The 288,358-nt window shown below is 38.8% G+C and overlaps 2 protein-coding genes across 7 annotated transcripts; both read right to left on the bottom strand.

Annotated features, from left to right (window-relative positions):
- Window positions 1–87,462: 87,462 nt before the first annotated feature.
- Stag2 (stromal antigen 2) lies at window positions 87,463–228,628 on the bottom strand. Of its 6 annotated transcripts, none has more exons than XM_028881628.2 (34): window positions 228,349–228,432; window positions 173,385–173,524; window positions 168,581–168,659; window positions 159,533–159,697; window positions 149,507–149,603; window positions 145,305–145,381; window positions 143,088–143,292; window positions 141,404–141,555; window positions 138,760–138,833; window positions 137,304–137,427; window positions 136,215–136,313; window positions 136,044–136,123; window positions 131,706–131,813; window positions 130,959–131,070; window positions 129,449–129,566; window positions 128,691–128,794; window positions 120,153–120,245; window positions 119,961–120,050; window positions 119,113–119,316; window positions 116,658–116,728; window positions 116,359–116,446; window positions 116,181–116,261; window positions 113,061–113,153; window positions 111,855–112,029; window positions 108,799–108,938; window positions 106,974–107,075; window positions 104,391–104,539; window positions 102,748–102,876; window positions 101,758–101,981; window positions 98,521–98,710; window positions 98,320–98,430; window positions 95,308–95,434; window positions 93,444–93,521; window positions 87,463–89,382 (listed from the first exon to the last, which is right to left on the bottom strand). In XM_028881628.2, exons 2-34 carry the CDS (start codon window positions 173,426–173,428, stop codon window positions 89,359–89,361), a joined length of 3,807 nt encoding a protein of 1,268 aa, XP_028737461.1. In that variant the 5' UTR covers window positions 173,429–173,524; window positions 228,349–228,432; the 3' UTR covers window positions 87,463–89,358. The 6 variants fall into 6 exon arrangements, with proteins under 6 accessions (XP_028737461.1, XP_028737463.1, XP_028737460.1 ...); XM_028881630.2 differs by lacking the exon at window positions 228,349–228,432 and adding an exon at window positions 227,739–227,868; XM_028881627.2 differs by lacking the exon at window positions 228,349–228,432 and adding an exon at window positions 227,189–227,344.
- A 12,197-nt stretch (window positions 228,629–240,825) lies between these two features.
- LOC114701510 (cyclin-dependent kinase 11B-like) lies at window positions 240,826–243,103 on the bottom strand. Its single transcript, XM_037198876.1, is given in 2 exon segments — window positions 240,826–241,287; window positions 241,289–243,103. Coding segments are annotated over 2 exon segments (2,277 nt in total).
- Window positions 243,104–288,358: the final 45,255 nt, after the last annotated feature.

The following is a 288,358-nucleotide window of genomic DNA, read 5'->3' as shown; positions in this document are numbered from 1 at the left end:
AAGTTATTCTAGTAACAGAACAAAGAAAGTCATAAGTCAAGACACCTTCCCAATATATTGGTGGAAGTATCAGGTAGGTAGGTTATAGGAAATTAGAGAAGTCTCTGCTACAGGTCTCAAATGTCTACATCATGTGAGTGCTAACAACCAGTATGGCTTTCTTCCTCTTTGTCTCCCTCCTCCTGGCAGCTGCCAAGATTTTTACAGCTTGCCTGCCCTACAGTTTTGTCTTGTTTTGTTTTTAGAAACTTATTTAAAAAAAAAAAACTGTCTTCAAGCTTTTTTGAGTCTGTTCTTAAATTCCTTTACTAAAGAAACTAAAAACCCTGAGAGAGACCCCAATTTCCCTGATAATGCCAGGAACAATAAGTGTCAGCCATGCATACAAAATGAAGAGAAAACAGCACATCTGCTTCAGACGTAGCAAGTTTATCCCACTTCTCCAACTCAAAACACAAGCTCTAACATTTCAATTAATGTTCAAATTATTACGACTGAGATCACATATATTGATATTGACAGGAAATCCACTCTTTCTGTTGAAGTCCCTTAGAAAGGAATAGCAAACATATTTCCGTTACACAACCTTGATTCCCACCCTCTCCTATCTCCCCACCCTCAGCCTATATTATCAACCACAGGAACTCTGGGGCTCAGTCACCCCGGAGAAAGGTTACCAGATAAAGTAGACCTAGAATCTTCCCAGTCTTTTGTACACAGGATTCTTTGTTTTGACTTCACTCACTTCCTCCTCCCCCACCTTGTCACACCCCACCCTGATTTGCTGTGTTGAAACAGAGCTTGGGCTTAGCAGCTTCAAAGACTTTATAGAATACTGCCCATACTTCTTGCACCTCAAGCCTGAATCACAGGTCCAACCATCTTCCCCTGTCTCCTCCTAGCTCAACAATTTTGTCACCCTTTCCTGGCTCCAGAAATGGGTCTGGACAACCTAGTCCACTCAATCTTGTTACAATATATTTAGATCTCAACTAGAACTTCAGTCTGAAAGTGAATTACCTTAATTTCAGTCTACTCCTTATGCAAATACTCCATCCCATTCCTGACAATGGTGGGGTCTCCTGTTGTGTTGAGGATATAGTGTTTTAGAGTTAGGTAATTAAAGGCCATCCTGATAACTTGTGGAATGAAAGCTTTGAAAGGAATCAATGCTTTCACCAAAAATTGCCAGTAACTTCGAAAAGTTTCCTTCCCTGTTTAGGAAACGGGTGCAGTCTTTCTCCCCTGGCACCCCTAGCCCATTAATTCGTGGTCCCTGGCTTAGATCATGAAAAGACATTGGCACCTAAAGAAGCAGGGGGAAAAAAAGCAAACTTAAAGTTGATAGAGGTGGAAGCAAGTCTGGAGCAAGACACGTGAACACCCTTGCCGTGAATGCAGCCATGGGGGATTATGCCTCCAGGCAGCAGAGATGGGCAGAGCCCAATAGGTCAAATTATTGAGGGAGCTTTATCAGAGAACCCACACATGCAGCTGCAAGAGATCCTCGGTGCTTTGTTTGCTTAGTATCAGTTCATGCACACATACCTACTTTCCACTGAACCTGTTTATTGAGTTTGAACTGCTGATATAGGCATGAGTGGGAAGTTTGGAGGAAGTTTGCTGGGATTTCCAGGCTCTTCTGTTCCAGGACAAACAATTAGATGAGGGCCACATGGAGAGTGGCAGAAACAGTTTATTTATTAAGAGAGCACCTCAGGGAGTGGAAGTAGGCCAGAGAGCTGGGAAAAAATAAGAAGCTCAATGGCGCCAGGCCAGTCATGACCCTTTCTGGATATTTTACATAGCATCTGGCTTCTTCCATACTTATATATGGGAGCCCTTCACCCACATGCTCTGGAAGCATGCAGCCCTTGCAGGGTAGTCCAGACTTTTTCATCATTGGTTTATGTGCTGATACTGGTACCTCTTACTCCATGCTCTACCACTCTGCCATCCTACAGCAGGGCTTCCCAAAGAGTAGTCCCTAGACCAGCAGATTCATCCCCTGGCAATGTGTTCAATATGCAAATTTTCAGACACCATCCTGAATGGCTGAATCAGAAACTCAAGGGCTGGGGAGGGGGTTAGCAATCTGAGGCTTAATCATCTCAGGTGATTCTGATTGCACGTTCAAGTGTGAGAACCAATGACAGATTTAGATCTATTTTAATCAGGCTCTCTGCCGGGTGCTAGAGCAGAGATGAGTGGCCAAATGATACACGTAAGTCCTGAAGCCAGATGTGACAGTGCATCCCTGCAATCCCAATACTCCAGAGGCCAAGGCACGAGGACTACTCACAAGTCTGAGGCCAGCCGATAGTACAGAGTGAGACCCTATTTAAAAAAAAAAAAAAAAAAAAGATTGAGATGTACAAGTTTAAAACTATGAAAAAATTAAAAATAGTATAAGGCACAGAACACTTAACAACTTTAATTTCAGCTGAATGACATTTTTTTTTATTTCACAGGGTGTACTTATATTAAGAAACAAGCTGGAGGCCTGGTATGGTGGCCCATGCTTATAATCCCAGTAACCTGGGAGGTTGAGGCAGGAGGATCAGCACAAGGTCAGACTCAGCCACAAAGAGAATTCCAGGTCAGCCCTGTCTACTGGGGAGGCTAAGGCAGAAGAACCACAAGTTTAAAGTCCATCTGAAATACAGAGTAAGTTCAAGGCCAGTCTGAATAATTTAGTGAGATCCTGTCTCAAAATAAAAGTAAAAAAGAGACCTAAGAGTACATGCCTGGCATGTAAAGGCTCTGGGTTCAATCCCCTGTAGAGTCCCCATAAAAAGCAACTGTTATATATCCTGAAATACAAGTTTTATTTACTTATTTATTTACTTCTTTCTCACTATGTGGCCCTGGCAGCTGGATCTGTATTCACTGTTCTAACTCAAGGGGTCCCAACTACTGTTGTTTCTAGAGATGATACTTGTTTTATTTTTTTCTGTGTGATTAAGCTACTGTCCCATCCATATAAGGCAACTCGTGTGAATTAGATAAAGGCACCTTCCTTTGGGTTGATGAAGCATCACACTTGAATGCACAGCCTGAAAGAGGGATCCTAAGCTGCAGTTTAGCCCCCCCCCTCACCCCCTCAAACTGCATGGTCCTTTGTGACAGATCAGAGCCCACTGCCCTTGTGACAGGTCTTCTTACTTCAGGACTACTTGGATTCATTCTAATTGCTTACACTTGGCTTTGTTTCTAAGTCCATCAGGGAGGGGAGAGCCTGCTCCCCACCACCCAAGACTCGGTTTTTCTAAAGCTGTGTTTGTCCAAAGCATCCGTGTGCAGATCCTTTTGTTCATAATGGTGGCATTCAAGTTGAATTGCGCATGAAATCATCTTGCTAAAGAAGCTGCGTTCCCTATATAAAAGGGGGCAAGAGCAATGGAAGGATCTGATTAGTTAATAAGAATTCTGAGTAGTGAAATTCCAGATTAGCATAAGACGGTTTCTTGTTCAGAGCACGTGCAGCACCAGAGCAAAAGAATTCTTTTCTTTCCCCCTTTCTGTCAAAGCATTTAGTTCTAAAATAGTATAATCACAATAAGACTTTCCAATGTGTGAATTATAGTATATTAAGTCATGACTAATTGCATTGATTTGCATTCGGGGTTTTTTAACATCTGTGTGGTAATTATCCTAATCCAATTTGTTATGCAGAATACAATCAACGTTATATATGTTGGTGTTTAGGGCCCGACACCATTTCTTGCTAAAAAGGAGAATGAGTTACAAAGGTAGCTCAGGTGGAAAGACAAGCACATCTTTTATAGCTAGCAGCTCCCTTTCTTGATCTCCCAAATTAGCTGGGGGAAGGGTGGAAGCAGAGATCAAGCAAATTTCATTAGCATTTTAAAAGGAGGCCCAAGAAAAGAGAGAAAAGGAGCACATCCAACAGGAGCGCTTGTAAGAACAAGAGAGAACAAGCTGTATGAAATCCTCAGGCAGATTTTTTTTTCTCCTAACAGGCTGTGGCTTTCAGAAGCTTCCAGAAATAATATCCTGACCTTGCCTGATAATGAGCCAATAAGACCGTGTTCTGCTGACACTGTGCTATTTCAGTAAGGGTTGCATCTTACCTGGGAGTCAGGGTTTAGCTTTGAACCTTTCATTTTTCTGTCCTTTTAGAAAAAGGATACAACACTGACAGATAGTGCTTAGAAAGTCCTGTAAACCTGGGGCATAGCCAAAATATATGGCAAAAGCCTTGGCTCCTGCCTCTCCACAAACACCCATTTGAACACCCATGTGACACCTCGCGGCCCTCTTGCAAGGAGGGTGCTCTTCTCCACTCTGGAACATCTGATCGTTCCTGTCTTCCTTTATCAACAATGCAAACCTTAATGAGCAATACTTAGCCAGGTTCTTTTTATTTATTTTTTGGTTTATTTACGCATTGGAATTTAACCCAGGTCCTTGTGCATGCTAGGCAAATGATCTACCACTGCAAATATTTCCCCAGCTCTTAACCAACCTCGTTTTACTTTTTAAATTTATTTAAATTTCTCTCATAGAACATATTTTGATCATATGCTTTCCCTTCCCCCAGCTCCTCTGAGATCTCTTCCCCACCTCCCCACCCACCCAACTTTGTTCTTTCCCTCCCTCTCTCCCTCTTTCTCTCAAAAACAAAAAGAACCGAGAAAACAAAAAGAAAATCAGCAAGACAAAAATACCCAACAAAACAAAACAGAAAGCACGCGCGCGCGCACACACACAATCAAATATAGCATCTGTTTTGTGTTGGCTAACTAGTCCAGGGCACGGGGCCTGCCCTAGAGTGTGCTTGATATACCCAGTGACACTCCGTTGGAGAAAACTGAGTTTTCCCTTTCCCAAAAGGCATCAATTGCGAATAGCTTCCTGGTTGGGGGGTGGGACCTTGTGTCCACTCTACCATTACAGTGCTGGGATCTTTGTTAACCAGCCTCTTTCAAGAGAGCAAGCTTTGCTTAATTCAGAAGAGAATAGACAGAGAAGGGTCAGATGTCTGAGTGACAACAGAGGGGAGATTTCAAAAGCCACTGTGGCAGATTTTGCTATCTTCCCTTAATTCTCATAAGCACACAAACTTTGAGCTCCCCAAATATGGCAGAAGCCCCATATTGGAGAAGGGGGTCAAGGGATCCCTTCCAACCTTTCTCCAACAAGGCAGCACTGCCTTTAGTCAGCCCACAAGGTAAGCCTATGGCCCCACGCCAAGCTGCTAATGAGAATCACCAGGAAATCTTGTTAAACATATAGTTATCTCATTCCTCCTTCAATGACGAGGGCTTAGTAAGGATCAAGCCTAGAGCTTTAAAGGTTCAGAAGGACTCTAATCGGCAGCTCCATCAGGCAGACACTGGCACCAGCTCCTATTCCCAACCATACATTCATCCCTACGAGTAAAACAGATTGCTAGGACAATCTGTGCAGAGAAAATTCCCTTTATAGCTAAACAGAAAAAGAGCAGGTTTTATCATCCTTCCTTGGTATATTACAAAGGATTCAGTAAATAAAGCAATAATAAAACTATCCTTAAAAACAAACACTGTCACTTCCCATTTTGGAGCAGTGTGTTGGGTCACAGTGTAAGCAATTTCCTTCCATACAACTAATAATAGTTCTGATCAACTTCTTCAATCTCCCACCATTAACACCTAAGTCTTAAAAAATCCTGAGGCTGGAGAGATGGCTCAGAGGTTAAGAGCACCGACTGCCCTTCCAGAGGTCCAGAGTTCAATTTCCAGCAACCACATGGTGGCTCACAACCATCTGTAATGAGATCTGCCACCCCTCTTCTGTATACATAATAAATAAATCTTAAAAAAAAAATCCTGAAGCCCTGCACTCAATTCTCAATGCAGACACATGGGAGAGGGGGGTTCGGGGGGAGGGGGGAGGGAGGGAGAGAGCGAGCGAAAGAAAGAAAAAAAAGAAAGAAAAGGGGAGGGAGGGAAAGAGAGAGAACAAGAGAAAGAAAGGAAGGAAGTGGGAGGGAGAGAGGGGACCATATTTACGAAGAATCATTTTGACCCAGTTTGGCATAAATCTCCCAGCTCTCAATGTCTAATCAAATTCCTGTTGGAAATTATCATCTGTTAGCCATACATCTCCACTTGTCCTCAAAGTAGTCCAAGTTGAGTTCAGTCTCCTCCTAATACTGCAATCTTGAATAAAATCTTCCTTACTAAGTTGCTTACAAATTTCAGAATATTTTCTGTTCAATAGACCCCTGAGAGAAATTTCCTCTGCCAGACCAGGGTTTCATTTAACCGACTACTTCCGAGTTGGTCCAGGCCTGTCCCAGCATACTAACCAGGTTGCTGGTGGATCTGTCCAAGGACTTAATAAATAAGCAGGAGTCTGTCCTAAGAACTAGCCCTCCTTCTTGGGACTTTGTTGTCAGGACATTTTCAATAAGGTTCTAAAGGTCTCATCATTGAGCAAAGCATGAACTCAGTGTTTGCTGTAGGTCTTTCTCCGTGGGAGGAACTGGAGGGTGACCCACTGCCTCAGCACTCACAGAAGAGCAGACAGACAGTTATAACCCACTTGGGGCTGTGGCTAGCTTATTTTAACTGTTTGCTGAAAGGAAGAACCATATTATCAATTAATTGGCAGAATAAATATTTCATTGTAGTAGATGGCCCCAGAGTTGGGGGGGGAAGAAAAATAGGAAACAGCTACACATGCTGGTTAGTGTCCTTTGTGTACCACAACTCCACCACATCTCTCCTGCAAGCTGCTCCCTGTTCCTCCACATTCCAGCCATGCTTAGGGTCATTGCCCAGAAGTTTAAAGCACCCAATTAGAATGTAAGTCACCATATGCAGAAGAAAAAGAGGCCAAAATTGTATTACAAGGTCTGCTTCATTATATTTGGGGTTCTGCCTTTAAGAAAAATCCTGTACAGACTGTACTAGTACATAATAAATTGCTTTCGGCAAAAGAGCCTTTGTATCTCGTTTCTGTGTTCAGAAAGCCTACCACATTCTTGAATCACGTCTCTAAGGAGGTCTAATCATCTTGGTTACCCTGTGAGCTCTTTCAGCTCCCTACTTACCCTTGAGCAACAGCACACCTTCTTCCCAGGGTTTTCTCCTAAGTCCAGGCACACCAACCCTTCCGTGGCTAAACTCTGCCTACAAGCTAAAGTCCAGACTTAACCTGCTGCTTCACATATTTCATGGCCTAAAACGATGACTTTCTCATAAGCATCACCAATCAGGAGGGCTAGCTGGATGGCTAGCTCAGGAAGTTAGAACACAGGGAAGTGTAGAACATACCCTTGATTTCTTTGTTACTACTGTCTACATGTATGTGCCTTGGTCAGTAACAAAAAGAAATGCCAGAGAGCCTTGCTGCTTCCAGAAAAGAGAAAGACACTGAACTCAGAAGTGAGTCTTTAAAACAAAAGCAAGACAGATGAGAGCCCACGGAAGGCACGAAGTGTCAACCCTCCATCAGACTCACCTCTGGGAAAGGGTTCATTGTAGCAGCTGTGGTGTCTCTCACCGGAACAATTAAACATTGCCACCTCCTCTCAAACACCAAACCATGGACACAGAAGATGACCTGCTAGAAACTTCCAAAAGCAGAAGGGTAGCCAGCTATCTAGGATTCCAGGCAGATGTCACATGCAACCATGTGCTTACAAAGCAATGTCAAGGCTTCTCTCAGCCTCTGTCTTTCCACCATTTCAATAGAGAGGAGTCTGCTGTCCTCCCGACCTCATAGAAATTGGTGGAGACCGAAGTGGGATCCATGTTTTGAAGACACTCCCTAAACTGTTTGCAGCTGACCTTTGGGGCTGAAAAGCTGGATATTACATTTCTGACGGTCCCAGCAAGGCATGTTGAAAAGATTTGATAACACACTTGAAGGTAGCAGGTAGCTTCGAAGACTAGGAACAAAAGCAAAGAAACATCATTGACTCTCATATGCACTGTCCAATTTGCCTCCCACCCGGGGCTTGTACGCATAAGTGTCTTTTTCACCACCCTCCATCCCTTGGGCAATATGGCACCAAACACCACAGATGACAAGACTGAACTATGGTCAACCACGCAGTCTCCCATTATCTTCCTGAAGGCTTGCTTATTATCGTTCTTGAACCCCTCATCCCAATTTGCTTTGGAAAACTTTATCTAAGGGGGCATTATACTAATGGAGGATTTTGCAAACCTTCCTTCCTGATTCTCAACCTGAACATGAGCGTAGAGACTAAGGCAAAAACTAAATGAAGCTTGTCCAGCATGTCTATATCTTTTCAGTAAACTATGAACTTCCCTCATCCAAATAAACCCTCTCGGCTTTTGTCTTTAGCTCTGGAAGATGGGCAAACCATGCGTCCCTGGTGTAATTTGTAAGCTGAGAAGTAAATAGCATGTCCTCCCTATGAAGGGGAGGAAGCACCATGGACTACCAGGGAGGTCCAAAGGGAGATTTACGTTTTGTCAGCTTCCTACAGAAGCCCACTCCATAGTCACCTACTAAGAAGGGTGCTACTTTGCTAGGAGTTTTCTCTGAAATCCACATCTCTTTTAGTAGTCACTGTCAATCACATGTCCCCTTGCTTCAACCCTCAAGCATTCTGGTAATGCCTATAAGTCGGTGTGCAGGATGGTTGTTGCACACTTCCCATGGGTCGCACTTACTTGGAAGTTCGTTTTTTTCTTGTTTTCCCTCCCTCTTTGAATTGAGCTAATAAAGTCCAGAGTCTAGAGAAAGAAAGAACAAGAGATCATAGTATATTTCCCTTTCTCTGCCATGATTTGAGGCTTCTGGGGCACCTGTGGACCAAGCACAAAGTCCTGAGCAGATGGCCTGCAAGATGGCTCAGCAGAAAAGATTCTTGCCACCTAGCCTGATGATCTGAGTTCAATACCCAGGACTCACATAGTGAAAGGAAAGAACCAAGTCCCCAAAGTTGTCCTCTGACTTTCATATATATGCAATGGCACACACACACACACACACACACACACACACACACTAAAAATAAATGTAATTTTTTTAAAAAAATCTTTTAAAATCCTGAACAGAAGCCATGTCTCTTCAAAGCCAGTGCTGAGGGGGCTGCAGAGATGACTCAATGGTTAAGAACACTTGTTCCTGCAGAAGACCCTGTTTTGATCCATCCCGTGAGCGCTCACAACCATCTGTAAGTCAGGTACCATGGATCTGATGCCCTCTTCTGATCTCCACAGGCAATAGCATATATGTGGTGCACAGACATACATGAAGGCAAAACATGCACACACACACACACACACACACACACACACACATACACACACAAAATAGATAAATCTAAAAAACTTTTTTAAACCAATGTTGAAATTTGATGTCAGAGTGAGTGATGATTAACAGGATTAGTAGTGAAGCTTGGATTAGACTAAACCACTTATATTTCCTTTTTTATTATCATGTTTATTAAAATATAGCTGAATATTTTAATTTCTAATATACTTACCTGCTCTATTTGAAAAACTGACATCCTAGCTGATAAATTGACATTTTTACCCCACAAATTTCTGATGCATAAAAATTTGCATGTCTTACTAGAAATATTCACACATTAAAGAACTGTATGACTGGACACAGTGATGAATGCCTCTAATCTCAGCAATCAGGAGGCTGGAAGAGTATCATAAATGTGAGAGCAGCCTGGATCCAATATGTATTCAAAGTCAACATGGAGTGCAGACATATCAAAACCTTTTTTCAAAAAATGAAAAACTGCTAAGCAGTGGTGGCACAGGCCTTTAATCCCAGCACTTGGGAGGCAGAGGCAGGAGGATCTCTGATTTTGAGACCAGCCTGGTCTACAGAGTGAGTTCTAGGACAGCCAGGGCTACACAGAGAAACCCTGTCTCAAAACAACAAAACAGAAAAAAAAGAAAAAGGAAAAATTTATTTTTATTTTCATGAAAATAGTCACAGATGTCTTTGCCTAATAAAACATTCTATATTTGCTGTAATTTCTCCACGATTGAGTATACTTACGAATGATGCCTGGGCATAAATGTTCAAAATAAAGGTGACATGTTAAAGCTTAGCATATTTTGATTTTTTATACTTATTTCGTATGTATGCAGGAATGCAAGCACACATATCGGTTCTTTCCTTCTGTCATGTGGGGCTGAGGAACTGAACTTAAGTTGTCAGTCTTGGTAGCAAGCTTCCTTACCTGCTGCTGAGTACTCAGTGTCTTAGAGCATAGTTTGTTGTTGCTGTTTTTAAGATTTATTTTTTATTATTTTCTTAATTATGTGTATAAATGTGTAGGTATGTGCATGTGAGTACAGGTGTTCTCAGAGTTAAAAAGAGGGTATCAGATTCACTGTAGTAATAAACTGCCTGATGTGGACAATGGCAAGAGCAGTTCAAACTCTTTAACGATTGATCTATCTCTCTATCACCCCCACAACCTAGTTACTAACAGACCAAAAATAGTATCATGCATATCAACCAACCTCAAAAGGAAAGGAACATAACTCTGGGGAGAAAGAAAACTAGAAATGAACAAAAGGACATTGGAGAGTGTACTGGCCAGTTTTGTGTGTCAACTTGACACAAGCTTGAGTCATCACAGAGGAAGGAGCCTCAGTTGAGCAAATGCCTACATGAGATTCAACTGTAAGGCATTTTCTCAATTAGTTATCAATGGGGGAGGACCCCGCCCATGGTGGGTAAGGCCAACCGTGGGCTGGTGGTTCTGCATTCTACAAGAAAGCAGGCTGAGTAAGCCAGGGGAAGCAAGCCAGTAACCCTCCATGGCTTCTGCATCAGCTCCCGCCTCCAGGTTCCTGCCTTGTGTGAGCTTCTGTCCTGACTTCCTTCAGTGAGTTATATGGATGTGCAAGCCAGATAAACCCTTTCCTCCCAAGTTTACTTTTTGGTGGTGGTGTTTTGTCGCAGCAATAGAAACCCTAACTAAGACAGAGTTATACTCAGATTTTCTTCTGTGCTGGCTACAACACGCAGGGGCCACAGAAAAGCTTAGCACTGTACAATAGAGCACTCTGTGATGATGGTCATATGCTACAAAGCCGCCATCATCCCACGCTGCAGCCACTTCCCACATGTGGCATTTGAGCACTTGCAATGTGGCGCTAGTATAAACAAGAAAGTGTATTTGAATAATGAATTTCATTTCATGCATAGTCACACAAGGCTAGTGTGAAAAAGCACAGGTCTAGAGTGTACCAGGCTTTTTCTTTTGGGGAGCCACCACCCAGCTCCCAAATAAAGACACAGAGACTTCTTATTCTTTGTTACAAATGCCTGGCCTCAGCTTAGGCCTGTTTCTAGCCAGTTCTCCTAACTTAAATGACCCTGTTTCTCTTTATCTATGTTTTGCCCTGGGCTTTTTACCTTTCTTTCTGTATGTCTCACTTTCCTGCTTCCTCTGCTGGGTTGCTCAGTGGCTGATGTCTCCTCCTCGCCTTCTTTTGTTCTCTCCCCTTCCTAGATTTCTCCTCCTATTTATTCTCTCTCCCTGCCAGCCCTGCTTATCCTTTCTCCTGCCTCTGCTACTGGCCGTTCAGCTCTTTGTTAGCCCCATCAGGTGCCTTAGGCAGGCAAGGTGTAACAAATGCAACATATCTTTACATAATTAAACAAACCCAGCAAAAACAAAAGTAATACACCTTTACACAGTTCAAGTAATATTCTGCAGCATAAATGAATGACACATCTTTGCCCAGTTAAAACAATATTCCACAACACTAGAGTCACTACACTGTGCATTCAAATCTCAGTTCTACCTCTTGCTAGGGGTCTTAACCTAGCTGAACTCTCTGTGCCTCAGTTTACTTGTCTGTGAAATGGAACTAATAAGATTCTTTTGAGACAACTGTGTGTGTTTGTGTGTGTGTGTCATAATTCAAGCTATGTCTTCTGTGTGTGTCACTTCTTTCCAGTAGAACAACACTCATTAGCCACTGTGAGCCCTTTGCCAAGGAATTGAAGCCCTTCATGCCCAGAGACAACAGGTAGAAGTCAAACTCTTATTAAATCAGACTTCAGGAGGGGAGGCCATTTAAATCATTGTCCTTTATGGAATTTCTCTCTCTCTCTGTCTCTGTCTCTCTGTCTCTCTCTGTCTCTGTATCTCTCTGTCTGTCTTCTCTGTCTCTGTCTCTCTGTCTCTGTCTCTCTCTGTCTCTGTCTCTGTCTGTCTGTCTGTCTCTGTCTCTCTCTCTCCCCTTCTCTCCCCCTCCCTCTCCCCCCTCCCTCTCCCTCTTGTGTGTGTATCCAGAAAGAGGTGCTCAACTCAAGTCTCTGTCTGCATCTAGCGCTTCATCAAACACTCTTCGTCTTTCTAAACGTACATAGTTACAAATGAAGGAAAGAATTCTTGCAGATAGAATTCATCATCATTAGCAGTGAGATGTCATGATAATAGCTTACACTAGGCAGCCATGGAGATCTGAATTTGAATCCGAGTCTAAGCCATAAGTAAAAGGCCAAGATTGGGCACAGGACTTCTCATCACTGGTCCTCTGTTTTTCCCTCTGTAAAGCGATGATATGTAAAGTCCTCTCTTTCAAGACTGCTGTGATAAATAAAGGAAATAATATAAGCCAAACATTCCACACAGAAGCTGGGGGCTGCTATTTTTTATCACCCGTATCTGTATGTTGGAAGAAGAACCAATTGTAGGTATGTAGGTGAGTGGAATTACTTCACAAGCCTTTATCAACAATGATTTAAGCACAGATGTGGATAAGGAAATCTACTTCCTAATGCCCATGGAGGCAGAAACCAGCTGTGGAGCCGAAGCTAAAACAAGTCCTACTGCCTCCTCGCCCAGGCCAGGCAGCACCATAGGCTCTTTGAAATGGCCTGCAGGCTGCTAGTTTGTGACGGGATTGTAAAGTATTTTTTCATCCATCACTCTCAATGTAGGAAACAGAAGTGCAAGTTACTTCATTAAAAGCACTCACACATAACTGGATACATTTACATATTAAGCAGGCAACTGAGACTCTAATCTTTCTATTTTATGTACAGCTGTAATCATCACTCAGCATCAGAGTGCTTGTTGAATACTCAGGGTACTATAAAGAACTCTGAGCTCTTTACTAAGCAAAGGTGACGATTGAGAAGTGCTCCCATTCACTCTCCCTCAACAAGCCTTCAACACTGGTGACGGTGTGCCCAGGCACTCTGGAGTTCATTCGAGGGAACCTTAACTGTAGAAACACTGTGACCATAGCATAGGTCCTCTGGCATCTCTAATAACTGACTATCGTATGCAGAAAGGAAGCCTCTTTCGTGCATTGTGTTGTTACCTTGCAAGTAGGGTAGAGAAAGGGAAAGAAAAATCCAGAATCCTTAGCAGTTAGAAGAAGCACCATCTTCAGTTGTAGGAAGAAAGGTCAAAAATGTGGTTTTGCAGGATAAAGGCAAGGAAATTCAAGTCAAAGAGAAACTTTACATTCTTATATCATCAATTTACCCTCACTGCTTGAAAAGCATTTCTAACTCAAAAACTCAACATCCCAGCGAAGACAATATAAGACAGCTGCAGATGAATATCCTTTGTCAACATACAACAGACAACCCCCCCCCCAAATATTGACAATGTCACATCCAGCAATATATATAAAAGGGCATTACATCATGATCAAATACAACGTATCCTAAGAACACAAACCTGGCTAAAATTTAAAAATCACTCAGTATAATTTATTATGTCAACAAACTTTGAAATTAAAAACCATATAGCCATCTCAATAGGTGCAGAAAATACATTTGATAGAATAAAGATTAATTGGTGATATTTTTCAAAGACTCTCAGAAAATTCAGAATTGAAGAAATGTCCTCGGCCAGACAAAGAACATCTTTGAACAACCCACAATTAGTATCACACTTAACGGTAAAAGTCTTAAACCTATCTCCTCTAAGGCCAGAGAAAGGACAAGAGTGTCAGGTCTTGCCATCTTGATGTAACATTGTGGTAGTTCTAGCCAGGGCAGAGAGATAGAGATAGAGATAGAGATAGAGATAGAGATAGAGATAGAGAGAGAGAGAGAGAGAGAGAGAGAGAGAGAGAGAGAGAGAGAGAGAGAGAGAGAGAGAGAGAGAGAGAGAGAGAGAGAGAGAGAGAGAGAGAGAGAGGAAACCAGAGGGAGGAAAGGGGAGGGAGGCAGAGAGGCAAGGAGGGAGGGAAGAGAGGAAGAGAGGAAGGAAGGGAGGGAGGAAGGAAGGAAGGAAGGAAGGAATGTAAAGGTGACCCACAGGCTAGAAAGAGACATGTACCCAGAACATGTAAAGAACTTTGAGAACTAACTAGGCCCATCTGTTTTTTTGTTTTTTTGAGACAGGGTTTCTCTGTGTAACACCTCTGGTTGTCCTGGATCTTTCTCTGTAGACCAGGCTGGCCTTGAGCTCAGAGATCCACTAGCCTCTGCCTTCCAAGTGCTGGGATTAAAGGCGTACACCACTACCACCACCCCCAGGCCTAACAAGACCCTTTTGCCCTTCCACCTTATACCATGTGAGAATATGGCACAGAGCGTGAATTCATCACATACTGAACCTGCTGGCATTTTGATTGTAGATTTCTGATCTCTAGAACTAAAACATAATCCAAAAGAAAGAAAGAAAAAGAACACCTAGGTAGAGGTTCCTAAGCAAGAAAGGATCTTCATGCTGCTGCTGGCCGTGTTGAGGTGTGTATCCCTTCTCTACATCCCACCCATTGGCTACTGTGCTGCTTCCAACTCCCAGCACCGTTGTATGATGTTTTATTCTTCCTATATCTCCTCCAGCATTTATTGTTTTATGTTTTCTTGATAGTAGCCATTCTGGCTAGGGTGGGGTGGAAACTTAGTATAGTTTTGCTTTACGTTTTCCTAATTACTACAGATGCTAAACAGTTGTTCATACACCTTTATGTCCCTCTCTCGAAATGTGTCTGCTGAACTCATTTGTCAACTAATGGATTGGATTATTGGGTGTTTAATTTTCTTAGTTCTTTATATATTCTGGATTTAATCTCTTGTTCAATGATCAACTAGTAAAGATTTTTCTCTCCCTGTTATCTCTTCACCCTGTTAATTCTTCCACTTGCTGTACTGAAGGTTTTCAGTCATATGCAATTTCAGTTGTTATAGCTGGAGTTCTAGGGCAAAACCCTTGGCTTTAGCAGTCGCTGTAAGCAAGGCTTGGGCACCTGCTCCATGTGCCAATGAAAGAGATTTAACTCGTTAAAGGAAAGGTAAAAGCAGAGGAATTTGATCAATGTGTGCCCTGGTAAGTAGAACAGATAAAGGTTTTGATTACCTCCATTTTGTTTGGGGAGGTACTGCCTTAGGTTTAAAAAGAAGAAAAAATAGAGCATGAGGTAAGAGGTATACATGATAAAACAGTCCCAGGCCAGGTGTGACCTGGTTGATCACTGTCTTAGTCATGGCTCTGCAGTGTGACCCAACAAAGTCATTGTTTGAAGAGACAAGATAGTTCTCAGAACATGATTACATAATCTAGGATAGAGTCATCATCTTGGAAAATACCTTCATCTGTGGGTGGTCTTGTGCTAAAGGCTTTTCTGTTCATAGAATCCAAGGTGGCTACACATTTGGGACAATAACTAGAGACCTTTAAGCACCTTTTGGGAATCTGGACAAGGACATTATAAAAATGCTAACAGTAAGATGCCTCAGTTACTGATATGTTTGTGCCTTCAACCTTGAAAAGTGATAAGATAGATTAAATATCACTGGTTTCTAGAGAGACATTTATGATTTTCCATATTGTCATCTTGACAGGAATTAGAATCATCAAGGAGAAAAACCCTAGACATTTTTGAAGAGGAAAATGTGTGTGTGTGTGTGTGTGTCCACATGTGCTCATGTCACATATGGAGGTTTCTCCTTCCACTGTATGTATTCCTGGCATCAAACTCAGCTCATCAGTCTTGGCAGCCAGCACCCTTACCCACTGAGCCATCCCCATAAGAATTTTAGAATTGTTTAATTGAGATAGGAAGGGCTACCCTAAATTCAGACAGCACCATTCCAAGGATGGAGGTCTCTCTCCACTTCTTAACCATACACCATCAAACTGTAAGCCAAATTCAACACGTCTTTAAGCTTCAATTCTCAGGTATTTAGTCCGCACTGTGAAAAAGAGTAACTAATACTCATCCTTGAAGTGGTTAAGAGGACTATGTACAAAGATAAATATGTGTCCCACAGTAAAAGACATGCAAGATCGAGGCAGGTGGCCAGGCTTTTATTCTGTTTGTAGGTAACCAAATACTTTTTTTAGCAAAACCAGTTGTGTTTTGTTTTGTTGTTCTTAAGAGGGAGTATCATATATCTCAGGCTGGCCTTAAACACCATGTACTGGGGGATAATGCCCTTGAATTTCTGTTTCTTCTGCCTCTGCTTCCCAAGTGTTGAGATTGCTGGTGTGTGTCACCACCCCTAGTTTTACGTGGTGTTGGGAATTGAGTTCAGGGCTTCATACACAGTAGGGAGGAACTCTACCAACTGAGCTCCATCTCCAGGCTAGCAAACGCGGTGTCTAAGTACACATTATATTGTTCTTGCACCACATGCATGGCTGGTACATGGAAATCAAAAGAAGGCATCAGATCCTCTCAAACTGCAATGATGGATGGTTATGAGCTACTGTGCCAGTGCTAGGAACCTAACTTGGGTCCTCTGTAACAATAGCAATTGCTTTTAACCACTGAGCTCTAGAAATGTATGTTTTTATACCCTTGCTGGTTAGTTTTTCTGTCCACTTAACACAAGCCAGGTTCAACTGGGAGGAGGAAACTTTAATTGAAAAAATTCCTACAACAGATTGGCTTGTAGGCAAGTCTGAGGAATTGTTCTTGGTTAATGATAGATGTGGAAGGGCTCTACCCACTGTGGACAATGCCATCCCTGGGCAGGTAGGTGGCCCTGGGGTGTATTTTAAAAAGCAGGCTGAGCAAGGCAGGAGAAGCAAAGCAGTAAATAGCATTCCTCCATGGCCTCTGCTTTAGTTCCTGCCTCCAGTTTCCTGCTTGAGCACCTGCTCTGGCTTCCCTCAGTGATGGACTGTCAAGTGGAAGTGTAAGTAGAAATAAATCCTTTCCTCCTCAGGTTCCTGTTTAGTCATGGTCTTTACCACAGTGGTAGAAAACAAAGACAACACTCATTTTTTTTTTAACTGGGGGAATGGGCCTTCAGGGCAGGCCTAGGGCCCTCACTGCATGGCTTGTTTATTGGTACCACCTCCAGAGTTCTATGGCTTCATCACATCTAGAAGTTCCAGGGAGTTGGAGAAGGGTTCAGTGTGCAGGGCTTCAGAGGCCTTGACTGCTAAGAAGAGCAGGCCCATTGTGACAGGGGCCTATGACTATGCTGACCCGGTCACAGTGACCCAGAATTTTTCTATCCTCAAGGATCTGTTGGTCATGTTTTTACAGCTGCTGCTCAATGAGAAACTGCTTAAGGATGTCCTTCTCGGCATCTGTGATGATTGTGGTCTTGTGGCATCAGATCATGAGAAACCTGTCCATCCCAGCACCTCCAGAAAGGTATTTTCTACACCTATTCCTTGAAATGTTTTCCCTGGCAGTTTCAATGATTCAAGTCTTACATTAAGGTTTTCACTCCAATTTGAGGTGATTATTTTGTACAAGATGATATAAAGATCTAGTTTTACTCTTCCAGTATTCTCAGTACAATTTTTAGTTTCTTTTTTTTTAAAGATTCATTTATTTATTATGTATACAGGGTTCTGTCTGCATGTGTCCTTGCTGGCCAGAAGAGGGCACCAGATATTATGGGTGGTTGTGAGCTACCATGTGGTTCCTGGGAATTGAACTCAGGACCTCTGGAAAATCAGTCGGTGCTCTTAACCACTGAGCCATCTCTCTAGCCCCTAATTTTTCATTTCTTTTCTTTCACATACGATGGTCTAAGTTACTTTTCTACTGCTGTGATAAGGCACCCTTACTAAGGCAACTTTTAAAGAGGTTATTGGGAGCTTACATTTTAAAAAGGTTCGAGTTCATGGCCCTTCTGGTGTGGAGCAGTAGCTGAGCACTTACACCCTGATCCACAAGCAGGAGGCAGAGAAAACTAACTGGGAATGGTGAGAGTCCTTTGAAACCTCAAAACCAGCCACCAGTTACATACCTCCTCCAAGAAGGCCACACCTCCTAATCTGTATTAAACAGTTAAACCAACGGGATTCCAAGCATTCAAATGTATGAGACTGTGGGAGACATTCTCATTCAAACCACCACATATGGTTTGGGCACTACTTTCCAGAACCGGATGGTTGTAGCTGCATAGATTTATTTCTGGGTCCTCTATTCTATTCCATTGGTCTACACGTGTAATGCCATGCTGTTTTTGTTACTATGGCTCTGCAAGTTGTTTTGCAAACAGTCTGGGTTTGTGGAGGCTCACAGAGATGCCTTCCCTCTTTTGCCTATAGCACCACTGGGAGGCACCTTCTCTTTCCCCTGCTGTGCTCTTGGGGTTCACTCTTTCTCTTAGACTTCCAAAGACCAATATTTCTGGCTTCCCCATGATTGTTGACTTTTGCTGCAATCCAATGCATTCCGTGGCACCCCTCTTCTTCCTGCAGACACATGTTAATTTGCTTCAGAGTTGCAGGAAGTGTTTTCGAATCAGCCATCTTCTTTCTCCCCCTTTGTTAAAGATTGCCTCTCTATTAGCTTCCTCTTCTTCTGTTACTCTAAAACAGTATTTCTCAAGCTGGCCAGTTCCCTCATTTCTAAAACAGGAGGAAAATTGCCTACCCATCTCTTAGATGCTCCAACATGTGAATATTAGTGGAAGTGCCTGGCACACATGCACAACGCATGAGAGGAGAGAAGGTGGAGAAAATGCTTGGTAAGTGATAGCCATCCTGATTCTGGAGTCAAAAGATGAAGGGTAGAAGGGGAAAGCAGCCTGACTGGTAGGGAGGATGTGTGGGTGGCATTAGTGCCTCCCACATGCAACCACATTCAACTCTATGCCCCACTTATGGCATCACCCATTTAGAGGGTGACCTACATTCTGGAATTTCCAGGACAGCCCTAATTCTAATCCTTCCTCCCAGGGGAATACATGTCAAAGTTGGGGAAATGGAGGAACCTCAGTCAAAGGACATATTCCTACCCCCGCCCCTCATTTTTTGTCTCTTTCTCTCATCAGTGAGAGATTTGTTCAGAGTCCTTTCATACAAAATCAAACAGAACTATAAGGTAAATCTCCTGGGTGGAAAAAAAAAAAAGCAACAAAACTCCACGACCTCCATACAATACATTTCAACCCCAAATAGAAATGGCTGAGAGATCAAGTCTGTTCTATTTATCTGTGACTTCTAGTGTCTCCCTTTCCAGCCTTTCCTGCAGCCTCAGCCCTCCCCTCCTTTCTCCAGAGGCGGCTAGAGAGGAAGAGTATTTGTCTCTCAGCTGATCAGCTGGGACTGAGGGGAAGGCAAAAGAATTATTTCAGTCCTGCAGCAAGTGTAAGCATGGGTTTTTCACTGCCCGCCTCCCCCCTTTTTAATTAATGAACAATCTGGCCCATTACTGCTCCCGTAGGTATGCAAAATAGCTTCTTGTTTGAAATCCCTGTTGTTGAATGTACTCTGTGGGGCACATTGCCACCCCCTGTTTTGCATAAGAAACCGCTGTTTCCAAGATAAAAATCTTTTCATTTAGCTGTCATGAGCTCATCCTTTTTCCTGTGTATTGTGGCTCCGACTCCTTTGAGTCAATACCCAAACAATGACTGCCAGCGTTCAGCTACGCTCCTGCCCCCAATCCCCGGAAGACAGAAGGCTGCGGCCTCCGGAAGCCTGACTAGGACGCACCCCGAGTTCTTTTCAGTCCTTAGATGTCAAGAGGGCGAGAAGGAAGATCTGAGACCTCTAGAAAATCTTCCATGGGCTTTAAAGTCGACCCTGGGCGTGGGGGTGGGGGACCTGAATGAAAATGGTGTGTGGTAGGGGGTGGACATGCAGTGTCCTGGGATCATGAACTTAAACACCCTGGGAAACTCGCAGAGCGGGAAGTTAGGAACTCCTAAATGTGCACAGCTGCTGGACCACTCCTCCTCTGTCCCTGATCATCAGACTGCATCCTGCCGGTGCCCTTTGCTTTGGAACAGTCACGCCCACAGCTCCAACCACACAATCACACTCCATCCCAAGTAGCAACTAGAGGGGAGACTGAGATTGTGTGGGGTCAAACAAAGCCCTTGCCTCCTGTCTGTAGGTAAATTGAGGCCCGGGGAGGGGGGGAGGGGCGGAAGCAACTTGCCTAAGAGCACTTGTATAGTTAGGCTGCAGACATGGGTGTTGAAACTTCAGTTGCATGCTGTTTATCCTGCCACACATGGCTGCCTCTGGAGGGAATCAATAACATTTGTGTACAAAGAACCGAGGAAAAAGACAAGATGGGAGATTAAACAAGATCATGGTAAACTACAAAGTCTATACAAGCAGTAGGGGGTTTATTGTTAGCCTTCTCTCTTTGTAGGAGATATTTTCAAAAGAGCAAAATTTAACCTTTGCCAGTAGAAAGAATTTGACAGAGGTGGTTGGTGAGTTTGCAGACAAATGCATGTAGTCATTTTACCTGGAGAGGGGAGTAACATGTTTGCATCAACTCAGAACTTGCTCCTTATTTCCTCTTTGGGGAAAGAAACAATACAACAAAGGAGCTTTAATTGAACCATAGACAGCTAATGTGTAGGCAGGTGCACTGAAATCCACAAGAACTGGGATGAACAAAGGCCCTGCCTTTCCAGAGGGGGCAGGCTGGGTTGATCCGCTGTTTGATCATAAGCCGGCCTGCATCAAGGCCTAGCCTGTGTGTTCCTGGTAACTTCCAGCACAGCGAAGTGCTCACGGTAGTCGCCTAGTCTATCTGCCCTTACTGATTGGCTGGTTAAGCAAGATCCCGTGCTGCCTCTGAGATGGACCCAGGGTTGCTTTTTCTCCATGCTTGGCATCAAAGAAGATTCATTACAGTTTCAAAGAAATAGTTCCCCTGTCAGTGCCCCGGAGAAAGTTCCAGTGATTCACAGAACGTTTGAATTTCAAGGTCTGGGGAGGGAAGTCGTGTGTCAATGTCACTAATGTAGCTGATGAGAAAAACCACAGGAAAATTTAGAAGGAAATGTCTCCCTCATTTGCCCAGCAGTTTGGGGAAGTCAGAAACCTCATGTTCCACTCCTCCTTGGGGACTATTGGCAGTTAGGGGTTGCTGAGGGAGGGGACATCATTTTCTTCAGTAGCAAAGCCTCTGAGAAGTAGCTGATGCTGTAATAAATAACTCCCTCAGCCATGCTTATTAAACTTAGTGTGCCACAAAAAGAGACATCCGGGGTTTGGGGGGAGAAGAAGGGTTCCAGCAGGAAAAAGATGAGAGTGGAATGGGGATGTGTGAAAATGACCGACATGCATTATGCACACGTGAGAAATGGTTAAAGGAAGAAAAAAGAATGAAAGGAAAATGAACAGAAATCTCATGGCTTCCATCTACAAGCAGGATAAGGAGCAGGAAACCTGGGTGTCCACCCTAACATGGCTCTTCACTGCTTATAAGATGCTGCCAGATACCTCTCTTCTCCTGTCTTCAGTCTCTTTGTCTGGAAAATGACTTGACCAAAGCTGACCAAACTGAGGTTTGAAGTCAAAATGTTTTCACGTATAGAGTTGGAGTGGTGGGGAGGGGAGCGGTTAATGGATATACAGTAAGAGCAGTAGCTGGTAGTGAAAAAACAAGATGCATTGGGCTGAATGAACATTTCTAGTTGTATTTCATGCCTCTATGAAATTCAATTTCTGTTCATGGAATAGGCTTTAAAATGAACCCAGTGTTTGTTATTTAAAAGAATTCTACTTCCAAGTTTAGTCTGGTAGATCAAATACGTGCACTTAACTTCTTCCCAAGACATCTCAAAATGGTAAAGGAATTAAAAGGTCAAATTTTGTAATTACAAAGAAAACATGAGAGGCTACCATAGGCAAGGCAAGGCACTTACATACATACACATTTGTACAAAATACAGAAACTAGAAAATGGATAAACAAGTAATAACTGATAATATATCCAAGAAAGCTAAAAACCAAGGATGCTATTGATCTTCATATCCCCAATAACTCAAGACTTGAAGGTACCACATATCTCTGTAAGTAAGAGTTTGGGCATAGTGTTGAAATCTGAAAGATTTATTGACCATTTTTAGAAGAAGCAGTTAGTTCCCAGATTGCTTCCTCTACCCTAATGGGAGACAGGACAGTTAAGCCAAGCACAGCTCGGGAACCACTGAGCTGCCATGTTGAAATTGGGAGTAAGGTAAGGTCAGCATCCGGAACATTAAGACCTCCAGTCCTCTTCCTTGGCTCAGCTCTTCAAATACTAAGAGTCAGGCTTACCCATGCCAAGCAGAAGTTGAGAAGGCTCTGCTTTGGGAAAATGATGGAACTCAGAAATAAGCCAAAGATGATATTGGAGAAACAAGCAGAAGCCAAATTATATCCAAGTTCTTAAGTCATATGAGGAGTTTTTGGATTTCAGCCCCCAGATCAGAAATCAACAGGGGTTTTAAATAGTAAGACATGATCAAGTTTGCACTCTTAAAATGATTATTAAGCAGAGCTGTGGTGGTGGCTCACGCCTTTAATCCCAGAATTTGGGAGGCAGAGGCAGGTCGATCTCTGCGTTTGAGGCCAGCCTGGTCTACAGAGCAAGTTCCAGCACAGCCAGGGTTACACAGAGAAACCCTGTCTCAAAAAAAAAACAAAAGCAAACAACCAAAAAAGTTTATTAAAAGGAGCTAGCATACCCATTTGCAATTCAAAGAGCTAGTATATGCATTTGTATAATTAATGGGGCTAGTATATCCTTCATTCAAGTAAAAATGACTTTAGGTCACATTTGGGGCACTTTTAATCATACTGAAACATAATAACTCCCAATCTCTTTTTACTTTTCTCTCCAAACATGGAGGAGTCATGCAGGAAAGAGCCCAGATGAGGGCCTGTCATTGGTACCCCTGCTAGTGACAGGGGTTATGGAGTGCTAAGGAGACAGACAGGCAACCCATGCCCATGGACTAGTAATAGGGAGCCAAAGGGACCTGCACGGAGATCAAGTGGAAGTGTGCCTATTTTGGTGCCCCAAAACATGAGGTTCCAAAGCAGTATAGAATGCCATATGGAAGCATATTGGCAAATGTGTCTACTGATATAGAAGAATATAGATCATTGAGGCTGGGGGTGCAGTTCAGTCAATGAATGTTCCAGTTTTCTATTGCTGTGATTAAAAAAAAAATGACAAAAAAAAAAACAACTTGGAGAGGAAAGGCTTTATTTCATTTTACACATCCAGATAACAGTTCTTCATTGAGGGAAGTCAGGGCAGTAACTCAAGGTAGGAACTTGAGGTAAAAATACATTGAGGAATGCTGTCTAGTGGCTTGATCCCAGGTTCTCAGTTAGTCACTTTTCTTATACAGCCCACCTGCCTAAGGATGGCACCACCCACAGTGACTGGGTCCTCATCCATCAATTAGCAACCAAGAAAAGACCGTACAGACATGCCTACAGACCAATCTGATGGAGCCAATTCTTCAACTGAGGGTCCCTTTTCCAGGTGTGTCAAGTTGACAATCAAGCTTAGTCATCCACCCCAGAGTATTTACCTAACAGCATGATGTCCTGGGTTCTGTCTCAAGCATCTCATAAACCAAGAGTGCTGGCACATACCTACAATCCCAGCATGAGGGAAACGGATCCAGTGTTCAAGACCATCCTTAGCTATGTAGCTAGATTGAGGTCAGCCTAGGGTACATGAGACAGTGTCTAAACAAAAAAAAAAGGAATATAGGTAGACAGGCCCGGCGGCGGAGACAAGCAGACGCAGGTAGGCCTGCGGCGGCGGCCCGCAGAGGTAGACGGGCCCAGCAGCAGCCCGCTGAGGTAGACGTGCCCAGCGGCGGCAGCCGACAGGGCTATTCAGGCCCGGCGGCAGCCGGCAGAGACATTCAGGCCCAGCGGCGGCCCACAGAGGTAGACAGGCCCGGCGGCGGAGACAAGCAGACGCAGGTAGGCGGCCCGTGGAGGTAGACGGGCCCAACGGCGGCAGCCGACAGGGATATTCAGACCCGGCAGTAGCCAGCAGATACATTCAGGCCCAGCGGCAGCCCACAGAGGTAGACGGGCCCAGCGGCGGCCCGCTGAGGTAAACGGGCCCGGCGGCAGTGGCCGACAGGGACATTCAGCCCCGGCTGCAGCCGGCAGAGACATTCAGGCCCGGTGGCGGCCCCTAGAGGCAGACAGACCCAGTGGCAGCTGACAGGGACATACAGGCCCAGCGGCAGACCACAGAGGTAGACAGGCCCAGGGACGGAGACAAGCAGACGCAGCTTGGAACAGGGACGCCCCTAACCCCAACATCTGGGGAAGAAGCTATCTCCGTGGGTCAGAACCAGAACGAATCTGAACACTCCTCTTGAGGACAACCCAGGGCCCAGCTGCTGATCCTGTGAAACCCAACAACTTGGAGGTGTTGGTGAGACTACCCTGCTCAGCTGAAACCCATCTGGGAGAGGATTCAGATGCCTACAGTTTAAAGTCTGAAGAAGCAAGATCAGCTGAGGAGTTGACAAATGAACAAAACGTGACCTGGGAACACAGAAGAAGGCGCTACCCAGACACCAAACCAGATCACCAGAATCATAAGTATATAATTCACCGATCGAAATCAGCTGCCCCTGAAGAAATAGCCCAATAGCACCAATTTAACCAAGAACCACTACTAAACCAAAACTAAAAATTAGAACAAGAGAGGCACTCTCAGACACAGATACCACCTGCACCGCACAGAGGAAGAGATGAGTAGACGCCAGTGCAAAAATACAGGCAACAACATAAAGACCTATATGGCAACATCAGAACCTAGTGATTCTACACCTGCAAGACCTAAACATACCATGACAGAAGAAACAGAAGAAATCAACCCTAAAAATGACTTTAAGAAGATGATAGAGGCCCTTAAAGAAGAAATAAAACATTCCCTCAATGAGGAAATAAAAACTTTCCTTAAAGAGGAAATGAAAAACTACCTTAAAGAGGAAATAAAAACTTTCCTTAAAGAGGAAATAAAAAACTCCCTTAAAGAGGAAATAAAAACTTCCCTTAAAGAGGAAATGAAAAACTCCATTAAAGAGGAAATAAAAAACTCCCTTAAAGAAATGGAAGAAAAAACGAACAAAAAATGGGAAGAAATCAAATCAAGCCAAGAAAAAGCAATTAAACAGATGAAAGAAACATTCCAAGATCTGAAAAATGAATTTGAGACAATAAAGAAAACACATGCGGAGGGAATGCTGAAAATAGAAATCCTGACTAAACGAACAGGAACTACAGAAACAAGCATAACCAACCGATTGCAAGAGATGGAACAGAGAATCTCCGACGCTGAAGACACGATAGAGAAAATAGATTCGTCAGTCAAAGAAAACAATAAAGACAAAAAAGTCCTAACACAAAACGTCCAGGAAATTTGGGACACCATGAAAAGACCAAACCTAAGAATAATAGGGATAGAAGAAGGAGAAGAATACCAACTCAAAGGCACAGAAAATATATTCAACAAAATCATAGAAGAAAACTTTCCTAACCTAATGAAAGAAATACCTATGAAGATACAAGAAGCTTACAGAACACCGAATAGGCTGGATCCAAAAAAAAAGTCCCCTCGCCACATAATAATCAAAACACTAAACACACAGAATAAAGAAAAAATATTAAGAGCTGCAAAGGAAAAGGACCAAGTAACATATAAAGGCAAACTCATCAGAATAACACCAGACTACTCAATAGAGACTATGAAAGCTAGAAGATCATGGACAAACCTCATGCAGACACTAAGAGACCACGGATGCCAACCCAGACTATTATACCCAGCAAAACTCTCAATCACCATAGGCGGAGTAAACAAAATATTCCAGGATAAAACCAGATTTAATCAATACCTGTCCACAAACCCAGCCCTACAGAAAGCACTAGAAGGGAAAATTCAACCCAAAGAAGTTAAACACATCCATGAAAAATCAAGCAATAGATAATCCTACACCAACATACACCACAGAAGGACAACACAACACAACCAAAAAAATAACAGGAATTAACAATCACTGGTCATTAATATCCATCAATATCAATGGTCTCAACTCACCTATAAAAAGACACAGGCTAACAGAATGGATAAGAAAACAGGACCCATCCATATGCTGCATACAAGAAACACACCTTAACTCCAAAGACAGACACTACCTCCGAGTAAAGGGCTGGGAAAAGGTTTTCCAAGCAAATGGACCTAAGAAACAAGCTGGTGTAGCTATCCTAATATCTAATAAAATAGACTTCAAACTAAAATCAATCAAAAGAGACCAGGATGGACATTACATATTCATCACGGGAAAAATCCACCAAGATGAAGTCTCGATTCTAAACATTTATGCTCCAAATACAAAAGCACCCACATTCATAAAAGAAACACTACTAAAGTTTAAAACGCACATCAAACCCCACACATTAGTAGTGGGAGATTTTAACACACCACTCTCACCAAAAGATAGATCTACCAGACTGAAACTTAACAAAGAAATAAAGGACCTAACAGATGTTATGACTCAAATGGACCTAATAGATATCTACAGAATATTCCATCCTAACACAAAAGAATATACCTTCTTCTCAGCACCCCATGGAACCTTCTCAAAAATTGACCACATGCTTGGACACAAAACAAATCTCAACAGATACAAAAAAATTGGAATAACCTCCTGTATCTTATCAGACCACCATGCCTTAAAGTTAGAACTCAATAACAACAAAAATTATAGAAAACCCACAAACTCATGGAAACTGAATAATGCCCACCTGAAACATCAATGGGTCAAGGAAGAAATAAAAACAGAAATTAAAGAGTTCCTAGAATTCAATGAAAATGAAAGTACAACATACCCAAACTTATGGGACACTATGAAAGCAGTGCTAAGAGGAAAATTCATAGCTCTAAATGCACACATAAAGAAGATGGAGCAATCCCATACCAATGAATTAACAGCACAACTGAAAGCTCTAGAACAAAAAGAAACAAACTCACCCAGGAGAAATAGACGCCAGGAAATAATCAAATTGAGGGCTGAAATCAACGAAATAGAAAACAAGAGAACAATACAAAAAATCAATGAAACAAAGAGTTGGTTCTTTGAAAAAATCAACAAGATAGACAAACCACTAGCCAAATTAACCAAAAGGCAAAGAGAGAGCACCCAAATTCACAAAATCAGAAATGAAAAGGGAGACATAACAACAGACAATGAGGAAATCCAGAGAATCATCAGATCATACTTCAAAAACCTGTACTCCACAAAAATGGAAAACCAGGAAGAAATGGACAATTTTCTGGATAAATACCACATACCAAAATTAAATCAAGACCAGATAAACCATTTAAATAGACCAATAACCCCTAAAGAAATAGAAACAGTCATCAAAAGTCTCCCAACCAAAAAAAGCCCAGGACCAGATGGTTTCAGTGCAGAATTCTACCAGACTTTCAAAGAAGAACTAATACCAATCCTCTTCAAAGTGTTCCACACAATAGAAACAGAAGGAACACTACCAAACTCTTTTTATGAGGCTACAATTACCCTGATACCCAAACCACACAAAGATGCAACAAAGAAAGAGAACTACAGACCAATCTCCCTCATGAACATTGATGCAAAAATACTCAACAAAATATTGGCAAACCGAATCCAAGAATACATCAAAACAATCATCCATCACGACCAAGTAGGATTCATCCCAGGGATGCAAGGATGGTTCAACATACGGAAATCAGTCAATGTAATACACCATATAAACAAACTGAAAGAAAAAAACCACATGATCATCTCCTTAGATGCTGAAAAAGCCTTTGACAAAATCCAACACCCCTTCATGATAAAGGTCTTAGAAAGATTAGGAATACAAGGAACATTTCTAAACATAATAAAAGCAATTTATAGCAAGCCAACAGCAAACATCAAATTAAATGGAGAGAAACTCAAAGCGATACCACTAAATTCAGGAACAAGACAAGGCTGTCCACTCTCCCCATATTTATTCAATATAGTACTAGAAGTTCTAGCTAGAGCAATAAGACAACAAAAGGAGATCAAAGGGATACAAATTGGCAAGGAAGAAGTCAAACTTTCACTATTTGCAGATGATATGATAGTATACATAAGTGACCCCAAAAACTCTACCAGGGAACTTCTACAGCTGATAAACTCCTTCAGTAAAGTGGCAGGATACAAGATCAACTCAAAAAAATCAGTAGCCCTCCTATACACAAATGATAAAAGGGCTGAGAAAGAAGTCAGAGAAACATCACCCTTTACAATAGCCACAAATAATATAAAATACCTTGGGATAACACTAACTAAACAAGTGAAAGACCTTTTTGATAAGAACTTTAAATCTCTAAAGAAAGAAATTGAAGAAGATATCAGAAAATGGAAGGATCTCCCATGCTCATGGATAGGTAGGATTAACATAGTAAAAATGGCAATCTTACCAAAAGCAATCTACAGATTCAATGCAATCCCCATCAAAATCCCAGCACAATTCTTCACAGACTTGGAAAGAAAAATACTCAACTTTATATGGAAAAACAAAAGACCCAGGATAGCTAAAAGAATCCTATACGATAAAGCAACCCTTGGAGGCATCACCATCCCGGACCTCAAACTCTACTATAGAGCTATAGTAATAAAAACAGCTTGGTACTGGTATAAAAACCGACATACGGACCAATGGAATCGAATTGAAGACCCCGACATTAATCCATGCACATATGAACACCTGGTTTTTGACAAAGGAGCCAAAACTATACAATGGAACAAAGAAAGTATCTTCAACAAATGGTGCTGGCATAACTGGATGTCAATATGTAAAAGATTACAAATAGATCCATATCTGTCACCATGCACAAAACTCAAGTCCAAGTGGATCAAAGACCTAAACATAAATCCAGTTACACTAAACTTAATAGAAAAGAAAATAGGAAGCACTCTTGAATGCATTGGCACTGGAGACCATTTCCTAAATAAAACACCGACAGCACAGACCCTGAGCACAACCATTAATAAATGGGACCTCTCGAAACTGAGAAGCTTTTGCAGGGCAAAAGACACAGTCAATAAGACAAAAAGACAGCCAACAGATTGGGAAAAGATCTTCACCAACCCCACATCTGACAGAGGATTGATCTCCACAATATATAAAGAACTCAAGAAACTAGACATCAAAGCACTGAACAGTCCAATTAAAAAATGGGCTAAAGAGCTAAACAGAGAATTCACAAAACAAGAACTACAAATGGCTGAAAGACATTTAAAGAAATGCTCAACATCCTTAATCATCAGAGAAATGCAAATCAAAACGACTCTGAGATACCACCTTACACCTGTTAGAATGGCTACGATCAAAAACACCAATGACAACCAATGTTGGAGAGGATGTGGAGCAAAGGGAACACTCCTCCACTGTTGGTGGGAATGTAAACTTGTACAACCACTGTGGAAATCAGTATGGCGGTTTCTCAGAAAATTAGGAATCGAACTACCTCAAGACCCAGCCATCCCACTCTTGGGCATCTACCCAAGGAATGCTGATTTATACCATAAAGATACATGCTCAGCTATGTTCATAGCAGCACTATTTGTAATAGCCAGAACCTGGAAACAACCTAGATGCCCTTCAACTGAAGAATGGATGAAAAAAATGTGGTACATATACACAATGGAGTACTACTCAGCAGAGAAAAACAATGAAAGCATGAAATTTGCAGGCAAATGGATGGAACTAGAAAAAATCATCCTGAGTGAGGTAACCCAAACCCAGAAAGACAGTTATGGTATGTACTCACTCATTGGTGGATTCTAGATATAAAATAAAGAACAATCAGACCACAACCCATAGAACCATAGAGGCTATGTATATAGCATGGAGGTCCCTAGGACGACTGTGGCATATAATAAATTTCAGTTTTACTCAATTATTGAAAAAAAAATAGCCAAATGAATGGAAACACATGAACTATGAACCAAAGGCTGAGGGGCTCCCAGCTGGATCAGGCCCTCTGAATAGGTGAGACAGTTGATTGGCTTGATCAGTTTGGGAGGCATCTAGGCAGTGGGACCAAGTCCTGTGCTCATTGCATGAGTTGGCTGTCTGAAACCTGGAACTTATGCAGGGACACTTGGCTTAGTCTTGGCTTAGTCCCAGGAAGGGACTGGACCTCCCTGGACTGAGTCTACCAAGTTGATCACAGTCCTCGGGGGAGGACTTGTCCTGGAGGAGGTGGGAATGGAGGGTGGGCTGGGGGTAAGGGGAGGGCGTGGGAGGGGGGAGAATAGGGGAACCCATGGCTGATATGTAGAACTGAATGATACTGTAAAATAAAAAATATATATCACAAAAAAAAATTAAAAAAAAAAAGGAATATAGGTCAGTGGCAATGGTGTACAGAAGTGGCAGATGATGAAGACTGGTGTTCAAGGGGAGACTTGTTACTTTAATTGAGCAAGCAAGTGAGGACTACATCAAACCTGATAAATGCCAGGATTCTCAATTTCAAAGAATATACTAAAAAAAAAAAGGAACAGATGGTAGGAAATAATCTTATGGTAGAAACAATACATTACTTTTCCACCATTATAAAGTAGAAAACTGTAAGCTAAGCCACTATAAGTCAGAAACTGTCTATACAAAGACTTCCTAGCTGTTTGCTAAGAGGACAGACATGAAATGATATTCCACAAAGAAAGAGCACACCAATTTAGTAGATCTTACTTTCTATTTACCATTCTTCAATAAAGTAATAGAAAATGTCAAAAGGACACACACACACACACACACACACACACACATAAACAACTTGAACAAAAAGCCTCCACTAGTCAAATATGCAACAACTTGGGCATCAAATAATGACAGTGATAGATTATCATTGATTGTGTAACATAAGAATCCATGTCCATATAGTGAGATAATGAGTAAATAAATGGAATCTAAAGATATCTACCACAAAATAATGTATTGTAAAGGCTGTTTTTATAGTGTGTTGCGAATAATTGTCCCATGGAGTGGAGTGGGCTCTATTCCTTCCCTTTCAACCTATGTAGATATTTGTGACTCCCTCAGCCAATAGTTAGAGCAGAAGTAAAAGCTTTACTTCTTTGGTTATGTCACAGAAGGACTACTGAACTTCCACTTTGTTCTCTTGTAATGCTATTGACTCTCAGCAACAACCCTGGGATGAAATCAAGTAGCCACATGGAGAGGAGGCTTCATATAATGGCTCTGGTTGACAGCCCAGGGTGAGGTCCTAGCCATGAACCAGCATCAATTAGTTATGTGAGTAAGCCATATTGGACGTGTATCTGTCATCCAGTTGTCCCAGCTGACATACAACCTTGCTGAAATTACAGATTTATAAGCTGGTTAACTAATTATTGTTAGAAGGCACTAAATTGGGACTGGTTGCATATACAAAAATAAATAGCTGGAACCAAAGACAGTCTCATTTTTTTCTACAGTAAGATGTCAAATCATGTAGAAAGCTTAATGGAAATAAAGAATCATTATTTGGCTATCATGACAGTAGCAGTTGATTTAAGAAGTTAAGTGTAGTAGGTGGCACATTGCCAAGGAACAGGATGTTGGTGTGATTTGTAAATATCTCCCCCAAATTTTAATCTATTACAAAGAGCAAAATTTGTGTGTTTGTGGTGGAGAAACCTGCAGATACCAATATAGTAGGCGATGAAAGTTTGCATCACCAGTAACAGTACTGGTGGGCATGACATTTAGTACTCTGACATTTAGCACTGAGAAGAGCACAGCATCATTTCTAGTATATTCCTTCCAGTAAAAAATGGCCTGGATCTAGTCAGGAAATTGTTTTTTCTACAAAATTTACACACAGTATCCTTTTATTTATTTTTAGTGTATGTGCACATGAGTGTGTGGGTATATGGAAGCCAGAGGTTAATGTCAGGTGTCTTCCTCTATTTCTCTTCACTTTGTTTTTGAGGCAGGGTCTCTCACTGAACCCATAGCTCGCCAGGGAGCTTAAACTAACTGGCCAGTGAACTTTGGGGGGTCCTCCTGTCTGCATCTCCCCAGAACTAGGGTTACAGGTGCACAAGAACATGACTTTCACGTGGGTGCTTGGGATCCAGACTCAGGTTCTCATACTTCTGCAGCCTCGTGCTTGCATGGTAAGCATTTTGCCGACTGAATCATTTCCCCAGCCCTTAAACACAGTAATTTCTAAAGCTGCTGAGAAAATGAAAGTTAATACAAGGCCATAAAACTCTCTTCTAGTGAAGGAGCCTATAGAGTTACCATAGCAGCGAACTGCTGGATGGACAGTGCTAACATTGACTGCTGTCAGCTAAATATTCCTGGATGGAATCCTGAACAAAGGGGGAGATATTGTCAAAATAGTAAAGTTGTTAAGGAGTCCACAGATTAAATGGTACTGTTTTATCAATGCAGATTTCCTGAGTCAGAGAGCTGTATGCTTGAAAGCTTGGAGAGTGGGCATAGCTTGAAGAGACATACACAGGAATAGTTAATGATGAAGGAACATCATACCTTCAGCTATTCTCAATCGGTTCACTGCAAAAGTAGAGAAATGATAATGGGATTATAGGTATAAGAAATTTGGAATTTCTGTGTACTATACTGGTGATTTTTCTGTTGGTTTGAAAGTATTTCAAACATTCTTTTTAAAAACCACACAATCACTCATTTTATCAAATAATTTCAGATCAAGGGTTCATTGCTTAATTTTAACCACTCAACCAATTTTCTTCTTCAGAGCAAAGGGGTAAATATGGGTAGGCATAACCCCAAACCACAGGTATGCAAATCACATCGCAAACCAGGCTCCAATTGATACTAATTCATCAAAATTTCCATGCCTGATGCTTCATCAGCACTCTCAACTCCAACCCAGCCACTCCAGGTTTTGCTGTGTTCACTTCCAATAAGCGCAGGTGCTCGCTGCACAAAACAGCCCTATGTCTCATATGCTATAACAAAGAGGCACTCGTTGTGGTAATAGTCTTTATGTGTCATCTATCGTACTGGCAAAACTGTAACAGATGAGGACTGGAGACATGGCTCAGCCACTTAAGAGTACTGGCTGCTGTTACAGAGGACTAGTGGTTCAATTCCCAGCACCCACATGGTGGTTCACAACCATGTCTAATTCCAGGAAATGTATCATGCTCCTTTGGCCTCCAAGGGCACAGGGCATGAATGTGGTCCACAGACACACAAGCAGGCCAAACAGCCAAGTACGTAAAACAAAATAATCTTTGTTTAAAACTATAATGTGTGTAATTCAGTGCTCTTCTCTCTTGTTTTCAGTGGTATTCTTCCTTCAGTTGCCTAATGCCCTGCCCCAGATGTCTTGGTGGCTCAGGCAGTTATTTTGAGGCTTGCTTTCCAAGTTACTAGTGCACACAGAGAGCCTTTCCCATGTTTCTTCCAAATTGTCCCAGTCCACAAACAAGTTTGACAATGAAATTCAAATGGTAAGTAACTAAATGGAGGAAATTCAACATTATTAATAAGTAAAGAACACAAATAAAACCACAATGTAGCAGCCATTAATTTTAAATTAGTATTACCAATACAGAGTGAGAGTCAGGAACATATTTATGAACTGTATCATGTATTTTGATGTAATTATTCTACTTTTGGAACTTTTACCAGGAACATTCACAAGACAGTGTTAATGTAATATTAAAAATACAAATAAAATGTGCAATATTCATGCACCCTTTCGACTGGTTCTCGCTGAGGACTTAGTACAAACTGTGTATGTGCTAGAATAGAGTTATGTGTAAGTCTTATGATAAACTGACACCACAAAATGTTGCACGACCACTGAAACTCTGAGTAGAAGCACTCACAGGAAACTTTATAAAATAATGTCAAGTAAAATGTGACCCATCATAGACACAATGTAAGACTATGTAAAGACTGTAGATTACAGCAATAATACAATAAATAACACCATATATGGACCATAAAATACAATAAAATTAACATTTTATAGACACTATGTGAAAGTAATATGGAGGCTATAAATCAAATCATAATAAACTCTGTTCAGTGCTTAAGCATCCAATTTCAATGCTCACAGAAATTCAAGTGTTATTGTCCACATGGTATAACAAGGAAACTGAGGCTCAAGGGGATTATGAACTAACATTAGAGCATTAGTTCCACATGGCAATGTTTTCATGTCTTGTTTACTGCTGGCTCTCCAGTATCCAGAACAGTGCCTCACATAGAGCAGACAATAAATAGTTCTTGACTACTAGAAAGTGTCCCCCTTCTAGTGTTCGTAGAAGCTCGACCTACCAGGACTTCAGGGAACAAATGGGTTTAGAGAATGAGTCTAGGGACTGCAGTACCTACAAGTTCCTTGTTGAGTTGCTGGTGCCTCACTTCCTTTCCTATTGTTTCTTTTTTCTTTGATTGCCTGCCCTCTGGTGGAATCAGTAATTAGCAAGGATCAGGAAAGAATAGGCCAGAGTCATCATGAGCTACACAGATCACCTATGCACTAGTGGTATGTGTGGAATTAACATTGAATTTTGTCTGTTTCTCTGTGCTGTAGAATTGGCTAGATGGATTTCCATCCAGTTTGGAAGTTATTTGAGATGATGATCTCACTTAAAACATATTAGGCAAATGTCCTTGGAGGACGCTTCAAGTCAACTTAATTTTCTTTTCATTCTGAGTTTGGGGTCCTAATCTCATTATAGATCTGTGTGAGTTAAGAAATTTTTCTTTTCAGTGTTGGAAATCATACTTGGAGCTTTGTGAGTGCTAGACAAGCACACTACCACTTAACTACATCTTAAGCCCCACTCCCAAAATATGCTCTTTGAACTTTCTAAAATGTCATAGACTAAAGAGGACATACAAAATTTTTAAAATTATGTGTATGAGTCTATGTATTTTTAAAAAATTACATGTATTTAATGCACATGTGGTTGCAGTTGCCTGCAGAGTCCTGAAGAGGGCACCAGATCCCCTAAAGCTGGAATTATAGGCAGTCGTGAGCCACCCAGTGTGGGTGCTAAGAACCAAACTAGAGTCCTCTACAAGAGAAATATGCACTCTTTACTGCTGAGCCATCTCTCCAGCGTGACATTCAGAGTTTTCAAAAATGATTGACTTTTATTTTTCTCACATAATGAACTTACTAAATGACACAAATTCACCCCAAGGATGAACAAATCTTGGTTTTAAATCACCAACACCATTTTCTCAATGAGAATTTTTTTTAAAGATTTATTTATTTATTATGTATACAGTGTTCTGTCTGCATGTATGCATGCAGTCCAGAAGAGGGCACCAGAACTCATTACAGATAGTTGTGAGCCACCACCATGTGGTTGCTGGGAATTGAACTCAGGACCTCTGGAAGAACAGCTAGTGCTCTTAGCCATTGAGCCATCTCTCCAGGCCCTCAGTGAGAATTTTTACCATAAAGGAAATTCAGTTTGAAAAGAACAGCCACACAAGGGGTGGTGGGAAAGTCAGTCTCTTTCAAGGGTGAATGATTATGGTATGAAAAGAATGCCTGGTGAAAGACCACAAGAATCATGTTCTTTCATAGGCAATTGAAACCAAAGTCCAGTTCAAAGAGACATTTGGCCGCTGATCAGGAGATAGGTCACAGATAGACCTAGAACTCTAGATGTTTCTATTAGAGAAAGCTGTGCCTTTAAATTTGAGCTCTAAATCAACCATACCACAGAATTTCCAACACTTCTATGCGTGGAATCTTCAAAGGGTGCCTAGGAGTTCCAATGGAAAGGTCTAAGCTGCCAAAATTGCTCAACTCATTATTCATGGCACAGCACCCACAATCTCAGCAAGTCTGAACTGGTATCAGAGCTTAAATTGTATATTTCAGTAGAGTGATGTAAAAGGGAATCCAGTGGATTTCTCAAGCTACCCCTTCATCTTGTACATGCCCTAAATACCAAGTGAGCATCTTTCTGACCCCACCGCAGCTATTAATAAAGCTCAAGTGCACATGCTTCAAATAATTGGCACTGGTTTGAGATAAAATCGCTTCTCACATAAGCAACACCATGTAATGTGTTCCCAAGGGGAGAGCAACAGGGATTTACACAAATGTGCTCCAAAGCATAGCAATGAATGTGCCCTCTGAAGACATGTGTAACAAAGTCAAAAATATCACAATTCAGAATTAATATTTCAACTACAGAGGGTTACCACAATAGCAGCATTAGTGTCTTTATTGTCTCTAGGAAGTGTCATCCAACAGTAGATACATATTCTGTGAAGCACAGGAAGTTTCCTGGAGTCTTGATCCTTGCTGTCACCTATAATGAAGGTGTACAGAGTTCATTCCCAATTCTCTATTATTGACAAGAGAAAACAGCCAATTAGGCACTTAGAAAATAATACTGAGTGGCTAACAAACTCCTGGAAAAAATGTTGAGAATGTTAATACATATTTTCTCAACGATTTAATGAAAACTTCATATGACTGAGGTTCTTTGATTGTGACAAACAAAATCCAACTCTAGCTCACTAGTGAAAGAAAGGCTACTTTAGTTGAAGGATTTTAGAAAAGATGAGCAAGACCAGTTCTTCAGGAACCAGAGCAGACACTAGACAGTTCCAGAAGGCCTCAAACTAGAGCCACTTCATGCTTCATCTTTATCTATTTATCATGCCATTCATGAATCAAATTCAAGAGAAAGATGTGAAATGACCTCACCCTAAACTAAGAGAAGACAGGGTGTCTTGATGACTTTTGCTGCCAGGACAAAGACAGAACGTTCTGAAACAATGTTGAGGTGCTATTGCCAAAAAAGAAGCTAGAATAAATGCAGAAGAAGGAAGGGAAAAGAGAAGGAAAATGGAAACTCTTTTTCTAAGGCCTAGACAGCAAAGTGCCTAAAAGGTTCTGGCCTGCAAGTGGAGCTCAGTGGAATTGTCACAGTCCATTCTCTAGAAAAATCAGGGCAGGAACCTGGGAGCAGGAACTGAAGCAAAAACCATGGAGAGACACTATTTATTGGCTTTCTCCTCATGACTTGTTCATCCTGCTTTTGTATACAACCCACTGTTCAGGGGTAGAACCAGTTACAAGGGACTGGACCTTCCCACATCAATCAGTCATTAAGAAAATGCCCTTCAGATATGCCCACAGGTCAATCTGTTGGGAGCAGTTCCTCAGCTGGGGTTCCCTTTGCACCAGGTGACTAAAGTTTGTGCTACGTTGACAAAAACTAACCAGAACATTTTGCTGGGGATAGAAGTGAATATGTAGAAAATTTTCACTAGTAACTGCTTCCTTGACAAAGTCTTTTAATTCATAAATACAGAATCTTTCCATTTGGCTTTTTTATATAGGCAACATCTTTAGTCTTCACTATAATTTGTTATTTCTTAATTAAATTTATGCGTAAATATTTTACTCTTTTTCTGCTGTATAATTAATTTCATTTTCAGAGTGTTCTTTGCTAATGTACAAAATTACAACTGAATTTTGTATCTTAATACTGTATCTTGCAATTTTTCTGAAACCTTTCAATTATCTCTAATATCTATATGAGTATGTGCTTGTGTATGTTCATTCCTTGTGGTCACCGTGGTCACCACACATGAGATCACATGATCTTGGAGTAGAGACAGTTTTACTCTTCTTTCTTTCTGATATGATTTTGTTTCTTAAGTAACCGTTCCGGATAGGGTGTCCTATAGAATGTTAAATACTATTGATAAAAACCGACATCATATCTTTCTTAATATTGATCTCAGTCTTCCATCATTGAATATAATATGTTAGCTATGGACTTTTCATTTGTACATTTTGTCTCATTAAGAAATTCTCTTTCAGGGCCTGAAGAGATGGCTCAGTGGTTAAAAGCACGGGCTGCTCTTCCAGAAGTCCTGAGTTCAATTCCCAGCAACCACATGGTGGCTCACAACCATCTGTAATGAGATCTGGTGCCCTCTTCTGGCCTGTAGGCATACATGCAGGCACAACACTGTATACAGAATAGATAGATAGATAGATAGATAGATAGATAGATAGATAGATAGATAGATAAAAAGAAATTCTCTTTCAAAAAATAATAATTGAAATAATATTGTTTTGAGCCCATCAAATTAGAAAAAAACATAAAAATTTGTAGTATCAATAATGTGTGAGTAAATAAACACTGATACTATTGATAGTAAATAAAATATTGACATTGAGTGTGCATTTGTACAGTTAGCAGTATTCCTCAAAATTTTCAATATGCATTTATTTGACTCCATTTTACCACAAAGAATTTAACTTCTTGATGGACTAATAAATGTGAAAGTCCAATGCCCAAAAGGAAAGAGTAGTTAATAAATTATGATGCTATAAAACTCTGCAATATATACCCTGCGGTAAAAGAAATTCCAACATTCCATTGTTGGCAGTTGAATGTTCCTCCACTCAACCAGATGAGGAGAGCTGATGGTTATAATGTTGTGAGGTGAGAGAATTTCAGATTTAGTGGGAAGGGCATCAAACACACTTGAGGCTATCACTTAGTGAGATGAATCTCCACATTACTGTGACTCAGTCTCCTGAGACTTATCCCATAGGAATCAATCATAAGCCAAGATTAGCAGTATGATTCCTTTTATTAAATCTATGTGCATATAATGTATTTATGCATACACATGTGTGTGGGCATTTTAAAAGAGCTTAAAGGAAACACACAACACATACTAATTATATATATGTATATTAATATATAATAATAACCATAGCTACCTCTAGGGAAGAAAATGGAAATGGGAGAATAAGAATGCCTCCTTTTTACTATGTGTTTTTGTTTTTTTTTTTTAATTATAAATGCTTGGCAGATAGCTCAGGCTTATTACTAACTAGCTCTTACAACTTAAATTAACCCATTTCTATTAATCTATGTATTGCCACATGGCTTGTGGTTTTACCTGTCCTCCAGCATGTCTTGTTCCCTCTGGGTCTCCTGGCAACTCCATTGACTCTGCCCTCGTACTTCCCAGCATCTCAGTTTGGCTGTCCCACCTATATTTCCTGCCTGGCTACTGGCCAGTCAGTTCTTTATTACCCAATGAGAGTAATATATATCCACAGTATACAGGAGGATTATTCCACAGCATATTAGCACTGGTGACTCAAATTCATAGCCTCAAGTTTGTGCAGCTAGCACATTACTGAGACATCTCCCCAGCCAAAGACTTTTATATTTTCATTTTTAAAGTTTCTGTTGACATTCATTCAGGTTCACAGATTCCTTGCTCAGCAGTATCCACTGGAGGTATTCTTTTTTTAATTACATTTAATCTTTGACAATTTTATACATGTATATAATGCATTCTAGCTCCTCTCACCCTACCCCGTCATTACTCTTTCACAGATATCAAATGCAAGTTTCACAAGCATTCTTTATTTATGTCATATGTTTGGTTCCTAACCTTTCTTATAGGAGTGAACTCATCTAGCTAAAAACATCGTATGGGGCTGGAGAAATGACTCCGTGGTTTACAGCACATGTTGCTATTTCAGAGAACCAGGATTCAGTTCTCAGCACTCACATAGCAGCTCACCCCCATTTGTAACTGCAGTTCCAGAGGATCTGATACCCTTTTCTGGCCTCTTTTGACACTTCACATTTGTGGTGCATTGACATACATGGAGGCAAAATATCCATACCTATAAAATAGATAAATATTTTTAAATTAAAGATATATCATCTAATTAAAATTGTTGTTTAATAATCTTTGCTATATTGCATTGAAGAAAATTAGAATAGGGCAGTCAGTAGGCTTCCTCTTACCTTAGCATCAACAACAGTAACAGATAGCATCATAGTCTGAGTGAATTTATGTGTCACAATTGTAAGAAATAAAATTTACCCATGGTTATGTAGTGAGTAGTTTAGGGATTCAATTTAGGTGTCTTTAATGTCATAATAAGTGGATTCCAGACCAGAAGAAAGCTTGAGACAGTAACTAAATCCTGAAAATTATCCAGACGATCAGTTGCAGCTCATCTAGTCTACCATCTCAGTAAGCACAGAGAAGACCAAGGTCTTGCAAGAAGTCCCTGACATGATCAGGAAGAGACTATGGCAGTTTTGCTCTTCTCTGAGACTTCCAGTACTGTCACCTGTCATTTAGACTTCCCCCACCCCCAGCAGTTTTACAATAAGAAAAGGAAATAGAGCGCTGTACGTATTTGTGGAGTTAATGACTTCAAAAAACTCCATGTCACATTTGACAAATGGAAGCTACAGTGAAAAGCTGTCAGTCTCTGTAAGGAATCACATTGTTTTACTTGAAGAAGCTAGCACAGAATCCAGGTAGGTCTAATTTGAGTGCAAAAGGGAGATTTATAGGAAGTGGTAAACTGTAAACGTTTAATAACTACCTCTTCATAACTAAAATCATACAATGTGTGCTATTGATTGTTTGTCAAGACAGGCTTTCTCCATGTAGCCCTGGCTGTCCTGAAAATCACCTGGAGACCAGGCTGGCCTCGAACTCACAGAGATTCACCTGCCTCTTCCTCCAGAGTGCTGGAATGAAAGGCGTGCACCACCACTGCCCAGGGTATTTGTTGATTTTCATCATTTGGATATTCTCATTGTGGCTGCACACTTGTTCTCAGTGTGACTGTGTTAGAAAGCATTCTGTCACTGTGACAAAATAGCTCAGATAATCAGCTATGAAGAAGCAAAGTCTGCTTTTGACTCATGGGTTATATAAATGACCTCATGAGATCTTCAGAACAGCCCTGCTAGATTGGCATCATTCCCTAAAATAGAAAGAGTGGCACCCTCAAATGTTAGACCTGTTCAATGTCCAAAATCCTTGGCAGAGCCACCATTGAAAATCAAAGGGATATAAAATGTTAAAACTAAAGCATTTACGATGGTTGCCTCTGCCTTCTTTTTTGCTTAGTTTTTCTACTCTATAATTTAAAATCTCAGACAACATATCCATGCAGGTATGCTGACAGGATCTATGATATTTTTTCTTCATAGGTTCATTGGGTTTGTTCCTATTGCATCTTCTGAAACAGTTTCAAGAAAACCCATTTCAGGGGCTGCAGAGATGTGGCTCTGTGGCAAAGCATTTCTCAACCAACTATGAGAACCTGCATTTGGATCTCCAGAACCCACATACATCTGAATGTGTTTGTCCAAGCCTGTAATGCCAATACTCCCATGGCATGCAGAAACAGGAAAATCTCTACGAGCCGGTATATGAGTAGGTAACAACAAAGAAACTCTGTCCCCCAAACAGCAGTGGAGACTGGGGGGTGGCTCAGTGGTTAAGAGTGTGCACTACACTGCTCTTGCTGAGGACCTGTGTAGCATGAATCTTAAAGAGTCTTATTAATAAAACCAAACCCAAGGCCAGTTATTGGGGTAAATGTTGGAAGATCAGAGAAGCAGAACAAGCCACAGCTTCCTCACCTTGCAATTCCTCAGCAAAGTACTAATACACACTATGTTTTGTTTTGTTTTGTTTTGTTTTTTAAAGAAAGCCCATTTAAACAAACTTCTGGTGGCTATAGACATGCTTACTAGTTAAGAGCACTTGCTACACTTTCAGAGAACCTGAGTTGGATTCTCAGCATCACATGGTGACTCACAGCCATCCTTAACTTCAGTTCCAGGGGATCTGATCTTCATCTGGCTTCTGTGGACAACAGGCACACAGGTGGTACACATATACACATGCAAGGAAAACACTCATACATATAAAAGAAAATAAATCTAAATAAAGCCAAACTTCTCAATTCGGGGATAGGGTGAGTTTCTAGGTAGAAATGAATTCCATGGTCATTCAACTAACTCAAATTCAAATTACTGCCACATTCCTAAATAGGATGTGGGCTCTCTAGACCACATCCAGTTAAGCAGAACGTCCCCAGAAGTTTAAACAGCATTCCCTTTCTGTCGCCTGTCCTTATGCACAGCTGCACACTGTAGCTATTCGACTGCATCCAGAGCCCTGGGACAAAGATAGTGACTCACGCAGAACCCATGTGTTTGCATCAATTACTGAGTATCTACTGTGTGCCATGGCTTAACATATGATGCCTGACCTAAAAGACTGATTCAGGTAGATCATAGAGCACAAGGGACAGCTAAGGGAACTGTAAAATATCATCTAAGCTTGAAGAATAAATGGCTCTAAAGTGGGGGAGGAGAAAGAAGTCAAGCAAACTCTGAAACTATTTCTAAGTTTTTAAAATTTGAATAATTTAGAAGAGTTGATTTATTCTGTCTGTTCAAAATGGCAGAATAATTCATACCCTGAGAACACAGAGAAACGTAGTTCACAAACAGCAGTGAGACGACCACCCTGTTTTTTTTTTTTTTTTTTCCTGTTTGCTCTTTTGGGGGCCCGCCACCCAGCTCCCAAATAAATCACTCACAGAGGTTTATTCTTAATTATAAATGCCAGGCCTTAGCTTGGCTTGTTTCTAGCCATTTTTCCTTAACTTTAATTATCCCATATACCTTTGCCTCTGGGCTTTTTCCTTTTCTTATTTCTGTAATCTTACTTTCACTCTTACTCTGTGGGTGGCTGTGTAGCTCGGTAGCTGGACCCTGGAGTCCTCCTCCTTCTTTTTCTCCCAGATTTCTCCCTCTATTTATTCTCTCTGCCTGCTAGCCCTGCCTATCCTTTCTCCTGCCTCATTGTTGGCCATTCAGCTCTTTATTAGACCAATCAGGTGTTTTAGACAGGCAAGGTGAAACAGCTTCACAGAATTAAACAAATGCCACATAAAAGAATGCAACACAACTTTACATCATTACATAAATATTCTACAGCATAAATAAATGTACCACATCTTAAAATAATGTTCTAAACACTACTCTTTGGGAATTTAGCTGCCTATCTACTGATAGGATACAAATAATTGAGACTAAGTGAACTACGGGTTGTGTTTAAGTTACTGGAGTCTTGCTATGCTGTCAGACATATAGTGAACAACCCACTTTTGTCCACCATCTGTGTCATGTTGTCAATACAACCATCTGTCTCTATGGTCATATGTCCTCTCTTCCATGACAAATCTCCTTCAGCTTCCCTGTCTTAAGGACACTGGTGATTATATCAAGCCCACTCAGATAAATCCAGAATAGTATTCTGTCTCAAGATAAGTCACATCTGGAACCATCCCTCTTCCATATAAAGTAATATTCACAGGATTTTGTTTCTTTGTTTGCCTTTTTGTTGTTTTTGTTTTTCAAGACAGGGTTTCTCTGTGTAGCTCTGCCTGTCCTGGAACTCACTCTGTAGACCAGGCTGGCATCAAACTCAAAGATCCACGTGCCTCTGCCTCCCAAGTGATAGTATTAAAGGTGTGCACCACTACTGCCTGAAACTATTCACAGGTTTTAGAGTTGTTGATGTAGATCTCTTCAGAGGAACCACTATTCCATTTAGCAGAGACAGTAGAAATATTAGCATTTGAAGCCTTGGAAAAGTATCCCAGACTGGAGACCATGATTTGAGAGCATCTACAGAGTTAGGGTAGAGGAAGTGTACAAACTCTTCTAAGTAGGGATTAGATTCACTTCTAGTTCTGTCCTCCATGTCTCTCACAGTGTCTGGTACCTCTTAAGTACTCAAAGAATGTTTGTAGAATAAATGAAAGTTAGACACCAAAGGAGTGTGATGTGAGGATGGATGGAAAAGACACTTTACAAGGAGGGAGAAATCTTACTTCTTTGAATAAAAGATAATAGAAAGGAGAATAAGTAGTTATGGAAAATAATTTAGAAATGGACAGGATATCACAGGATCTCACTTTGGGAAATTTGGTATCATCAAAGTGAAAGGTGGAGTTATACTCATTTTTTAATTTCAATTTTATTCTTTAAAGATTTATTATTATCATTATTTTGTCCATATGAATGTTTTCTCTCTCTCTCTCTCTCTCTCTCTCTCTCTCTCTCTCTCTCTCTCTCTCTCACACACACACACACACACACACACACACACACACACACATATTGTGCACCACCTACATGCAGTGCCTGAGAAGACCAGAAGAGGGCATTAGTTCTCTTGGAACTGGAATTACGGATAATTGTGAGCGCCCTGTGGGTGTTCAGAGCCACGATGTGGGTGTTCAGTTCCTCTGGAAAAGCAACTCATGCTCTTAACCATTGAGGCTATCTCTCCTGTTCCCCAAACCTACCTTCCTTCCTTTTTCCCTTTCTTTCTTTCTCTCTTTCATTCTTTCATTTTGTCTTTTTTTCTTTCATAAGAAACTGAGGCTTAATGAAATTAATAAAAATGCTCAGGTCACCAAGCCAAATAGTTCACTCATGCGACAAATACTTATTGAGTGTTGACTATGCCAGTCAAGCTCCAACTGGGATATTGGGAACACAATGGACAACCAAGAAGGACATAAGCCCTGCCCTTCTTGACATTTTAGCATAATGAGAGGCACAGGACAAGTTGGGGTAGTTTAAGTGACATGAGTGTGGGGTGGGACTCAAATTGCCTTGGGAAGCATAAAGGAAGGGTCATGAGAGTTAAGAAGAAATGAACGAACAGCCAGACTATTAGCTGAAATGCCAGCACAGCTGTGGAAAGAAAGTGACTTGGCTGTTAACCCAAGCAGCAGTTTCATGACCTAAATGATATTTATAATTCCAAGGAGAAGAAAGGAAGGCAGCTCCCAGGGCCATGACCCTGGTTCCAACATTCCTTTACACTTGGCTCTTTTCTTCATGTTCCCAGGCAGAGCAGAAGCATCAGAGGAGAAACACTTCAGTACACTCACTGACAACTGGTGGATTAAATCCTATAAATTTGAACACAGAAACATAAGGAAAATTGAGGAGTTCTCTTCTGTTTTACTAAGGGCTCCCAGGATTAAAGAAGCTGCCAGAATGGGTTAGCAGCACACTTTCTGAGTGAAGTTTGCAATGGGTTGAGGTACACAACAGGCCAGATTATTAGTATGCACAGGCCACGCTGATTCACTAATGTATCATCACATCTATCTTAAGTGCAGTTGTGTTAAAAAAAAAACCAATAATAATTTGAGGCTATTACATTCTGGAAAAGAACAAATTTGAAATATATAAATATATATAATAAATATGTATATAATCTGGCTTGGGGTAAAACAATTACATTTTGATTACTTTCCTAATTAAAATTTCTCCAGCCTCTCATTTTAGTTTTCATTAGAATATGCTTCTTTCCAGAGTCCATCAACACAGAGGTGTACACTTACATGAAAGGGCCAGTACTGGACTCTTTTGCCTTAAGGAGAAAGAAAACTGGAAACGTGTTTAGTGCACAGAGGAACCCGCATTTTCCTCAGCTGTTGTCGCTGTTGCTACAACAACATTGCCAGGAGTCTGGAATCCAGCCCCATCCCTGATGCTGATGGGTGAGGCTTGCCTGAGCATAGCACAAGCATGTAGGGGTATCAAGGGTGACCATGTAAGGAAAGGCAGGCCACACCATCTGTAACCTCAGCTCAACGAGCCTGCCAAGGCGGCAGCAGCACATTTCCATTGGCATCCAGATGGAGAAACCAGATCCACTTCCCTCTCCTCCTTTCATCTCACTCTCGTGTAACTTTCCAAAAAAGAAAGTAAACATGTGGACAGAGGTGGACAGAATGTACAAATACATGCAAAAAAGACACTCCTTGTGAAAGCCAAAACGTCTTGCATAGCTATAGTGAGGGACTTAGCAGAAAAAAATCCAGCTTCCCAAGCTATGAGCTTTGGCCCAGGGGAGAGCTTCCATGGATTGTACAGAGGGCAACAATCATTAATCTTCTCAGGGTTTGGGACAGTCAGAGGTCGGGGGGACAGAGTCTGCATACCAGTCACTACTAGCTGTTTGCAACCTACTAGGGCTTTATCCAAAGGGGTGATCATGGAGAACAATCAGGCTGAATGCACTATTGGCCCTCACTACCCAACATGCCAGTTATGTACAAGGAAATGACCAAGCAGCAGAATACCTACTCTAAGATAAGTGAGGGAAGAGGGAGGAGAGGAACTGCTAACGTGTACAGATCTGGGTACCATCTCCCAATCATGTCTTCACACGTGTTATATATTTCCATCTATTTGCTACTGATAGCAATATCCAAGCTAGCCACGTGGTGGCCTGCACGTCTGCTTTGCAGATTAATTGCAGCAGCAGCATCTTGAAATGCTGTGCCCAACATGATGGATTTGAATCCATCTATATTCTCAAAAGACATTTCATCACAATACTTATCAATGAAAGACAATGAAGTGTTATTAGATGCTTTAAAATTATTTTGTGTGTGGTGCTGGGAATCAAACCCAGGGCTTTGTGCATGTTAGACAAATGCTCTAATATGGAGCTTCAGCCCTACATCCTTTTTCTTTTACTTTCTTTTTATTTGTTCTTTGTGTCTTTCACATCATGCATCTCCATCCCATTCGTTTCCCTGTCCCTCTGTATTCACCCTCTGCCCTTGCAAACCACCTCCCCCCCCCCCCCCGCAATAAAATAAAATTTAAGAGAAAATATTTTTTTTTTAAATTTTGTCATGGAAGCTATAGTGTGACACAGTGAGTCACACAGTAAACCCTTTTATCCATTTATATTCACTTGCAAATGTTCATTGCAAAGAGCCTTTGATCTGGTTCGAGGCCTCTGGTTTCTGCTACATTGCACTGGATCCTCACTGGAATGCCTCTTGGGTATCCTGTTGTTTCCCTGTGTGTGGAAATCCTGCAGCTTTGGGTCTGCATGACCAGCCCCTTCAGGTGCTCCAGCAGATCATAGATGGGGTGGATGTTGGGGTGGACCAACTCATAACCCTGGTTCTGGGCCTGGGTAGCTGTAGGGTTGGTCAGCCTGCCAGCTCTCCCTTGTCCTCACCACCAGGGTGAGCTCTCCTGCACTGCCCTGGTGAGTTCATCCCTTGCAGTGATGAGCAAGGGGCAGGGCCGGTTCTCCTGCTTTCACGCCCTCAGGGTCAGTTCTCCCACACCGGCACCATCAGGGCCAGCTCTACTGTGTTGTGCAGGCATGACACAGGGGCCACTCTCCCAAGTGCTGCAGCTGATGAGGGACAGGGCCAGCTCTCTCACTCTTATGATTTCAAGGCCAGCTCTTCCACCTGCCTGGTTGGGGGGCAGGGTGGCATCTCTCCCCCGACCCATGCAGCCACATGACAGATGAGTAATAGGGGCAGCTCTCCCATGCTCACAGCTTCAGGGCTGGTTCACCCACACCTCTGCCAATGGGGTTGGCTCTATGCACAATGACATTTTGAATTAAAACTATGATCTGGGGAAAATAAAACTTTTTTAGTGGTGACTGTTAGGATCCGGGTTTTTCGGATTTCAGATTTTATACTTTTGTCACCCTGTTACAGATTAGAAATTTACCTAAAGAGAACATTGTCTCAACTCAATCTAATATAGACACAGCACTAGAAAAGAGAATTATGAACACTGAAAATAAACAGGAGAAAATGCACTCATATTTTGGTAGTATGGCTGTATGGCTATAAGAAACTAAACAAAGGCGTACTGTTACACTGATCTTTAATATATTTTTTTTCTTTGTAATCAGGCCTGCTGGCACAAGCTCATCATCTCAGCTCCTTGGCAGCCTGTGACAAGGAAGACCACACATTTAGGGCCTGCCTAGGCTACCAAGCCAGTTTAAGAACAGCCTAGGCAATTTAGCAAGTTCCTGTCTCAAAATAGAATACAAAGTAAAAAGTGGGGCTTAAGGCGATGACTCAGTAGATACAGCTCTTAACAACCTGAATTCAGATCTCCTGAACCCATGTAAACGATTAACACAGCAGCGCAAGTGTCGGTCATTCCAGTGAGTCCACATTAGATGGGAGGCACAGCCAGGAGAATCACCAGAGATATGTAGGCCTGCTAGCCCAGTACCACAGTAGTGAGCAATCAGAGAGACCCGTCTCAAAATGAAAGGTGACCACTGACACTCAAGGTTGTTCTCTGACATGTACACACATTTCATGGCATGTGTGCACACTTCTACACACACACACACACACACACACCCAGGTGAGGTGCAGCTGCTCTACATTCTTTAAACATAATTTTATACTGGGTGTATATCTCAGTGGTAGAGCATTTGCCTACAATGAGCAAATTCCAGGGTTCGATCCTCAGCTCTGCATACACATAGAAATAAAATTTAAATTGGTATGCATTTTGAAGTAATTATAAAGCATGGTTTAAATTTATTTTTATCAACTACTTATGACAAACAAATTTTTTTTCAATCAATAGTGATAACAAAATGCTCAAAGAACCATTATTGACGTCGTGATAGGGGATAGTATTTAATCATTTCAAGTTCAACAGATGACACAAAAACCACACCGAAAAAAGCAAGCTCGTTGCTCAATAGACATTTTAAGTATTTTACTTATAAATTCAACACAAAATTTTAACAGCTTTTAAAAATTTTATTTTTAATTATTATATGATTAAAAATGTAATCTCATCATTAAGTCATATATATATATATATATCCACAAGTTCCTTCCTTTTTTATTCAGTTTTTTCATTCAGTGTATTTTGATCATATTCTTTTCCCTTCCCCAAGTCCTCCCAAATCCTCCTCACCTCCATACTACTGAACTTCAAGTTCTCTGTGTCTGTCTGTCTGCCTGCCTGCCTGCCTGTCTGTCTCTGTCTCTGTCTCTGTCTCTCTCTCTCTCTCTCTCGCTCTCTCTCTCTCTCTCTGTGTGTGTGTGTATGTGTGTGCGCACGTGTGTCCAAAAACAACAACATAAAAATAAACAAAAACCCAACAAGACAAGAAAATACCAAAGCAAAGCAAAACAAAAAGTTCACACACCAAAAAAAAAAAAAAAAAAAAAAAAAAACCATGATGTCTGTTTTACATTGCCCAACTATTCCTGGACACTGGACATGGGACTTGCCCCAGAGAGTGGTTGATAGAGCCGGTATTGCTCCACTGGAGAAAAACAATTTTCCCGTTCCCAGTCGGTATCAACTGCAAATAGCTTCTTGATTAGAGGTGGGACTTTGTCCACGTCCTCTTTTCAGTACTGGAATTGTGTCCAGTTTGAAGTGGTGCAAACGTGCTGTCACAGTCTTTGTGAGTGCATACGTGTATCAGTTCTGTTGTATCTGGAAGATGCTGTTTTCTTGGAGCCATCCACCATGGCCCTTAAATCTTTCCGCCTCCTCTTCCTCATAGATCCCTGAGCCTTGAGGGGAGGAGTTTGATGAAGACATCCTATTTACAGCTAAGTACTCTAAAGTCTCTCACTCTCGGCACTTTGTCCAATTTTGAGTGTCTCCATGTCAATTCCCTTCTACTGAAAGCAGAAAGTTCTCTGAAGAGGGTTGAGTCAAACAGGGCGGGATCCTGGAGGTAGGAACTGAAGCAGAGGTCATGGGGGGGTGCTGCTTACTGGCTTACTCAGCCTGCTTCCTTACTGTACCCAGGACCAGCAGCCGAAGGGTGGCCCCACCCACAGTCATCTGGGCTCTTGCACATTCAATTATCATTCAAGAAAACGCACCACACGCTTGCCCACTGGTCCATTTGGTGGGGGCATTTTCTCAACCGAAGTCCACTCTTCCCAGATGACTCTGGCCTCTGTAAAGTTACTATAAAACTAGCCAGCACATTCTTATTGATTCTGCTGCTGTACTACATATTACAGGTGAGCTGCCCCACAAGCTTCTTGGGCAATCCTCCGAACTCCACCTCACATCTCACACTAGGACCTGAGATTACAGATGAGTGCCACTTTCTCCTTGGGTTCCAGGGAGTGAATTCAGGTCATCAGGCTTCTGTGGCAAGCACTTTTACCCACTGAGCCAGCTGCCTGGCCCCACAGGCACATCTTAACCCAAGCAAATTTTCATTAAACAATAACCATCATACCAAGTATGAGCTAATTATTCACAGTGCATGAATAATTTAATTTATGAAAGTATTCTATTTAGGATTTCTTTAGAACTTTAAATTTCCCTTGAACAGTTAATGTTTCCTTGACGGTTTATCAAAGAATTCTGGAATCCTTCCAGGGAACCATGGGTAGTCTTATCACAAGCGCTTTCTCTCACCATGCCTAAAGTACAGCATACAAACTAACTGATATGATCAGTAGGCTGAGTTCTAAAAGGTTTATTGCTAGACACACCCCTCAAATAGAAGAGGCCAACTCACAGTAAAGCTGAAAGTGGTGAGGCACACCTGTAACATCAGGACTCCAAAGGTTGAAGCAGAAAGGGGTATTACAAGTTCAAAGCCAGCCTGGGCTATGAAATGAAGCCTTATGAGAGGAGAAAGAGACAGAGACAGAATTAATTAGAATAAATCTCAAAACTGTCACATTAATTATACAGAATTTTAAACCCACCCTCAAGGACAGGGTGAGAACAATCTCTTGCCCCAGAGGTAAATTTCCTCATTTCCTTTAGATTCTAAAGCTTAGAAGTTGATGGTGGGATTTTTTTTTTCACAAAACTTAGAAGTTGGCATGTTTATACCTCAAAAAATATTCTTAAATATTGTTGTAAAACCAAATCCAGTATTAGACTATGGCAATGCCTTTACCCATTGGTAAATCCACCTCTCTAGCTGAAGACAAGACTACATTGCTGTCGCTTTTCCAGTAAGTCTCAAAACCTTCAATAATCAGTGCCCAGCCAAACTTGGTTACCTCTGCCCTCCATCTCCCTGAAAACAATCCTGAATCAGTTCCTAGGGCAGCTGCTGACCAAATGTTAAGCACTAAATCAAACACCTGGGAGGTCTTCAAAAGTGATTGCAAACATGGCACCAGTCCTCATGGAAATTATCCTTCATTTAAAAAGAAAGACTTGATATCAAGAAAAACTGCAGGACTTGAGGACTGTAGCACAGTGTGCTTGCCTAGCATGCATAAAAGCCCTGGGTTCTGTCCCCAGCACCGAGTATAACCAGGAACAGTGCCCCATGCCTGTAATCCCTGCACTTGGAAGGTAGAGACAGGAGGATTAGAAGATCAAAGTTATTATTTGCTATTTACTGGGATCAGGAACAGCCTGGGCTACATGGAGCCTGTCTCAGATAGATAGATAGATAGATAGATAGATAGATAGATAGATAGATAGATAGATAGATAGATAGATAGAGATAGAGAGATAGCTATAGAGAGATAGATAGAAAAACTGTAATTACAAATATGAAAAAAATTAACCATTCAACCTGGGTACAGCAGTTTGTGTGGATAGTCCCAATTAAGAAGGAGGCATGCTTATCACAATAGTTATTTATTTATGTGGGGGAACATGTGGCATAGCATATGTGTGGAGGTCAGAAGACAACTTGCAGAAGTCAGTTATCTCCCTCAACCATGTGGGTCTCTGGGGTTGGACTCTGGTCGTCAGACTCAGTAGTACTTTTACCCACTGAGACATCTTACTGGACCCCCAGGAGATATTTTGAAATGGACGAATCACTTGATCCCAGGAGTTTAAAGTCAGCCTGTGCAACACTTGGAAATCTATTTAAGAATGAAACAGGCTTGTGGCTGGAGAGATGTCTTGGGAGTTCCACAGGACCCAGGTTTGATTCTAAGAATCCATGTGATGGCTCACAACCATCTGAAACTACAGTTCCAAGAGATCTGATACCCTCATCTGGCCTCCACAGGCTCCAGGCATGCATGTGATACACACACACACACACACACACACACACACACACACACACACACACAGGCAAAACACCCATACACATAAAATAATTTAAAAAAACAACCAGTCTACAGCCAGGTGTGGATGTGAATGTCTGTAATCTCAGCACCCAAGAGGCAGAAGGAGAAGAATTTCACGTTCCTGTCCAACTTGGCCTGCTTGGTAAATTAAAGGTCAGTCTGTGCTATATAGCAAGACCCTGTTGCCAATGGTAAGTTAAAATAAACAGACTTCAACTACACAGGCAATATCACTAATCCATCAGGTTAAACTGGTCCAACCCCTTCAAGTTGTCTGCTGTGCCTTAAGTGTTTATGTACAAATAAGCTGCTTGCCTAGGGTAATCCAAGTAAGAAGATAGCAAGATGATGCAAGTTACACCCCAAAACAATAGAAAAATTCACTAGCATCAGGACAATCTTGACTCCAGGAAACAGAGAAGGTCTTTCATTCATTCACTCCTTTAGTCATTCCTTCACTAACGTTTTAGTAGGCCATATGCTGGGCACTGGACAAAACAAGATGGGCTCCTTGTCATTACAGAGCTCACATTCTAGTGAGGGAAGTTACTCCCACACGCTTTGTGTCACCATGAGCCCTTGTATATCTTGCAGGTAGTATATCACTGTAGATGAAGGGTTCGTGCCTGGCTTGCTGTTTACGTTTCTCTTTTGACAGTGCGCAGAGTAGCTTCCTTTGACAAATACACTGGAATGTAGGAGTGAAGAATCTATTTAGGCAGCAGCTCGACATCTCTATGTTCAATGAGTTGTGTAGGTGATGTCTTCAGCAACAGGACCTTGCTGTCAGCTTGTGGAGAGCAACCTATAATCTTGGCAATATCCTAAGTTATTTGGGGATTCCTGTGGGACCCTGTAGCCCACAACATGATTAAATGTAACCCAATCAATCCCAGTACTAAAGCTTAGTTTGGTGACAAGAGATGGTCAGATGCAACTCTGTCTCCCCCATTATTTGCTGATTTCATTTAGATCACCTTCAGCTATGTATATATTTTAGGAAGTTTCTACTGTATTAGCTTTCCATACTACCCCTCAAGTGCCCCTTAATTTTAGCTGTCCCTCCCCATATTCCCTCCCACATCTTAAAATGTGAAAAGGTTTATTTTGGCTCACAGTTTTAGAGATTTCAGCTGGTTAGTCAATCGGTTGCTTGTGAATTTGCATCAAGCTAGTACATCATAGTGGCAGTGTATTGGTGGGTGGAGCAAGCTGCTCATATCATGACCAGATCAGGAAAGACAGAAAAGGGACTATATTACCACTAGTTCCTTTGAGGTCATGTACCCCAGTGACCTAAAACCTCCACTAATCCCCATCCCCATCTCTTAATGGTTCCACTATCTCCTAATAGTGCCAGACTGAAGACCACATGGTCTTCTAAGGGAACATTCCAGGTCTAAATTATAAAACAAATGACAGACTTGCAATTTGGACTTTATCCTAAAGGCAATAACAGTTTTAAGCAGGGAGACATCAATGGTTTGGCATTTTAGAGACATGATTCTAACTTCGTGAAGAAAAGGGGATAATAGAAAGGCAAGCATAAAAGGGAACTCTGTTGCACAAATCCTAAATGGTCTTATGCTGAAAGATCAGAGGAAACAAGCCACAACCACTTCTCACCTTGCCAACTCCTCAGCCAAAAAGAGAGGGTCTGTCTCCACGAATCCTGAGACTGAATGCCTCTCAGTCCTCAGCCAAAAGGGCCTAATTCCTGTCTCCTCCTGCTTTATATTCCTTTCTCTGCCCAGCCATATAATTTCCTGTCTCAACTAGGAAAGTGCTGGGATTAAAGGTGTGTGCTGCCACTGCCTGGCTGTTTCTCTTTTAAACTGGATTAATCTTATGTAGCCCAGTGTGGCCTTGAACTCACAGAGATCTAGATGGCTCTCTGCCTCCTGAGTGCTAGGATTAAAGGTGTGTGCCACCACTGCCTGACCTCTGTGGCTAACTCTGTGGCTGGCTCTGTCCTTTGATCTTCAGGCAAGCTTTATTAGAGTACAACAAAATATCACCACAGAACTCAGTTAGAGGCCACCATGAGTCATCCAAGCAAGAGGCAATGAGAGCCTCAAAGGGGATGTTAGGTGTCCTAAGACACTGAGAAAATTAGAAGAATTTTGGGATGTATTTTTGGAGTGGATTTTTTTAGGGCTTGGTCATTGATTACTACATGAGAAGAAAGAGGCGATTGTTGTGGGATAATGCTTGTGTACAATGTAAAGATTTGTCACTCCTATTGGTTTAATAAAATGCTGATTGGCCAGTAGCCAGGCAGGAGGTGTAAGTGTAAGACTAGGAGAGGCTGGGAAGAGAATAGAAAAGACGGGGTCTCCAGCCAGTTGCAGAGGAAGTAAGATGAGAATGTTGAACTGAGAAAAGGTACCAAGCCACATATCTAAACATAGATAAGAAATATGGGTTAATTTAATCATAAGAGCTAATTAGTTATAAACCTGAGCAATAGGCCAAACAGTTTATAATTAGTATAGGCATCTGTGTGTTTATTTGGTACTGAACGGCTGCGGGACCCAGCAGGACCAAAACTTTTGTCTACAAGCAATGGCTTACTTTCAAGTCTCTGGCTTGAACAGTAGTGAATAGCACATTGTAGATACTTTTAATTAGGTGGATTAATTTTTTTTTTGGATTAATTTTTTAAACACATAGAATCTTTTGCTTTGTTTTGATTTGAATTTTGTGTGTGGCATTGAGTATTGAAACCAGGGTCTCAAACGTGGTAGGTTTTGTCATATGAGCAAACATATAGCTCTTCCACTGAGGTATATATAATGCTCAGACTCAAATCAGCTGTTTAGACAGAATATTAAAAAGGTGTCTATGGTAAGTTGTAGGGCCTAAAGTATTTGAAATTTTTGTTAATAAAAGTTGAGAAAGATGTGATTTACAAACTACAAGCACCGAGCGTAGAAAGCGGAATTGTAACTTTGACTTTAGTGCCAGCTTCTCCTCTATGGGAAAAGGGTTTGAATGGGCCCTAGAAGGGTCTTTCAATTTCATATATGCAAAGCAAATATCTCTCCTTTCTTCTTGATGGAAACTGAATGAAATGCCTTTAGATTGATGAACTAAGTTCTCTTTGGTAATATAAATTGTTGCAAAATTCACTTTGCATAGTTCAAATAGAATTGCCTTATGTTTTTGCAGAACTTTTTGCCCTAGGGAACTCTGTCATGTTTTATAACTACTGCTTATTCTTTAGAGAAATGTCTTGACCAATTTGACTGATCACACAGAGAAAATGATGAATTGAACTAGGGACAGAATGCAGGAATGGTGCTCATGTTAAGCAGTAGAGACTGAATTAAATACTAGCTTCCCAATTCTAGTGACTGAGGGCTAGCTTATTCAGACACTCCTATTAAACTAAAAAAGTTTTATAAAACATAAAAATCACCATCTTTTTAAAAGGATTTATTTTTTAATTTGTGTGTGTGTGCGCGCGTATGTTTTGTGTTTCAGTGTGCTGAGTGTGTATATATGTGAAGCATACACCTGTGGAGATTAGAAGAATGAAGTGGAGATCCCCTGGAACTGTAGTTACAGGCAGCCAAGAGCTAGCATGTGGGTGCTGAGAACAGAACTCGGGTATCTTGCAAGAGCAAGAAGTGCTCCTAACCACTGAACCATCTCTTTTGCCCACAATGTCATCATTGTAAAAGCATGAAAGTCCTGACAAAACTTGGTAAGCCAATATTACAAGGTAACTGTGTGTGTGTGTGTGTGTGTGTGTGTGTGTGTGTGTCTGTGTCTGTGTCTGTGTCTGTGTCTGTGTGCACGTGCGTGCGCGTGCGTGCATAGTCATATGTCATAGTATGTGTGTAGAAGTCAGACGACAATTTCTGGAGTCCCCTCTTTCTTTCCACCATGGGATCTCGGGATCCAACTCAGGTTGACAGGGTTGTGTGGCAAGTGCTTTTATCTGCTGAGCCCACAAGATAACCATTTACCAGAAAGCCAAATAGATCTAAATTAACTTTTTTTGAGGATTTTAAAAAATAGTTCCTGTAGCTGGAGGGCTTCTCTCCAGGTTCCCCAAGCCCCACAGTCCCACAATCCACTTATAAAATAATCACTCAGACGCTTATATCACTTATAAACTGTATGCCCGTGGCAGGCTTCTTGCTAACTGTTCTTTTATCTTAAATTAACCCTTTTTTATAAATCTATACCTTGCCACGTGGCTGGTGGCTTACCAGAGTCTTCACATGCTGCTTGTCCTGGCGGTGGCTGCAGTGTCTCCCTCCTCAGCCTTCCGCTTCCCAGAATTCTCCTCTCTCCTTGTCCCACCTACTTTCTGCCTGGCTACCTACTTTCTGCCTGGTCACTGGCCATCAGTGTTTTATTTATATAGAGCAATATCCACAGCACTCCCCCCCCTTTTTTTAAAAAAAGGAAGGTTTTAACTTTAACATGGTAAAATTACATATAACAAAACAATTACCGAGCAAGAATTACAGTTACAATATTAAAGAAGATGTCCTATCTATCTTATATTTGTGAGTTTAAGGTTTTATATCTAACTTATCTTTTATCATAACTGAGAAAATTACAACTATCTAGTTTTCAACCACATCAAAGACCTGAGAAGGAACATAATGGTACCTGAGAAATGGTAGATGGATGCAAGCAACTTTTGGGAATCTTGCAAAAGTAGACCAAGACAGCTGGCAGCCTGGACAGTCACCTAATGTTTCTCAGCATTGTTGGTGCATTCAAATTGGCTACAGGCCTAGAGTATCTGACAGACCATTTTCAGAAGCAGGAATTCTAAAAGACCATCTTACCCTGTCTTGGCAGAGTACAGTGGTCGCTTTCCTTGTGTCCCGCTTGTCCAGAAAGAACAGCATTATATTTGTACTGTCAGCCATCAAGGCAAGGCCAGTTCTTTGCCCAGTAGGCCATTTTGTGCCAAGAAGACAAACTTCCAAATGGAAATGTCTTAGAAGCCCAACATTCTCTCGGGATCAATTGGTGCAGCCAGGAGCACTTGTGTCTCACGTCAACAGAATTTTAAGTTATTTAAATGCCATATTCTCTAGGTCTATGAAGTGTTTGAAGATTACCTATCTATCTGAAATATATCTATGTATACCTAGAAGACTTAACTAACATGCATACAAATATGATTATCATAGATGACTAATTATTACTCTATTTTTTAATTATCCATTACAATTTTAAATGAGTTACATAAACATAATACCTCAAACAAGAATATATATATATATATATATATATATATATATTTCTATACAGTATAACAAAATTAACTTCAAGTTTGTATCAATAAACTAAAATTTATACCAATGTAAAACATTTTAAACATAAACTAAAATCTATACCAATGTAAAACATTTTAAACAAGTTGTTCTTTAAAAGTAGATTCATTAATCTACCCTTTTATCTTATCATCTCCATATCCTCCTATCTATCTATATCATATCCCCTTTTCTTTTTTAGAAAGAGATCACATTTATAATCAACCTGTTTTAAATAAAAATATTGGTTTTTCTCTGTCCCACACCAGAGGGCTCTTCTGATTTGGGACATAAGAATCTCTTAACCATTTTTTTTTTAAAAGCATTATGTTTGGGTTTAGAGGGGGAGTGAGCCAATTCCACCTCTAAAGCCAGCTTGGTATGTTTGGGAATTTTGGCGTAGCATCTCTTACTACTTCCTGCTGGAGGGGGGGCGCTGTATCTTATGGGATGCAAAGAAAATTTTAGGCCTATGGGGTAGTCCTTGAGGCTGTATCGTGGGAGCCAGTTGCCTTGAAACTGTTCTGGATGTTGGATCATCTGGGCCATGGTGTCATCGGAGATCTTTCAGGGGGTCTTGGCTGATCAAACCTGATGTATCTTAATCTGGAACAAATCCATAGCCTCTGGCTTTCTGTGGAAACAAAAGCAGAACCTCTTTTCCAAAGTAACATATCCTTAATATCCAAATTTTGAAGTCAAGGTACCTTTAAAATTTACATTTTGGCATAAGTGAACAGCTTTTACAGTCAAATGTTTTTCTTTAGTTACAAATATCAAAGACAACATAATCCAGATTTTATGTGTGATAGCCATCTTTACGTGGCTTATTACCTTCACTGTTTTTTTTAAACATTTTATTTTTAGATACTATTTGTTTATATAACGGTATATATTTTTTTCTTTTAAGCCTACGTACATTTTTACATGCATTATAAACTATTTCATCCGAATCAGTCTTATTGACTTTTAAGCCTGAAAAGGCGCTGTGGCTGTTGGCTCCGCCCACTTCAACCTCCCAACATGGCAGTGGTACGTTTTCCGCCAGCCTTGGGAGTCATCAAATCTCAGAAATAGTGGGTCTAAGCTTTTATCAAAGCAGTGTGTAGCCCAGAAACCTCTTTTTTTTTTAATACTAGTAAAGACTAAATCTACCACACAGCTTAATGTGCCGCTGGCAGACGCCTCATTCCCGCCATACTGCCGGTCAAACGCACACACTAGGAACCCGCCAGTGTTCAAACCTGTGTTTTGCGGCATCTAGCTGCCCGTAGGAGACAAGAAGCAGGAACCTGGTTTTGGCTCTGTTTAGAATTGGTTATTAAATATTCTCAGGTTTAAGGTGGAAATTCGAGCTGTTGGGCGCCATTTGTTGCTGGAGGGCTTCTCTCCAGGTTCCCCAAGCCCTGCAGTCCCACAATCCACTTATAAAATAATCACTCAGACGCTTATATTACTTATAAACTGTATGGCCGTGGCAGACTTCTTGCTAACTGTTCTTTTATCTTAAATTAACCCTTTTTTATAAATCTATACCTTGCCACGTGGCTGGTGGCTTACCAGAGTCTTCATATGCTGCTTGTCCTGGCGGTGGCTGCAGTGTCTCCCTCCTCAGCCTTCCGCTTCCCAGAATTCTCCTCTCTCCTTGTCCCACCTACTTTCTGCCTGGCTACCTACTTCCTGCCTGGTCACTGGCCATCAGTGTTTTATTTATATAGAGCAATATCCACAGCAGTTCCCTTTTGGATTTTCATTTAGAATAATTCACAATTGACAAGAGGCTGGGAGTCAAAGCTAGAGTTCCCACATACAGGAGAGCCTCTCCTGAATAAAATCTCCAAACGTTATACCTTCAGGAAAAGGATGAACAAGAATAGGGAGAGTCACCACATAGGGGTAGAATCTGGGTGTGATTCTTTGAGTTGTTTGGAAAACCATAAGCCTTGGACTGGGAGTAAAGCAATGCCACATTGCTGGTGCCTTTGAGTGCCTAGCAGAAACAAGTGTGTAACCTTTTTAGATGAAGATACATTTATCCTTGACCCAAACGTGTCCTTCAAACTGTTGTTTTAATCTAGTGAGAAACACATGGTCAAAGTTGACCAAGCACTCAAGGAAACTGGATTCTGAAAGGAAGGTGCAGCAGCAATAGGCAGCAACAAGAAAAGACCTTCAGATATTTCAGACACTGGCATTCCTAATTACACACCGACTAGGGACTCATTATGAAATATGCAGAATTTAAAATAAGCTTGATGCAATATGAAGAGAACAGGAAACTATGAGAAGTGACACTGAAATTTTCAAAAGGACCCAAATCAAACACAGCAATAGCAAAATTACCGAAGTTTAAAATCCAATATTTTAGTAGTCAAATGTTCCTGGAAGGTAAATTCGTGAGCCAAAAGTTGGGTCAGAACAAATTTTCTAATTTTGCACAGAGATACAATCAATGAAAAATAAAAATGAGTAACTGTGGAATACAGAAGATAGATGTTTTAACAGTCAAGACTTGCTATTGGTAAGAGATGTTCTACATACAAAACTGGAGACTGTTTGTCTTGGAAAAGAATGCTACAGGGGTCCAAAGAGATCCTTATTTATAGGAACCACAGTTATACAAATAATATAAGATTTTTAGCGAATATGGGCTTTACAATAAAAAAAAACCCATACTAAAAGCATGGCAGTCAGAAAGGTGCTTGTGTACTCAAGTCTTCTTTCCTCCCCTCAGAGCTTATCATTTTGTTGATCACATACAGTCATTGGATTGAGGTCTATTATAAATGACACAACTTTGCTCAAATTCTATCAAAGTTTTCTCCAAGTAAGAAATGACTTTATTTCTTCATAATTTTAATATTTTTCTTATAAAATTTATCCTTTTTATCTTTTGAGATAGGGTCTTACTATGTAGCTCTATCTGGCCTGAAACTCAGTATGTATACCAGGCTGGCCTTGAACTTGTGATCATCCTGCCTCTGCTTCCTGAGTGCTAGGATTACAGGGTGTGCCACCACATAGAGCTCCAAAGTTTTCCTCTCGCATATAGTCTACTATCTGTAACTACCATCTAATTTTATCCAAACAAAAGCCGATAATAAAGATGTGGTTGGTTTATGCTCAAACCAGCAATAAAACTCCATGATTTGCTTTGTTTCACATGAATGTATTTCTTTTTCCTTTTAACAATCAATCCCAAAAAATTTCACCTCTGGGTTATTTCCATCCTCTGACACTGTTTTGAGTGGCTGAGAAGAGATGTACATTTCATTTTCACAGAGTGATCCAGCAAGATGAGCTGGAGGCTGGAAATGTCACGGATTTGAGTGGAAGCTATGTGATATAGTAATAGCAGGCCTCTGCATGGTGCACTGTTCATAGTTTCTTCTTGTTTTGCAGCTCGTTTTTGTAACCTACTAATTTACACTGTCACAGAATAGATAGAACTTTGACCCATATTTGACCTACCTTCACCTAGCCTTTTTCATATAGTAAACCTGATCTCATCACTCTGAAATATATTAATATAAATCCTGATGGTCTCGCTGTATCTTATAACAAACACCTTGGAATACCATCTACATGCCAGGCTCTGTTCTAGCCAGAGTGCTATTTTATGGGTGGGTGGGTGGGTGGGTGGGTGAGGCTACACAGATGACTTGCTTTTCTGACTGACCTAGAGCTAGAGAATTGTGAGTTTTCTTCAGCACATTCTCAATTGCAGAAAGCATGAGCAAAAGGTATCTGTGGAATAAATTACACAAAAATGACCAGGGACAATGAGATTGTATATCTCAGTCCACCTACAGGTAGAAGAGACTCTGACGACACTGGTCTTAATTAGGTAAATATTGTACAATGAGCTAATGATTTTCTGGGAAGTGCCTCTTGTACCCCACCTTCACAAATTAAACTTTTACCTAACTTTGTAAACAAGTTAATCTTAATGCCCCGTGTACTCAGCTTGTCTAACTTAAACTTACCTTTAAGAAAAACAATGTAATCTATTATACCTTGGACTCACCTTGTAATCAACTTCTACACACTAAATTGTATGCACTGCTTTAATCTTAAATTATATTCCCCATATCTCCCTTGTGACCCATCTATGCTCCTGACCCAGAATACTGTGTGTGTATCTGTCTGTCTGTCTATGTTTATAGTAATTAAGCTTGATATCACTGCTGAGAGCAACAATATTGAAAACATTGTATAACTAACAATAAATGTTGAAAGCAACACAGCTTCCTTGTAAAACTCTGGTAAAAGATTGCTTAAGACAAAGTCTGGCATTCATCTCCCAAATCATGCTTGATATAATGTTCAATAAATAGTGTCCTTCATTTTTGAGGGTCAGGCTCATTCATGGTTAAACGACTCCAGGAGTATGGTCCCTTTTATGTGTCATTGTCACAGTATGAGTTTCTTTAAGCAAGTTCCTGGTCAATACCCATCAGTCAGCATTTTAAGCATTCACCCAAGAAAATGTAACTAGCATGTATGATGCCCTGGGTTCCACACTCAGTACCAGAAAACAAAATCCTCCTTGTGGATATGAACTATCATATTTGAAACAGTCTTTAAACTACTTTTCTGAGATATGATTAAAACAAAAAGAGTGTATATATTTAGTATATATATCACGATCATTTTGAGATCAGTATATGTCCATGAAAATATCACTATTATTTGCCTTCATACTATATGAGTTAAAACAAACATCAACATGTAGATGTCTCATTAATAAAATGGACCTTGAAAGAAAAGGTAAGTAGTAAGTTTTAAGTAGAGAAATAGACTGTGAGAATTTAATGCCTATACTACATGATATTCTGTACTCCCTTGAAATATTGGTATTCTTTCTCATTGGCCCATCTCCTTAACTCAAGTGAGATCTGAGACCAGATTCTTTTTTTCTGTCTATGACACTTAGCTGAACCCATGCACGGAGTAAATAGTCAATATTCATTAGGAATTGGCAATTTCTGATGGGTAGAATCTAAGAACATGTTTAGTTTCACATCGTTTGGATATGTAAGTTTCACAATCCAATCTCTCTCTCTCTCTCTCTCTCTCTCTCTCTCTCTCTCTCTCTCTCTCTCTCTCTCTCTCCTCTCTCCCCCACCGATTACCACCATATCTTGTAATAGATAACTGTGGTAATTAATGTTGTGATTTAAATGACAATGCCCCCCTCATAGGCTCTGGCATTTGAATATTTGGTCCTCAGCTGGTGGTGGTGTTTAGGGAGGCTTAGGAGGTCTCGCTGGAGGAAGGAAATGCAAAAATGATTTTAAAAAGTTAAAAGAGAGAATAGTCCCTAGGTCAGTGGTTCTCAACCTGTGGGTCACGACCTCTTTGGGGATGCATGTTGAATATCCTGTATATCAGATATCTATATTACAATTCATAATAGTAGCAAAATTACAGTTACAAAGGAGCTATGAAAATAAATTTATGGTTGGAGTCACCACACCATGAGGAACTGTATTAAAGGGTCAAAGCATTAGGAAGGGTGAGAAGCACTGCTCTAGATTCTGTGTTAGCTTTCTAACTCTGACTCAGTTTATTCTGAGGTTGGGCTATATTCCTCCTTTTAGATACCATTCAACCTCTAACGTTTCCTTTTTGTGAACTGGTTTTGTGTTGTTGGATTTTCTTGTTGTTGCTCTTTGCTTTTCCTTAAGCTTACCCAGGTACCATTTGCTACTTAAAAGCAGAATCTTACTAATCTACCTCCCACTATACCAACATCTACCAAAGAAGAAGTGAGTTAACAAGGCTGATGGGCTAATGCACTGTACATTCCTGGAACTGGAAAGCAGTCAAGGGGATGGGATGGTCTATGACTAGTTACACATGAGTAATCACTGAGACATCCAAGTTGTGATCTAAGGCCCTGTCATCATTTACAGACTCAGAGGAATGAGGGCCTTATAACCCAAACCATACCATAACTAAAGCATACTTTTCATATTATATAGTTTTAAAAATACAGGCTGTGGGAGTAGCTTAGGATAGAATGATTGTCTAATATCCATGATTGCCTTGGTCATCTCGAGCACTTCAAAACAAAAACAAAAATCACCAAGTAGATATAATTTATAACCATTTTTTGAAACATTTTCTAAGGTACTTTATTGTGATATGATTCTCATATACATATTTAATATCTATAACTTGATGTATTTGATGATCAGTATACATCCACAAAACATGATTATCAAGATCATGTACATTTCTATCACCTTTTAAAGTTTTATTGTCCCTTTTATTATTATGATTCATCTTGGGATGTGCACATGTGTACATGTGCCAAGAACAATGAATAAAAATTCTGTGGTAGTTTTAATAAGAATGGCCCCAATAGGCTTATAGATTTAAAAGCTTAGTCACCAGGGAGTGGCACTTCTTGAAAGGATGAGGAGGTGTGGCCTTGCTGGAGATGTGTCACTGGGGGGTGGACTTTGAGGCTTCAAAAGCCCATGCCAAGCCGAGTCTCTCTTCCTGTTGCCTGCAGATCTGGATGTAGAACTCTCATCTCCTTCTCCATGTCTGCCTGCATGCTTCCTTGCTTCCTGCCATGACAATAATGGACTAAACCTCTGAAACTATAAGCCACCCCAATTAAATGGAGGTGTGAAGGGAGGGGAAACTGCAGTTGGGATGTATTCACAACAAAACAAAAACACCAGCTTAAAAAAAAAAAAAAAGAGTTACCATGGTTCCTCAGAAAGTTGGGAATCATCTATCTCGAGATCCAGCTATATCACTTTTGGACATATACCCAAAGGACACTCCATCCTACCATAAGGACACTTGCTCAACCATGTTCATTGTGATTTTATTCATAATAGCTAGAAACTGGAAACAACCAGATGTCCCTCAATAGAAGAATGGAGTATTGCTCAGCTGTAAAAAACAATGACATCATGAAATTTGCAGGCAAATGGATAGAACTAGAAAAAAATCATCCTGAGTGATGTAACCCAGATACAGAAAGACAAATATGGTATTTCCTCACTTATAAGTGGATATTAGCTGTTAAGCAAACAATAATTATGTTACAATCCACACACTCAGAAAGGCTAAGTAACAAGGAGGTCTCTAAGGGGGATGTGTGGATCTCCTTGGGAAGGGAAAATAGAATAGATTTTGCAAGTAGACTGGGGGCAGGCAGGGATAAGAACAGGAGGGATTAGGTGGCAGGAGGTGGGGAGGCAGGGAGGAATGGAGGGAGAGAGAATAAAGAGAAATGACTGGAATTAGACTACATGGTGGGGGGTAGACAATGTGGAAACCTAGTGCAGTGGAAACTCCCAGGATTCTACGAGGGTGACTTTAGCAAGGGCTCCTAGTAATGGAGGATTCAGACCCTGAACCAGACATCCTCTGTAACCAGGCAAGGTTCCCACTGGTGGGATTGGGACACCAACCCATCCACAAAACCTTCGACCTATAATCTATCCTGCTTGCAAGATGTGCTGGGGCAATGCAGGCACAGAACTTGTGGGAGTGGCCAACTTATGACTGGTCTAATTTGAAGCCCAGGCCACAAGAGGAAGCCCATACTCGGCACTGCCAGGACAAGCAGGAACCAGAGGCTAGATAAGCCAGAGATCTATCATAGAAAAAAATCAATAAAACCATTCCTAATGGTATCCTTATATATTCATAGATCAGTGACTAGCTCAATCGTCATCAGAGATGCTTCTGTGGGCAGCTGATGGGAGCACATGAAGAGACTCACAGCCACATATTAAGAAGAGACAGCCTAAATTGGAGATCTCCATCGGTTCCCTCCCCTTAGAGCTCCAGGAACTCCGTAGAAGAGGAGGAAGGATTGTAGGAGCCAGAGAGGCCAAGGACACCAGGAGAACATGGCTTACAGAAACAACTAAACAGGATTCATAGAGGCTCACAGAGACTGAAGTGACAATCAGAGAGCCATATAGGTCTGAGCTATATCCTCTACATATATGTTATGGTTTGTTAGCTTGGTGTTTTTGTGGGACTCCTAATAGTGGGAGTTGGGATGTCTCTTTTGCCTGACTCTTTTGCCTGCTCTTGGACCCCTTTTCCTCCTACTGGGTTGCTTCGACCATCCTTGATATGAGGGTTTGTGCTTCATACAAAAGCAAACAAAAAATTAAAAAAAAAAAAGCAAACCACCAACTTAAAAAAAGAAAGAAAGAAAGAGTTGCCATGGTCATGGTATCTCTTCATAGCAATAGAACACTAAATTCTATTCTTAGAAATTTTAAATTATATAATATATTGTATATATGTAACAGAGCTATAGACACTATATTGTATAGTAGAACACCAATATTTATTTATACTGCAAAACTAAATCTCTATACCCTTTAACTACCACTTCCTGGTGTTTTACCACCATTGTGTCTGCTTCTCTGAGTTAAAATTTTAAAAGATGTCACCATATACATGGGATTAAAAAGTATATATTTGTGTTTCTTTGTCTGGCTTATTTAATGTAATGTCCCCCACATTTATCCATGTTGTTACCAGTGTCAGGATTTCCTTCTTCCATTGTATATATGTATCATAAATTATTTTTTCTAGTCATCCTTTAGTGTACATTTGTATTCTTCCCATGTCTTGGTTATTATGAGTAATGTTACAATGAATATAAGACACACATATCTCTTAAAGATCCTGGTTCAAGTTTGTCTGGATACATGCTGAGACATGAGTGTGGCTGGATCATATGCTATTTCTATTTTTAATTTTTCAGACACCTCTGCAATGTGTTCTATAATGGCCATACTAATGTACATCCTCTTCAACAGTTTACAAGGATACTTTTTCCTCCATATCGTCTCTAAAGCTTGCTATCTTTTGTCTTATAGATAAGAGCCACATTAGTGTGTATGAGGAAATATCTTGTGTTTTTTATTTGTATTTTCCTTATTTAGTGACAATGTGTATCTTTTTTTCATAGACTTCTTAGTCATTTGTCTTTTTCTTAGAAGTATCTATTTAGTTCCTTTGCCTATATTTAAGTGATATTATTAGTTTTTCTATTACTTGATTGTACATGTTCCTTGTTGTACAGGAAAAAAAATAAGGTATAAAAGGGCTGACTATCAGATACAATTTGACCAGCAGAAGATTCACATAGATCCAGGATTGCAGAGAATTCAGTGTACTGGAGACTTACTGACAGAACCACCATCCGGGGTAGCAGCAAGACCACTGGATTGAGGGTTGTATAATGACTGGAACAAAGGTGGTTTGAATTCAACTTGAAAACTTGGTTTTATGCCAAGCTAACATCAAAGACATAAGACATATCCCCGGTTTTAAGGTCCAATTGTAAAACTCCACATTGCTAGTTTAAGAGTTTTATTTATCTACAGACAGGCCAGAATTAATCAAGAGAAAGCATGACAGTCACAACTCATGGTTAAGCTGGCTCTCCACACTTCTGTATTTTTTTTGTTTTGTTTTGTTTTTTATGTTATGAGGTCTTTGTTTATGTAGACTGTATACAGAGTCTGTCTTGCTATGCTGATTAAAGCGTCATACTTGTCACTGATAGGAATTAGTCTTTGCATCTACATGCTCATGATGAACTAGGTATTCTCATGTTCTAGAGCTCCAAGATCAGGCTGAAGATTTCTAGTGAAATCTACATCACAGTAGATCCTCCTGGTTCTGCCTCCCGAGTGCTGGGATTAAAGGTGTGAACCACTGCCGCCCAGCCTCTATTTTTTATTATGACTCTTCCTTCATAACTTAATCATTTCCTCCAAAACATCTGACCTCATACTATCACCCTGGGGGTATGTTTCAATATGAGACTGGCTGGGGAGGGGAATGCAAGCATTCAGATCATAGCATCCCTTATAAGATATATATCATTTATAAGTGTTCTCCTTCCTGTTGTGCTGATTTTTTTTTTAATTTTGTTGGTTGCTTCCTTTGCTGTGCATAAGCTATATAATTGGACACAAGAGGACTTGTTTATTTTTGAAGCTATTTAATCTTTAAATGCTGATTTTGAAACTATGAAATTGCCATTGAAGAGTTTGTGCCATCTCATTCAAAAAGTATGGTTTAGCCATAGCTCATGTCTGCATAGAGAAAGACACATAAGGTTCATTGTAACTCCTACCAAAGATGGCAGGCATGAACTCCATGCGAACTAAACAAACAATGGCTAAAGACTAAGGATAAGCTGTTAGAGAATGAGTTTGTGCTATTTTACTGTAATATGTGTGTGTGTACTAAGATCATTTCTCAAATTTAGTATCCTGAAGTGATTCATCCCATCCTGTGCCTGTGCCTTCAGTTACGCTCCATCATCTTCCTTTCCGGTGCATGTTCCTAACAGTCCTTGTACACAGCCCATCATCTTCGCTTTTCGGTTCCACCTTGTCCTGAGAACAATGCTTCATCACAAATGCTTACTAGCCTGCCTTCAAATTCAGGCATTCTTTAATTTTTTGTCGGTTTGGGTGCTGTGTTTTATATTTTTTTATTTGGAATGACTTTAGATTTACCAAAATCAAAACAAAACAAAACAAAACAAAACAAAACAAAAAACCAACCAAACAAACAAAACACCTGTAAGATACTATAGAGAATTCTCATATGCCTTTGCACAGTTTTGCCCAAATTTATCAATTTCTGGTTACATGGCATATTTGTTAAAACTAAGAACCCAACATTGCTGCTATTACTATCAAGGCAAATAAAGACTTAGCTTTCATCAGTTTTCCCACGAGTGTCATGTCTTTGTTCTAGAATCTAAACCAGGACACTACATTGCATTTAGCTGGTCTGGTGGTTTAAATGAGAAATGCTCCAATAGGCACACATCTTTGAACACGTGGTCCTCAGGTGGTAGCACGGTTAGGGAAGGTTATGGAAACTTTAGAAGGTGGAGCATGTCACTGGCAGTAGGCTTTGACACTTTATAGCCTCAGCCCATTTTCAGTTCACTCTCTGCTTCCTGAATGTGAATAAAGACCCCATCTCCCAAGCTGGTAGTGGTGGTGGCGTGCACGTCTTTAATCTCAGCACTCGAGAGGCAGAGGCAGGTGGATCTCTGTGAGTTCAAGGCCAGCCTGGGCTACAGAGCGAGTTCCAGAAATAGCTACACAGAGAAACCCTGTCCCGGGGGGGGGGGGGACCATCTCCCAGCTTCGGGCTCCAGGCACCTGCAGCCATTCCTTCCCCACCATTATGCACTTCCCCTCTGGAACCATGCGCCAAAACAATCTCCTTCTTCCAGAAGTCGCTCATGGTGTTTTTCCACAGCAACTAAAAGTAACTAATCCAGTTAGCCTTCCTTTTCATCCACAACATACAACCAGAAGCATAATTTGTAGAAGAAGTATGATATAATCTTCAAAGATTATAATGACAGCTTAGAATTTTATGTATAAACATAATTATTCAGAATTTTAAAAAGTCAACTAAGAAAGAAATGATTAATACCAATATACAGCCAATGTTCAGTGACCAGATAAACTGATCACCATAATTCTTTATTGATTGAATTCTTGATTTTGGAAACAGGATCATGTAATATAGCCTAGACTGTTCTACAATTCAGTCTTCAACCTCCTGGGTGAGATTATAGGGATGCCCACCATGTCTGGCTGAGGAAATGAGTTTTTTTTTTAATGAAATGAAAAATAAAATTAAAAGTTGGTATTCTTGGGCTGGAGGTATGGCTCAGAGGTTAAGAGCACTCACTGACTGCTCTTCCAGAGGTCCCAGGCTCAATTCTCAGTGCCCACATGGCAGTTCACAATTGCCTGTAACTCCAAGATCTGACACCCTCACACAGACATACATGCAGGCGAAGCACCAACACACATAAAATAAAAATAAATTAATTATAAAAAAAGTTGGTATCCTTTTATTAATTTCCCTACAATTGTTTTTGAGTTTGCATTTGTAAAAATGAATAACCTTTAGTAACTGTGTTTAATTTTTAATTACTTAATTATAGCACCAGGAGTGTTTTGGGGGGAAATGTCTCACTTGGATATCTTTTGTAGCTTAGGAAAATGAAATAATACATAAATGTCATCTTTTCCACTACAGAATTTCGTGAGGAGTAAAAACTCCTAAAGCAGCCACAGCAGCCATAATAAATCATGGTCCATCTGACTTTAGTTAACAACAAAGGTAACTGACTATACAGAAGCGTAGAGACAAGCGAGGGAGTCCAAGTGTGTGTGCTTGTCATCTAAGCACACATCAAAACAACAAACTTTATAGCACTTCCTTATTGTTCTGTGTCTAAAGATCGAAACAAAAGTTGAAGTGATTCTGAGAGACCACAAAGCATTTTAAGCAGTTGAAATTGATGGAGGTTTTTAGATTTACCCAAGCTATGGATCCCAGGTAGAGCTCCTTTTAAAAATTAAATTACTGGAAAAGGTTGTGTCTGATTTTTAAAAGTTTTCATCAGTCATACTATCAGATGTTCTACTTTAAAAAAAAACTGTGAATTGGACAGTTTGACACACAGAAACAACCAGAAAACTTTAAAAAATATTACACAGTACAGTGGATTAATGCTTTGGTTTTAGCTGCTTAGTTATCTATTGCTATATTGAAAAGTACCTTTGAACACAGCAGTGTAAAGGATCAATCATTCATTTAGCTCATAATTTTGCAATTTGGAAGATCCTTCTGTGTTCATCTGTGATCCCTCGTGTGTCTATACGGAACCATGGGTCATCTAGGCAAGTGTGCTTTTGATGATTAACTAAATACATACATGCAATGAATGTTAAAATGCAGTTGGAAACTCACAGAAGGCTTTTGTATTTAGGAGTCTATTGCATTTTAAGTTGAGTAGGGTGCCAAATGTCTGTAATCTCAGAACTTTGAAGATCAAGACAAGAAGATCAGGGGTTCAAGGCCTGAGGCAGTTACATAGCTATCTTAAGGCCAGCATGGGCTACTTGAGGCCATGTCACAGGAAACAACACGGAGCCTATTACATTCTGAAAAAGTATCTATCAGTTTGCTATATTATCACAGCTTCTTTAATTATAATTTAAAGATAAATTTTTTTCAAGACTTTGTTCTGGTAATGATGTGGAAACACTCTACCTGCCTCTCCCACTGAAGGCAACTGTAAGCTCTAGATACAATGAGTGAAATGGATATTTGAGGACTCTATAATTTAAACATCTTGGGGCGGGGGGAGAGACAAAAATTCAATGACCCTTATATAATAGAAAAATAAAGAAAATATACACATTGGGGTTTTTCGGCCCAAAAGAACAAAGTTACGTTGTTTACAAGAATAGAGATGTAACTGGAGATAACTGAATTAGTCAGATTAAGCGAATCACAGAAGATAAACATCAGATGTTTGGTCACATTTATGGCTCTCAGATTTCATATAAATACACAGAATTATGTGAGTATACATACATATGCACACTCATGTCATGTCCCCCAAATAGGAATAAAACAACCTAGGGAGAAAAACCAGACAAATGAGAGGGGAAAGGGGCAAGAAAAGGAGGACTGTGAGTATGAGGGGAGATATACTCAGAATATAATGAATGTTTCACACAACACATATGCAAAAGCTTGAAGAAAATAGACAAAAGTATTTCCAAGGATCACAAAACTAGCTTTTATAAACAATCCTGTAGAGGCAGACACAATCTTAGAAGTTCCTCTGAAAGTATTCAAAAATTATTTTCTTCAAACAGTGCACAAAATTGAAAGTGCTAAACAGATCTAATAATTCTATATTTATTACATACACAGCAAAATGACACTGCATCTTAAAATGTATACATTATGATTTATCAATTAGAATAATATTCACAAGATTTAAAAGTGAAGCCTCATTTTATTTTTTTTCAATGAAAATTTAGATTTATTTTCCTATCTCAGGAAATTGCTCTGTGATTGCATCATTTAGTCTCGACTTTAGCTCCTAGTAAATACTGAATTTAGCACTTGGACATTTAATGTCTTGCCTATATATGTTTGCTGTCATTTCTAGTCATTAAAGAAGAGCAGAATCTACTGAAATTTCTGCAATTTTCTTGTTCTTTCAATAGCCATACATTGGCTCTTTCGAAATTACACCAGTGTTTTCATAACTTAATACTATTTTAAAGTACAAAGACACACACACACACACACACACACACACACACACACACACACACACACTGTTCCTGCCAATCAATGAGTGACACCTAAAAGAAGGGCTTCAAACCAACCTTTAAAAATTCAAAGTCACAAGGCCCTGAGATGGCTCCGTGGGTAAAATTAATGACTGATGAGAGAAATGAAATCAGTCTTCTCTAGGTATCAGCCTTGATAGGTTATCCAATCACAAGCAGTCCCAAATATTAATTGGACTCAGCAGTTGTGTGTATATGTGTGCATGAGTGTGTAACAATAGTAGTTAAAGAAGAAATTATGAATTTGAGGGATTGGGGAGAAGACAGGAGGATTTGGACAGGGAGCAAAGGGTGAAAAATTATGTAAATACATTTCTCATGTATGGAATTGTAAAAAGAAAATTTTAAATAAATTAAAAAAAAAAAACAGCCTACTGGCTTTCATGGTTATGGAAAGCTGCTGGGAAAGAAACATCAACAACCTTACCAAGCTATGGACCATGCATGCTACAATATCACTCACCAGGTAAGGTGTGTCCACTGTTCCAACAGTGGTATGACTGTTCAGGGGTAATCAACCACTTTCTGACTGGCTTTGAGGCATGCTCCACAGAATATTTATGCCTAATACTGTAAGTCTTCTCAAAAGTCAATGACTGGGGAGGCCATAGGCCCTAGGGCAGAATGTAATATTAAGGTCTTGTTACATGGATATGTTGTCAAATTGCCTTCAAAATATTTGTTTGTTATGGGAACCACTGTTCTAAAAATGTGAATCTCACTCCATGTGGACCAGAGAAACCAAAAGAGTGAGTGTTCAGTGACAAACCCATCTAGAGCTCCCAAGGCTAAGGCAGGGAATCATGAATTACGAATCAGGCAGTCCCAACTGGTGAGAGATATAGTACAGTCTTATACCCATAGATTAGTGTTGGTTCCAACTCTGGTTAGAGAAGCTTTTGGTGTGGCAGCAGTCAATGCAGAGACTCCTAACTGGTCAAAATGCTGAGAATATGTGACTATTGAGTGATCAACTCTAAAGTGATATGGAACATCTGTATCACACACAAACACCAAAGACTCAGGGAACATTTTGAAATAGGGGTAAAATGAATTGAAGAGTCAGAGGAAAAGTGTTACGAACTCCTGTCTTCTGGACATAACATGGGCATTGTATTTACAAGCTCACAGACACTGTGGTTGCCTGCTCAAAACCTATCAGTATTCCTTACCAGATGGTGTATTTGTTGCAATTATGAACCTAGTACTATGCAACTTTATCACCCAAAGCCTATATAGAGTCCATTTTTGGGATTGTGTATTCTAAGTCAGTCTTCTGGAGTAAGCCCATTGCAAAAGGGCTACCACATGATTTCCAACAAGTGAACGATGACACGTATCCACCATCAGAATATTATATAAATTAGTCTTGCTTTCAAAGTCTCCAGTGCTCTACCGTATCACTCTTTCTTCTACCTATCCCTTGGTATCAAGTGATCCTTCTATCTTTATAGTTTTGCTTTTCCCCGGAGTGATAGGTCCTTTTGCAATGGAAATATTCTGGAAGGCTGACTTTCTTCTCTTATTTATGTGCAATTAAAATTTTTATATCTTTTAATGGTTTTATAGGTTGTTTTACTTTTGCATCTATTATTTGTATAATACAATGGATCTGTTTTCAACATTTTCATACATACTTGTCATATATTTTGGTCATATTCACATCCTGTTACTATTGCTTTTTGTTTTGGTATGTGTATATGTGGTGTGCAATGTGAGTATTCAGATATGAGCACCTGCACCAGCACCTGCACAAGTAGAGACGAGTGGAAACTGTTACTACCTTTCTGCACCACTCTGCCGCATGCCTTGAAGACAAGGTCTCTGAACAGAAAGCTTACCCTTCTGACAAGATTGGCTGGCCAGCTAACTCCTGGAATCCATCTAGGATTACAGGCATGGACAGTTTTTTATGTGGTGCTGGGATCAAAACTCAGGGAGGTCCTAATGCTTGTACAGCAAGTGCTATCACTCACTGAGCCATCTCCCCAGCCTCCCATTACTTCCATAGAAGGCCCTAATACAGAAAATGTTCTCATTCACAGTCCTTGTCTTCCAACCTTCTTCTGCTTGATGTAGTCCATTGCAAAACTTGCCATGAAGCTTCTTATTTGACTGTTTGAGTTTTGCATTTCTAAGACTTATAACTGGTTACTTTGAAAATGCCAGCCGGGCGGTGGAGGCACACGCCTTTAATCCTAGCACTTGGGAGGCAGAGGTAGGCGGGTCTCTGTGAGTTCGAGGCCAGCCTGGGCTAGAGTGAGTTCCAGAACAGGCACAAAGCTACACATAGAAACCCTGTCTCGAAACCCCCCCCCCCCAAAAAAAAGTCTGTGTCCTCTTTATCATTCACAACCTTTACTGTCTTCTTTAACTTGCCCAATTGTTTTTCTGTATTGTCTTGGAATTGATTGATCTTTTAAAGAAATCATTACTATGAAATTTGGAGGATGGATTTTTGAGACAGTCTCAAGTAGCCTAAATTAGCCCTAAACTCACTATGTAGCAGAAATTGACCTTGAACAACTAATCCTGACTCTACATAGTGATGAAAGTGTGTGCCACCATATCTGATTCTTTTAAAGATATTTTAATTTTTTTATTTATGTGTCTGTGTGTGCATATGTTGGGGTGTCCCTGGAGGCCAGAAGAGAGTGCTGGATCCCATTGGAGTTGCAGGCAGTTGTGAATGTTAGGAACCAAATTCTGGTTTTCTGCAAGAGCAGCGAATGCTCTTAATCATTGAGCCAACCCTCCAGCCCCACCTTTTGAATTTTTCATCCAAATTTTATCCATCTATTAATTTCTTGATGTGATTAAACACCACATAAAAGACAACTTATAGAAGGAAAGGTTTGCTTGGGTTTATGGTTCCAGTGGGATAAGGGTGTATCACAGTACTAGCTGTAAAGGATCATCATGCTACAAACCAGAGACCCAGAGATGCTCAGTAATGAGGGGTTAAGGAGGAATGCATAGATCTCCCTGAGAAGGGGACATAAAATAGATTTTGCAGGTGGACTAGGGGCAGGTGGGAATGATAACAGGAGGGACCAGGTCAGGGAGAAAGAGTACTGGGAGAGACAACTGGAACTGAGGCACATTTGGGGGACAGGTAGAAACCTAGTGCAATCGAAACTAATCTATGAGGGTGACCCTAGTGAAGACTCTTAATAATGGGGGATATGGAGTCTAAACTGGTCATCTCCTGTAACCAGGCAAGACATCCAGTGGAGGGATTGGGGCACCAACCCAGCCACCAAACCTTTGACCTACAATTTGTTCTGCCTGCAAGATATGGTAGGGTGGCCAACCAGTGATTGGTCTAATTTGAGCTGTGCACCATGAAGAGGGAGTCCATCCCAGACACTGCCTGGACAGAGGAGACCTAGGATAGAACCAAATAAAACTGGTAAAAAAGTCAATGCAATGATTCCTAATGATATTCTGCTATACTCATAGGCAGAAGCAGATACAGAGACCCACAGCCAAACATTAGGCAGAGTTTGTGAATCCTGAAGAAGGTGAGGAAGGATTGTAGGAGCCAGAGGGGTCAAGGACACCACAAAATCAACTAACCAAGGCTCATAGGGCTCAGAGACTGAAGTGACAATCAGGGAGCCTGTATGGGTCTGATATAGGTCCCTCTGTATATGTTACAGTTGTGTAGCTAGAGTTTTTTATGGGACTCCAAGTAGTGTGAGTTGGGGCTGTCTCTTACTCTTTTGCCTGCTTTTGGGACCCCTTTCTCCTACTGGGTTACCTCATTCAGCCTTGATGAGGGTATGTGCCTAGTCTTATTATAACTTGTTATGCCATGTTCAGTTGATATCTCTGGGAGGCCTGCTCTTTTCTAAAGGGAAATAGAAGAGTGAATCTGGGAGAGAAGGGAGGTGGAGGGGCTGAGAAGAGAGGAGTGGGGAGGGGGAACTGTGGTTGGGATGTAATATGAGAGAATTACAAAATATAGTTCATTTTATGATGAGGAAACAGCAAGTATGGTGGCTAGAGCAGCAAGCTGAAAGCTCACATTTTAAATGGCAAGCAGGAAACAGTGAACTAGGGATAGTGTGTCTTTAAACTCTCAAAGCCACACTCAGTGACATTACTTCCTCCAACACAGGCACATCTCCTAAGACTCCCCAGATAGTGCCACCAACTGGGGATCGAGAATTCAAATGCTCAAGACTGTGGGGGCATCTCATTCAAACTATTACAATCCACTTCACTACATTTGAAATTGGTTATTCCCAAGACACCAGGTTGTCATGACATAATATAATTCCAATTGGATTTGTAGTAGTTTTTGTGTTACTTTGTTTCAACACAGTACACACTATGCCAAGACAGCTGTTTTCTTTGTACGTCGCACAAGAGTGGGATTCTTCTAGTAAACCAGGCAACTGAGTTGTAGACAGTAGACAATATTGTGTATACCCTTTGTGATTAGTCTTGTCAATAACATACAGTCTAAAAGGATATAAGATGAGCCTATGGTGTGGTCCCTTATAGGTCTGATAGCTAGTCTTTTTTGTGTTCTACTGTTTCTGTAGAGGCTGATATCCAAGAACAGGTCTTTAGGCTCCTAATAAACATGCCTACTTTGATCCTCGTTGCCAGTTGAAGGCTTTTATTTCCCCTATTTCTTTTAATTGTTTGAGAATTTCAATAACATATAAAATGTATTTTGACCAAACCCACCCCTATTCCCTTGCCTCTAACACCCCCTTTCACACTTTCACCTTCAAGTGATTTTTTTAACCCATCAAGTCCACTTAGCACTGCCAGTGTTTGCATGGGTGAAAGGCTATCTATTGAAGCATGGGTAGCCTCTCAAGGGCCATATCCCTGAAGAGAACCAACTCTTCATTTATTTCCCTACTCTTTCAGTTACAGTGTTTGTTGAAGTTTATGTAGTGTGGTACTGCATAACAATGAGACAGACTTGTGAAACAGCAGAGTCTACAAACACAGCAAGTACATAGGGAACATTAGTGAGTAATAAATATGACATTTACGATCAATGGGTAAAGATGACCTTTGTAATAGTACTGAGTAGTCATTTGGAAAAAGATAAAATTATACTTGTAGGTCACATAAATTTCAAATGGAACAGAGACTTGAATCAAGTTAAACCACTTAAATCCCCAAAGACAACTCAGAAATTCCTGTGCAACCTGAGTAGGAAAAACTTTGAAATCATTCCTCAAAAACTAGATATAATTAAAGATTGGTATCTTTGACTACAAAGAATTTTTCAAAATCTTATCCTTCTTCTTTCATGTCCTCTCCCCAGCACTTCATGTATGTAAGAAACCATGGGCTATTTGTCTGAGCCTGATTTGTTTTGATTAACACAAAGAGCACTAGTTGCTATTTTCCTATAAATAACAACTGTAGCCTTTTCTTTATGACTTACTCCATTGTGTGTGTGTGTGTGTGTGTGTGTGTGTGTGTGTGTGTGTGTGTGTATGTGTGTGTGTGGTCTCCAAAAATGTTTACAAAGTGGAATAAAACAGAATAAACACAAGTGATAAACTGGAGAAAAGGACAATATCTAAAAAGTAAACCTCTAAGTAGTTGGGAAGAGACTGATGTAGGACTCATGCCTACACTCTTAATACGTAGGAGCCAGAGGCAGGAGGACCAAGGCAATTATTAGGCATATAGTTTGAAATCAGCCTAGAAGAAATGAGACCCCAAATTAAGTTGAGGTAGACATTCCAAAGTCTAATTTTTTTAAAAAGGTAAAATATGTAGAATTCATGAAAAATAAATTAAGCCTTGAACAGTGTAAAAATGTTCAGCTTCACTTACAGAAATAAGGGTTGACTTTACAGAGATAGTTCTTTTCAATTATCGGATTGCAAAAGTTTAGAGATGACATATTCTGGCTATTGGGCTGTGGAAAAATAGTCACTCCTATATTTAGCACTATATGTAAGCAGGTAATACAAATTGTTTCAACCTCTACAGAAAGGAATTTGACAATATACAACAGGAATACACAGGTATTTGCCATTTGAGATAGCAACTGTTTCCAGAAATTTACACTGAAAATATACCCTTAATAATAAAAATGCATAAACACATAACACACTGCAATTTGCCTGCTGTGTAGAAAGAAATACACAACACATTAACAAGAAACAAGGTCTGCTTACTTAATGGAATATACAGGAAAAGAATGGAGTCTAACAATGGGATAGATGGAATAACAGGTGAGATTTCTATAGGTATGTACTTCTGTGTAGTTTTAACTTTTAGAATCATCTGTGATTATTTCAAATATGCAAAAATTAAAATCAACAAGGATGAATGAAGATCTGAATAGTCACTATAAACAGGAGCAGATGAGCCTACGTGTATTTCAAATGACTAATGAAGTCTTCTTCCAGTGTTGATAGTGGCAGCAAGGAGGCAACACTGGGGGAGGTGGGTAGGGAGATCCATGGATAGATACACACATACATGTGGATCTACTTCCAGTTCTGTCCTCTAAGAAGGTTTCTAGAAACACTAATAACACAGCACCAATGAACATGTGAAGGCTCCAAATTCTGCTTTTTAAGCACCATTCTTAAGAATTGAGGCTCTATGGAGAAATGCCTGATTTAAGGGGTGGGGTGAAGGAAAACACAACAAGATGAATCTAGAGTATCTTGCAGTGCCATTAAGTAATAAAATAAAATATGCCTGGTGCCCATGGAGGCCAGAGGAGAGTATCATATCCCCTTGAACTGGTGTTACAGATGGTTATGAGCTGCAAGGCATGCTGGGTGCTAGAAACTGAACCCAGACCCTTTAGAAGAGCAGTCAGTACTCTTAACTCCTGAGCTATCTCTTCAGCCCCACTTAATTATAAGCAGAAAATATAGTAATTTCATGGTGAAGAAATCCTATCATCAGCTCTATCAAGTAACCAAAGTCAAAACCATTAATAATGGAACAAAACATTATATGCCTACTGATAATGGTGTACTGAGAAAGATAGACTAAGAATTAAGCATTCTTCCTTTAGGTGCTTCTAGCTAATGTAATAAAGAGATACCAGGTGCCCTAGTTTGCTTTCTATTGGTGTGACAAAGACCATAAGCAAAAACAACTTGGGGAAAAATGATTTATTTCACCTTACACCTTAGTCCATCACTGAGGGGAATCATGGCAGGAACTCAGGGCAGAAACTCAAGGCAGGAACCTGGAGCAAAGAACTGAAGCAGAAGCCATGGAGGGAAGCTGCTGCTTGGCTTATTCCCCTGCTTTCTAAGAATACCAGGCCCAGCTGTCCATAGGAGACCAATCACTATAGACCAATCAAGAAAATGCACCACAGGGTTGCTTACAGGCCACTTTGATGGAGGCAACTCCTCAACTGACATTTCCTCTTTCAAAATGACTCTCTCTACCTTGCATCAAGTTGACAAAACAAACAAACAAAAAACCAGCACATCTGACTCCCTTGTCAACTTGAGACACAAATACATCATTATTAAACCAGTAACCTTTCTGATTTATCCTCACAATCTCACGTTGATAACATAAAAAAATCGCATAACTTTAAAGTCCAACAGTCCTGGTATCTCCACCACAACAGAAGTTGTATCTTCACCAGTAGCCTCTCCCTCTTCAGGAATTCTAACCCAGCTACATGGTGTCAAGGCCTCAGCTTCAATTCATGATCACTTAAATTCTGCAGCTCTCATGTCAACAAAACCAGTAGACTTTTAAACATTACCAAGTCCAGCTGTCAGCTAGATATTCAGCTTTAGCCCCCCGTGGATTATAGCTCTGTGTGCTGACCCTGAGGAAATATTTCCCAGAAGATTTCAGCTTAGTTATGCTATTCCATTGTTAATCACTGATGGTTTTCAGCCCCAGCTAAACAGCAATGATTGTCCCAGTAAAGGTTTAATTTCAATGGTGCTGTTCTTTTGTTAATCACAACTGATTCTTCAGCCCCAGTTTATTGAAATACAGATTTTTTTTTTTTCGAGACAGGGTTTCTCTGTGTAGCTTTGTGCGTTTCCTGGAACTAGCTTTGGAGACGAGGCTGGCCTCGAACTCAGAGATCTGCCTGCCTCTGCCTCCCGAGTGCTGGGATTAAAGGCGTGCGCCACCACCGCCCGGCTGTTTCCCTACTTCTTATGGGCTAAAATAGAGATGATCAACTTTGGAAACCATCTATTAAAAAAAACCCAAAAAACCTGCTTGCACTTTGGCCATGCACCCATACAGTGAAAAATGGTATGTTATAACCAAACTGTTAAAAATTAAAGACAGAGAGTACCTTGAAAGCAGCACAAAAAAAAGATAGCATGTCATGTACAGATTCAGTATTAGCAGCACACTTCCCAGCAGAACCCTTACAATCCAAGAAACTGCGGGATAGCTTATTCAAAGTGCTGAAGTTACCTTTACCCACGTCCTCCCATCATCTGTTGTCACTTGTTGATCTTACTTGTTCTGACTGGTAAAACGTAAAAAGAAATTTAAAAGTTGTTTTGCCTTTCCCCAATTGCCAAGCATGATGTACATTTTAAAAATATCTTTTTCTTCCTTTGGGTACTCACTGTTCAGACATAGTGCCCCCCCCCACAGTCTTTATTTTATTTATTTATTTATTTATTTATTTATTTATTTATTTATTTATTTATTTATTTATTTATTTAAGACAGGGTTTCTCTGTGTAACAGCCCTGGCTGTTCTGGAACTCACTCTGTAGACCAGGCTGGCCTTGAACTCAGAGGTCCACCTGCCTCTGACTCACGAGTGCTGAGATTAAAGGCGTGCCCCTTTTACTGTTTTTAAAATTCTTTATATATTAGATATTCTGTCAAGTATATAGGTGACAAAGATTCTCTCTAATCCATGGGCTTCATCTTCACTCAATTGAGTGTTTCCTTAGCTATGCAAATTTTTTTTAGTTTTATGAGGTCTGAATTATCAGATGTTGGCCTGAAGTCCTAGGCAAATGGAGGCCTATTCAGAAAGTCCTTTCCTACATCTGTATCTTATGACACAGCCTTCTTTTCCCCCTAGCAGTTACTAAAATAGGTACTTCTCCTTTTATCCACAAGTAAGCGTAACTCTCCTCTTCATCAAAGACATACATCTCTCTTCCAACAGATGGAGAGCATCAAAGAAAAATCACAAGCAGTCAATATGTAGAGAATTGACCATGGGGTGTCTAGCCCAAAGGATCCATCTGTGGAGAAGGGGATGCGGAGATGAAACCATATATACACAACCAAGAAAAATGGACAGCTGAATTCAAAAACCGTCAACAATTTCTAGAATTTAAAATCCTGAATCATGACATGACACTAGTGGAATTCAGGTGTTTCTGGTACATGGACTGCTCTCACCCAATGTGAGCTTGAACTGTTGACCTTGTGTACATCCTACTTCACAAATGAGTCTGCCAGATACACTAAGCCTATAGGTTGAAGATGATGCCCCAACACTGCAGAGAAACCTCAGGTGACTGTCCAGGCAGCTGGCTGTTTCTGTCAACTCACAAAATTTTTGGAAGTTGCTTGCATGCACTTCCTATTTTTAGTTTTGTTAGCTTATATTATTTCCTTCTTGGGTCTCTGAGGGAGTTGAAGATTAGTTAGTTATAGTTAAAGATTAATTAGGATAGAAAGTGAATTAAATACATTTTGGACTTACCAAAATAGGATAGATAAGGGAATTATTTTCTCTGATTTGTCAAATACAAATGGACTAGACATCGTTTAGGTATTTGTTACTTGTATATATTGTATATAGTTATCGTACTTTTGTATATAGTTTTTCTTTTGTTAGTTATAACCTTTTGCCTTTTTTCTTTTTATTAAAATAGAAAAGGGGAAATATGGTGGTATTTTATTTGTACTGAAATGTGATTTTCATTGTATGTTAATAAATAAAGTTGCCCAGGGGTCAGAGCTATTAGAGCCATAGCAACAGCGTGGTGGTTAGAAGAGCTAGGTAGATTTCTGTGTGTTCAGGGATATAGCCAGCATTGGAGACATACACCTTTAAGACCTGGAGGGCGGTACTTACAGGCAGTGACAAGGCAGTCATGTGTTTGGGTTTACAACCAATGAGGAGGCAGAACAGAAAGACTATTTAAAGACAGACACACAGGAAGTAGCTCTCTTTCAGGGAAGCTAGGAGCACTGCAGGAGGTAAGGTTTTAGCTCTGAGCTCTGACCTCTCGCTATCTCTTTTACATTGGTTCTGTGTTTCTTATTTTAATAAGACGGTTGGATACATCTACATCCATGTACAACACAGCTCCTGTACCTAAGGCTCAGAGAACATCAAGGAAGATGGGGCAGACAGACCTTCCGAGCCAGAGAACCAGGAAGTGTGCTGTGAGATTATGTCTCCTAGAATGTCAGAGAGACTCCACCCTGAAATCTTATCATTATCATTATATGGATGTCTTAAACAAACCTGAACAAAGACAACGGGAACAGAGGGAAATCGCAAGGGGCCCAGGCATAGACAAGGAAGCGCAGGAATGAAAGAATGCTGAGAATGGTACAATTCGTCATTCCTAAGGATGACATTTGGTAAGTTACCCAGTACCAAATCATCATCCCTGAAATCATAGGCACGGAAGCAACACTAATCGGGCTCAACATGTTGTATTTACATATATATGCGCATGTATACACACATACATATATGCATGTATAATACCAACAAAGAAAAAGCATGAATTTGAGAGCAAGGGGGTGAAAGACATGGAAGGGGTTGGAAGGAGGAGGGGGGAAAATGTGATCATATTTTTTAAAAAATCCAGGAACTGCCGGGCGGTGGTGGCACACGCCTTTAATCCCAGCACTTGGGAGGCAGAGGCAGGCGGATCTCTGTGAGTTCAAGGCCAGCCTGGGCTACCAAGTGAGTTCCAGGAAAAGGCGCAAAGCTACACAGAGAAACCCTGTCTCGAAAAACCAAAAAATAAAAAAATAAAAATAAATAAATAAAAAAAAAAAATCCAGGAACATAGTATGAATTAAAAAAAAAAAAAACCTGTCCCTTCAGAAATGGAAGGGTAAGACTTCCCAAACAAAGAATGAGGGCATTATCACCAGAACTATAAGAAATGTTTCACGTGAAGAAAGAGATACTATTTATTAACATGAAAACATATTAAGGTATGTTTTCTCTTTAAGTCACTAAGTACACACACAAAATCTAGTACAGAATCTCTCTAAAACTAAAATGATGGTGTATGATTCTCACATATTTAATATTAAAGTTAAAAGACAAGTAATTAGGCTGCAAAGGATGTAGCTCTTTGCATAGCATAGCATGTGTGATGTAAAGCCATGAGTTTGATCCTCAGTATACAAAATAAATTTTTATTGCATTTATTTATTCTATGTATGCTGTGTGAACATGAGTGTCATACTGTACATGTGGAGGTCACAGGACCTGCAGAAATCAGTTCTCTCCTTCTACCATGTTGGTCCCAGAATTCAAAATCTTATCACCAAGCTTAGCAAAAGGTGTCTGTACTCACTGAGTCATCACACCAGGCCAAGAAAAATAATTTAAAACAGTAGTATCTATAATAACCTCCTGGCTCCGGGTTTTTATTAAGACCAATTAGGATTCATGCTATACTTCTAAGACACAATATAGAACATGTAAATTGAACAACAAACACAATAGAGGGTAGAATAAAACTTTATGTAATCCAAAGTAATGGTACCAGTCTATGTTACACATCACTTTATGTAGGCCTCATTGTAGTCACAAGACAAAGAGCCATGCAAGCAGTCCTATCACACTTCTCAAATATTGTTAACACAAATTGAAGGTCTGTGGGAGCCATGCTTCAAGGAAGTCAACCTTGCCATTCTTTCAATGGCTCTGATTATTAGGATTTTATCAGTATTTGCGATAATGGCATATCTTTTTAAAGGCCTAATGGTGGGCTGGTGAGATGACTCAGTAGGGAAAGGTTTACTGCCAAACCTAAAATTCTGACTGCACTTGATCAACTCAGACATATTGTGGAGATAATGAACTTCTGTTAATTTTCCTCTCCCCTCCTCACATGTGCACACAAACATCAGTTTTTTTTAAAAGTGGTCCAGTCATCAAAAGGATATAACCATTTAAAATATGTATCTGTAGCTCAGTAGTAGAATGATTACCTAGCATACACAGGACCGAGGCTCAATACCTAGCTCTGAAATCCTTAATTAGCTAATTAATTAAAATAAAATAAGTGAAAACTGATAATACCAAAGATTCTGGTATGCATTAAAAACAGTTTGAAGGAATAGAAAGAAATAAAGACCTATGTTTAAAAGACTACATGCCAAGAAAACTGATAATCAGAAGTAAATAGATACATTTCTAGAACCATACATCATACCAAGAAAATAAAAAAAGCTGAAGACACTAAAAATGTCCATGATTGATCAGAAAAAAAAATTCTTCCTATCAAGGAGAACACAGAACTTGATAGTTTCACTGTTGAATTTTACGCAAACAAAACAAAACAAAGCAAAATAAAACAAAAAACCATCCTTTTCAAAGTCTTAAAAAAAAACTAAGAGGAAATACTTCTTTAAAACATATATATATATATATATATATATATTTTTATTTTTTTTTTTGGTTTTTTCGAGACAGGGTTTCTCTGTGTAGCTTTGCGCCTTTCCTGGGACTCACTTGGTAGCCCAGGCTGGCCTCGAACTCACAGAGATTCGCCTGGCTCTGCCTCCCGAGTGCTGGGATTAAAGGCGTGCGCCACCACCGCCCGGCATAAAACATATTTTTTGTTTTTGAGACAGAGTCTCCGGTAGCCCAGGCTGGCCCATGAGTAAAGGAAGTAACTCTTACATTTGTATAAAATAACAAGAGACTCCAAATAGCCAATACAATCTTAAGCAAAAAACAGTACACTAGTTGATTAAAACAACAAACTACAGTATTCAAAATAACATAATACAAGCATAAAAACAAACATAAAGACCAATGGAACACAACGGAAAGCCTGCCCAGAAATAAATGCACACATCTGTGGTTAGCTGCCAAGTTCACAATGGAGAAAAGACAGTCATTTTAGTAAACAATTTGGAAAAACTGGATATTCACTTGAAGATGAAACTAAACCCCTACCTCATACACTATATAAAAATAAACGTACAAACTCAGGCCAGAGAGACGAATCAGTGGGTCAAGAGTTCTGCTGTTCTTCTAGAAGATGCCAGTTCAATATAGCCATTTTGTTCAATACAGCCATTTTGGAAATTAATGTGGTGGTTTCTAAAAACAATGGGAATCAATCTACCTCAAAGCTCAGCTATACCACTCTTGGGCATATACCCAAAGGATGCTCAATCATTCCACAAGGACACTTGCTCAACCATGTTCATAGCAGCATTATTCGTAATAGCCAGAACCTGGAAACAACCTAGCTGCCCCTCAATGGAAGAATGGAGAATTGCTCAGCTGTTAAAAACAATGACATCAAGAAATTTGCAGGCAAATGGATGGGACTAGAATAATATCATTGAGGGAGGTAACCAAGACCCAGAAAGACAAACACAGTTATATACTCACTCATAAGTGGATATTAGGAGTAAAGTACAGGATAACCAATCTACAATCCACAGCGCCAGAGAGGTAGATAACAAAGAGGGCCCAAAGAGGGATGCCTGGTTTTACCCTGAGAAGGGGAAAAGAAGATCTCCTGGGTAGAGAACTTGAGGGAGCCTGTTGGGTGGGCTGGGTGCAGGAGGCCAAACTGGGGGCAGGAGGGAGGGCTAGGGAGAAATCTGGTGCTAGGGAAACTCCCAGAAATCCACAAGGAAAACCTCAGCTAAGACCCCTAGCAATAGTGGAGAGGGTACCTGAATTGGCCATCTCCTGTAATCAGATTGGTGACTACCCTAATTGTCATCACAGAACCTTTATCCAGTAACTGATAGAAGCAGATGCAGAGATTCACAGCCAAGCACTGCGCTGAGCTCCAGAAATTCTCCTGATGAAAGGGAGGAAGGACTGCATGAGCCCCCAGCCAGGGGGTGTCAAGGTCATGATGGAGAAACCCAGAGACAGCTGACCTGAGCTCATGGGAACACATGGATTCTGGATCAACAGTTAGGGAGACTACATGGGACCAACCTAAGCCCCTTACGTGTGTGACAGTTGTGTAACTTGGCCTGTTCATAAGGCTCCTAGCAGTGACATCAGGACCTGTTAATGATTAACTTTTTTCAACTTTGTTGTGTGCGCTAAATTTTTTCATGATAAAATGTTAGAGGAAAGTCAACTGTCTTATAAAACACATTTACTTAGTATGATAACACCCTGTATGATATACATGATCAGATTTGTAAAAAGCATTACATCTGCATCCTAACTCCTAGGAACTGTATAAAATGGCAAAAACAAAGTCAACTTGGCTGTCTTTGGGTGTCTACCCAGGCAGCAGTGGGTAGTCAAAATGATTTGTTGATTTCAAGAGATATTTAATGAAATTTACCATGTAGTTTCCTTATAACCAAATGCCTTATGCTTTATTGACTCTATTTTGCTGAATCATTACAGCTACCACAATAATCTATCTGACCAGGTACCCAACCATAAATATTCTTAAAAAGATTTAAATTTGTTTAGTATGTGTATGCATGCATGCATCCATGTACATGTGACAATCAGAGAACACTTGCAGAGTTATTCTCTCCATCTACCATGTGGGTTCAGATCAAACCAAGGTTATCAGGCTTGGCAGCAATGGCCTTTACTCACTAAGCCATCTTGCTGACCCATCCTATGAAATCTTTCCAATTTCCCTTTGTGGAAGGACACTGAAGAAACCTCTTTTAAATTAACCTTTTTATTCCAGTACTCCAACTTTTAAAACTATTCTAAGTAACTTTTGAAGGGCTCAGAGACCATGTTTAACCTCTAGCTGTTACAGAAGCCAGCGAAATAGCAGAGTAAATAAAGGCAATGTCTATTCACACTACTCAATTTTATAGCCAAGTAGATTCCTTAAAGAACCATCATGCATGGCACAATGTATTGTATGCCATTTTACCTTTATGTAATTTTTTTGTGTTTTCTAGTTTAAGCCTGGAACCTGCTTAGTATGTAGGCCAGGATGTTTGTGACCTTGCAGTTATCTTCCTGCCTCAGCATCTGGAATGCCTGGATTAGAGGCAAGCATGAGCCACCTGGTTGCACACATTTCTCAATATCAGTTTCAATAGTTTGTGAGACATAACACAGTCTGGGTCTGAATACCAGCCCCCTCACTTATTACCCATTCATCTTTGTATAGGATTTGCTAACTTTGCTGTGACTCATTTTCTTCACCTCCTCTTGATCTGTAAAAAGGAGGTGGGGGATAATAACATGTCTCATGTCATGAAGGTTTGTGAGCCATATAAACTCCTTCAAACAATGGCCAGCAATATCACCTACCATTTTGTAGGTTTAGTTCAGGACCACAGATGACCAAAGACTCCTTGGTATGATTTACAAATCAATGAAAATGAACAATGTACACTGACAGTGAGAACTTTTAAAGGAGTGCAATGCAAATTTTGTCACACAGAAACACACTTTTCAGTAATAAATTCTTTTTCAAATGCTGGCTTTTACTGCCACATCATGAGCCCATTATCCAAAATAGATTTCATTAAAACAGGACTCCTTCCTGGATTTTTGTCCTAGCACTTCTTTCAAACTTAATGATTTTATTTCTTACATTTAACTGTGAGGGGAAAAACTTTTTCACACATCTGGCACAGCAGGCATTCAACTATATCCTGAATGAACAATGCAGGCACTTCAAAGTCTGTTTAACCTATACCAGATAAAAATGAAAGCAATGATAGTTACAGGTTTCTATAGCAAACAACCCAACTAGGGATTTAGTCACATTTAAAAATATATGCTGATTTATTAAAAATATAATCTAGTGATGTGTTCTATAAATAATCCCACTCAAAAAATTAAAGTGTGATAATAGATATACTTTGTAAAGCATTTAAAATTACCCTCCCCTTTCGATTACAAGAGATAAAGCATACAACATACTGTAGGTTTATTTTTATTCAAAAAGTTACTGTCTCAAGACATAAATACAAATCAGAAAACAGTACAATTAGGACAATAGAATGTGGAGGACAACAGGTTAGAGTAATATATAAAACATTTTTAGCTGGTTGAAAACAAAGCTGTAAGAACTGCTTTCACAAAGAAGTACTCCTTTCAAGAGTGAGAAAAAAAATCACCTTAGGTTTAAAATCATATATACAGTCCTCTCAGCAGTTCTAGGAAATGCAGTGGTGTGTAAAAGAACATATGCAATACGTTTGCACATAACAATGTTTGTTGATGGAAAGTATGTTAGACAAGTCTGGTTTTATTCGTTAACCATGAATTAATAAAATAAGTGTATTTTGTGGTCTTTCAGCTAACCTATGGTTTTTTGGCTACCACAGCCCAATGCTTGTTGATTTCCTGACTCGAAAAACCAGAAGCCTTTTGGTATCCACACATCTGAAGATATTCTTGTATTGCAAGCATATTAAGGCATGGAATGATTAAAATAATACCTCAAGAACTGAGAGACGACTGACAAAAGATAGATATACATGTAATATAAGTTAATATTTTGTTTTAAACGATGTCTAGCTGCCTAAGCCTCGCAAAATGAGTTGATGTCAAAATGGCAAGTGGCCACTTTCTGTTTTAAACTAATTCATTTGTGAAAGGACATAAAATGAAGTTTAAAGCTTAGCTTTCAAAGAATATTATGGGTTATGAATTCTATTATCCCATCTAATTTACATACAGAGGAAATGTACTGTAACCTGTTAGAAGTATCTTTAACCTGAAGACTGCTTGCAAAGACAGATAGATAAAACAATATAAAATACAAATTTAAAAATCATTTTAAAGCATGAACAGTCATGCTTTTCTATTTTTAAACATTGTTAAACTTTCAATATATTTCTGAAACCTCATAATTTTAAGTTGGAATTTAAAAGTAAGAAAAAACTAAACAAACTGCGCAATTATAAAATCAGCACCAATTTATATATATATATAATTTTATTTAAAATTTAGATCCCTATTCCCACACTCTAATAAGCTGTATAATTTTTGTTTAGAATTTTTCTGCAAACATACTACAATAAGCTTCTTTTATTTGGAGACAAAATACAGTGGCACTACTGGAAGGAATATCACAACATTACATTTTTATCTTAAAGGACAAGCAAACTTTCAGGGCTGATATGGGATAAGCATGGTTGAGACTGGCTACCTTCTGGCAGTTCACTGCATCTGGATATTTCTGAAAAGTATACAGAAGCTCTTGGATTTTAAAAATATCTTAAAATACATTTTAGATGAAAAAATTGTAAAAGTTCTGCTTATAAGTTTAACTTTTTTCCACAATTACAACATTTAAAACAAAGTTTTGTTGATTGATGTTTTAAGCATTTAAATTTTGAATGCTAAAAACAATTCTATCCTACAATTTCGGGGTCAGGGAATAAATCCATCCTTAACTTTTGTTTCATGGATGTAAACAGAAATCCAGCAGAGGTCATCATTATTTAGTACAACCAGTAAATAAATGTGAGAAGATTCTTATCTGTACCAAATACTTCTTCAGATTGTTATATTTTTTTTAAAAAAGCATGAAATAATTCATTTAAAAGCCAACTAACAGCGCATAAATAAAATATTTACTTTCTAAGAAAAACTGTAGCTTATCATCAAATTGTTTACTTGTCCTTTACTTTTTTCAGGCAAACAAAACTGCCCCTCAATGCACTTCATCTTGGTAAGCATAAGCATGTTATATTCTCCTTAGAGAAAAATCTGTACAGAATTTCACTGTATCTACCACACTTTATTTTAAAATTTCCTCTTCCACTTAGAAAATGACTTCACCACAGATTTAAATGTGTACTGGTATTAAAACATTGACACCCCAAGAACCTAATGAGAGAGGGAAAAAAAATCTCGTTAAAATAGTCATTCATCTCTTAATAAAAATCTGTAAATATTACAACACTTTATCAGTTTTATTAAATAAAATACTAATAAAACTACTATGAAAATGTCTCTTCAGATATAATTACAAAAATAAAGTGATCATTAATAAATAATAACACTAGTATTCATTAAGATGTCAATTAACTCATGATTGTTATATAATCCCCTAAAGCCTGAACTCAGCACCTGTTGAATGAACAAATAAATGTACTTCCCTGCATATCCGTCTAGCAAGGGTTCACTGGAAAGAATTTAAGAAAGTCTTATGAACTTAGCCATTTGTACCCTCAAGTGGGTAGTTTTTGTCTTTTTAAACAAGCATATATCTGAACATGAAGACCAAATAAATAAATAAAAACAAAAATCCAAGAACAGTAGTTACTTAAAAACTAAAAAAAATTCTTTAGAAAAATCTGTTCTGTGTTAATGAACAGAAGTATAAATTTTAAGAAATCAACTAAGGCGAAATCTGAGCAAACTGAGTTATACTGGTACTTCGTTTTTTGTTTTTTTTTTTTTTTTTTTTTTTTTTTTTTTTTTTTTTTTGTTCTTTTTCAAGACATGGTTTCTCTGTGCAGCCCTGGCTGTCCTGGAACTAACTTTGTAGACCAGGCTGGCCTCAAACTCAGAGATCCACCTGCCTCTGTCTCCCAAGTGCTGGGATTAAATGCGTGCGCCACTACCGTCCAGCTATACTGCTACTTTTATTTCTTATGCATTCCAGTTAGAAAAAGATTAGTAGGCAAAATCTGATAATTTATTTGTCACTAAAATGGAATAACTCCACCCTTTTAATTAAAGCAGCACTTAACTTTTACTGTATATATTGTGTTAAATGTTTCCATTAAAATTCTATCACTTATTGAACCAATTAAGCAAAACTTAAGACTACTGTAAATGAGCAAACAAGACCAGCTAGCAAACCCAGAAGGAAATGAGAGTGAGATCACTAAGGGTTCAGACTCCTCATGACTGTTCTCTTGTTTATTTTTAAACAAAAGGAAATCAATGTCTTGTAGCAAATTATCAAGTAAAGTGTGTGGACTCTCCAGTAATGAAAACAAAAAAGAGTCACACATTCTCCATTAATCACAACTTTTCATTCATTTTCCTTCCTGCTTCTCTAAGAAGTCTCAGGGTTCTCTTATTGGTTAGTCAAGACTTGGGAGGTTAGAATGTTTCCATTAAAAGCGGCCAGATGGTGTTTACAAGTTGCTTCTAGTCAAAATACTCTATGACTTTGAGTTAGTAGAGCTCTAATTACTGAAGAAAGGGTAAAATATTTGTCTGTGTATTTTGCCTTCATGCATATATGTGTACCACATGAATGCCATGTCTGTGAAGGCATCAAATTCCATGAAACCAGAGTTATAGGCAGTTGTGGACCACCATCGATGTGCTGGGAATTGGACCTAAGTCCTCTGGAAGAACAGAAAGTGCTCTTAACCACTGAGCCATCTCTCCAACCCCAGTATTCAAATGTTAATGTAGAGTGATCTCAGGTATTTTTCAAACATAGTAGCTAATCTAAAAGCACCTAAACAGCTGACATTCATTTTGTTTTGCACACACTGACTCACACCCAGATTCCCCAATTAGAATATTAAATTAGCTTCATTATATTGAGCTCTCCTTTTCGAATTTTAGGCTTACAGATAATTGTAGTAAGAGAAACTTAACACAAGTGACACTATTTTCTGAGTTAACACATTATACCTACTTTTGATGTCAGCATTAATAAATACTTGAGCATGTATTTCAAAGTACAAATATTAAACTTTGAAGTGTTATGCAAACACTGGCAGGAAAATGATCATGTCACAGGAGATAAACCAATTTTGTTAACAGGTATGAAACCAAATATATTATTAAACTAGAATCCTATGTGTATGCAACTCCAAAATGATATTCTCATAATTTGTATAGTACCATTCCTAGACAATGTGAAAATCATCTCCCAAATGATAGTTAGGATTAGTTTAGAAGTAGTATGATGTATCTATTAGTGCTTTGAGTTACTTCACTTAGAATTAGAGAATCTTAGAACTGGCATTAAAGGATTCAAATTCCAGTTTTACTATTTTGATGACATTTATCATAGGTTAGATTATTCTGTATTTACTGTAAGACAGATTTTTTTAAAATTTAGTATCTTCAATTAATCTTGTTTCTTGCATTATGATTAAGACACTATGAACTACAAAGATATCTTTTAAACTCATGGAAATTTAAAATAAAGAGTCGAAGACTCCTAAAGGTACCCAAAACTTAAAAGCTAACTTAAGCACTCAGTTATGTGACTGCTGCCATCATGTGGTAATGCTATAAAATTACATATAGATGGGCATATGTGCTCATTTCCTTATTTCATTATCACAGGCATCTAAAACATTATCAAATTAACCAAGTCTACTACCCATTTCCAATATTCATTAGATGTGATAAAGTTGTAGTAATACAAATATTGGTTCCCTATTTCTTTTTACATCAAGTTGTAGTTTTCTCTACATGTTAAATGTCAAAATGGGTACAGTTTCTATGGCTGTTTCATTCTTTTAGTACTCTGACAAACATCTTTTTGTACCCATAGTATGTTATGAAGAAAACAAATGGCACTATATAAATACATGGAAAAAATGAAAAAATGAAAAGCTCTAGTTACCACAACAATTTTGACTATACTTTATCTTTTCAACTTCCTAATCAAATTTCTTGGTATTTGACACAAATTAGAACTAATTTTTGTTTTAGTTGAGATGGCAATAACTACTATCAAATTAATACTGATATTTTTAAATACATTTAAATGCCATATAATTCAATATCCATTTAAACTATCGAATTATGGGTAGGTCAGGTTGCCTCTTACTATAGAGCCATGTACTCAAAGATGTCTGCAGTTATGAAGCATCAATAGCACTTGCTAAAGATGCATAACCTCAGGCCACACTCCAGACCTTCAAAAATAAAAACCTAGTTGTATTTTTACAAAATCTCTGGATGACTCAACTACATCAGAAATTGAGAATGAATGATTTTAAAAAGATCTCTTCTCCAAAGGGCCGAGAATATAGCTCAGTGGTAAGGCATCTGCCTAGAATGTGTGAGGCCTAACTTCAATTCCCAGCACCACATACTAAATAAATAAGATGCTCTGTTCAAAGGTATGTATATGTGCTTCTCTGTAAAGCTTTCATGTCAAACAACCAATTACAATAGTATATGACTTGGTTTATCAAAACGTTTCCAATATCTGTTTGAAAGCATATTATAAGGTCAACCAGAGCAAGGAAATGTAAGGTAAGTAGAAAATAATCCTACCTCAAAGGATAGAGCAATAGTTACCCATGTTAGGTATAGGGAGGAAGCAGTATGAATGGGTAAGTGAGATAGAAAGACATGCAAATTATTTGAGAGAACTAATTATTATATTAGGTAGAACTCAAAATGAAGAGAATTGCCACTGCTCAAACCTATCTCACTATTCCAGTGTGGTAATTATCCCAATGAAAGCATGCATGAAGTATTAAAGGCAGAGAATAAAAAAATACCTATCTGGGGAGATCAGCAAAAATATTATATTCTAGGTATCTCAATCTCACTCTTCATTAGCAAAACCCTTGTTTGGGTATCTATTTTTTCTTTTTGAGACAGTGTGGTCAACATTGGCCTTGAACTCCTGATCTTCTTTCAGCATCCAAAGTGCAATCATAACAGGTGTGTGCTACTACTCTCAGTTAGGTTATCAGTTTTCACCATACCTTTATATTATAATTATTTCCCTTATTCTGCCAAAGAATTCTTGCTGAGATACAACTCTGATTCATATCATTCCCTCATTTGAAATCCATCAACAGGCAACCCAAACCTCTAAGAAAGGTCTAAATGCTTAACATTCAAATCCCAGTTGGCCAAAGTACTTTTAACCTTTTATCACTACTGCATCAGGTCATTGCCTAAAGTTTTGATTTAAAAATCCTGGGGCATATTTAAATTAAACCTACTGATTCATCCATAATTGAGGCTGGATCAAAGAAATCAGGCTTCAGTTCTGTTCTCTCCCGTCTATTCTTTGATGGTGGCTAAGGAAAGAAAAGAGAAAGCTGATGTTTGTTTATACACCAAGTCTAAACCAGACAGTAAATAAAAATATCCATATATATGTTATTAGTTCTCTGGTCTAGGTGATTCTCAAGTGTACCTCAAAATACTTCAATCATTGCTTGCCAATCTCCCATGCCCCCCCAAAACAGAATGGTTGTAAGCATAAAGACCTTCATTAGAAAAAATATTTTTCACTTTACTTAAAGAAAAAGTCAGCCAGGGGTGGTAATACATGCCTTTAATCTCAGCACTCGGGAGGCAGAGGCAGATGGATCTCTTTGAATTTTAAGACCAGACTTGTCTACAAAGCAAGTTCCAGGACAGCCAGGGCTGTTACACAGTGAAACCCTGTCTCAAAAAAACCACACACACACACCTCCCTCCCTCTCTCCCCCTCCTCCCTCCCCCCTCTCCTAATATCGTTTTCCTTGAAAGAAACCATATAACATTACTCTAAAGATAAATAGCACCTCTTTCCTTCAAGAATACTCAATAGTACATTAACTACCACAACCACAGAGACTTGGCTTGCTGTAAGTTCAGCTTTACTAATTATAGGATTTCTTCTCCTTGGGTAAGTTAAATTTTTAAGCTTTAATATCTTTCATCATCTCAATTTATCTCACAAAGTTGAATGAGATTGTTGCCAAAATCTCATAAAGCATAGTGCATATACTCTAACCATGTTTCAAGAAATTTTACTTTACTTTTAACATGAAAGTTTGCCTCAACAAAAGATTTCTACCAAGAATATACCATACTTAACAATGAAAAATTAGAAAGTGATGACAATATACTCATAATACTTTCTAAAACTTAGTATGTAAACATTGAGTATTATTTGACTTTTGTAGTCAAATTATAATAAGCAAAATAAAGTCCTTTATAATCCTATACATTATTAAATTAACTTCAAATATAAATGCATGATTTTTATTACTTCAAAATGTGAGAATGTTTTAAAAAATACTTCTTGCCTTCAGAAACTAAACTTTTGCTCAACCTTGCAACCAAGTTAATAATATGCCTTAAGAGAATTCAAAATAAGTATATTTTTGTTTGTTTCTCTGTGTAGCCCTGGCTGTCCTGACACTTGCTTTGCAGACCAGGCTGGCTTTGAAGTCCAAGATCTTCCTTCCTCTCTGTCTCCTGAGTGCTGGGACTAAAAGTTTGTGCCACCACCGCCCAGCTGAGACTATTTAAATCTGTTTACTCAATCTGTTCCCCTACTGTGTATTCAGCCTGTTTAAGTTTAACTTGCCTTTTAAAAATAGAATATAACCATTATCATAGTGCCTTAGACTTCCCATGTAATCAGCGTGTAATAAGCTAATCTAAACACATAACTTTAATCTTAAATTATGTACTCTTCTGTGTGCCTGACCCAGAATAAATTGAGTTTGAGTGTGTGTGTGTGTGTGTGTGTGTGTGTGTGTGTGTGTGTGTGTGTTGTGGTAATCATTTTCTGAAAACAGCCAATGGATGGAAAGCAACCTTAAAGAAAACAAATATACACTATAAATGTTGGCTATAGGAAGAATCTTTTTTTCTTATGTGGTGCAAATGCATCAAACTAAGACCTTAACACCCTCACCAACCAACCACACATGTCTCAATCCCTTCTCATAGACTTAAATCCCTGAAAATAACTTTAACGTTTTTGTAGAACCTATTTTTTTTTTCAATCTTTCCCTAAGAAATATCAACTTTATTTTCAAAGGATTTAAACAAGAAAAAAAATTCTTACTTCTGAGTATTTCTTACCAAGTCTATATCCATGGTGTCAAAGTCCATTCCCTCATTAAGATCCTCAATTCTTCCTTCTGAGGACATCATAACATCTTCAACAATTGGCTCTTCATCATCTTCCATTAGGCTTGTACCACGCCGACTAGAGAAATATAAAACAAGGTAAAGATCTGAACCAATGGCAGGACTATTGGTATATAGGCAGCAAGTATGTAGCTTTCTATATTCGAGTATAATGGCAAATGATGGAATTAAAGGTCAGGGAGAATGATTAGGCATCGATCATGTCATCAGTGGCGTCAAAATCTCAATGTTTAAAAACACTAAGAATTTATGTTTATTCTACAATACTTCAATACATTTAGTTCGTTACTTCTGGTATGCCATATACAATGTTCAATGAGAATTTTCCACATAGGAACATAGCAGACACCTCAAATCCTTTTTGAAAATAGGCAGGGTACAAATTAATAAACAAACATAACAGACCAAAGCAATAACATTTTCAGAATACATATATTCTGATTATACATAAGGCTGTGTTAATCATTAGTCATTCATTCATTCAGTGTCAAATGTGTACACCAGCCATACATTCATTCACACATTCACATGATGCCTACTCCATGACAGGCTTCTATTGTGTCCTATGGATGAAAAAAGTAAGTAAAACATGATTCCTGCCCTCAAGGAGCTTACAATATACTAGGGGAAAACAGATAAACTTGACAACATGATACATATTACAATATATGCATCAAATGCTATAAGGGTACACACTAAGAGAATTAATTCTGCTTAGTATAAAAATGAACACTTGATGCTCAAAGCTGAATTCCGCCATACTATGAAACTCAAAGCCAAGAATTTACATAAAAATGAAAAATAACATCAAGATCAAAAGTTGTGTTTTTTTTTTCACACAATCACAGGGAAAATAAACTAAGTTTACAAATTAGCCCAGATCAGCATAAAGTACGCAGCCCAGTGGTGAATTTGCATGTGACTTCTTGTTTTCCAGTTTGGCTGACATTACTGTCTTTTCTTTTCCAAAGATCCCTCAATACCCAAAACAACTCATCAAAACCTAAATTATTTAATTGAGCAGTTTCAATGTATACAACACTACAGTGGATCACAATATCTGATTGAGGCTTTCTGAACAAATATGATAATGTCAGGCATAATAATTCTGGATAGTAAAAGACAATTTTATTATACTTTTGTGAAAATGAAAGCAAAGGCAATCTGTGTTTTCCAGATCATATAATCAAAAACCAGAAATCCATTCTGTATTTCCTTTACAGTAGTACACTGAAGAAATATGTTAATATAAACTATGGAGGAAAATGTAATTCAGAAATTATTTTAGTTACAGGGTGGGTATCATTAATGAAAGAAAAAGCATTGTAAAGCAAAAGTACTTTAATGTTTCAGGCAATCAACCATTTATGGTACAACCACCAAAAGAATCTACTGGTGAGAGCTGTTTAACTCAGATAAACTCCCTGTTAGTTGTCTGGAGATTGCCTACAATCAAGAACCAAACCAAATTGCAAACAAAAAGATGTTCCAGACCTCTAAGATCTTGGGAACTGGTGCCAAGTTTTTAGAGGACAAAAATAAACCAAATAATTATACGGCAGAATTCTGAACTGTTTGGATGGTTGTTTAACTAGAAGCTAAGGAATTGGTTGTAGGATCAATCAATCAAGCACGAAGACAAATACAAAATAAGGACAATACAGCAAGAGAAACAGGACAAAACCAAGTGCTAGTGTAGATGACAACCATAGGAGACAAGCCATAATGGCGCATATTTAGTGCGTCCATAGAGGTTCTTAAAACCACTACAGCGACAGCTAGAGTGAATATTTACATGCCACCATACATGTGGTGAATTCTTATTTTAAAGTCAACAAAATAAAACAAAATACAAATTTTAAGAGGTAACAATCACTATCTCCCCAAGTTTAAAAAAATACATATGTTACAATGCTTTCAAACTTAAAATAATTAGAATAACATTTTTGCCATGTATATAAAGCATGATCAAGTCTACTTGTCAGCAAATTCATGAAAATTTCTAATCAAAATTTCTGAAGTATTTATCAAGTTCCCATACAGAATCCAGTAAAAACAAAGCAAGAACAATTTTTACTCATTCCATGAACATTTGCTTATTGTTTTGTATGTGTTAAGCTCTAACAAGCAATAAATAAGGTCCCTGCTCTTGAGGAGCTCACAGTCTAGAGAAATGGACAAAATTGCAACACACAAATCATTACAATACAATATGGCAAACGCTGTAAGAAATACAAATATACAGTGTTATGGGATCATAGATAATTATAATTTTGCTTAAGGTGACACTTAAGCCTGTTTTCACCATGATTTTATCAGTTTCCAAGTAATGAGATGTGATACACTAAAATGGAAGCAGGAGGCATATTTTGAAAGATCTTGCATGCCATGAACTAAGTAAAGAAACTGAACTTTATCCAGCAGGCAATGGGAAGCCATGGAAAAGCTCTAAGTAGAAAGTTACATGGTAAGACTTTTATTCTAAAATTCTAATTCTTGATGGTAGTGTGAATGATGGAGCGGTGGAAAGTGTGAAGGGAGAGGTTTGGTGAGCAGATAAATGGGGGGTTTAAAGGAAGAAAACCAGTTAGAAAGCTAATTACAATAGTTCAGGTGAAAGATGAGGACCCGAACTAAGGTGGGAATATAATTAAGATGTAACACAAATGTATTTTTAATTCTGTGTACCAAAATAAACAAGGATTCATAGTTATATTTTTCCAACAGATCAATCTACATATGATTGGTCCTTTGGCTAACTAGTTGATATTTGACTTAAAACATTTTATTTTTCTGTTGGAAAGACCAAAATCTAGTTCCTTGATTATTTCAGCTTAGTTACTCTAGAGAGTTTGCTGAAATTGGAGATACGGCACACATTGAAGTATGTTAAAATGAATTAGTGAACTTCCTAGACTCAGACAATAAGGCACTCTCACTTACATGGCATGCTGAAGATTAGTTCGCAGTTTAACATAGCTCATTGCTGCTCTCTCCTGCTGTTGCCTTGCTTCCTCTTGTTGTCTTTGAGCTAACATCCATGTTACCTGCGTGCTTCAAGGAGAATTTTATTCTTCTTTTAACTTAACTTTTTTCTATGTAATTAATAAAGTTCTAGTAAAGAAAATGATCAAATGCACTTACTTATAATCAAGAGGAGTTTGATGGTGCTCTGTCTGCATTGGATAGACACTCATGAAGCTATCCTCAGGCCGTAATCTTTTCGGTTCTCTCATAATAGTGGAGGTGAGCTGTGGTGTCTGCATCATAACAGGGGTATGCAGTGTTTGCTCTCTGCTTAACCACATACTGTCACTACTACTGCTTTCTTCAGCTGAAAGAGAAAGTTTACAGCAATCAAGTTTGGCTACTCATTGTCACTTATCTGGAGTCTAATATGACTCACTTAAAACACAAACATCTGGAAGCTTTCCATATGGTAGAGTAGGACACTGGGTCACACAAAGGTATATATTCCACCCTTGTCCTACGGTCTGTTTGTGAAGAAAGAACAGGTGAGCAAATTACAACGTAGTATGGTGAGTGCTAGGAGAAAAGGAATACAGAGGGCATGGGATGGTGACAGATTAGAGTAGTTACTCAGAAGTAAGGGTTGCCGGGCGTTGGTGGCGCACGCCTTTAATCCCAGCACTCGGGAGGCAGAGCAGGCGGATCTCTGTGAGTTCGAGGCCAGCCTGGGCTACCAAGTGAGCTCCAGGAAAGGCGCAAAGCTACACAGAGAAACCCTGTCTCGAAAAACCAAAAAAAAAAACAAAAAAAAAAAAAAAAAAAAGAAGTAAGGGTTAATAAGAGCAGGGAGCATCTACACTAGGAAAGATTCTCTAGGTAGACCATAAGAGCACTGAGGCATGAAACAGTAATGACTGAATCATATTAATCTGTTGATATCTGACCTACAAAAGTGTCAATTTCTTGTGATTCAAACTAATACCTTGCTACTATAGGGATGTGAAGAGTAATAGAATAAGAAAAGATGAGACTGGATAAAGAAGCAGGATTCAATATGTAGCCAAGTACATGTTAGGCAGAGTTCAATACCAGCACTCAGGACAAGGAGGAAAGAGTACAAGTTAAAAGTGAGATTCTGTTTCAAAAACCAATGCAACCAAACAAAAGAGGAATTAATGTGTGGAACATATTGTGATCTGAGTTAAGGTGACAAGAAACTGTTGCTAATAGTTTGGGAAAAAAAGAGAAGCAATTTGGTGAGTTACATGTTTTAGTCACCGTGGGAGTAGTATGAATGGTGGACTTAAGAATAGGATGATTACTAAGTAACATGCCAGATAGGAGAATAAGTATGTGGGCTCAGGTAAATCCAAACTGGTACTAGTGATAGGGATTAGTAGGAAAGGTGGTTTTCAGTCTATACAATGTGGATGGTGGCTAAGCAGGTCTTAAGATTAATGTCAAAGAAAACACAAGTCTCTATGTACATCAAGTAGTGGACCATTAAATAGTCACATCTGTAAGATATACCCCCCAAACATATAACGGTGTCCACATGATTATAAATGTCAAATTCACATGTGTCACTGAATTAATAGTAAGGTAAAACAAGTTACTATGAATTTGAAGGAAAGCTATTTTACTACAAGACTAAGTGTTTATATGTGCACTTTGTGTACATGCACACTATTTGAAAGAAAAGAGTTTTGAGGATAACCAATGGATTAGACATAAACTGCACATTATATAATATAATAAGATTATTTTGACGACTTCTATGTTCAGGGTCATTTTCCACTGACCTGGCATTTATCCTTCCTTCCACTAAGTTATTTATTTATATTTTGTTTTGTTTTTCAAGACAGGGTTTCTCTGTGTGACAGCTCTGGCTGTCCTGGAACTTGCTTTGTAGAGTATGCTGACCTCAAACTCGTCTGCCTCTGCCTCCCAAATGCTGGCATTAAAAGCATGCACCACCATCACCCAGCTCTTCCATTCATTTATTAATGCCAATTTATATATAGCTATCCAAATACCTAAAATGTTTATAAAAAATTTCATCTAATTTAATAATCTATTTGTAAGATGTTATAAAAGTGCCAATGTACAAAAGTGTTGTACAGAATATAAAGGAGAGACTGGTGAATCAGCACAAATTATTAACTATGCAAAGAAAAGTTCTTTAAGATGTATAATCATATTCAAGAAACATCCTTTTAATTTGCTAACTTATCTACTAAAAATACTACTTCTTATAGTTCTTATAAAGCATCACATTCCAATTTCAGGACTCTTTCCTCAATCGCAATGATGCTGGCACTTTATAGCCAAGCCTAAAATTGGATGAGTTATAGGTTATGATTAGACAGGAGACACTGAAACCATCTAGCAATCAAGTTTAGTACTGCACTCTTTACAGTGGTACACTTCTCTAGTCCCATACCTGGGAAAAGTGGGCAAGAGATTCAGGAATTCAAGACCAGCTCAGGATATATAATGAAGCTCCGTCTTATGAAAACAAAACAAAAAATAAGGTGAAGAAGTATATCCTTTTCATGGAATTTCTATTGATTTCCTAACTAACAGAAGAATATTAAAGGAGTTATACCACACCAGTTTCCAGGCTGAGGCCTTACACTGGTAGCTTCCATATCCTCTTTTAGAATAATAGCTCTTGGAGCTTAGTGAGATGCTGATATGGAGACATTATAAAAGAGTGTTGAGAGAAAATCCAGGTGAAGTCAGATATGTAAGTGAAGATGCTTCCATACAAATGCAGCCACCAGCCTTTAGGCCTGTCTAGCTTAGGCACCATGCCATATCCTTTCTATGCCAAGTCTTAAGATAGTTTCTCAGCGACAATAACTACAACAGATCTTGACAACTGTACTAAGTTGTTAAGAGCTAATGAGAAAAGAGGAAAAATTTCCCTAGGCCCATACTGAGCCACTTTTGGGATGCTAAGAGCCAAACACCACAAAGCATAATGTATTCCTACCTATGACAAATATCACTTTTAATTTCTATCATGCTCTTCACAATTATTTCATTATTCCTGAATAGAAATTGAGAGGTTACATTACAGCTTTTTTTGATTGTTGTGCTGCAATGAAATGATCTGATCTCACACTGGAACCATTTTCATATGCATAGAGTACAGAATAGTGATTAAAAGGTAACAATCTGTCTATATTACTTCACACCTGAAAAGGGAGAATGTGCCTCATAGAGTTGACAGAACTGACTGCCATGTATGTAAAATGGTTAAAACAGCACATCTATGCACAAATGATACATTGTACAAGCTACTACTGAGTATCATATATCACATGAAAAGCAAGGTGACTCTTAATAACAATTCAGATGATTAACAGTAAGAATAAATTTCAACAGTATTAATTATGTCCTTACGGAGCGCAAGTTGCATGCCTTCAACCACTTTCCGTTTTCCTGTAGATGGTTTTGATTTTTTACTCCGTACAGTTGACCCCCGACTGCTCATCCCACTAATGACTGACATGGTATCATCATCACCACCAGCTAGCAAAGAATTTCGGTAAGACATCAGAGGAAGCCATACATCTTCTCTTCGGAGTGACATCTGGAAGGTCATGAACTTTTCCAAATAAACATACCTTCAAAAGAAGTAGAAACCATTAACTTTGATGCACAGAACTGCTAGTTCAAACAACCTTTCCTTGTAAGAACCTGAGCTTAGTATTTCATTACTAATCTCAACCCCAAAAGCATAAAGAAAATGTCTATCAGAAATCTCAAATTAAATGAAATACTTGAGAGTATTCCAGCTTAACAGTTGTTGAACATGTGCCATGTCCTTGGTAAATTCCCTACCTAGAAAACTTCAGCTCAGTGGGCAACATGTATCTACACTTGAATCCAACTTATCACAAGTTTTGTCTGCTTTAGAACTACATAAAAAAAATCTATAGTGAGTTTTCAGAAGATATTAAATGAAGTGCTATTTCTAATTTTCTACCAGCTTTTATCTTAAGGAGCTGGGGAGAGGGCAGACACTAGAAAGTGTCTCTCATAAGCCACCATTTTAGGAAATTATCGCACAGAAATTTCTTTTGCTTTGCAGAATAGACACATTTTAAGATACAGACTAATCAGGATAAGCCTGATGAATTTTCAATATCACTGCCCTTTAAATGCTGCCTCCTTAGTTGGGCTATAGCAAGTACTCAGCAAAGAATTCACAAAGCACTCAAGTTACACCTCAAAAGTCACAAAAATACTGGGAGTGGAACTCAAAATACTCAAGTGCAGTACTGTGCACAGAATATACTGAAAGTTATAAAACTGATGAAGTGGAGTAGAAAGTTTTTATAAATTAATATAATGCTACACATGTGTCAGAAAGAAAAATAAAATACATACACTGTTCTTTTATCTTGTCGGAGCAGTTTAGAAGAAAATTCACTGAGAATATCAAGAAACGCCAAATTTAAAGGTGGATGGCTCTCCCCTTGTGGATTAGGCTCCTTAAAAGCAAACTCTATGCCATCTCTGTAGAGAAAATAAAGAGAATGAGATAAATATTATGATGTTTACTTTATTTCCAAATATTTTAAAAATAAAAATTTAAAAGTCAAAGAGAATATCATCATGTCAGTCTAACACAAAATAACACACAAACATATACACACCAGTTAGCCATCAACTAATGTGGTTTGGTTTAATCTACATTCTTTTCTGGTTTTTTGACATGGTCTCTTTTTATAACACAGGCTGGCCTTGAATCTGTGATTTTTTACTTAGACTTCTCAAATTCTGGGATTACATGAAAAGCTCCAGCATATACTCTTTACTCAAATATTCTTTCCCACAAAAATAGCCCAAATTCTTGCATGTACTAATCAACATATTATCTATGTTTTTCAGAATATGAAAGTCATACTCTAGCACATAGGACTACCTTAAAAGTGAATAATGCCTACTTATAATGACTTGCTTAAAGCTTCTTTTTGAAGATTAAACTCTAATCATGGCCTATTAAAAAATCAGATTAAACTCTAATTAGGGACCATTTTAACCACATTAATGTCACAACTTAAATACCACAACTGATCAAGATAACAACCACCTTTGTGCTCTATCAAAATGTAACAGGGTAGAAACACAATGAAAGTGAAATTGGGAAAGAAACAGGCTATGCATTGGTCTGCACTAGGTCCTCTACATATATGTTATGGTTGGTGGTTTTATTGATGTTTTTGTGGGACTACTAACAGTGGGAGTGGTGGTGTCTGTGACTCTTTCATTTGCTCATAGGACCCTTTTCCTCCTATTGTGTTGCCTCACCCAGCCTTGATATGAGTTTATGTCTGGTCTTATTTTATCTTGTTATGCCATGTTCAGTGAATATTCCTGCGGGGCCTGGTCTTTTCTGAAGGAAAATGAAAGAAGAGTGGATACCGGGGAGAGGGGAGGTTGGGAGGAGTGAAAGGAGGTCAGGAAAATCAGGTCGGGAGGCATTAAAACAAATTTTTTAAAAAAGAAAGCAAGCTATTTATCACACGAAAAAAATATATTTCTTATAATTATTCAATTTATGTTTCTTAAATTTTACCTAAAATTATTACCAATGTATTAAAAGGCAAATAACAAGGTGAAGTAAGAGAGTAAGTTAAAGTTGGAGAGGGACAGATAAAACGATTAAGAACAGTAAGTTGTGTGCAATTCATGGGCCAGTGCACAAGCAATCCCAGGGCTTACTGGCCTGTCAATATAGCTTAACTGGTGAACTCCAGGCCAAGCACAGACCTTGTTTCAAAGGAGGTAGGTAGCATTCTGGACATTTGAGCTGAGTTTGTTCTGATTTTCTTATGAAGGATGCCCATGCACATACACATGTGTATTTATAAAAGGAAGGGGGACCCAATTAAGTTTATAAACTTAAGAAGTTTATAAACCAATAATACAACAAGCTTAATTAGCCATTGCAAACAAACAAAAGGATAGACCCAAAGTAAGATTCATGAAAATCCAAGCACTGAATAAAGTATTAGGAAATTGATTACTTGTGAAGCATGGCAATGGCTTCTCTTGTTTTCAGTTGGTCAAGTCCAAAAGTTAAAGCAAAACGTCGAGCAAGTTCTTTTATGCCACTAAATGTTGACGATGATCTATCAAAATTGTAGCCATTCTCTTGTATCATCTCATTAAAAAGCTGTTTGGAAAAAGAAGAAGACAATGTCAGTATTCTTTTTTTTTTTTTTTTTTTTTTTTTTTTGTCTTTCGAGACAGGGTTTCTCTGTGTAGCTTTGTGCCTTTCCTGGGACTCACTTGGTAGTCCAGGCTGGCCTCGAACTCACCGAGATCCGCCTGCCTCTGCCTCCCAAGTGCTGGGATTAAAGGCATGCACCACCACTGCCCGGCTGAATAATAATTTTTTTAATTCACTTCTTACACTCTTTTTTAGATGTGTGTGTGTTTAGACACTTGTGGAGGTCACGGGACAACTTGCTGTCGTCAGTTCTCTTTCTACCATGTGAATCCTGAGGGTGGAACTCAGGTCATCAGTCTTGGCAGCAACAGCTTTACCGCTAGCCAGCACTTCAGTCCCATCTTAGACTCTTTACTAAGTTACTGCTTCAATCCTGGGATTAAAGGCGTGTGCCACCACCGCCCGGCCAGTATTCTTGATATATAGGTATTAACATATTTTAAGCATATTTTCCAGTTAAAATATAAAAGTTAGACAAAGGATATACCTAAAACACGGATTTTTTTAAAATATCATTATTGGTGTTCCAAACTCTTTAGGTAAAATCTATCAAAATTCCAATCAATGAATATTACTTGGGTACAAACATATATAACAACGTAAGGAAAGGAAAACCCTATTAGACAACTATGCTCTGCTTTTTGTGGTGATGGTGATGAAATTCAGGGTCTCATGAATGTTAGCCACTGTATTATTTAACTCCAAGAGGTGAATCTTCACATCATGAAATTTAATCATAAAGTAGCAAAAGCTCTTGAATTTTGATATCTTGTAACTTAGTAGTTCTAAGACTTGATCCAACAAAATATTTATGTACAATACTATGCACAAAATATTTTAGTAATATTTATAATGACATAAGTTATAAAAAGCCTCAACATCTCTGCTTAAAAATTATAATCCATCTATAAAGTAAAGTATTATACAACTATTAAATTGACAAAGATATCTACATACCATTATTCATTATTTCAAAGAGATATCAATACTACTATGTTCACTGTATAATACCATTAACAATGACCACAAGACAGATTAACTTAATTGTCCACACATAATGGAATGTTATGTACCACATATATATGCATGACAACACACAAAAGCAAGTATTATTTAGCTTTTAAAAGGTGAAATTATATGGCATTTCCATTAAGTGAAATAAGGCAGGCATAGAAACCAAATACCATATGATCACACTTAACAGAACCTAACAAAGTTGAAGCCAAAGACAGAATAAAATAATTACTGCCACAAACTAGGGCAGTGGAATAGGAATCATCAATTAGGATGATTAGGTTCCAGATGAACTTTACAATATAGTGAGTATAGTTAACAATGAGATAGATACTATAGGGAAAAGGATGTGGCTGAGTGGTAGAGCATCATGCACAAGGCCCATGTCCCACTCGAAAATAAACACACAAAGGTACACACACACACACACACACACACACACACACACACACACACACACACACATTTTCTTTGTTCCACACAAATATTGTATAGTTAAACATTGCTATCCAGGTACAGTGGCACATACCACTAACTCCAGCCCTCAGGAGGCTGAGGCAAAAGGAATTTCAGGTCAGGATAGCCTGGGCTACATGGTGAAATAACAGCAAGTTGTTTAATGGGTCTTGTCATAACATCTGATGATCTAATTTGATAACTCACAGGGTAGATGAAGAGAACCAACTCTCCCAAGTTGTTCTGTGGTCTGCACATGCACAATTTGGCACATTTGTGCAAGTATGTGTGGGCACGCCCACACACACGCACACGCACACACACACACACAGTTTAAAGGGGAACGAGGCTGAGAAGATGGCTAAGTGGATAAAGTGCTTACCATGCAAACACAAGGATCAAAGTTCAAATCCTAGCATCCACATAAAAGACAAGTGGATGTAGAAGCCTGCCTAACATCCTAGGTTAGGCCAGGTTCAGAGAGAGACCCCACCTCAGTGAAGGAACACAATCAAAGACAGTAAGTACACAAGAGTCAATCTCTGGCCTCCACACTTATAACCGCATACAGGTATATACATAAATACACATTCATGCACACACACACACTCCACACAAACATACACCAAGAAGAAAAGAGAAAAAGAAAATTTCTCAGAGTGGATTAAAATGATCTTACTTCAATTTATGAGATAATGAGTGAGTGAGTCCATTAGCCAGACTCAATCATTTCACATGTGTGTATAAATTTCAAGTACTCTATTTTTTGTCTACTAGTGAGTGAGGTTGAATAGTTTGTATTGCTCCTTTCACAAATTATCTGTCATGTCCTCTGCCCAGTTTCAGTAATTACATTTTTGATAACTGACAGTAAATTATGTTAAGTAAACCTGACACTCAGTCTTACCTGTTGCAAACTGAGAATAAGGGTCTTAGCACACTGAATTTTGTCAATTTGCCTCGTTTTACTCATTGTTTCTTTGATGATATCTCCATAATCATTATAATACTAGAAAAAGAAATTGATGCAAATTAGTTTACTCTCTGAAAATTTTGGAAAATAAGACTAAGTTTATTTTAATTCTATAATCATAAAACAAAGTATGCATCTGTACTTTCAAAGACAATAAACTTATGACAGTTCTAAAGGTTGCAGGTCATTTCTAAGAAATCATCTTTAACTTAAATCCAAATTGTTTAAACAAAGAAGGCATGAAATAAAGCAGTAACTAGGTTATACTGAGATTCAGGGATAAAATAAGTTTTCTTTAAGCACAATTAATATAATCAGTTACTCTCACTGTTAATGAGATGTAGGACAACTTATTAATTTGGTTTATAGAACAAATAGCGTATGAACAACATTTAAAAGAAAATTACTATGAGTAAAATTTGCATATTACATATGTGTATTTTTCTCATTTAAAACAATGGTTTTAATACCTATAAAATTAGCTATCAATGATAACAGAAGAATATACAGGAAAAATGTACTATTTTTTGAGACAATGATTCACTAAGTAACTCTGACTGGCCTGGAACTCACTATGTAGACAAAGCTGGCCTCAAACTCACAGAGATCTGACCCCACACCCAAATTTTATGTATATATACATCAGCTCTACCTTTTAATAAAGTAAGGAGAGGACAAATACAGAGATAATAAGTATTCTCCATGATGGAAAAAAAATGACCACAATTTAGAATATCGAAATCTAAAACTTTCAAATTTGTTAAAAAAAAAAAAAAAAAAAAAAAAAAAAAAAAAAAAAAAAAAAACTTGATGTGCCAGCCGGGCGGTGGTGGCGCAAGTCTTTAATCCCAGCACTCGGGAGGCAGAGGCAGGCGGATCTCTGTGAGTTCGAGGCCAGCCTGGTCTCTAAAGCGAGTTCCAGGAAAGGTGCAAAGCTACACAGAGAAACTCTGTCTCAAAAAACCAAAAAAAAAAAAAACGATGTGCCTTATAATATAAAATTAATTCATCATGCCAAATGATGTAACTTCCAAACTACTTCTAAGTGATGCTAAACCTCTTTCATCTAGTAAACTATTTTAAATAGAAAATTAAATTGGCTTTAACAAATTACATGTATTTTATTTGTAGAGCGTAAAGGCACTGGGCATAGTGGCTCGGGCCATAAATCCCACAGTCAAGAGGCAGATGCATGTGGGTTCAGAGCAAACCTGGTCTACATAGTGAGTTCAGGACAGACAGAGCTACAGAGTGAAACCCTGACTCAAGAGAAAGGGAGCAAGAAGAAAGTAAAAACTTCAAAAATAATTTTTTTTATATTCAAAATATTTTTACTTGAAAAACTATGTAGAGCATCCCTTAACACAGGCCATATTCTTTTAGTATGATTAACAATATCCTTTGTAGTCGTGCTTCAAAATGAGAGTATCTCACATGTATTTTTGAATGTTACAAGTTGCCTCTAGTTGCTAAAGAAGTATTTCATCATGAATACAATTCCTTAAAACAGTAAACCCAGAATGGATCATTTTCTAACATTCAAAATGTAAATAATCAGAAACCAAAATGTCCATTAACTGAGTAAGTACAGATATGAGAAAATGTTATACACAAAATGTTAATTGTTTAAGATAAGTATTTATACTACACAAAAGTAATTCAGTATTTAAAAATTTGCAATGGTGCCCATACAGTCAAGCCATCATTATAATTTCTTGTAAGCATGAAATAACTATCTACAGTATATTTTCAAACTCACCTTCATATACTGCTTGAAGATATCTGCAGCTGTATTCATCTCCACCACAGTATATACAATTAGCTTACAAAATGCTGCAAGTAAATTTCTCCTCTTGTGCAAAGCTTCAATTTTACTGGCTTCATCCTCTTGCTGACCATCTGTAGGGGGAGGTAAAGATTCCCAATAATCAATCTATTTTGTATTTTATTTCAATCATGTTTTTTAACACATACTAACCCTCTTAATGGAAAATTTGAAAAGGGTAAAGAAGCATTAAAACTAAAATTAGATGTCACAACCACTCAAAAGTTCCAATATACTACATTTTTTAGACACCAAATGACCATCATTGCAAAGGAACAGAGGCAACTAATAAAAGGAATTGATGGTTAGTCACCTTAAGCTCATCTAATTCTTATACTTTCCCAACAGGATGACTTGTCAAAAAGACATGTGTATTCCAAATCTGTTGGTAAAGTCTCCTTCACTGAAGACAAATTAATTTCAGAAAAACTCCTATCATTTCCAAAGATGCTCTCACCCCACTTACCTCTGGCTTGTTCTTAGGCATTCTTCTTATTTATTTAGGCAAGATTTTACTATATAGCCATGACTGCTCTACAACTTCCTAAATAGCCCAGGCAGGCCTGAAATTCAAGAGATTTGCCACCCACTTCCTCAATTGCATCTCTACACAGAGATTGGAAGTAGAGACAAGAGAACAGATGAAGTTCAGAGTGCCACCTAGCCTGATACTGCAAAGGTGAACATGGATACCTTGTTTCAAGATGTGAGGACTGACATGTACAGTATGTGTGTGGATGCCCAAATTAATACAGATACAGTAATATAGGCAAATTCTCACACACAAAGAATTTCCCTATGAACACATTTCATATCAGAAATTAATTATAAAAAAAACTATGCACACAAAAGGAAACTAAAAGAACCCTACTATTTCAGTTTTATTGATTATTCTTTATAAAGAAATTAATCTTTTCAATCTTTATATGTTGTGAACAATTGATTAGTCTATATCCTGTCAGACTTTCAATACAAGATTCTCAATATTTGAAAATCCCCTCTAGTAATCCTGACACCCAACAGGAAATTATCCATCTCAATTATTTTTGTTGCTAATGACTTAAAGCAGAGCATTTAAAGAATGCTAAATCCAAAAGGGAATAGTTTCTTGCCGGGCGTGGTGGCGCACGCCTTTAATCCCAGCACTTGGGAGGCAGAGGCAGGCGGATCTCTGTGAGTTCGAGGCCAGCCTGGACTACCAAGTGAGCTCCAGGAAAGGCGCAAAGCTACACAGAGAAACCCTGTCTCGAAAAAACCAAAAAAAAAAAAAAAAAAAAAAAAAAGAATGCTAAATCCCATGCTGGGCAGTGGTGGTGCACGCCTGTAATCTCAGCACTCAGGAGGCAGAGCCAGGTGGATCTTTGTGAGTTCAAGGCCAGCCTGGTCTACAGAGCTAGTCCAGGACAGGCTCCAAAGCTACAGAGAAACCCTGTCTCGAAACACTCCCCCCCACCCAAAAAAAGAATGCTAACCCCACATTCTATCACTGAGTTATATCTGAAAACCTTAATACCAAGTTTTAATTTAAGATAGAACATAAGCAAACATTTTATTCAAAGTATATGCTCCAATATGTCAAAGCCATTTTCCCAGCAACTTAAAACATGCATCATTTACATTTTAAGAAGATTATTCTGAATGTTATAAATTAACTTAATTGCTATCATTATAATGGCTCACTTTTACATAATATAATTTTCAGTTATTAGTTAGTAACACTGAAAAGAACCTACAGACTAAACTGGCCAAAAAAAAAAAAAAAAAGAATTTTTAACCAGGCTGTGGTGGCACACACTTTCAATTCTAGCACTTGGGAGGCATGGGCAGGTAGATCTCTGAGTTTGAGACGAGAATGGCCTACAGAGTGAGTAAACTCGGGGAGAGGGGGCGCACGCACACGGAGATTTTAAACTCTGATATTTTTTTCTCTACTTCATGTGAAAAAGTATTCTCCTCTTTTACTATGAAAATTAAAAAATGAAGAGGAATACCTAACATAGGATTTTCATAAGTGTCAGCTACCATTATTGTTGCATATTATCAGTGGAGCAACCCCGGATATATTTCCTATTTAACTGTTTATAATATGATATAAATTACAAATCAAATGTGTAATAGTTTACAAAACCAAGCATTATATAGCAATGGAGATGGTATGTTGGTGGTGAGCTGATTAAGCAATTCAACAATGTGACAAACAGTGGCTAAATTACACTACATGAAACATAATAGTACACAATCCTACTTTACTCTTAAATTTATATATAATAAAAGAACTTATACATTTTCAAGTAAATAAGTATATTTGTTGTAATAATCTATAACCATGGGAAATTTGAAACCATCAAAATGCTTAACATTAGAAATGTAAATGTATAGTGGTCAATTCTTAAGATGCTCAGTGGTTGAGATGAATCATTTGTGGTTACATGTCAATATGAAAAACAGCCTAAAAATTTAAAGATATGTTGTAAAAACTTAACAACATTTATATGGAAATTAATAACAGAAAATTATTTAACAGAAAACTTCCAAGTAAAAGGGAAATATATGAGAAACAACAAATTTATGACAGTGGTTATTACTCAGTAAAAGGAAAAAAATTTATTGGTGAAGGATCATGAATTAAGGTTTGTCTTCTTTTCAAAATAAACTACAAATACAGCAAAATTTGAGAAAGATAGGTGGATGTGTACAAGTGTGTAACAAAATATGAAAGCCCATGATATAAAAATACACAACGAAAAGTCACATAAATGTCTTATTCTCCGCAAATTATCTGAATACCTTATGAATTGTAATCAACTCTCACAATTGTTAAGGAGACTCCAACTAGAAAAGAGTTAGTGCTAGTGAGAAGCACGTATCTTGGAAGGATATACTCTGCAACACCATATCTTTAAAGAACACAAATCTATTTTCATATTGAACTTTACTAATAGTGTTCGTATACACATACACATACAATGAGATGATGAGAATAAAATTACCTGCACTATTACTATCATCATCCTGTTCAATGAAGACATGATCCAAAATAAAGCTGAGCAACTCAGACTGCAATGAAGAATCAGGAGTATAAACTAATGGTTCTAACATGTCTCGCCCTCCAGACATAATCTGATGACTGAAGATCATCAAAATATCACACAGAATAGTGAAGGCCTGTTCAAAAAAAAAAAAGGGGGGGGGGAATGTCAACAAGTTTCTTAGCAAATGTCATAAATAAAATAATATATTTACTTTAGGGGGAAATCTAATTTTCTGTATTTGAAATTATTAATTCAGTTAGCTGTTTTCTCAAGATGACCTAGGCGGTGCTGATGAACGCCTTTAATCCCAGCACTCAGGAGGCAGAGACAGAAGGATCTCTGTGCATTCAAAGCCAGCCTGGTTTACAGAGAGAGAGATCCAGGACAGAAAGGGCTACACAGAGTAAGTCTGTAACCACCCCCCTCCAAAAAAAAAAAAAAAAAAAAAGAAGAAAAAAAAAAAAAAAAAAAAAAAAGAAAAAAAAAAAAAAAAAAAAAAAAAGAAGAAGAAGAAGAAGAAGAAGAAGAAAGAAGAAGAAGAAGAAGAAGAAGAAGAAGAAGAAGAAGAAGAAGAAGAAGCAGCAGCAGCTGAAAAGTTTTGTTTCTTTTTCTTCTTCTTTTTTTGTTTGTTTGGGTTTTTTGTTTTGTTTTTCAAGACAGGGTTTCTCTGTGTAGCTTTGTGCCTTTCCTGGATCTCGCTCTTTAGACCAGGATGGCCTCGAACTCACAGAGATCCGCCTGCCTCTGCCTCCCGAGTGCTGGGATTAAAGGCAGGTGCCGCCACTGCCCGGCTGAAAAGCTTTATTTCTTAAATAACAACTACCAATACAAGCAACAATTTCACATGGTCTTTATTTTTAGCAACATTAACTGGCTATAGATTGTGTGTGTGTGTGTGTGTATATATATATATATATATGTATATATATATACACACACACACACACACACACACACATACACACACACACGGGCACATACAATGCAAAATATATACTCTTAATAAGGAATATATCCCATTTTATTATGTATAAGCTCAATTTATTGTTTTTTAAAGTGCAGCATGCATACACATATATTAGATGGTTCTTACTACTAAATATTTTCACACAGGCTTTTATGTTAGCTAAGTTGCTTGGCAAACAAAATGTAGCAATTACTAACCTGCTCCTTAACAGTAGTATTCACGTTGGTCAAGTAATGTTGGCATATCTGACAAAATACCCTCATTTGTTTCTTTAAACGCAGTAAGTCCTCCTTGAAAAGAAATTTAACAGGAATTATTTAAACTACTGTATAAACAACTCAGTACATCATTAAAATGTTTGATAACATAAACATTACCACAGAGCTAACTGCATTAGCTCTATGTGAAATCTCTGAAATTTTAACTTAAATAAATTTAAATTAAATTCTTCATTATTTATCACAAAGGAAGACAAAAAATCATTTCTCTTTTCTTTTTTGTCAAATGTCCACAAGGTGCACTTCAAAGTATCTAATTCAAACTTCTAAGTACCACTCACTGGATACCATACCATAAAGAAAATCTCACATCCATGTTTACTGCTGCACTAGTCCCATGAATCTAGACTGGCACCAGTCTAGATGCCCTAGAACAGATGAATAGGTAAGGAAAATGTAGTATATATACATAAAAATAAAATTATGTCATTTGTAGGAAAATGGGTGGAACTGGAGATCATTGTATTAAAGGAAATAAGTCAGACTCAGAAAGACAGATAGTGTAGTTTTCGCTTATATGCAACATTTATGCTTGCAACATACCATGTCACTTTTGATAACTACTTCTATAATTTTATGCGTATATAATGTGTATAAATGAATTTATTATGAGTGACAAAAAGTAACAGTGACACAGAACTACAACATGAAGGTAGTCTATAATGAAATTATCAACTCCGTACTGAAATAATAATGTATAGTTATGCATATAAATGTATACATGTTTAAATATAACAAACTGTAATTCAGTTGAGGGAGGAATAGTTCTAAAGAAATGAAGAGGGAAGAAAAAAAGATAATGAAAGGGAAAAGGAACGAGAAAATTTTATGTGCTTTTTCATATACAGAATACAGATTAAACACACACACTCATACATGCACACGTGCACACATGTACACACAATGACATGAAAAGAGAATGAGGACTATTTAGGGGAAGGTAGGGAACCAGACAGAGTAGAGAGAGGAAACAAGATGATGAGATTGGGAGTGGAGGGTATATGCAAATTACAATTGTCCTAGTTTGCTATAGATATCAATGATACAATGGGGGAACTGCCCAAATCAAAATGGCGTGCAGGCACGTCTGTGAGGAACTGTCTTCATTAATAACTGATATGGGAGGGCCCAGCCCAGCACTGTGGGTAGTACTAGCCTTGGGCAGGTGGTACAGAACTGTATAAAAAAAGCCAGTAGAGCAGAAAACCAGGGAGTAATAAGGTAGTGAACATTATTCCTCCATGGTTTCTACCTCAGCTCCCTGCCCTGACTTCTGATGGTGATGCCACCCTGTATGCTGTAACGTGTTGCTCTGATTGGTTGATAAAAAATGCTGATTGGCCAGTAGTCAGGCAGGAAGTATAGGAAGGCCAAGCAGAGAGGAGAATTCTGGGAAGAGGAAGGCTGAGTCAGGAGACACCAGCCCACTGTCCAGGGAGCAGCATGTAATGACACACAGGTAAAGGCATGGGAAACATGGTGACATATAGATTAACAGAAATGGGCTGAGTTTAAATGTAAGAGCTAATCAGTAGAAAGCCTGAGCTAATGGCCAAACACTTTTAATTAATATAAGCTTCTGTGTGTTTACTTGGGTCTAAGCAGCTGCAGGACCAGGCAGGACACAGAACACTTCCAGTTACAGACTTCTATCAATGATGCATTGTGACCTGGTTGTATAAGATAAAATAAACCCTTTCCTACCTCAAGTAGCTTTTGGTTAGGGTAATTACCAAAGAAACAGAAACAAACTACAACAACGATAGACATGAATGAAAATGTCACAAGGAAACCTGTTATCTTGTCCATTACATAAAAGAAAGGTTGAGAAACATAAAACTTAAAAATTAATGTGTATACTAAGTGATATTCTAGGTGGTCTGGGGAAACATACATAATTATATATGGCTAACTTTAATGAAAACACCAGCTCAGAATGCTTAGAGCCAATACTTATGATTCATGTTCACTTTATTTTTTGAAAGTGGCCAATTCATGGAAGAAAATAAATGGAATGGTATCTTAATTTCTAATTTGAAAGATAACAGTTCTAGATCCTGAAAACTCAATTTTGTGGTGTTAACAAACTTGAAAATGTCCCTTAAATGTACACATACTAAACCAACAAATGGGGAAAATTTTTCTTCAAGAAAATACTTATATACTGCCTAATCCATAACTCCGATAAACTTAACATTTAGAAATATGAGCCCAATTAATATTATTGTCAATTAAAACATGATACATGATCTTGGAGACTAGAGTTATGGCAAAGTAGCTAAAAGCACTTGTTGCCCTTGCAGAAGGCCATGATTTGATTCCCATGGTTTCTCATAACCATCCATAACCCCAGTTCCAGGGGATCCAATAGACAAGCAAATGGTGTGTATACATACATGCAGGCAAAACACTGACACACATAATAATAAATAAATAAACCTTAAAAAATGAGTTTGAGAAACCTTAAATACTAAATAAAGTAATCTCAGAATGTAATCAGGACTTAAGATAGTATAGAGAAAGTTGGTTCCTCATCTTCAGTTTATATAATCCAATCATTGTCTACAGTTATTTTAAAGGTACTTGAGAGAAGGTACTCAATCCTGTTTTGCAAAATTTATCTCCCTAGGGCTAGTGAGATGAAATAGCAGTTAAGAGCACTGGCTGCTCTTCCAGAGGCTCTGAGTTCAATTCCCAGCACTCAAATGGCAGCTCACAGCCATCTATAACTGTAATCCCATGGGATCTGATGCCCTCTCCTGGTGTACAGACATACAAACAAAATACCCATAATACATTTGTAAATAAATCTTAAAAAAAAAAAAAAAACTACCTTCCTATATCTAGTAAACAATTTGAGAATGTGAAGTCAAATTATGCCATCTTTATATGTGAGTAATTTTTAATTAAAAATCACATAATGTTCTTTCAATGAACATACAAACTAGAAACATGACTACATGTAGACTAGAAGTAAGTATAACATGACTGAAAATAGTGAATAATATTTAGTAAGAACACTGATGAACGAGCACATACCTTTGTGGAACTGCTTTCAGATATCTTAGCAAGCTGCCAAAGGATTACATAGTGAGTACACTGCAGTGCATGAATAACAATCTAGAATAAAGAAATAGAAGATCAGAGGGAAAATTTATCTCACCAACTTCCACTTTTGTAAGTTCAGTATGGAACATATAAATAAATAAATAAAGACCTGCTCAGGCATATCTCCATTTTCAATTCCGGTTTTCAAGAGTTTGTAATTACAAGCAAACAAATCCCACTTTGAAAGATCATGGGCACTGTTAAAAACAACAAAAAACAAATTTAGCTATATTTAAAAAAAAACAAGACTGTCATAATTTTTTCAGAATATTATAAAATGCCCCTATCAAGTGATTTATTTTAAAAAGGAAGAAAAAACAAAGACTCTGAAAACATAATAACCCATAAATTATGCAAGGTTATTTGCTAAGGTTTTAAAAAAATCAGAAACTCAAAGATTCAACTTACTTATGAAAAGCAGTGATCCTCTTCAACGTGGATAATACCTGATATGCGTCATCTTCATCAGGTTCTTCTCCCTATGAGTTTAACCACATGTTAAAAAAGACCAATACAATAAGCCCAGTAGCAGTGGCGCACGCCTTTAATCCCAGCACTCAGGAGGCAGAGGCAGGCAGATCTCCGTGAGTTCGAGGCCAGCCTGGTGTACATACAGAGAGTTCCAGAACAGCAACGGCTACATAGAGAAACCTTGTCTTAATAAACCAAAAAGATAGAAAGAAAGAAAAAGAGAGGGGAGGAGAGAGGAATGAAAGGAAGAAAGGAAGACAGATTAAACAGACTGACTGACCGACTGACAACTAAGCTGACATGGTGTTGCCTTGAATTCCAGCATCAGGGAGACAGAAACAGGCAGATCACCATATATAGTGAGACTGTTTCAAACACATGCACCCTCAGGTGTGCATGCACACAAAGATATTTACCAAAGTGAAGTTGTTTCACAGTCATTTTGGTACAAATCATGGGAAGAATGACCAAGTAATAAATCCTGGGCTTATTGAAATGGTCACATAACCTCAGAAAAAAAAATCACAATAAAACCCACAAACAAGCTTCTTCATTCAAGACCCATATCTGCCAAATTTAATACAATATGGCTGAGTCAATCTAAGACTGTCAACAGAGGCACCTAATGAACAAGAGACAAAAACAGAATACTGTTCTCCCCTTTCCCCTTATGTAATACAGACATAAAACCATTTTAGAATTTTCCTGTTTCCCAGTACTAGATGCACCGCCAATAAAGGAGCACATGTTAGATGACAAACAAGAGACCAAACAACAACTAAAAACAAAAAGCGAGGTAAATGAAAAAATAGTGTTCAAGAGAAAAATAACAAACCAATCACATATAAATGCGAGAAATTCTATGAAATATACTAGTTCTGATTGTTCACATTTTGAATAAATTTTATGAATCCTATTATCTATGGTACTGACATCCAGTTTCCTCACAAATATACCATTTTATGATTAAATTTTTTTTAAGCAACAGAACTATTGTCAATTTAAAACTAAATTGTTTTAACTATAGTCTACTCAGTCAAGGGCAGAACCATCAAAATCTTTACAAAAGTGATAACTGTATATGAACATATTTACATAATCCTCCAATTAGTAAACCTTAAATCTAGAATAATGTTAAACATAAAATGTTAAATAATTTTATAAAACAAGAAGTCTGGAAAATACATCTAAATGATTTGGGGGCCATTAATAAAAATGGTGGTGCTGGGCAGTGGTGGCTCACACCTTTAATCCCAGCACTTGGGAGGCAGAGGCAGGAGGATCTCTGTGAGTTCCAAGCCAGCCTGGTCTACAGTGTGAGTTACAGGACAGGATCCAAAGCTACACAGCGAAACCCTGTCTCGAAAAATAAAATAAAAAAAATAAAACAAACAAATAAAAGAAATAAAAATGGTGGTATGTAAAGGGTCTTTGAATGAAGCTCTGGCTAGCCTGATACTATGAAGTTTGAAGTGGCCTCAAACTAAAAACAACAAGGTTCCAAGTGCTGGATTACAATTGCTAGCCACTCCATCCACCACTGTTGCTGGACATAAAGAAGTTCACAATTTCTAACTGCTGAGAACAATATCAATAGTGAATGTCCACTGGGCATGGTGGCATATACCTTTAATCTTAGCACCCCAGAGGCAGAAAAAGCAGATCTTTGTGAGTTGGAAGCCAGCTTCTACATAGTGAGAGCCTGTCTTAATAAAAATGGCTAAATGAAGCCAGGTGTACTGGCGCCTGCCTTTAATCCCAGCACTTGAGAGGCAAAGGCAGTTGATCTTTGTGAGTTCAAGGCCAGCCTGGTCTACAACAACAATTCCAGGGTAGTCAAGGCTACAGAAAGAAACCCTGTCTCAAAAAAAAAAAAAAAAAAAAGCAAACAAACAAGACTACAAAGGAAATTGTTTGACAATTATGACTTGATCTGATTCAAGTAAATTAAAACACACATGTATTTCTAGAAAAATATCACACAAAAATGTGTATATTTGAGTGCCAATGCAATAAGCTTCTTTGAAAGTGCAACATAAGAAACTCCAAAACCAAAAGTGACCATAGTAGCAACTATGAAGACTACAGTGCTTTCCCTTCAGTCTAACTCTATTATCTATACTTTAATAGCAAGTTTTTCAACTAAAAAATTAAAATTTTTAATAGCAAATTTTTCTAAGGCAAAAAATGCTAGTTTTATCTTAATCTTTTCTCAGTTGCATTGCATATTGTTGCCATATTCATATTTTAGTGGAAGAGTAATAGCAGTTTGATGATTCACAGAGCTAAAAAGACTCACCAACACACCACTAGACTACCATGAGGATTAATACTGAGTGACTCATTTCCTGGAAGGGAAGGGTCCAACAGACAAAATACTTGTAATATATACCTCTTGCAGAAAATCTTCAAGAAGCCGGTTAAATTTATCTGCCAATTCATCTATCAGCTGACTTCTTGAAATATCTACTCTGTTGAAGATCGTGAACTCTTCATTACATAATGCATGGTAAGTTTTAGAACACGCTTCTAAAACATCTGTGTCTGTGTGCTTCTCTACAATATTCCGGATCTGGCGCAATAAGGCATCCAAATGCTGCAAAATAATAAAATTTATTGTATTAAAGCTAATAAGGATATAGCTTAGTGGTAGAAAGATGCCCACTGTGCCCTATTAAGGAATATACAGTAGGCATAATGTAGGTAGTATGGTATATGGGACAGTTTTCAAATATACTAAATGTAAAGTATAAGACATGTATTTTCAGACACTTTTCTAGTTTTAGTAAACTAATAAACTGATTGGCCCATACGTATTTTTTCAAGTTCAATGGAAATAAAATAACCTATCTCACAGGTTTGACAAGAATGCTAATAATTGTGAAGAACTTTCAATAGTTATAGGGACATACAAAAAGTGTTACATAAACACTAGATAATTTTGATTTGCAATTGTTACTGTCTAATAACTCATGACAAATATCCATAAATGATGAGTAAAATATAGTCATACAATGTATATATAAGAGAATCAAAGTATAGTTATGGGTATAAAGCAAAAATTTGTACCATTTGTACCATCCCCTAAATCCAATTGGTCTAAAATATTGAAAGGCTTAGTAGATACAGGTTCACTCTAAATACTACAAAAATATACTTATAATATAAGAAAGCTATATAATAGAGTAGATTGAAATAGCATTTTCTCCTCTAAGATTTTATACACAGAAAACGTCTTACCTTTTCTAATCGTCCAGTGGTATATATCTCCAAATCAAAGTACTGAGGTAACTGCAGCAAATTGGTCACCTTTTCTGCATCTACAGAGTACTTTTGGGGGGGGGGGAAAGATCATGTTAAACACATTAGAGTAATGCTAGGTAAGAATAGGCGGTGTCATTCTGAAAGAACTTGTCATCAACACAATCTTACTTTTGCTAACAACTGTGGGAGGGCCACAGCAAAAAGTTCCGTGATTTTTGTCCTGTCATCCAGCTGTGTCTTCTTCTCCTTTGCTGTCAGCACCTAAGGTAACACAAAGAAGTCTGTAAACATTTACTAAGCTCAAATTGTAATTAAGACAAATGAAGTAAGAACAATGTTTTCAATGGTGGATACACAAATTTTGAGACAGAATCTTGCATTATAATACTCCCATTGGCCTCAATTCATTTTTTTTTAAGCCTCAAGTGGTGGAATTATCATTAAGTGCCAACATGCCCAGTCAAAAATTTCCAAATATAAAATTTTTGACCTAAAAGTAATATAGATCAACTTAATTATAATTAAGGGGGGGAATAACAATTGGGTGCAGTGGTACATAGTACTCAGGAAGCTGAGGCAGGAGGACAATAGTAAGTTCAAGGCTATTTTAGGCTAGTTAGTGAATATCAAGCCAGCTAGCCAGGGTTACATCCAAGACACTGTGGCCAAAAAGATAAATTAGATAAATGTAGGAGAAAGCCACATAAAATAAACAACAACCACCACCAAAAAAAAAAAAAAAAACCTGAATAGTCCTAGAATAAAGATAAAAATCCAATTAGAGAAAAAATTGGTGGAATAAGGGTAAGCAGCACTCTCCAAAATCCCTCACAAATCTGGAAGTAAACTTTAAACCTGTGACTTTTAAAAAATAGGTAAGAAGTAGAGAAGGCAGGGGAGTCTATCTGTGAACAAACAGCAGAGTTATGAGAGACTACATAAAACACAGAATTTATGAGCACTACATTCATAAAGAATATTACAGACTATAACAGAGAGAGTTCTGAACATTAATAATAGGGAATGGAGAAACCACAACCAGATCCAATAAACAAGAGAAAAGAAAGCTCCAGCAACAGGGAGGGAAGAAAACCCACAAACGTTTAGATGAAAAGCCAACAAGTTGCTTGCTGAATGAAGGCTGCAGACATTACCAAGCGCCATTCTTCTGCAACAGTACCTATGAAACTGGACAATGAAGGAGCAGGTACCAAATCTCTGCAGTTAAGCTGCTTGGCTAGAAGAGTAGAAAACACTGCACAACCATGTCTCCAAAGTCCAAAGACACCCCACACTCCAACAGACAAGAACAGAGCCAGAAAACCAGATAAACACCCCACGGGAACTGATTTGAACTAAAACTCAGTGCAGAAGGCAAAGTCAATGTAAGTTTGCAGACAAAGGCAGCTCAAGTCTTGTTAAGAAAAAATTTCCAACTGCAATGATATGAAAGGAAGTGGGAGGCTCAGACTCTGAGGTGAAGCCCTGCTCAAGGTAGAAGTTCAAACCCTATGGGCAACCTGTTTGAAACCCACTGAGACATATCCAAACAGATCAGGTTGAGCAGGTTTCAGCTAGACAACACACACAGGCTGATTACTCTCACACTGGCATATACTTAATACTCTCATGCTGGCACGTACGTAATTCTAATTTTCTTGTAATTCTAATGATCTTTAAAATCATTTACCCTAACTATTTCTCAGCTCCCTGCTTCTGGTTACTTGTCCCACCTCCATTGTATTTTTGTTTCTGTTAAACTAATTCCTGGCTTTACAAAGCTTGTTTTCTTACATTCCTATCCTCAGTAACTAATACCCAACTGCACACTATTCTATCATTGTTCCTTTATTCTTCAAAAGTTATTTGATTTGAAAAAGCAATTACTTTCAACTATTACTTTATTTTCACACCAGGCCAGTACATCATTAGACTGGGTGGCTATTGCAGTTAGTGTTCTCTTGGAGTGGTGATTCAGGTAATTCATGCCCTGTGTCCTGAGCATGTGGGCTGAATGCTACAATCTATGTAGTCCTACTAGAACATTTTTAAAACTGTGAACTGAAAGAATAAAGATGCTCTCACACCAACAACCTAATCCAAATATATAAAGCCCAATGCAGAAACACAGTATACATGAAAATTCAGGGAACATGACTCCCTGAAGTCACCAATCCCACAGCAATGGCTTCCAAATACAGTGAATTAGATGAAAAACCAAACTATTTAAATGATTATAAAAATGTTTAGAAAAATCAAAGAGGACAAAAATCAGTTCTGCAGTGAATTCAAAGAGAATGAGCAAATGAATGAAATAAAGACAAGAGAGAGTAAGAAAAATCCAATAAAGATAGAAACAATGAAAACACTAGATTACAATGTTGGAAATGAAAACCTTGAAGTAAAAAACTCAGTGGAAAGCATCACTATATATGAGGTGGAACAAGTGGAAAACAGAAAGAAGATCAGGGTTTGAAAACAAGGTAACTGAATCAGAATACTAACACAAAACTAATTAATAAGAAAGTACAAGAAGAACATGAAAGGTGTGAGGGACATCATTAAAAGATTGGATTTATGAATGTTGGGCACACAAGCTCAGGAAATAGTAAACTTAATAAAATCATAGCAGAAAAATTTTCCAAGTTTAGAGAAAGAGATTGCCATGCAGATACAAGAGGTATTTAGAATCCCAGACAGACAGGAACAGAAGAAAAGAATCTTCCCATATATTATAATTAAAATACTTAGTATATAAAACAAAGAAAAAAACACACCAAAAGCTGCAAGACTGCAGCATGAAATCCTATGTAAAGGCAAGGCAATAAGGCGAACAGCACTGACAACAAAGTCTGTAAATGCCAGGAGGGTGTGGGGTAATGTATATGAAGCTCTGAATGAAACAACTCCCGACCCGGATTACAATATCTAGCAGCGTTAGCCCGCATAACTGAAAGAGAACGAAAACTATTCCATGAGAAATACAAAGAAATATAGACATCTAAGGAGTACTACAAAAGAGAATTTGAGAAAGAAATAAACACACATATTATATCACAGCAAAGAATAAAATGCATTAAATAAGCAAAAGGGATAAAGAATGTACCAACATTGCAAAAATAAAATTATAGGATTAATAGTACCTCTAAATAATAACTCTGAATGTTAATAACCTCGATTTTCCAAACAAAATACATACTACCAGATTTGATTAAAATAGGACCCATTTATTTGCTGCTTCCAAAAAACACTGCTTTCTAACCCACGGAACTGGTGAAGATAAACACACCGAGGGTGAAAGGATAAAAAAAAAAAAGAAAAAAAAAAATTCTGAGTAAATGGAACTGAGGAAAAAGAGGTTTAGCTAGCCACATTAATATCACACAAATCAAACTTGAAACTGACATTAGTTACAACAAAAAGTCGCTTTGGATTAAGGAAACAATCTACCAAGAGCATGTAAGAATTCTAAACACGCATATACAAGATCGGTACACTCAATTTCAAAAAATCAACACAACTGGATATAGAAGAGAAGACTAACATCAACACAGTGAAAATGGAGAACAGCCCACTCTCACCAACAGGTCATTCAAAAAGAAAGGAAGAAAAAAAGAAATTAATCAATCAATTGATACTCAACAAAGATAAGTCAGAGATAAATGACAGTATAAATCAAATAGACACAACAGGTATCTGACAAATATTCAGATAGAATATAGAATACACATCCTTCATAGCAGTCCATGAAACATTCTCTGAAAGAGATTAAATTAACAATGGACTAAAACTAGAAATTAACAGCCAGAAAAAATACAAACTTATGATTACTAAACAAGAAACTACTGAACGATGAATCAGTCATCAGAGAAATTAGATTCATTTTGTTTGTTTGAAAGAAGGGAAGATTTTAAATTCACAGAATTTAATGACAATGAAAACAGAACATACCATAACCAGAGAGAGACAAAGAAGTAAAAAGAAAATAGTTCTAGGAGAGAAGTTTATATGCCTAACATTTGTAGCAGGCTTTCTTTTGGGTCACCAATCAGCTCCCAATAATAAGTCTGAGACTTATGAGACTTATTAGTTACAAATGCTCAGCCTAAGTTTAGGCTTGTTTCTGGATAGCTTTTTAAACTAAATTTAACCCCTTTCTCCTCTTCTGTTTTGCCTCTGGGCTTTTTCTTTTTAAACCTTTCTTTCATTCTGTATGCCCTATTTTTCCTGTTTCTTCAGTATCTGGTTGGCTGACTGCTGCCTGCCTGGCTGGCCCCAGGTATCTCCCTCTCTTTTTGTCTCCATCTCTCCCTCAACTCTCTCCGCTAAATTTCTCCTCCACCATCCCTGCCTATCCATCTACTGACTAGCTATTGGCCATTCAGCTTTTTATTAGACCAATCAGGTACCTTAGGCAGGCAAGGTGAAACAGCAACACACCTTTACATAATTAAACAAATGAAGCATATAAACAAATGAAACAATCTTTGCCTAGTTAAACAGATGCAACACATCTTTACATAGTTAAAGAAATATTCTGCAACATAAACAAATGTAACACATCTTTACACAGTTAAAGTAATATTGCACACCAAACATTTTAAAAAATCCACATAGATCTTCAATAAGCAGGGACACAGAAAAAGAAGAACATGCTAAGCCAAAAATCAGTGGATGGAAAGAAATAGTAATAGATCAGGACTGGGACTGGAGAAATGTCTCAGCAGTTAATTGTGAGTGCAGAGGAACCCAGTTCAGTTTCCAGCATCACATTAGGTGGGCCACAACTGCCTCTAAATCCAGTTGTAGGAAATCTGACGCCTTCTTCTAGCCTCTGTAGAAACTCACACAGATGAAAAAAAAAAAAAAAAAAAAAAACAACATCACCAACAACAAAAAACTCAATAGCCTTCATACATACCAGTAACGAACACACCTGAGAAAGAAATCAAGAACACAATCACCACCAAGCAGTGGGTGCAAGCATTTAATCCCAGTACTTGGGAGGCAGAGCCAAGCGGATCTCTGTGAGTTCAAGGCCAGCCTGGTCTACAGAGCAAGAGCCAGGACAGGCACCAAAACTGCACAGAGAAACCCTTTCTCTATCATTCCCTCCAAGGCTCAGGGAACTGGAGACTGAAGTTTCTTGGTCCTGCCTGGTCCTGCCTGGGCAGCAGCCGTTTTTATAAAATAATCACTCAGAGGCTTAGTATTAATTACAAACCGTTTGGTCTATGGCTGAGGCTTATAGCTAGCTAGCTCTTACATCTTAAATTAACTCATTTCCATTAATCTATATTGTGCCATGTGGCCATGGTTTTACCGGTCTGCTGGCATCATGCTTCTTGGGTGGCTGGATGGTATCTGCCCTGACTCCCCCTTTCTTTTAACTGTATCTCTCTTGGATTTCCAGACTGGCTTTTATCCTGCTTTATCATAGGCAGAGCAGCTTCTTTACCAACCTATTGCAGCAACACACATTCACAGCATACAGAAAGACCATGCCACAGCAGGGAATATTGTAGAAGAGAAAACAGAAAAATAAGCTGGCGGATGAGGAGGAATGCTGTAAAACTTTGTTTTCTCAACATGGTATTGTTAGTGCACTCACATCAGCTATGACTACTTGCACAAGTCCTGCAGAAGACTGGGTCTCTCAACATTCCATCAAGGATTGAAGAAGGATTCATAGAGTCCCACTCCTCCCAGGGGAACTACTAGGGGTTAAGAGTTGCTAGAGAAGAGGGACTCATGTTGCTTAGTGATATAACCAGCCACTTGGTCAAGTGGGCTCAGCCCAGACAAATAACCTCCCTACTCATATTTCTACAGGAAACCCTAATGAAGAGTGACCCACAAAAAATAAATAAATAAAACGGACATGAAAGAGGAGGGGGTTTATTGAAAAGGAGTTGAGCAAAAGAGGAATTGGTATGTGTATAAGAGATGATAGCCATAATATGTGTATGAAAATGAGAAATAATTTTTTAAAAGATAGCATTTAGCTGCATTTAAATGATCAATCAGAATATAACTATTCACAATGCAATGACAAATATTTATAGATACAAGTCAAATGGCAGAAATTGTCTATTAATTTTAAATGAATACTAGGATGTAATGGTGAAAAAAAATGCCCAGAAAGCATGTAGTAAATTCACTAGAAGGAAATATAACCAATGTGAAAATGATTGGCTTTTTTGACATGATCTATGTTTTTCTCTTTATATGTGGTATTTTCCTCAATGTGTATGAATTATTATTCTAATAAATTAAACTTAATTTTATAGATGACAGAAAGAGATTGAACTGGGCATGCTTAATTTTAGCATTGGGAGTCAGAGGCAAGTGGATCTCTGTGAGATAGGATATACCAATCTACAAAACAAGTTCCAGACCAAACAGGGGCTGCCCAGTTAAACTCTGTCTCAAGAAAGGAAGGGATGGAGGGTACTGAAAAAGACACAAGATGAAAAGACTTCCCATGCTCATGAATGGCCATTGTGAAAATGGTTTCATTGGCAAAAGTAGTCTACAAATTCAATTAAATTTCCAAAGATTACAATGACATTCTTCACAGAAACTGAAGAAAACAAACTTATAATTCATATGAAAGCACAAATGACATCTAACAGCTAAAGCAACTCTGAGCAAAGAGAACAATGCCAGAATTAACACATCAAATTTCAAGATATACTATAGAGGCACAGCAACAAAGACAGCGCAGTATTAGAACAAAAACAGACAATGGTGTGGAACTGAGGATTCGAGAGACAAAGAGATCCATAAACACCTGTTTTTTGATAATGATGTCTGGAAAATACAATGGAGAAAAGACAGCATCTTCTATAAATGGTTCTGAGAGAACTGGATATCCACATGTAAATGACTGAAGCTATATCTGTATTTCTCAGTACAAAAACTAGTTCAAAATGGATCAAAGACATTAATTTAAGATATCAACATTCAGCCGGGTGGTGGTGGCGCACGCCTTTAATCCCAGCACTCAGGAGGCAGAGGCAGGCAGATCTCTGTGAGTTCGAGGCCAGCCTGGGCTACCAAGTGAGTTCCAGGAAAAGGCGCAAAGCTACACAGAGAAACCCTGTCTCGAAAAACCAAAAAAAAAAAAAAAAAAAAAAAAAAAAAAAAAAAAAAAAGATATCAACATCTGATGCTATTAGAGGAAGACAGAGAAAGCATTTCGAAGTATGGCAAGGATTTTCTGAAAAAGACTCCAATAGCTTAGGATATAAATTCAAGAAATGAAAAATGAAACCATATAAAATTAAAAACTTCAATGCAAGGAACAACTGAGAGAAGTGACAACCTGCAGAATTGGAGAAAAGCTTTACTAGCTACAAATTTGGGATATCTAATAATAAGATTAATATCTAAAATACATAACTAATTCAAAAGATTACTTTAAAAGTACGAGCAATAAATGGGCTAACTTGATGAACAGTTTTCAAATTATGAAATACAAATAGCCAATAAACATGAAAAAAATGTTCAGCACCCTTTGCCATCAAAGAAAGACAAATTAAAGCAAGACAGAGATTCTATCTCACCCTAGTCAAAATAACTATCATTATAAAAAATAATTAGCAATAGTATCTGGAGGAACTAATGGGAATAATAGCAGAAGAAGGAGGTAGAGGGATATGACAAAGACGTAGATATACTTGTATGAAAATATCTTTATAAAAACATCAGTGCAAAATAATAAACACCAGCTACTTTATTTTGAAAAATTCAATACAATCACTCAAATATACCTTCAGATAGAAAAAAATAAGAACATGAAACATGGTTTTTGGAACTTATGTAATAATGCTATTAAACACTATTTTAAATTACTCCAGATTATGAGCCATTAGACATAGGTAATCAGTTCAGAATTCTAATTTGCTACTCATAATTAGAAAAACAAATAAAACATAAAAATAAGACAAAATGAAGAAAAAAATAGAAAAAGGGGCTAGCATGTAACTCAGTGTAGAGCACTTGCCTAGCATGCACAATGCCCTGGGTTCATTCCACGGCACTGCAAAAAAAGATGATTAACTAACTAAAATATGAGTAATGAAAACAGAAATAGAACAAAAATATACGAACTGTTTCACAAACTGGTTCAGTATTATTTCCTGAAAATTTAAACATATAGATACATATATATTTGCATGTCATAATATAAAAATGCATTTTGGAAGTTTGCAATAAAACATTTGAAAGTCTATGGATTTAAAGGTATTTGTGAACTTCTAAATAAAGGATTAAAATCTGATGCTTAGAAATAGGAATTACTTTACCATCATGATTAATAACCTCTGCTTTCCTTCTAATTTTATATCATAATAAAAATATGAATTTATAAATATACCAAAATATACAAATGCAGAACTCCATACACATACACATTACATGTAGTCTGGAAGGTAGTGTCATTCACTGTCATCTCATGTATCAACAAAAGATGTGAAAATCAAATTTCTCAAACTGCTACTACTTTAGAACTTATATATGTTATGTATGTGTGTATATATATGCATGTATGTGTATGCATATATGTATGTGTACATGCAAAAGTAATTAGAAAAGTATAAAACAGAGCATCAAATATTTTTGTTCTGTGGTCAAAATGGGCTAAAAAAAAGATACCAAAAATAGAGAAACAAAGTTGAGGATAACAAAAACATATTGACATACCCTTTTTCCTGTTCCTCTTCCTACAGGAGGATGACATTCAGCTGCTTGTCTAATAGTACAAAGCATTATTTCAATCAAAGCACTCTCTTGTCTGTCTGTTAGAGCTAAAAAAGAAAAATCAGAAAGAGTTAACCTATTTCTTTTCCATATATGCCTCTTGTAACTATTATGTAAGTTTGGTCTGCCCATGAACAGGAACTGACCTAATATACTAAAGAAAATCCCACTATTATTGCAGAAAAGATCAGAACAAGTTAAATCTTACCTTTCTAAACTTCAGAATTCTGAGTAAGTTCACTGTTTATATATATACATAGGCAACAGAAAGTATGAATCCAACTGACATATACATACAATTTTTAATATAGACTTTCTATATATGAATATATTGAGATAGGGTCAAAATATAGCTCAAGCTAGCCTAGAATTTCTTTAGTAGTCCAGGGTGGAAAAGAATTCATAATCCTCCTGCCACATCCTGCCAAGCACTGATATTATAGGCATGTGCCACCACGCCTGGCTAAAAATACTAAATTTTGATGGCAATTACATCTTTGTACATCACACAATATTCACATATATGAATATGAGACAGGGAATGTGTTTTAGAGTTAATATTTGTTCAACCATATACAAGGTCTTGAGTTTGATTCCCAATACTGCCAAAAACAATTATGCAAAGTTATAACACTAACAAAAAGAGCAAAATCTATTTCCAAACAGTATGAACAAACAATAATATAATTAGATATCCTTACCTTCCTCTCCACTAAGTGGCTCTTCTAACAACAAACTGTTCATACATTCCCAGTCTTTCAGTAGATCAGTAGCACAGTCCCACATGCTATCCACAAGGTATGCTGCATGCTCATGTAACTAAAATTTAAAAACAACACCATGCTCTTAGACAAACAGCATACTAGCCTTAGGACCATAGAACAGATGCTTTGTTGACACCATGTTAAAATTCTTAAAAAGCAATCTAGTTCTTGAGGTCAAGTGTATGAAAGAACAGAGAACTGCTGTAGCTGGCTGTATCAAGTAAGCCTTGTTAATCATTATTATGACAGCGTATTAACATAAACATTATTTTACAAAAAGATTAAATACATACTTATTGCTTATTTTACATCAGTTAACTTTCTTAATTCTTAGCTATACTATGATTTTTATTTTAACTGAGTGAAAGTAATAATGGTTAATTAAAGCAATAAATAAATTTGCTTCTTGAGTCAATTTATACGGATCATTCTCTTCATTCGGAAAGTAAGATTATAGTTTTCCAACTTGTTTTAAGAGCTGAGGTTAATCATGGAAACAAAGTTTTTGGAGAACAATATTCATTTCTCAAACTTTAAAGACAAGTATCTGTCTGAGGAAATATCAATAATTACTAAACTGGATTTAACAATATACAAAAAGGATCATGTAATAACAAGATTTGATTGTTATTTTAAAAAATATAATTCAACACATTTATAACATGAAAGACCAAACAAACATACTAGGACCCTAAATATAACTGAATTTTGAGCCCTCGTAAAACATTTAACAGATAGAATGCTAAATTAGTGAAGACTAATGTAAATCTGTTTCTACACTTATATTAATACAAGACATGAAACTGGGTGTTATAGCTCACATGTGTAATTTGAACACTCAGGAGGCTAAGGCACAGCTGGGTGGTGGTGCACACCTTTAAACCCAGCATTTAGAGGCAGATGCAGGTGGATCTCTGTGAGCTTGAGGCCAGCATGGTCTACAGAGTGCGTTCCAGGACAGCCAGGACTGTTTTACAGAGAAACATTGTCTCAGGGAAAAAAAAAAAAACCTACTTGAGGCTAAGGCAAATGATTGCACAAGATTGTGGTCTGTCTGGATTAGTGAGCTCTTCTCTCAAACAACAATAATAAACATGAATATTTGCAAACTTAGAATGTTCTAAGCTTTTCTTTTATAGGGAGTTTCTCAGCATTCATTACAAAAACTTTACCTACTATTTTAAATAGGAAAGGAAGGCTTAAAGAGACTGAGTAACTTAACCAATATTACACAATCACTAACGAGAGGAATATAGTTGTGATAATTTCCACAAATATACACAAATCATAATTGTTGAGTACCTATCTCATTAAATTAGAAAGCACTTAGAAAATTGGGACAGATCTCTGCTGCATTGAGTATTTGGTTATAAGACTTTAGATATACATCATTTTAATACCTTTCAAAAGTTTGAAATTAAATATAAAATAAACATTAGAAACTAACCTCACTTTCCAAGAAGAAAAAAACCAAAGTCTTAACAAGATTGGCATTTGGACCTTGTCTTCCCCTTCTTTTCATTATTCCATCTTCTTCTGGATCTCTACGGCTGAAGAGCCTATGTACATAGAAAAATACTTATTTGAAAACTGTATTTGCTTATCACAGAAATGGACGGGTATTCCATACTTAAGTGCCTAACAACAGAAAAAAGGAAAACTGAGTAGGTAAGCATTAAAGTATCAAGAAAATAACTGATAAAGACTTTTCATTTCAGTTTTGAAAGTCCTTCTGAGTCCTCTGACTCCTCAAGTTAGTTATACTGAGTTAGAAATTCTTTTGGGAAGTCTTACATTATTTTATACAATGTCTTCCTTTCATGGAAGTAATACAATGACTGACTTAAAATATTTATGAACAAATATAAGTATTATTTTCTAAAATGAAACATATCATTTCCTTTTCTTTCTTGAGCATTATTTTAACACAACGACCATTTCCCAACTGATAGTGTGGTTCTTTTTCTTCGGAAACAAAGGAGAACTAATGTTACATAACAATTAATAGAAAACTAATGTGCTTAGTTCATACCAAATAACTATTCTAATAGTTAGTACACCCCAAATAAACCTTTTAATACCCTAGTACGTGTGATGAAACATGTTCTCTTTTAAAGTCACTATATAATACTTGCTGTATCTGAAATGGTAAATAACAGCATAAAGTAAAAGAGTAACCAGAATATAAATTTACTTTTTGTACAGAAATTCGCCAGCTGCTACCGCTACCGGCCGGTGAGCGGAATAAACCAGATGATAGACATTTTCACAATCTTCTGCAGTAAGAACTTCTTCACTACTCCTAAGAAGAAAGAAGTAATAATGGAGACTTTAGTAATATGATGACTCTATCAAAATTTCATGAACTTAATTTCACAAATTTATGTTAAAAATAAACAGAATTTTTATTTGAGTATAATCATTTGGTAAAACTTTGCCAACGAAAACACTGTGTCATTAAGATCAAACATAACTGTCACGACACACAATTACGAATGAATATAATATAGGCTAGGCATGTTGTTGGTCCTTGCTTGTTATCCAGCACTTGAGAAGGACAGGCCGGAGGAAAGGACATCCTCAGCTATACCAGAAGTTCAAGGTCAGCCTTTGTTACATGAGCAGAGGTGGGGGAGGAGAGAGTAGAGAGGAAGAAGACGACAAGCACACAAAGCAAAATAAGAGTGTATAAAGGAAATGAAATTTTAAAATGGTTAAGAGACTACTGCGCTCTCTCTGTCTCCCTCTGTCTCTATTTCTCTCTGCCCCATACATATGTAGCCATAAGAAACCAACTTGTGGGAGTCAGGTCTCTTGTTTCTATTGCCATACTGCATATTCAAAGCTAGCTGGCCCATAAGATTCTGGCTGTTTTCCCGGTCTCTGCTTCCCATTTCACCAGAAGACGACATACCACACACATGCAGTTTTGTATGTAGATCCTGGACACAGAAACTGGGTTGTCAGGCTTATGCTTTTCCCCATGGCACAAACTCTTAGCCCTTGATTTATTAAGTTTTGTTCCTTTTTTTTCTTTAAAAGGAATGTAAATGATTATGACACTTGGTAAGATTTTTTGTAACTATATCTAAAACTACCTTCTTTATAATTACTGCAATATGGTACATTTCAATTAAATAGGGTAAAAACCATCATCATTTCACAAACTACTACCGTCAATGACATAATCTAAGTAAAATACTAATGATGGCTACTTTTAATATGCTAATTTAATCTTTCTACTATTAATACTTCAACTCTATCTCAAACAATCTATATGCCAGAATGTGGGCATTTTAAATTGATAGATTTTTGCCAGATATTCTTTGAGGAATTTTTACACCTGTTCTAGTTTGAGCGCTATTGCTGTGATAAAATAACAACCAAAAACAACTTAGGGAAGGAAACGGTTTATTGCTTTGTACAGCTTCTAACCCATCACAGAGGAAAGCTAAGGCAGGAATTTAGTGCAGGAACATGCAGTAGAAACAGAAGCATAGACCATGGTGGAAAGCTGCTTACTGGCGTGTTCCTCTAGCTGCTTAGGAATGACAGTACCCACACTGCAGTAAGCCCTGCTACATCAATAAGCAATTAAGAAAATGTCTCTAAGACATGCCCAGTGGCCAATTTGACAGACTTAATTTCTCAATTGAGGTTCCCTCTTTCCAGGTGACTGTGCTTTGTGTCAAGTTGACAAAAAACTAACCACCACAGAACAACTTAATCTCTTCCAACATTGTACATGGGCTTTTCTATATATGATGGACAATACAATTTTTTAAATCTTCCCCAGTGATGCAGAGAAATCTTATGTAAATGGCTAAAAATGTTTTTATATGGTTAAATTTCTATTTTCTTTGGGGTCAAAATCTGATCTATAACTCTTTTAAATGTCTGTACCTTTAATTGATGTATGAAAATTCGTGCCTGGGTTGCAAACATCTAATATCCTAAACTGACATTTACTTTCTGGGTTCCTGAAAAAAATATTTTGAGGTTTTTTTTTTATATAAGCTAAATGACTGAATTAACAGTCTTGGGAACTGAACTAAGCACTTATATAACATATTAGGCAAGCGTATACTATGGAGCTACATTGTCAGGCCTCTTTCTACTTACAGACAGAGACGTTACACAGTTGTTCCCCCCTCAGTCTTTTTCAACATCCCCAAGTGCTGGGATTATAGGTCTGTATCAGCACACCCATCTTATCAGGCTGCCCCAATCCCTCAATACAGCCTACTTGTCACAGGAAAAAACAACAAAAACAAAATCATTTACTGGCTGTATTTTTTTTTAAGCCAAGGAAATGCAACCCTGATCCTACAATAGAATCTTGATGCATACATACTGTCTCTATTTTTATTTAGTTTATTCAAGTAACAAATCCCTATTTATTTCTTTGTATCAGAATTCTGCTTACTGCCCATCCCTGTCCTGCAGAGCTTAGAACGGAGCTCACAGCCTTGGAGAGCTCCTGCAATGGACTCATCCCAGCACCAATGGCTACTCTTGAACAATATATTTTTAAAATGAATTATCAATTAGATTATAGTGATTTTCTAAAGATCCCTCTTTGCCATTCTTATTAAGATAATCTAAGCAGGGAGGTGGTGCACGCCTTTAATCCCAGCACTCGGGAGGCAGAGCCAGGCGGATCTCTGTGAGTTCCAGACCAACCTGGGCTACCAAGTTGAGTTCCAGGAAAAGGCGCAAAGCTACACAGAGAAACCCTGTCTCGGGGAGAAAAAAAAAAGATAATCTAATCCTTCCTACTTCAGCCTAGAAAATATCTGCAACTATTGGTACACACTATTTATTTTATGCATATGCTATGTGTATGTATAATGAGTTTCTTCTTCATTCCCAGGAATTTTTATAAAATATTTGTATTGTTTTAAAATTGAACACACTGATTTTCAAGCATCCCAACCTAATATCCAAGTACTTGCTAAGATACAGGACATGATAAATATTTCAGAAAGCAAAGCACAAATCACTGGTGAAGAAGATGTCGAAGAACTGAAGCTGGGAATGTAGAATAACATAAGCATGGTAGAAACACTATGGTGTTTCCCCAGAAAATTAAACAATGGACTGAAAATGTAGCCCGGTAATAAAGTATATGGCTTACCATGTGAAAGGTATATGGTTCAATTCCCAGCAACCTCATCCCCCCTACTGCAAAAGTCTCAGAGAATTACTATACCATTTAGCAATTTCTTTTCTGGGTACATGCAAAAGAACTAAAAGCAATGTCTCAGATACTTACAAATATTATCTATGGCCGGGCGGTGGTGGCGCACGCCTTTAATCCCAGCACTCGGGAGGCAGAGCCAGGCGGATCTCTATGAGTTCGAGGCCAGCCTGGGCTACCAAGTGAGCTCCAGGAAAGGCGCAAAGCTACACAGAGAAACCCTGTCTCGAAAAACCAAAAAAAAAAAAAAAAAAAAAAAAAAAACAAATATTATCTATGAACACAGTTCTTTTAATAACCGAAAGTTGCAAACGGCTCATGGTTTCCACCAACAGAAGAATGGAAAAATGCAATATGCTATATGCTCAGAGTGAAATAGTACCCAACAAAAACAGGAGAAGCAATTCCTGATACATGCTTGTGTGTGACATATTAAAAGTTCAAATATTACTGCTCTACTTCCATGAATGTCGATGACAGGAAAATTCATTCAAATGGAAAACAGAAGAGTTGTTATGAGAATATGGCAGAAGAATGAGGAATGATATATTTAGTGAGTATAGTTCCAATATAAATGATAAAAAAGTTCTAAAGATGGACACAGGTTAACAGTGGCCTAATAAAATACCCACTGCCACTGATCCTTATGTTTAAAATAGTCAAAATGGTAACTTCCATGTTCTACATATTTTATTGCAATTGTTTTGAAAAATAGAAAACATTTGTAGCACTATCACATATTTATAGAATAAATATTTAATTAAGACTTATTTACCAGTAGTATAGAAGCATAATAAATTTCAGTAAATGTTCATACTCTGAAAATGTAACAAAGTATAATACATACTTCTTTCCATGAACTAAAGTGTTTAGCTTTATTTCTACAGCATCAAGACCAACTAAAAAGAGAGAAAACTCCCAAGAGTCTTGGGAGACATGAATTCTTAGCTCAGTTACAATTTCACAGGCTCAATAGTTCTAGCTTCCTGTGTTTTCTGAACTTTACATGAAGAAATTAAATGTCTAGCTGGGGTTGGGTTTAGAGTAGTTCATACCTGTAGTCTCAGCTACTTGAGATTGAAAGCAGAAGACACATTTGAACCCAAAAGTCCAAGACCTTTACCTCTAGATGGAAGGATGGATGATGGATGGATGGATGGATGAATGGATGGATGGGTAGGTAGATGGGTGGATAAAATTTCTAGCCTAAAATGTTATGACTGAAGTTATTAAAATTTAGGCCTAAATATATGTGAAGCAAGTATATATACATATATATATATGTATTACCTAAATATTTGTACATTAGTAATATACAACAAATATACTTACTGTAAAACAAGAGTGAGCAACTTTATTGCTTGTACAGCAACATCATATTCTTTGTCAAGCGTCATAGACACAATTCTATCCTAAGAACAAAAACATTAAAGTATTTTTAAAGGAAAACAAGAAAAGTATTTCAAACTACAAATATTTTTAAAAACTTTAATGCATACTAACCTTGAATCGACTGGTAAATAGTTCCAGTTTGGAATTAAGCTCTTTGTTATAATAAAGCCCTTGTAGAGCAGTAAGACATTTGAGTCTTACTTCACCTTGCTAAAAGAAATAAAGAGACAATATATTCAAACCATGTATTTCCAAGTTCAAAATTTCTACTTTAAAATTTAAGCAGCATTTATTCAGAAACTGAAATATTTGATATATTTTCTACTTTAAAATTTAAGCAGCATTTATTCAGAAACTGAAATATTTGATAATGAAAAACAGAAATCAGTATAAAACATTAAGCAATGACAAGACGACTGTTTATTTAGGTCAGTTGATAATATTTCTCAGAGTAAAATAAGCAGCACATTTCACAGCAAGTAATATTTAGAAGTATTACATACAAGGAACTTCTCCAAGGCTAATGAGGTGGCTTAAAAATTTAGTTTATGAGAAAAATATGTATTAAACGTCAAAAGCCAAATTGAAAGGCCTAAATTAACTAAGATACGTATTTATCAAGACAGGATAGAAATTAAAGAGAAACTGAACTGTAATTATGAGGCTGTGACAGAATACCTGGTTAGCTTATACAAAGCCCTGAGTTTCACCCTCAGTACTGAAAAAAAAAAAAAAAAAACACTAAAGGAAAGCTGTAAATACGTAAGACTCACTTAACAAAGAGATCTTCTTAGTGCTCTATAGAATGTTTCATCATCACCACCTACATGATCCTAATTATTTCAGCAGAAACATAAAGTCAAAACTGAGGATTAAAGAAGTGCTCAGGATTAACAATCCAGGGGATTTTGGGCTAGAGACCAAAGTTTGACAGAGCAGATAGAAAAGAAGAAAACGAGGAGTTTCAAGGGATGCGGCCTAAAGTATACAGACACAGATATCTATTTCAGACAGGATCTCTCTATATAGTCCTGGCTGTACTGGTGCTCACTTTGTAGATCAGGCTGGCCTCAAACTCAGAGAGAGCCTCCTGCCTCTTGCCTCCAGAGTGCTGGGATTTACGGTGTGTACCACCGTATCTGAGATCTGAAGACAATCATACCTATGTATAGATAGAAGACTCAATGGGGCACATCTTACCTTATCATGCATAGTCCAACCAACGTATTTTAAATAGCTGTCATTAAGGAAGGCATCACTATACATCTTCATCCAAATGCCAATCTCTTCAATGCATATAGCTCTGATTTCAGCTATTGCATCTCTAAATGGAGGAAAGGCAAGTTATATGATCAGTGCTAATATACTATCGGGGATATAGTCTATTCAAAAGATGTCAAGTATTTCTCATCTATTATTAATATCCCATCATGTTAACTACTCTTGAGGATCAAAAAGAACTGAAAGAAATCATGGCTACAAATGTTAACATGCTTATAATCTAACTGGCAAAGAAAAATAAACATGAATATTTAAAATTAAACAAAATTGTTTCATCACTGTCTTCGTTACAAACCTGTCTCATAAACAAAATCCTACCTTCACTAGACTCTTGGTTCTCACCCTTCCTAATGCTATGACCCTTTAATACAGTTCCTCATGTTGTGGTGACTCCAACCATAACATTATCTCATTGCTACTTCAGAACTATCATTTTGCCACTGGCATGAATCACGACATAAATATCAGTGTTTTGATTTCAGAAGATAACAGGGAAACAAGTATATAGCAAGATCATAATCTTCCAAGGATAATTACTTTATACCAATAACACTTAGGTCAGGACTAACTCATTTTAGCCCATGATTTTTTTTTTTTTTTTTTTTTTTTTAAGATAAAGTCTCACTATGATGCCCAGGCTGGTCTCCAACTCCCAGGCTCAAGTGATCCTATTGCATCCTACTCTTGGAACCTAAGTATGTGTCACCCTACTTGTTGTCTTTTACTAACCCATTTTGAGTTCATTTTTTTATAATGGTGAGTCATTGAAGGCAAAGGATTAACACACAGGACAAATGTTTTAGGAAACGAAAATAATCAATAAACATGAATATGATAAGGGAATAATCTAAGAGAATAGTGGCCAAAGAAAGAAAACTGCAAGAGTTAATGTGGGAATATTATAAAATAAGTATTAAATAGATTCAGTAAGTACCAAGTTGAGGAAATCAGACTGAATAAAAATGGTTCCAATGTTTGTGAATATGTTATAAATTATGCTAAGATTACCTTTATCATCTGCTAATACAAAATAACAAAATGAAGCATCTTACTTTTATCTAATCCAAATCTTCCCAGTGAAATTAAATAGAAGAGAGAGGAATTAGCACATGCAATCTAGCAACACAATATATCCTACAGTGTTTTAAGTATTTTGTTGTATCCTTACTAAATAATAGAGTACTTTCCATTTGCTGGACTCTAAGTCAGGCAGAGCACTGCCCTTTATTCAGATAGGAAGTATCAACGTCTGAGCAGTAAAATCAATTTCCCAAACTTACTCAGTTTCTAACATTTAGTTTACTATAAGACTCTTTTCCTTAATTTGTACTGTCTAAACCACAAACAAACAAACAAACAAACAGTCTTGACTTACCGGTATCTATGTACAAACACTCCTTTAAATATTGCATTCATCATATTTTCTATTTCATCTTGATTTTCTTGAAGCTATAAAGAACAACATACCATTTCTTTTGAATTGCAAAGGAGCACAACCAAAAAAAAAAAACACTTAAAGGTTGTTATAAGTAACAATAAATATAAGATTTTACCAGTACTTGGTGACTACATCTTTTTATTCTACTGGACAAAAGTAACCACAGAGAAAAAAAAAAGTTAAATAACAAGCCAGTAACACCCCTTAATTCCTGAAATATATGACATAACATCTAAAATTTGGCTAGTAGATTATTTTTTCAACTGCTTATGAATTTCCATTGTACAATAAAGGCTCATGTATTTCTACTACATAATGAGTGTTCATATCAAAAAACATGTAAGAATTTTTCATTCTAAATCTTATGAAAAAGAAGTGTCATATGAACTAATGCCTGCTCAAAACATTAAAAAAGGTAAAATAAGTATAAATATTGTATTGCTACTAAATTGTTTTCAGGAAAGAAATACTGACCTGAAATAATAAGTAACAATTTAAATCTTGATTAATTTATTCCAAATATACATATTTACTCACATACATTTTCATTTTGTAGTTTGACAATTAATTGAATATTGTTTTAACAATCTAAGGAATATTGTCTCATAATCATAATATAAAATTAAATTTAAAATATAAATTTATAATTACGGAATATTGTTTTACAATCATAATATTAAAATTAAGTTTTATATTACTTCACATGATTTTCTAGAACGTGTTTCTTCTCTGTATGAGTAATATCTTGAATTTCCAAATGTTGCTAAGATGGGCTTGTATTTATATTTACTCATTTACATTCATTAATATAGTCAGGCTGTAATTTTGAATGTTTCAAATCTTAGCCATAGACCAAGGATGTACATCAGCAATAGAACATTTGCCTAGCATAGCAGCTCTTCCATGACAAAGGAAAGAAAGGTAAGGAGGACAGGCCTGTATAGAAAAGGGGGAGGGAAGAAGGAGGGATGGGGAGAGGAAGGAGAGGGAAGGAAGCAAAGAGAAGACTGCAAAGAGATGAAACAAAACTTACATAATGCTAATCTAGAAAAAGGGGTCATTTATGATTGAGTCCGAGGCTTCCCACATGTTACAAAGGCACTCATCACTGAGCTATAAGTGTATCCTTTGGCTTATTTGTATGGAAATTTTAATTTCAAGTACTTATAAAATTTCCTGTCCATTCGATGTTAACAATTTATCCAAGACTATGGGCATAAAATATACTTTGCATTTAGAATGAACCTATCAATAAAGTGTATTAAGTAAATTAAGGTATAGATACATTAATTCTTCATTTCAAAGTACATTAAAAAAATGAGGGACATAAAAACAAATTTGTCCTCTGTAAATCTTGTGTTACTTTTTTGAAATCATCATACTAAGTAATAGGTTTCATTATGGAATTTTTATTCATGACTTCTTTCTGTTGTTATTCCTCCCCACTCTAACCCCTCAATTTCCCCCGGCACTTAGACATTTTTCACACCAGTAGTTCCCCTTTTATTCATGTGTTCTCTATTAACCTCATCATTCATTCTAGTTTCACAACTCAACTATATGCATACACCAATATAAAAATTTAAATAATTAGGTGTCTCTTACTTTTCTTTCTTTTTCTTCTCCCTACTGCCCTGGAAAAAGGCTTTCTCTGTATCACGCTGAAACTCACTCTGTAGAGTTAGCCTCAAACTCACAGAGATCTACCTGACTCTGCCTCCCAAGGGCTGGGACTAAAGGCATAAAATACTACTGCCTGGTTTGCCTTTACTTTTCTTAGCTTTATTGAGCTAATTTTTTTATTAATCCCTAAATAACCAATTTAAAATTTTAGCTTCTACTTCTTAAAAAAAAATCCGAGGGTCAAAAAAGATAGGGTCTGTAAATTTATCATGAAAACTATCTGAATTCAACTACATTACATTTTCCTTGATTATGCAAAATTTTAAATCTCATTTGTGAAATAGAAAACCATTGTATCAGCAATGAAGAAAGAATTTAAGTTACAAATGCAGTATCAAAAGATTTTATTTATCATTGTTTAGTATAAAACTAAAACTGAATTTCCTCATTTGAAAATGAATTTGGTGAGCAGAAAACCAAGCAGTTCCTACTGTTCTGAAATGAATGACTTAAAGTTCTAAAAAACAGTTTTAAGTCATTTTACAAATGGAATTCAGATTAACTCTGAACTCTCATTTTCATCCTATCAATAAGCTGAGGAAGACAGTCAGGACAAAGTCTGTCAGTAACATGAATAATACTAAGGCTTAGATAACTTTCCAGACCAATCCAAGTTATCTTACTTAAACACAATACTCAATAGTAGTCTACACAGAAAATGTACAATGAGGTATTGTTGGCATGGCTATTTAATAAAACGGCGTCGGGTGCATAAAACAATGTTTGAATCTTCCTTGTAGCTCAGTGGTAGAGCACATATGTGGTATTCATAAGGTCCTAGATTCAATCCTCACCACCAACAAAATAAATAAAACTTTAAAGATTATCTAAGCCTAACAAGTTGTAATTAATGGTTGCTTACATATTAATAGCCTAAATATTTAATACTAGAGTTTACCTCTTTACGCTTTTGTAGCAGGAGTTCTAGCCTCTCGTTGGCTCGTTTTCCAATCATTTTATTCCGTTCTGCCTCATACTGTCTTTGTGTGTTATCCATATTAATGCTAAGATTTAGTGCCACATTTACCAAAGCGGTCATCAACTTCATAGCTAGATTTTAAAGGAGAAAATGTGGAAATTAGTATAATAGGTGCAAAATTGTATTAACAAGATCAAATTACGAAAAATTAAGCAAAAACCAGCTATTCTGCTTTTTGTCCAAAATAAAGAATAACTGCCACAAAGTTGACAACAGCACTTAATGTATGGAATATCTGTCAGTAAACTGCCTAGCTTAGTACTTTTTCATGAATTGGATTATCTAAACAAGAGCTAAGGAAATTGAAACTCAAAAACATTAGGAAATTTTTCTTTGAGCTGGAGAGAAGGCTCAGCAGTTTAGAGCACTGGACACTCTTTCATTGGACCCAAATTAAATTACTAGCGTCTATATGGCAGCTCACAGCCATCTGGAACTCCAGTTCTAGGGAATCCAAAACCCTCCTCTGTCCTCCCCAAACAACAGGTATACATGGTATGCAGACATATATGCAGAAAAAAACACTCAAACATATAAAATAAAATATGTTAAAAAAAAACAAAGAAATCTCTCCTATATTACATAATTTCAGGTTCAACTGGAATTCAAAACAATGGAAACTTGAGTCCAGAATATATTTATCTGCCACTATTCTAGAAAATGTTTCTTACGATGATCTTTAAAGATTGTGATTTATCTTCTAAGTAAATTAGAGTTTATATAGTATTTATTTTACCATCCTTCTATCAAAAGTAGGAAGAACCAAATACTATTTTTAAAAGAATTCTTGAGACAGTCTTACACTGTTGTCCATGCTAGCCTAGGATTGACTATATAGCCCAGTCTGGCCTCTAACTCATGACAATCCTCCTGTGTCAGCCTCCTAGGTACAAAGATTATAGACACAAGCCACCATATCCAAATTTAACTGTCTCACATCAAATTATTTTGGTTTAAAAGTTTCCTAAGTATCCATTTTCAGTTTTCCTGCTGTTTATCACTGTTAAGAGGCATAGATATGTACATATGCACACATCACACACAATGAAATGACAATTAACAAAAAGCTTTTTCATGGAAAGTTCTCTAGATCTCTACTTTTTGTAACTAATCTTGGGACTAGTTTTGTCTGGTATTTTTAATGCATAAATCTTTAGTATAAAAATCTGCTAACTCTGACTTTTTCTTTACCATATTCCAGACCACCTGCCATACATTCATTATATTAAGTGATATAACAAAGCAACAGCACATCTTTATTTGTGGCTATTGGGCATCTTTCTGCTGCAAGCTATTTAACAGCTGGAGAAAAGAATCAATAATAAAAATACCAATCAATTCCCAATAGTTCAAGTTAGGCAGAAGACAGTGAATACTAACTTACTGGTCCCTATATTAAAAAAAAAAAAATTAGCACTCAGGACACAGAGGCATGATCTGAATGGTGAATTCCACGCCATTCAGAACTATACACTGAGATGTTGTCTCAACAATACTTAAAAGAAAAGGGAATTCACAGTATTATTACTTGTTTCCTCTTTGATGGTAATCTTTCTTGTCTCTAACCGAAAGGAATGTCTACAAACTATTTCAAAATACCAACCTGCCAGGGTACTTGTGTGTCGAAATGCTCTGACTTGTGAGTCAGACAATCCAGTAAGAAGTGAAATGACAGTATCCATCATGTACTCATCATATATGATACTATATTGACATTGCCGTACTAATACACCAATGAACTCACAAAAACTGGACTTGAACTTCTTCCATTGAGGGCCAGCCATGGTGAGTGGATAATCTCCACTATCCTAAAAAAAAGTTTTTAAACAGCAATTCATTTCAAGTTCACAACTTCACTAATTGCCTTTTAATGTACCCCAGGCAAAAGCATGAAAATACTACTTTATCTTACCTTCTTTTTCAATAATAAATTCACAAAGAAAGCAAAAGAATATGCATAGATGCATTCCTCTTTGAACACTGACCTTTTATTTAAGATCAAAGTAGACATTTTAATAGACTTCACTTTAATCAATAAAATTAAATACCAATTACTGATGTTAAAAATATTAAGTATTCCCTCATCAAAGTAAAACATTCTTCTGAAAAGTACAAATATACCTACTAAGTTTCTTTAGAACAAAAACAAACCAAAATTATATCTTCAGTTTTGAAATAAAAAAATTGTACTCTCAGCCAGTTAAATAGAATAATACATAAATCAAAAAGCAGTTAATTTTTTTTATTAGCTTTAAGACACCAGATAGTCAACAGGCCTAAACAACTACCTAATTTAACAAATGAAAGCTGGGGTATAGCTCAGCAGTAAAACACTTGCTACCATGAGTAAGGACTTAAATTTGACCCCAAGCACCAAACAATAAAACAAAATTAAATAAAAGAGAAAAGGAAATGCAAGTACTACAGTTGTCCAAAGGCAGCACTCAGGTTTTCCTTTGTATAAAAATGGGGGCATTCATCATTCTGAACTTAAACTGATAGTCTCCAGAATCATTAAAAGTTAAGTTCTAGGCTGAGGGTTCAGCTTAGTAATAGAGCATGTGCCTTGAGTAAGGCCCTAGGTTTCATCCATAGCATGCATGCATATATAAATATATTTAAATAAATACTTAAAGCAGGGACCAATAGTATATGGAAACTGCAAAAGAGCCTCTGACAATAGAAACAAAATGATTTAAAATCAATTTGATCATACAGTTTATTGTTTTTAATGTTTAACTTCATAATTTATTTAACTCATGCTATATACAAGTTCAACTGTGGTTGAGAATATGGTCCTGGTACACTACATAAAAGAATTCCCTTCTGTTTATTTTTTTTGGACCAAGCGGGATTAAATCCAGGGTCTACATCATGTTAAATGCACACTGTTGACACTGAGCTACTGATGAGTTCATTTAGTCAACTATATTGAAATACAGTTGTGAACAAATTGGTTTGCTGAGATTTTCTAATCATATTTCAAGATGATTAACTCAAACCCTTGTTTTCTTTTACTAAGAAGTTCCTCACTAAAACATTTATTATCAAAAGATTAAAAAAAAAAAACCATTGCTCATAAATACCTTCCTGTTACTAAAGGACTGATTAATAGCACTTAGTGGCATCAAACCATTTTAACAACTCATCTATCTCTTAGAATGATAGCTGAAAGCTTTTTCATTAGACAGAGCAAGAAAAAAAATGACCAAATAAAACAAGTGAGACAAGTGTTTCTACTTGAAAATTCAAGTCATTTTAGAAGCGTAAAACTCCTGGTGCTGGAATACAGCTATGAATAAAACAGACACAAATTTCTGTCCTGAAAAAGTTTTCGCTTTAGTAAATTTACCAATGACTTATTGGTAACAATACTTTGATGACATCAATGTGATAATCAACTCCAATATATACTATTTTTTTGTCCATAGAGTTGAAATATACGTTTTTATGTAATAATCTATACATTTCTTTAGCTAAACTACCTAGTTACTCAAATATTTGAACAAATATTCCTTTTTCAATATTTCAGAATGGCATATTCTAAATTATGTTCTTGCCTGATTTTTATTGTGATAACAATCATTATTAAGTTCTTGCTATATGCAATTTTCAAATATTTTCAGAGCAGCTGTACAACCAAACTATGAATATCCCCGTTCACAGATAATGAGCTGATGCTAAGACAACTCACCTGAGGTCGCACAGCTACTATCTAATTAACACCATAAGTAACATCGACAATATTAGCACTTAAAAATATGTAAATGCTAAGTCACAATTGGCATGAATATAATTATTAAAACATCTAGAATGTTACCTCATCAAATTCTTCAGTCATTTTTCGAATTATCTCAGAGTTCTGCATATGTCTAAACATCTCTGCTGTGACAACTCCTGGAATTCCCAAGTATCAGAAGTTAATATAGGAGTAATAAAAGAACTACATACAGAGAACACAAAATAGCACATCTAAGTCTACATTCACAATAAAAGCCTACTTATTAACCACACACTGCTGACAGGTATGGTTCTTCCTAGTACAATTTTGAACATTACTACCTGTGTTACTTTACTCATGCCATGATATGCTATAATGCAATTGTCCCTCTGTATTCATGGGGAATAGGATGTTACAATTCTTGGGTACTCCCATTCCTCGTGTAAAATTGTGTCATATATGAATATAACCTATTCATAGTATCCTGAAGCCATGATACTGAATCATTATATAGGCAATAAAGACAAGAAAAAAAAAACCTGTACTTATTTGGTACGGACCATTTTAAAAATTTTAAATATCTAGATGTTCTATCCGCTATCTATAAAAGGATGACTTTATGAACTTTGCCTCTTTAACATAAACAATGATGACACTTGAAATATTGAGGATAAATTTTGAGGATAAAGACAAGGGAAAGTGAGAGGCACAATTCCCTTTAACCATGCCCCCTTTAGACAATACTATGCACAAACCAACTATATACTGACATCCTCTAATCAGGCTATAGTTAAGTGTCAGAAGTTATAGATAGGTCCAGTAGTCTAGTGGATGTTGAAATCGGTAAAGATATCTTCAGCAATAGGGTCCCACTGTTAAGTTCAAGAGGACAACCGGGAGCACTGGCACCTGCTGAACTGGGCATGAACATGAGTAGGGGCAGGGTTCTGCCACTCAACCACACCAAAAGAACTAACCCATTCCTAACAATGGCCTTTTATTTCTTAGCCTATGTAGCCTATTTTGTTCGGTAGAGGCATTGTTGCCCCATTGTCAAGTATCTCCATTTAACTCTTTATATACATGTGAGCCTGCCTGCCTGTCTGCCTCTCTCCCTCCATTCCTTCTGCCCTCCCTCTCTCACCCTACGTGGCAGTGTGTGCAAAATTAAGAAGACTCTACAAAGTAGGTTTCCATTATTTTTTTTCTAAAAGCCTTTAGTGTCATTTATTCCTCCCTATACTCCCTCCTTTATCCTGCCCCGCCTGCTCCATCCAATTTAATCCTTTTTATCCCATTACTCCCGTCTAAGCCTTTACACCACTGTGTACTGAGCTGGAAGATTCACCCCTACTGGCTAGTTTTCATAGTGCTACAAGGTGCTATGTGTGCTATGGAAGGAAAAAATAATCAATCTTACCATACAAAATATGAAACCAATACCTGAAACCATTATCAGACAAAGAACTGATGGCTAGACAGGCCATAGACTCTAAGAGAGAAGCTATTACTATCACTCTGCTAAATGCACATATTATTAAAGTAACTCCCAATGACTTCCCATTATATCACAGATTTATTATTTGGGGGTGGTGATCAACACAGAGAACTACTGGCCTAGGTACAGACAGTAAGAGACTATAAAATACTCAGTCCTAAATTGAACATATATAGTGATCTCCCTCCTCCCAAGATCTGGGTATCATTGTGGAAGAAGAGCAGAAAGAACATGAGACAAGGATGGTGGATAACTACAATTTTCTTGTACATGACAGAGTAGCTGCACTCACGGTGATTCAGACAGTATACACAAAACCTGGGTGAGGGAAAATTGGTTTTCTTAAAGACTAGAGCCCCCCAGTAAGCTGATCATGCTTCAGCAGGCCAAACATTCAAGAACATTTTGACAGTACAACTTCGGTTTGGTGAATTTCAATGGAAGAAAAAAAAGAACAGGTGAGTAAGAAGAGGGGATGGATCCGGGAGGAAGTGGAGGGTGTGACCAAAGCACAATCTATAACATTCTCAAAGTTCTAATAAAATAGTCCAAACAAATAAAACTATAAATTGAATGCCTGAAAATTTGAAAGGGAGATGGGAAGGACATAAATCATTAAAGGTAGAACACAGTAAATATCCTGATGAATACTATCGCCAATCCCCATTTCATAAGCTTGCTTACCGCCTCACAAACCACATGATAGTCTGAAATCCAAAAATAAGCAGAAAAGCAAAGGTCAAGAAATACAGATGGCACCAAATGCAGAGCCTGAATTCTGATGCATTTGTGAAGTCACCATCAGAACCTAAGGCCAGAGCCACAGTCTGAAGATGTAAAGACATGAAGTGAAACTGCCAAAACCCGGCCAACAAAAAGGACCAAGCAAGCAAGAAAACAGCAAAAATCTGAATTGGCCTCAAAATGAACAGAACACCAGCTTAGAGTCACTCTCTGTACAGCCAAGGATCCCTAACTGGATGATAACTACAGAAACATCATATTAGAATCAAATGAAAAGTGAATGATGATCCTCATAACCCTAATTCTACAAAAATGGTTAAACTAAATGATTGCACAGAAAAACTTCTAATCCATTTACAAATGAATTCTCCAAAAAGAACGAATTCCAGTATATGGAAAATACTTAGTTATAAAACCAACAAATATTACACGAGTGCCCAAATCTACAATAACTTAAGTGTTCACCACATTAAAGTTTTAAAAATATTAACAATCTGGTTTCCTTCTAATAAGTGTCCTGGTATTCAACTTCTTATTTGAAGACACAGCAACACCAGATAAAGGATGAGTCTAATAAAGGAAGAACACTTTCAAAATTCTTCTTAACCACAGTTTTCAAACTAGATTAAAGCAGATAAAACATGAAACAGCAGCTAGTTTTATGTAGATAAGTCAAGGAAACTAGACAGCTCTCCCTAATCTGTTAAAAAACTAGGCAGCTCTCCCTACTCTGTTAAGACAGGATTTGAAATTTCTTAAGACTGCTCTTGTGTAAACCTGTAGTCCAAAAAAGTCAGGAATTTGAGCAGAATTTTTAGTCTCAAGACTAACCAAGTTAATGACAATATGAAGATCATAGGCTTGAGAAATAAGTGTATATATTTTAACCATCACAAATAAGTAAGATTTAATATGTAGACTACATATTCTAATCAACCACAAATAAAATGTATTACTTGTTTCCCCAATTAAAATTTACATATGTATGTGTGTATATACATATACACATACACATATACATACACACACACACACACACACACACACACACACACACACACACATATATATGTTTTCAAGATAGGATTTCTCTGTGTATCCCTGGCTATCCTCAAACTCTCTCTGTAGATAGACCAGGATAGCCTGCCAAGTGCTGGGATTAAAGTCATGCACTACTACCCATCACCCAGCTAAAATTACTATATTTTTAAAGAGATATCATACAATTAAAACTTGCTACTTATATATTTATTTTCTACAGATAAGTGGCTCATTTCTAGAGACATCTTAACTTTTAATTATATTATAAGCCAATAGTTCCCTCAAGATTTCTAGTCCTCACACTGCTAGTGTGAGGTAGTAATAGTCTCATTAAAAATCTAATAACACTAAAAGTGCATAAAAATATTTCCACTTAAGTATCTGCTATAATTTAAATGAGTATAAAAGACAAAGGAGATAGCAGAAGCTACCCATGATCATGACTGACTCAATTACTTAGTGATCCAGATGAGACTGTACATATGATGTACCAATTTACATAATTCTGTTGTACTGCTAAAAGTCTGTCCTAAATAGTTTTGCCCTAGGTATTTTGTTCTTTCCCCACTCCTATTTCAAAATATTTTTAAATTAAGTAAAATACCACAAAATTTTAAACATACAATAAGTGCAATTTCTCTAGCGACTATTAATTTATGAGTTTTAATCCCTACATTCTATTATTCTATACCATAACATCTAAACCTATATCTCTTTATTTACCTTCTCCCTTTTTGTCCCATTTCCTCATACCTAAACCAGTTGCCCAAAGTAGGAAATCTAATAAAATACCCTAAACATTATAAATTGCTAAGTTTTTAGATAAATTTCACAGTGAATATACCTTTGTCAACAGACTTTCTCTCTTGCTTTGTTCTTTGCTTTTCTCCTTATACATTTTGCACAGATACAATGCAAATAATTCACTACCTTAACATTATTTTCCATGAGAAGGGATAACATTTCTTTAAAAAGTGGCTATTTGAGAACTTATGATTCTAAAATAAATATATTTTACCTTTACAGCCTGAACACTGAATAAAAAAGTTGATAAGGTCAAGAAGTGCTATATCTCGGTCATGCTTGTATGATTCTATCCAGTCATCTACCACCGACTAGAGAGAAAGAGAAAAAAAAATCATTAGTTTTAATTCTAATGAAAGCCATAAAATTCAATATTATGTAATACCATACTACTTTAATATATGCATATTTTTAATAGAAAGTTTGATTTTAATTTTAATAGACTCAAACTAACTGGCTGACAATACAAAATAAATCACCTACCTTCCATTCATTCAGAATTAGACAAAAAAACTGAGCCAATGAGATCACTCAGTAGGTAATGGCCCTTGGTGCTCAGCTTGGGAATCTGAGTTCAATCCCAAAGACCCAAATAATATTAAAGCGAGAACCAGTCCCAGCCCAGCCCCCAAAAGTTGTATGATGACCACCACAGCCAAGCCATGACCTACATACATACATGCTTATGTAGCACAATCTCTCTCTCTCTCTCTCTCTCTCTCTCTCTCTCTCTCTCTCTCTCTCTCTCTCTCTCTCTCTCACACACACACACACACACACACACACACACACACGCACACACACAGAGACATACACACACTTAAAGCATAGTCACCCTCTATTTTCTATATAAAAAAGAAATTCCTTTTCACAAATGTCATAGCAGTATATTGTGTTTTTAACCATGACAAAATTATGTGCCCATGTGAGTACACATGTGTAAGCACAAACATACACAGTTTTAAAAATCTAAAAATTTAAGCAACAAAAACTAAGTTATAGTATTCAGTTTTATAAAGTGTAATCGTTTCTTTGTGACGTTAACAATATTCTAGGAAATATATCACCCGAAAATTTTCTATATAAAAAAGTAAATGCCTCTGCACATTCAGGGTGATATAGCCTTAGACATGGAATGAGATTTTAGCTAGCTTCTGCCTCTGCTTGGCATGTGGATAACAGCTTTGGACAATTCCCCTCCCTCATGTAAGAACCTTGTTCTAGTATTTTCTGGTGGAATACTAAACCGGGAGGCACACACATCTCTTCCATTAGCCCTTTCCTACTTTGCTGGCAGGATCTCCATTTGCAAGCATCATAATGGTGACTGGTCAGAGATTGATTGCACTGCTAAGAATGTCCTGCATCAGCCCAGATATGGGTAAGAAGACCACGAGGAGGGTGGAGGTGGGAAAGTGATGGGGAAAGAAGGCCCAGAAAAGTGGTAGGGAACTGCTTGGAGAGGTATTCTACAATGTGCTCTGGGTGGCCTGGTTCCTAGCAGTGGAAAGGGTGGGGATGCTGTCTTTACCCTAAGGGTGATTAAGCCAAGTTTATTTCTTAAATGACAGATGTGGGGCTTTAGCATTGTCACTTTTGAACACCAGCTATATTTGATTAAAGACAACTATTTTCTCCACAAAAACAAATGCTGAACACTCACTCTTCTCACATAAAATTAAATAGATGGAACCAGGAAGCCTTGATGCTGGTCAGTGATGCCAGAAGGCAAGGCTCCAGGGGCAGTCTGGAGAGGGAATGTGCATGGTGGCATGCTGCCTTGGGCAAAGGTGTATTGTATTGTTGGATGCCACTGTTTTTACTTAACTGAAAACATTTTAGGTAGAGCTGCCTGGAAAGGTAGTGTAAATGCCCTTAATAGTATACTATGTATACATACTTAGGCCAAGTCCAGGTTTCGTGATCCTTTAATCACCAACAAGTTAGGTATTTCTAGCATTGTCCACCTGCCTTTAGACCTTGAATCAACCTATGGACCAGAGTGCTGATGAACTGGATGAAGAAATGATGGGGAATTTGATATATGATGCTGAAAGCATAACAACTTTTTTTTTCTAACATTCAAAAAATGGTGTTTATTGCTTGTGCCTCAGCTGTTTGAGTACTAAAGGGTTTGGAGAGCAAAAACAAAAGTAAATGCCACACCTCTTTCTTTGTTTAGTAAGATATTATAAATAAAATAAATTTAAGGCCAGGTGGTGGTGGCGCACGCCTTTAATCCCAGCACTCGGGAGGCAGAGGCAGGCGGATCTCTGTGAGTTCGAGGCCAGCCTGGGCTACCAAGTGAGTTCCAGGAAAGGCACAAAGCTACACAAAAGAAACCCTGTCTCGAAAAACCAAAATAAAATAAAATAAATTTAAGAATCAATTAAAATGCACAAAAGTGATCAATAGTGTTTGAAAGAAATGACTGTAGGGTAGGGTGGATTAAAGAGAAGCAAAATTTGAATGACACCTGCCACACAAATGCCAGAATAAATTCTACTAATATATTCAATATCATATAATAATCAAGTTTAAATTTTTAAATAGAAACAAAATTTCATTTTTTTAAAAAAGAGGTAAAAGCCTGAATCAAGAGATAAAAAACAAAAGCTTTTTCAATGGTGAGCCCTAATAATACAATGTTTGTTTTAAAAGAAAAAAAGCAAATTAAATGCTAAATACAAATAAAAAAGACAATTCACAGATTTGGAGAGGTAATAGTATCAGATGCTCAATACTTATCTCACTCTAATTCCTATCAAAATTCCAGCTAATGTATTTGCACATATTAAAGCTAATCCTGAAATTCCTAGCTACAATGAAAACTAAATATCCAAATCAGTATTTAAAAAAAAAAATGCCTGACCTGGGGAGATAGCTCACAACCTTGAGGCCCTAAATTCAATCCCAGAACAAATATACAAACTGTCAGGGCTTGTGCCATATACTTGTCCTCCTGTGATGAGCAGGCAGAGAAATAGAAGGAAAGTCTAGCCTAACTGATGAGCTGCAAGCCAATGAGAGACCCTGCCTCAAAAGAAGTGTACAACATTCCTGAGGGTGACAGACCTGAGGCTGTCCTCTAGCTCCGCACACACTTTTGTCATATATGTGCACATGTACTGACATATCTACATATGTGCACCTGCATAGATACAAATATGCAAACATGTGTACACACACATGCACATGCATAAAAAGGAAAAAAACGGGTTGACTCATGCTTCATGATTTCAAACCTACTACAAAGACAACAGTGGAAAAACAGAGTCATTCAATAACATTTAGTCTCCAGGATCCCAAGAAAATGCAATTTGGGGAGCAGTGTCAACAGATGACCCAGGAACAACTGAATATCTTCATGTAAAAGAAAAGAATAAAGTTGGAGACTGCCTTATGTCATACATATACTACTTAACTCAAATTGATCAGATACCTTTCTTTAAAAAAGCAAAAACTATAAAACTACTAGAAGAAAATATAAAAATGGAGTAGTTCAATAGTATACAAGAAAATATTTATAAGTGAAAACTTCTGACATTTCAAAGGTTTCATCAAGAAAATGAAAGGTAGTCCATGAAAGGAAGAAAATGTTTTTTAAACTGCATATCTGACAAGGTATCTATACACAAAATGTATAAAGAAGTTTCACAGCTAAGTCATTGTTTTTAAAAGACAAGGTGAAAGCTAGAGATGGTTGAGAGATTAAGAACACTTACTGCTCTTCCAGAGGATCTGGGTTTGATTCCCAGCTCTAACATGGTGGTTTACAACCATCTGTGTAACTCCAGGGGCTCCAATGCCCTCTTCTAACCTTAGAGGGCACCAGGTATGCATGTGGTGCACATACATACATGCAGACCACAGACATGGGGGGGTGAGAGAGAGTGAGAACAAGAGAGAGAAAGCGAGAGCAAGAGTGAGAGAGACAGAGAGAGCGAGTCCAAACATACACAGTTCTGTAAAGGCAATAAACAAATGGCCAATAAAAACATGAAAAGATGTTTGATACAAAGAAAAAATAAAGAAAAAAACAAAAAGCAACCACTTCCTGCTTACTAAAATGGTTATAGATTTAGAAATTACAGTAACACACATTGTAGAAGCTGTGGAAAGATGAAACACTAAAATATTGCTAGCAGGAATGTAAAATGGTAGTCATTTTGGAAATTATTCAGAAACCCCTCAAAAAGTTCCATATAGTTACCATATGACACTGCAATTGGATACTCAGGTATATATTACTCAAAAAAAATTACAACATATGCCTAACGAAACACTTGTACAGCACTATTCCAAACAGAAGAAAGTAGTAACAAAACAAATGTGTAAGACTGTAGGAATATATAACAAACTAGTGAAGGTTCATATAGTACATCAAATTGGCCAAAAGGAATAGCCATAATACATGCCACAACATGGTGAGACTTTACAGAACCATGATTCCACTTATATAAACTGTACAGAACAAGTGAAGATACACAAAGTCAACGAGTGGCCGCCTAAACCTTGGAAAGCTATTGCTATTGGACATGAGCTTGCTTTCTGGGAGACTGAAAATGCTCTAAAACTAAACTCTGCTCCCTCTCCCTGAAAGAATCCATGTGTTAAATGTTAAAGGTTTAGTCCTCAACTCGGACTTACTGGAAGGAGGTTGAAACTTTTAACATTTGCCTGAGGTAATTGAAGGCATACCCTCAAATGAAATTATGGAACACCAGTATCTTCCTGTTAAAGTTGAAACTTTAACATTGTCTGAGGCAATTGAAGGCATACCCTCAAATGAAATTATGGAACACCAGTATCTTCCTGTTTTCTGACTGGTGTGAGGTAAACAAGTTTATCCCATGTTCTCCCCACCATGACATGACACATGAATATTGCCCCAAAGAGGAGAGGGCTACAAATAACCAGACTGAAAACTTTGAAACTGAGTTCAAATAACCTTTTGCTCCTTTTAAGCTGATCATCTCAGATATTTATTACAGTATATATGTTAACCAGCACAATTGAGAAAAGTACTGAAACATTTTCCCAAAATGGTTAATACAAGAAAAAGAAATGAAAGAATACACTGTACAACTGTAATAGTTTAAAGTTTTTAAAAAACTGTTCCCTGTTCCCCAATAAAAGGTGAGGGGTCTATGTGTTCTTTCCATTCAACACAGTGTAGTAATATGTTCAAAATTAGGTCATAGGAAGCCACACAGCTGCACTGGTTTCTTGGAATGCTAGGGGATAGGATACTACTTAAGATTCTAAACTCAGACAATATACTGTAATAAGTACAAGTCACATGGGAAGGCTATTTATAGGTAAAGCTCCGGCTGACTCCAGCCTCTGAGTTATCAGAGACTATTTTACCATGCCTGAGTAAAGAAACTTCTAGATGAATAGGACAACTAACTGTGTTAATGCTAGACATTCAATGAGTACCAACAAGTCACATAGAGCAAAGACAAGTCTTTCCAAAATAGTTCTGCCTGAATTCTAGAAGCATTGCTATGGTTGGGTAGCACTATATTAACAAGAATAAGGGTACACTAAACAATATAGATACAAAAATGTCCAATAAAATTTTAAAGAGACCACCCAAGAGCAATAAGAAGTTCTTGAAATTCAAGGACAACTTACAATAGGAATGCAAGTCTTTCACAATCTAAAAAATAAAAAAAATGTAGGCTGTTACACTAAAAGTGGTTTAAAAAATTCTGTGGAGGTGGATGCTTGCTATATACTATAGGCTGAGTTGGAATTCATTATGTAGCCCAACTTGGCCTGGAACAAAGGAGCCTTCAGACATTGTCCTTCAGGTACTAGGATTACAAGTGTATGGCATCACAAACAGCTAAATTTTCTAATCAAATAGTACACTAAGAACGTATTCAGAACAGAGCATGGGGGCACAAGCCTATAAATACCAGCACTCAGGAGGCTAAGGTAAGATAGTCACTAATTCCAGGCCACCAAGCTGCACATTCTATCTCACAGAAGAAAAGGGGGAATCAGAGTCAGATACGCACACATTAATAATGTGATAAATAAAAGTGCTAATGGAATATGTCAAGAGTAAGGTAAGAATAAATGCTACATTGGAAAAGTGAAGACAGTACCTAAGAATGCTTTTCAAAACAGTGACATTTAGAGGCTGAAGAGACGGATCAGAGGTTAAGAACACACGCTGCTCTTATAGAGGACCTCTGAGTTTAATGCCTCACATTCTCGTCACGCAGATCACAACTACCTGTTACTCCAGTTCCAAAAGGATCCAATGTCTCTGCTCTCCCTGGGGACTTGTTCTCAAGTGCACATACCCACACACAGAAACACTAGTACAACATAATTAAAAAGTTTTTAAAAGAGTGATTTTTTTAATTCAGTCAGTCCTATTGATTTGAAAGGAAAAAAAAGAAACTATTCCAAGCATCTAAAGAAATAAAGACCAAAGCACAGAGCACATAGTGTGGCTGAAAAATAGAAAGCATACCATAAGGAAATCTAGGCTGAAACTAGAGTAAGGAAAACCCAGTTTCTAAAAAGCAGATTTCCTTGATAAAATCTGGCCTTAGGAAAGTAACTCAAGAGTAATACACATAACCTCCCAGAGGCGGACAAGAGCTTTAGGGCATTCCCCAGGGAGGTAACTAGAAATGTCCCCTGGAGCAGACAGAAACAGTTTGTTCAGGTTTTTATTTTTACTTTTTACTTATCTTTTATCTCATTGCTGGGGGCCAAACTCAGGTCCCTGTACAAGGCAGGTTAGTCTAAAAACCTTTGATGACCTAAGATAGTCAACAAAAGCCCAGAAGACTAGAGAAAACCAGAAGCATCTACTTTGCTGTGACTGCAACCATTGCAACACCACACGTGTTGTTAAGACCTGAGCACCAGTGTGACAGTATGAGGAAAGTTCGACAGGGCTTTAGAAGACAATTAGAGCATACAGCCCTCACAAATGGGATTAATGGTCTTATAAAACAGGTCCCAGAGAGCTGTCTTGTACCTTCCACCAAGAGAGGACACAATGAGAGGAGTCTATCTATAAACCACAAAGAAGGCCTTATAGACATGAAAATCTTCCAGTGCCTTGATCCCAAACTTTCTAGACTCCATAACTTGAGAAATCAATTTCTGTTGTTTATATGCTATGTAGTCCATGTTATTTTGTAGTAATATAAATGAACTAAAACACCGAAATTGACAAAAATAAAGGATACCAGATAAAAAGACTGGACTTGTAGCTTAGTCAGTGGTAAGGCCATTTGCTTAGCACACAAAGTCTAAGGATTGATTTCCAGTACTGACCAAAAAGAAAACGTGTGTGTGTGTGTGTGTGTGTGTGTGTGTGTGTGTGTGTGTGTGTGTGTTAAGGTGTTAACTAATTAAAGCAAAACATTATAATAACAAAAAGAAAAAAGAAAATAATGAAGTGGAATACAATACAGCTGAGAAAAACATATCTCATTTGATAAAACTAGTGCAAAAGGAGATCTTAACAGAAGTGGATACTTTTTAAACTAACAGAGTAGCAAAACAAAACAGTATATATATGCCATGAATGACAGACAACTCATCCTAACACAGCAAAAGAAGTGTACTCAAATTACAATTAAAACATTAAACAACAAAACTTCTAAGCACTAAATGTAACTACAGAAAAATGAACCTGTGAAATGCTATGAGTTGATCTAAAGGCACAATGGCTAAGCATTTTTCTTTTGCATGTGAAAATCTTCTTTACTACTCCCAACTGATAGTTTACATCTTAATTACAGAGTCAAATACTTACATAATTATATAAGCAAATTTTGCATTTAAGTTGATTAATAACATAAAACCTAAATAACTACTTTTCAAAAAAATCTATCCTTGTGCATCTAATACTGATTAGCATTAATTATATGAAGTTAATTCCTTATAACATTAAATTAATACTTGTATGAAATACATATATTCCAGGTAGGGTATGATGGCATATGTCTATATTCCCAGCTATTAAGGAGGCTCAGATAGGAGGATTGTTTGAGCCTACTAAAATTCAAGATCATCCTAACAGAGACTCCATCTCAAAACAATAGCAAAAAGATAGTATATATTCCTTGCATATTTATTAAGAATGAGTTAACTAAATGGCTAATAACATTAGGTCACTCAACTAAGAATTCCCTCTATCGTGGTTCTAATGAAAGCTGGCCTGATAGGCTCCCATATTTGAGCGCTTGGTTCTTAGTTGGTGGAACTATTTAGGAAGGAATAGGAGGTACAGCCTTGTCAGAAGAGGTGTGCGCGGGAGGGAAGATTTGAGGTTTCAAAACTTCATGCCATTTCAAGTTGGCTCGCTTACTCCCCACCCCCTCCCACATGCCTTGTGCTAGTGGATCAGAAATAAGCTCTCAGCTACTGCTCCAGTGCCATGCCTACCTGCTGCCATTCTCCATGTCATGATGGTGATAGACTACCTTCTAAAACCATGTGCCCTGAATAAAATTATTTATTTTTTGAGTAGCCTTGGTGATGGTTGTCACAGCAGTAGAAATGTAACTAAGTCACCAATCAAACTCAACTGTTTTAATTTTTATTTTATGTGTGTTGCCTGTGTGTGTATAAGAATAATGTGCATAGAGTGACAGCAGAGGTCAGAAAAGGTCTTCAGATCCCTTGACACTGAAACTACAAGTATTTGTAAATCAACATGTGAGTGCTAGTAATTGAACCCAGCCAGGTCCTCTATGTGGTCGTTTGAATTAGAATGGCCGCCATAGGCTCATAGATTTAATGCTTGGTCACCAAGGAATGGCACTATTAACAGGTGTGTAGCCTTGTTGGAGGAAGTGTGTCACTGGGGGTGGATTTTGGGGGTTTCAAATATTCAAGCTAGGCCCACTGTCTGTCTCTTTCTGGTGCCTTCAGATCCAGATGTAGAACTCTTTCTGGTGCCTTCAGAATCCAGATGTAGCTAGCATGACTGCCTGTGTGCCTCCATGCTTCCTGACATGAGAATAATGAACTAAACCTCTGAAACGGTAAGCAAGCCCCAATTAAATGTTTTCCTTTATAAGAGTTGCTGTGGTCATGGTGTCTCTTCACAGCAATAGAACATTGACTAAGACACTCTGCAAGAGTAATAAGTACCCTTAAACACTAAGCATCTCTCCAGCCACCAAGACTTCATTTTGTTAATGGCAGCTATATAAATCCTGGGGAACATGAACCTTCATAGCCAAACCCAATATCATCTTTTTTTTAAAGATTTATTTTATTATGTATACAGTATTCTGCCTGCATGTATCCCTGGAGGCCAGAAGAGGGCACCAGATCTCATTACAGATGGTTGTGAGCAACCATGTGATTACTGGGAATTGAACTCAGGACCTCTGGAAGAACAGTAAGTGCTCTTAACTACTGAGCCATCTCTCCAGTCCCATCATTTTTTTTTAACCAATTAATTTGCCTTATGTCCTTAAAACTTAAAACTTAAAAAATGACTCAAGACACAGCTTTGCCCTGAGGTTGCAGTTGAGTGGTAGAGGGCTCATTCAAGCACCAAGAAAACACACGCACGCACGCACAGACAGACACAAAGACACAGAGGCCTAGAGATTTTAGTACAGTGGTTAGAATACTTGCCTAGAATATAAATGGTTCTGAGTTTGAGTCCCAGCAACCCTCCCAATAAAAGGTATTATAAATACATTCATAGTTTTGTATTTATTAAAATACAATTAGAAAAATCAAGGAAGGGCCAGTGAAATAGTTCAGTGAGTAAAAGTGCTTGTCATGGAGTTTAAACTAACCTGAGTTTAAACTCTGAAACCCATAGTAGAGAACCAACTGCTTGCTTAAAGCTCTACTCTGACTTCCACATGTAGATCATGGTATACACACACCGAAGCATGCCATACTTAGACACAATAATAATAAGTAAAATTTAAAAGAGGACCAGCAAGATGTCTCAGTGGATAGAAGCATTTGCCAAGCCAGTCTGGCCATGTTAGGTCTGCTCTCCCAAGACCCCATAAAGATGAAAGGAAAAGAATGAGTTCACCAAGCTACAATGAACTCCACACACCCACCATAGAGCACATGCACACATACATGACACAGGCAAACATAAATACACAGGAGGCCTGGGGAAGGAATAACTATTTTAAAGAAAACCAAAATCAGGGCAGTATTATATATGTTACTAGAGTTTAAAATGCACAAATACTTCAAAGAATCTCATAAATGTTACCTGCATAGCACTCTTGCCCATTTTAACAACTTCAAACAGCATCATGTTTTCCACTCCATTCTGTTGATGATGACCATTCATTCGGTTTGGGCCAGAAGGAGGTTTTCCTCCTCCATTTCCACTTTTACCCTTTTCTGCTGGACCTTTTTTGCCTTTTTTACAAGTCTGCATAAAAAAAAAAAAAAAAAAAAAAAAAAAAAAAAAAAAAAAAAAAAAAAAAAAAGTTGATTAACTTGTATCTCTCTTAGTATCCTTGGGAGTTCAAAACAGAAATACCAAGAAAGCTGCTGATTATGTCTTAACTTGAACATATATAGAAGCCATTCAAATACAAGAAAGTTCTATAACAGTTATAGCCTTTGTTTTGTTTTCCATGAAGCTCATATTATTTCTTAAATTTATTTATTTCCTTATTTTATGCCTTTGAGTGTTTTTTTTCTGCATGTTTACATGTGTACCATGTTTGGTCCTGGCACCTATGAAGGTCAGAAGAGGGCTTCCGATCCTCTGAGACTGGAGTTACTTACAAGCCACCATGTGGGTGCTGGGAATTGAATCAGGGTCTTTTGTAAGAGCAGCAAGTGCTCTTAACTGCTGAGCCAACTCTCCAGCCCAGAAGCTCCTATTATATTACAGAAGATCAAAGTCTTTGATGACAAACTGTAAGTCAAAATTTCTACTCCTATTAGCTGAGTAATTTTGGACAGTTACTTATCCACACATTACTCCAGAAACTTTTCTTTCCCATCTGAGCATAGTGGCATAGGTTATAGAATTCAGCATTCAAGAGGCTGAAGCAGGAGGATCAGGAATTCAAGACCAGCTATATAACAAACAAATTCAAGATCAACCTGGGCTATATGAGGCCTTGTTGTGGACGAGGAGAAAAGAAAGGAAAGAGGGAGTGAGGGAAGGAGAGGAATAAGAAAGAGAAATAAAAGGAAAAGAGGATCATTTCCCAATTTGTAAGGTGGAAGAGGAAACTATGCCTACCTCACAGAGTTGCTGTGATGATGAAAACAAAGTATTTATTACAAATATACTCAACACATAATAAAGTCAAAACTAATTGCTATTGTTATCACTTCTGCTTTAGAAGAAATTCAGTAAATGTGACTTAGATTTAAATCTACTAGAATTAAATCTACTGAATTTGATTTAATTTTGAAAAACAATGTCATATCACAGCATTAAAAGCACTCAAAATATCAACAAAGTTTGGAAAAAAACACCACAAAAATAAAATAACCTCTTCAAGTTTTATCTTAGTCTATCATGCTGTGTTAGGGTACAGAATAGAGTGGATAGCTAGAATAACCTCTTGTAAGGTAATTTAGTTAATTAATTAACCTAACTTAATTCTTGCTGCCAGCTTTATAACTCATTGCAATAGTCTTCTTTCAATTTTTACTTTATTTTATGTACAGGTATTTTTCCCACACATATGTATGTATGCCCACAGATGCCAGAAGAAAGTATTGATCTCCTCAGTCGTGAGTCACCATGTAGGTGCCAGGAATGAAACCTGGGTCCTCTCCAAGAGCAGCCAGCGCTCCTAACCCACTGAGTCATCTCTACAGTCCCATCACTGCAGTCTCAAACAAATGTTTGTAAAGAGTGTAAATAAAGCTATGAAATTCTTGTCCTGGGTCAACTCTCAAACACCATGAGAATTCCATTAATGATCACTACAGGAAAATGAAGCTCACTTATAAGGAAGCTGTCATTATTGGGAGTAGGAGTTTTCTGAATCAGTAAAAAGGCTCCCCATATAGAGCCACAGAAATGGCTCATAGAGTAAAACACTTGCTGCCAAGCCTGATGACCTGAGTTTGATCCCCAGGATTTAAATGGCAGGAATGAACAACTCCTCTAACCTCCACACATAAATAAATAAATATGTACATGAACAAAAATGTTAAGGCTCATTGTATAACGTAAGAAAAATACTCCCGTAACTTTTACACCTTGTTAAAGGAAAAGGTCCATTCCGAGTACATTTTCTTTTTACTAACTGAAAATTTCATACATGTATGTTTTGTTCCAATTCACTCCAATCCCCACTCTTTAATGCTTCCTCTATTCCTCCAACCACTTCCCCCTCCTCATCACACCTGTTCTCTCTTTTTCTTAACCCATGGAGTCGACTTAGTGCTGCCAGTATGTGCATGCTCTAGGAAAATATACTGGAACATGGAGAGTCTCTCAGAGGCTAAATCCCTGTACAAACCTGACTCTCCCTTTCCCAGTAGCCATCAATTGCCAATAGCGTCTCAGCTAAGGGCAGAACATCACAGCCCTCTTCTCCATCCATGCTGGGATTTACTATGACCTGATCTTGTGCAGGGGATAAAAGTAATCAACAATTTTACCCTAACTCATTTTTGTATGTGTATGGGTGTTTTGCCTACATGTATGTCTATGCACCACATATGTGCCTGGTACCCAAGGAGACCCAAACAGAGTGTCAGAACCCCTGCTTCTGAAGTTCCAGACAGCTGTAAATCACCAAACCTTGGTTCTTTGTGATAGTAGGAAGCAAGTGCTCTTGACTGCTGAGCCATCTTTCCAGTCTCTCTAATTCATTTTTAAAGTGCCAGTGACAAAATAAAATCTTTAAAGTAAATGTTTTCAGACCCTTGCATTTGATGATTTCAAAGTGCCATTTAGTGATCTAGAGAGCAAGTGTCCGCAAATTTTCTATTAAGTAACAGTAAATATCTTTGGCTTTGTGGACCACTGTGCTACTTTTTGTTTTTATTGCTGTGATAAAATACTTAGAGGAAGGTTTTATTTGACTTACAATTCCAGGTTAAGTCCATTATTTCAGAGACATCAGGACAGAAACCTCCCACAGTTAAGAGTAAAGAAAATCAACACATCTTTGCTCTCAGCTGGCTTTCTCTTCTCTCACTTAGGAAATAGTAGCATCCACAATGAGCTGGGTTTCCCTATATCATTTAACAATCAAGAAAATTCCCCCAAACTTGCCCACAGGTCAATTTATCTAATTCATCATTACTACTCTCTTCTCAAGTCATTTTAAGAAGTATCAAATTGACAGACCTAACCAACAAAACATAGCCACATACCATATATTCTTTATTTTTATAAGACATTTAAAAAAAGCAGTATCTTTTATCACGGAAAGTCTAAAAGCAAGCCATATTCCGCAATTTTCTGATCTCCAGTTATGCCTACAGATTTATTTCCAGACACTCTGTATCTTTGCATATCACCTTACAGAGTGTCCTTTCTAGTTTTGGCCTGCTGTTTTCTTTTTGGTGTTGCTGTTTTGTGGTAATGGGGATACATGGGGGTAATAATGGGGGTAATGGGGAGACTCATCCATGCAAGGCAAGCACTTATCACTGGAGTACATTTCTAGTCCTTTTGATTATAAATTTGAGGCAGGATTTTGCTGAGTCATTTTTAGGCCGGACTTGAAGCAAATAAGCAGCCCATCCTGTAATGAACTTGCAATCCACCTGCTTTAGCCTCCTGAGTAACTGAGATTAAAGGCACATGTTACCACACCTAGCAAAAACCACACTATGCTTAATAATTATTGCTGTGGATATCGCTCTAATAAACACTGATGGCCAGTGACCAGTCAGGAAGTATAGGCAGGACAAGGAGAGAGGAGAATTGGGGAAACAGGAAGAAGGAGGGAGACACTGCAGCCACCGCCAGGACAAGCAGCATGTAAAGATGCTGGTAAGCCACCAGCCATGTGGCAAAGTATAGAGATTTATAGAAATGGGTTAATTTAACATAAAAGAACAGTTAGCAAGAAGCCTGCCACAGCCATACAGTTTATAAGTGATATAAGCGTCTGAGTGATTATTTTATAAGTGGATTGTGGGACTGCGGGGCTTGGGGAACCTGGAGAGAAGCCCTCCAGCAACAAATGGCGCCCACCTTAAACCTGAGAATATTTAATAACCAATTCTAAACAGAGCCAAAACCAGGTTCCTGCTTCATGTCTCATACCGGCAGCTAGACGCCACAAAAACGCAGGTTTGAACACTGGCGGGTTCCTGCCGTGTGCGTTTGACCAGCAGTATGGCAGGAATGAGGCGTCTGCCAGCGGCAAATTATGCTGTGTGGTAGATTTAGTCTTTACTAAAAGTATTAAAAAAAAAAAAAAAGGTTTCTGGGCTACACACTGCTTTGATAAAAGCTTAGACCCACTATTTCTGAGACTTGATAACTCACAGAACTGGCGGAAAACGCCATGTTGGGAAGCTAAAAGGGGTGGAGTCAGCAGCCACAGCGCCGTTTCAGTCTTAGAATGTTACAGTTTAAAGCAATAGATTCACAATAAGACTGATTCAGATAAAATCATTTACAATGCGTGTAAAATATACGTAGGCTTGAAAGAGACAAAAAAAGATAAATTAATATAAAAAAGCCACGTAAAGATGAATATTACACAGAGAATCTGGATTGTGTTGTCTTTGGGATTTTTAACTACAAAAAAAATTTGATTGAAAAAGATGTTGAATTAAACCAATATGTATATTTTAAAGGTACCTTGACTTCAAAATTTGGACTTAAGGATATGTTGCTTGGGGAAAGAGGTTTTGCTTTAAGATACATCAGGTTTCACCAGCCAAGACCCCCTGAAAGGTCTCCGATGACACCATGGTCCAGATAATCTAACATCCAGAGCATTTTCAAAGCAACCGGCTCACACAATACAGCCTCATGGACTAACCCATAGGCCTAAAATTTTCTTTGCGTCCCCATAAGATACAGCGTCCCCCTCCAGCAGGAAGTAGTAAGAGATGCTATGCCCAAATTCCCAAATATACCAAGCTGGCTTTAGAGGTGGAATTGGCTCACTCCCCCTATAAACCCAGACATATTTTAAAAAAATGGTTGAGATTCTTCTGTCCGAAATCAGAAGAGCCCTCTGGTGTGGGACAGAAAAAAAAAAACAATATTTTTATTTAAAACAGGTTGATTATAAATGCGATCTCTTTCTAAAAAAGAAAAGGGGATATGATATAGATATATAGGATATAGAGATGATAAAAGGGTAGATTAATGAACCTACTTTTAAAGAACAACTTGTTTAAAATGTTTTACATTGGTATAGATTTTAGTTTATGTTTAAAATGTTTTACATTGGTATAAATTTTAGTTTATTGATAAAAACTTGAAGTTAATTTTGTTATACTGTATATATATATTTCAATTCTTGTTTGAGGTATTATGTTTATGTAACTCATTTAAAATTGTAATGGATTAGCCGGGCGTGGTGGCACACGCCTTTAATCCAGCATGGAGGAGGCGGATTCTGTGATCGAGCAGTGGGCTACCAAGTGAGCTCCAGGAAAGCGAAAGTACACAGAGAAACCTGTCTCGAAAAGACAAAAAAAAAAAAAAAAAAAAAATGGATAATTAAGAAATGGATTAATAATTAGTCATCTATGATAATCATATTTATAGCCATGTTAAGTCTTCTAGGTATACATAGATATATTTCAGACAGATAAGTAGTCTTTAAACACTTCAAAGACCTACAGAATATGACATTTAAAATGTTTAAAAAATTTAGACATTCTGGACAATGAGACATGTCTGCTCCTGACAGCACTGGATTTACTTCAGAGAGGAGGATGGGCATCGAAGACACTCCATATAGAGTTTATCTTCACCTGGGCAAAAATAGCCATTTGGGCAAGAAACTGTTCTTGCCTGGACTGCTTGATCAACTGGACATGCAGCACCCATAGAAAGGTGGCCACTGAACTTTGCTTGATAAAATGGTCCTTCAGGTTCCTGCTTCACAGAGGAAACTGCCAGACATTCTACAGGACACAGAGAAAAGTGAATGAGAGACTCTAGGCCTGTGGGCTAAATACAAATACCCCAACTTTACAAGATAACTTGGGATAACTGTCCAGGCTGTCAACTGTCTCTGTCTACCCTGCAAGACTCCCAAAAGTTGCTTGCATCCTGCTCTAATTTCTCAAGTAGTATTATATCCTTCTGAGGTCTTTGATGTGGTTAAAGACTAGATACTTACAATTTTCCTTAGTTATGATAAAAGATAAGTTAGATATAAAACCTTAAACTCACAAATATAAGATAGATAGGATATCTTCTTTAATATTGTAACTCTAATTCTTGCTTGATAATTGTTTTGTTATATGTAATTTTACCATGTTAAAGTTAAAACCTTCCTTTTTTAAAAAAAAAGAAGAAGAGCAGGGCAGTGGTGGCGCACGCCTTTAATCCCAGCACTCGGGAGGCAGAGCCAGGTGGATCTCTGTGAGTTCGAGGCCAGCCTGGGCTACCAAGTGAGTTCCAGGAAAGGCGCAAAGCTACACAGAGAAACCCTGTCTCGAAAAAAAAAAAAAGAAGAAAAGGGGAAGTGCTGTGGATATCGCTCTATATAAATAAAACACTGATGGCCAGTGACCAGACAGGAAGTATAGGCGTGACAAGGAGAGAGGAGAATTGGGGAAACAGGAAGAAGGAGGGAGACACACTGCAGCCACCACCAGGACAAGCAACATGTAAAGACTCTGGTAAGCCACCAGCCACGTGGCAAGGTAAAGATTTATAGAAATGGGTTAATTTAAGATATAAGAACAGTTAGCAAGAAGCCTGCCATGGCCATACAGTTTATAAGTATTATAAGCGTCTGAGTGATTATTTTATATGTGGATTGTGGGACTGCGGGGCTTGGTGGAACCTGGAGAGAAGCCCTCCAGCAACAAATTATTTCAATAAATAATTTCCATAATTTTGAAATGTTGCTGTTAGTTAATTTTGTTAAAAGAATCAGCCTTTGTGAGGCTAAATCATTAATTCCTAATTCTAAAATGAAAGGCTTTTCCACTAAGTAAGAGAATTTCAGAGATAAGGCTAAAAACAACTACAATGTAATTGTTTGGGGTATATCACAACAGAAAGCATGTTAATGTGTATGAGAGCCCTTGACTCAATCCCTAGCACCACCACCAAAAAAAAAAAAAAAAAAAAAAAAAAAACAAGACAAAAGAAAAGTCTTTAGAGTACTCTATTCAGATGCCATGAAGAAGGCCCCTTACCTCAACCTGCAACTGTAATCAAAGGCAAAAGTAGACTAACAAAAGCTATTTAATATGAATAATCACATAGTGCTCACTCGAATTACAGATATACTTGTTTTCAACACTTACAAGTTGCCATTTCCATTCATATCCCTGTGTTTCTCTCTTAAATCTCTATTTTTTAAGGAACTAAGCACACAAAATTAGTAACAAATTAATTATGGGCACTGAAAAAAATATTCCAAGGTTTTGTTAAATAATTTTTGTTCCATGTATAAAATGTGATGTTATAAAGTCACTAAACATTACAGTTATAGTTATATTCACTGATAAAGTTGTTGAAAACTCTCATTGAGTTTGGGGTACACTGAGTTATAGTTTGCATAGTATGGTTCCATTTAAACAAAATTCCATATGCAAGTATACACATGCACGCACACTGTGCTGGCTAGTTTTATGTCAGCTTGACAAACGCTAAGAGTCATTTGAGAGAAGGGAGCACAACTGAGAAAATGTCCCAACCACACTGGCCTATGAGTCAGCCTGTGGTGCATTTTCTTGATTGATGATTGATGTCGGATTGCCCGGCTCACTGTGGGCAGTGCAACCACTGGGCTGGTAGGCGTGGGTGCTGTAAGGAAGCAGCCCAAGCAAACCAGTAAGCAGGAGTCCTCCATGGCCTATGCACAAGGTCCTACATCCAGGCTCCTGTCATATCTGAACTCCTGCCCTGACTTTCCCCAATGATGGAGTATAATGTGGGAACTCTTAAGCTGAAACAGAAAGCTTCTCCTACCAAACTGCTTTTGGTCATAGTGTTCTTTCACAGAATTCAAAACCACAGATAAGGTGTGCACACACACATATAAGTTCTTTTAAATGTCTAAATTATAAATAACCTCTGGATCACAGGATTATGGGGAAAGTTCACTGCACAGTTCTATACAGCCTAGACTTTTTTGAAATAAGTCATTAGAAAATCATAATCTAAAATTCATTTTGAACTCAAACATGGTAGTACACACGTATAATCTCATCAGTTGGAAAGAAGGTAGGTCAGAAAGATTACAAATTCATTCCAGTCTAGGCTACATAGACAGCTCAACGCATGCCTAAGCTACATAGTGAAACTCAGTAATAAAAACAAAAACAAGGGCTGGAGAGATGGCTCAGAGGTTAAGAGCACTGGTTGTTCTTCCAGAGGTCCTGAGTTCAATTCCCAGCAACCACATGATGGTTTACAACCATCTGTAATGAAATCTGGTGCCCTCTTCTGGCCTGCAGGGATGCAGGCAGAACACTGTATGCATAATAAATAATTTAAAAACAAAACAAAACAGAAAAATGAAAAACCCACCAAAATAATTTAACAACTTACCAAGTTATCCACAGCTATCTGGTTACTTAGTCATACTCTCAATTTTGCATTCTATCAAAAACTTAACTGTGTTAGTTTTCATCTTTGACATTATTTACAAAGGATAAAATGATTTTCGCTAATAGAATAGGCATAACGTGGCTATATGTTACATGTTATACATACATGCTATATGGTAAATCTGTAGGGTGTATCAGAAGAAGGAAGTTTATGTATTTTTTGTTTATATTTGAGGCAACACAACATTATAATCGATTTACGGGGAAATCAAACCAGTTGAGATACTACATTTTGCTTAGCATATTATACTTTATAAAATGACCTACTAGAAACAAAAATGCATCATTAATTTCATGTATACTATATACATACTTAACAGCTATTTGGTCTGAAAACATAAAGAACCATGTATACTTAGAAGGTTTGTCATACAATTGAGACCCCAAAACAAGTTGCATTTGAAGGATGAAATTCTTTCAGAGAAGAGCACACATGCATACATACACACAGACACACAGACAGACAGACAGGCAGGCACGCACGCACACACACACACACACACACACACACACACACACACACACACCTTTAAAAAAACAAAGTCACATAAATGATACATACTTTGCCTTTGCCTTGCTTCTGATTTTTTCCTTCAATGTCTTCAAAATCTGTGTCAGAAGAAAAATGTGTTTCTGACTCCCTATGACAAAAAGATAAGCAAATATTTTAAACCTTTTTTAGAAAAGTAGATGATGTTTCCATTTTTTAACATTATCTAAAATAAAAAAGTATGATTGAATTATTACAAATCAGTAGTTCACAAATAAAACAAAGTTATTGATGTGGAAAAGGGTCCTGTGGGGAAGAGGTGGTGGCATATGCCTTTAATCCCAGCACTCTGGAGGCAGAGGCAGACAGAACTCTGAGTTTGAGGCCAGTCTGGTCTACAAAGTAAGATCAAGGACAGCCAGGGCTACACAGAGAAGTCCTGTCTCAAAAAGCAAAAACAAACCAAAACAATATAAAAAACAAATAACAAAAAATCTATTTTGCCATTCAATATTAAATCATTAAATAATCTTAGCAATATCTGCAGATCCTCTGACTTTTACTTTACTCAAAAAAATATACACTGCCAGAGGCGGTGGTGGCGCACGCCTTTAATCCCAACACTCGGGAATCGGAGCCAGGAGGATTTCTGTGAGTTCAAGGCCAGCCTGGTCTACAGAGCAAGATCCAGGAAAGGCACAAAGCTACACAGAGAAACCCTGTCTCAAAAAAACAATATATATATATATATATATACACATAAGTACATAAAATATATACATAGGTATATATCAGTACAAACATGTATTTCTGAACACACACAAAATCAATTAAAATACAATAGAGAACTATGCTAAATGCTCAAAATTCTTAATGAAGGCAGTGAATTAATAAGGAGAATCAATTCTAACAGCGATCTTGTAGAAATAATATCTCAGTCTTCTCATCTATAACACAATATACAATATATACAGGAAGAATAAAATCTTCCAATTCTCTTCAACCTCTAACATATAAAACTACAGTCTGAAAAACCTAGCCCTTGTTTTTATTAGGGATGGGGATACTTTGTATAACCTGGATTTTCTCACACACACAAACGAAACTGGTTTAAATTAAAATAAAATTTAATTAACATGCGTGGTTCTTTATGCTGTGTGTGATCATGTATAAACTAACCCTACCCAATTTAAATAGTTAAAGCAAGATATACATTGGTATTTACATAACATTAGGTTTTATAATAAAGCTCCCATGAAAGATAATGGCATGATCACTGAAACTGTGCAAATGTATAGTCAGTTCTGCTTAAAATAATGGTACCAAAGGGAAAGATTATCTTTATAAAAGTAACCCTTCCTATCTATATTTCTCTTATTTCCATTTTTATTCCTGTAATATTTACCAGCTGTACAGATACTGTCGAGTTAGAAATACTTCATAAATCTAGAGAAAAATTACTATTTATAGCACTTACCTACAAAGTAATTTAAACATTGTACTGAAGATAGTGGGAATACTATGTAATATCATATTGAAAGGAAATGGCCTGTAATAAATACCAGTTCTGAGAGTTGATCACCAAGAACTCAATAACTACTATAATCTTAACCATGAAATTTAAAAGATGGTTCTCACTGATATTCTTCTATAAATACATATAGTACGGCAAAGAAATTAAAAACTATTTAAATACCTTCATACATAAATTATATTCTTTTCTCCCCAGATACTTTGGGCAACACCAACTCTTGGCTCAGTAACTGCTAAAAATCTGTGAACATTAGTCTTCCCAATATTCCAATGGTCACAGAAGAATCAAAGACCCAATAACATTCTCATTCCTCCAAACTATCTAACCCACAAGAATAAGTAAGTCATAGAAGTAAAAAACACTCTGAAGAAAGGCAAATTGAGTCATCAAAATGCGAATTTAAAGTAACCCCCAAACAGACCCTCCTCAAGTCTACCTTAACTCTATTGTTTTCTTATGTTTTAAGACCAAATGAACAGTAAACTACCATAGGTGAAATGACATATTAATATGTTGACAAAAACTGGTGAGTTAAGTTGTCAATGGCTGGAAACAGGACTCACCCACTAATATCCGAGAGCTGAATCTTCTGTCCTTCACTAGCCCTAGCATCACACATCTCCAAGCAAATGCTGTTTATTCTACTCCCATCAACCCTCATTATCCTTTATCCTATTGCAGATCCATATGATTTAAAGTATTCTACATTAATACTCTAATCTATAATATAAAATTTTTAATGATTTTAATTTTGATGTACATAAGAAATTGCATATGTTTTGCTTTTTAACTTTAAGAGCTCATAAAAGCAGGAATACCTGTCTTAATTCCTTACACTGTCCTATACATCTTTAACAAGAATTTGCTTTGGGGGGATTGTTTTATTTTTGTAAGCAAGTCCTCATTATGTAGCCCAGTTTTATTTCAAACTCTCAATCTTCTTGCCTCCACCTGAGTGCTGGGATCACAGGTACATTAGCACTAAACCTGGCTTAGTAACTCCTTTAACAAAAAAGAATTCAAGACTTGGAATATGTCTCACTAAAGATGCTATTTTTCCATAGAAACCTTAAAGTATAGCCAATATACACTGTGATTAAAATATCACAGTTTGGCCTGAAGATGTGACTCAGTTAGCAGGATACTTGTCTAGCATGCCCTAGGTTTAATGCCTAGAAATGCATAAAAATGAGCATGGTAGTATATGCCTGCAACCCAAGAACTTGAGAAGGTAGGAGTTTCAGGAGTTAAAGGTCATCCGAGGCTACGTAGTAAATTTGAGGCTAGCCTACCCTACATGAGACTCTGTCTCAAAACAAAAACGTAATTTTGCAGACTACAGATATAACTCAATAGTAGACAATAGTATGCATAAGGTCCTGTGTTTAATCCCAGAACCTCAAGGAAAAGTCATACTATTATCAAAACTCCAATAGGCTCATAATCTCCACCAAACAAAAATTATTAAAAATATGAAAAGCTACATACTAACAAAGGTAGAAACTGGCTCCCATGTACAATGGTATCTACCTACTATAGTCAAAATGTTTATCCAAACATTCCTACTAAATTAACTCTCATAAAGAATCTAACAGGATCTAAAAGGAAATTGTGTTTATGTAAAACACAGCCAAGCAGATCTATGGGCAATTTAAAGGCTCACTTTTAATTCAGACACCTCATGGAACTGCTGCTTTATATAAAATCAGCTACTATCCACAGACACAGTGGTATGCACCTTTAAACCCAACACTTGCAAGGCAGAGGTGAACAAATCTCTCTCCATTGAGTTATAGGCCAGCCAGGGCTACACAGTGAGACCCTTTATCAAAAAACCACTCACACACCCAACTCTACATTTATGTACATATATGACTCCTACACAAACAGGAGATAGGGTCTCACTGTATAGCCCAGAGAGACCTAGATCTCATTATATACCTCAGGCTTGCCTTGAACTTGCTATCCAGGCATGGTGGCATACAATTTACTCCTAGCAAAAAGGAAATACAAGAGCTATCATTCCCCACCAAAAGAGTAAATAAAGCAAAGGATAATTACAATAAAAGCAGATTAAAGGTATAGGTAGTGGTTTTTATATTTTATACGTATTAGTGTTTTTATGTGCATGTATATATGCTTGTGCACCATGTGCATGCCTAGTGCCCAAAGAAGGTGTCCCTGGAACCAGAGTTAGTTGTTAAGTGACCATATGAGTGCTGGAAACTGAACCTGGAGGCTCTGCAAGCAACAAGTCCTCTTGCCCACCAGGCATCTCTTCAGCCTCAAGAATGTAGGTAAAATTAAACACGGGATAGGGAAATGGAGGTGGGTGGCTGAGTGGTCAAGTATTCAAACATCTTTTTTAGACCAATATGCATATAACTTGTTTCTGTAACAAATGATTGAGATATCTTACCCTCATTTGATTTAAAAACAAAACTTGATATGGCAACCTAAATGTGAATATATGGTATTATTCCTTACTAACAAAAGACAACATTTTAATAATCTTGATATTCTCTCTCAAAACAACTAGTACTATGTGGTGGTTTGAATGAGAATGGCACCCAAAGGCTCATATGCTTGTTGCCCAGTTACTGACATTATTTTAGAAGGTTTAGGAAATGTAGCTTAATTGGAGGAGGTGTGTCATTGAGGAATGGGCTTTGAGGTTTCAAACACCCACACCAGGAGCGGTATCTCCTCTCGCTGCCTGCTGCCTGCAGATCAGAATGTAAAGTTGTCAGCTACTGCTATAGCACCATGCCAGTCTGCTTCCCACCATGATGATCATGGACTTATCATCTAAACTGCAAGCCCCCAATTAAATGCTTCTTTCCTAAGAGTCATGGTGTCTCTTTCATAATAGTTAAGGTGTCTCTCCACTGCACAGGACAGTAACTAAGGCATACTACAATACCAACAATGGACTCAGAACTGCACATCAAAAAATTATAGTAGAGGCTCAGTAGTTAAAAGCATATAGTGCTCTTGCAGTGTTCACTTCCTAGTAACTCCAGCTCCAGGGAATCTGATGCTCTCTTCTGGCTTTGACAGGTAACTGCATGTACATGCACATACCCACATACAGACACATGCACATAGACATAACTGAAAATAAAATAGATATTTGTAAAACAATAGTATATTGTACCATATGTAAATTTTAAAAATAGATCCAAAATATTACAGAAGTACTAAAAAAATTTAATGACTAATGATTAAAAAAATTTCAAACCACACATGATAACTATAAGATCTCAGGAGAAGCAATTTAATCAAAATTACCATATCAAAAAAACCAAATATTTAAATGTTATTACAATATAATGTACTTACTGTAGTAGATTAAAATCAGTTGGTATTTCTGGAGCTGCTATCATTTCTTTATCATCTTCTGGAACACCCCAATGTCAGAAATATATTCATATATTTATATGAGTAAAATGACAGTGTGCTTCCTCTAAGAAAGATGTTTCCTTTAAAGAGGAGAAAATATTCATTATAAATACACCACAAACATCAAGAAATATCCATAGTCAAAAGCTAAATTCCCCAGTGTCTCTTAATGTGTTTTAGTAAATAAGTATTTTTTGTATTTTGTTCTCTTCCATTTGGCTGGATGTTAAGAACTCTTACCAGATCTACAGCAATAACATAATAGAGAGGTTTGTACCATACATAGTTTTCTCTAAAATATTTCATGACTCTCTAGCCTCAGGCTTGTTCATGCACTCGTGTTCTCCCACTCTCGTGCTCTCTCTTTCTCTCCATTAATCTGCTCAAATTTATGCTAGGCAGCACTGGCGCACGCCTTTAATCCCAGCACTCGGGAGGCAGAGCCAGGCGGATCTCTGGGAGTTCGAGGCCAGCCTGGGCTACAGAGTGAATTCTAGGACAGCGAGGGCTACACAGAGAAACCCTGTCTCAAAAAACAAAAAAGGGAAAAAAAAGAGAGAATGTCACTTGTAGCTAGCTATGGTGGTATTCACCTATACCTCCAGCAGTCATGAGTTTGAGGCCAGCCTAGTCTACATAGCAAGAACATATCTCAAACAAAAAGGATGACACTTGTAACCAAGTGCATGAGAAAGGAATTACTTTCTAGGTTTGAAGGCCACAGTTCCATCTCCTAAATGAAAGGATAATCTGCTATGAAATGACTGGTACATAACAAAAGGGTGGGGTGGTGGGGCAACAGGCTAAAGCTAATGTCTGAATGTCTTACCCTAAAAATGTAAAATCTTTATTATTTATTATTATTGTGCATAGATGAGTATGTGTCACATGTTGCGGTCAGAGGACTTCTCTGTGGTGCTGACTCCTCCCGTATTTATGTAGGTTCCAGAGATCAAACCCAAGTTGTCAGGTTTGAACATTAAGTGCTTTTACCTGCTGAGCTATCTAGCCTAACCATACTTTATTTACAGCTTGGTTGGTTGGTTGGTTTTGAGACAGTACCTCATATATCCTACACTAGTTTCAAACTCCCCAAGTAGCTGAGGATGACCATGAACTCCTGATCCTCCAGACTCATTTCCCGAGTACTAAGATTATAGACATACACCACACTAGATCTTTTATAGCTTTCAGTCTTATGATTTGGTTTTGATTTTGTCTTTACGAGAGAACCTAAGTACTTGATGGTCACCTAAAGTAGATGAGGGCCTGTGAGATGATTCAGTAGGTAAAAGCACCTCCAACCAAACCTGATGATCTGAATTCAATCCCTGGGACATATGTGGAGGAAAGATAAAACTGACCACCTCAAACTGTCCAACTACCTCGACATATGCACCAAGACAAGCATGCCCACACCAACCACCACATAGTCCTATACACACATACTTGTAAATACATGTAATAATAAAAATAATTTTAAACTAGGTTGAGCTAAATATATCTTATAAATGCTCAAATATACCATACTGGTGAAATTCCAGTGACCTTTTCCAGTAAAATAGACTCAAGGGAAAAAGGCTAGGTGTGATGCTACAAACCTATAATTCAAAGGCCAAGGCAAGAGATATTGTAGTTCCAGGATAGTCTGGGCTACACAGTGAGTTCTACGTCCATAGACAGAAAGAAAATAAGACATAAGAAAAGGAGCAAACAATTTCCCCATCAATTTATCAACTTCATAACAAACATCAATTGCTAAATACATGTTCAAAACACTATTTCCTAGCTTACACTATTGTCAGGGTAATTTTTTTTAAAAAATTCTTTACAAGAAGTATTTATGTAGCATGAATGGTGCTGTATGCCTGTAACCACAGAACTTGAGAGTGGAGGCAAGATCAGAAGTTCAAGGTCATCTTTGGCTAAACAGAGTTTAAGATTAACTTGCCTACCTGAAATTCTGTCCCAGAAAAGAAAAGAAAAAGAACATTCTGTGGACAGCATAACAAATTCACAGTGCAAAAATCATTGAGTTTATTTTCTATCTGAAAGGTTCTCATATTGTAAAATCTTAAATTATACCTACCATTAGTATGGTCTCCCTATGCCCTAAACTACTGTTCCCCTCCAAGACCGTTAAGTGTTAACCAAGCTTTTATTACTGTACCTATAGTCTGTATCTCCAATGTTTATCATCACTTATAGTATATATCTTTGTCTTCTAATATCCTAGATAATGTTTAAAAAGAAAAAGTATACTATATATTAAGGGAACTGTAAAGGCACACGGACAAATTCTCAACCAACACGTCGGAACATTAGGGTGGTATGATTTCAAAAATATATAGTAAGTGGCCATCTATGCTGTCACTACGTCTCTGAGCACTTCACAACAAACACCGTGGGGCCAGAACTATTGTTCGATGATATAAGTGAACAGAACAATGATCTTTCCTATGGAACTACCTATACAAGAAATAGGAAAACAATGATTTCTATAAGAAAGCATATACCTTTTAAACCTAAAAATGACAAATTCCATATATTTTGGAAATGTTTTGATATACATATATGAGACAGGGTCTCACTCTATATATCCCTGGCTATCCTGCAAGTACTATATAGAACAAACTAGCCTCGAACTCATAGATGCACCTGCTCCTCCTTCCCAAGGGCTGGGACTAAAGTTGTGAGTCACCATGCCCAGGAGTTTTTGCTATTTTTAATCATCTGGTTAACTTATTAGCTAACTTAATAAACATGACAAAGTTGCTTTGGGATTTAGAAGAGAACACAGTAGGTAGAGTTGCCAATGGGAATGTTTTCAGAAATCAAAGTTTCAAAAAGCAAAAAGTTGAGAACGTTTCCTTTTTATTTTAAATGTCTACACCTGCATGTAAATACAACTTGCTTTTCCCAAAGACAGATTACAAAATTTACAAAATAATGTCTTCATTGAAGTCTGATGGCATAGGTCTGTAATCCCAGCACTCAGATGCACAAAGCAGGAGCATCCCAAGTTCAAGGGTACCCCAGACTTGACAACTTAGTGAGACCCTGTCTTAAAATAAAAAGTAAGAGCCGGGCGGTGGTGGCGCACGCCTTTAATCCCAGCACTTGGGAGGCAGAGGCAGGCGGATCTCTCTGAGTTCGAGGGCAGCCTGGGCTACCAAGTGAGTTCCAGGACAGGCGCAAAGCTACACAGAGAAACTCTGTCTCGAAAAACAAAAAAAAAAACAAAAACAAAAACAAAAAAGTAAGAAAGAGGTCTGGGGATATAGCAGAGCATTTGCCTAGCAAGTGCACAGTGTTCTGCTCAGTCTCCACTACACTGCCTCTCCACCAAAAATGTCTTTAAATATGCCTGATTCCATGAGAATTAAGAACATGTAATACTTAAGTAAGAGTATAAAAGATTAAAAGGCCAATCATTTCTGAACTACTGTAGGTTATCAATTTAAAAAATATATATGCTCAAAGATCACAAGGTGGAGCTCTCACCCAATATCAAAGAAAAAGTTTGAGGTCTTGATCACATATAGAGATTCTCTGTAACTCCTATAAAAGACGTGCTATCCCAACAAATGGGGAAGACAGAGCACAGACATGAAGCGTGCATTATGTCTCCGTGACTATTTTCCATGGAAGGGCCATCAGCAGCAACTAGCTTCTGCTTTTTCTTATTAAAAGGTTATCTATATTTAGTGTACATTTATGGGTTGTTATTCCAATTTAGATTGTAAGTTAAATTCAATAACAAAAACATCTTCTGGGGCTGGGTTGTACTACACAACAGGGCACTTGTATTCCATCTGCAGCACCACAGACAAACACACATGGCAGGAAGAGGGGAGGTAGGGCTTCCAGTTCGGAACACATGAAGAAACTAATTACTGATGTAAATCAACACAAATAAATAGAAATAATTACATCTTCAACTACAGAAACGGATTTGTAAAATTCACTTAAATTGTACCACCAAACTGAAGCAAAAAAAAAAAAAAACTGCTACTGTGTGATACTGTTTAAAAAAATCAGAGTAAGTTTAATTATCCTTGTAGAATAATTGTTTGAAATGACTTTTAATTCAGTCCCAAGTGGTCCAAACAGAGTGAACAGACACAGGACTAACACAGTCACTTGGAATCCACAGATTACTGGGAAATATGGTAAAGAATACCTAAGCATCTGATATGTTAATTCAATCACTAAAACTCTTCAGCAGCTGAAACTGCAAGTTCATGCACACATCTTATCTTAGTGCTCATCCCCAAAGTCAGTCTTCTACTCACTAATATTATCTAAGATATGCATACACTCTTCCAAAATGCCAGACACTATAACACAAGCTCTCAAAATTACAAATTACTTAAATGTCCAACCATGGATTAGTGACTGTAAGTAATGAAACATTCACACAATGAAACTACTTATGACTTTGTATCAATGTGGATAAAATTTGATACATTTAAAAACTATACACTATAAACTGCTTGTAATACTAACAAGAGAAAAAAAACAGGAAATGCAAAAGCAGCTAACAGAGTGACCAACATGTGAGTGGTTTTTCAATTTTTAACTTACAATCTTATTGTTAGTACAAGAAAAGTTAAACTGTAAAAGAGAATTGTTTTTTGGCCTTGAAGGGAGCCCACAGAGAAATGTATCTATCAAAATTTCTACGAGGTCCCAGGGCCATACACAGTGGCATAGCCTGTCATCCTAGTACCAGAGGGACTAAAGCAGAAGAAGAAAGAACACAAGTTTAAGGCCATTTGGATATATAGCCAGGGGAAATTTTTTAAAGCTGAAGAATTACAAGACTATGTTACTAAAATCTGATTCATTCTAACTTCAGGTCCATAATCATAAAAAGTTAAGCACATAAAAACTGATTCCTATCATCAACTTTTCTTTCTTATAATTTAACGTAGGGCACTGGACATGACAGGCAAGCACTCTACTGAGTTGTTATCTCCAGTCCAGAACAGAAACTTCCTTACAGAAGACTAACAGGAGCAAAGGTTGGTTTCCTTTATATTGGCCTAGCTATATTCTGAAGTCTGTCAGTTAATCTGATGTTGATTAAAACAGGAAAGTTACCACCAATCCTATGTTAAATGTCATATGGCAGCTTTGTGTATACAGGGTAAGAAATGAAAAGCTAACCATTTAAATTAGATACAAATGCATACCTTTAAAAGGAGAAAAAAATGTACTGCCAATTTGATGATTAATGACCTTTAAATTTTATTCATTTCAAAATATTTTTCTTCCTTCTAGCAGGCTCCCTAATTTGTGCCAAATTCTTCTGAGTAAATAAGACGCAAAGAATGACAAATTATGCAATGATAGTATGTACTCTGACCAGTAGTAAATTCTGAATCTAGAAGTTTCTTGATACCACATTGTAGTTACTACATAATTTGCAAATGTACTTTCTTTTCTCCAAAGTGGATCAATCCTAACAAATCCATATAAGGGTAGCTCATGATCCAGAGTGAAGAAACAGGTAATCTGGAGAAGGTATACTTTAAAGAAATCTACAAAGAATCAATGACATTTCCTAACTCAAGAATAAACCCCATATCTACACTTACAATCTTTAAAAGTAGTAACAAGGAAGTTAAGACTCCAAAAGAAAAAAGCCTTTCTAAAATAATTAAGTAGATAAACTAAACACACTAAAGGTCTCAAGACTTCAAAACTAACTTTTATGGGGCTGGAGAAATGATTCAGCAGTTAAGAGAACTTGCTCTTGCAAAGAACCTGGGTTTCGTTCCTAGCACCCATGTCAGGAAGTTCACAACTAATTGTACCTCCAGTTCCCTTCTGGCCTCTACCAGAATCAGGCATGCATATGGTGCACATAAATCCAATATAACAGTCTTTAAAGACTAGCTTTTTTCAGAAGGAAGGAAAGGAGTAATTGAGGCAATTTACATAGATACAGTATGGCTATATAGAAACTAAATAAAGCCATACAGAACTGGAAACATGTATGTAACTGTGAACTTTAGTAAGAATTAAGTACTATTTTATTTGGTTTGTGTTTAACTAAGGGAGTAAGAGCCAGGGGTCCCACAAGGAAAATGTCTAACTCCTTCCTAGAGACCCCACGGATTATGCACTGTCTGATGTATACTTGTTTTACCTCCCCATCTCAGAGACTGGAACCCTGCACATGAACCACACAAAACAGTTTCCATGTATCTTTGAAGTTGGTCAAACTTAAAAGCTTTAATCTGTTATTTAAAAATTTTAAGCCTGTTAATTCCCCAGTTTGCTCTAAGAAACTACAGTGAACTAGAAATCATATTGTTCGGCCGGGCGGTGGTGGCGCACGCCTTTAACCCCAGCACTCGGGAGGCAGAGCCAGGCGGATCTCTGTGAGTTCCAGGCCAGCCTGGTCTCCAAAGCGAGTTCCAGGAAAGACACAAAGCTACATAGAGAAACCCTGTCTCGAAAAACCAGAAAAAAAGAAAAAAAAAAGAAAAAAGAAAGAAATCATATTGTTCTAATAAAAAAATAGCACAAGCAAAATAATAGTTTCATCATATATTATTACCTTAAAATACTTTCTAGGGGCAAGCATAGTAGCACATACCTTTTATTTCAGCACTAGGAAGGTAGAGGCAGGCAGATCTTTGTGAGTGCAAAGCTAGCCTGGTCTACACAGCAAGTTGCAGGCCAGCCAGGGCTACATATTAAAACCCTGCTTCAACAAAAAAAAGGAGAAAGAATAATTTATCAACAGCTAATAATTGTGAAAAAAAAATCAACGCCTATTCATCACTGTTTTGTTATAGTCTGGATCTCAAATGTCCCCCAAAGGTCCATGTGCTAAAGGCTTGGTAGTAAAAAATAAGTCTTATTACCAGGTCTTTAGGTCACTGAGGGAGTGCTCATCAAAGGGGATATAAATTAAAAGACAATAAATTCAATGTGCAAAATAAACCACTTTATAGAAGGGCACTCTCCTGTCACTTTGCCTTTAGGCTCATGTTGAGGTAAGTGGTTTACTCTGTCATGTTACCATTATGATGTGCTACTTCAGCACCAGCCAAAAGTAACAGCACTAAACCATCATGGACAACCCTAAAACCATTAACAAAAATGGAATTTTAGAAAAATACTTGGCCATTTTGTTATAATATCAGAAACCTCACTAAAACATCAGATATATTTTGCTTTTTAAACTTAGTTAATTTAAATATGTATCACATTAACATCATTTCCAACATACTAGGACATTCTAAGTAAACCACTAAAAGTATGTATTACAGTGGGTATCAAGATTTCAATTAGCTAGGATATTGGATATCTACAGATATAAACAACAAATTTGCAACAAGGTATTTCAAAGTCAAATGTTAACACTAATAAAGGATATACAGTATTATTCAATCAAGAATCAAGCATTGCTAGACTACTTATTTCATGCTGGACATTACGTGTTCAACAGAAAATTTCAGGCAACAGCAAATCCAATGGCAAAGTAGATGAAGACAAAATAGTCTTACCTAGATTTCAAGCAAAATCTAAATTCTGATTTCATAGAATATTTGCAGTATAAAGGAGAGAGGTTTAACCTCTCTCCTTTATGGTTTAATACCATAATTTCATTATGGTATTTATGGTATTTAGTGAGGTAAAATCCAGAATTAGGAAGACAAAATAACAATCTCTCTCATATGCAGGCTCATGGTTTTAGTTTATACATATATGTATATGTAGGTGTGGACAGGTCATGTACTGAGGGAGAGGATGAAGTTTCAAGGAAGTGGAAGGTTTACTAGAAAACATGTGACACAAAAGGTGAAAGAAAGCAGATTACTGAAAGTGGAAGGGAGGGATCGGAAGAGATGGATTGCCAAGAACAAAGTCTGTATAAAAATGTCACAATGAGGTCCATTACTTTGTATGCTAATTAAGAAACAAAAACACTGATATTACCTACTCCCAATAGATTACATCAAAGGCTTCCAGGCCAATTACCTAACAAATACAAGCCCGTAGATTCAATCCCTAACACCCCAAGAAGAAGCTAAAACTGAAGGCCATGAGGGGTTGTACAGAAACCTAATACAGTAGAAGCTTCTTAAGATATATATGTATATCAAAGAAATCTAAATGGAATCACCAAATAACAGTGGAGACAAAGCGCCATTTAGACATCTCACCAAATGAAACCTCCAGAGCCAGGAATTGACCAAGGGGGCCCCATGGAAAGCCCCAAACAACCCAGGCAATTGCCAAGGCTATTGGATTCTCTCCACAATCTAAGGATAAGGCCCTATTGTTGAACACAACATCTACATAACTCATTGAACACAAGTCAAGCTGGTGCCTTCCTAGAGCCTTCACATCTACTAAGTGTTCATGGTACTGAACTGCTGCTGTCGGAGGAGACAGGTAAACACTAACCCAGTCACCCTGCGATCTACAGTGGTGACCCACCTGCAAGATACGCTAGTGCTGGGACTGGAGAGATGGCTCAGTGGTTAAGAGCACTGACAGCTCTTCCCAACGACCTAGGGTTCAATTCCCAGCACCCTCCTGGCAGCTGAAACTCCAGTTCCAGACTATCTGATGCCCTCATACAGACATACATGCAGGCAAAATACTAATGCATATGAAATAAAATAAAAATAAATCATCTTTAAGAACGGATGCGCTGGTGCAATAGTGGCACAAGGCTTGTGAAATTAACCAACCTCTACCTGACTGGAACCAGATTGGAACCACTGCCTTATTGGATTTAAAGTGCGCCCCATGAGATGAAACCCATGCCCAACACTGCTCGATGGCCAAGAACCTGAGACCAGATAGGCCATGCACCTAGGGGAAAACCAAATAGTACTACTGTTCTGCTAAAGGAACGTAGCAATGAAATGACATTCTACTATACTGAGAGATGTTTCCTCTTGCAGTAAATGGGAACAAACAGAACCCACAATTGGACAATGTGCAGGAAATGAGAGACTTTGGAACACTAAGTCCTAAAGGGAATGTCTCCATCAAATCCCTCCCTCCCCTCAGGGCTCAGAGAACTCTGCAGAAGTGGAGGCAGAAAGATTTTAAGAGCCAGTGGGGATGTAGGACACCAAGGAAACAAGGTCTTCTAGATACAGGACTGATACCATATGAACTCACAGTGACTCATGGAAAGCATGCACAGTTCTATGCCAGATGAGGTCCCAGCACTGAGAGGCGAAGTAGGCACAAGCTACCATCCCTAACCCAGACGCTATCTCCAATTGACAACCACTCTCAACAGAAAAATTAGTTTTCTCCAGTAGAATCTCATTGGGTATTTAAACCACTCTTAAGGAAAGACACCATACATGCACAGCAGTAGATGGCCAAGACAAAACAAACTCAATGGTATTTTTGAGGGTTCTGTCCCATAATGCTTTGTCTGGGCTTTTTTTTTTAAACCTTACAAGTCTTACTTTCATATTATGGTTTCTGCTTTTGGTTTTTATGGGATTTCTGTGTGTACAAATGTGTGTGTCTCAGCATCTGTATGTGCTTCTTATATTTTTTCTTTGGTTCTTTTTTCTGTTTTTGTTAGTTTGTTTTGTCCTAGTATATTTTATTGCTATGTTAGTTGCCTGTTTCTTTTCTTTTCTTTTTTTTTTTTTCTTTTTTGGTTTTTCGAGACAGGGTTTCTCTGTGTAGCTTTGCGCCTTTCCTGGGACTCACTTGGTAGCCCAGGCTGGCCTCGAACTCACAGAGATCCACCTGCCTCTGCCTCCCGAGTGCTGGGATTAAAGGCGTGCGCCACCACCGCCCGGCTGCCTGTTTCTTTTCTAATGAGTGAGAAAGAAAGGGTGTAGATTTGGGTGAGTGGAGAGGTGGGAAGGATTTTGGGAGGAGTTAGGAGTGGAGAAACTGTAATCAGAATATATTGAATGAAAAAAATCTATTTTCGGTAACAAAAAGAAGCTGCCAGTTATTCATTCAAGGTATCAAAAAGTAACATTAAATGTATCTTAAAATATGCATAAAGATGGAGAAACCATTATAACTAAGATATGGTTGAGTATGTTAAAAGCCAATAAAGTGAATGTGTAAAACCACCTTACAGAAAATAAGAGAAAGGTTTAGGCTTTTAATTTTGGGTTTCATTTTTATTTACTTGGGGGTATGTGACAGTTTCATTATGTAGAGACTGGCCTTTAACTAAGAAATATACCTGTCTATGTGCCTCTGCTTCCTGTGTGCTGAGATTAAATGCATGTACTACTATGCCTAGTTTACAATTATTTTTTAATTTTATTCTAAACATATGGATGTTTCGCCTGAATGTATGTTTGTGTACCATATGCATGCAGGAGCGTGTGAAGGTCAGAAGGGAGCATCAGATCCCCTGGAAGCAGAGTCAGAGATGGCTGTGAGCTACCATGTGGGTGATTGGAACCAAACCAAGCCCTCTGGAAGAGCAGCAAGTGCTATTAACCACTGAACCATCTCTCTAACCACAGCTTACAATAATTTTTTTTAAATAGCTTAAGCCAGAAAGAAAGCAAGAAAATGCTATGAACTCCCTTAATAAATATCAATGTGAATGTCTAAAAATGACTAACTAGCAAATCAGAGTTCAACAGCAGGATTATTATACCCAAAAAGGATTACTGTAACACCATAACAAGTGAGGATTTACTCTTAGAATGCAATACTGGTTTCACATACACAAATATATTGAATGGGTAAATAGGAAAAATTACCAGAAGTTAACACATGAAACTAACAAGGAAACTAGGAGAAAGAAGAGTAGAAGCGCAAAAGGGAACTAGTTATTTATACATCTCTAGTTGTTTGATTTTTACAAGAATGTGTTTGATTTCCTTAAACTATTAGTCTGTAAAAGCAAAACTGATGTGACACAAAAACAAAAAGCACATGTTCATATTAACGGACAAAAAGTATTTGTCGCCAGGCGGTGGTGGCGCACGCCTTTAATCCCAGCACTTGGGAGGCAGAGCCAAGCGGATCTCTGTGAGTTCGAGGCCAGCCTGGGCTACCAAGTGAGCTCCAGGAAAGGCGCAAAGCTTCGCAGAGAAACCCTGTCTCGAAAAACCAAAAAAAAAAAAAAAAAAAAAGTATTTGTCACGGTTAGATAAAGGTTTGCCAGGGGGAACGCCTCAACAAAGTAGGGCTATAAGGAAATTCAGGAGGCGCTCCCAGCTAACACTATGCACAATAGCAAAGGACTGACAGCTTTCTTTAAGATCATAAATAAGCCAAAGATATTCACTCTTGGCTCTTATATTCAACATAGTATCGCTGAAAGTGACAGTCAAAGCAAATGGGCAAGAAAAAGAATAAGCTTGTGAATCAGAAAAGTAAAATTATCTATCTTTGTTCCCAAATGACATGATCTTCTATTATAGAAAACCCCAAATTTTCCACACATGAAAACACAAAAAGTTCGAATTCAGAAAAGTTCAGGATACAAAAATCAACACACACACTTCCCTTTACTTCTATACACTATCAATGAACAACCCAAAGCAGAAATTAATAAAGTAATTCCATCTTCAGTAGCATCCAAAGAATAAAATACTTATGAATAAAAACTACAGAGACAAAAGACTTGTATGATGAAAATGACATACTGCTGAAAGAAGTTAAAAATACAAAGAGAAAGACATCATATTAATGGTTTGAAAAAAATTAAGATTATATTTATAATACTTAATGGGGCCAACAGATAAAATGCAATTCTTTTTTTTTTGGTTGGTTGGTTGGTTTTGTTGTTGCTGCTGTTTTTTTGAGACAGGGCTTCTCTGTGTAAGCGCCCTGGCTGTCCTAGAATTTACCATGTAGACTAGGCTGGCCTCAAACTCAGAGATCTGCCTACTTCTGCCTTTGAAAGTGTTGGGATTAAAGTGTGTCGCCCCCACCCCCTACCCAGCTCAGATTCTTATCAAAATCAGAGCAACAGTTTGTTGTTTTTTTTTTTTTCACAAAGACAAATATTCTTATTAAAATTCACACAATTAAAATTGCCCCAGGCAACCAAACCAATTTTTAAAGTTATGCAGCTCATACTGCTTGATTTCAAAATATGCTACAACACTCTGAAGCTGAGGCAGGCAGATCCCTGTAAGTTTGATGTCAGTGTGATCAAGAGAGTCCCAGGACAGCCAGGGATACATAGTTGAGACCTTGTTTCAAAAATAATCTACCAAACACTCTATTTATATACTGTACAACAGTAACCAAAACTGTACAGTACTGACACAAAGACAGAAAAAGAAATCAGTGGACTACAATCTAGAGCCTAAAAATAAACGCTGCTCATCTGTATGTCATCAAATTATCTTCCACAAAAGGAAGGGAGTCAACAAATGGTGCTTGGGAACCAAGAATCATATGCAAAAGAACCCAGTTGGACACTTAGTCACTCAACAACCACCTCAAAATGGATTGAACACCTATGAGACCTAAAATGTAAAATTTCTTCTAGAAAAGAGGGATTGTTTCATGGCATTACAACTAGCAAGTTTGTTTGTTTTTTTAATGATGCTAAAGTAAAGCCAACAAAAGAGAAATTAGGCAACAAGGATTTTTAAAACTAAAACTTTTGTGCAATCAGAGTGAAAAGCCCATCTATAGAAGAAATTATGTACAAATCGTGTATTTGATAAAGGGGTAATATCCAGAATAGATAAAGAATCCTACTACTTAATAATACAAAACAGGACTCAAGTTTTAAAATTTGGTAGACTTCTTTGAATAGGTATTTCTAAAAAGATAATAAGGCCACCAGTATATGCAAAGTTGCTGAACATCACTAATCATCAAATAAAAAAAAAACTAGAATGAGGTATAATTTCAAACCAATTAGGACAGCTACTATTTAAAAACAAGGGCGGGGAGACAGCTCAGACAGTATCTGCACAAGTGTGAGGATCTGAGGTCAACTTCCAGAACCCACATAAAAAGGCTGTGCATGGGTCTGCAGAGAAAGGTCAAGGATTAAACTACTTGCTGCTTGCAGAGAACCTGGGATCAGTTCCCAGCACCCACATTAGGTGGCTTACAACAGTTTCTAACTCCAGTTCCAGAGTACCCAACACCTAGCCTTTGTGGGTACCTGCAACACACACATTTTACATACACACACACACACACACAATTTTTTTAGCTAGGCATGAGGATGGCTAGATGCTTGTACCAGCCTGACAACTCCAGTTCTATGGCCAGAACCCACCTAAAGGTTGGAAAAGAATCACCTCCCCAATGGTCTCCTCTGACCTTATACACATGGTGTGGCACACACAATAATAAATTTTGTAATTGTTGTAAGTTGGTTATGTCGGTATGCATCTATAATCTCAGTACTGGGAAGCAATGACAGGGGCTTCCTGGTGTGTCAACATAGACAACATGGGGAGCTCCAAGACAGTGTAAGGCCCCAGTGTAAGATTGAAAGGGGGGCACTTGCAGAATAACACCTAAGGCTACCCTCTGCCCTCCCCACATATGTGCACGAGTGCACTTACATAAATACACACACACACACACACACACAAGAAACATTAGTAAAAATATGAAGAAATCAGAACCCGTTGCACTGCTGCAGGGACTTCAAAATGTAACCTCTATAAAACAAACGGTATAGAACTTCCTCAGTGTCTGAAAACAGCTATCGTATTATTCTTTAATCTGAATTCTGAGTACAAACATAAAGCAGAAAGCAGATGCCTGAATAAGTATTTGCACACTCACATTCATAGTAACACTATTAGCATTACTCAAGAGGTAGATTAACACAAATGTCCTTCCACAGATGAATGGATAAACAAAATGTGCTACATAAATACAATAGACTCTTTACTATTAAATCTTTAAAAAGGGAACTGTCACATAACATACAACCAAATGAACCCTAAGGACATTATGTTATGTGAAATGAGCCAGTCACAAAAAGACGAATACTGCATGAGTCCATGCATAAGGTATTAAGATGCAGTAAAATCCACAGAAACAGAAAGAGTGGTAGTTACCAAGGATACAGGAAAAAGGAAAAGGGAAGTTATTTTATGAGTTTTCAGCTATGGATTACAAAATGTAAAATTTTCTGAAAATGTATTTCCTTACAATGTAAATATACTATGCAAGACAGTCTCAAAGTGACATTAACAAATAAAGTTCAAAAAAGGGTTAATTCATTAAAAAGATATTAAAGTATTATATGTGTGTGCTTAGATTATTGCTTCTAGACCTCACCAGGGACTCTACATTTTGTGTTGTAACTCACTGCATTTTCACTGCCTATCTATATCCATGAGTATATACCATGTACTTTAGTATATGCAAACAAACTACCTCCCAATCTCAGAGCCAAGATGATTTGACTTTTTAAAACCTTCCTAGAACATCTAAAACCAAAAGGCTATCTTATTTCTAAGCCACCATAAATACAATAAACCAATTAAAGCATCTTGCAGAACATCCTCGAAAGGACTAGCTGCATTCTAAGACAGGAAGCAAAGTAACAACTTAGCAGACATTTAATATTTTAGAACACATTATTTAAAATATATATGCAGTAAAAACTAATGTGCCTATGCTTTGAATTAGCCTAAAAGCATACAGCAGTAAACCTGAAATCTACAATCACTGAAAGATTGTTAGTTGAGTTATCTGATATTGTGACATACTCCGTTGAACCAATGACTTGTTTGCTAAGACATTGGTCAGGAAAAGAACCACCTGTATTAGAAACTCTTCTACAGCAAAACAAGTGTTGTAATGATCTACTACACATGCGCGCATACACATATACACACATAAAACAGTTACTAAATAAGGTAACAAGACTAGGAAAAACCACACATAAGCAGATTCTTCATATGCAAGGATCTCTCATCTTACTGTAGTCTGTCTGTAGTTCTAACTTTGGTCAAGGTACTCAAAATGCTTTTTATCGTGATAAATATGTCATCCTACTCCACCCATCAATGATTGTGCTTAGCTCTCCTGATTAATAATTCTCAATTAAAAAAAAACAAAAACTTTTCTTCTCCAGCTGCTTCACATAAATTATTCTGTTGGCATTTACCAAATATGCTGCTTATATATCATTTTCTTGAACATGCTTGATTGTGTCTCCACACAGGTTAATCTCATGTAACCTTCTTTGGAAAACCACAACAATTTACTACTTTGTGAATGTTAATCTTGATTGTCAACTTGATTGGACAGAAAAATGTTAAGGAGATTAGTAATCCCTTGTCTCCAGGTGTATCTGCAAGGGCATTCCAGAAAGAATTAAGGGAGTGGGGAGGCCCACCCATAAGTGGGAGGCACCATATGCACTACAGATCCAGTAGGAATAAAAGAGGAAGGAGGAAGCCCACTAGAAAGAGCATCATTCTCTCTACTACTGCTTTCTGGTTGCTGTAAGGTGAGCTGCTAAGGCTTCTTTATGCCCTTCTTACAATTAACTGAAATTTTGAAAACAGCAAAAAAAAAATCAGTCTTTCTTCCATTGTTTATGTCACATTATTTTGTCACAAGGATGAGATGGTAATCAACAAATGTTAGCAACTCCTTATCTGTACATTTCTCTCCCAAAATTTACAGAGCTACAAGAATTTATTCACTACTATGCACATTTTTAACTTAGCTACTAGAAAATCTAGTATTTCATAGTGTTCATAACTTGTAGATCATAAAATACTTCAAAAGTTAGTTTGGTAGATTCAACTGTGGTACCATAACAAAAGACTACTTTCAGGAGTTCCACCCACATATCATTAAAAAAAATCAACATCCTATGTATTCTAGCATTTACTATCAAGGTCTTCATAAAGCAGTGTTATCAACATACTACCATTCACATGGGAAAAGGTTGTGAAATAACTGTGTGTGTGTGTGTGTGTGTGTGTGTGTGTGTGTGTGTGTGTGTGTATGGAAGTATCTCAATTAAATTAAATTCTAAAGGGGTTGATGAGATGGCTCAGTATGTAAGGCACCTCCTGCTAAGCCAAAAGACCGAGTTCAATCCAGATCCCCAGGACCAACATGTTGAAAGGGGAGAACCTAGTCCAGCAAATTGTTCTCTTAACTTCAAGCAAAGGCCATGGCATGCATGGGCATACAAGCATTTCCACACATGCAATTAATAAAAACGTAATTTAAAACAAATGCTAAATATTTAAAATATAAATCAGCAGTAGTGTAACTTGCCTAGAGCTACAAGGCCCTGGGTTTGATAAGTATCACAACCCAAAAGAGGCAAATTAAAGAAAGCAAGGGAGGGCTGGATGGTGGTGGTACACACCTTCAATCCTAGCACTCAGGAGTTAAGAACCAGGGGTGAGTTTGAGGCCAACCTGGTCTACAGAGCAAGTTCCAGGACAGCCAGGGCTACACAGAGAAACTCTCGGGAGGTGGAGCAAGGGAAGTGGGGAAATGTATGAAATATTTTATAGGGCTGGAGAAATCGCTCAGTGGTTAAGAGCACTGGCTGCTCTTCTAGAGAACCTGGTTTCAATTCCCAGCATCCACATAGCAGCTCAGAACTGTCTGTAATTCAAGTTCCAGTGGATCCGACTCCCTCACAAAGACATGCAGGTCAAACATCAATGCATATAAAAATTTTAAAGAAGAATAACAAAAAGAGAAATAAGAAAAAAAAACCGAATATCTTATAGTGGCCTGTAGGATACAGGGGATGATAACATGACTGTAGGATGCAGAGTCTGTGGAAGAGTTCTATATATACTTTTCTGTATAGTTTTAAAAGTTTTGAGGGGCTGGAGAGATGGCTCAGAGGTTAAGAGCACTGACTGCTCTTCCAGAGGTCCTGAGTTCAATTCCCAGCAACCACATGGTGGCTCACAACCATCTGTAATAAGATCTGGTACCCTCTTCTGACCTGCAGTCATACATGCTGCATACATAATAAATAAATAAATCTTTTTTTAAAAGTTTTGAAATAGGAAAATAGATTTCTCCTTCAACAAATAAAACTGAACTGTACTTAATCATGTGTATCACATTACATCTTACATGAGAACACAGAGAAATCACTTAGTACATCAAATGACACTAAACACAACACTTTTTATTCTTGGCATGAATTCTAAGACCAAAAAAAATGAGAAAATTAAAGCTAGGAATGTAGCACATGTAAAGTCTTAGCATACAGACACACACACAAAGGGGAGGAGAAAGAAGCAGAAAAAAATTGAGCCTCATACTATAATTTTAACAATCTCTTCCTCTAAATTTTCATTATGCCACAGGAGAAAACAAATAATTATGGTAATACAATGAAGAATCAGTTTTGTGTTGGAGATGTAGCTCAGTGGTAGAATGTTTTCCTAGTATGCTGGAAGTCTTGAGTTTAGTATCAAGCATTATTACATAATCAAAATTTAAGTACAAGACAATTAGCAAAGAAATGGTTTAAACATGCTAAAATTGAAGAGAGAATGCAAATTAAAGATAGACTATCACTATGCCTATCATAATTAACACAATTAAAAAGTGACATCAAAGCCAGCAAAGATACAGAGAAACTGCCCCCCACATATTTCTGTTGGAAACATAAATTGGTAGTTACTAGTTACTCTTGCAAGGAGCTTAGAAGTTTCCTTAAACAGTGGGCATGCATTTACCATAGCAACCAGCAATCTTACTCCAGAGCATTTATCCAAAGAAATGAAACCTATTGCTATACAAAACTGTATGTATGTAATAGCCAAAATCTGAAAGAAATTGTAATAGGCTGAATTATATCCCACAAAAACTCTTATGTTGAGGATAAGAGTGTTGGTGCAAATCTACAATGCAAGCACTTAGGTAGGATTATGAGAAAGGAAGAGGATCTCAAATTCTAGGCCAGAAAAGGTTACAGAGCAAGACTTTGTTTCAAAATAAATCAGAGGCTTAAGTCCTAACTCCCAGGACTTCTGCATATGAAATCACTTGAAGTGGGGGAAAGGGAGGGTTACAAAAATTACCAAGTTAAAATGAGGTCATTAGTGTGAGCCTTAAAGCAATGAACAGTAATAGTTCTTATTAAATGGAAATTGGAAAATTAGATACACAGAGAAAGCACCACATGAAAATAAAGGTAGGCCCTGTCACATTAATAACAAGCACTTTGGAAAAAGAAAGAAAAATGAATACAGTGAAGTAGGCGATGCTTCCATAAACTTAGAACACCAAAGCATACTAGCAAGCTGCCAAAAACTAGGGGAGAAGGCATGAACACAGCATTGAGAAGGAACCAACTGTGCCAACACCTTGATCTTGACTTCCGTCTTCCAGAATAAATTTCTCACATTGGGTCATCTATGTAAATGTGTAGGAATGTGTTATGTATAACAACCCCTAAAAACTAATTTGACCACTTCAACAAGTGAATGTTAAGCTGTGGTACAGTTACACCTAAGAATATATCTAAGATATGGAAGAAATAAACTGCTGAAATATAGTAATTTCAATAGATCTCAAGGGATTATACCAAATTTTAAAACACACTTCAGGTTGTCTGCTGAATGATTTCCACTTATCTGACTATCCTGAAAATGTCAAATTATGAACAGATTACAGTGGCTAAAAGGGACTAGGGCAAAATTAAGAAGACAGGTAGATAGATGGTGTAATAAATGAGTATCACAAATTATCTTCATTAAGATGGAATGGTCCTGTACAATGAGATGGTGGTCACCATCACTATCTACATATGTAACAAACTTGCATACAATTGTGGCTTTAGCTCTGTCAGAGGGCTTACCTAGGTGAGGAAAGGTCCTAGGATAAATATTCAGCACTACAAAAATATTGCCCAGAGACCAAACACAGTCACATTGATAAAATGAGTATATGCATCATGAGCATTTGGGTCAGCTCCAGACACTAATACACTGCAACAATTTCAATTACTGGTATGTTTTTGTGGGAAGGCAGAGGGGTGAGGTAGGTTCTCACTAGTAGCTCTGGCCTGACTGGAACTCTTGTCTATATTGCTCAGCAGGTGAAGGGGCAGAACCTGAATTGAATTCAATCTGATCTAAACACAGAGAAACACACAATGACCCCAGCATGCTTGTGGGCACATGCGCACATACTAAATACAGTTTACTTTTTGAGACAGTCTTATTGTGTAGCCTTAGCAATCCTCGAACTCACTATTTAGATCAGGTGTAACTACAACTCAAGAGATCCATCTGCCTCTGCCTCCTAAATGCTGGGATTACAAGTGTACAATATCATGCCCAACTATAAAATGCAATTTTAAAAAAGTTCAAGATTCTTTTTTATTAAACTTTTGTTTCTACAAGATAGTCAAACTCTTGTGCATTTTATAAAGCGGATTTAAGAGCCTTTGTTTAAAACGCCTACACAGAGAAAGTTAAGAAACAAAATTTTCCCCAGGTGTGGTGGTGCTTTCTTGCAATCCCAGCACAGGATGATATGGGAGGATCGTGGAGTGTAAAGCCAGCCCAGGCTAGAGCAAAAGCCTTCAATCAAAAGTTTTGGGGGATGTTTGGTGTTTTTGATGGTGTTGTTTTGCGGGGGGAAAAAAGGAGATGGAAAAGGGAAAAAAAGAACGAAACTCCTTTATTAAAACCATTTTCTGCACATTTTTCTCCCAAATTTATCCCTGTCTAATTAAATTAATCCACATTAACAGCTGTTCAAAACATAAATGGGATTATACTCATAAAATACTCTGAATCACTCAGTTTTCAACCATAAAAGGTTCCATTTCCTTATGTTTTATTTAAGTAGACTACCTAAAACTACCACACAGAAATCCCTGAAATATCTTACAAGTGCAATGGATACAATAAAAATTATACTGTATGAGTGCAAAAAAGCAATAGTTTCCTTAAAATTGTGTATACAAATAGATCTAGAAAAAATCTTGAAAAAATCCTTAACAGGTGTATCTTATCATTAATTTTATTGTAAAGCAATAATTTGTATTCAGTAATTATACTTATTGAATTGGATCTGTAACTCTCCCAATCTGTAGGTCTCTTTAATAACCAAAGGAGGGAAAATTATTATCTATAAGACAGCAGCTCTCTTTGGCCTGGGTGTATATATACCTCAACAGTAGAACACTTGCCTAACATGCACAAAGCCCTAAGTTTAATTCCATCCAAAGGTGAAAGGGGGACCGTAGTAGTTTGGATGTAATTGACCCCCATAATCTTATAGGGAGTGGCACTATGAGGAGGTATGGCTTTGTTGGAGTGGGTATGGCCTTGTTGGAGGAAGTGTGTCACTGTGGGGGCCAGCTTTGAGGTTTCCTATGCTCAGGATACCACCCAGTGTCACCGTGTCTCAGCTGACTTCCTGTTGCCTGCGAGATGTAGGACTCTCAGCTACAGCACCATGTCTGCCTGCACACTGCCATGCTCCCTGCCATGATGATAATCTACTGAACCTCTGAAAATATAAGAGCACCCCAATTAAATGTTTTCTTTGTAAGAGTTGCCATGGTCATGGTGTGTCTTCACAGCAATAAAACCCTAACTAGACAGTGATATTCTCACAACTTCTAGTATATAAAGAACTATATGAAATGCTTGTTAAGACAGTCATAGGCAGCCGGGTGGTGTTGGCAAATGCCTTTAATTCCAGAACTTGGGAGGCAGAGGAAGGTGGATCTCTGTGAGTTTGAGGCCAGCCTGATCTACAAAGTGAGTTTCAAGATAGCCAAGACTATTTTGAGACAGAGAAACCCTGTCTCAAAAACAAAACAAGATAGCCACAGGCTCCACATCCAGGTACTCACTCTGTGAATCTGTAAATTTCATCAATCTATAATATACACAAACCCCCTAGTACAGCTTCCTAAACTGTGGGCTGCATAAAGGAATGTGGAGGTCATGACAAAGTTGGCAACAGTAAAGTGTTTCCAAACACTTAATAATGAAAAGTTAGTTCAAAGTCAAATGTGTAATGTTGACAGCACTTGTTTATGCTGCAATACAAGACTTCATGAAGCCGGGCGGTGGTGGCGCACGCCTTTAATCCCAGCACTCGGGAGGCAGAGCCAGGCGGATCTCTGTGAGTTCGAGGCCAGCCTGGACTACCAAGTGAGTCCCAGGAAAGGCACAAAGCTACACAGAGAAACCCTGTCTCGAAAAACCAAAAAAAAAAAAAGACTTCATGGCAGCCTTGCTTCTCAACACAAGACATTCATGTCGCACAGTGCATGAACTTAATGCCATGCAACATCAACAAAGCACTTGAAACACTTCAGGTCAGATTTAATACTGCACCTTATGAAACAATGTTTTCATTATAGGAAAGACTTAATATTTTCATACTGTTATTCCTCTGCATGTAAGTATCAAATTAGCGTGTATTTTGATTGCACCGTGTTACAATGTTTAATTTTAAAAACAGCTGTTTGAATTACTGGCTTCTCATTTTAAAAACTTAAGTGAATTTTACCTTGAGATTAGGACAGTTTCTAACAATTTCTAAAATTTCACTATTTCATATTCTACCATTTTGTGTTATGTATTCATGCAAGCAGGCATTCTCAGTATTGACGATTATAAAATCAAAACACTGATCAACTTAGAAAACTAGATATTCTGTCCTGAAATATCAAATATTAACAAGATTTAATTCTTTATGTAAAAATAAACATATCCTTCCCATTAGTATGCTAATTTGATATGTTCTTTAATAAATGGTACATAAGTACTAAGTGGGTTAGGGGTAGGATTTATTTAGTTTTATTTTATGTTTATGAATGTTTTGCCTGAATATATCTGTGAATCACATGTGTGCCTGGTAGCAACGGAGGCCAGGGAATCCTCTAGAACAGAAGTTCTCAACCTGTAGGTCACGACTCCTTCACATATTAGATGTCCTGCATATCAGATATTTACGTTACGATTTTTAACAGTAGAAAAATCAATGAAATAATTTTATGGTTGGGGGTCACCACAACATGAGGAACTGTATTAAAGGGTCGTGGCATTAGGAAGGTTGAGAACCACTGCCCTAGAACAGGGATTATAGAAAGCTGTGAACTGACACGTGGGTACTAGAGATGGAACCCTGGGTCATGTACAAAAGCAGCAAGTGCTCTTAACCAGTGAGCCATCTCTCCAGCATACCTCCCCAACAAATGATTCAAAATAAGTTTCTTTTATGATTTATTATTAGTGAATATTTGATATTTATACCTATCTCAACTCCCTATATACTCAGAGTCAGGTAAAAAGGGGTCACAGGTAGGAAAATGTTAAGAAGCCTACCCTACTACAGATAGATCTAACTCTCACATTAAGAAAAAGTGCTGCACGTCATGGAATCAGCAACCTATGATATATAGGATGACCCAGTTTTAGAGACACTGAAGGCATGAATAGGAAAAGAAGCAAACACACTTCCCCCTTTCTGCCTTGGACCACTTAATCATCTGAACCTTATTCACTCAAATGCCAGGAACCCACAGCTCAATGATGCATTTCCCCAGAATGTCCTTAAGAGGCTTCCTAAAGACCAAGCCACCAATGGCCAGTAAACCTCTCTTCTTCCTTTAAGATAGAAATACGCTTTTTCTGGGCTGAAAATCTCCAGTCAGACCCAAGTGTGTGGTGGCACATGTATAATCCCAGCACCCAGGAAGCAGAAAAAGGAGGACTGCCACAAGTCTGAGGCCAATCTGTTCTACATAGCCATCTGTAGGCCAGCCAGGGCTACACAGTAAAACCCTGTCTCAAAAACAAACAAACAAACAAACAAAAAATCAGAGCTAGTCAGTGATGGCACATGCCTTTAATCCCAGCACTCAGGAGGCAGATCCAGGTGGATCTCTGTGAGTTCCAGGCCAGCCTGGTCTACAGAGCGAGATCCAGGACAGGCACCCAAACTACAGAGAAACCCTGTCTCAAAAAAACAAAAACAAAAACAAACAAAAAAGAAAACCAACTCGGAAGTTCATTCCATATAATTTGCAACTTCTACATGAACACTAAGTTTCTACCAGTTTCTGCCAGACGATCCTAAAAGTTTACTCAATTGGAAAACTTATCAGATTTTTTTCTTTTTTTAAAAAAAAGAGTTTATTTACTGCTGGGCTGAGGAGTTGGATCAACAAGTAAAAGAACTAGCCATGAAAGAAAGCCTAATGACCAGAACTCAATCACTGGAAGCCACAAAAAGCCAGATGTGGTGGCATGCATCTATAATCCCTACAATAACTCCTACAATGAGCTTTGCAGTACAGCAAAACCAAGAGCAACCCTTAACCGGGTAGAGGGTAAGAACAAACTCTCAACTCTCATAAATCCTTGCTGGCTGGCAGTGGTGGTGCGTCCCTTTAATCTCAGCATTTGGGAAGGAGAGGCAGGTGGATCTCTGAGTTGCAGTTCGGCCTGGTCTACAGAGCTAATTCCAGGACAACCAGAGTTATACAAAGAGACCCTGTCTCAAAAACAACAACAACAACCCACTGTTGTTCTCTGACTTCCACACAGCACGTGTGTACATATACGCACACAAATAAGTAAATACTTTAAAGAGTATATTATTGAATTTGAGAGTTTAAGAAAAAGACTGGGTAATCTCTTCAGGCACATATACTTTAACACCACTAATCTCCATTGACATTCATTCAACAGTCTCAATTTCTGAGATAGCTGGGACTCCAAAACATATGCCACTATGCCCAGTAACCTGTTTGGAACTGATGAAACTGGATTACTGTAAAGTGCTTCTCCAGTCTATTAAACATAATCATCTCCTTTTTACTCAAGCTCCAATCTTCTGTATTTCCTCAGCTTTACTTTTAGTTTTTTTTTTTTCTTTTTTAAGGCTAATGCAAATCAGACTTTTATTTTTTATTTCTATTTTTTTTTCTTATTTCTTGAAATTTTCATAGGGCTGGGAGATGGCTCAGCAGGTAAACGCCCTTGTTGCCAAGTCTGATGACCTGAGTTCAATCCATAAGTCCCACACAGAGGTAGGGAAGAATTAAGTCCTACAAACTGTACTCTGTCCTTCACATAGTTGCTTTGGCACACAGGTGCCACCCAAAAATAAAAATTAATGTTTGTATGTTCATACAACACACACTAATCCCATTTTGAACCATCTTACCCTTACCCTAATGCTCCCCACTGCATGATCCTCCCAATTCATGGCGTTTTTTCTGTTTGCAGCAGGGTCTCACTATGCAGGCCAGGCTGGCGTCAAATCCCCTGCATCTTTCCCTCAAGTTCTGGGATTACAAAATGTACCATCATGCCCAGCTGCCATTTTTAAAAGTCTATTTAAAACTTTGGCTACTGGATCAGTTCCTGGTATTCTCTCAACCCAGCTAACCCCTACCCTATGCCAAACCCCATTGCCTGGCTGCCTTTCTAATAATTATAAAAATTATCTCTGTTCCATGAATCCATCTTTACTCTAGCCCCCATGGAACTGCTCCTTTCAAAAGTATTACAACTGTCAAATGCACAAAATTACAATTTCAATTTAAATATTAAGCACCTCTATAAAAAAGCACTGGTAGTTGGATCTTTAAAAATCCACAATCCTCTAAATTTAACAACATAAACCAAGGACATTAATGGTGAAGTCTTCAGGAATGAAGTACACTAATGCCTGCAACTTACAACGTACTATGAAGTACATTTAAAAAGAAATAGATGGAAAACCGGGTGTAGTGATATATGCCTTTAATCCCAGCACTCAAGAGGCTGAGGCACATAGAGCTCTGTGAGTCTGAGGCCAGCCTGGTCTACATAGTGATTTTCAGGACAGCCAGGACTAAGTGGAAAGATACTGTCTCAAAACAAAAATAGATGATGGAGGCCAATACCAGATGAACAAAATTTTTTAAAAGTAAACACCAGCAAACCTAAGATGTCAATCAAACACAGGTAGTGTACTATTATGTTTGTTGTTTTACATAATAATGTAGTCAGAGAAATAAATGAGTAATCATTCTCTAATTCTGTGAGTCCAGTGAGAGTCTTAGACCAGCAATTACTATAGAGTACACAGACATAAATATGCATCGGATGCCCCAGGTTACAGAGAAGTGGCTTAGTGGGAAAGGGGAGCTCAGGAATGGTTCCAGGTGACCCCAATCTAAAAATAGAAGGGCACGTACTGTTAGGCTGCCAAGTGGGTACAAGAGTATTCAAAGCAGTATAAACACTACAAGCAGAGAGAACAGGCACCAAACAGCCTGGGGTTTTCAGAACTAAAATTGTTGGATCTAAGCCCAATTTATGAGGGAAGAAGAAGGTAGGATGGTTGGTTTGAAATGGCCTTATAAACTCCTCACTGTCTCTGTGAAATACACACCCATAAGTGTCAGATAATCATCTCTTTCTTTGATATACTTTATACAAACATCCATGTTACAATAATTTTGTGTTTAAGCCAGGAGGTGGTGGCACACACCTTTACTCCCAGCACTTGGGGGGCGGGGGGGGGGGGCAGAGGCAGGCAGATCTGTGAGTTACAGGCTAGCCTGCTCTACAGAGCAAGTCCCAAGACAGTCAGGACTGCATAGATAAACCCTGTCTCCAAAAAAAGCAAAATAATAATAATAACAATGGTAGGCAATAATAATTTTTTGTTTATATGAAGACTCTGGAATCTGAGGCCAAAAATCTCATTCTTAATAATTAATCATAAATACACACCATTAAAATACATGCTCAGATGTTGGGCATGATGGCAAACAGATTTAACCCCAGTATTCATGAGGCCAAGATAGATCCTCTGTGAGTTTGAGGCAAGCCTGGTCTACACTGCAATTTCCAGGCCAGCCAGAACTACACAGTTAACCCTGTCATTAAAAGAAAAATATGGGCTGGAGAGGTGCCTCAGAGGTTAAGAGCACTGATTGCTCTTGAAGAGGTCCTGAGTTCAATTCCCAGCAACCAAATAGTGGCTCACAACCATCTGTAATGGGATTCATCCGATGCCCTCTTCTGTCATGCAGACCTACAAGAAGAAAGAGCACTTTTATGCATAAATAAATTAATTAATCTTAAAAAGAATACATACACAGTAGTAGTCTGTTAACATAAAACATTCCTTAAATAGCATGCCCATGAGCTTCCCTTACAACAAAAAAATATCTACAACAACTTAAAGAAATAATTAAAAAGTTGAGCACGACAATGGATACGTGTAATCCCAGCCTCAGTATGTCTGAGGCAGGAGACTCATGAGTTCTAAGCCAGCCTGGTCTACAGTGTGAAAGTCTATCTCAAAAACATTTTTAAAAACAAAACAAAATCAACAATTTTAAGTTTTGTCCCTTACTATGTTCTTTTATATCTTATAATTTCTAATTTTATTAAAAATACGAACCTTTTTTTCCCTTTGGGTAAAAAGATGTTTAAAAGAATAAAGAAATGGGGCTATAGTTCATTTAATGATAGATACTACATTTGTGGGGAAGCAAAAAATGTTACTGGGGCTTGAAACCCAAACATTTGGCCTTAGGTTTTTATAATATCCACACATTTCTGTACTATATCTTTTGTATTTATAAGCCCAGTCATCTCTATCAGAAACCTTGGAATGGGGAAAGTGGAATCTTTATACTTCTCCATACTCAATTCTTAATATGAACTAGAATCATTGTATTTCTACAATTAATAATACAGTTATTCCTTTTTTAAGTAACATACTCTAATATTTGAACATCTTTTAAAGACATGAAGACCATGATTCAGAAGCTATTACATCTCCTGGATGCTCTCTTTTATAAAATACACAGCCCAAGAAAGGCAAACACTTCAAAGAATTCCATTACAGGGAACTCTCAATGATTTCACCTACAATAGAACTCCCAAAACATTTGTTTGAAACAAATGAGACAGAAAGAGAATAGACAAAGCAAAGGAATGGACAGACACAGACATAGACACACACAAAGAGATAAAGAAACTCATCAGTTTAACAAGATGCTCAACTGTAACTCAACTGGACAATGAAAAAGTATTCAGGTCAATTTGCAAACCACAATGAGAACATGGCACTTCAACCCAGGCAAACTCTTTTAATAAGTTTCTTCCAAATTCAGAATACAAATAAAGCAGAGTAGTGACATACACCTTGGAGGCACACACGGCACTTGGGAGGCAGAGGCAGAACTCTCCATGAGTTCAAGAGCAGCCTGCACTACAAAGGGAATTCCAGGTCAATTAGGGCTAAATAGAACCTGTCTCAAATAAAAGTCAAAAGAGAATACAAATAAATAATAGATGGATAAATCAAGTGTGTACTACATCTAAAAGTACTCATAGATGAATAGAGAAGGGAATCAAACTAACACTTGAACGAGTTTTTAAGAAAGCAACATAGAAAAGAACATAAAAACTATAAAGTATATCAGCAATATACATGAAGGAATTTGGAAGGAAAATAATAGTGAAGAATTTGTTTTGCTGATTGGCAAAGACAGGCTACACAAAAAGGAACATAGAAGAGTACATAATGGGTACATCTCTACAAAATAATTAAATGGGGCATATATATCTAGGACTTAAAATATGCTTCTTTAGTGACTTGGAAAAATGAAACTTTACAAAATATACTGACACAAAAATACATAATAGATAAGTCTACTTATTAAGGTCGTAATTTTTAATAATAATAATAACCATAAAATCCCACATTACCACAGGAGTGGAATGATTAGAATGAGAATATGTGCTAAGAGTTTATCAATAAAGAAAAAGCCAGTTCATGAGACTATTTAAAGTGCCCCACAAGTATAAGAAATAACACACTGTACAACATCAACTACATCAAACTTTTGAATATTTTAGCACTTAATATTTTTCAGTGTATACTACATAGAAATAATCTAATTTAATTCCACTTTCTTTTATAGTAAAGTTTTATATAAAAAAAACTGTAAACACAAGCTCAGGATATGGCTCAATGGAAGAGCATTTGCCTAGAATGCACAAAGCCTTAAAAACTATAACTACAAAGTGAATACAATATGTATTCACTATTTTTTTCTATCTATGTGAATTTCTACTATCTCTGTAATATTCCTAAGAATGTCTAATGAAATTTTATGAAATCCCACCAAATGTGATAATATACTCATTTATTGTCTGTCAAACACTAAAATCACTAATACTATATATAGATTTTGTAATGAATTACTTTTTATTCTTTTTTGTTTGTTTGTTTGTTTGCTTTTTGAGACAGGGTTTCTGTGTAGCTTTGGTGCCTGTCCTGGATCTTGCTCTGTCGACCAGGCTGGCCTCGAACTCACAGTGATCTGCCTGGCTCTGCCTCCCAAGTGTTGGGATTAAAGGCATGTGCCTCCACCGCAAATAGCAAAGAAAATATCAAATAGAACTGCTTTCCCAAAGTTGTTTTCATATTGCTTATCCCTTTCTATACTGTAATCAAACATTTCATCTCTGCAATATTTTATAAAATCACAATGTCAAAATAGATATATCACACATTTAATGTACTATCTGTAATTATTTCAGAGTAGGCGATATCCTGCTCATTTTTCAGATGAGAAAACAAGGAAGCTAGGTAATCTCCATGAGGTCACAGTAAAGGACTTATACCTCAAGGTCTTGCAGATAAAGATGTCATAGCTGGAGGCTATACAGTAAAGAAAGATGGGTGTTGAGGATTCTAACTTAAATTTAGTTGACTCCAGAGCTTAAGTTCTTTCAACTATTTCAAACTTACTCAAAATAAATTCATCTGCTTGGAAGCTATTCAAATTTTTAGGCACAAACATGTACCAAAAAACCATTAAGAACCATATTACCTTAGTTATCATTCATTTAATTCATCCAGTAGCATGCACATATCCAGGATAAAGGCATGAAAGATTAGAAAGAAAGAATGCAAGACTGATCTGGGGAGATGTATGATGGAATCCTGGCCCTGCCTGCATATTATAGCCTATGTTAAACTTCCCTAATTCGTGTGTGTATTATATACATAATAAGAAGGTTGGAACAGTCTGTAAGGCTTTTTTCCTGCTCTAAAATTCTAGTTCTCAAAGAATAGGCCCAGACTAGGAAGCACCACAGATATTATGTCCAGGTTTTTCTTGTTTTTTTTCTTTTTCCTTTGCCATTTCTAACCCTGTAACCTTGAGCCAAGTTTGAATATCTCAAGACCTCACTCCCTAAGGGACTATTATTCCTACAGATTGAAAAGTGCTACATGAAGTCCATAGTGTGTTGGAACCATAGTAGAAGGCCAGGGAGACAGAACAGTGTGTAAAGGCATTCACACCCAAACCTGCAGCCTGAGTTTGACTCCTGCTCTCATGGTGTAGTGGGAGAACCAATTCCTGCAAGTTGCCCTCTGACTTCTACACATTCACCATAGCAGGTGTACACACACACACACACACACACACACACACACACACACACACACACACACTTAATTAAAAAGTTAACCACTACGGTAGAATCTATTACATTTGATTAAAAGACATAATGAGCAGCATAGTCAGATTTCTGAATTATGCATTACCTTCAACACTAGAGAATACAGTGCAAACATACATCCTCTCATCCAATCTTGCAAGATAGTGGCCAAAAACAGCAATATACTTTTAACTATTCTTTTCTCACCACCTTCCAACAGCCTAACTTCTTCAACTTGGAAAAGAAACTTGTCTATGTTTGAAAATACTACACTAAATCAGTTTCTTAAAATAAGAGTAAAATCTTTTCATAAGGAAAAATGCTAATCACCATAGTTCAGATGAGTTTAGACATAGCTAAATAAAGAATAAGATTTATTTAACCAATTCTGGATTGTAATGCTATTTTTTCTTTGTATTGTTTGTTTTGAGACAGGGTCTCCTGCTCCACAGTCTGACTCCAGTTCACAATATAGTCAAAGCTGGTCTGGAACACCTGATCCTGTGCCACACTGGAGATCAAACTTAATGCCTTAAACATACATTACAAAGCACTCTGCCATTATGCTACATCTCCAGCCCTTGGCTTTTTGCAAGACTCTCACTATGTAGCACAGGCTGGCATTAAACTAGAATTTCTCCTGTCTTTTCCTCTCAGGTGCTATGATTAGAGGTATGGGTCACCACACCACAAACATGGAAGTAAACAGGTCACAGGGTGGAAAGGCACAGAAATCAATTCATTATATTGAAATATAGAACATGATTATTTTAATAAAGCTAGAAATAATGCAGTTACATCTCCTAAATATCCTCCTTCGTGACTGAAAAGAATCATTATCAAGAAACAGACTAAATTACTAGCAACACTTCATTTCACTATAGCCTTCATTGCTAAAAAGACCATATCATAAAAAAGGGGAAAAAAATCTGAGTTTTCCCCCTCACGCTGGTTCTGTTAAGCTTTATTTACAAAACATTTTAATTCAGCTCATCCACTAACTGGTTGTGCACTGACTGCAACTTAGCATCAGTGGGCTAGACAAAATAATGGGTAGATTATTGCAGGTTTCCTAACAGACTGCTGTCTGTAAAGGAAAATGGACTAAGAAAACCACAAATAAGCGAACAGATATTACAAAATGATGTGCGACCCCAATTTAAAATTTAAAATAATTAGATACATATGCTTAATATCAAAACACATCAACACCAGTAATTAACCAGAAAACTACTATTTACTCATAATTAAAAGGCCCTCAGGTAAGACTGAAGTGTTGTCAGTCACATTCAAAATATTCTGCTGAAAACCAGGAAATGATCATTCTAGCTAGTAAAGAAATACAAGCAACTGTGAGTGAGGTACACTAACATACACTGTTTACAAATAACAAACCCAGGGGCTAGAGAAATGGCTCAACTGTTAAAGAGTGTGGTGATGCTCTTTCAGGGGCCCTATGTTTGGTTCCCAGCACCAACATCAGGCAGGCTCACAACTGCCTGTAACTCCAGCTCCAGAGAGACCCCATGCTTCTAGCCTCTGCAGTTAGCTGCACTCATGTGCACAAAGCCATGCAGAAACCCACCCACACAAGACACACAGTTTCAAATAATAAAAATAGGGCTGGAGAGATGGCTCAGCAATTAAGAATATATTCGGCTCTTGAAGAGGATTCAAATTTGGTTCCCAGCACCCACATCAGATGGATGAAAACCCCCTGTAACTCCAAGCTACAGGAGGATCTGAGGCTTCTGTTAAATTATTAAAATTATGGGGAAAGGGGGCTGGCTAAAAAAACCCACTCTGACCCTGGAGCCCAGAACTAGGGAAAGATGGCTCGGATCAGGGCAGAAAGAAACACAGTTTGGCTCAGTCAGACCAGAGCCTTCTCTGCCCCTGGCCAAATGTTGTGAAACCAACCATTCACAGATAGTAGAACCCTGGGCCCGGTTGACTCCACCCCTCCTATAAAAACCTCCCTACCTAGTCAGTTAGAAAGCAAGGCCGTTCGTTCCACCCTGGTAGAGGCAGCTACTCTCCTGCACTACTCCTTCCCAAATAAACCTCTTCCTCAAGAGTTTTTGGGGTGTGAAGATCTTCATTCACTGTCATAGAGAAGATCCTTGCTGAGACGTCCCCCAGTGGACAAAACGAGAGAGAGAGAGAGAGAGAGAGAGAGAGAGAGAGAGAGAGAGAGAGAGAGAGAGAGAGAGAGAGAGAGAGAGCTGAAAGAGCAGGGCAAGTAGGAGCTGAACAGAAGATCTTTGCTGAGATCTCCCTCAGTGGACAGAGAGAACTATAAGTTAACACTTTCTCCGGAGCTGGAGGAGATTGCTACATTTCTGTAGGGGTTTCCCCTTTCTCAGAGTGAAGCAAAAGAAGCAACATCTTAGGCCAGAGAAGTAGAACTCTGCTAGGAAGCCCCCTTAAGTGGAGGCTGGGCAAAGCTCAGCTGTAGAGGCTCTCCAGGAGAGGAGCAGGAATGCTATATCCTGCGGGCAGACCATCCCCCATCACACCAGGTAGAGCTTGACTTTCCTAAAGAGTCAGGATACCCTTCCCTGAAGCAGTTCCAGGCTTGACTCTCACAAGAAGTCAGAAAAATCGCCCTCCAGGGCTGACCTGTCTCCTTGTAGTTTCAGCCTACAGCTGTGCTACATGGCTGCAGGTGTCTGGGATACCTCACCCTCCGGGGCTGACCTGTCATCTCCTTGCAGTTTCAGCCATCACAGCCGTTGTACACAGCTCCAGGTGTCCGGGACACCTTCAGGGTAGAGCTGTTGTTCCGAGCAGCTAGAGGTGTCCCCTCCAGGGCTGACCTGTCTCCTTGCAGTTTCAGCCATCAATTTACTAACATTTTTCGGTGCAATTTACTAACAAAAATACCCAGGTGCACACACATACATGCAATTCAAAATAAAATATTTAATAATTATAATAATAAATGTTTTAAAATGAGCATCCCTATGTTTTGTTTAAAGTGGGGGAAAACCATATCCAAAGCAGGAATAATGTGGTTACAAGCACTGGGTAGCAAGGTAAAATGGGTGAAAACCTATTACAAAACCCAGTTTGGATTACCAAGAGCTTTAAAAATATTCAAAACTAGGCAGTGGTGGCACATGCCTTTAATCCCAGCTCTCAGGAGGCAGAGGCAGGTGGATCTCTGTGAGTTTAAGGCCAGCCTGTTCTACGTAGTAAATTCCAGGACAGCTAGAGCAACCCAGAGAGAATCTGCCTCCAAAAAAAAAAGTGTTCAAGCTGATTTATAGTGTAATTCACTTCTAGGCATACAAGAAATCACTTGGAAATTCAAGAAAAGACTGGGGTTATAGTTCAGTAGTAGGGCACTTGCCTACCATGTTCAATTCTCAATACTGAAAATTTTTAAAATGGAAACTCTGGATGCAGTAACAGTTTAAATATAGAGGGAAGAAAGGCAGAAGGTATTTGCAAACTCCCAAACTGTAGGCAATTATTGGAATACTGAAAAGCATTTGAACATGCACATAACAATACTCATTTCTCCTTGTAACACTTAGTAGTCACTACTTAATTAGCATCTTTCTACCTACTACAATGTACATTTCACAGCCCTTGTCCATGCTAAATCCTCTGGCCTTACTGTAGTGTCTCTCACTATCTAATCAACTATTTGTTGAGCAATTACATTTCTGGAAATAAACACAAAAGAAATAAAAGCAGGGGTGGCAATAAAGGACTGGAAATAAAGCTCAACTGGTAGATGGATTAGCCTAGCATACTCTAGACTCTGGGTTTGAGCCCCAGTAACACACACGCGCACGCATGCACGCATGCACATACACACACATAGAGGAAGGGACCTGAAAACAGGAAATAACAGATCATTTATACACCAATGTCCATATAAGTATTGTTCACAGATCCAAAAGACTAAAGTAATCCAAGCATCAATCAATTGATAAATGAGTAAACAAATTATGGTATAGATATACAATGGAGTATCACTCAACCTTAAAACAAGGAAATACATGCTACATCACAAATAAACTTAAGACATTAAGTGGCATGGTCACACGAGTTGACAAATACTGAATGACTTCAGTAATAAGAAGTACCTAACAGTTAAATACAAAAACAGAAGGGGAACAGCTGGTAAGAGAGTGAGTAGGAAGTTAACTATTGCTTAATAAATACAGTGACACAGTATTAAGGTTTGGGTTTTCAATTTAAGTGTTTGGTCTGCATGTATGTGCACCACATGCATACCTGGTGTCCAAGAAAGTGAGAAAGGGACAACAGACCCCCTGCAACTGGAGTTACAGATGTTTGTGCATCATCATGTGAACACTAGGAACCAAACTTGGATCCTCTGCAAGAGCAACAAGTGATCAAGTGCTGTGCCATCTCTCCAGCTCTGGATTGATGTTTGAGACAGGCTGCCTGGCTGGTCTCAAAGTCATTATACTACTGGCCCAGCCCCCGCCCCCCCCAATTCTGGAATTTTAGGTATACACCGTCACTCCTTGCTAGATAGAGTTTTATGATGGGATACTGAAAATGTTCTGGAGACAGTGGTAATGTTTATGTAAGAATGTGAATGTACTTAACGGTACTGAACTGCACATTTTAAGTGGCTGAAACAAGCAGTAAGATGGCTCAGTGCATAAAGGGTGTGTGCACGTACATGTACACACACATATACACATACACAGTTAGAAAGTATAAATGGCTTATGGTGATTCTAGGCAAGTGTTCTACCACTGAGCTACATCCCTAGCAATTTTACATATATTTTAACAAAATTACTAAAATTGGAATGAAGAATTATGAATGTCTTTTCACACTGATAGTTTCTTCAGAAAAAATTTTTATTATGTGTGTATATATATATATTTATGTAGAGTAAGTACAGTGAGTGCGGTAAGTGCCCTCTGAGTCCAGAAGAGGATGAGTGATTCCTTGGAGCTGGAGTTACATGTAGTTGTGAGACATTCTTCCTGATATGGGTGCTGGGAACTGAATTAAGATGCTCTCCAAAAGTAGCCAAGGGCTCATAGCCATCTCTAGCCCCCAGAAAAATAAAATTTCCTAAGACACTCATCTCTAGCTTTAATTCAACCCTAGGAAGCTCTTCTCAAAAAAACTAATGTGGTTTTCTATATACTTATATCACATGGAATTACAAAGGGAAAAAGAAAACCGGCTTTCATTTACTTTCAAAACAGACTCCAGAAAGTTCAATCATATTTGTGAGAGCTAATCTGAAGATATCAAATTACAACATCACAACATTACATTATCCTACTACTATGCGTGTATTTTTAAGTACAATCAATTCTTGGACTATACACACTAATAGAAATGTTTCATACAAGGTAATTCCAACAAAATTCCACTTGACATTTAGAATACATTAAATCAGATACACACTCCCTTCCTATCCTTGACCACGTTTAAACTTTATTCTTAGCAGTAACCTGGGACTCAGTGTGGGAGAAGAACCCAACTAACATTAGGTGCCATGAAGAAAACAATCTATACAAGGGTAACTGTTAATTATATCAACTTTAAAGGTAATTTTAACTTGACATAATTTGAAGCAGAGTCTATACTGTATACATTTTAAAAGCATCTCCCAGATGGAAGAACATGCCATCTGGATTCCATTCAAATCTGAGATGCTTATGGATTGTATGTTACATTAATCCTAGACTTTCTCACTTTCTTCTGCCCAGTTATCAAGTTTATACCCCTGGTCCTCTGCTCTTTAAGTTCTCTCCTCTATTAGACAATGTACTCTATGGCTAGTGAATGCCCCAATACTTATCTTCTGCTCTTATCTGTACTGAAATTCTGCCACATGCTATCAGTTTAGGATTGATGTAACATTTTTTTCTCCAAAATGTAAACATTTAGATGTCAGAGTGCAGTAATGTCACTAACCTATACCAACTACAAAAGTTAAAAATTATAACAAAAACTGTTTTGAAATGCATGAAAACAAACGAAATGGGTATATCAACAAAGGCTTGCAGATCTCTGTGGGCTCAAGAGGCCAAGCTGGTTACATACATAGTGAGATACCATCTTTAAAGACAAGCCAGGCAATAGTGGCACACACCTTTAATCCCAGCAATCAGGGAGGCAGAGGCAGGTGGATATCTGTGAGTTCAGCCTAGTCTACAGAGTGAGTTCCAGGATATCCAAGGCAGAGAAACCTTGTCTCAAACCCTGCCCCCCCCCAAAAAAAAAAAAACCTTAAAAGACATCAGCATACTGTGCTACCAAAATATTAATGAACACTAACTGGTTTTTAAAAGGGAGAGGGGTCACATGGGTCCTTTTTTTTTTTTTTTTAACTCCTGGCATAATTAGACACCAGACGGCCTAGGAATTGAACCTGGGTCCTCTGGAACATCAGTCAGTGCTCTTAACCGCTGAGCCATCTGTCTTCCCCTCTGGTGGCAGCCACTGCTATCAGAAGCAAGATGTAAAGATAATGGTAAGCCACGAGCCACATGGCAAGGTATAGATTTAGAGAAATGGGTAATTTAAGATGTAAGATCTAGCTAGCAAAAAGCCTGAGCCATTAGGCCATACAGTTTTAATTAATATAAGCCTCTGTGTGTTTATTTGGGTCTGATTAACTGCAGGTCCAGGTGGGACTAGAGAAAACTCCAGTTACAGAACACATTTTTTAACTTCAGCATATTCTATTTCTATAATGTACACATTATCTAGGAATCTATGTCTATATGTTGTTATTTTCTACTAGGATATGCTATTTAAAGCCAATCCTACTTGTTACACATTTAGCTCCATTCTAGGCACATCACAAATACATTATGATTATGCAAAGAATGAATTAAAGTTATGATGGTACAGAAAAAGCAGCTTTAAGGCACACCTGTACTAAGAGGAAAAGGCTCCACGGAGCCCAGAAACTGAGCAGAGGCCAAATCCTCCTCCTGGAACTCCAGGCAATTCATGAGAACAGGAAAAGTATTAAGGTTTAACTGTCTTCCCACCTCTATCTCAAGAGGCTCAAGTATCTGCCTATTAAAGACTCAGTTAATTTACTTCAAGATCAGCTTGAAAATAGCCTGTGCATCTCAGGATACTTCATGAAGCAAGCATTCATTCAACAAATACTGAAGACTTGCTTTGTCCAAAGCATAGTTCCTAGGTGTTAGGGTTAAGGCAACAAACAAGACTGACAACAAACTTTGATCTCACTGAGCTTAGCATTAATGTGAGAAAACTACCCATGTAAATGTATGTTTGATATTAATAAGAGCTACAGAAAGGAGAAAATGGAAGGCTAGAAGCAAGGGACATTATTTTTTATGCTATGACTAAAGGGCTCTTCTAAGTTCAGAAAAGGGCATTGGATACCCTGGAACTAGAGTTTAGGGATGGTTATGAGCCACCATGAGGATACTGGGAACTGAATCCAGGTCTTCTGTAAGACAGACAAGTGCTCCTACCATTGAGCCATCTCTTCAGCCCTATTACTTAATTTCTTTAGCTCCATTATCTTTTCTTTTCTTTCTTTTTTTTTGTTTTGTTTTTTGTTTTTTTTGAGACAGGGTTTCTCTGTGTAGCTTTGCACCTTTCCTGGAACTCACTTTGTAGACCAGGGCGGCCTCGAACTCACAGAGACTTGTCTGGCTTTGCCTCCTGAGTGCTGGGATTAAGTTGTGCACCACCACTGCCCAGCTTAGCTCCATTTTCTTAACTATAAGATGGATATATTACTCTATCATATAACAAAGTAGCATCTGATACAAGGAATATACTGGATGAGATTATAGTCATAATCTTAGGGCTTATCATGCCAACAAACCCCTCAGCATATTATCTGTCACAAAGGAAACACTCAGGTCAATGATTCTTACCTCACCGTTATAATAACCTCCAAGGCAAGCTAAATAAATCCCATCCACATATAAAGAAAACAATTCCTTTAAGGATGTCCAAACACACTTCATAATTAACATGTGATTTAAAATATACTGCCAGAAAAAGTATTCACATGAATATCCACTTGTCAGCAGTATGACAGTGTAAAGAACATGGACATTGCAGTCATATCTGTTGGCTTCACAGGTGTGTGCCCTTGGACAAGCTTAAGCCCTGTACCTGATTTTGTCACTAGTAAATAGGAAATAAGTAACACTACCTTCATCAGAAGGTAGTTGGAAAGATTACATGTCCCCTACTTTCAGTTGCTAACATACAGGGTTATCTGGTGCTAATGGCATAAAAATAGAATAGGGAAAGCACCATCAAAATCCTTGAAGACTTTAGAAAATGTAAAAAATTCTGGATGATGACAGTGAAGAGAGGTTGGGGCTGGGGGCAGGTCTGAGAGTGCCTGTCCAGCATGCTCAATCAAAGCCTTGGGTTCTGAGACAGAGGGTAGAAGAAGCAAAGAGGGGAGAAGCAGATAGGCTAAGGGGAAATGAAAAACCAAAACCAAACCTGGTATCTTCATGTTGCCTGATTTAGATCAACTTACCTAAACAGATTATTCCAGAATTATTGTCCTTCAAGGAACCAGTCTGAGTCAGGACATGAAGTACTGGGGAAAGTAATAGCAGAGGGAAAAAAGGAGAATGGAGTACGACGACACATGTATGAAGACGTCATGATGAAACCTACTACTTTGCATGTAAGCCAAAGAAATATTGTCCTTTAGTGAGAATATTACCTTTGCAGCCACATATGGCAACAATCCTTTGTTTCAGTTTATGTTATAAAAACGTTAGTTACTAAAATGAATTCAACTATTATTTTACTGAGGACTAAAACAAATTTTACCATCTCTTCTATTCTCAACTCTTATTTACATGCCATTCATCTTCATGAAAAATATAATACATGTACAGTTTCAGACAGAGTAATTTCTCCTTACCAGGTCTCAGGAGAAGATAAGCCTTTCTCCTTCCTAAGCCTCCGAAGTTGTCTAACTACTTAGAGGTATTTATCCCTCCTCTATTTAGGATCCTTGTCTCCTTTTATTATCTTTCCCCAAAGAAGGCATCACCGTGAAATCTATAAATCATCCCACTGGGAGGCAGTGTATCACCATGGGAAGAAATGTTCTGAAATTGGGCAGAATTGGATTCAAAAGTAAGCACTTATTAGCTGAGTGATCTTAGGCAAATCATGTTAACCATTCTGAATTTAAGTGAAAAACTATCAACTATTTCACAAGCTAGCGTAAGAAGCCAAAACTCAAATGTTAGGGAGCCTACTATATACTCTCATGTACTAAGATATGCTGCGAATGATATCTTGTCAGATAAAAATTATCATTAATGCAAAGCCAGTTTAGAGGAAACTGATAATTGACTATGTCTCTTACAATATACAGCTACTGGGTATGAACAACAAAAACTACATTTGTAGAAGATCTAAGGTTTTAATTCAGTTACCATATGAGAATCTGTATAATACACCCTGTAGAATGAAACAAGTATTTGAAATCAGATTTAAAAAAAAAAAACAGCAACTAAAATAGCAAGGGTGACAATCTAGTTGTAAGAAATAAACTTGGATATTCACCAACACTGAACACTTATACATGCCATATTTACCAACACACAATTACCTCATTAGATTTGCATTTTGTCTAAAGCACTTTGTTAATTGTCTCAGTCTAACTTCAAAGGATTAGGAACTTTCCTAATAAAATCCACCTTATCTCAATCATTTCTCTGCAATTTTTCAAGGACATTTAGAATACCCAAATTTCCTAAATATTTTTCATGAATCGAAGTACTTTATGCATTGACAATCTAAATTCAAGAAATTACATAATATCCAGTGGAAAAAAATCCATGTCACTGACAAGTTTGCTTTTCAAAAACATAAGTGCATATTTCTATTTCTCCACGAGCCACGGCTACATCACTACTTCCTCAGTTTTCCTGCCAGGGATAAAGGAATGTCTTTTGGCCTGAATGACTGGTGGAAGCAGGAAGGAACATATCCCAGTGGAAAAATATTATAGCTTTGCTAATATTTCCTATGTTTTCTCTCCTGTACCATAGAATGGAAATTCTCAACGATGAATGTTCCTCACTATCTTTAATACTACTTCTTTAGGACACAAAACATTGTTTAAATAAGGGAATATTAAATGGGTTCCTTGTAGCAACAATCTAACTGCCATAAAGTTTGAAAATCAGCTACAAAGCAGGAGACACACTGTAAGTGAAAATTTTTCTGCTTTAAAAAATGAGGGGGTTTAGAAATCTAAGAAAGAGAGATATAATATATTCCTATTCTAAAATGAAAGGATCTAAAGAGCTAGAAAGATGGCTCAGCTGTTAAGAGCACTTGCTGCTCTTCCAGAGGACACAGATTCCCAGCAACATGGTGACTCAACATTCTGTAACTTCAGTTACATGGGACATGCAAGTAAAACACCTACATACACAAAATAATAATTCTAGGAAATCATATACATGTATGTATAAAGTATTGAAAGCAAGTCTAGTATTATATACTCTACTAAAAATTTCAAGCTAACATTATAAGAAACCAAAGTTAAAAATTAAAATACAAAATGACTAGCCAGGTAGTGGTGGCACATGCCTCTAATCGCAGCATTCAGGAGGCAGAGGTAGGTGGCATCTCTGTGAGTTCGATGCCAGCCTAGTCTACAGCACTAGTTCCAGGACAGCCAGGGCTCCACAGAGAAATTCTGTCTCAGTGGGGGGAAGAAAGGACTGAGGGCTTTTCTCAATAGTAAAGTACTTGCCTAGAATGTGCTAGGCCATAGGTTCAATCCCTAATAATGGTTCAAAACCATTTTTTAAAACATCATTCATCTAACTTTAAAAAGCCAGGTGGTACATGCCTGTAATCCCAGCACTTGTAAGGTAGACACAGAAGTACTAGGAAACCAGCTACATAGCAATTTCAATGCAAGCCTGAGTTACTGAGACCGTGTCTCAAAAACAGAACAAGAGGCTGGAGAGATGGCTCAGCAGTTAAGAATACTGACTGCTCTTTCAGAGGACCCAAGTTCAATTCCCAGACCACATGGTAGCTCACAACCATCTATAACTAGAGTTCCAGAGGATCCAATGTTCTTCTCTGGCCTCCATGGGCACCAATCATGTACATGGTGCACAGACATACATGAATGCTTTGTCTACATACATAAATATGCAGCACGTGCCTGGTGCCCACCGAGGTTGAGAAGAGGGTATTGGATGACCTGGAACTGGAGTTAACGACGGTTATGAGCCACCACCATGTTGGTGCTGGGAACAGAAACCTGAAAGACAAGTGTTCTTACACTGAACCATTTCTCCGATCCTCAATAAGAATTTTTACAAAAACAGGTCAGGTGGTGGGGGCCCACACCTTTAATCCCAGCACTCAGGAGACAGAGTCTGATTTCCAGGCCAGTCAGGTCTACAAAGCAAACTCCAGGACATTCAGGCCTACACAAAAAAATCCTATCTCAATCCCCCCCCCAAAAAAAAATAAATAAAATAATTTTTTACAAAACAAAAATGAAATGAATATAAAAATAAAATCATAATAATTTTTTACAAAACCAAAATGAAATGAATATAAGAGTCGAGCAGGGGTGGGGATATAATTTGGTGGTAGAACATTTAATGGTCTAGTGCACATGAAGCCCCATGTTCAATTCCCAGAACTCGGGGAAAAAAAGGAAAAGAAACAAAACAAGCATTGTTAAATTTCCATTTTAAAACCACACAGTAAGAACCCAACATAAAGCCAAGTGTGGTGGCACATGTCCTTAATCCTGGCACTCCGAAGGCTGAGGCAAGTAGCTCTCTCTGTGAATTCCATGCTAGCCTGGTCTGCAGTGATGCCCTATCTTTAAAAAAAAAATTAATCCAGGTAGTGGTGGCTCACATCTTTAATCCCAGCACTCCAGAGGCAGAGGTAGGCGGATCTGAGTCTGAGGCCAGTCTGGTCTACAAAGTAAGTTCCAGAACAGCCAGCGCAGTTACACACAGAACCCTGTCTTGAAAAAAAAAAATAGTGCTGCTCTGTTGTCCAAACTAGCCTCAAACTTCTAGACTCCCCAAATCCTCTTTCCTCAGCCTCCCAAATACATTGAACCCCACTAACAAAATTTTCATTGCTTATTGCTTTTACACAGAAACATAATGCCAATTGGAAGGCCTCAAGCTTTTGGATAATGGTAAATGCTATAAGGAACAATCGTGGAATCCATTAACTCCGTTTATTAACCACCAAAGATGAGCATTCCAAGGTAACATGAGCATCCTCTGTTACTGTATTTTTTAATGACAGTTATTAACTGTCACTAGTTCAAATTAAGGATACTCTGCCAAAACTGCACTGATGATGGGGTAAAGGTTAGCTCAGTGGCAGAGTGGTGGCCTAACACAAACAAGGCCCTTAGTTCTATCTCAGGTACCACAAAACAAGAGAAAAGCAAGGAATGGCAACACATTCTAATGTTGGCACTTGGGAGACTCACACAGAAGGATCCCAAAACTGAGGCCCAAAGGGTTTATGTAACCATATACTCTTTAAAAGAGAAAGATCTAAAGAGCAAGTATAGTACAGGACAATTTCTAAAGAACTTCTGTCAGGCATGGTGGCACACACCTTCAATCCCAGTACTAAAGAGACAAAGATGAATCTCTGAGCTCTATGTAGCAAGTTCCAGGCCCACGAGGGATATAGTGAAACTTTGTCTCAAATAAATAACAATTTTTATACATTTTATTGTGATAAAAGTCCAACTAATAATACTATTAAGGAAATAGATAAATCAACACCAATTTAATAACAAATTCCTGAGAACCTGATGAAATTCACACATTACATCTTGTGTTGTACGCATGAGACCCTGGATTCAAACTCCAATATCACAAAAAAAAAATTGTACAGCGTGTCCCAGTACTAGTGAACCTCTGTCCTATACATACACCCAAGCTTTTGTTTGTTTGGTTTTGGTTTTGTTTTGACAGAGAGAGGATTTCTCTGTGTAACAGCCCTGGCTATTCTGGAACTCACTCTGTAGACAAGGCTGGCCTTGAACGCAGAGATCCGCCTGAATCTGCCTCCTGAATCCTGGGATTAAAGGTGTGCGCCACTGTTGGTTGGCTACACCCAAGCTCTAAAAGCTAAAATACATTTTTGCTGCATTATTTTAGATACCTTAAATATGTATCTTGAGCAGGACTTGGTGGTACACACCTTTAATCCCAGCACTCAAGGAAGAGGCAGGTGGATCTCTAAATTTGAGGCTGGCCTGGTCTACAGAGCTAGTTCCAGGACAGCCAAGACTACACAGAAAAACCCAGTCTCAAAAAACAAACAAACGGGGGGGGGGGGGGGGGGGGGTGTCCGGCGGTGGCAGCGCACGCCTTTAATCCCAGCACTTGGAAGGCAGAGCCAGGCGGATCTCTGTGAGTTCGAGGCCAGCCTGGTCTACAGAGCTAGTCCAGGACAGGCTCCAAAGCTACAAAGAAACCCTGTCTCGAAAAACCAAAAACAAACAAAAAAATCCTGTACATCATTTTGGAATGTTCATGAACCTCCACCTCATCTTTGAACTCCAACTTTATAATTGCTACTAAGGTTTAAACAATTGTATTAGGGGTTGGGGATTTAGCTCAGTGGTAGAGCGCTTGCCTAGCAATTGCCAAGGCCCTGGGTTCGATCCTCAGCTCCAGAAAAAGGGGAAAAATGTATTAACTTCATATAATAAATGTCCCCAAGCTCCTTCCCTCAGGATGCAAAAGTAGGAAGATTCCAACTTGGAGGCCAACATGAGCAATTAGTGAATTCAAGGCTAGCCTGGACAACTCAAGAGCCTATGTCAAAACTCAATAAAGAGCTGGGGAGGGTCAATCAACAGTAAAGTACATGTCTAGCTTATATAGTGTGAGGCTCTAGGGTCAATCCATAGTACCACAAAAATCCCCTCCCGGTGATGGTGGCGCACGCCTTTAATCCCAGCACTCGGGAGGCAGAGCCAGGTGGATCTCTGTGAGTTCCAGGCCAGCCTGGTCTACAGAGTGAGTTCCAGGACAGAACCAAAGCTACACAGAGAAAACCTGTCTCGAAGAAAAAAAAAAATCCCCTTCTCCAGATGAACCTTTGCCCCCATGTCACAATGCAGTCAACAAATTCCTTATCTGATCAGAAATGTCATCTTCCTTCCAGCTACTTTCTTGTGCAATTTTAACAAACTAAACAAATTAGTACACAACTACTTAATGGTAACTCAATCTTACTGGTAAGATAGTGACTGCCACAAACAAAGAACAGTCAATGAAATGTTAAACAACCAACTATGCAAACAAAATTGGAATGCCTCTAAGATCTAATCTCAAGGAGCAGTAATGCCATACTCCTTTCATCCTTGCGCTTGGGAAAGGGGAGGCAGAGGCAGGTGGATATCTGAGTTGAGGTCAGCCTGAGGCAGAGGCAGGTGGATATCTGATTTGAGGTCAGCCTGAGGCAGAGGCAAGTGGATATCTTAGTTGAGGTCAGCCTGAGTTGAGGTCAACCTGGTGTACAGCACAAGTCCCAGGACAGCCAGGACTATGCAAAGAAACCCATCTCAAAAGACAGACAGAAGGAAAGGAAAGAGGAAAAAAAGATCAGATCTCTTATGTCTAAAAAAAATTAAGCCAGGCAGTGGTGGTGCCTTTAATCTCAGCACTTGGGAGCAGAGACAGGGGGATCTCTGCGTTCAAGGTCAGCCTAGTCAACATACTGAGACCCTGTCTCAGAAAAAAAAAGATTTAAAAAAAAACTTAAGCAGAAAGATCAAATCTCTACCACTCACCCACACTCAGCAAAAAAATATGCCTTTTCCACAACTCTACCCAAACCAGTTCTCTACATTGGAATTCACATTTGGTAATTTGGCACATACACAAACAGTCCAAAAATACAAATTAATTGTAAAAAAAAAAATCACAAAAGTGATTGAGGTTGGGGGGGGGGGGGAGGACTGCCTTCGAAATCCTAACAGGAGCAGCTCTGCCACTGAGCATCATGCATCCCCATCCCAAAGAGAGCTATTTCATTTCTGAAGTGACACACGCTTCTCTGCAAGTCCTAACTCTCAAATTATGATCCAGGATCGTTGAACTTCAGGCAAATCTCTAAACTAGAGCATTTTCTTTGGTTTTAATACCATTTCCTCCCTAGTCCCAAACACTACATCTATCCTCTCAGGGACTCCATAGCATCAATACTTCCTAATACAAAAATGATAAAGGAAATGTGAATAATACATAAGGAAAATAAACTCAGTTGTTATGTTGGTATTTTTTGACTTGTTTTACTTAGGTAAAGTTCAAGGAAGTTGCTTTTTGACATTAAGTAAGACATATATAATCACCCTAGTCTAATAACTTCAAAACAGTGTACTAGAAATTCTCCTGGGTTTTTTTTTAAAAAAATACTATCTTGTCTTTCACTACTGTCCCTGTAACAATAAAAACTTACCCCAATGCCGGGCAGTGATGGTACACGCCTTTAATCCCAGCACTGGGGAGGCAGAGGCAAGCAAATCTTTGTAAGTTCTAAGTCCAGCCTGGTCTACAAAGTGAGATCCAGGACAGGCTCCAAAGCTACACAGAGAATCCTGTCTCAAAAGAAAAAAAAAAAAGAGGAAAGAAAAGAAAAAAAACTAAAAAAAATTTAAAAGAAAACTTACCCCAGAATAAAAATTAGCAAACTCTCTGATTACAGCAATTTAAAGTAATTTAAATCACTTTCATACCCATACAAACCTCTATAGGGGTTTGGAATCCCTTCTTATCAATTACTAATTGGGCAAGTTACTAGGCCTTCATGTTTCCTCTTCTGGAAAAGGGTCTATTAATTAGGGTCATCATAATATCCCAGTTTCTCTGGGATGGTCCTAGTTTATGCTCTTATCCCGGCATGCTGTCTGATTAATGCCCTCTCTTATTCTCAAAAGTATCCTAGTTTGGCAGGGTATGGTAACTCATACCTTTAACTCCAGCACTCAGGATGAAGAGGGAAGATCACAATGACTTCAGTTCAAGGCCAGCCTGGATTCAACAGTGAGTTCTAGGCTAGTGTAGACTTACATAAAATACCTTGCCCTATAGGTCAAGCATTGTAGCACATACCTTTAATCCCAACATTTGGAAGGCATAGACAGGCAGAAAGAAAGAAAGAGAGACAGACAGACAGGAAAAAAAATGAACCATGTAGTTGTAATACCTCATAGGATTATGAAATTGAGTATCATAATACATGTGAAGTATTTGTAATAGTACCTGGCATATAGTCAATTCAGTTATTATTAGTTACTATCAATGTCTTTTTAGAAAAGATTTTTTAATTATGTAATAAAATGTTCCTACACTATTCCTTCTTACAAATAAAATTATGCATTTAACTTTCCACATTCAACTTTTTGTTTGTTTGTTTTTTGAGACAGGGTTTCTCTGTTTAACAACCCTGGTTGTCCTGGAACTCGCTCTGTAGATTAAGCTGGCCGTGAACTCACAGAGATCCACCTGCCTCTGCCTCCCAAATTCTTAGATTAAAGGTGTGTGCCACCAACCACTAACCAATTTGTCAGAGAAATGGCAATATCATCAACTCTACTGACATTTACCACACAAAATTTTTTAAGAGGCTATATCACAATTCTTAGCAAGGAAATAACTATGAAAAGAAATATCTGCTTACAGTCGAATCAAGGCTTAATATACTAGTAACAATTGTAACCAAGGGTCTTCAGGTTAACTACAGAACTCAGAAAACTGAAGAATATTAAATCTTGAACCTATCTTTTTTCCAAATAAATAGGAGAAACAAATACTTTGCATGCAATGGGCACCTTGGGTTATAATTCTGTCATGGAACATTAGTTGTTGGTATTAATGGAATACAAAGTGAAAATACGCAAAGAGTCTGAGTCAAAGAAGAGTGCTCATCACCTCAAAAAACATTTTCTGAAGATGAAGTTTAAGGGAATGATCAATATAAAGTACATAAATTTGACTCATGACCATGAAGTGTGCATGAGCACACATGTACACAAGCACACAGAGTACATATTATACTTTTATATTTAATTTTGCCTCATCTTCACTAAACCCAACATCTAGAATTTTCTTCAGGTAAGAAAAATAAGCAGAGTCTTATTAGAGTATCCTAGTTTTTACATTTTATTTATTTATTTGTTTATTTATTGTATGTATCTGACTGTTTTGCCTGTATGTATGCCACAAATGTGTCCACTGCCCTCAGAGGTCAGAGGACAATGTCGGAATCCCCGGTTAAAAATGGTTGTGAGGCACCCTGTGGGTGCTGGGAACCTAGGTCCTCAGCAAGAGCAATGGGTGCTCTAAGCCATTTCTCCAGCCCCCCCCCAGGCTAAATTTTCTAATTAAAATCTAACCACTAAACAAGCTGAATGACTCAGAAACTATCCTTAGACATACACAGCATAATGACAAAGAATTTTTAAAAATGTGTAACTACTCTATGTATCATAGAAAATAGAAACCTTTGCTCACATCAAGACTTTAACATTCCATGAATTTTGGTGATTATACTCAAGCAATATTAAAACTCAGATTTCAACTACTTTTATTATTAGCTTAAAATAAAATATAGAAGCCAGTTAGTGGTGGCACACACCTTTAATCCTAGCACTCAGGAGGCAGAGGCAGGCAGATATCAGTGAGTTCAAGGCCAGCCTGGTCTACAGAGCTAGTTCCAAGACAGTCAGGACTGTTACACAGAGAAACTCTGTCTGGAAAAAAAAAAAAACTGAACCTCTTTAATCCTTTTAGCTAAACCTTTACCAACAGGTATGGTGCAGTACATGGGAGTCAGAGGCAAGTAGAGCTCTCAAGTTTAAAACCAACCTGGTCTACACACAAATTCCAGGTCAGCCAGAGCTATATAGTGAAACCCTGTCTCAATTTTTTTACCTTTATCTCTTTGGGGGGAGGAGCGTATGGGGCATCCCATGGTGCATGTGTACAAATTCAGAGAACAACTTGCAAAAGTCAGTTCTCTCCTTCCACCATGAGGGCTGCAGAGACAGAACACAGGTCAGCAGCCTTGGAAGCAAGCTGTCCTTACCCAGCCAGCCATCTCAGCCATCTCACTGGCCTCCAAACAGAACTTTCACCTTAGAGCAACTCACCTGACCATGAACAAAGATCTGTAATTATCTTGTATTATATATGAAAAAATCTTCATCTTATAAATAAAATTAAAGCAATGAGGATTGCAGACCTAAACTCAGTAAGAGAAACACCTGAGTTTAACAACCAAAAAGCACAAAGGATGAGGTCACATTAATCAAGGTGTGATTTGGGTAAAGTCATTTACTATTATCTAGAACCTCAACTTCCTCATCTGTAAAATATCCTTTGAAACACATATTGCAAAGTTTATGAGGGGATTCATATTAAAACATAGTTTCTGCCGGGCGGTGGTGGTGCACGCCTTTAATCCCAGCACTAGGGAGACAGAGGTAGGCAGATCTTTTTGAGTTCAAGGCCAGCCTGGGCTACCAAGTGAGTTCCAGGAAAGGCACAAAGCTACACAGAGAAACCCTGTCTCCAAAAAACAAAAAACATCGTTTCTGACACTCAAAGGGAACCCAAGGGGCTAAAGAGATGGCTCCGTGTTTAAGAGCAGTGCCTGCTCTTGTACAGGACCCAGGTTCAATTCCCAGCACCCATATGGCACCTTACAACCTTCTGTAACTCCAGTTCCAAGGGATCCAACACCTTCTACTGACCTCCTCAGGCACCATGCACACGTGCAGTACACATATTTACATGCAGATAAAACACTCACACACATAAAATGAAATACTAATAATCCTAAAGAAACCCAAAATACATTGAAATTATTTTTTTAGATCAGCTCAGATTTCAAAAATTATAGATCACACTCTATTACAAAGTTATTCTTACAAAAGTATAAAGAGAGCTCAACGTTCCAGCCTTAAACACTCAATGAAAATGTACTTGAAGCTTAATTTTAAAAGGAATTTTATTTTTGAGTTTTACATGAAGTTATTGAGAGGTTACAGAAATCTCTTTAGTTTGTCAAGTCTAATCATGTACTTTTCAATTAAAATAACACAAGCATGGCAGCAAAAGTCCAAAATCCCAGCACTAGAAAGGCTCAAGAGGAAGGATCACACATCTGAGAGCTGGCTACCTGGGCTATAGAAGGAGATTCTGTCTGAAAATAAACAAACAAGCAAAGAGACTATTGGATCCACCTTCTCTGCAGAGAGGAGAACAAAGCAATGTGATTAATCTCTTAACTAACTTTCTCTTCTTTCAAGATAGGATCTTACAAAGTTGGGGGGGGGGGCTGGTCTGATACTCACTATGTATCCCAAATTGGCCTCAAATTTACAGCAATCCTTCTACCTCAGCCTTCCAAGTGCTGGGATTACAGGTGTGAGCCACTATGCCTGGCAACACTAACATCCTGGTGTCTACTAATCAGTAGCAAAGAAGTACAGTAAACATGTATTAATAACCCTATTCTGGAGGAAATTTTTCTGGTAACTGATTAGCAAAGAAGCTAATAAAGATGTACCATTTTTTAATTCATATACACAAAACCCAGTCCACAAAACCACATTACTTATGCAGAAAAAAATAGAGTATTTAGTTAAATTAAATGCAAAAAATGCATTTCAGGAGACTGAAAAAGCAAACCGACAATTTTATTTCTTCATCTTTGCCACCAGAACATGCAAAATCTACCATTTGTGGCAGACAAGTACATAAAGAATTACTATACAGGCACAGTATGGAAGTACACACGAAAATCCCTGAGCATAAATATTAAATGTAGAAAACTAAAAAGAAAAATGCAAAGTGTTTCTAAATGGTGTGATTCTATGGCTTCTTTTTATTCCCCTACGATCACATTTCAATATACACTAATAGCTAACTAGAACTACACTAACAGTGCATTGCTAATTGGGACTATCCCTTTCCTTTGCTATTTATTAGCCAGGCTCCAAAATAGTGCTCCTCTAAGCAACAAACTGTACATTTAATATAAACCTTAGGTTCAAAAATAATCTTTCAACATCAAAAACTGGAGTGTTGCATCTATCACAAAGAACTGGAAGCAAAACAAAAATTCTACCCACTGTTTACAACATTCCCATAGGGCTGTGGTGATTATGTTAAGCATGCAGAATATTAAACATTACTAAAGTGACCATGTAGCATGAATCTTAACATGTCTTATTAATAAAATCAAACCTGAGCCAGGTATTGGGGTAAATGCCGGGAAATCAGAGAAGCAGAACAAGCCACAGCTTCCTCACCTCGACTGTTCCTCAGCTGATCCTGTTTCCTCAGACTGGAAGCCTCTCAGTCCTCATCCAGAATGAATCTCAGCTGAACTGTTGCTCAGAAGCCTAAAAGCTTAACCAGCTCTAGTTCCTGGTTTTTCACGCATTATATACCTTTCTGCTTTCTGCCATCAGTTCCTGGTATTAAAGGCGTGAGTCACCATGCCTAGCTGTTTCCAGTGTGGCCTTGAACTCAGAGATCCAGGCAGATCTCTGCCTCCCAAGTGATAGGATTAAAGGTGTGTGCCACCATTTTCTGGCCTCTATATCTAGTGGCTGTTCTGTTCTCTGACCCCAGATAAGTTTATTAGGGTGTGCAATATTTTGGGGAAAGCAGTATCACCACATGACCATGACATAGTTTTACCTTTGAACTTGTATTCCCAAAGAGATTTGAGCCTAATCCTAGACCAAACCCCCAACTTGACATAATACAAATGATAAAAAAAAAATGTTGAATTCCATTAACTGTTTTCACATTTGGACTTTAAAAATCCAAAATCAACTTCAGGGCTACCCAAACTCATAATTTGTTGGTTTGGTAGTTTAGCTACTGCCTCACCACAAGAAACCAAATCTGATGCCACATCTTCACCATCCACTTAAGAATATTTGCATAGGAATAAAAATTTGAAGCCAGGAATCTGCCTTCTCTTAACATCCTTGTAAAAAATAATGATATGAAGTAATGATAACAGTTAAAAAAATGTTTGCTCCCAGACTGGGGGAAATTTTTTCTATAATAATTAGGGAATAAATTTTACCAAAAAGAAAAAAATAAAATATCCATTGCTTTGGATTCCCTTCAGAACTTTAACAGATATTCAAAAATGCATTTAACAGAACAAAGTAAGCCTGATACAGAATAATACCAAACTTCAGAAAGCAAAACACTTACCTTGGACTCTGGGAGCAAATATCCTAATTAAAGGAAACCAAGGGTCTTAATTTTAATTGCACTTTTATTGCTGACGGCAATATTGAAAATGTTCTTAAAAGAAAACACTGAAATAATTTTCCTATCAACTTTTAAGTAGTTAGAACAGCAGACTGTTGGGGAGGGTCCATCATGTTATATGTAAACATTCAATTTCCTATTGGTTTCAAAAGAAGAACCCTCTCTACCCAGACTGTCAGTCTCTGATACCTTATAATAAATACCACACTTACTTCACAGTGGGAAGGAATGGCTAATAAGTACATTTCTTTCCCAATCCACTTCTCTACCTAGTCATTAAACAACCAACACTGAAACGGAATTCAGCCATGTCAATCTTCCTCCCGGGTATGCTCCCTATGGCACCTCAATCCCTTCCCCTGTCGCTTACTCCAACTGCCAAAGCCCCTCCTATTAATAGTAAATCCCTCTCATACTGACTCACTGCAACTCCAACTTAATGAAACAGACACCAAGAAGAATTCTTTGAATCTACAAATGGAATTTCCTATTTTCAAAAAAAAGAAAGAAAGAATCAAAAGGAAAGTAGAAGTAGAGCACGTTGAGACTAAGTTACACTTAAAGTCTAATTTGTAGGAATTTGTTGCTTTCCCTATACTGCTTGCTTCAATCGTTTTTGAAAGTTAGTATGCTAGGCATTATGTAATTACCTCCACACAAGCCTAAGTTTCGTGTAAATAACTTAGATATGTAAATAGAAAGAAATCAACACAAAATGTAAAAACTTGGAAATTTTTCTTCAGAATTCTTCTCAACTCCAGAAATTTCCAAGCACATACAAACGTAGACCAAGTGAACAATGAGCCCTTCTGAACTCATTTAGCTACAATAATCAACTCCCAGCCACTTTCTTCTCTCTCCTCCTACTCTCCTTATCTTCAAAGAGAATGAAGAGACAAGTACTCAGTGAGGACACCGAGAATAACCCCCAAGGCAACAAAAGTATCAAACTAGCCTGGTTAAAAAGTCAAAAACCTTGCAATGTTACTATAAAAGCATCCTGCACAAACCCTAGATAGTAAAATTAAAGAATTCAGTTAAAAACAGAAATGACCATCTCGAAGAATTTTAATCACACCCATAAGACCCAATGAGTACATTTTAAATTATATTTTAGAAGGATAAATAGAAATGAGGTGAAAATGAACTTAAACATTTGCAATTAGCTAGAATTCATGCAGCACTTGATCTCAAAACCGAAAAAAACAGACTATTTAACATAATGTGTCATGAAATTACAATTCAACCACTTGAAAAACCGCTGAACACTTATGCCTTAACTGGTCCTTCTGATCCCTAATTATAGATTGATATCAATGTAGAAAGAAAACCAGGCATTTTGACGTAAGTGGTTTAAAATATTCAAAATTAACCCCCACCGTTCATTGAGAAATATATGGAAGCAAGACCAAACTACCTGAATTGTATGCCGTTAACAGAAATGTATCCACTTTCCAGGGCCATCAAAAAAAAAAAAAAAACATAATAAGTTCACATATACCCTTAAACGCAACGCACTGGGCTCCAGACAGAATTAGGAGACCGCCTCCTGCTTTTGCTCCTAACCAATACGCAGAGAGAGAAGGTTGGCAGCAAAGTGCTGCGAGGACAGTAACAAACACCAGCAAGCTCCCGAGCAGGCCCTGCTAGAGCCAGGAATGACGCACTTCGGTAACCCGACTCTTTCTCCCCTCCACCCCCCGCCCCCAGCAGCGGTGCTGACACCGCCAACAGCCCGGAGTAGGAAAAAAGACAACAGAAAAAAAAGGCAAAGCTTGGACCGCACCAGGTTTCATTAAGAAACCTCGATTATTCCTCTTTCGACACTAAACACCAGGACTGAACAGGAAAAGAAGCTTCGTGCTTAAGCAAGTCCCATCATGGTGGTTTAAGTCACTAAATTAAGCTGATAATGAGTCCAATCCACAGAGACATATATACAGGGTGTGGCTGCTGTGAAATACGGCCGTCCGTGGGAGAAAGGGGGTACGGAATTTACACTCCAGTGTGAAGGGAAGATGGGGCTTCACCAGGGTCGAGAAGGAGGCGGCCCGCGCATTTTAAGGAACCATTGCAAACCAACACAAGCGTCTCCTTTACTTAAACCTAACCCCACAGATCAAAAGTTTCTGATAGACATAGCACAGAAGCTGGAAATAATCATTTAATCAAAAAACATGAGCCTCAATTTAAAAACTATATCCAGAAGAAAGGAGGAGGGAGAGGGAGGGGGGAGGCAACAACATAAAAAAACATCCTAGGCCACGGAGGAGAAAGTCTCCCAGACCGGATGAAACTACTAATGCAATATTAAACATTCAAGTCGAGCACCAAAGCACGAAAAATCACACGATAACCCATTACCGTTGAGGATTAAAAATAAAATGACATATAACACCGAGGAGGAGCAGAAACTAAATGTCGAAGTACAGCGTTTTATAAAAAAAAAAAAAAAAAACAACAACAACAAAAACTAAAGGCAAAACAAGACATTCTCGCGGCGGGAGGGAAAGGGGAAAAAAGGCCGAAATCAACAATACGTTTACGATTCTAGGCCAGAAGAAAATGGGAACGGGGCTCAAAGTTTTGCGGAACTACTTGATGCTGTTTCCCACACCTTCTCTCTCCCATGGCCCAGCCGACCCTTTTCCTCCTAAAATTGCAGTCCACAGATCTCCGGATACGTGCGAGAAGAAAAGAGAAAGTCGCCCTCGAGCAAGAATAAAAGTGTGGAGGGAAAACAGAGGCTGCCTACCTGGGGCAAGGATCAGCTCAGTTCGTGCCTTGAGAAAGACAGCGCGGGTGGGGGTGGGAACGAAAAAGCAGCACTAAAACTAAAACAAAAGTGGCGCCAAAACCCCCCAACAAACAGCCTTCCACTCCCGCCCTTCCCCCCCCTCCGCCCATGCCAGGCAGGCAGGGCCCCCCTTCGGGGCAAGGTCTACGCGCAGGGGACCGACGCCGCCGGACCCCGGGCTAGCTCGAAAATTGGTGCCCTAAGAAAACTGACCGAAGTCGGGGCCTCGGAAAGGATGGAGAGATCGATGCCAACCGCTTTGCCCAAGCAGTTCCCCCACCACGCGCTGGAGATGATGGGGCGGGGGAGAGAAGCCGAGGGGCCCGTCACATGAATGTTGTTCCCTCTCTAGGAAGGGAGGAAGAGAGGGAGGGAGGGAGGGAGGGAGGGGAGGGGAGGGAGAGGAGAGGAGGGGAGGGGAGGGGAGGGGAGGGGAGGGGAGGGAAGGAAGGAGGGGAAGGGAGGAGGGAGGGGGGGGACGAGGGAGGGGTGTGAGCAGAGTAGATTTTCCCTCGCCACCCTCGGTCCGAGGCCCAAATAGACACAGACAAGCCTGCTCGCCCTCCCCTCCCCCCCGGGTTCCCAGCACCACCATTTTGCTCGCTTCCTTCCCCGCACCACCCCAGCGCGCTCTCCCACCACCGCCGCCGCCGCCACCACCACCCCCCAACACACACACCGGCCGCGGCCTCCCCGGCTTCGCCTTTCCTCCCCCCCACCCCCGCCCCGGCCCTCCCGACTACGGATGGCACCCCCACCCCACCTCCAGTTTGGGGGGGCTCTCTGCCCCCGAGGCTGCTTAAGAGGCCCCCGGAGGAGAGGAAGGCACACAGAAGGCTACGCGGAGGCGCGGAGCCTCCATCTTGCGCCGCTGCGCGTTCTCCATTTTGGGCCACCCATGGGGGGGGGTCCCCTCCGTCCGCCGAGGCCCCGGGGGAGCGTTGGGCGAGGGCAGCCAGAGAAAACCTTCAGCGAGGGTAGTCGCCAAGAAGCGTCCTGCGCTTCAAAAAAGCGGCTCGGGGAGGAGGTAGGCAGGGAGGGGGTGGAGGGAGACCCTGGAAGTTCCTTGGAAGTGTTGGGGGAGCGACTTGGGGGCGGAGAAGAGAGGCAGGGGGAGCCGCGGGGGGCGAGGCGACGACTCGGGGCCCGCCCGGGGCCCGGCCGCTCAGTCCATGGCTGCCCCGCACGGAGCCCGACGAAGCCACCGGCCGAGGGCCGCGAAATGGCCCCGGAGCGTCGGGCCTCGCTTCTCCCGCCCGGCCGCACGCTCTCTTCGCCCGATCGCAAGCACACACGCCTCCCGGTGGGCCGCGCGCCCTCCGGGTGCCCCTCCAAACTTCTAGAAGCTTCGCCTCCGCCATTTTATAACTTACCTCCCCCCTCAGCGTACACAGGCAGCAAGGAGACTGTTGGCCTCCCCCACTCCTTCCTTCCTTCTCAGGCCGGGGGCTTCTTCACCCCTGGGCTGCTTCAAGAATTTTTTCCCCCTTCCTCTTCTTTACACCCTTGAATTCTACTCGGGGACGGAAGCTCCCGCGGTTCTAGAGCGTTGGGGGGGGGGGGGGTTTGAAAGTGGCGGTCGGATCCGGCGGGGTTTTTTTTTTTCTTTTCTCTCTCTCTCTTTTTTTCTTTCTTTTTTTTTCTTTTTCTTTTTTTCTTTTTTTTTTTTTTGGTGGCGCTTCGGGATTGTTTGGGGTGTTCGCTCTTCGGCGACTTGGAGGCGAATGGAACGCGCAGGCGCCATCTGTCGGCCACCAACCCGCGCCCAGCTCCCGTTGGGGGGGAGCGGCATCTAGCGGCGGCCAGCTGCCATTGCAGCGCGCGCCTCCCAGCCCTCCCACCCAGCCGCCTCCTCCCTGGTCGCCGACCAATGGCGAGCGACCGACTCCCGGCTCCGGCGTCTCTGACGCCTCCTGTGAACTAGGCGCCCGCAGGGGCGCGCCGCCGAGTGGGGTAAACAAGGTGGCGTGCCCGCGCCTCACTTACTCATTCGTTGGGACGCGCTTCCTCCCGCCGCGGACTGGATGGGGCCAAGGCTGCTGTGGCTGCGGCGCCAGGGAGGAGGTCGCCTGCAGGCCAGCAGCAGTGTCCGCCTGAGCCTGGCCCTGGGAATCCCAAGGCTTGGCCACCCGATCGCCCCACTCCTCCGCCCCCCTGCGCAGCCCCAGAGTGCCAGGCCGAGCACCCTTTGAAGCTCTCTCCTCCAACACAAGGGGCCTCCGGACCCTTTCCTACGCAACCTGCACTTCCCACCAAAAGAACCCAACTCTGCCACCTGATCCCAACGGGATTCAATGGCTTGCATTTTTGTTTGCTTACCCCCAACCCTTTTTTTTAACCTTAGACTATGGGGGAGGGGGGAAAGATGCTGATTCTCTTTACCAGGAAGGCGGGGGGGGGGGGGGGGTTACATGATTTTCAACTGACGATTCCTGTTCCGAGAAAATGTGGTCTCTAGCTTCAAATTCTAGGAGACTCAGGAACTAGGCTGCTAGGCTAGTCCGGTTTATTGGAGACTTAGGGAGCTGAAAAACAGACTGGGCCAGAGTGACATGAAATCCACATGTAAGGGACAGGGTTGGCAAGGGACCTACAGAGATTATCAGACACTGGCCTTCTGTGGAGGCGTCCTTCCCACAGTGTTAACAAATAAGTTCCTTATCGTTGTTCTTATCCCTCCTACAAATATTTTGAAGTGCAAGAAGACCTTTTGACCTCTTTCCAACTCCCTTGACTCTTTATCACCCTTGGGTGTTTACTATGAGGGTTTTTTTTTCTTTTTGCCATTTCATTTCCAGTCCACCCTACTGAACCTTTGACTGCCTAGAGCTCTCTATGCGGGGGTGAGGGACACTCCGGAATGGCCTGTCCCTGCCAAGCTCCTCTTCTCCTTGGACAGGAAGAGAACTATTAATTACAGTGTCTCCGTTGCTATTACAGAAGATCCTAGCCACCTAAAATAGCATCAGATTAAAAACTGTTTGTTTCATTTTTTTTACATGTTGATTGAAATATCTTCCTCAGTATTCAGTTGTTTCAAACATACTTAGTAACAAGACAAATGAGAAATATTGTAAGCTGACATCACACCCTATCACAAATCTTAGGGCACTCCTAATGCAATGTGATGATTACTTGCATTCTTTACATTACATTCCTTCCCTGTCTGTGTCTTAGATCTTTTATCCACTGAGCTTATTATTTTCCTGCAACTTAATAAAAAAAAGTTATGGTATATTTAATCAAATGCACAATAAAAGTTAAACAGAAACATCTAAATACCAATAAAAAGAAAGAAAGCCTTAAACATTTTTACTTCCCCGTAAAGCTCCAGGGAGTGGCATACCATTCAAAATCAACTTCCATTTCTTTTCTAGACCTTCTTTGGTAGAACTTTCCACAGTTTTTAACAGACTCGAGTTTCTGAATGATGCAGCTAGAACATAACTAGGGAGCAGTGGAAATGTTACAGTTAAAGCAAAATTCCACCCGAGCTAATAGACAAACAATGGTACAGTAATTAATACTTCAGTTGTGTCAATTTGTATCAGTTGTAGGTAAGTGATTTCCTGTTCTATTCTTTGCTGTTTTAGTATGAACAGGAAATGATATTCTGCTCCAAACAGCACATAGCACATGGCATGCTTTCTCATAAGTTTTAGAAATTTGGTTCTAAGTTATCTGTGTAGCAACTGGGGTATTAAGAACAATTCTATACTTTCAATAAAATTGAAAAGTGTCTTTTGCAAATTTGCTTTCATTTTGTGAAAAATACTACTGAAAATTAGAAACAAGTATAATATCAGAAATTGACTTTGTAGCAAATTTATACTAATGTTTAACAGCATGTGTCACTGATACAAAACTGTCTTTGTTATTGTGGGGGTTTTTTGGTTTGGGTTTTTGTTTTTCAAGACAGGGTTTCTCTGTGTAGCCCTGGCTGTTCTGGAACTCAAAGATCTGCCTGCCTCTGCCTCTGCCTCTGCCTCCCAAGGGCTGGGATTAAAGGTCTGCTGACTTAAAACCAACTTAATCATAATTTTATGTAACATGTCCGTGAGTAGAAGACTATTTGGAAAGAGACACCGGAATAATTATTGAAGTTTTATTTAGATTTTGACAAACCAAGAGGATTGTCTGTCACAATGTAGTCTGTACATTTCTAGAGACCAGAATATTTGTGCATCAAAGAGTGTCGTCAATCCATGACACAGCACCAAACTTTTCTAGTCTCAGACTATTCAACTTTCTTGTTCCAGTATTTTTCAGGCACCCAACATTTTACTTCCCAATATTATATCATGGACATATTACACAATTATGATTAATTATGTAATTTTCTATTTCCCAACAATGTTCTACACATGAAGCCTAATGAAGCTGAATACATTTGAGTTTGTATAAATTTTAATTTATATCACAATAACATGAACAAGGATAAAATGTAAACTATAAGCTGTGAAAAAATATTTCCTATGTGAATAGTAAGGCTAATTGTCATAATGTATAGGGAACTCTTAACAAGTTAGTAATAAGAAAAATTCAGTAAAAAAATGGACAAAGGCTGTGAACAATTGAATTACTGAACAATACAGATAGCTAATGAATACATAAAACAATGTTCAATTTAGCCAGGTGTGGTGGTGCACGCCTTTAATCCCAGCACTCAGGAGGCAGAGGCAGGCGGATCTCTGTGAGTTCAAGGCCAGCCTGGTCTACAGAGGTAGATCCAGGACAGGCACCAAAACTACACAGAGAAACCCTGTCTCGAAACAAACAAACAAAAAAACCCAAGTGCTAGAATTAAAGGCATGGGCCACCAGGTCTTGCTCTTATTTTCAGTAAGTATAGTATTAATTAGGTAAGTTTTGGTGATTACATTTATCTGGGGGAGGGGTGAGTGTGCAATCATATGTACACTACAATGTGTATGTGGGAGTCAGAAGACAACTTGCAGAAGACAGTTCCCTCCTTCCTCCCTATGGATCCAAGTCAGGTCACCAGGCCTGGCAGCAGGTGTCTATCCACTAGGCATCTTTCTAGTCCTTATGTAAGCATTAATATATCATGCACCAGTAAGCAGTTCGTTTTGTTTGCAAACGGTTCTTGCTGTGGATCCCAGGCTGCCTTGAACTCCCAGCACTGCTCTTGTCTGAGCTCTCCGAGTGCCACCACGCGCAGCAGTGTCTCTTTCTTTCACCTGTGCTGCGCCATGTGTACACACATACATGCACAAATAATGCAAAAACTGAAGTTGTGCTATGATATCATTATAAAATGTTCTTAAACTGACAAAAATTACAGTTCACAGTAGATTCCTAGTTGACACAGATAAGATTTGTGGAATGGGTATGCCTATTAAGAGGTAATATGAAGGAGTTTCTTTGTGGTAATTGAACAACTGTATATCCTGATTGTGCCGATCACTCAAATATAAATATTTAATAAAATTTCATCTAACTACACCCACTTCATGGAAAAATTGGCGAAATTCAAATATGTACACGAGCTGGCAATATTGAATCAAAGTTAATTTCCTGCCTTTGACAGGGCACTGTTGTTATGGTTACGATTATCATTAAACAAAGCTGTATGAAGGGTACATGACATTTTGTATTATATTTGAAGGGGTTTATGAGCACTAAACTATTTAAAAATTTTTAGATATAATAAAAATATTCAGCCAGACACAGAAGCCTGACATAAGAGCACAGGAGTTCAAGTCCAGACTAAGCAAAATATCTAGACTTTTGTCTCAAAAAAAAAATTCATACTGCTAACAAAAGAAAAAAAGTACCTCTTGTCAGTGGAAAGATAAGTACCCTTTATCAAAGAAGTGCATCACATTCCTAGCTTACAGTCATTTTCGTGACCTTAGAGACATGACTAATTTCCAAGATCCCTATCATTCCTTGTTGCCTAAGAGGCTGATGCTGCAATACTTAGAGTAGACCTTTGACCTGTGACACCAGCAGGAAATAGCCATATCTATAAACCTGATCTAAGCTGGGCGGTGATGGTGCACGCCTTTAAGCCCAGCACTCAGGAGGCAGAGACAGGCGGATCTACAGAACCAGTTCCAGGGCTACACAGAGAAACACTGTCTCTAAAACAAAACAAAAGCCTGATCTAAAACAGATTACACTTTTTTTTGGTTTTCTGTTTTCTTTTTTGTTTTTCAAGAAAGGGTTTCTCTGTGTAGTTTTGGTGACTGTCCTAGATCTCGCTCTGTAGACCAGGCTGACCTCGAACTCACAGAGATCCGCCTGGCTCTGCCTCCCGAGTGCTGGGGTTAAAGGCGTGTGCCACCACCGCATGGCACAAATTACACTTTTTAAAGACATCTTAAATACCACTGACTGAATTTTCTCATTCTTTTGACTTTGACTATGCAGTCATCCCAATGAGTTAATGGAACTGAAGGTGCTACTACATACTAAAGACTAACTCTCTCTCTCTCTCTTTCTCTGTGTATGTGTGTGTGTGTTATTCTCTTTCTCTCTATGTGTGTGTGTCTCTGTGTGTGTCTCTGTCTCTCTCTCTCTCTCTGTCTCTCTCTCCAAGATCTCTCTATGTAGCCCCAGCTGTCCTAGAACTTGCTAAGTAGACCAGGCTGGCCTTGAACTCACAGGGATCCACCTGCCTCTATCTTCTGAATGCTGTGATTAAAGGTGTGCACCACCACTCAGCCTTTTGTTTGTTTGTCTTTTGTTTTGTTGTTTGTTTGTGTTTTGTTGGTTTTTGTTTTTTTTTTTTTTTTTTTTTTTTTTGAGACAAGGTCTCATTATTTAGCCCTGGCTGGTCTGGAACTCACTATGTAAACCTGACTGGCCCTCAAACTTAGAAAGATCTGTCTGCCTCTACTGCCCAAGGTCTGGAATTAAAAGCATGCACCACCATGTCCGGCTCAATTACATAATTTCTTATTGACCCACATTGCTTACATTCCGGCTTCTATAACATCTAGGTTTATCTGGAATCTCCTGAGGGACAGGTGTGGTAGCTCACACCTGTAATCCAAGTACCGGAAAAGTGGAGGCAGGAAGACCAGAAGCTCAAGGCCAGCCTGGGCTATGTGAGACCCTATCTCAAAAATTAAAATTAAAAGAAAAGATCCTGAGTGAGATAACCCAAACCCAGGACAAACATGGTATGTACTCACTCATAAGTGGACTCTAGATATAAAGCAAAGAACAATCAGACTGCAACCCACAGAACCAGGGAGGCTATATAGCAGGGGGGACCCTAGGATGACTGTGGCTTATAGTAAGTTTTGGTTTTACTCAATACTGGGCAAGCCTCAATGAAACATTTCACTATTAAGATAAGAATTTATACTGTATCAAGCTGATAATAGAAAAATAAATAAATAAATTAAAAAGAAAAGAACTAGGGATCTTCCTTAAATGCCAATTTTGTTTTGGGAAGTCTGGAGTTAGTGTAAGACTTGTGATTGATTCTCCATATCCAGCAAACTTCCAGGACACACCTATGCTGGTAGTTCAGGCTTTGAAGTGAAAACCTGAAGAACAAAGTCTAAAATCTTTAGGGTAGTTTTCAGTGCTTTCCCCACTCATCTGAATTTCATCACTCCTCACAGTGAAGTCTGATGGAGTAATACCTCTGTTGTTCAAGGTTCTATTTCCTTTACTTTGCAGAGAAAATAAGTGGTAGTTTGGAAATGCTGCTGAGGATGTTAGGAAAGAGGAACCTTTACACACTGCTTGGTGGGGATAAAATCTGGTGCAGCAACTATGGAAATCAACATGGACGTTCCTGATAAAGCTAAAAGTAGAACTGCCATATGATCCCGTCATAGTACTTCTGGGCATTTTGCATAGCATAATCATCCCCAGTTCTATCCATTTTCCAAATGACTAAGACAGCACACTAAAGATATACTTGCATATCCATGTTTATTGCTGCACGCTATTCACCATGGCTAAGAAATGGAACCAGCCTAGATGTCCATCAATAGACAAATGGATAAAAAATGTGATGCATACACATAATGGAGTTTTACTCAACCATACATAAGTATGAAATTATATAATTTGCAGGAAAATAGGTGGAACTTGAAATCATTATGTTAAGCAAAATAAGCCAAATTGAGAAATCAAACTATCATGTGTTTTCTCTCATTCACAGAATCTAGATTATTCAGGAATGTATGTGTGAGCTTGGCAGTGATGGTGCACGCTTTTTATCCCAGCACTTGGGAGGCAGAGGCAGGCAGATCTCAGTAAGTTCAAGGCCAGCCTGGTCTACAGAGCAAGTTCTAGGACAGCTTGGGCGACACAGAGAAACCCTGTTTTGAAGCACCTCCCCCCTAAAAAGAAAAGAAAAATTTTTTAAAAAAGAGTGTGTGTATTATGTGACTTATGTGTGTGTATGTAGACGTGCAAACAGAAAAGAGACCATGGAAGTAGAAGAGCTCTTATAGAGGAAGAGGGTAATGGAATACAACTTACATAAAAGCAGAAAGGGGAAGTATTGAGGGAGAAGAGGGCCAGCAAGGACTTTAGAGAAGGGCAGTTGGGCAAGCAGATAACAAACTACACTGATACTTATTTGTTGAAAGTCTGAGGACATAACTCAGTGATAGAATGCATGATTAGCAATTGGAAGACTCTAGGTTAAAAGCCATATGCATAGGTGGGTGGGTATTTGTTGAATGAAAGAATGAACTAGTAAACAACTACACCCTGCTCGTGTGCCACATAGTTTGGTTTGGTTTGATTTGTGTGTGTGTGTGTGTGTGTGTGTGTGTGTGTGTGTGTGTGTGTGTGTATCTTGTATGCCAGGCAAATACTCTACTACTGAGATACATATCCAACCCCTAGCCAAACATTGTAAGCAAACCAAATTACCTAGTACTTTCCAAGCATTTTCCCACCTCTGTACCCAAACGAATTCTCTTTCTTTTCTCAAGATTTTCTCCATTCAATCTTATACAATCTTTTTTGTTTTGTTTTGTTTTGTTTTTGTTTTTTGTTTTTTGTTTTTTGAGACAGGGTTTCTCTGTGTAGCCCTGGCTGTCCTGAAACTCTCTGTAGATCAGGCTGGCCTTGAATTCACAGAGATCCAACTGTCTCTTCCTCCTAAGTGCCTCCTAAGGCATTAAAGGGGTGCACCACCACTGCCTGGAAATTTTATACAATCTTACATTTCTAATTTAAATATGGAAATTATGTCTCTCATTTTGGAAGCCATCTCTCTAACCAGGTTGGAGTTTAATTAATGTTTTTAAAGATTAATTTATTTATTATGCATTCAGAAGAGGGTGCCAGATCTCATTACAGATGGTTGTGAGCCACCATGTGGGTGCTGGGAATTGAACTCAGGACCTCTGGAAGAGCAGTCAGTGCTCTTAACCTCTGAGCCATCTCTCCAGCCCTTAATTAATTTTTAAAGATGTATTTGTTTCATGTCTATGAGCACTTTGCCAGTATGTATATATGTGTATGACATGCATGCCTGTTGCCTACAAAGGTCAGAAGAGGACATCAGATCCCCTGGAACTAGAGTTATGGATGTGAGCCACCATGTGGGTGCTGGAAACAAAATCTGGGTCCTCTGAAAGAACAAGTTCTCTTAACTGCTGAGCCATCTTTCCAGTCCCCCTGCTAAGCTTTTAATGCCTTGAAAATAGAAATCATAATAGTGGTTGTTTTTGCATTTATTATAACTCTTCTACCTAATGTTAGCATATGGTAGAAATCAATAATTTTTTTGCTACATTGAGATGAGAAAATAAATAATAATCTAGGTTGGCACTGTTAGAATGTTTTGCCCTGGGTGTGGTAGCACCTGGGAGGTAGAGGCAGGCAGATCTCTGTGAGTTCAAGGACAGCCTGGTCTACATAGCGAGTTCTGGGACCACCAGGGCTACATAGTGAGATTTTATCTAAAAAAAAAAAAATGTTTTGTAATGACAGTTTGTAAAACCGTGTTGACTGATGTGGTAACCACATGTCACTATTGAATACTTTTAATGTAGCTAGAGCAGCTAGGGAATGGATTTTTTATTTTAATTAGTTTTAATTAAAACTTAAATGTAAATAGTCACATGTGACTAGTAGCTACTGCATTGGGCAATGTCTATCTAGAGATTTCTGATTCCAGTTTTTTTTTCTTTCAAAAGTACTTCCTGAGTATCCCATGGAACTCAGACACACAGTACTTTAGGGGTTGTTAATAGAAAAAATACTTGAAGAAGGTACTTGAACTCAGGCAACTTGGAATCTGTTAAGAAAAGAGACTAAGGCTCACATCAGTCCCCACAAGAGTTACAGAAGATTGACAGCACAGGACGTGCACAAAGGAGAATGTGGCGGAGTCCCCAAAGGAAGGGCACAGTTGAGATGGTATAGTATCCATTAAACAAACAAAGATAGAGCCCTTGTCCAGGTAGGAGTGTGAACAAAGATGTGAAAACCAAACGCCCACCTTGCCCTGGAAGTGTAAGACCTGTAGTTCCTTTGGGCAATGGAGATGCAAGGACAGGGAACAAAAGAACTGGAGGCAATTACACTGTACTGGTGGGGACATATACGGCTTTCTATGGTGGTGGTGGGAATGCAAACCAGTCAGCCACTACAGGGTAAGTGTGCAGATTTCTCAAAAACAAATTAAAATAGATCCTCCATATGATCCAGCTCTACTACTCCTGGGTAGTAGGAGTACTCAAACGACTCCAAGTCAGCAACATATCAGAGATACTTGTGCACACTTGCAGGAGAGGCCGGTGGGAGGCCAGTCACCAAGGTTATGTGCAGCACTGATTCTACTTAGCAGTATTAAGTAGTTCAAATAACATGGGCTTTCTTATGTAGAAAAATGCCATGTGCATTATTTTTAGTGCCAGTTTACAAGAAATAGTGACCAAGGGAAGACCTATCAACTCAAACTCACCAACTACTTTAAAGGTACTATTTTGACACAGACTTTTTTTTAAAATAGGATCTAGTACATCCCAGGCTGCCTCGAATTAACTATGCTTTTGTTCTTACAAAAATGACAATCACAATATACAAATGAAAACATGTTCACCCTTACTAGCTGTCAGAGAAATTGCAGATCGAAATTACATTGAGATTCCATTCCACCCCAATAAGAATGGCAGTTGTTAAGAAAACAACACATGCTGGTGAGTTTGTGGACAATGGGGGGACTCTTACACACCGTGGGAGGGAATTATAAACTAGTCCAGCCACTCTGGAAGTCCATATGGGGGTTCTTGAAACAACTAAAAATAGATCTACCATGTGGTCCACTTGTGGATTATTACTCAAAGGACCCCAAGTCCACATCATGGAGATTCTTGCACATCAATGCCTATTGCAGCACTATACACAGTAACTATATTATCAACCGACTTAGGTATCTAACAAAAGAGGATACATAAGGAAAATGTGTGTGTTAGATCAAAGAAGCTTCCCCTGTAAAGGACATCTGCCACACCTTATATATCCTAACTAGAACCTTCCCTAAACGGCTAATCTCCTAGCATGTAACATCCTTAAGGTAGGGTGGGACAATACGATTAACTTCCTAAAGTACTGCTTTATATCCAATCTAGTGACTTTCCTAATCTGTTAAATTTAGAGACTCCTATCCTCCAAACACAGAGACCCCTACCTTGTAGGACAATGATTCTCAACCTTTCTAATGTTTTGATCCTTTAAATACAGTTCCTCATGTTGTAGTGACTCCCAACCATAAAATTATTTTCATTGCTATTTCATAACTGTAATTTTGCTCCTGTTATGAATCATTATGTAAATATCTGATATGTGACCCCTGTGAATGAGTCACAACCCACAGGTTGAAAGAACACTGTTGTAAAAACTATCAATGTAAAGAATTCCCTCCATTCTGAGAGGTGTTGAGAGGCCCCACCCACCTTATTCCAGTTTCCTCCTATTTGAGTGGCCAGTGTTATTAAAAGATCCCATCACCTAAAACCCATCTCAGCACATATCTCTACTGTACTTGGAAAGAATCTTTATTATTTAAAACTATACGTGTGTATGTGTGTGTATGTGTGTGTGTGTGACTTTTTCAGCTGTAAGAATGATGCTGTGTAGTATGCAGGAAATTGGGGGGCAACTAGAGATAATCGCATTAAATAAAATAAGTCAACCTCAGAAAGATGTTTTCTCTCAGTGCAGTTCCTAGCGATACGTAAAATAACATGTATATAAAACATGGGAAGAGGAAGGGTGAGAACAGGGAGGAGAGGGGAATGTGCTCAATATGCAATATTGTACAAAAAAGATATTTTTTAAAGAAAGAAATAGCAACCAGTTTGGAAGCAAAATCATATGTTATTCTTAGGCAGCAAAGGCCCTTGTCACCCCAACCTCAGAACAAGCCTATTTTGCCTATTTCCCTACAATACTGAAAGGGATTTGCTTAAAATTAGCACGTCCCAGGAACCTCCAGAAAGGTCGTTTTGTTGGCACAGAGACAAGCTTATAGATCAAAGGTCCTATGGACAACGAAGAGGGACACTAAACAGCCACGAAGACCACGTGACTGTGAGTGCAGTATTTGTTCCACGTTAACTACCAACATTAACGAAAATGGTCAAACCCCAGAACCACTGTCAGCAGGTTTGCTGGTTGCTGATAACACCTCTACTGTTAGCCACCAGAAATTAATGGTGTGGAAAGATTAAGAGGTGCGAAGGCAGGCGCAGTGGGTATTTGCCAAGCACAAGAGGGCTAGAGATAGAAACTTCTGAGAAAACCTTTTATTCCCCAAATACAGACAATACTCATATTATCCTTTTTAGGTTTTTTTTTTTTTTGAGGGGGTGCAGGAGGTTGGTTTTTCAAGACAGGGTTTCTCTATGTAACAGCCCTGGCTGTTCTGTAGACCAGGCTTGGCCTCAAACTCAGAGATCCGCCTGCCTCTGCCTCCTGAGTGCTGGGATTAAAGGTGTGCCACCACCGCCTGGCTTCAATTTTATTCTTTTTGTTTTGTTTTTGTTTTCAAGACAGGGTTTCTCTGTGTAGCTTTGCGCCTTTCCTGGAACTCACCCTGTAGCCCAGGTTGGCCTTGAACTCACAGACATCTGCCTGCCTAGTGCTGGGATTAAAGGTGTGCCGCCGCCGCTGCCCACCCAGCCAATTTTATTCTTTTTAACAGCTATTCAGGACATTCCTAGAGAAACGGACAAAGCTTGAGTGACTTATAGTGGATTGTATTCCTGTTGATTGTTGTCTTGTGGTTATGCTAACTGATATGCTTATTCTTCAGAAATATGAACTCAAGGGAGAGGGACTATGCATTGCAGTCTCAACTACTCAAGAGGTTGAGGCAGGATCTTGTTTGAGCTCAATAGTTCCAGACCATCCTGGGCAACCTTGTTGCAAAAAACGAAAAGGAAGTCAAGTGTGACAACATAAGCCTCTATTTCCCACATTTCAGAGCCTGAAGTAGGATGACGGCAAGCCTCCATTTCAGAACAAAATAAGAAAATACACCCTGAAGTATTTTTTCTTTCTTTTTTTTATTTGAACATAAAAGCATATTGTAATTCAAAATTCCAACATCCTGAGTATTTAAGGCTAACGGGAGCGTTATTTCTTTAAGTTACATACAAATGATTCAGAAAGAAAGCATGAATAAAATCCTTGTGTATACTTTACATTAGTGCACTGTAGTGATACATTTATTTTTTGTTATTTAATTCTACAAATTTGCAACCCGCCCCAAAACAAACAACAACATGGAGAAAAAAACAACAACAATGACAACAACAACAACAACAAAACCAAGGTTGTCCTTACTCAGCAGGTCTGCCTGTCCCAGCTAGCTGGCCAGGGTCAGTCAATCTGATCTCAGAACTTGAGGCTGAAGCCAGGACCAGCAGCTGAGGCTCCCTGGTTGGTGGTGGTGAGGTGGAAGCTGGTCTCCTTCAGGTCATCATCACCCAGCTGCCTGTAGCCCAGGCCGCCCTCAGGGGGGCATGGACTCGTGTCTCGCTTCACCCTCTGCTGCTCGCTCTTGGCCGGCCATGTGGGAAACATGGACGGGTCAATGGGGAGGGGAATCTCTCGGAAATACTCATGCTTGAGGCCATCTTCTGCATTGATCCTCCTCGCCGTATAGTATGTCAGGAACTTGTTCATGAGCTCAAAGCCCTGATCTGATAACAAAGCCCCAAATCGCTTGCGGAGGTTGTTATAGGGATACTTGCTGAAGGTCATCTTCTTGACTGCTGGGAGGTCATTATAGCCAGGCCAGATTTTCTCACTGGGAGTCCCCAAGTCCTTGAAAACCTTGTTGATCTGATCAATCTCTGTCTGACTTCCCAGGGAAGAGAGGTTTCTGTGTCAGCAGCTCTCCAAAGATACAGCCCACTGACCACATGTCCACAGCTGTAAAGTACTCCTTAGCACCAAGCAGCAGTTCTGGGGCTCGATACCATAGGGTTACGACAACTGGAGTGTAGGCCTTCAGGGGTGAACCATACTCACGAGCCAGCCCAAAGTCACCGATCTTGAGAATGCCAGCATGGCTCAGCAGAAGGTTAGAGGTCTTAAGGTCACGGTGCAGGATCCAATTGTCATGGAGGTGCTTCACCCCACTCAGCAGCTGGATCATTAGGGTCTTCACCTCCCCTAGCAGAAAGGGCTGCTTCATGGTCTCCATTAGGCTCTTGAGATCATGCTCAACATAATTCATCACAATGTAGATCTTGTCCATGTTGCTTCCCACAACGATTTCTCGGACAGTGACGATATTGGGGTGCTGGGCCTTGAGGATGGTGTTGATCTCCCTCAGTGACATGATTGGGAAGCCTTCCTTCTCCTTCTCCATCTTTAGCCGCTTCAGAGCCACAATTTCATCTGTTTTCTTGTTCTTTGCTCTGTAGACTACTCCATAGGTGCCTTCTTCAATCCTGTTCAGGCACTGGAACTCCTCTACACTCCGGCATCCCTGCAGGGCTGGCAGGTACTTGGGCAGCTCCTGTTTTAGCTCAATGGGCGACAGGGCTGGAGAGTCAGGCACATAGTCTCCTTCCATTGGGGCACTGTTCTGTGGGGTCCCCTCACCCACTTCTTCCCTTTCTTCACTGTCCCCAGAATCTCGGTCAAATTGTGACTCTGGAACAAACAAGATGTGGTTTTCATTTTCTCTCTCTTCATTTTCACTCATTTCTTCACCACTCACTTCTTCCGCAGACTGTTCTGAGGCTTCCTCAGAGTAGCTCCCAGTCTCCTCTTCCTCCTCCTCTGATTCTTCACTGGTGCTCCCTTCTTCCTCTTCTTCCTCCTCCTCAGAACCTGAGCCTGATTCTGCTAATGAAGACTCGGCTAAGCTGGTCTTCCTCTCACTGGCACTGATGCCCTGTAGGTCTGACAGAAGGTCTCTTTCTTCTATTTTCTCTTCTTTTACTGGCTTACGGTCGTCTCCCAGCTCAATGCGCTCTCGAGGTGGCCGCAGAGGGCTGCGGCTCCAGTGGCCAACCTTTCCTTTATCACTGTAGTCCTCCCTCATGGTACGGTGATGTGCAGAGACTTCCCTACATGCTTCTCTCTCTTTGTGAGATTCCTGCTCCTTTTGTTTCCGCTGTTCCTTCTGTTGCTCCCTCATCTTGCGCTCCCGCTCCCTCTTCCTTTCTAACTGCTCCAAGCCTTCCCTTTCTCTCCTGGAATGTTCTCTTGCCATTTCTCTCCTCTTCTGTCTTTCCCATTCTCTAAGAGCTTTATCTTGTTCTTTTCGATGGCGTTTCTGACGTTCATGTTCTCTTTCTTTTTCTTTCACTCTAGCGTGCTTCCATGAATGGCTACGATGTCTACGCTTCTCTTTTCTCTTCTCATCTTTTCTGTGATGGGCTTTTTCTTTCTGGGACATTTGCTGGGGTGGTTTAATGGCCAGAGAATTATCTTCCTCTCCTCTGTCTTCCATAGGATCGTCTCTTCTATATGATGAGCTCCTGCTTGTGGTTTCCATTTGGTGATCTCTCAGCTCCCCCTCCTCAAGGGAATCCTGGTCATCAGAAATTTTTAAGTGTTTTATCTCTGCTTTCTCCTTTTGTTTTTTCCTTCGTTTCTTTTCCTGGAGAATGTCATCTAACATTTTCACTTTCCAAGAGTCCTTTTCATTACCCATTTGAGTTAAAACACCCTGCACCACTGCCACGCCGCTGCCGCTGCTGGTCCTGGAGTTTGAGAAGTATATTTGTAATCTAAGAACTAAAGATCAGAGGACAGAGCCAGCCACAGAGTTATAGAGGTCAGGCAGTGATGGCATACACCTTTAATCCTAGCACTGGGGAAGCAAAGATCCTTCTAGATCTGAGTTCAAAGCCCCCCTGGACTACACCAGATTAATACAGTTTAAAAGAGAAACAGCCAGGCAGTGGTGGCACACACCTTTAATTCTAGCACTTAGGATCACACACCTTTAATCCTAGTACTTGGGAGTCACACACCTTTAATCCCAGCACTTTCCTAGTTGAGGCAGGAAGTTATATGGCTAGGCAGAGAAAGGAACATAAAGCAGAGGAGACAGGAATTAGGCCCTTTTGGCTGAGGACTCAGAGGCATTTGGTCTCAGGATTCATGGAGACAGGATCTCTTTTCGGCTGAGGAGTTGGTGAGGTGAGAAGTGCTGTGGCTTGTTTCCTCAGATCTTTCAGCATTTACTCCAATATCTGGCTCAGGTTTTTATTATAAGACTGAAGCACGAATCTTAAATGGTCTTATTAAAAAAAAAAAAAACCCGGGGGCCAGATATTGGGGTTAACACTGAAAGATCAGAGAAACAGAACAAGCCACAGCTAACCTCACCTCGCCAGTGCCTCAGCTGATCTCGTTTCCTCAAACTGGAAGCCTCTGTGTCCTCATGTGAATGAATCTCAGCTGAACTGCTGCTAAAATCATAAAAGCTTAACCAGGGTCTAGTTCCTCGTCCTCATGCCTTATATACCTTTCTGCTTCCTGCCATCCCTTTCTGCCTCTGGAATGCTAGGATTAAAGGCATGTGCTACGACTGCCTAAACCTATGTTTAATATAGTGGCTGTTCTGTTCTCTGGCCCCCAGATAAGTTTATTGGGGTGCACAATATATCAACCACATAAGACCATTTAGGATTCTTGCAACAGTGCACTGGTCTGCAAAGGCCAGTTATCAGCAGCTCACAAAAGCTGATTGTGCAATTGTCTTCCTAACTCTGATCCCATGATCTCACAATAATACCCCCATGGAAATCAGCAAGCACAGTGGATCAATGCTACCCATACTATGAATGGCCAATCATTAAAATTTTAATAAACATATCCATCCGGGTTCTGATTAGTGGCACATGCTGATAGTCTCTGCACTGAGAAAGCTGAGTAGAATGGATAGCTAGTTCAATGCCAGCCCAAGCTATAAAGTGCTATGGGATGTTTTGCTGTATGCTGTGAATATGTGTGGCTCCCATTGGATAATAAATAAAGCTGTTTTGACCTATGCCAAGAAAGCTTACAACCAGTTGGGAAATACAAGCAGAGATACAGAGAAGAAAGGCTGAGTCAGGAGAGACACCAGCTACCACCACCAAAGTAGCAACAAGATGCCAGCAGACTGGTGATGCTATGGCCTTGTGGCAACATATAGATTAATAGGAATGGGTTAATTTAAAATGAAAGAGCTAGCCGGGCGGTGGTGGCACACGCCTTTAATCCCAGCACTCGGGAAGCAGAGGCAGGCGAATCTCTGTGAGTTCAAGGCCAGCCTGGGCTACCAAGTGAGTTCCAGGAAAGGCACAAAGCTACACATAGAAACCCTGTCCCGAAAAACCAAAACCAAAACAAAACAAAACAAAAAAAACTGAAAGAGCTAGCTAGTAAGAAGCTAAAGCCATAGGCCATACAATTTGTAATTAATAAAAGTGATTTTTTATAAGCAGCTGAGTGATTATTTTATAAGCAGCTGCAGGACCATTGGGGTGGACCTCGGGGTCGGGCAGGACTGGGGAAAGTTCCCACTACAGTAAAGACCCTGTTTCAAATTCAAAACAAAACAACCCACCAGTGTGGCTAAATACACAACTATTAATAGTAATATGCTATCCTCTAATCATCTGGAATTAACTTTGAAATGTATCTTCCCAAGAAGGTAAATATATGCATTATCCTAACTTTGTAGTAATTTATCATATAATGGCTTTGTTCAAGCATACTGCTTTCCTTTCAGGCTTCCATTGCTTCATGGGACTTTGAGAAGGCATGCAGAATGAATGCATTCCAGCTCCTGGAACTATATGGAAGACACACAGAAGAGCATCTAGAGCTGTCCTTCTTACTTTTAGAGAAATTCAACAGTCAAGAAATTAACTTCTCATCAGGTGGTGGTGGCACATGTCTTTAATCCCAGCACTCAGGAGAGAGGGGCAGAAGGATCTCTGTGAGTTTGAGACCAGTCTGATCTATAGAGTGAGTTCCAGGACAGCCAGGACTGTTACACGGAGAAACCTTGTCTCAAAAACAAGCAAACAAAGAATAAGAATGAACTTTTCATACACAGCATGATGTCCTGCATAAGAGTTAGGAGCAGCACCCCTCTTCTTTTCCCTTAATTTTTTCTAAACCCTTCCAGAACAAATTTTTGCCAGGCACAGTGGCACACCTGTGGTGATATTGTGTTCCCCAAAATATTGTGCACCCTAATAAACTTATCTGGGGTCAGAGAACAGAACAGTCACTAGATATAGAGTCCAGAGAATGGTGTCACACATGCCTTTAATTCTAGCATTCCAGAGGCAGAGATCTGTCTGGATCTCTGTGAGTTCAAAGCCACACTGGAAACTGCCAGGCATGGTAACAAGAGCCTTTAATCCCAGGAAGTATGGCAGGAAGCAGAAAGGTATATAAGGCATGAGGATGAGGAACTAGAGCCTGGTTAAGCTTTTAGGCTTTTGAGCAGCAGTTCAGCTGAGATTCATTCTGGACGAGGACTCAGAGGCTTCCAGTCTGAGGAAACAGGATCAGCTGAGGAATTGGCGAAGTGAGGAAGCTGTGGCTTGTTCTGCTTCTCTGATCTTCCAGCATTCACCCAGTACCTGGCTCCAGGTTTGGTTTTTGTTTGTTTGTTTGTTTGTTTGTTTTGTTTTATATTTATTTATTATGTATACAGAAGAAGGTGCCAGATCTCATTACAGATGGTTGCGAGCCACCATGTGGTTGCTGGGAATTGAACTCAGGACCTCTGGAAAAGCAGTCAGTGCTCCCAACCTCTGAGCCATCTCTCCAGCCCTCCAGGTTTGTTTTTAATTAATAAGACCTTTTAAGATTCATGCTACACACACCCCTTTAATCCCAGCACTCAGGAGGCAGAGCCAGGCAGATCTCTGTGAGTTCGAGGCCAGCCTGGGCTACCAAGTGAGTTCCAGGAAAAGGCGCAAAGTTACCAAGCTATAAAATCTGCCACATATTTTCTTGGAATTGTAAGTGAGGAGCTGGCTAACAACAATGAAAGTAGATAGTTTTTCTATAGAGTGTAGTGGGCGCTCAAGTGCCTAGGTGCCAAATTATAAACTTCAATCAGCCTTGATGTACCTACTGAGATTTCATGCTTTTAGATTCAAATAAGGCTGTGGAACACTTTGAGAATCAATCTAAAGCCACCTTACAGAATGAAACTCTGTAGTCAGCTATAGTTAGAGGAAAAGTGAATCTGTATGTAACACAAGGAACTAGACAGAGACATAGATGTAGATTGCAACTGATCCCTATTTCTTCAGTGCTGAACCTAAGGCCTCCCACATTCCAGTCAAGCACTCTACCACTGGGATATGTCCACCAGCTTTGTTCTTGTTTAAAAATAATGTTTTTGGGGCATAGAGATGGCTTAGCAATAAAGGCATTTGCTGCCAAGCCTGACAACTTGAGTTTGATTCCCAAAACTCACATGGTGGACGGAGAAAACCAATTCCTGCAGCTTGTCCTCTGACCATCAGGCCCATGCTATGGCACATGCATGTGTATGTGTGCACACAACACTAAATAAATAGAAAGTTTTTAAATGACATTTTCATGGGCTGGAGGTTTAGATCAGTAGTAGGAGCGCCTACTTACCTGGAGGTGGTGGCACATGCCTTTAATCCCAGCACTCAGGAAGCAGAGCCAGGCAGATCTTTGTGAGTATGAGGCCAGCTTGGTCTACAGAGCGAGATTCAGGACAGGCACAAAAACTACACGGAAAAATCCTGTCTTGAAAAACCAAATTAAAAAAAAAAAAAAAAAAAAAAACCAGATTTGTTTTGTGAGCCAGGAGGAGGATACAGCCATTGCTGAGCAAGACCTGGAACTTATTAAAGAGAGGGAAATGGCCATTCAGCAGGTGGAGGCTGACATTTTGGATGTCAATCAGATATTTAAAGATTTAGCTGTGATGATCCATGACCAAGGTGACCTGATAGATAGCATAGAAGCCAATGTGGAAAGCTCAGAGGTCCATGTGGAAAGAGCCACTGATTAGCTGCAAAGAGCTGCTTACTCAGAAAAAAATCTCACAAGAAGATGTGTATCCTGGTGCTTGTCCTGTCAGTGATTCTTACGATCTTAGGAGTGGTTATTTGGCTTGCTTCTAAATGAGCTGTGGTTGCCTCAGAGGCTTCTCCTGATGAGTTGTTTTTAAGGGCAAGTGCTCCATGGAGTCTTGCCAGAACAAACTGACCACAGAAGAGAGCGTGTACCAGAGTGTCCTGTGATAATTTAGCTAGAAACTAACTACTAACTAAGTCCTTGGAATTAGTGACCCATGGAGACAGTATCATTTATCATACATTCTATTGATTTCTCAGATAAGGAATTAACTTATGTGTGTTTTCCTTTCTCTTGTATTTTGATTACCCTTTATCACAAGTGTTTATTGCCAGTCCTATTGTGGATATTCTTTTGGACAGGCAACACTACAGTCTCATAATATTGTTTTTTGTATATACACAAACTTTACCTTTTTGTGTGTGTGTGCTGAATGTCATTTATTGAAGGAGGGAGGAGGTCTTGAACACAGGCTTACAGCACAATGGGAGAACCCTGGAGGGCAGAAGTTCACTACAGATGTTTTACAATCTTGCATCTAAGCTGTTAACGCCCATTGTGCAGGATACATAGACGTGGAACTTCCCTTAAGCATTCAGGAGGGTGAAACCCAGGGGGAAATTAGCATAGGGAGGATATCAAGGTCAAGGTCAGCAAGCAAGGCAACAGTTACCCAAAATGGGGGGGGGGCAGGGCCCTATAGGTCCCCTTTTTACTAATAAATGAGCTTCTGACTTGGGTTGCATGGGACGTCAGCAGGTCACCTAACCCGTCATGGAGACACCTGCCCAGGCCACACAGGCGCGCTCTATCTTAGGTTGGTGAGCGGCCCCCAGGAATTACCCGTCTCTGAATACTCATTATCATACAGGCTCAATCGTGTGTGAGCTGCAGAGTTAACTGCTGCCAAAGATCTCAAAGTGGCACTGGGCTTGCAATCTATGTGTTCGACACAGAAAAGACCAACAGAGGTCCTATCCCACCCATATCCAGTAGGCTAAAGGCAACTGAGCCATTCCCTTCCTTAACTAGCCTTCCTGCAAATTGGAGTCCTTGTAAGATGGTATCCCAAAGGCAAATGGAACTTGAGTTTATAAATTTATGATTTTAAAAGCCAATCGAAATGTATATAACTATTGAATTAAATTTATCATGCCCAATAGAATGAAAGATTAATTACCTGTGGTAGCTACTTTTGCTGCCAGGGTTTCCACTGTGCTAGCTGTAGTAAGTAATTATGAAATGGTAATCCCAGAAACAGTAGCAGTGGTGGCCACCTCTGTTATAACAGCAACAACAGTAGCAGCAATGTCAAATTCTCTTCTGGAGTGTGTGGGCATCCATTGACATGGATACAACTCCAGGAACACAAACCACCAAGGTCCATTTTTCTTGATCCCAGCATGACTTAATCAGGCAGTTCTGTAAAAGAACAACTAAGAACTATAAAGAAAAAACAGGCAGCTCACAAGGAGCATAACTAATGGTCTTATAATATAATGGTGACATTTAGGCTGATTTTTTTTTTTTTTTTTTTGGTTTTTGAAGACAGGGTTTCTCTGTCAAACTTTACCTTTTTCTGAGCATCTGAGATAAATTTCCTTCAGGAGCCAGCCTATTGAAGTCTGAGAAACTGTACAATATGTGGTGGTAATCTAATTGTACTGAAATGTGATTTTGATTGTATGTTAATAAATAAAGTTGCCCGGGGGTCAGAGCTATTAGAGCCATAGCAAGAGTGTGGCGGTGGTGGCACACGCCTTTAATCCCATAGATCTCTATGTGTTCAGGGATACAGCCAGCATTGGAGACATATGCCTTTAAGACCTAGGGGGCTGCCGGCCGGGCGTTGGTGGCGCACGCCTTTAATCCCAGCACTCGGGAGGCAGAGGCAGGCGGATCTCTGTGAGTTCGAGGCCAGCCTGGGCTACCAAGTGAGCTCCAGGAAAGACGCAAAGCTACACAGAGAAACCCTGTCTCGAAAAACCAAAAAAAAAAAAAAAAAAAAGACCTAGGGGGCTGTACATTCAGACAGTGACGAGGCAGTCACGTGTTTGAGTTTACAACCAATGAGAAGGCAGTATGACTGGAAAATCGACTTACACACAGGAAATAGCTCTCTTTCGGGAAGCTGGGACACCGCAGGCGGAAGGGTGAGATTTTAGCTCTGAGCTCTGACTTCTCGGCTTTCTCTTTTACATTGTTTCTGTGTTTCTTATTTAATAAGACGGTTGGTTACATCAATAACAATATGCCAGCAATTTTATTTAACATTTTGATTTGAGTTTCTGAGGGGTCTGCTCTTTGTTTTGCAAGATTTTGGCACTATATGTAACTTGGGAATAAGACACTGCACCTGTGACTTCAGGGGAAAAGAGAAGAACCTGTCTGTCGGAGTAGCCCCTTGCTAGGGAGTGTATGAAAAGCTGGGTTTAAGTTAAATTGTTCACTTGTGGCTTACATTCCTGGTGAATGATAAATGTTGCTGTCAAAGACTGTTCCCGAGCCTTATAAGGGTTGCCTGGCTTTGATATCAAGATTTTAAAATTTAGACTGAAATGGGGTTTAAAAATTAAGTCTGTGACCCTATTGATAAAGCAAAGAAAAGGTTCATTTTTGTAAATAATACTGGTTTAGTGATTTTAGACTTAGCCTAATTTATGAACAAGAGATCAAACTTGGCATAGTTTTAGACAAAACAGTTTTAATAAAAGGTTGCTGTCTTGTAATATAAATGTTGTCCGCTGCCCTTTTTCACAGGCCTAGAAACAGGTAGAGAGAGTGTAATTGGTTTAGGCATTCAGATAAATGTGAATCGAGTCTGAAAATGTCAGCTCGTCCTTCATTGAATTGGAGGATTTGGCTGCTGTTGGTGTTTTTATGTTTATTTCCTCTATTCCTCTTAATGTTACTTAATCTTCTTCTACACTAATGTGATTGGTAGGAAAATAAGGGCCCAAGTGCATAAGTTTCTTTGCACTTTTGCACCATCCTGCCTACTTAATACAAATAAACATTTAAAAGCTAAAGAAAAAGTGCCTGCTTACTGAACACCAATGTGGCAAAATATTAATAAGCAAATAAATAAATAATCCCTTTCACAACATCTTTAGGAAGACTATAAAATTGGAATATGACAAGGTTTCAAAAGAACTCCCAGAAGAAATGTAATGAGGTTAGTAGTCTCTTTAAGGTCTCAATCATCAGAGACATCTTAACCAGGGTCTTTATTCCTTTATGAGTTGCTGAAACATTCTTAAGGTTTATAGCCTAGCATTTGAAGCAAGTTAAGACCAATAAAACACCCACTTGACAAACTCAGGCTTATTTCCCAAGAAGAAACAACAAAACAGAATTTGAAAAGGCATTCATTTTTATGACTGTTGTGACACAGTGCTCAAAAACCTTTGAAGTACAATGATCAATCAGTATTTTTATACCTGATATAAAAATAGTATGCTGATTGATTGGAGGTCAAGATCTAGCCTTCAATCTGCAGGTAGTAGCACATGAAAATCAAAAGGCAATCAAAGATTAATAAGACCAGTGTTTGTTAAGACATCATTACTGTATCAAAATAGGATTTTGATGCCCAAAGAGGATGGCTGCACACCTTAGAAACACATAAACACTACTGATTTTGAGAAGATTAGAAAAGATGAGACACAGTTTCTTTGCCCATTAAAAAATGAAAACAAAGCCATAGTTTTAATGTCTTTCTATCAATATCTAAAGAACTCTAGAAAAATTCTCATATTCCTGTGCACATGAGAACATGTGCACAAGCCAGGCGGTGGTGGCGCACGCCTTTAATCCCAGCACTCGGGAGGCAGAGGCAGGTGGATCTCTGTGAGTTCCAGGACAGGCTCCAAAGCTACACAGAGAAAACCTGTCTCAAAAAAAAAAAAAAAAAAAAAAAAAAAAAAAAAAAACCACCGTATGTACAGATGTTCATTGCACTGCTGTCATAATGGAGACCACCTAAGTGCTAGTCGAAGAGTGACTAAATGGACTACTAAAATAGTATTGCGAAATGAATTGGGGACACATGTATCACTATGGATAACAACTCAGAAATATTAAAAAAGCAAAGGATAGAATACAGGCTAACATATAGTGTTTAATTTTTAATGTCATATACATGAATTTATATATTTTTCAGTCTTCAAAACAACCTTATGAGGTAAGTCCTAGTATAAACTCCTAGTTTCTAGGAAAGATGAGGTACATGATTAAATAATTTTTTAATCTTTTTTTGTTGTTTTTTTGAGACAGGGTTTCTCTGCATAGCTTTGCGCCTTTCCTGGAGCTCACTTGGTAGCCCAGGCTGGCCTTGAACTCACAGAGATCTGCCTGGCTCTGCCTCCCTAGTGCTGGGATTAAAGGCATGCGCCACCACCGCCCGGCTAAATAATTTCTATAAGGTTCTAGAAGTAGTAACACACACAGTAGGTACTACCAACCAGGTCTGGCTCCAATGTTTGTGTTCTTCCTCTCTATTGTTTATTGTACAATACTATTTATATAAAGGTCAAACCATTTAAAACAGTGTCATTTAAAATTTATGGTTAAATACACGGGTGGTAAAATATGAAAACATGTTTGGAAGCAAAGGTATCAAATCCATTATTGTGCTACTTCTGAGAAAAGGAAATAGAGGAAATGAACGGGAACAGGAAGTTTTGATTTTTATGTACAAGGTTTGATTTCCTTTTGAAAAGGTTCTCCTGTAAACATAGAAAAATTTTAAAATCTAACAATGCTGAGTGGGAGGCATATAGAGATGTACAATAATATTTTTTCTTACATCCAAATATTTTATGATTTTTTAAAAAAGGTATGATTTTGTTTGTTTGTTTTTTTACTGAGACAGGGTCTCAGTATGTATCCCAGGAATTTCCTATACAGATCAGGTTGGTCTTGAATGCACAGAGATCTACCTGTCTCTGCCTCCCAAGTGTTGGGATTAAAGGTGTAAACCAACATACCCAGCCTAAAAGGTATAATATTAAGCCAGAATATCCATTTTGGATCTCAAATATAATGAACAACTCAGATTGTAATTTAAACATTTATCAAAATGCAAAATAAAGATTCTATGACAGTCAGAAAATCCTTAGTATTTCAGTTAAAATGCACTTGGATATTTAATAAAAGCTCAATGACAGAGCCTGAGGAAAATCAGATCCTACAGAGAGAAATAAAGAAAACTTCACATTAAAATCTTTTTTTTTTCTTTGAGACAGGGTTTCTCTGTATAGCTTTGGTGTCTGTTCTGGATCTCACTCTGTAGACCAGGCTGGCCTGGAACTCACAGAGATCTGCCTGGCTCTGCCTCCCGAGTGCTGGGATTAAAGGCATGTGCCACCACTGCCCGGCTCACATTAAAATCTTATTAGCATACATTCATGTAAGCACTACACATAAAGTCTCTTGAAAGATCATGCCCAAATTTAAATGAGAAGTCCATACAGGCATTTTGGGATTACTTGAATGCAATATTATTGTTCTATGCATAAATATTCTAATGCATAAAGAAAATCATATCAAGAAAACAGAAGGATTCTGAAAACAGTTCCAGAAGTACCCCCAACAAACCCCCAACTTCCAGAAACTGCACAATTCTACTGAATAATAGGGCAGTTGGTGTAACAACCAATAACATTTTTAATTTAAAGGTCAAACAATTGATTTAATGTGAGCGAGAAGAGAGACAGTTTCTATCTCTCTGTTTCCAGACATTCAAGCAGTTACATAAGAAGCCTTAAATCTAACATACAGTTGCTGCTGCTGCTGCTTCTTTTTTACTTTGAGACTGGAGGAATTTAAAAGGGATGCTGAGGATCTTGAAGTGTGACTCATTAATGGAGCACTTGCCCAGCATGTGCAAGGTCATCCCAAGCACCTACCCCAAGAAAACAAAAACACAATAAAAATTGCTGTTCACAGTTGAGTGAAAAAACACTTTATTCCTTCTTTGTACCTCTTTTAAGTAAAACAGAAAACAGATTTTATGTCAATATATATTTCCTAAGAAAGACAGTCAAATGAGCTCTGGATTTTATAAATATTCATGTGAAAAATTTCCTCCTTTTAACATTTTTGTGTCTTCCTCTCACATATTTCAATACGCATTTTCCCATCCAGAATAATTTTCTTTTAACCCGAGTGAGAGGAATTTTCCACATTCAATGCCACTGTGTAGCCACTGTGCCCATAAATTAAGTTTCTAATGCATTACTTCTCAAAGCAGTATTCACACTACCCTCCTAGGGTCAGACAACTTTGGGCAAATCCCCCAATCTTGAAAGTATCATAGAGTTAATTCCCACGTTTATGAGACATTCGTGGCCTCCTCTTTCCTCCTCAATGTGTGTGAACTCTGCGCTTTGGTGTGGAGATCTGGGAAAGAAGGTGAGAAGGAAGCGTGGAGAATGAGAGTACCTTTAAATGCAATTCCCTGACCAGCAATTCCAAAATATTATACTGCAGAATTTCTCTTCCTACCCTGGCCTATACTATACGTGGAGGATTAACGACTTAAGTAACTTTTCAGTTGTATTGTCTATTATTTGGAAATAACAATATAGGCCTGACATACTTTTTTGTGCTTTGAAGATAGATTTTGTTGGTTTCTCTTTTCTCCTTTTTGTGTTTTACTTGAAGATAGAGTCAATGATGTATCTAATACATGAATCCTTTCTCCTTTTAAAATATCAGAACATGGGGAGGGAAGTAGGTCAGATGATAGAGTACCTGCCTACTATGTACAAAGCCCTGGAATTGATGCCCAGCATCACATAAAACCAGATGTGGTGGCAAATGCCTATGTTCCCGACACTTAGGAGGTGGAAGGAGGAGGACCAAGAATTAAATTCACCCTCAACTACAAACAAAGTTGGAGGCCCCTCTGGGCTACATGAATCTTTTTCCTGAAAAAGATAAGTTGGAACGTGAAAAAGAGGAAGCTGGTGTGAGCAAGGTCAGAGTGCTTCTGCCAAGTCCGCAACCTGAGTTCCAAGGCCAGAACCCACAGGGTGGGAGGAAAGAACTAACTCCCAAAAGTTGTCCTCTGACCTCCACACATGTGCTGTTGAGGGAGACCAGCTCCCTCTTTAATTTACTCCAGGAACCCTTGAGGAGGGAGAAATGAGGAATACGTAGATAGAAATATAGAGGAGACAGACAGGTAGAAACATGGGATAGCCTCAGAAGGGCCTCGGTCAAAACCCACCAGCCCCTTCTGTCTCTACTAAAGGGCTTTTAAATGAATGCCAAGGGGTGGAGCAAATGACCATCTCCCAGCACAGCCAAGTGTAGACCATCCCTAACACCTGGTAACCACACATGTGGTCAAGCCATCTCCTAATGCAGCCCTGCTGTGTAAAGCAAGCTCTGATCTCAATAGGAAACCTCTGTGGGCTCCTACATGCTGTGTCATCACACATACATGTGCATGCACATACACAAGAAATAAGTGTTCAAAATGGGCAGTGGGACAGTTTAGTGGGTAAAAGGTACTTCTGCCACACCTAACATCTTGAGTTTGATATCTGGGGCACACATGGTGGAAGGGGAGAAATTACTCCTAAAAATTGTCCAAATAGGAATGCTCAAGCATGCCCACACCAACACACATAAATAAATCAATTAAAAAGTAAATAAATAAGCACAATGTTTACAAAAAACACAAAGGTGAAATCTTTGTATTAGTCATGGTTCTCCAGAGAAAAAGAATCAATGTGGTGTGTATATGTTCATTTATTTTTAATTTCTTATATCCAATGTGTCACATGATCATGGAGCTCTCAAGATCTATACCCTCTAAGCTAGAAACCCAGGAAACCAGTTGTATAGTTCCATTCTAACAATCAGTGGGCTCTAGGTCCTGAAAGAACCAGTGTCTTGGCTCCAGCAGTCAGATAGGAGTTCTACCTTTACTCTTTTTAATTTTTCAAGACAGGGTTTCTCTGTGTAAAGGAGTGTGCCACCACCTCCTGGCTTCCACGCCTTTAATTCCAGCACTCGGGAGGCAGAGCCAGGCAGATCTCTGTGAGTTCGAGGCCAGCCTGGTCTCCAAAGCGAGTTCCAGGAAAGGCGCAAAGCTACAAAGAGAAACCCTGTCTCGAAAAATCAAAAAGAAAGAGAGAGAGAGAGAGAGAGAGAGAGAGAGAGAGAGAAGAGAGAGAGAGAGAGAGAGAGAGAGAAACAGAGAGAGAGAGAGAAACAGAGAGAGAGAGAGAGAAAGAAATCCAAGCTATCATGCTGAAAGGAGGCCATGTGAAGATATTGGCTTACCTGTGACAGTCACAGCTGAGCCCCAACTGAAGGTTACCCAGAAGTAGCAGGCTGCAGCCATGAAATCCAGGAAAGATCAGCAGAGAAATAAAGAATCCTGAGAAATAAAGCAAGTTGTTTTAATCCACTCAGTTTGGGAGATGTTTGTTACACAGTAAGTAGGTAAGTATGACAAGCTGGCCATGGAAAAGTGAACAGGAATTCTCCAGGAAAATAATGAGTAAAGAACTTGGCTGGGAGAATGTTATGTACAAAGATGCAGAGGAGTGAATGGATTCAGCCTCTCAGCAGTGGTGAATTGCTTTGAGTGGTTAAAGAAAAAAATATAAAATGCAGAGTGAAGAGGAGCTGGGAACGTTAGGTTAGCTGGACCTAAGACTGGAAGAAAAATGTTACTACCATATGTAATTTGTTGATGAACTTTGGCTATCACACAGGAATATCATACAGGAAACACATTTCTCCTTTACTGTTCTGTCACTTGCAAACCTCTTCAAAGGGACAGATCAGGTCCTTAGGTAGCTCTCTTCAATTTCATTATGTAGAGATTGCTAAGAAGCACTTACAGAATTTAGCCAACTGTCCAGGAAGTGGGTTAGAGTTGGCATTCATTTTTGTTTTTTCTTTGCTGTTCATTTAGGAATGAATCGAACACTAAGTTCCTATCATATGTCAGGTACTTGGTATTTGGAGAAAAAAAAAAACAAGCCACAGTTTTTACCTTTTAGAAGTTTAGGTGTAGTCTGATGAGACTGACATGCGCAGCATGCTCAGCCCTACAGAGAAAGGGAAGGTCTCTCTCCCCCTCCTGTGTGTGTGTGTGTGTGTGTGTGTGTGTGTGTGTGTGTGTGTGTGTGTGTGTTTGCTTGCTCATGAGTAGGGGGTGGGTGCATGTGTATGTGAAGGCCAGAGGACAACCTCAGGTTTCATTCCTCAAGAGCCCTCTACATTGTTTTTGGGAAAGGGCTCTTTGGTACCCTGGTGCTCACCAAGTAAGCTAGGCTGGCTGGCCAGCAAGCCCTGAGGATCTACCTGTCCCCACCTCCCCAATACTGGGTCCATGCCTGCCTAGCCTTAAAAAAAGAAGCTGATTCTGGGAATCAAACTCAGGTCTTCATGATTGCAAAGCAAGCTCTTTGCCAACTGAGCTTTCCTCACAGCCCAGAAAAGAGATTTTTCAGTAGAAAATCTTATTGTATCAGACAACGTGTCTTTCCTGAAAAAAACTTTCACCAAGATCCCTCTTTCAAGCAAGGTGTAGTGGCCCGTATGTGTAATCCTAACACTTGTGAGACCGAGGTAGAAAGATACAGAATAACAAGCTACCCTGGGACACAATTTTGAGAGTGTCTCAAAAAAGAGGAGGAGGACGTGGCAGTAGGATAATGTGATCTGTTTCTACAATAATAAACTCGGGACTCTTAATTGGACTGGCTGGTTTGCTCTCCCCAGCTTTGGTTGGACATCATCTGTAATACTTGAAGGTCTGCATAAACCTTGCTCCCCCAAAGCCAAATTACACATGGTTAGAATTTCTTTAAGTTCCTATATAATGTCTTTCTGAGGAGCTCACTTTCTGAGTTCTTATAGTTTCCCTTTCATTTTATTCTTATAGTTCGGCACAAGTTTTATGTTATATATATATATTGCAATATATAGTATATGTATATATATATATATATATATATATATATATATATATATATATATTGCTCTGTGTACAATTTCACAGCCATTTGGAAGTCTTGGAATTCATTCCATGCTAAAATCTGGCAGCTTCAGACTCTGAAGGTCATTACTTCTTTCCACCTAATTTGTTCATTTTTTGTTTATTATTTATTGGAATCAGGATCATATGTAGCCCAAAGCCCCCATGTAGCTGAAGCTAACCTTGAACTCTCAATCCTTCTGCCTCCACCTCCCACATGCTGGGATTATTGGTGTGCCTCACCAAACCTAGACTAGCCTTTTCCCCACTTATAAACTGCTAATACGATTTTCTTCAGTTCTATTCACCCAATATGTCTTTTGGATCATTAAAAATTACAGTGTGAAAATAACAACCAGCATAGCAGGATAACCCCGAGGTTACAATAATGGCGGTTATCTAATCAGGAATAAAACCCACTCAACCAAAGAGACATCATAAATGATACTAGAAGTTTAGTCAACTACTAGGTGCTAGTGAAGTCCTGGTTACAGGAGGAGAATCTACAACTGCCAGTTTACTAAATTAGTTTAATCCTTAACAATAATCTATAAACATTTGTTCTTTTCCTCACAGATCAGTGTATTCCCTCCTCATCAAGGAAACTTCTCTTTACAACAGATGGAGACCACTACAGGAAACCACAGCCTATCAAGATGCAGAGTTGTGGAGGCCAGTCTTTACTGATACATCTACAAACCAGCTCCCACCCCTAAGGCTCACGGAACATTGCTGAAGAGCAGGCAGAAAGAGCCAGAGGATCAGGGAGTTCGCTGTGAGATTCTGTCTCCTAGAAATGTCAGAAGCTACACCCATAAAGCCTCACTAACAAGATGGCCTAAACCTGAGCTTAATATGACAACAATAATTGCCATGCTGGGGAAGCAGGGGGATGCCTGGGGCTTGCTGGCTAGCCAGTCTAGCTTGATTTGTGAGTTCCAGGTTCACTGAGATGCACTCAAAAATTAGACAAGAGATTGAGAAAGACACCAACTGTTGATACCTGGCATGCATGCACATGCACATGCACACACACACACACACACACACACACACACACACACACACACCTGCACAATAAAAATAAAAGTAGGAATGACAGTATTAGTCTAGGGGATAGGTCAGTGGTGCACTTTGTGTTTACCGTCTCCCAACCCCAAGTTCCTGCTCAATGCATGTGTGTGCACATACACAGAAAATATAGCCCTTTACAAAGTTCTGAAGTGCTAGGGACCCAGTTTATAGTTAAGGACATGCTCTACCACAGAGTCACCTCCCCTACACTCAGCCCTTCCCTTTACTTTAAAATTTTTATAGTATTCTTTACCGGGGTGGGGGTGGTTCGAGATAAGGTTTGTCCATGTAGCCCTGGCTATCCTTGAACTCCCTTTGTAGATCAGGCTGTCCTCGAACTAGGAGATCTACCCACCTCTGCCTCTGGAGTGCTAGGACTAGGAGTAAAGGCATGAGCCACCCCTGCCTGGAATGATAACATTCTTTTTTAATATATAATTTTACTTTAGCTTTATTACATTTAGTTAGCGGCACCCCCCCCCCCCGCCCCCTGCTTCTCTGTGATTTTCAGGAGTTAGCTCTCTCCATGTGGATCCAGGGGCCAGATGTAGGTCAGCAGGCTTGGCAACAGATGTGTTTATACAGTGAGCCACCTCACTCTAGATCAGTCCTTCTTCTGCCCTCTCTGTTTTCCCCACTCTTGTGCTTGCTAATTAATGAGCCCTCTCATATCCCAAGCTGGTGCTAAGATCTCTAACTCAGACTCCAGGAAATCATTTTATTACTTGCTTGAATAATATCGCTCACGTCTTTGTAGGATGGAGCATGCCATCTTGCAGATCTTCAGGATGTTGCCTAAAAGACTACTGGGGGCCTGGAGTGGAGGTGCATGCCTTTAATATCAGCACTGGGGAGGCAGGATCTGAGTGAGGCCAGTCTACATCTCGACCTTCAGGATAACAAGGACTACATAGAGAGACTCCACATCAATGCCATCCCCCCCAAAGAATACTGCACAGATTGGACTCGGTGGGTTAATTTAACAAGTGAGGGGGGCCGGGTGGTGGTGGTGCACACCTTCAATCCCAGCACTCAGGAGGCAGAGCCAGGCGGATCTCTGTGAGTTCAAGGCCAGCCTGGTCTACAGAGTGAAATCCAGGACAGGCACCAAAACTATATAGAGAAACCCTGTCTCGAAAAATCAGGAAAAAAAGTGAGGGGGTGAGGAGGATCTGGGAAGAGTTAGGGGGAGTAGTAGGAGGTGAATATGATCAAAATACATTGTATGAAATTCTTAAAGAAATAGTAAAAATATTTTTTAAAAGAAAGCATATTCTCACAGGAAAAAATATTGTTATTTACAGGAATCTCTGCACATTAGTTCGACTTCCAGTATATACATTATTCATTACTCAGCCACACCTATTCTTACATATCATACCAGCAGGATACAAACCAGATTTGACTTTGACCTGCAATTCTTTTCAGTTCTATATCAAGGTGTTAGCTAGATTCGACTTGAATTACCTCATTATTGACTCACACAGAATATTTTAATTAGAGAAGGTTTCAGTACATAAAACTATGGGCTAGCAGTTTTTTTCCTTTTACTCTCTCAGGAAAAGAACTCCCTAACAGAATATCAAAGGCTACAAGTCAGATTTCTTATGGCACATTGATCTTGCCCACTGGCCCCTTTGTTGCTGTTGGTGGTCAAGTGTGCACCTGTGGTCTGAATACTAAATGGCTCCCAGGGGCTCCTGTGTTCGGACCACTGGTTCCGAGCTGGGGCTGGTCTTTTGGAAGGTCCTTGAAGTGGAGCCTCGCTGGAAGGAAGGGATCACTGAGGGCAGCCTTGAGGCTTGCTGGCCTGGCCCCACTTACTGTCTGGGTCCTGATGGAGAAACAATGTGACCAGTTATCTCATGCCCTTGCCACCATGCCTCCCCCACCATGGTGGCATCTTCCTCTTTTTAAACCATGAAACCCCCACAAAAAAAAAAGAAAACCTTTCCTCAATTGAGTTGCCTCTTCTTGGGTATTCGATCACAGCAGCAACAACAAAAATAACTGATACAGTATTCACAACTTGTCACTCAGTGGGTGAGTGCCGACCTAGTGTATCAGAAGCCTCAGGCTGATAATCCCCAACACCGCCTAAAATTGGGTGGTGGAGGCCCAGGAGCTTGTGATGCAGTCCTTGCCATACCATCAGTGGAAGCTGGAGGATCAAACTGAAATCTCACGCTTGGCCTCAGCTGGCTAGAGAAGTACAGAAGTTGGCCTACGACCTCCTCATATAATCTATTCATGCAGTCCTACACCCATCTCTCTCTCTCTCTCTCTCTCTCTCTCTCTCTCTCTCTCTCTCTCTCTCTCTCTCACACACACACACACACACACACACACACACACACACACACACTAAACAAACATAAAATAACATTTTAGACCCATATTTTCATTTTTAAATAGAGCTGTAGGTATAGCCCAGGCTGGCTCTGAGCTCATTAGGTAGCCAAGGATGACTTTGAACTCCTAATCCTTCTTCTACATCCCAAATGGTGGGATTATAGGTATGCACCATCACACCTAGTGCATTTTATGTGCTGCTGAGGATAGAGCTTATGGCTTCGTGAATGCCAAACACTCTATCACATCCCCAGCTCCTGTTTCATTTTTAAAAAAATTTCCTGGGCTAGGCGTGGTGTTGCATATCTTTAATTCCAGCGTAGGTGGATCGATGTGAGTTCAAAAGAAGCCTGGTTTACATAGGGAGACCTTGTCTCAAAAAATTCTTTAATTACAATGATTTATGTCTCTCTGTGTGTGTACGTACGTGAACAGCATGGTGCACATATGGGACCAGCTCTCTCCTTCTACCATATGGGTCCTAGGGATAAGCGTTGTACCCTTTGAGCCACTTGACTGTACCCAGCTTTTTCTTTTGGGCCACCAGCCAGCTCCCAGGTCATGATGCGGGGACTTCTTATTACTTATGAATGCTCAGCCTTAGCTTATGCTCATTTCTGGCTAGCTTTTTTTTTCTGAGACAGTATTTCTCTTTGTAGCTTTGCACCTTTCCTGGAACTCGCTTTGGAGACCAGGCTGGCCTCGAACTCACAGAGATCCGCCTGCCTCTGCCTCCTGAGTCTGGCTAACTTTTTCTTTCTTTAACTTAAATCAACCTGTTTCTCTACACCTACATTTTACATTGGGGCTTTTTACTTTTCTTTCTGTATGGCCTCCTCTGTGTCTGCTGGCTGGCAGCTGCCTGGCTGACCCTGGGCATCTCCCTCTCTTTCTCCCTTATTCTCTCTTCTCTTTTTTTTTCTCCAATTTATTCCCTCTGGCCAACAGCCCTGCCCTCCATCTCCTGCCCAGCTGTTGGCTGTTCAGCTTTTTATTAGACCAATCTGGTGCCTCAGGCAGGCAAGGTGAAACAGCAACACATCTTTACATAATTAAACAAATGCAGCATAAACAAATGTAACACACCTTTACACAGTTAAATTAATATTCCACAGCATAAACAAATGTAACACACCTTTACATAGCTGAATATTCCACAACACCTGACCAGCCCTCCTGATTTTTTTTGGGGGGTTTTCAAGACAGGGTTTCTCTGTGTTGTTTTGCGCCTTTCCTGGAACTGATTCATTTTTAATAGAATTTTTTATTGAGATAATTGTAGATTAGCCTACAGCTCTAAGATACTACAAGGAAAATTTGTACATTCTGTGTAGTTTTCCCCCAGTAATCACACTTCGCCGAGGAGATACCTCTGTTGATACAGTGCTTGCTGTGTAAGCATCAGAAACTGAGTTTGACCACAGACCCCATCAAAAAGCTATGCATTGCAACATGTGCGTGTAATCCCAGTAATGGGAAAGTGGAGACAGATGGATTTCTGGGGCTGGCCAGCCATCATAGCCTGCTTGGAGAACTCCAGGTCTCAGTGAGGACAGTGTTTCAAAAAAACAAAAAAACAACCAACCAAACAAACAAAAACCAAAAAACAAAAGCAAGGTGGACAGCTCCTGAGAATGACACCTAAGGTAAATCTATGGCTCCCACATGCACAGATGTACACACACACACACACACACACACACACACACACACACACACAAACACCCTATAGTATAAGATCAATTAGAATACTGACTGACATTGATAGAATCTACTCATCTTACATTTCCCTAGCTTTACTTTCATGAATTATGTGTATGCACATGTATGTGTGCATTATGTTGTATTTCATTTTTACATTCTATCACTTTTATATTGATTTTGTATCTAATTCATGTATCTACTACCTGTCAAGATTCTGAATAGGGCTAAGAATGCAGCTCAAAGGTGAGCATACTCTTGCCTGCCATGAGTTCCATGTAGGTGGGACCTGTACAGTTTGAGCATCACAAATAATCTCGTTGTTAAGGGATCAGCAGAAGTGGGAGGAGACAACAGAGGGTAAGCGGAGTGAATATGATTACAATAGATAATACACATGTATGTAAATGACAGTACAAACCCCATTATATGTATAAGATGTTATACATATAAATTCAACCTTTAGGGGCTAGGGCTATGGTTTAGTGCTTGTTGCACAAGCATGAGGAGCTGAGGTTGGATTTTCAGAATGCTTATAAAACCTGGGTATGATGGCATACATCTGCAATGCCAGAGATAAGGACGTAGAGAAAGGAACATCCCTGGCGGTTGCTGTCCAGCTGATCAGCTGATCTAGCCAAATTGGTGAGTTCCAGGTTAAGACACACACACACACACACACACACACACACACACACACACACACACATCCATATATCCATATATCTGGAGAGAGAGAGAGAGAGAGAGAGAGAGAGAGAGAGAGAGAGAGAGAGAGAACTTCTCTCAAAAAGGTGGATAAGGGGCTGAAAAGACATCAGCAGTTAAGAATGCTTATTGTGCCGGGCGGCGGCGGCGGCGGCGCACGCCTTTAATCCCAGCACTTGGGAGGCAGAGGCAGGCTGATCTCTGTGAGTTTGAGGCCAGCCTGGGCTACCAAGTGAGTTCCAGGAAAGGCACAAAGCTACACAGAGAAACCCTGTCTCAAAACACCAAAAAAAAAAAAAAAAAAAAAAAAAAAAAAAAGAATGCTTATTGCTCTTCCAGAAGACCAGAGTTTGAGTCCAAACACCCACATTAGGTAGTTCACAAACACCTGTAACTCCAGCTCCAGGGTATCTGAAACTCTGAAACCCTCTTCTGGCCTCTAAGAGCATATGCATACACTCACACACATATACATAAATGGATTGTTTTAAAAGATGTTTGGACCAGAGGTGAGTATCCTGGCCCAACCCGGACCCCATCCCTGGGCACCAGCCACTCTGGGAAGACCTGCCCAACTTGGCCCCAGGTTCTGGCCACCGGGCAGGTCCGCTTCTAGCCCCACCGGGAGGGATCCCCTTTTCCAAGCCCCCCCTGGCAGCCCCTGCAATCTCCGCGCCCTGCCCCCAAGCCCATCTGCCCGAGACCCCAGCCACTTCCTGAGACTTAGAGACCGGCCCCCAGCTCCCATCCTGCCCCGACCTCCCTTCTGGATCAGAGACTTCCGGTCCAGATAAGAGCTTCCATCCTGCCCTGGAGTTCCCATTTGGACAAGAGAACTCCCATCTGGACAAGAGAGAGAGACTTCCTGAATCTGTCTGCTCTTTCTGAACCAAGTACACTGATAAGACCAAGAAGGAACCACAAGGAGATGGGCAGATGTCAAGGCAGAAGTACATACAACAAAATGAAGAGCAATACAGCATCACCAGAACCTAGCCCGCCTCCAACATCTAGACCTGAACATCAAAAATTGGAAGAAGCAGAAGAAAGTAGCCTTATGAGTAACATCATGAAGAAGTTAGAGGCTTGTGTAGAGGAAAAGACAAGAAAATTGGAAGAACGCTGTAAACAACTAGAGGAAAGGGCAAACAAATTAGAAGAAAACAATAAAGTCCTGCAAGAAAACAATAAAGTCCTGGAAGAAAACAACAAAGTACTGAAAGAAAATCATGAAAAAGCAATGAAACAAATAAAGGAAACAGTCCAAGACCTGAAAAGGGAAATTGAAAAAATAAAGAAGACACAGAGGGAATGCTGGAAATAGAAAACCTGAGTAAAAGATCGGGAACTTCAGATTCAAGTATAACCAACAGAATGCAAGAGATGGAAGACAGGATCTCTGGCATTGAAGATACAGTAGAAGAAATAGTTTCATCAGTCGAAGGAAACACTAAAGCCAACAAAGTCATGAACCAAAATGTCCAAGAAATTTGGGACACCATGAAAAGACCAAACCTACGAATTATAGGGATAGAAGAAGGTGAAGAATACCAACTCAAAGGCACAGAAAATATATTCAACAAAATTATAGAAGAAAACTTTCCCAACTTAAAGAAGGAAATGCCTATGAAGATACAAGAAGCCTATAGAACACCAAACAGACTAGACCCCCAAAAAAAGTCCCCTCGACACATAATAATTAAACAACTAAATGTACAGAATAAAGAAAGAATATTAAGAGCAGCCAAGGAAAAAGGCCAAGTGACCTATAAAGGTAAACCCATCAGAATAACACCCGACTTCTCAATGGAGACTTTGAAAGCCAGAAGGACCTGGACAGATGTAATGCAGACACTAAGAGACCATGGATGTCAGCCCAGACTAATATACCCAGCAAAACTTTCAATCATCATAGACGGAAGGAAAAAGACATTCGAAGACAAAGCCAGATTTAAACAATACCTATCCACAAACCCAGCCCTACAGAAAGCACTAGAAGGAAAATTCCAACTGAAGGAAGTCAGATACACACTCGAAAACACAGGCAATAGATAAAGCCACAACAGTAAACCCCAAAGAAGAGAAGTACACACACACTACCACCAAAAATAACAGGGATGAACAATCACTGGTCGTTAATATCCCTTAATATCAACGGACTTAATTCACCTATAAAAAGACATAGGCTTACAGAATGGATACGAAAGCAGGACCCATCTTTCTGCTGCATACAAGAAACACATCTCAAATTCTAAGACAGACACTACCTAAGAATAAAAGGCTGGGAAAAGACTTTCCAAGCAAATGGTCTTAAGAAACAAGCGGGTGTAGCCATCCTGATATCCAACAAAATAGACTTCAAACTAAAATCAATCAAAAAAGATCAAGAAGGGCATTACATCCTCATCACAGGAATTATCCACCAAGATGAAGTTTCAATTCTGAACATTTATGCCCCAAACAGAAGGGCACCCACATATGTAAAAGAAACATTACTAAAGCTTAAACCACATATAAATCCCACACATTAATAGTGGGAGATCTCAACACCCCACTTTCACCACTGGACAGATCTCCCAAATCGAAACTTAACAGAGAAATAAGGGACTTAACTAATGTCATGACCCAATTGGACCTAATAGATATCTACAGAACATTCCATCCTAACAAGAAAGAATATACCTTCTTCTCAGCACCCCATGGAACTTTCTCTAAAATCGACCATATACTTGGCCACAAAGCAAATCTCAACAGATACAAAACAATTGGAATAACCTCCTGTGTTCTATCAGACCACCATGGTTTAAAGTTAGATTTCAACAACAAAAACTACAGAAAACCTACAGCCTCATGGAAACTGAATAATGCTCAACTGAATCACCAATGGGTTAAGGAAGAAATAAAGAAAGAAATTAAAGACTTCCTAGAGATCAATGAAAATGAAGACACCACATACCCAAACTTATGGGACACTATGTAAGCAGTGCTGAGGGAAATTCATAGCACTAAATGCCCACATAAAGAAGTTGGAGAAATCCCACACTAGTGACTTAACAGCACACCTGAAAGCTCTAGAACAAGAAGAAGCAAAGTCTCCCAGGAAGAATAGACACCAGGAAATTATCAAAGTGAGAGGTGAAATTAATAAATTAGAAACTAAGAGAATAATACAAAAAATTAATGAAACAAAGAGTTGGTTCTTTGAGAAAATCAACAAGATAGACAAGCCCTTATCCAAACTAACCAAAGACACAGAGAGAGAATCCAAATCAACAAAATCAGAAATGAAAAGGGGGACATAACAACAGACATTGAGGAAATCCAGAGAACTATAAGGTCATATTTCAAAAACCTCTACTCCACAAAACTGGAAAACCTAAAAGAAATGGACATTCTTCTGGATAGGTACCACATACCTAAGTTAAATCAAGACCACATAAACTATTTAAATAGTCCAATAACCCCTAAGGAAATAGAAACAGTCATTAAAAGTCTCCCAACCAAAAAAAGCCCAGGACCAGATGGTTTCAGCACAGAATTCTACTAGATCTTCAAAGAAGGGTTAATACCAATACTCTCTAAATTGTTCCACATAATAGAAACAGAAGGAACATTACCAAACTCCTTCTATGAGGCTACAATTACCCTGATTCCTAAACCAAACAAGGATGCAACAAAGAAAGAGAACTACAGACCGATCTCCCTCATGAACATTGATGCAAAAATACTCAATAAAATACTGGCAAACAGACTCCAAGAACACATCAGAACAATTATCCACCATGATCAAGTAGGCTTCATCCCAGGGATGCAAGGGTGGTTCAACATACGAAAGTCCATCAATGTAATACACCATATAAATAAACTCAAAGAAAAAAAACACATGATCATCTCACTAGATGCAGAAAAGGCATTTGACAAAATCCAACACCCTTTCATGATAAAAGTCTTGGAGCGATCAGGAATACATGGAACATACCTAAACATAAAGGCAATTTACAGCAAGCCAACAGCCAACATCAAATTAAATGGAGAGAAACTCAAAGCAATTCCATTAAAATCAGGAACGAGGCAAGGCTGTCCACTCTCCCCATACTTATTCAATATAGTACTTGAAGTTCTAGCCAGAGCAATAAGACAACATAAGGAGATTAAGGGGATACAAATTGAAAAGGAAGAAGTCAAGCTTTCCCTATTTGCAGATGACATGATAGTATACTTGAGTGACCCCAAAGATTCCACCCAGGAACTGATAAAGCTTATAAACACCTTCAGCAACATAGCAGGATACAAGATCAACTCAAAAAAATCAGTAGCCCTCCTATATACAATGGACAAAGAAGCTGAGAAGGCAATTAGAGATACATCACCCTTTACAATAGCCACAAATGACATAAAATACCTTGGGGTAACACTAACTAAGCAAGTGAAGGACCTACATGACAAAAATTTAAGTCCCTGAAAAAAGAAACTGAAGAAGATGTCAGAAAATGGAAAGATCTCCCATGCTCATGGATAAGCAGGGTTAACATAGAAAAAATGGCAATCTTACCAAAAGCAATCTACAGATTCAATGCAATCCCCATCAAAATACCAACACAATTCTTCACAGACCTGGAAAGAATAATACTCAACTTTATATGGAAAAACAAAAGACCCAGGATAGCTAAAAGAATCCTATACGATAAAGCAACCCCCGGAGGCATCACCATCCCTGACCTCAAACTCTATTATAGGGCTACAGTAATAAAAACAGCTTGGTATTGACATAAAAACCGACATGTGAAGACCCTGACATTAACCCACACACCTATGAACATCTAATTTTTGATAAAGAAGCCAAAAGTGTACAATGGAAACAAGAAAGCATCTTCAACAAATGGTGCTGGCATAACTGGATATCAACGTGTAGAAGGCTGCAAATAGATCCATATCTGTCACCGTGCACAAAACTTAAGTCCAAGTGGATCAAGGACCTCAACATAAATCCAGCTACTCTGAACCTGCTAGAAGAGAAAGTAGGAAGTAGTCTTGAACGCATTGGCATAGGAAATCACTTCCTAAATATAACACTAGTAGCACAGACACTGAGACAAACAATCAATCGATGGGACCTCTTGAAACTGAGAGGCTTTTGTAGAGCAAAGGATACAGTCAACAAGGCAAAGCGACAGCCTACAGAATGGGAAAAGATCTTCACCAACCCCACATCTGACAGAGGACTGATATCCAGAATATATAAGGAAATCAAGAAATTAGACATCAAAATGACCAACATTCCAATTGAGAAATGGGCTTTAGAACTAAACAGAGAATTCTCAACAGAGGAAACCCAAATGGCTGAAAGACATTTAAGGAATTGCTCAGCATCCCTAATCATCAGGGAAATGCAAATCAAAACAACTCTGAGATACCACCTTATGCCTGTCAGAGTGGCTAAGATCAACAACACTGAAGACACTTTATGCTGGAGAGGATGTGGAACTAGGGGAACTCTCCTCCACTGCTGGTGGGAATGCAAGCTTGTACAACCACTTTGGAAATCAATATGGCACTTTCTTAGAAAATTGGGAATCAATCTCCCCCAAGATCTAGCTATACCACTCTTGGGCATATACGCAAGAAATGCTCAATCATACCACAAGAGCACTTGCTCAGCTATGTTCATATCAGCATTGTTTGTAATAGCCAAAACCTGGAAACAACCTAGATGCCCTTCAACTGAAGAATGGATAAATAAATTGTGGCACATATACACAATGGAATACTACTCAGCAGAGAAAAACAATGACATCATGAGGTTTGCAGACAAATGGATGGATCTAGAAAAAATCATCCTGAGTGAGGTAACCCAGACTCAGAAAGACAAATATGGTATGTACTCACTCATAGGAAGATGCTAGATGTGGAACAAGGATGACTGGACTGCTACTCACATCACCAGTGAGGCTACCTGGAAAACGGGACCCCAAGAAAGACACGGAGAAATAGATGAGATCTACATGAACAGCCTGGACATGAGTGGGAGAAATGAAGGGCGAGGGTCGAGGGAAAGAGAGCGGGAGATCCTAACTGGATCAAGAAAAGAGAGGGAGAACAAGGAATAGGAGACCATGGTAAATGAAGACCACGTGAGAAAAGGAAGAAACAAAGAGCTAAAGAGGCCCACAGAAATCCACAAAGATACCACCACAAAAGACTGATGGCAATGGTCGAGAGACAGCCGGGACTGACCTACTCTGGTGATGGGATGGCCAAACACACTAATAGTTGTGCCATAAACCCCATCCAAGGACTGAGGAATCTGGATGCAGACATCCACGGCTAGGCCCCTGGTGGAGCGCTAGGAGTCTAATTAGTGAGAAAGAGGAGGGTCCATATGAGCGAGAATTGTTGAAGCCAAGATTGGATAAAGCACAGGGACAAATAACCAAATGAATGGAAACACATGAACTATGAACCAAAGGCTGAGGGGCCCCCAACTGGATCAGGCCCTCTGAATAGATGAGATAGTCGATTGGCTTGATCTGTTTGGGAGGCATCTAGGCAATGGTATCAGGTCCTGGGCTCGTTGCATGAGTTAGCTGTTTGAAACCTGGGACTTATGCAGGGACGCTTGGCTCAATCTGGGAGGAGGGGACTGGACCTGCCTGGACTGAGTCTATCAGGTCGATCCCAGTCCTCAGGGGAGACCTTGATCTGGAGGAGGTGGGAATGGGGTGTGGGCTGGGGGCAAGGGGAGGGGGGCAGGAAGGGAGAGAACAAGGGAATCTGTGGCTATTATGTAGAACTGAATAGTATTGTAAAATAAATAAATAAGAAAAAAATAAAAGATATTTGGGTGCAAGATGGCTCCATGTGTGAAGGCACCTGTCATTAAACCTGATGACCTGAGTTTGATCCCTGGGACCCATGTGGTAGAAGGAGACAGTCAACTCCCATAGGCTGTCCTCTGACTTCCATATTTAAGCCTCCACAGAATAAATAAATAAAAGGTAAAAATGTAAGGTGGAAAATGAAAAAGACAACCAATGGTCAATGTCTGGCCTCCACACTCAAACACATACAAGAGCGCACACATATAATAAAAAACTTTAGCGAGAAAAGAGAACTTTCCTCCTGCCTTTATTGTTGCTTTTTTATAATCACGCCCACCTCCTTCCATTCAACCTTCCTTAATCTTCTATTTCTTAATTTCTATTCTTTTTTTTCCAGAGCTGAGGACTGAACCCAGGGCCTTGTGCTTGCTAGGCAAGCACTCTACCACTGAGCAAATGCCCAACCCCCTTAATTTCTATTCTAGTTTTCTCACATGTGAGAAACATACATAGTCATGCAGGATTTCAATGAAATAAATGCCCACTTCATCTGAAGAAAAATATTTTATTTTGTTTTTATACTTTTATTTGTGTGTATTTGTGTATGTATGTTACATCTGGTGGCCAGAGAGGACGTTGGAATTCATGAATGTTGAATTACAGGCAGTTGTGAACGGCCTTGATGTGGGTGCAGGGCACTGAAATCAGGTCCTCTGGAAGAGGAGCAAGTGAGTACTTATAACCACTGAGCCCTCTCTCCAGACCTGAAAAATATTTCCTAAAAGCAAATTCATATAGTAAAGCTGATCAATTCAGGGTGCTCTATGGGTTAGCATTCTCTGGAGGAACAGAACCGGCACACATATGATTTATTAGAACGGCTTATAGGCTGTGGTCTGACCACTTCAACAATGCCTGTCCTTGGATGGAAAAGCCAAGAATCTGGTAGCTGTTCTCAGCTGCTCTTCAGTCGACCTTGGAATCCCAAAGATGTAGATTCGAATCCCATCAAAGGAATGCCTCAGCAGCAGGGTGATGACCTTGCCAACCGGAGTGAGGGCAAACAGGCAAAAAGCCAAAGCGTCCTTCTTCAATGTCCTTTTATGTGGGCTGCCACTAGAAGGTGTGGCCCAGCTTTAGGGTGGGTCTCCTTACCTCAAATGATCCAATCAAGGAAATCCTCCACAGTTGTGCCCAGATGCTTGGGTTGTAGTTGCTATCAGAGGTACTCAAGTTGACAACCACGATTAGTCACCACAGACACAGTTGCAGTTGATAATGGGAACTGGAGCCCATTAGCAATGGGAACTGATTCAGGAAGTGGTTTCTAGTTAGGTGTGGTCATAAACCTGTTGCCCCAACTTGGAGGATAGAAGCAAACAGATCAGAAGTTCAAGTCCAGCCTCAGCTACATAGCAAATTCAAGCTCCAAAAGACCATGTCTCAAAACACATATACAAAGAAGCAGTAGGCTCTGTGAAAGGAAACCAGTTCCTTTCCCTCAGTTACTTCACACATAACTTGGGGCTGGGGAGAAAGAAAAGAAAGTAATTTGCCTCAGATATTTTTTTCTTAGTGTAGCCTTGGCTGTCTGGAACTCACTTTGTAGACCAGGCTGGCCTCGAACTCAGAGATCAACCTGCCTCTGCCTCCTGAATGCTGAGATTAAAGGTGCGCGCCACCACCTCATGGCTTTTGTCCGGGATTCTTGTATCAAAGTTTTTACACTCATTTATTCCAAACAGCTGAAACTTAGTTTAAGCGAAAGGCTTGATGTTTTAGTCACGATTTCCCATTCTATTTCAAATTCTTTGAGGGGACCCAACAATCTAATTAGGAGGGGAGTGTGTTTAGAGAGAGTGTGCTTTCCTGGAATGTAAAACTGTTACTATGTATCCAAGCATATTAGAAGAAGTAAGCTTCAGAATGTTTTTGCTTGTCCTTGGAAGGAGTGCTATTCTTTTGTATTTCTCTGAAGTGGGGAAATAGTAAAACGTGCTCATGGGCAGGCTGCCTGAGTTAGAGGTCAAACTCTTCCTTTCCTCCACGTGTTTTGTGGTTCCAGGTCTCCCTTCATAGAGGCTCTCATGTTGTCTTAAGTCCCTCTTTTGTTTTCTGTTTCATGAATTTCAGCCCCTTTCTTTCCCAGCTCAACAACTCAATATTCTTACTTCAGCACCTCTTTTCTTCTCCTGCTGCCGTGTTATCCACCTAGAGAAATCACTGGCTGTTGGCTTCCACAAAACGAGACTAGAGAAGAAAGAAAAAGGAGACAGATAATCCAGGTCAATAAGAAAGAAAGTACTGTGCAAAGCAATGAAGGACACTTGCCATTCTTTTTTAAAGACAAGGTGTCTCATCTTTCTCCTGGGTCTAGTCTGGTAAGTGGATAGAACTAGAAAAGATCTTATTGAGTGAGGTGACCCAGACCACAAAAGACAAATGTGGAATGTTTTTTTTTTTTTCTCATCTGAAGTTCCTAGCTCCAAATCTTCAGACATAAATACACTACTTGGAACAAATTCAGAACTTAGGAAAGGGACCATTGCCAAGGTAGAGGGGTGGGGGAGTGAGTGGTACAGAGGGGGCTGGCAAGGGATGAGTGACCTGATTGGGGGCGCTAATTAAGGAGGGGAAGGTAAATAAATACAGGAGAGTGGCAGGCAAAATAATAGTAAGGATGTCTGAAAAAGTCCCGAGGAACCATACTATTCACTATTTATCCCTAAATACACACAATACATGTAAGTCAGTGTTTAAATATACATATATAGCTTCCCGTCTGAGCTGACAATGCTCCCTCCAAAAACCAAAGAGCACCTAACAAAAACCTCAATACCAGCCATGAGAAGCTCTCTTTTTAGCTGATGGTCAGGGTTATCCAAGAGACTCCCCAAACATCACAGGCTATTGCTATTTCCCTTGGTTGTCCCCCAGAGGCAGATGGTAAGACCCAGAGGCCCCTGATCTGGAACTGATCTGAAAGCCTCCTCCCTGAGGACTAGCTTTCATGGTACCAGAAGTTACCATGCACGCTGCCAAAGAAGGGAAGCAACCAAGAGTCCTACCCAGCTATGATGCCTAGGAACCAAAACAATGACCGGCATGGCATGATAAGGGTGCAGTCGTAGCTAGCGCACATACGTTGGCAGTAACGAATAGCCCTCTAATTGGCCTGAGACCTGTTCAACAAGAGGGAAATCATGCCTAATAATGGAAACCTAGCCAACTACTCAGGACTAGTGAAGTCATGGATTTTGAAGGAGAACCTACAAACACTGCTTTAGTAAACCAACATAATCCCTAACTATATTATATTCTAAATATTTGTCCTTATACCCACTGGTAAATGGGAGTATCCACCCCTCATCAGGGAAACTTCTCTTTTCAACATACGAAGACCATTGCAGAAAACTGCAATCAATCAAGATGCAGAGTTGTGGAGTCCAGTCCCAACTGATGCATCTACAAACCACTCCCACACCTAAGGCTAGGGGAACATTGCAGAAGAGGGGCCAAAAGTATATGAGCCAGAAGATGAGGGAGTTTGCGGTGCGATTGTTATGCCTAGGAATGTCAGAAGCTACATCCATAAGGTCTCACCAACATGACTGCCTAAACATGAGCTGAACAAGGACAATGACACTGGACATGATAAAATTAACAGGCAAAAGTCCAGGAGGCCTCAGCCCCACACAAAGAATTATAGTCAACCAAGGAATGCTGAGAGTGGGAGAAACAGTATTCCTCGGGGAAGAGCACACCAGTTGGTTATCCAATACCAAGCGGTCAGCCCTGAAAACATACATACAACTAACATATAGACTAAGCAGGCTGTATTTATTTAGGAATATGTACATTTTATACACACAGACACATATATGTAACAACAATGAGGAAAGAAGCCATGAATTTTAAAGACAGCAAGGAGGTTTATATGGGAGGGTTTGGAGGAAGGAAAGGGAAGGGGGGAAATGATATAATTATAATCTCAAAAAAATTTTAAAAATGATTTTTTTTGGGTTTTTTTTAAGACAGTTTCTCTGTGTAGCCTTAGCTGTCCTGGAATTCACTCTGTAGACCAGGCTGGCCTCAAACTCACAGAGATCCACCTCCCTCTGCCTCCCAAGTGCTGGGATTAAAGGAGTGGGCCACCGCTGCCGCCACCGCCACCACACGGCTTAAAAAATGATTTTTAAAAAGACAGCGTGTGGTGGTCTTTTTTCAATTTTATTTATTCTTTCTTCTCTCCTCCACCCTCCTCCCCCATCTTTATCTCTCCTCCTTTGTTTCCCTTCAGAAAAGAGCAGGCCTCCCGGGAATATCAACCAAACATGACATAACAAGTTACAATAAGACTAGGTACAAACCCTCCTAAGCAAGGCTGGATGAGGCAACCCAGTAGGAGGAAAAGGGTCCCAAAAGCAGGCAACAGAGTAAGAGACACCGCTACTCCCACTGTTAGGAGTCCCACAAGAGGACCAAGCTACACAACCATAATATATATGGTCAGACCCATACAGGTTCCCTGATTGTCACTTCAGTCTCTGAGTCCCTATGAGCCCTGGGCAGTTGATTCTGTGGGCTGTGTTCTTGTGGTGTCCTTGACCCCTCTGGCTCCGACCATGGGATGTCCCCTGTAAGTCTCAGGCATTTGAGTACTTGATCCTCAGTAGGTGATTTTTTGCTGGAAGAAATATGTCACTGCGACAGGCTTTTAGGTTTCAAAAGACTTGTGCCATTCCCAGTGTGTTCTCAGCCTCCCGCTTGAGGTCTAAGATGAGAGCTTTCAATTGTTCCCACTACTATGCCTTTGCTCTGTCACCATGGACTCCTTGGAATTGTAAGCCCAATTAAATGTTTTTATAAGCTGCCTTGGTCACGGTGTCTTACCACAGCAATAGTAAAGTAACTAACACACAGGGCTAGCCTGGAACTCACAAAGATCTGTTTGTCTCTGCCTCCCAAGTGCTAGGATGAAAGGCATGAGTCACTATGCCGACTCCTTACAATTTTTTTTTTTTTTTTTTTTTTTGGTTTTTCGAGACAGGGTTTCTCTGCGTAGCTTTGCGCCTTTCCTGGAACTCACTTGGTAGCCCAGGCTGGCCTCGAACTCACAGAGATCCATCTGCCTCTGCCTCCCGAGTGCTGGGATTAAAGGTGTGCGCCACCACCGCCCAGCTACAATTTTTAAAATGACATTTATTTATTTATTTATTTATTTATTTATTTATTTATTTATTTATTTGTATGTGTGTGGAGGTCAGAGGACAGTTTGTGGAAATTAGTTCTGTCCTTCCACTGTATTGGTCAGGAGTGTCAAACTCATGTCCTCAGGCTTGGTCCCAAATGCCTTTACCTGCTGAACCATGTCCCTGGCAGAGGATCTTCTTTAGCATACATGAGGTCCCAAGTTTCATCCCTAGCACTGAAAAACTAAAAATCCCTTAATTTTTCAAAAGATGTCTCTTAGAGTGTCAATGGAGTAATTAAGCTGATCTTTTACATTCTTTGGAGTCTGTTCTCACAGAGCAGATGGATGAGCCAAGTTCAGTGGGAAAACTGAGAAATGAGAAAATTATCTGGAACACTATACTTTGCCAAACGAAAACAAAAGAATTAGTGGTCTTTACTATTACTGTTGTCTTCATTTTATTTTATTTTATTTTATGGTGTGTGTGTGTGTGTGTGTGTGTGTGTGTGTATGTAAGGTCTCACTACACAGCTTTGGCTGACCTGGAGTACCCTATGCAAGCCAGGCTGGCCTCAAATTTGCAGTAATCCTCTTCCTTCAGCCTCCCGAGTGCTGGAACTGCAAGTGTGTGACACCATAAACTGCTACATATTATTTGAAAGGTAGCTGGTATCAGTGGCTAAATCACGTAGTAGTCACTTGAGAACAGGAAAAGCTACCTGAGCAGTGTTATTTTGAATACCTATTAAAGAGGAAGCAAGTCTGAGACTCACTGCTGTGTGTAATTATGCCCTTTGAAAGCACGATTCATCCATGGATCTCAAAGTGCATTACCAATCTTAATTATTTTTCATAACACTTCCATGAAACCATTATTCCCTACAGACCAATGAAAAAATGGAGACAGAAAGGTTACGAGGCACCTTCAATCATCATGAATCACTCGCTCAGTTGCTACTATTCCCAATTTGTCATCTGAATTAATGAACCATATCCAAATGAAGGAGTGTTTTGAACTGTGCTTTAAATGAATTTTGGCTTCGTTTTTGTTTGTTGGTAGTGGCTGGAAGCAAGGGAGGCTTAATTCTTCCTGAGATGAAATGCTGTTTGAATACTTATTATCCAATAGGATGCGTATGGAAATGTGTTTTAAATACTGAAGATACATGCCAGCACACGTACACAAGTCGATACTGCAATAGCCTGTATGGGCTTTGTTGTTTTCCACCATTAACCTGACTTAGAAAACAAAACAAAATCACACACACACACACACACACACACACACACACACACACACACAATTGTAAGCTCTAAGGTTCGAAATGCTCTCAGATCCCTTAGCTTTGATGGCATTGTTTTTTAGCAAATTTCCTTCAGTTATTGGGCCACAAAGTCATTTGTCCTATTTTTGTGTTATAGTGACAGTCTGCACTAGGGCTTCTTAATCTTTCCCCCTCATGACCCATGAAAATTTTTTCATGCAAGAAATTTTTATATAACCTTGAGAAATAGGAATATTAAAGAGGTACACAAATCAAACTTTTATTGATAGTAAATCATAAAGAAATGTATTAAACAATACTTCTTTGACATATATAGAACCTTATCATTTATTAAATTTGCATACTAAGACAGTTGTGCTTATTTGTTTTTACACAAAAAAGAAAACCCTTGCTGAATATTTAATGCTGCAGGACATAAAGTATATTCAACTTTTTGAGTTGATTAGTGTTTTGATTTTATAACTTCCATTGCTGATAATGCCATTTCACATAAATATATAGCACAATGTGCCAGAAGTATGTTTAAGGTCATTTTGGAAATTGTTAGAAATGTTTTCCTAATGTCATGGCCTCATGCATTAAATTACTTTCCTATAACTAAAACTATAGCCTACCCATTCATCCTATGCTCACTATGAGGAACAATCACAACCAGGTCTACTTTGTTTTTATTTATAAAACTATGTGCATGTGTGTGGTATGCACAGGCTAGTTCAGGTGTCTTCGGAGGCTAGCACAGGCATTGGATTCTCCTGGAGCTGGCATTAGAGGCAACTATGAGATGCCTGATGTGAGTATGCGGATTGAACTCAGGTTCTTTGCAAGAGCAGTAGACACTCTTAACCAATAAAGCCAGGTCTCCAGTATTCTGAACAATTTGTTATGCATATCAAGTCAGCAACTCTAACATGAATTTTAAAAATTAAACATTTTTTTCTTTAGATATTTATTAATCTTTATTTATGTAAATGAGTGTTTTGCTTGCATGTTTGTCTGTGCACCACAGGTGTGCTGGGTGCCAGAGGCAACCAGAAGAAAGCCTTGGATCTGCTGAAGTTGGAGTTACAATGATTGTGAGCTGCCATCTGGGTGTTGGGAATCAAACTCAAGTCTTCTGGAAGAGCTATCCAATGAGTCATCACTTCAGCCCCCCCCCCCAATTAAACATTCCAATGCAACACAATGCAGAGATCTGAGTTGATACTGAGTTGATAAGGAGCAATGGTAGGAAAATATTAAGTTTTTCTTTAATATAATTATACCATTACATTTCTAAAAGAGCAGAAAACTTTCTATGTACAGTAAAAACACGGAATCATAACACAGTAGTTTCAAATATGAGTCAAGATGTTTCATGCAGTGTTCATTGGCCTGAACAGTGCAAAACATTCATGCTGTATGTTCAGAAGCAAGGCTGCAGTGGAGTCATGTGATGCAACACAGGTGAACACTACCCACTTGGATTCGTTACACATTCATTTTGAAATAAATTTTGTTGTTGCGCATTCAGAAACACTTCACTGTTGCTAAATCTTTCATGACTTGTACATTTACTTATATCATTCCATATGGGCTTCTTACTCACAGTTTGAGACACTAAGGTCTGTACCACCTACTCCAGTATCTCCCTCCTTTGATTCTTTTTTTCTTTCTTTCCTTCTCCCTTCCTTGCTTTCTCCTCTCCTCTCCTTTCCTCCTTTTTCCTTTGTTTCCCTTTCCTCCTTTCCTTCCCTCCCCTCCCCTCTCCTTTCCCTTCCTTTTCTGCACAACACTGAGAATGAAGCCCAGGACTTTGTGTATTCTAAGCACATGCTTTACCCCAGCCCTCTAAGTCTTCTTTTTTGTATCCTCTTTTTCAGAATTTCCAGCAAGCACATAATACACAGTTTGATTTAATAAGATTAAAAGACTAACAATAAGCCAGGCGGTGGTGGTGGCGGCGGCGGCGGCGGCAGCGGCGGCGGCGGCGGCACAGGCACACACCTTTGATCCCAGCACTCAGGAGGCAGAGCCAGGCAGATCTCTGTTAGTTCAAGGCCAGCCTGGGCTACCAAGTGAGTTCCAGAAAAGACGCAAAGCTACGCAGAGAAACCCTGTCTCGAAAAAACAAAAACAAACAAACAAAAAGACTAACAATAGTTTCATTAAGATCAGTAGACAAAGTAGCTTAAAAAATTTTTTTTTCAGTTTTTTTGAGACAGGGTTTCTCTGTGTAGCTTTGTGCCTTTCCTGGATCTCGCTCTGTAGACCAGGCTGGCCTCAAACTCACAAAGATCGACCTGGCTCTGCCTCCCGAGTGCTGGGATTAAAGGCGTGTGCCGCCACTACTCGGCACAAAAAATTATTTATTTATTTATTTATTTATTTATTTATTTATTTATTTATTTATTTATTTTGTTAGGCATGACCGTTAATGTCTTTAATCCCAGCACTTAGAAGGTAGAGACAAGTGGATCTCTGTGAGGTTGACGCCTGCCTGCTCTACATACCGAGTTTCAGGCTAACCAGACTGACATAATGAGACCTTGTTAAAAAAGAGATTTATTTTTATTTATGTGTACATGTACATCATGAGTCTCCCCTCCCTCCCTCCCTCCCTCCCTCCCTCTCTCTCTCTCTCTCTCTCTCTCTCTCTCTCTCCTCTCTCTCTCTCTCTCTCTCTCTCTTTCTCTCTCTCTGTGTGTGTGTGCCACATGTGCACAGATGGCCAGTGAGGTTGAAACTGGAGTTGCAAGTGGTTGTAAGCCACCTCATATGGGTGCTAGAAACCAAACATGGGTGCTCGGGAAGAGCAACAAGAGTTCTTAACCACTGAGCTATCTTTCCAGTCCCAAAGGTTTTTTTTTTTGTTTGTTTGTTTTTGTTTTTGTTTTTTTTTTTGAGACAGGGTTTCTCTATATTTTTGGTGCCTGTCCTGGAGCTCAATCTGTAGACCAGGCTGGCATCGAACTCACAGAGATCCACCTGTCTCTGCCTCCCAAGTGCTGGGACTAAAGGCGTGCACCAGCACCACCCAGCCCAAAGTTATTTTATTTAAAGATATTTTTCAAATAAGGAGCAATCTATGTAAGGCTTGTATAGTTCATTCAGCCCTAAAAATGGAGACTAGTGGATGAATAGTCTTTTCCTTACATTTCAGCCTAATCACAAAAACAGTTTGAGAAAATAATTTCTTTCTCTGAAGTCCAATATACCTCATTTAATCTTCATTTCTTAAAGGTGGCAACAGGGCTTCCTGAGAAAATTCATCTTAAACAGATATCCCAAAAGATAGAGCGCATATAAAGAGCCTTAGGGCTGGAGTCGCAGCTAAGGGACACTGTGCTTCCCCAACATACACAAGAGCACTGGTTCCCAGTCCCAGCACTGCCAAAAAAGAAAATTAAAAATAGCCTGGAAGATTCTCAATAAATTCCTTCAGGCCTCTTCAAACTTCCTTTTTTTGTTTTTTTTGTTTTTCGAGACAGGGTTTCTCTGTGTAGCTTTGCGCCTTTCCTGGAACTAGCTCTTTAGACTGGGCTGGCCTCGAACTCACAGAGATCCGCCTGCCTCTGCCTCCTGAGTGCTGGGATTAAAGGCATGCGCCGCCATCGTCCGGCAAACTTCCATTTTTAAGAATGAACATGGGGTAGTGGTGGCACACGCCTTTAATCCCAGCACTTGAGAGGCAGAAGCAGGCAGATCTCTGTGAGTTCAAGGCCAGCCCGGTCTAAAGAGCTAGTTCCAGGACAGTCAGAGCTGTTACACAGAGAAACCTTGTTTTGAAATACCAAAACAAAACAAAAAGACTGGGCATAGTGGGGTGCACTTATAATGTCAGTTCCTTTGGTGGCAGGAGAGGAAGATAGCCTGGCCTACACAGGCAACATAGTGAGACCTTGTCTCAAAACTCATCTTCCCATTTTCCAGTCCTCCAGACAGCCCAGCTTTGTGATTCTGAGCTCTGCATTGTTTTTCTCCAGCTAGAATTCTTTCCTCCAGTACTTTAATGCTCCCACCTCGGAACACTTTCATCATATCTTCCCCCACATTGTTTGAACTAGACAAACCTTTTGCCCTTCAACACTCTGTGACAGGAAGTGTAGAACACAGCCTACTGGCACAGTAATGGTTTATGTTTGTTTTAAAAAGAATAAACCAACCATGTCAGTGTGCCTGCAATCACTCCATTCTGGAGACAGATGCAGGAGGACTGAGACTTCCAGGCCAGCCAGGGCTACATAGTACAACCCCCTGTGATGTTTAATCTTCACAGTCTTCCCTAGGAGACACACTTGAGTGTGTCCATGAACGTATTTCCAAAGGGCTTAACTAAGGAGGCAAGATTTAGCCTAAATGTGAGTGGCACCATCCAGTGAACTGGGCTCTGAGGCTGAATAAAACCAGAAAGCAGGACATAGCAAGTTGAGCATCAACATTCCCTTCTCTATGTCCTGATGGACAATACCCCCAGTGGTCCCTTCCTTACGTTACTTTTTGTCAACAGCAAAAGAAAATGTCACTAATACAATTTTCCCCCAAAATTTTTTCCTCAGAAAAATCAGTATGAATTTTAGAATATGTATTTCTTTTCCACGCTCAGCTTTTAGTTTTCCCATCCCATTCATTTATTCGTGTGTTCATTCATTCTTTCACATGATGTTCATTCAACATATTATCTCCATGCTGAACAATAATTAACCCAGTGTCCAGCAATGACCTACTAAAGGACTAGGTAGTGTCCTCAGCACTGGGAACACAGTGACTTTAGGGAGACGTGCAGCAACATCCTGACTTCCAATGTTTGCCTTGTCAATGTAATAACATAGTTCTCTTCCCTTTTTTTTTTTCTGGTGTTAGGGATGGAAGTTAATGCTTCAAACACATTAGGTAAGCCTTTGTCACTGACCTACTTACACTCACCCTCAGCCTCCATTTCCAAACTCCTTTTTGTTTGTTCTGAGACACAGTCTCAATATGGAGCCTAAGATGGCCTCAAATGCCTGGTCCTTTTGCCTGCACCTTTTTATTGTGCCACCAATATCAAACATCCCATCCCCCCACACCCCAAAAATTGACATTAGGAATGTACTTACATATTTTGGAATTTTAGAGTCATTTTACCAAGTCAAGTTTAATCACTTAGACAGGCTAAGGCTTAAATTAAACCAGGCAGATTAAGGTCTTCACATAGCATTTATCACCTCTAATTTGATTTTGTGGCTTGATATCCTATGGCCAGCCAGGTCTTACCATGAAAACAAAACAAAATAAAAAATCCCTAAACAAACCGAAGAGCCTGAATTTGGATGCATACGTGTTAGACATCAAGGCAATCGATTTAGCTAATTCATGCCAAAAATTAGCTAGAAACAGTTTTGCTGCCTGTAAGAACTGCTTGACTGGTGATTCACCATATGATTTAGGTGAGTCATATAACCTCTAGGTCTAGGGCTCCTCAGCCACAAATTACATAGAGGGTACAAATATAATGAATGAGACACACAATGGCATGGTATTAAGAGTACCAGAGGAAAAGTGAGGGCTCTTGGGTGGTCGAGATGGCTCAGTGGGTAAAGGCACTTGTAACCAAGCTTGACCACTTGAATACAAGCCCTGGATCCCACATGGTGGAGTAGAGAACTGACCTCTCACCTCCACATGTGTTCTGTGGCATGCATACCCACACACATATGAAATAAACAAACAAATAAATGTAACAGCGGTAAAGGCTCTTATGACTTCGTCTCTACTTTACCTGCATGAGTTAGGTAAGTCACCTAACATCACTGTGGCTTTTTCACTACTTTCAAAATTACAAAGAACTGTCCATTTCAAAGGGAAGTTATAAAATGAAGTAGGTAAAGTACTTTGAAATTTAGTTTTAGAGATGTATCAAGAAATCCTGTGAGGGGCTGGAGAGATGGCTCAGTGGTTAAGAGCACTGACTCTTCTTCCAGAGGACCCGAGTTCAATTCCCAGCACCCACATAGCAGCTCACACCTGTCTGTAACTCCAGTTTCAGGAGACCCCAACACCCATGGCAAGACCACAAATGCACATAAAAAAAATAAAATAAAATATATTTTAAAAAAAGAAATCCTGTGAGGACACAAATTATCATGCCTAAGTATATTTTCCACATTCTTATGGTCACATATTAAAAAAGTGATTTGACTCCCCCAAATTCTTATGTGAGGGCCACATAACAAGGCTTGCTGCTCTTGTTATTGGGCTGGGAATTGAACCCAGGGCCTTAGTAGTAGGCAAAGTGCTCTACCACTAAGCTACATCGCTACCTCCCTATTTGAAGATCAATTGAATGTTGTGGTTTAAGAACATCATTTTTATGATTTTACACAGCAACAATTTCCCCAACTCCCCCTGAGCCATTACATGCTCTTCTGATTTAAGCACAACACATGACCATGTAGAGCGGAAGGCAAAAGAGAAAATAGATGTGAAGCATTTTGAGAGCTATGAATGCATTTCATCATCCTACATCCCTGATTAATCAGACGCTGGTCCTCAACTGCTTCATTTTGTGTCAAACTAACCTGTAATTAGTTCAATACACTCTAATTAGAGGAATGATCCCTCAGGCTTACAGAGGGTTTATTCCTTTCAACTCTCTTTCATGTACATTTTCTCACATGGTCTTCCCAATCACACAAGGCAGGAGGAACAAGAATAGCTATATCCATTATGAATATATTTTGTTATGCTCATTTCATGTACGTGAAAAAATATTGGTTTATAACTACTGTTAGCACTTGACTTTTCCATTAATTCTTACAGCTCACATAAAATATAACATATCTGAAAAGTTTATAACAGAAAGCTAAGAAGTAGAGTATATTCATTTTAATAATCAAATAAAATGTAGCTGAAAGAAGAACAGGTTTTTCCAGATCTGTTAGGACATACTCTTAATGATTAACACAAACATTTGCTAATTTTTTACCAATAAAGCCAAGATCCATGTTTGTATATTCAATGAAAAATAATTTTAGAAAGTTTTTCCCTATTTCATAAAATTAATTTAAAAAGACAGAAGATTTTTATAGGGGGTGGGATTTGGAGTCTATTGTTTTTTTTTAATTTTATTTTATTTTAGAGTCTATTGTTTTAATAACAGTTCCTAGGAAACATCAATTTGTGTTCACACACTCTCATGTCTTTCTTTTGCCTCAAGACAATTGCTACTACTGATCTCACAGAAACAGACCCTAATTTCTGGCAAAATAAGTTCCAGTACTTAATGAGCAAATACATTTTCAATGCCTTAGCTAAAAATGCAAAACTCTTTACATAAGAAATCCCTAGTAATTATCATCAAGCAATGTAACAAAGCTAAAGAAAGAACACTTGTGCTCAAGCACATGGACAGACAACAGACAGACAGACACACACACACATGAGAAATGAATATACAAAGAAAGTTTATTTTAAAAATGTACACGAGGGGCTGGGGAGATGGTTCAGTGGTTAAGAGCATTGGCTGCTCTTCCAGAGAACACAGGTTCAATTCCCAGCACCACATGACAGCTCACAACTGTCTGAACTCCAGTTCCAGGGGATCTGGCACCCTCACACAGACATACATGCAGGTAAAATGCCAATGTACATAAAAATAAATAAATCTTAAAAAACAAAAAAATGTAATTGGTAATTTTCAATGTAAAATACACATTGGGGGGTTGGGTGTATAGCTCAGCAATAAAGTACTTCCCTAGTTTAAGTGAAGCTCTAGGTTTGATCCTAGGAAATGCTAAGACTATATCTATCTAAATATGTGCATACGTTTGGCAGTAAAAGCTACTGAAATAATTAAGATTTTGAAAGTGAGACATTGTGGTACGTATATGCCTGTAATCTCTGCTGGCCAGCCTGAGCTTCATTAGACCCTGTCTCAGAAAGAAATTAGGTTTGGAACAAGACTGCCGATTCAATACACAGTATCTCAATTAATTATATCCTAGGTTTTCTTCAAATTCTCTGGAAAGAACAAAATGATGAAAATCTGATTCTCCTTTGTTTTTATTCTTTATTTGAAACCAGTATTCCTGCCGGGCGGTGGTGGCTCACGCCTTTAATCCCAGCATGCAGGAGGCAGAGGCACACGGATCTCTGTGAGTTTGAGGCCAGCCTGGTCTACAGAGTGAGTTCCAGGAAAGGCACAAAGCTACACAGAGAAACAAACAAGAAACCAGTGTTCTTCCAATATCTATACAGAAGCCTAAGGTTAGTAAGTGTAGGCACATGCAAAAGATTTCTGTGCTGTTGTCATTTATTACGAGTCATTATGTTGTCTTGGAAATCTCACACAAACTAAGACTTAAAATACTAAATAAACTGTCATCTAGCCTTATACCTACCGAGACCATTATTTTAGTTACAATATAGACCTACATGATCAATTTACACAACTCTCATCATCTAAAGACTGAGCACTCTATCTGCTTTCTTTTGTGCCACACTTGAAAAATTTCAGAACTGGAAAAAAAATCAGAACTGTTAATTATTATGAATTAGAAAGGCTGACTCCTTCCAACTCTGAAATTCTTTCCTTCCAAATTAACGGCTCACATTTCACTGAAGTGTTGGCTCTGTAGAAGTGCAGATCCGTTCTGCACAATCTCATCCGGTTGCTGTCACCCACCAGCACTTACAGCTGAGCTTTCAAATCCTTAACTCTTTCATTGCTTGATCAAAGGGTAGTTCTTTAAAACCATATGTGTGTGCCATACATGTGTACATGCACACATATGTACCCAGTATGTATGGAAGCCAAGAGGAAAACATGCAGAAGTTCTTTCTTTTCTTCCGCCCTATGGGTTCTGAGGATTACTCATCAGGCTTGTTGGTGCCTTTTACCTGTTCAACAACCTTGCCAGCTCTTGATCAGGGTAGTTTAGAGGCAATCAACAATTTGGGATTATTCTGAATTCAGCACTGAGTTACAATATTACCATTACAAAGTTCAAATATATACTGTATGCAGGAGAACGTTTTTTGTAAGTGAGCTGGGCATAGTGGTTCATGCCCACAGTCTCAGCACTTAGAGGCCAAGGCAAAAGAATTGCTAAATTTAAACCCAGCTGGGACTATAGATTAAGACCCTACCTCAAAGCCAGATCTGTTGGCAAGTCTTTTGTTTGTTTTTTGATAATGACAATGATTTTTGACAGTGATAATATTGTCAAAGATTAACTAGTCCCTGCACAGACGGCCTGAAATACGTTTCTCTTTTTAAAAACAAGGTCTCATGTATCCTTAGTTGGCCTTGAACTCCTTTTGTCTTCCCCTTCTATATGCTGGGTTTACAGGCATGTGCCATAACACCTGGCTGGAATAGAATTCTTCATTTAAGAATCTGTATTGTGGGGCTAGAGAGATGGCTCAGAGGTTAAGAGCACTGACTGCTCTTCCAGAGGTCCTGACTTCAATTTCCAGCACCCACATGGTGGCTTACAACCATCTGTAATGAGATCTGGCTCCTTCTTCTGTATTCATAATAAATAAATAAATAAATAAATAAATAAATAAATAAATAAATAAATAAATAAACAAATAAATAAATAATAAAAAAGAATCTGTATTGTGGATTAGAAGGGACAGGACAGTAGTCACTTGAAGTAGCTACTTGTAAATTTCCATCTAGGGAACCTGTATCAGACCAACTTGCTCTCACATTTTGAAACTCTGGCCAGTATGTACCCTAACTCATGAAAGTTCCTCATTCCTGCCTGCCTCGGTAGGGCAGTGGTTCTTAGGATCACCATTTCTTGCTTGTTCGACCTTTGGTTTTACAGTGACTATATGGTCTTTGAATGCAAACAAGCTACTCTGTGAGGAGAATGGTGTTAACTATTTATATTTTAATTTTTTTCTGGTGTTGGGGATTAAACTTAGGTTCTCATGTATGTTAGGCAGGTGCTATGCCACTGAGCTACACTTCTGGCCCTATTTTAAATGTATTTTTTAAAAAAAGATTCATTACCTTTTTTTTTTTTTTTTGGTTTTTGGGAGAGTTTCTATCTGTGTAGCCCTGGCTGTCCTGGAACTCACCACACTGCCTGGCTCATTACTTTTAATTATGTGTACAATGTATTTCGAAGAGGGGTAGGTGTCTGTGTGTATGTGGTTTAGTGGGTAAGGGTACCTGCTGCCAAGCCTGCTAACCTGAGTTCAATCTACCTTAGTTGATAGAACTTAGCATGCATGAAGTTCTGGGTTTGATCCTCAATGCTCCATATATCAGGCAATCCCAGTACTAGGGAGGTAGGGGAAGGAGGATCAGAAGATCAGAAGTTCAAGGTTACTCATCAACATATTGAGTTTACAGCCAGTAGCTTGGGTTGATGCATGAAATCCTTTCTCAACAAAACAAAATCAAATACAAAAAAGATATCATTTTAAAGAATAGTGCTTTATTGAATAAGTCTTAGTCACAGAAAAATAAGCTTTAATCTACAACAAATGACAGATTATAGAGCAGAAAGCAATTTTCATAAATTTCCATACTGAAAGGTATCCACTAAATGAAAAAAAAAGCCATAAAATTATATTCACAAATATAGTATTCTGTCTCAAAATGCTTAACATAATTAATTATTCACAACACTAACACAACAACAATTGGTCATTCTGTCAGGTGAAGTATAACAACAAAAAATGCAAAACCAGAAACTACATTAAAGCCATTATTAACATCCAATTTAAAATGCAAGCTTGTAGGTAAGTATTGACAGTGATAAAAATAAACTCACACAGTAATCTTAAATGTTCCATTAATGATACATAAGCACACAGTAAATGCCAAACATCTGTACTCACATCTGCAAACTGCAGCTTCCGAATGAGAACTTTACCACTCAAGCATTAATGTGATATTATTTAATTTGGAAGTAGTAGGGACTGTCCTACTGTAGCAATGATAAAACGCTACTTCCTGTGCAGTGAAAATTGGAGCACAATGGAATGAATTGTTAAAAATGAACACCCGACACTTCCCAGGACAGGTAGCTGGTGTGGTGAGGGGTTTCTCGACTACAAACTATGTCCCAGGAAAGGATCTACCTCAGCAATAAAGTGAGGGTGGTGGTGTGTGAATGAGCTACTCTCTAAGGTAATTTCTAGCTAATAGTCTGTGATTTCATTAGGAAGGAAGAAATCTACATTGTGTTAAATGATTCAGAGCCAAACTGAAATATTAAAATGGGAATAAGTTGATTGTTTCTATTAGGAAAACTCAACTGAATTTAGTAAGAATATTTTTTTCTAGTTTTTCAAAAAATAATTTAAATATTTTTTAAAGGACTGGTCTATTTTATTGCAATTTATAGCTTCATTATAAGACGCATCCACAGAAATGAGTAATAGTGACTAAAAGTTAATATGTCATTTAAGCTCTACGATTATTTTTATGTTACATGTATGTGTGTATGTTTGTATGTATGTACACGCATGTAGGTGTTCATGGAGGCCAGAAGAGGACACAACATAGCCTGAAGCTGAAGTTACATGCAGTTGTGAGCCACCATGTGGGCGCTGTGAACCCTTGGGCCTCTACAGAAGCAGCAAGTACTCTCAACAGCTATCTTTCCAGGCTGTCTTTCAAGCTTTAGTCCAAGGCAAACCCATGGAAGGGTCTAAAAATTTTAGGATGAAGCTGAGCAGTGGTGGCGCATGCCTTTAATCCCAGCACCTGGGAGGC

This window comes from Peromyscus leucopus, chromosome X (genome assembly GCF_004664715.2).
Source record: "Peromyscus leucopus breed LL Stock chromosome X, UCI_PerLeu_2.1, whole genome shotgun sequence".
In the NCBI taxonomy this organism is placed as follows: Eukaryota; Metazoa; Chordata; class Mammalia; order Rodentia; family Cricetidae; genus Peromyscus; species Peromyscus leucopus.
This window is presented reverse-complemented; position numbering and strand designations above follow the sequence as displayed.

Coding starts and splice junctions, on each gene's coding strand:
- Stag2 (XM_028881628.2), bottom strand. CDS start 173,428: ATGATAGCAGCTCCAGAAATACCAACTGATTTTAATCTACTACA. Junction 116,447..116,657: donor AGGATCACTGCTTTTCATAA/GTAAGTTGAATC, acceptor TGTTTTTAACAG/TGCCCATGATCTTTCAAAGT. Junction 95,435..98,319: donor ACTAATCTTCAGCATGCCAT/GTAAGTGAGAGT, acceptor ATATTTCTCTAG/TCGGCGTGGTACAAGCCTAA.